The 251,412-nt window shown below is 41.5% G+C and overlaps 1 protein-coding gene and 1 long non-coding RNA gene across 6 annotated transcripts; one reads left to right on the plus strand and one right to left on the minus strand.

Moving 5' to 3' along the window:
- Window positions 1-15,899: 15,899 nt before the first annotated feature.
- Window positions 15,900-225,821, minus strand: PHEX (phosphate regulating endopeptidase X-linked). 5 transcript variants are annotated; one of them, XM_077890213.1, is made up of 23 exons: window positions 225,624-225,818; window positions 222,608-222,895; window positions 217,337-217,405; window positions 208,899-209,060; window positions 181,117-181,203; window positions 179,823-180,049; window positions 171,251-171,319; window positions 168,393-168,509; window positions 165,561-165,644; window positions 164,239-164,384; window positions 157,550-157,643; window positions 155,098-155,226; window positions 123,307-123,408; window positions 84,724-84,801; window positions 75,850-75,953; window positions 67,837-67,895; window positions 42,692-42,746; window positions 37,118-37,185; window positions 33,459-33,589; window positions 27,147-27,212; window positions 26,042-26,146; window positions 21,785-21,861; window positions 15,900-19,250 (listed from the first exon to the last, which is right to left on the minus strand). In XM_077890213.1, the coding sequence occupies exons 2-23, from the start codon at window positions 222,723-222,725 to the stop codon at window positions 19,148-19,150; spliced, it is 2,250 nt and encodes a 749-aa protein (XP_077746339.1). In that variant the 5' UTR covers window positions 222,726-222,895; window positions 225,624-225,818; the 3' UTR covers window positions 15,900-19,147. The 5 variants fall into 5 exon arrangements, with proteins under 5 accessions (XP_077746339.1, XP_077746341.1, XP_077746340.1 ...); XM_077890215.1 differs by having other exon boundaries at window positions 222,608-222,948; XM_077890214.1 differs by lacking the exon at window positions 225,624-225,818 and adding an exon at window positions 224,062-224,358.
- Window positions 224,446-228,030, plus strand: LOC144309092 (uncharacterized). The gene is made up of 3 exons (XR_013375214.1): window positions 224,446-224,652; window positions 226,958-227,130; window positions 227,799-228,030. It is a non-coding gene; the product is annotated as an uncharacterized LOC144309092 (long non-coding RNA).
- The last annotated feature ends 23,382 nt before the right edge of the window (window positions 228,031-251,412 follow it).

Raw genomic sequence — 251,412 nt, forward strand, 5'->3', positions numbered from 1 at the left:
AAAACAAGAGTATCAACATGCACAATTAATGCTAGGAAACAGGTTGAGACATCTCCGTGTAAGCCACATGCCATCTGGCCCAGAAGCAGTCATTCTACCAGAGTGACACCAAAGGTCGGCAGGAGCGAGAGCCGTATGTCCCGCTGCCAGGCTCCTGGATTTTATTTCTCGTTTAAGGGAATCTGATCTGTCATTCCTCTGGCTCCTGTGGGCTTTAAATTCACATAATCAACATATCACTGCCAGAGACTTAGTAATAGCTGAGGCAGTTTAAAGGTGAGTGGAGAATAATCGTGCTCCCAAGCCAGATGCCTTCAGTTCTGCAAAGAAATAAAAAGTCCATCTCGGTTTCCAAAAAGTAAGGCAAATTGCCCTGTGTGAAAAAAGACCTCAGCTCGAGTCCCAAATGTGCCAGTAGCTATACTTTACTTCCTGGGAGGGAGGGCTGACCCTCTGCAAAAGTTGAAAGCAGTGGTTCTCAAAATGTGGTCTACAGACCTCTAGGGATTTCCAAGGCCCTTTCTGAGGGTCCTTGAGGTCAAAACTATTTCCATAATAATACTAAGGCATTGTTTGCCTTTTCTTACCATCTGACATTGGTGATGATGATGCAAAAAGCAATGGTGGATAAAAGTGCTGGCATCTAAGCATGAAGCAAGGCAATGGCCTCAAACCTATACTAGTCACCTCTGTATTTTTTACTGTCACTCAGTAAAAAGAAAACTCCAGTTTCACTTGAGAATGTCCTTGATTAAGCTCTAAAAATTATTAGCACTAATAAATCCCAACCCTTGACTACATGTCATCTTCCTATTTGGTATGGCAAAATGAAAAGTACGCATGAAGCACTTTGGCTGCAGTATAATGGCTATCTCAAGGAAAAGTATTTATGCCATCATTTGAATTGGAAGGTGAACTATCTACTTTTTTTCTGGAACACTGTTTTCACTTGAAAGAACAATGAACAAACTACGGCTATTCAAACTTGAGTATCTGGCAGACAGTTTCTCAAAAATGAAAAAAATCAGCCTGTCACTGAAAGAAAAACAACTATTTGTTGCCAATTATAAAATTCAATCTTTTGAATGAAAATTAGAATTTCTAAAATCTTCTATCTGCCACCATGATCCTGACAGCTTCCTAGTACTAAAGACTTACCTGATGAGATCAGTGGTGATTAATATTGAACTTAATTTTTTGAAATTGTATAATGAAATGTGCCAAAATTTGCAAGTTCCACATAACTCGGGGGACCACTATTTTCCAAATAACCAAAGGCTGATGTTACAGAATCATGCATGATTAAAAGACCCATTTAAAATCAAGACAGTAGTGGAATTCAATGTAACATAGTATGAAAACTCACTGATATGTTTTGGATTCCTTATTGCAACTAACCTTGCAGAAACTACCACTTATTGTTGAATTTTGTTTTAGTTTCAAAGAAGAATATCCACAATGATCTGAGAGGCTATTCTAATACTCCTTCCCTTTCCAACACTATATCTGTATGAGCCTGGATTTTCTTCCTGTATTTCACCAAACCAAATATCACAAAAGATTAAATGCAGGGGCTCATGAGTGTCTTGGTCAGTTAAGTGGCTGACTCTTGATTTTGGCTCAGGTAATGATCTTGGGTCCTGGGATTGAGCCCTGAATCAGGCTCTACACTCAGCCGGGAGTCTGCTTGTGAATCTGTCTCTCCCTCTACCTCTGCCCCTTGCCCCTACTCTCTCTCATTCTCTCTCAAATCAATCAATCAATCTTTTTTTAAAAAAAAGATTAAACGCAGAAGCAATTATGAGAATCCAGCTGTCTACTATCAGACTAGACATTAAGGAGATTTGCAAAAATTTAAAACAATGCTGCTCTTCTCACTAATGTTTTTCCTTTTGGAAAACATATTTTTCATAAAAATGTGTTGTTTATGGTAATGTGTGATGGTTTATTGTTGTTATTTTAAAATGAAATGATAAATATTTTAAAGTTTCTCAATTGATATACCACACATAAACAAAAGCTCTTTGGGGTCCTTAATAATATTTAAGAGGGTAGAGGAATCCTGGGAGTAAAACGTTGCAGAACTGCTGCTCTAGGTGATCTTTTATGCCTTCTCACCTGTACTCTCAGAGACATGGCCTTCCCACCCCCACTCCCCCTTTTACTGCCTTAAAATCTGTCCCATCTGAACCAAACTGCCCAGAAGGCCTCAGAATTTCCCCGTGTTCAAAACTGGCTGATTGTGACACAGGAAAGGGAAAGCAAGATGGAGATCACTTAAATGCCAAACACTATATCATGTACCTAATACATGGTATTTCACTGAATCCTCACAACAGCCCTACGAGGCAATAATAATAATGATATGCCCAAATAATGGGGCAGCAGGACACAGGGGGAGCCAAAATTATTTCAAGGGTCAGCAAAACCACAAGCTCACTAAGAATTATCTGTAGACCAAATAAATAAAAACATCTTACGAATACCACACTACCAATTTCCAAATACATGTGGGCATTGCACACTTAAATGAAACTTCAGTGCAAAGCATTATCAAATTCATAAGAGCTTCTGGTTGGGCAGCCTGGGTGGCTCAGTGGTTTAGTGCTACCTTCGGCCTAAGGTATGATCCTGGAGACCCGGGATCAAGTCCCATGTCGGGCTCCCTGCATGGAGCCTGCTTCTCCCTCTGCCTGTGTCTGTGCCTCTCTCTCTGTGTGTCTTTCATGAATAAATAAATAAAATCTTTAATAAATAAATAAAAAGATAAAAGCTTCTGGTAATTACGCTTTTTGAAAATTTCAATGAATCATGCCACACACGCAGGAAATAAAAACTGTTGACAATGAACAAGAAAACAGAGAGATCTTCATCTTTGAAAAATATTGAGCATCACTGTACTGTAGCATTGTAACTACACTGAATCCACAGCAGATTTGATACCTTTGGGACCATGCTAAACTATTTAGAGTGGTATCCTTACTGCTAAAAGCCTACTTTTAGCCATAAAAATATTTAAGACTCTAGACCAGGAAATCAACACTCAGATTTGAAAGCCAATAACCCAGTACAGTACAAGGTTGGATGAGGCTGGTAAATAACAAAAATTCAGCCAAGTAAATTTCGAAGATCTAATTGGCTTTATTGATGGATTCCTGAATGGGGCAGCATCCCACCTAGCCAGTAGGGAGCTCCAAAGGACTACAGAAAACAAAGGTTTTTAAAGGTAGAACGGGAGTGGGGAAAAAGAAATTATTAGCAAAGACTCTATTGTCTTAGGCAAGGTTGTCCTCCTAAGGGGAACCGAGGGGTCTATCAATAAAGCTTCTAGTGCTGACCAGGAAATCCCCATGCTGACTGGTTCAAGGTGACATTCCTAGGGGCTTGAAACTGCAGTTGGGTTAGGTATTGAGTCTTGCTTTACTGACTTGGGGCTTTAACATACGTGATGCCATGTGGGGCCCTCAGTTTTCTCTTTAACTAGGAAAATGGACAGAAAGTGCTCTAAGAGTTCTGGGTACATAGAAAACTTCTAGTCAAGAGGATTTGGAATGAACTAAGATCAGATCTCTACATCCTTAAAGATAGAATTTAACTGGCCTTCCAAGTCACGAGAAGCGAATGGACAAAGACAGATGTGGAGAATCCATGTGTTCAAAGGCAAGATGTTCTCTAGAGGTAATTCAGAATCATCAAGCAAAGATATGAAAGAAAGGGAGCAGAGCATGATGTAGATTGGCAAACTGGAAGAGGAATCAGAAAGTCTTATTAGGAAGCAAGTTACAGTTCAGAACTGAGATTGTTAAGTCAGAGCAGGGAAATAGAAGATAAAAGGAACAAGCATGAGGGAGACACTGAAAGGCCACAGTCTGGTGACAAATTTAATGGGAGCAGGCAATGGAGAGAAGGGAAGAGAGGACTTTAAGTTTTGAAGTTCAAAAGACTGTCACATGGTCCAATTAGGGAAGACCCATTTAGGGGCACTTGGGTGGCTCAGTGGTTAAGCGTCTGCCTTTGGCTCAGGTCATGATCCCGGGTCCTGGGATCGAGTCCCACACTGGGCTCCTTGTGTGGAGCCTGCTTCTTCCTCTGCCTGTGTCTCTCCCTCTCTCTCTGTGTCTCTCATGAATAAATAAATAAAATCTTTAAAAATAATAATAAAAAGGGAAGACCCATTTAGCCTGAAGCACATATGCTTATTCAACATCCTCCCGAGTCTGGTCCCGGTCTACCAGAAGCTCCGAGGTCTGTGTTTAGTGCTGTAGAAGAATTCTGTCTTAGGTCTGAGAAGGTAACAGGAATGCTATCCTGAACTCACTCTGATCAGCCCATCAGCTATTTGGGAGACGCCTGCTCCTCTCCACCCCATGACAGTCAGACAAATTGATTTTAAAGGCTGTAGCTGCCCACTCGTTACCCAGGCTACGTCCAGACTACTCCCTTCACTGAGCAATTCTGCTGGATTCTCCCCAGACTTCAGGACCCTCAAGGCCTTTGGACTCAGGTTTGTTTTTGTGAGGATGCTCCCTGGGACGGGGGGCCTTGGTTTTGTACTGACATCCGGGCCCTCGACCCATGACTCAGTTGTGCTTGGCTTTACTCCACAGCTGTGGGTAAGAGGCACCCACCTCAACTCCCTCTGCTGCCTTCCCAGACTCTCTTTAACTCTACATTTCCCTTCTCGATCCATCGGAGAGCAAGATCAGCTGGGGGCTCTACATGGTACCAGGTCCAACCCTGAAAAGCGTCTGGCAAGAGTTAAAAGGGAGAGGATCATAGAAGTGACAGAAAGGAGAATGACGAGGAAGAAGCTCCAGAGAAATGCTTTTGGTGTGGGCAAAGGGAAGGAGGGTGGCACGATGACGAGACGGCTGTCTTCGGGTACAGAAAGGGCTCTGCTGGAGACCTGAGCCTGGCTGTCCTCCCATCTGGCTAAGGGCAGACCAAGGGCTTAGTTACATACAGCACGAGGGATTCACAGAAGGTAAAAGAGTTTCTTGGACAAATGCAGAAATGGGTTTCAGAGGGCTTTTGTGTAATTACCTTCGCAGGAGATGGCTAAGAATAGCGTGGCTCCTCTGGCAGCCAGAAGGTGAAGAGGTGTTCTGTGGACAAGCAGGAGGTGAACTTAGGCCTTTTCTTGTTGTGCCTTCCATAACTCTCGTCTCCTTTTGCTGTAGGAATAGAAATTTTCGCACTCTGTTTAGGCCCCCGTGGAAAAGCTCTGAACCTTTCTCCAGAGCAAAGGCTCTTGGCCAATTCCTGATATTTTTAGAATAAAATCAGCTAGGAAAGCTGTCGCCCCAGTGGTCACCAGAGCACTGCAGTGGTGATAATTCCAAAAGCGATAGAGGCAATTTTGGACTAAATGATATCCTAGGCAGACTAAAAATTGTTTCTTTAACTGAAGGATTGCATGGCTGGGTTTTAATTAGAATGGATTAATACAGTGTTCCCATTTATAAAAACCAAAATTGAAAGGAAGGAAGTGCAATGAGGTAATTAAACTAAGGAAAATATCATCCAGATCCTCTGTCACCCAAACGTCACCCTTAAAAAGAGAGGGAAAATGAAATTAAAATTTATCTTATTCTTTCTATACCTAGATAATCTCCATATCTAAAATCTCAGGAGTATCACATACTTGCATAAGTTTCTGGTCTGTGTGTATGTGTGTGTCTGTGTGTGTCTGTGTGTGTGTTGATTCATACTTTTTTTTGTACCTCTATAATCATACAAACACATGCAAAGATTGTTTTTTACAATGATACATGACAGTGTACATAGGTAGGTAGCACATGTTTTCTAGCTCCAGAACAGCATTAACAGAGGGCTTCTCAGGTCAATTACCTTTTCCCCCTCAACTGACTCATTTGGCCAAACCAAGAAGCTTGCATGCTAGTGCAGATGACCCACATGATCCTCCACTGAAAAAATATGAAATGTGTCAGTGAGTCTTCATTTCTTTTAAAAAAAAAAGAAGATTTTATTTATTTATTGGAAAGAGAGAGTGTGTGCACAACTGGGCAGAGGGAGAGGAGAACTGGAATGTCCAGCAGACTCCCTGCTGAGTGTGGAGCCCGACCCCAGGGCCTGGAGGATCACGACCTGAACCGAAGGCAGACGCTTAACCAACTGAGCCACCCAGGCACCCAACTGAACATTCAGTGTCCTTTGACCTATGCAACCGTAGAAAGACAGGAAGAAGGCTAGATGTGTCTCATTATTTATCAAATTAAAGGTTCTCATATTTTTTTTACTAAAACAATAAAGCGCCATGCCTACAAGTAGATTCCAAAGCCATCTATTGGCAAGTGCAGTTGGAAGAGTCCTCCTGCGTGCCCCCACCTCCCCATCCCATGGTAGCAGCATGTCATATCTCCTGTGGAGTACTTCAAAGCCTCTTAACTGGTGCCAAGGTTTTAGTCTTATCCCCAAGTGTTCTCCACACCACCACCAGCTTACTCTTCATTAAATAGAAATCCATGTGTGTCACTCGTTTGATTTAAATTGTTAAGTGGCTTCCTAAATGCCTCCCGGATCAAGTCCAAACTCAGCAGCATAACCCTCCAAGGCCCTTCTTGATCTGGCCTCTGCCAAGCTATTTTGTTTATCACTAACCCCTCCTTGGCTACTCTTCAAGCTCTAGCTCTAGCAAGCCACTTCTAGCCCCTCCCAATGGGTTTATTTCTCCCCACCATGCTTTCCAACAGTCCGGCCTTTCTGCCTGGAACTCTCTGCTCTTTGCTTACTGTCTCCAGTGGATGCTACAAAAAAATCAAGTCCAGCTATATCTCTCCCAAGAAGGGATTCCCAGAGAGATCCCATAGCTGGTCTAGTGTCTTGCCTGTGTTCCTGTAACAAATGCAGATTTACCCAAGAGTACCACTGAAGAGCTCAAAAAATGGACAGAGAAAATATTTTTTTTTAATTTTTATTTATTTATGATAGAGAGAGAGAGAGAGAGAGAGAGAGGCAGAGACATAGGCAGAGGGAGAAGCAGGCTCCATGCACCGGGAGCCCAACGTGGGATTCGATCCCGGGTCTCCAGGATCGCGCCCTGGGCCAAAGGCAGGCGCTAAACCGCTGAGCCACCCAGGGATCCCCGAGAAAATATTTTTTGAAGGAGTTTGATATATTTCCCTCAAAAAATATCAAAGCATTTGTTGTGGGCAAAAAACTATGAACTTATGTGGACTATCCTGTATTTATTTTACTATTATTTTTTAAAGATTTTATTTTTTTATTTGAGAGACAGAGGGCATGAGAGAGAAAGCACAAGCATGGGTAGGGGGGAGCAGCAGAGCGAGAAGGAAAAGCAGGCTCCTTGCTGAACAGGGAGCCCAAAGTGGGGCTTTATCCCAGGTTCCGGGGATCATGGCCAAAGCTGAAGATGGACATTTAACTGACTGAGCCACCCAGGTGTCCCTTCACTGTTATTTTAAATTTTATAATAAAATATACATACATAAAAGTACACAGATCATTAACATAAATAGCATCCAGATCAAGAAACCTAAGATTACCAATACCTCAAAAGCCCACTTCCTGGGAACTTCCAGTCACTAACCCTCAAAGAGCAACCATTCTTTTGACTTCTAATAGCACAGGCTAGTTTTACATATTTTTACTATGTTTCGTATAAATGGAATCATAAAGTATGCTTTGTGTGTAGCTTTTTTGTTCAATATTATGTTTCTGATGAGCACTCCTTTGTACGTAGTTGTCTGTTCATTCTTGCTATTGTAGACTAATATTCGGCTACTTGCTGGCTATACTGTTGATGGACATCTGGATAGCTTCCAGTTTTGGGTCATTACAAAGAGTACGTCTGTGAACATTCTTCTACATGCCTTTTGGTGGACATACACGTGCCTTTCTACTGGATATACATTAGGTTGAGCACTATGAAATTGCGAATATTCGACCATTTTCCACCTACTAAGATGACAGCTTAATACCTAGAGGTAGAGTTGCTGGGTCACAGGATGTACGTCTCTTTAGCCTTGGAAGGTACCACCTAATAGTTTCCCGAAGTGGCTGTGTCAATTTATAAACTCACCAGCAGTATATGAGAGTTCCGTTTGTCTAAATCCTTTATTTTAGCCATCCTACAGAGAGGGGAACATAAATGAATCTCATTGTGGTTTTAGTTTGCATTTCCTTAATGACCAGAGAAGTTAAGCACCTTTTCATGTATTTGTTGGCAATCTGGATACCCTCTTTCATGAACAAGTTCGTCATCTGCCCAATTTCCTATTGAGTTGCCTGCCTTATTCATTTCTTATTATTATTTTGATTTCACAGCTGAGGGCATTGTAATTATTTCATCGCTTAGCTCTATAAATAGTTTTATCCAGTCCCATTCCCAAAGAACCATGTGTTCACCTCTATTCTATGATCTATTACACTGTTGAAATTGTTATTTACATATCTACTTTTCCTTGCGAATTGTAAAGTAATTTTTTTAATTGTTAAATAATTGGGAGCTAGAACTCTTATTCATCACTGTATTCCGAGCCCTAGAATAGTATCTAGCAAGTGATTCAATAGTTCAATAAATATTTATTCAGTTAACTAATATGCATTTAACACTGTATTCTTCCTAAATTTGTGTTAACTTTTTTAAAAATATTCCTTTGTATAAAGTTTATTCCAGCAAGGCAAACTGTATGAACCAGAACATTCTGCATGTCTCTACGACCCTACAGAAGAACACTACTAGTTGGAAACGAATGAAGACAAGAATCAGAGCACAGAAGTAGAATTTGTTCTGTTTAATAACTATAAGTAACAAGCAATAAAAATCTCATGTAATTGAAAAGAAAAAAATCAAGATCTTAAGAGCTTAATAGAAAAAGCGCATTGATATGTGGGTTATCTACATCAAGAGAAATAAAAAAGCCAAAAGCTAATTAGTAAAGTTAAACAACCAGTCACACTTTTATATATTTGATAGATGCAAATTATCAGTTTAGTTGAAATTAATAACACCTAGAGCTGATAATATTTTACTAAATGGGGCACCTTCTTATATTACCCACCCTTATGCTTGATATTGTAGTTGTTGGCTTACACATCCACCAGAATAGGGCAGGACCCTTTTCTGATCCAGTCCTGTTGTAAAATGATATATGTAACCTTGTTAACAAGCAGTTTGTCATATTTCAAAAGCTTATACAGGCCTCCTTTGAACAAGTAAATTCACTTTTAAGTATTAATTCTAAGGAAAAATCAAGAGGAAAGGAAAAAAACTCTACATATTATTTATCTCTGCATTATTTACAATAGTTAAAAATGAAATCAATAATAAATTTCTAATAATAAAGAAATGACTGAATAAATTATGCCATAGAAATATGAAAGAATATTAAGCTGCCACTAAAATGGAACAGCATGAAGCACCATGAATACATGCCAATACTATCAAATGAAAAATCCTGTGAAATCATTAGGCTCTAAAATTATACCATGTAATTATGTCTGGATCCAGGGAGAAACATGGAAAAGGACATATACAAAAGAAATAATTGGAAATTTTAAGGTAGCAAGATTATGAAGGAGTCTTTTTCTGAAATTTTGTTATTGATCCTTTGGTCACTACTTCTTCCGTGACCCTCCTGGACATGGCCACCATGCTGTCACCTGGATGACTGCAACTGTCTTCCAACTGGTCTTCCTGATTCTTCCCTGCCCATCCACAGTCCATTCTCAACACGGCCAGAATCACCCTGGAAATCATGAATCACATCTTGTCACTTTCCTGCTCAAAAGCCTCCACTGGCTTCCCATCTCACAGAGTGAAAATGAGAGTTCTTACAATGACCCACATGACCATCAACAATCTGAATGCCTGTTTTCATTCTGGCATCATCTTGTTCTATATACTTCCTCACCTCACTCTGCTCTAGCCACACTAGCCTCTTTCCTCTTGCTCCTCAACACCTAAGGGACGATCCTCCCTGAATACTGGGAAGTTTTATTTTATGCCTAAGCCAATCTTATTTTTCCATAGTTATTTTAATAAAACAAGCATCACGAACGTTTCTCCTAAAGATGTATAATTTATCTTCAGAGAATTAATTTAGAGGAATGTATCTCTGTCCACCTTCCAGAGTTGCCTAGGAATATGTCTAGGAGAATGCTAGAGTGGATTTGTCATGAACAGTCCAGAGGAAATTTTTACTTATCAATAAGGGCCAAGAAAGAAAGAAAGAGTGCAGATGGGGTGGGGTGGGAGAGGAGAGTGGGAGGGGAACAAAGGAAGGAAAGAAACTGGCAAATGCACTTAGATCTAGGCTACTGTGGGACTCTTGGGTGGCTGAGGGTTGAGCATCTGCCTTTGGCTCAGGGGCATGATCCCAGGTCCAGAGATCAAGTCCCACATCGGGCTCCCTGCAAGGAGCCTGCTTCTCCCTCTGTCTATGTTTCTACTTCTCTCTCTGTGCCTCTCATGAATAAATAAATAAAATATTTTTAAAAAAAGGTCTAGGCTGGTGTAAGCTAGTTGAGGGGATGGAAGATGAAGTGAGAGGCCCTAACTGCGCTAGAGTCATAAGAAAGACATGCAAAGACCATTTCAGGCAAAGCAGTTAAGGCCCTGAGACTGAGAAGGTAGGAGAAAGCCTAGTAAATTTGAGAAAGGAAAGAAGACCGGTGTAACTAGGCAAAAAGGCAATGGAGACAGGACAATAGAGAAATAGCCAGGTCATGCAGTGCCTTTAGGTCAGCCTAAGTTTGGATTTTATTGTAAATGCTATGGAGAGATCACTGAAGGGTTTTAAAACATAGGAATGACAATGCTTTTATTACAGTATTGTTTGTGAAGTTTGGGGTTAAGGTCACCAAAGCTCTGGATTAATCAAAATGCAATATGACAGCTAGCACCGTGCTTCACGTGTGGTAGGCAAAAGTTACATGATAGTCGGTTTTTCTTTCTCATTCTACAATAAATATTATTTTGTACATATCACCGATGGACCTGGGTGGGGGAGCATCTTCATTATTGGTAGTATTTGTAGAGTAGGTTTAACATGCTGAATGCTTTAAAATGGTTTCATTCAATACTTACAATAAAATTGAGGCACTGAGCTTTCAGTTCCTGAAGAACCATTTATGCTTAAAAAGGCTTTTATTTCTTCCCAACAAACTATGTGCATTAACTCAAACTCAGTCTGCACCATGCCTGTGTGTGTGTGTGTGCAAATGAGAGTTAAAATGTGAATCTCCAAGGACCGAGCTTGGCCCTTGTTGATAAGTAAAAATTTCCTCTGGAACATTCATGACAAATCCACTCTAGCATTCTCCTAAACATATTCCTAGGCAACTCTGGAAGGTGGACAGAGATACATTCCTCTCATCTCAAATGAATTCTCCAAAGACTAAGTTATATGTCTTCAGGAGAAATGGAAAATACCAAATGTTCATGATGCTTGTTTTATTAAAATAACTGTGAAAAAGTAGAACTGGTTTCTGCATAAAACAAAACCTCCCAATATTTAGCAGTTTAAAAAAGAAGCTGTAGGCTCTTTAGTTACAGATATTGCTGGGTAAAGACAATAATTCAGTATAGAACTGTATCTATAGCAGCATTTCTTTCAAAATAAATTTTTGTTATGTTTTCCCATTAGAAAGCAAAATGTAGACTTCCAGTTACTCAGATATCGATCTATACTCCCTCTCACAAAAAAGACACTAAAAATATAAAAAAGGTATAAGCCCACATGGGCAAAAATAATAGATGCCCCTACTAAAAGCAAGTTAAAGCAGCCTGTAGAATACCACAGGCCTCAAGCCTTGGAAGCTCCAAATAAGAGTGAAGGTCAGTAAGCATGATAGGGTTAAAGACAAGGCGACTGCTTGGAAGTCAGTAACTGAAGTCCCATGCTCTCAACTACCCACAGGCAGGGTCACAGAGGCTTTGTTCTCTGGAGAAAGTGACCGGTGGACATTCTGGTTTTAGAAGACTGAACAGAGAGGGCATGGGCAGTCACAGGACTGAACACAGGTAAATTTAGGGAAAATCTATCAACTGAAATGGGGGGATAGCTCAGCCCAGAAATCCAGGACTTAGGGTCATCAAGGTTATATGTTTGCCTAAGGGAGCACTTGGATAAACCTGGATTCAAATCTGGCCCTGCTACTTGCTAGCTAAATACGATCATGGGCAAGTCATTAACTTATAGGTTCCCTTACCTCTAAAATGGGGACAATAGGTATCTGAATGGTTGTAATGATTAGAAAATGAAAATAAATAAAGCATTTAGTGCATACGTGGCACGTGGTACATGTTCGCTGAATGGTGGCTGGCATTATCCATGAAGAGCAGGTTGTAGAGAGCTTTCTGGAGGTCTCAAGATGGAACTACCGTCAAGTACAAACACCTGTAAACTGACTGACTCCTTTCTTCACATTATTTTCTAACAGATGACTCTGGAACATAATGTGAATTCTTTGGTAAGTCACAAGGCAAAATCATGTTTGTGAACATTGTTCCATATGCCCAGTAGAGCATCAGAGAATGGGCTCTGAAGTCAGACAAAACTGACGTTTTTTCTGACTCCTCTAATTACTAATGTGGTGAGTCACATAAGTATTCCTCGCCTGTGAAGTAGAAACAGCAACAATTCTGTGCAAGACTGCTGTGAGGATTGGCTGTAAAGCACGTAAGAGCCTAGTAGAGCACCTAGGATGTGGGGGTTCTCAGGAAATGGAGTCTGTTTTCATCATGAAAGATTACTAGGCCACCCCCCCACACACACACACACACAAATCATTTATAAATGTCAATTGAAAATCTGGTCAATTTTTAAATAAATTAGCTGTGGGCTTATTTTTTTCATTCATCAAATGTCAATGGGGTAGGAGGATTGTGTGACTGTAAGCAAGGTACTGATTCCACTAACTCCTGAATCAGTTTGGAAATTGGCAGGGTGTACTTCTAAATGGTAAACTAGATGTCTCTTCTTGCTTAGGACATCTGCAGACATTTCAGCCCACCTGCCAGCATAAATGATACTGTCTTTCAGGTAGCTTTTACATTGGGGATTGCAACTTAATCACTCAGTTCTTCGTTCTCTGTAAAATGGATCTCAAGCCAGAATTGAGATCGTGGCTCGTATTTGGGCACTCGTCTTTGTTTCTTGGACTCTGAGCCTCAATTTGTCTTTCAAGTGGAGAAAGCATAAAATAAGAATATGAAGAATAACTTCTCATCTCATGATGGAAAAGTAAAACAACTTTCATCTAAATTCTCTAAAAATACTAGAAAACATAGCACAAGATTTGATTTCATAGGATATTTTATTTACTGTCTCAATGGGATATACTTTAAAAGCTTAGAACATTTGTCTATCTATAGCATAGCCACACAATCTTATATTCTGTTATCTTCCTAATTGAGGCAATTAACAAAACAAAATACACATTCAAATGAAACATGTATCTAAGCCATTCAGAAATAATTAAAATTATAGATCAGGTTTTCTTTCACTGATCACAAATTATGGTAATGCTTTTGTGGTGCTCATTTCCGGGCTCACTTTGGTGTGTTTATTAAAGCACGGTATTGTCAGATCACAGGGAGTATCTCATTTTCATTTTCATATCTCCAATTCTAAAGGGGATTAAATTATCCAATTAAGCTGTTAATTAAAAAGACTCCTACAGAATAAACTGCAGGCTACCGATGGCATTTTAAAATTTTCATTGTGCTGTGCCCAAAAGCAATTTCCCAGAATTCAGATGACCTCAAAGTTACTGTCCCGTATTTCACTTTAGAAGGTGCAGCCAGGATTGCCAGCTGACAGCAAAACCCATTTCCTCTTCTTTCCAGGCACACAGCTGGCCTATCTATCCCAGCTTCCCTGCAGTTAGGTTTAGCCACATGACTGAGCTCTAGCCAATGGAGTATGAGCAGAGGTGACATAGACAATTCCTGGGACCAGACCAAACCTTCCACTCAGGATCTTCCATGGCCTCTTCCCCTCCACCAGCTTCTTGTCAGATGAGCCTGTATTCGATCATGTTGAAAATGGCTGAATCACATGTGGAAGGAACCTGGGTCCCTAAATCACCAACTGGAAGAGAGAGGCTCACTGACCATTAATACCCATTTTGTATGCAATGAAAACAAGAAATAAACTTAAATTGGGTTAAGCCATTAAGATAATGTTTCAACAGCTAGTGTGATCTTAATTTACAAAACACTGAACTTGAGGGACGTGCAAATACCTCAGACCTAACAGGAAATATTCGCCTTCATCAAATTTTGATCAGGTCCACTTAGATATATACCTAACAATTGAATCAGACTCATACTTCTTGTGTCTCATAAACTCTATCATACAGACCATAGCGTGAGAAATTCTAGACCCCTTGGCTCCATTTCCCCAAAGTCCCTCCTTCGTGTCCGCACCCCGGAGCTCGCTCATAAACTGCCATTTCTGTACATCTGTCACTGCCCCCTACGTAAGAATTTTTATTTCGAGAATCAGCTCAGAAACTAGAGCAAACTCTCTAAGAGGAATGCTAACAGGCCACACTCAGTCACTTATTACCCACCAATTCTGTAACCCGTCTGGTAGCCCTCTCCTTCCTGTACATAGTCCCTACGGCACACCAGCTACAAACCAGTACTTCTCCGGATCTTAGAACATATCAGTGTGGTTCCTTTTTAAGATTTTATTTATTCATTCATCACACACACACACACAGAGAGAGAGAGAGAGAGAGAGAGAGAGAGGCAGAGACACAGGCAGAGGGAGAAGCAGGCTCCATGCAGGGGGCCTGACATGGGACTCGATCCTGAGACCCCAGGATCAGGCCCTGGGCTGAAGGCGGCACTGAACTGCTGAGCCACCTGGGCTGTCCCAGAAAAGATGTTTAAGGTTATCAATAGGGGACTCTACTTACCCTACCAGCCTAACCTCAAGATGCTCCCATAGAATAGTATGAATTCTGTGGTATGCCTCTAGATCTGTCTGGACTCAGGCAAGACAGACAGGCTTGCATTGTCGTGCATCACTCATTGTCCAAAGGTCACTGGGGGATACAAAATCCCAGGCTGCTGCAGTTCTCTAAGTGTGCCTGGGGCAAAGAGGCTCCAGCAGCATGAGCGCAGCTATCCTAGAGAGCCATGGCCACTTAGAGAAGCACATAGAAGGTGAGGTTAGGGTGCTCAGGAAAGGGGACTAGCTGGGATTTGGACAGAGAGAGAGAGCACGGACAGCATCCACCAGAGGAGAGTCGAGCAATTCCTTTTCTATGCACCAAACCATAACCCAATCTCCTTGATACCACCACACTTGCCACAAAGCAGGGTGATTCCAACAGTTTATGTATCTGTCTCCCACGTAAGACCAGACTGCTCACGGAGGCCCAGGGACAGCATATAATGTGCTTAAATACAGCTAGTTCCATGATATAATCGAAAAGGTGTTCAGTTATGCTGTGTTGATTGAGTGACTGACTATAAATGGACGAGGTTGTTAAAGAAAGGTGAGAGCGCACAGAGATTCTTTGGCCTGATACTAACTGTAATGCTCACTGTCACTTTTATAAGACCAGCCCTATTGTGGCTGATAATTCCTTCAGAAGCCTCCCTTTTCCTCAAGAGTAATATTCCTGCATAAGCAATAAACCACATCTGCTGACTCATATTCTGGAAGAAAATACAATGACCACCTCGCAAATCTCTCAGTGTCTACAAAGTCACTGCATTCAAATCCCACTTTCCTAAACCAAGGAACCAGGGGTGCGGTGCGTTGTGTACTTTTTGGACAAATAGCACTGTCTAAAACACAACTGAGCATGTTAACAGATACGATCGATTCTAATATTTTTTTAAAAGAGAGGAAACATACATACGTACGTACATAAAAATAAAAAGAGAAGAGACAAAATCTTCAACCTTTTATTGTCCTTAAAATGGTTATTCACATTGTTTCACAAGTAGGAGAAGAAAATATAATGACCGTTTAGATAGAAAACGCATCACGCAAGAACACCTTTCTTCAAACCAGTGGGGGCACTGCCACTGGTGATGACAATGTCGCCGCATGACACAATCATATTCTTCCCTCACTTAGTATGCAACTGCGACATTATGTTAAAAATATCAGAGATGAAGCCTATCAAATGCTAAGTGATTATAGAAATACCAAGAGAATAAATGTACTTAGACATGGGGTTGATCTAAGGGATGAAGGTTAATGCAGAGCTCAGCAGCCCAAAGAACAAAGACGCTGCCTTTCCTGATTCTGGGATACTTGACAAAGCAATTTCAAACCTCTCTCCACTTCTCTGGCATGAGCATCACCCGTGTGGTGAGCCATCATTCCTTGTTGCTTTCTAGCGATGCTCCAGGGCTAAAGAAGATAAAATTTATGTGCTATGCTTTAAGCTCCATTGAGGAAAGGCACTGAATAAACTTCAGGATAATTTACGAATCCCGAGGCTGCATTAGTCATGTCCAAGTCTGTCTCATAAAAGGGAAAAAATGGGAATAGGAGGCCAGTGCTGTGTGGTTGGTGAAAAGCTGAACAAACTTGGGGCAATGGTGATCAGCTCAAATAATAACACTTAATAGACCTAAAATCCTTGACTAATCTGGAGAATTTTCCAAAAAAACCTACTCCTTCCAACACCCAGACAAGAGTTCACTGGCGGAACATCTGGTATGTGAATCAGAGAAGTGTGTTATTGGCAGTCCTGGTCTGTGATCCAATACCCCATTTCCGTTTAATTTACCATAATTATTTTTGTAAGACTTTATGGCTCTGCTCCAGGGAATGTGCTGAGCAAGCGCTGCCCAAATCCTGTTTTCTCTCCAGCGGCATATTGAGGCCAGCTTCTCCCTACTTTTGTACCTCTCCTTCCACTGGCATTTCACCTTCTTCCCTCCACCACTTAATCAGCGACTGCTTCCTTTAGCCATCAGTGTGGAAGGAACATGAGTGTCATCTGAAATTTAAACATGAGGTGTATTTGGAAATCCCAACCCCACCAGAAAATTGTTCTAGCTAGTAGCAATGATTTGGGCTTATTTTGTGTCGATAATGGCCATTGTATCTTATCTACAACTTTCAGGGTAACTGACTTCGGTCAAGTAAAGTTAATCAGGACAAGGTAGCCACATCATTCAGAAACTACAGGGCCCCAGCTGATCATCAACCAGCTGTCCTCAACCAACAACCAACTGAGTGACTCCCATTTCCAGAGCCCTAATTAGATGCTTGTATCAAACACTTTCTCTGACCTGCAGGAATGTGTTTATTTGGAGTTTAGAAAGAGAAATCTAGAAGGAAAATGCCATTCAAATAAGCATAAGAAAGCGCAGCTGGTTTTGACTGTCCAAGTGCCAGGATAAAACAAGGAGTATCTTGTATGTCTCAACCAAATCAGGATGATTCTTTCAGAGAAAAAGCATGTACACTCCCAGCAGCTCAACCCTAATTCCACTTGCTTTTAAAAACACGAATGAAGGTTGCATTAAGCCTTTGTTTAAAAAAAGGAGGAAAACTGTAGCTGCCCTTTAAAAGTTTGCTCGTTTGGATAGGACGGAGTCCAGGGGAAAATCGCTCTCCTCTAAAGCAGTGTGACTGCTGTCTTCATGATGGGACCCCTGCATTTTTCTCCCTTTCAAAGTTCCCATGGTTACAAAGGACATGGCACACACTTACCTTTAACAAAATAAAATAAAAAAGGACAACAAATCACAGGGGTGCAAAACAGCCTCCTATGGTTAGTCTGCATTTGTCCTTTCACTTTTGAGATTTTCCTATCGGCCCACTTAACCCAAACTGCATATGTGATGAATAATGCAGAGGGAGGACAGCTATTTTAAGAAACTGGAAATGCCAGGTAACCACTTTCAGGCCATTACGATTTTATCCTACACACACACTAATGAGAGATGGAGGAGGTCACTTGAAAGCATAAAGTCCTGAGGATCAAAACCCTAGTCCTGCTCTTCCTTACAGACCCTTTACAAGGCTCGGACAGTGAAAATTATGTTTCTTTGGACTATGCAGGGAATTTTTAATTTAATCAATAGATTTGAAAATATCCTCAATCCAGAAATTTTTCAAAAAGCTTTTTTCCAAAGAGAAGTAGCATTAGCTGAGCCAAAACACAAGGGTACTTTGCATCCACCTCAACATGGTATTTGTTCCTTGGCGCTAAAGGGGAATGAAAGCCATACATCCCTAACGGAGAATTAGAATTTCACTTTCTCAATGCCCGCTTATTTCAGAAACAGAAGAATGCACATATATCAGGGTAATGAGACAAGTAAGAATTGAACTAAAGAAAAGTGTCTGGCAGACAGAATCACTGAGGCTTGGGAAGAAGAGATCAAATGGTGGAGATTTCATCTTCTAGGGTCCCTACCATTGCGTGACTAGAAGTTTTGACTCCTTCTGGCCTTAAAGACACATCCTTTTTCCTTTTTTCTACTTGATAAACAGAAACCCTTCCTCAAGGGCCCTTTTGGCCAGCTTTGTTCATGCTGACTTGAACAGGGCAATCAGCTACATCAGATACAAGCTGTGAGATGCACTTTCATCCCAACAGACTGCAAAACCAAAGGCAAAAAATTGTAAAACGAAACTCCAACACATTTCTAACTTAACTACCACAGAGTGAATAAACGCTGGGAATGACGATCCATAAAACCTCGCATTGCGTTCTGCAGAGCGGTAAGGCCTACCAGGTACCCAGGAACATGTCTTCATCACCGACAGGTACAGATTTAATAGACTCAGTTTTGTTCTGGATACATTCTACTTAGGGCCCTTGCAAAGCTGTGGCTTAAAATGGTCTGTACCACTTCACTGTCTACACACTAAAAATGGACAAGAGAAACAATTCAGCAGATAATGTTCTAACAAAAGTAGCCTAGGGATTTATTTTTGTTGGTTTGGTTTTGTGAAGAAACATACTTGCTTGGTTCACTTCTCATATTCCATTTCTTAAGCCCTACCATTTGAGTATATTGTTTAAACCCAACCAACACCCAAATAATGGAAGATGCACTGAAAACAGGAGTCCTCGGAGGAATAGAGGCTGAAGGTAGTGGTGATGAGGGCTCAGTGTGGCCTCTACTGGCACCGTACGGCTCTCTGGATGGCATAAACCAGCGGTCCGGCTACCAGAGTCGGCAGGAGTCCATGCCTCTGTTCATCGTGGAATTAGATGGACAGTTAAAGGCTTTCTGGAATTCTTCAAAGTTGCTAACTGCACCATTGACCCTGAAAAAGATAGGTCACAGCCCATGTCATTTAATTCTTCTATATCAACAGGTTCTGGATAAAACTGTAGCAGCCTATTGCTCACAGGGATGTTGCATTCATTTCATCTGTTTATAGGAGAGACAACTGAAGCCAAAAATGGAGAAGTAAATTTCCAAAGAAATTCACAGAGCTGAGATTAGAACCAGCCCTTCCTGAATGCCTGGCATTTGCTCTTATTAATCTTCCCTACACCCTCAAATTCCTATATACAGTAGGACTTACAATTCTTATAAGTCATGTATATGATTGCATAGTCTTGTAAATTTACAGATTCCTATAAAATGTAGGATTAACCAATATTTAGGCTTTCTCATTTTTTTTACTTTTTATGGAAGGTATGACTGATATAAGTGCACACACTTGAAATGTAAGGCTCATCAATTTCGTTCATGTGTATATATCCATGTTACCACCACCCAGATCAAGACATGGGATATTTCTAGCACCTAGAAGGCTCCACTGTGTGCCCTACGAGTAGGACCTCCAAGGATAACTACTAGTCTGACCTCCATTGCCAGAGATTAGTTTTGCCTGTTTTTGAACTTCATATGAATGGAATCACACAGTATAGTATGCACACTCTGTCGTTTCTGGCTTCTTTCACTCAATATTTTATGTTTGTAAGATTCATGCATGCTCTTGCTATCTTTATCTTTCAAGACCTCATTCGATCTACAAAAACACTTTTGCTTAATTCCTATTATGTTTAAAGATTCACATTTACCTAGAATTTGGTCCACACAACAAACTAATGAATGGTGTGTACTCGTTATTGATGAGTAATGCTTTACTGCAGTTAGTTCCAAATTCTGGTGTTCTTGCAAGTTCCCTGACTGCAGTAAAGACTGTGGATTCCTACTCAGCACTTTAATTGGCAGTGGTATTTCCATTGTGTGATTCCTACTGTACTCAAAATCTATAGTTACTGCAGACATCACTAACAAGCCAGCAAAAACTGCCCCCTCATCTATTTCTTATTCAACTGCATGTTCAAAGGTTTGACTAGAGACTCAGCATTCTTCGTTACTATTTCTTCCCTAATGACTTTGTCACCCATGGGCATTTGAAGGAATACACTGGCCTGTATTCAAACCTCTTGGGTTTTAGCTGGGATGTATGAGTAGGAATGCATATTTCATAGCGTGATTCACCCTGGGCAAATGTTAAAGAGAATTTAGCTGATAATTAGTTAAGTACATTCTGCAAATTATCAGCTAAAATCCAACATTCCAGGCAACTAGTCAGTAAGAGGAAATTAGTTTCTAAAATCTTATCTGTTACGTAATTAATCTACTGTGTGGTTTCATCTGCACCAGTCACTGGTGGGAGCATATCTGGGTCCATTAGAGACTGTCAGCACTTTTTTGACAGTTTAGCCCAGTGGGGGAGAATTTTCTAACACAGTGATTAGGTTTTTATGCTATTGGGTAATTTAGAGCCAGTATCTGAAGCATTTCTAAAGCAAGGTTTTAGGAATAAGATTTTTAAATATAGGAGAAATTTTAGATGATTTTCCTGCACTGTGCTGATGGATTCAATAAACATAAAGCTATCCAGATATAACATGTTCAAAGCAAAGAATCAATCAATAAAAATTATTACAGTTCTTGTATTTCCCATTATAATTCTCTCTGACCCCAACTGTAAAAAATCTCCCTCAAACTGTGCTAGGAACCTAGCACTGGGTAAGTATACTAACCTTAATTTTATTTTTACTTATTATTTTGTACATTCTGACAATTACATAAGATTGTAATTCATAATCCTTTTCCCTTCACATGAAGTAACTGTTGCAAAAAATGATTCAAACTAAAGGCTAAAACACAGTTTTGACTTCAGATACGAATTCTAATAGCTAAATATCACCATACATCCTCTTTTGTGTTCAGAGCTATTCAGAAAGCAGTACTCATTCATGTCTGCCAGTTGGCTGCATGAAAGAACAAGAGGCATTAAATAGGATATTCTATAACACAAAATAAACCAGAGCTCTATGTGTTTTAAGGCACAGTATGTGAGCTCTCATCCTTGTCTAAGGAAAGAGACAATTTTGGCCTCCACACTAAAAGTAGGTGTTTGGATAAATCAAATATTTCAGTTTACTGAGCACCCATGGACTGGTGCCTTTCAAAAACTGGAAGATAATAAATGCGAATTAATACTAAAGCTATCATTTGGATTCTAAACTACCTTTGGAGTCTTATACTATCTCATGGATCCCTTGAGATAACACTGGACTAGAGGTATGCATGAATGTCTACTGCAGAAATTTTTTTGAGAGAATTCTGACTAAACTAGCTTCCTACTAATGAAAGAAAAGATGCTCTGTTTCTGTTTGGCCAGATACTTCTGTCTGCAAAATGGAGATATCGCTGTTCACAATACAGGCTTTTGTTCAGATCTCCTATCTAGTATAGCACTGGGATGGCTGAGTCGGGGAGGAGGTGGGAGATGCATAGGTAAAAATTAGGGTCACCATTCTGCCCATTTACCTAAACTGCGGGGGGCTGTGAGCACCAATTTGGATTTGTTCTCGGGCAGCTTCTGGTCTGTAGGAATTGCACCTCACCTAGAAGAGAAAAGCATCCCAATAATTATGTTTCCTTTTCAGTTACACACTTTCTACCACTTTAACTGCTGCAAATTATATCGAAGAGTAATTTTAGACTCAGTGGATGACAAACAGTTTTGGTAGATCAGATAAAACCTTCATCAGTAGCAACATCTATTATTCTAATCCCCAGGGTAGAAGGTTTTATTGTTGTGCATAATTCCACAATTTGAGTAAATCAGGAAGGTTTCCAGGCAAATTTCTTTAATCTAGAGAATAGTGTATATGCCCAGGAATCAGACAATGTATTAACCCAAATGATATAATGCTTGGAATATATTGCCCTTATCAAAGTCAATCATACTCACTCGAACAGGAAAAACCGAATTGAGGATAGTCATGAGAAGTTAGTATTCTGCAACCTAAGTGCCTTGTTTGCCTCACCCTAATAAGTGATAGATGGCACATTCTTGTGGAAGTTTTAAAAACCTAGCAGAAGTTTCAAGTGTCTTAAGAACAATCTAAGATGCCACAGGAAGGTCCACTGGACATTTCCTTATCTCACTTTCCTCCTCTGATGGTGAACATGTAAACACGTGCTGAGATAAAGGCTCCAGCACCCAAGTCCTTGAGAAATAACCACGAGTGGAGCTCCACCGTCAACTGGTCAGACAGGGAGCAGAACCACAAAAGAAATTGTCCGTGTATTGTTTGTTCCTGCCCTGGAACTGACTTAATCCTGACTTAAAATGTGTCTGGAAACATGACATAGTCTTGAAATGCGAAAAGAACTAGGAGACACGAGATGATGGGGGGAATTCCAAGTGCAGGAGAACATGGAAGGAAAGACCTATCTGAGGGCAGCCTGGGTGGCTCAGTGATTTAGCGCCGCCTTCAGCCCAGGGTATGATCCTGGAGTCCCGGGATCGAGTCCCGCGTCAAGCTCCCTGCATGGGGCCTGCTTCTCCCTCTGCCTGTGTCTCTGCCTCTCTCTCTCCCTCTCTCTCTCTCTCTCATAAATAAATAAAATCTTTTAAAAAAACAAAGACCTATCTGAGAGAGAAGAAAAAGCAAGGCATTCAGTGTGGCTGGACTGTGGGGTGCGTAATGGGCAGCAATGGCAGACCAGCGGGGAGAGAGGATGGTGCCAGAGTTCTGAAGCCTTGAGCAACAAGCTAAAGAACTTAAACTATATTTAAACATGCTGTTTGAGCAAGAAAATGATAAAATCCTGTTTTTAAAAGAATCATCTGGCAGGGGTGCATAGAGGAAATAAGAGTCTAGTTTGAAGAGTATTTATGGGGCCTCAGGAAGGTTCTCAATGAGTGGCCACTAAATAGATATAAACAGGAATGGAGAGAAGTAGGATAAGGAGAATATTCTGAGGGAAAAAATTAACAGGTCATGGAAACTATGGGGACATACAAAGCAGAAAAGGTGATATAATGCTACTGCTTTTGATGAAGATAAACCATCGAAGTGGGACTGTGAAGATGCTTTTGTAATGTGATTCCTTCATTTCCTCAGAAGCTAGTAGCCAAGATGAAGTTGTTTCTGGCATTTGTTATTACCTCGTTTTTTCTTGTGTTATTTCTTCTTATATTCCTACGTGATTATAAAGTATTGTTATAGTACTGTCTTTGCTTCATAAATCATTTAAGAGACTTCTGAAAACACACTCTGGTTATGACTATTTTCTTAGTATCTTCTCAGGAGGGAAAATAACTTTACTCCCTATAGGCAGACTTATTCCAATGACCAAAAGACTGAAAATCCCCTTCTTCTGTCTGTAGGAAAACCTTCAAGATAAATTTCTCATTAGTAACATAAAATAGATTTCCATTTTTTCCCAAATCTCTTTGTTTTAAAATAAATCAGATATGCTTAGGAATTTTATTTGAAGACATTTCAAAAACTATGAAGGTAATGTTGCTACCAGTTAGTCTACTTTACTAAAGTACAAAAAGATTTTGTGGACTAGGATATAACTAAGATGAGCTTTGATTAAGTAAAAAACAACGGACATTGTACTTTGTCCTCTAAATCAAGGGTCAGCAAACTTTTTCTGTCAAAGGGCACACATTAAGTATTTTAGGCTTTGCAGATCAGAAGGTCTCTGTGTCAACTACTCAATTCTGCCCGTAGCACAAAACTGGCCACCTGTAACACAAAGGAAAGAGCATGGCTTTTTTCCAATAAAATAGTTTTTTACAAAAATGGACAGGAGACCATATTTGGCCCATGGGTCTTGGTTTGCCAACCCCTGCTCTAGAAAATTCTAACTATATTATGTTTGTTTGTTTGTTTGTTTGAGTTATCTGGCCCGGTACTGACCGCCTCCCCCCAAAAGTCTCCTTAACTGAAACTGTTCCTTAGTCTTATCCTTTTGAAGCAATTCATCTAAAAATGTCAAGTGTCTTCAGTGTACCCAGCCTCTCTGCTGGATGCTATGGAGATACATAAGAAATATAAGGATCCAGAAGATGAGCTATGGAGATAAGAGTCCTCAACATTTTTAGAATAATCAAGGACTCAACTGCATAGTAATGAAGAGAAGTGAAAAGGAGTTGGAGATTCAAAAAAGAGAGAGAAAGAAAGAACCTGAGTCCTTGGGGAAGTTTGTGGAAAATGTGGAGGAGGGGGAACTTGAGATGGAGCCTGAAAGACAGATAGGATTAAATAATCTGAGGGGGAGGAGTATGAAGGAGGTCACATTATACAAGGAAAATCAAAAGCAAAGCCCCAGGATAGTAATAGGCATAACACTGCAGGGTGGACGTGAGGACACCTGCCTGGCTAAGGGCGAGTCTGGTAGAACTGCAGCAACTCAGAGCTGGTTGCATAGACTCGGATAAGACTGGACGGAACTATGAGAGCCAGCTGCACATGTTTGGCCTCGATGTGATAGGCACTTGGGAGTCACTGCAGTTCCCTCAGCAGGTCAGTTATGAAATAAGACTGGTATTTCAGGGGCATGTAAGACAGTGGTGGAAAGATGCCAAAGTCAGAAAAACATGCCCTCAGGCTGTTGGGATAATACAGAGTAGAAGAGATTTAAGAGCTAGTCTACAGACAATTAAGGGAATGAGGAAGAAGAGAAGATGAATTTAAAGAGAGGTTAAAAGGATGAAACACCTAGCTTTGGGAACCCATGTCATAAAAATAAGGATAAACAAATGAAGTAAGACCAAAGAATCTAGATATTCTAACCAGGAAGACCCAAAGACCAGGGATGTGTTGACAGCAACAGGAAAACTAAAAAAGAAGGTCATTTTGGTGACTCCAGTTTCACTGATGTCATGTTGATAAATCATTGATTTAGTGTTGTCATATCAGCTTTAAAAAAGAAAAGATCTCAGAAAGGTGAGAATCCTTTAGCCAGACTCAACCAAAGATATGGGAAGGAATCAACTTATCGAGGAGCCAATGCAAAGACTGAGCAAAGGAAGGTTGTGCTGGTAACAACCATGGTCTTATAGATACACCTTTGCCCGCTATGAAGCCATGCATTAGAACCTTCTTTGAACCATCCCTGGCTGCTTTGAAAATGAGGCCTTCACATTGGTGACATAAGCCAGTGCAATAACCAATAGCAACAAAGAATTAGCACTTGCCTCATTAGCCAGAGACTTGAGCTCAGAATTATATCTTTTTGAGTATACATCCTTTTTCAATTTCTGCTCAGAAAACCCATTAAACTCACAAAAGGGTGATACAATTCTCCTTGCTTTTGTTGTTTTCATCTTTCACAGTCTTCACATACTCATTTGGCCATGAAAAACACAGCCTTTAGGGCCCCCCCCCAGGTTGAAAGTGGTGGGATAGTATTTTGCAAAATAAAGGTGAAAAACAGCAAAAGGCAAGGCCATGAGAGCCAAAGAACAAATTGCTAGAAATGGTTATAAAGTGTAATACATACTTTAAGAAGTCAGCATAAATTAAAGAAATATCAAGTGGGTTATGGTAGGGCTTGTAACCCACTTGATAAACAACATCAATAAACCCTGACTTAATCAGTTAATTAATTATGTTCCATAGAACATTAAGAAGGTGAAAAGTATCCTCAAGATAAGCAGCAAGATAAAATTTTAGCTACAATCAAAGTTATACCACTAACCTTCTGTTCTAAACCTTTGACCATGGGAGCAAGCCAAAGTCCCACATTTCATCTCTGATGCCCCTTCATTGGTTTACTCACATGAGCATAACTCAGGAAGAAGAGCTGGTTGTTGTTGAAGATGATGCCCGGTAGGAGAGGCTCCTCAACTCCCTGCCTCTTGTCATTTATCCATTTCCGGTAAGCCTGGTGAGAGAAGCAGAAGGGATGATCCTCTGCAATGATTGTTTTCCTCTTTTCTCACCCAGAGCAGAGATCCTAAATACATCCTCCACCATGTATAAAATGCATCCTGTCACGTTTTCCTTTAACAAAACCAACCCCTGGAAATGCAAATCAATGTTGTGTTGCTTAACAGTGAGGCAGGTTCACCTGCAAAAAGATTTTTACACTCAATAGATACAAAAGCAGCTGGGCCAAAGCATTCACATGTTAAACTACCCCCCCCAAAAAAGCTGTTTGTTTTCTAACACAATAGCAAGAACTATGGAAATAAATTTTGGGGTCAATATATTGGGGCCAATTTTTTATTTTTCCAAATAAAAGGGAGAACTATCATCTTCAATCACCATCATTTTATGAAATGTGTGTTAACCAGAATACAGAAGGAGGTAACCTCAGAACAACAGCCTGGTCTTTACATTAAATGCATTTACCTTTATGAAAATCTGTCCACATCATCCTCATTTCTTGTTTAACCAAGGACCAGAGGATGATGAAAACTTTACTATGGACTCTTACCTGGCCCGCTATATGAGAACCACCTGCCTCTGGCCACAGTTGAGAAGTTTGGTATTTTAAGAGAAAATTGCAAGGGCTATCGAGACAGAGTACTCCAGGAAAACTCATATGAACGTAGCCCCAAGGAGATTTCTGTAGCATGCTTTGATATTACTGTGAATGCATCTACTGGAAACTATCCTTTAAATACATGATTCTTAACAACAAATATTATTCTTTAAGGTGACTTTATACCCCAAAAAGAGAAAAAAGAAAAAAATGCAGCTCTATTCATATAATACAGTATGACAGAGTCAATGTGAAAATATAATTCTATTTACAGAAATTCACAGAATTGACAGAAATCTAACTCCTCAAGAATATGTCTGCAGTGTAAATTGAGGTGCACCCACATGGCATTCTATAGTTTAATTTTAAAAATCACAGCAAATGCTGCAGTGCATACCCTAAAAGCTTCCCGTAGACCTCCATTATCAGCAATATTTTCTCCCAGGGTCCGCTTCCCCTTCACCTAACAAGAAGAAAAAGAAAGAGTGTTTTTCAGCCAACTATCATTCAGCAAGAGACATAAATATGATAGCAAGAAAAAGTGCCATATTTTAAAGAGAAAATTACATTCAATAAATCACAGGTAGTCATAATATATTGTGAGATGGCAAACGAACTCCAGCAAGGTGCTCCTGAATATAATAATTTCTATTTTATTATGCTACGCATTTCTTTCTCACCCACCTCTGTATTCTCACCAATTTAGCCAGCTCCAATAAAATGTTAACAATATTCTGAGTGACGCTGGTTTAATGGAGAAAAAGTAGAAATGTCAATACACAGATTACTTTCTCTGATTAATTCATATAATTTGAGTATTCTTTTCAGTGTGCTTGTATTTCCAGACATTTACCATCCACACAGGAACAAAACTTCACCAACCATCAACATTTTACCTTCAGCAACTTCCATAAAAAATTAAAAGGAGGATAGTTCTCATGGGAGACAAAAATCAGACAGAAGTAGCACAGGCCACAAGGTCAAGGTCTGCAATGTGTAGGATAACCAGCCAAGCATGGTGAAGAAATTCCTCTAAACACCTAAAGATTGTTTCTGAAATCCCTAAATAGGCTGGGACAAAAAATACTCCAAACCAATATAGCCCACAAGCCAGAATCAACCTGCTACTTGTTTTAATACAGGATATAGAGTGAAACTGGACTTTACATTTTTCAATGGCTGGGGTGGGGGGATCAAAAGAAGGGAAATATTTTGTGGTATATGGAAATCACATGAAATTCAAATTCGGTGTCCATAATTCAAGTTTGAGGGCAATACAGCCATGCCCGTTCATGTACATATTGTCTGTGGCTGCTCTCTTGCTACAGCAGCAGAGCTGAGGAGTTGCCACAAAGACCTATGGCCCACAAAACCGAAACTCCATACAGTCTGGCCCTCTGAAGACAAAGTTTGTCAATCCCTACATAAGAGGCAGAATAATGCCCACCCCTCAAACCCATCAAAGATATCCTAAATTCCTAGATGTCCTAAATTCCTGGAACCCATGGAAAGGTTATCTTATGTGGCAAAGGAATTCTTAAAATATGATTAAGTAAAGGACCCTGAGACTTTAGCCTGCCTTATCCAGGTGGGTCCAATGTAACTAGAAAGGTCCACGTAAATAGAGGAAAAGGAGGTCAAGAGAGGGTGTCAGAGTGATGCAATGTGAGCTGTGACCAGCCATTGCTGGCTCTGAAGAAAGAAGGGGCCATGAGCCAAGGCATGTGGCCAGCCTCTAAAAGCTAGGGATAGCAACAAAATAGATTCTCCCCTAGAGCAGCTAGTAAAAAAAAAAAGCAGCTCTGCTTACACCTTGACTTTAGCCCATTGAGACCTGAGTGCGACACACAGAACTGTATAAATCAGTGTTTGTGGGACACCTGGGTAGCTCAGCGGTTGAACGTCTGTCTTTGGCTCAGGTCATGATCCTGGGGTCCTGAGATTGAGTCCCACGCCAGGTTCTCCGCAGGGAGCCCCTCTCTCTCTCTCTCTCTCTTTCTCTCTCTCTCTCGAATAAATAAATAAAATCTTTTTTAAAAAACAGTGTTTGTGTTCTTTCAAGTCATTAATTTTGTGGTGATTTGTGATAGCAGCAACATGAAATCTATACACTCTGCTCTAAACTTTAAATCCATGGATCCTACCTACCCACTCTTGACTTTTAAACTAGCCCAAGTATCAAGTAATACCACAAGTAATATCACCCAGGTATCAAGTAATACCAATGGATAAAAACAAAGTGATTGCAAAAAACATTTCTTTCTGCAATCACCCAGAATGCTTCTGTCCCCCAAAGTTCCCACTCCTGCTTTCACATACATTCTTTCTTTTATGACAATCCCACAAGGTAAGTGCTGTTACCACCACCCTTGCCTAACAAAGTGGGAAAGAAAAGCTCAGATAGTGGAACAGATGTTGTCAGTATTACACCAGAACCCTTTTTTCCACCAACACTGAGCACCTATTACTATGACTGCTACAAGCTCAAAAGATTAAGCTTAGCTTAGGGGAGCTGCGTCACCGAAGATTCCTGGGAGGTGATCCCCTACCTACCTCTCAGCAACTGACCAATGTGCACTTAGAACTGTCTAGCCTCTTACTCACCACAATTTCTGTGGTGCGATTCAGGCTCCAAAACCTTCTATGGGATCAGGCTGAGGCTAAACTCCTGAAACCAGCATGTTTTCCTCATCCTCTTATAGGTTTCTCCTGAAACTGCTTCCTAAATAAGTCACCTAAGAAACCCCTTCTTGGGTTTTGCTTCCAGTGAACCTTCCCTAAGAGTGATTAAATGAAGCACCCACATTTCACAGGGATTCAAACCCAAGCAGTTTGTCTCCAGAGTCTGGTAATATGCTAGCTTCTCAAGTCAAGACTGCTCTTGACTCCTGTGCTTCTATTTATATCCACTCACACTCGAATTTAATCTCCTTCCTGGTTCCTCTAAGTTTTATCAAAATTGGAGGTTTGGAGAATAGCCTCGCCCCTCTGGGTCCTCCCACTCTAGAGCACCTCAGTAGACCATATTGGCCATAGGTTTGCCTCTCAAGACTCAGGAGCTGCTAACAGTCTGCTGTGGCACTCTACTGGAGCTCTCTCCAGTTCACTGCAAAGGATTCAGGCATAGAGGACCAACATCCCCAAACAGAGCCAGAAAATAAAGCACAGTCCTTTATATCCACAAAGGAAGCCACTCTCTTTTCTCTGGGAACAAGACTAAAGCTGTTTTCTGACAGTTGATTGGATTGATGCCAACACAGGCATCCCCTTTCTATCATCCTTGTGACAAAGCACACATTTGCTGGTAGTTTCGGTATCTGACATTTTAGCTCAAATGGATGCTGTAGAATAGTCTTCCCACCAACACACCATCTAGGAGTAAAATGAACTTAAAATAAGAGAATGACAGCATGATATGGAGGGAAGAATATAGATCTTGGAGTCACACCAATCTAAATTCTAATCTAGACTCTACTATGGGTTTTATCTCTTTGAGCCTCAGTTTTCTTATACATAAATGGGCCAGCAATATGTACACCTTTGAGAACCAGTATGAGGATTAAATTTGTTTCAGATAACTGAAAAGTCTACCGCCCAAGTCTGCATATAACAATCATCAGGAAATATGCATTCCCTTCATCCAAGAAAACTGTTCTAATAGTGCTTTTTGTTCGGTTTGTTTTTTTCCAGCCCCAAAGTCTTTGGCTTTGTTTTTCCCTAGGATGGGGTGCCTTTGAGTATACCACAAAGTAGTAATAATATTAGCTATGATGCATTGCATGTCAGACACTATGATGCTGGTCCTGTACCCAATTTCAGTCATTTAATTCTTTAAACAAATGACTGAGTTCAGAAAGAGTGACCTATTTCACAGATGAAGACTCTGAGATTCAGGAATGTTAAGCAACTGTCCCAAATTCACAAAACTTGTAATTGGTTGAATCAAGATTTGAACCTCTGTCTGACTCTAGAACCCCTCCTCTATGCTTTTCTTGAAGCAAAATATATTCAAGATGTATTTTCACAATTTGATAGTCTTTGAATTGAAAACAGATAAGCAGAAGCACCTATTTCAGGTCTTCTCATGACATAGTTGTAGATCTTTTAAAAATATATGGGTAGAGACATGGCTTTCCAGAACAGTGATGAAAGAGCTAGAGATACTATTCAAGGATATAGCCTCTGGTTTCTCTGCCTGGACAAGGAGTGGTGTTCCTGGTGTTCAATATGGTTGAAGAATCAGGAAGACCGTCAGTTCTATGTGGTCTCTTGCTTCTTTTTTTTTTTAATTTTTATTTATTTATGATAGTCACAGAGAGAGAGAGAGAGAGGCAGAGACATAGGCAGAGGGAGAAGCAGGCTCCATGCACCGGGAGCCTGATGTGGGATTTGATCCCAGGTCTCCAGGATCGCGCCCTGGGCCAAAGGCAGGCGCCAAACCGCTGTGCCACCCAGGGATCCCCAGGTCTCTTGCTTCTGTTACATGCTGTCCCCTTGACTACACAAATTAGGAGCATAGTGTGTGCCTGTGTATTTTAGAGTAAAGGCTTCCTGCAGATCCATATCCTACCAACAATTCTTCATTATTGGTCTCTTATTGTCAGATCCAACAAGAGAAATCTACTTCTATTTTTAAGATTTTATTCATTCATTCATTCATTCATTCATTCATTCATTCATGAGAGACATAGAGAGAGAGGCAGAGATATAGGCAGAGGGAGAAGGAGACTCCCTGTGGGGAGCCTGATGTGGGACTCCATCCCAGGACCCCAGGATCACGACCTGAGCGAAAGGCAGAGCTCAACTAGTGAGCCACCCAGTTCCTAAGACATCTATTTCTTGTAATTATGAAAGCAGGGGCAGCAAATGCAATAAAAAAAGAACTACAAGAAAATATTAATAGTAGGGAGAGGGCATGAAAACCTGATCAAACCAACAAAATAAGGAAAACAAAAAAGAAGTAAAAATAATTTGCAGGAAATAAAATATATAGTGAAAACTATACAATTGTATTGGAAAACTTAAAATGAGCCAAACAGATAAAAAGACATATCATGTTCTTGAACAAGAAGACTATATCATAAAAATGCCAATTCCATACACTGAATATTATTTACCTTAGAATCCCAATGGGATTTTCTTTGGGGGACAGGGTGATAATAGGTAATATGATCTTGGACCATATACAGAAGTATATTTGCCTGAGAATGGCCAAGCACATAAAGGAAGAAAAGTGAGGGAAAGCTTGTATTGACAGATACCAGAACAATCCATATATCCATGGTAATGAGACCTTGGTGTAGAAACCAACAAACAGACCAGCAGAATAGAATACACAATCTAAAAATGGATGTCAATATATAGGAGATTTCTAAAATTTGACAAACATTCAATTCAGTGAGAAAAAATGTCTTTTAGTCAATGATATTGGATCAATTGGCTATCCTTTTGGAAGAAAAGTGAACTCTCACATTAAACCCCATAAAAAAATGTTTTACATGCAGGAAGATTCAAATGTAAAATAACAACAAAAACCTTTCCAGAAGAGCCAAGAGGCTATATATATGATATAGAATGGAAATGCAGAAACTATTTTTTAAGAGAAATAGGTATCTTTGGCTCTATAGAAATGTTTACTTTTCGTATGTCAAAAGATGCCATACATAAAGTCCAATGGATGCATAATATATCTGGGAGAAAACACTGTAATGTGAAGGACAAAATTTTAACATCTGTAATATTTTTTAAAGTTCTCATATATTGGTGAGAAAATAACTGAATAAGTAAATGCTCCTTCATGTATCACTGGTGGGAATATGAATATAGTAACTTGTTGGTGACAGGAGGAATTTCTCCTTGGTGGACATAAAGGATATGTACATAATGAGAGTTACAGCAGCACTTGCTGTGGGAAAAGAAGTGGAGACAAAGTGTGACCTCTCTCAATAAGAGGTTAGGTGACTATGTTAGAGTATGTTCCCACTGTGGACTTCTAGGCAGCCACTGAAAACCATTAGCTAAAGGAGTTTGTGGTGTGTGTCTTTTTCTGGGTGAGCACGGAAAGAGTGTAGCAAGGTGATTCAGATGAATGACAGGTAGGGAAGAAAAGAGTGCCAAGAGGGGGTGAAGGCAAGGCAAGAAAGGAACAAAATTTAATGCACACAAATGGCGTGTAAAAAATTTCATTCTTGCCTTCATGGAAATGTATGCATGTAAATATAATAGAAAATAAACATTTTAAAAGTACATTTCTTTTGTTCAAAGTTCTATAACATCTCTTAACCGATTCAGTCATTAATTCAAATTAGTGAGATTTATTTCAATGAGTTAAACTTAAGTAGTAATTTGGAAGGAAATTTTTAAAAATGATAGGGAGTATAGATTCATAAGAATGTTATTGTTTATGTTTACTGCAATATTTTTTACATTTATCTAAATCTAGGAAAACAAACTAATGTTTAGGCCTGTGATACTCAAATTTGAGCTTGTATCAGAGTCAAGTCACCTGAGGGCTTATGAAAAGACAGACTGCCTGAAGACCAGTGCCCCGCTCCCTCCCTCCAGGATTCTGGGTCAAGAGGGCTGAAGTAAGCCTCAAGAATTTGCATTTCATTTTTTTTTAGATTTTATTTATTTATTTGAAGAGAGAGAGAGAGGGAGAGAGAGAACAAGCAGGAGGAGCAGCAGAGGGAGGGAGAGAAGTACTTACATTTAAGCCAGCTTTCCTCCAATAATAGTTGCTATATTGGTTAACCATGCACTTGGTTTTTTCTTTAAACTTTTCTTCTGAGTCAGTAGACCACCAAGGATCCAGGTTTCCATTTTTATCATATTTTCTACCTAGCCAAAAGGAAAGTTAAAAGATATTTGTATTACTTGCGTTCTAGGATTTTTATGGTTTCTGGTCTCATATTTAGATCTTTAATCCATTTTTAATTTATTTTTATGTATGCTGTAAGAAAGCAGTCCAGTTTCTTTCTTTTTCATGTTGCTCTTCAGTTTTCCCAGCACCATTTGTTGAAGAGACTGTCTTTTTCCCACTGGATACTCGTTCCTGCTTTGTCAAAGATTAATTGGCCATATATTTGTGGAATCATTTCCGGGTTTTCTATTCTGTTCCATTGATCTATGTGTTTATTTTTGTGACAGTATCATACTGTTTTGATGACTAAAGCTTTGTACTATAGCTTAAAGTCTGGAATTGTGATGCCTCTGCTTTGCTTTTCTTTTTCAAGATTGCTTTGGCTATTCAGGGTTTTTTGTGGTTCCATACAAATTTTAGGATTCTTTGCTCTAGCTCTGTGAAAAATGCTGGTGATATTTTGATAGGGTTTACACCATCTTTCCAAAAACGACATCTACATGCCCAACAGACACATGAAAAGATGCTCAACATCACTCATCATCAGGGAAACGAAAATCAAAACTCCAATGAGCTATCACCTCACACCTGTCAGAATGGCTAGTATCAAAAAGACAAGCAATAGCAAGTGTTGGTGAGGATGTGGAGAAAAAGGAACACTCCTGCACTGTTGGTGGGAATGCAAACTGGTGCAGCCACTGTGGAAAACAGTAGGGAGGTTCCTCAAAATGTTAAAAATAGAGCTACCCCACAATCCAGCAACCACACTCCTGGGTATTTACCCAAAGAATACAAGAACACTAATTCGAAGGGATACATGTTTATAGCAGCATTGTTTAATGTTTATAGCAGCATTATCTACAATAGCCAAATTATGGAAGCAGCCCAAGTGTCCATCGACAGATGAATGGAATGAATGGATAAAGAAGTGGTGTGTGTGTGTGTGTGTGTGTGTGTGTGTGTGTGTGTGTGTGTGTGTGTATTATTACTCGGCCATGAAAAAGAATGAGATCTTGCCATTTGCAATGACAGAGATAGAGCTAGGGAGTATATGCTAAGTGAAATAAGTCAGAGGAAAACAAATATCGTGTGATTTCACTCATATGTGGAATTTAAGAAACAAATGAGCAAAGGGGGGTTGAAGAGAGGCAAATCAAGAAACAGATGCTTAACTCTAGAGAACAACCAGATGGTTACCAGAGAAGAGGGGCTGGTTGCATGGGTGAAATAGGTGATGGAGATTAAGGAGTGCACCTGGGATGAGCAGAGGCTGATATAAGGAGTGTTGAATCACTGTATTGTATACCTGAAACTAACATTACACTATATGTTAACTAACTGGAATTTAAATAAAAACTTTTAAAAAGAAATCTGTACTATTTATGGAAACTAATTTCTTCATTTTCCCTTTCCCTCAATTCAACAGACCTTGAAAAAGCAGTCCCAGTAGCAAGGGTCACTCCTGGAAGCAGCTCCCACCTCCTCACCACTGTCACAAGTTAATTGTAAAAGGCAGTGTGGAGGGGAGAAAGAGGTTTAAAGAAGTTCTTTCCTTCTAAGCAACAAAGAACATTCTAAAAATAAGATTCATCAACTTATGGCATGTACACTGTGAACCAATCTTGAATTCTTTATTTTCACCTGATATGACCGAAAATGTTCTCTAGATTATGAAATGAAATGGTTTCATTCAGAAAGCCCATGGAGGGAGGTGGAGCACCACTACCAGTGAAATTCCAAACGATCCATAGGCCCAGCCCAGTGAGTCATTCACACTGTGAGACCACAGCCCCTGACTCAGCCTTATAGGAACGTATTTCCTCCACAGTGCTAGGAGCTGAGAGACACATAAAACCTCTGTTATGAATCATCCCACAGCCACCAGTGTGCATAGAAGGCCCATCTGTCCTGCTGTGACAAGGAAGGTTGCTCCAAAAAAGAGAACTTGGAACCAGAATGGAAATCTCCAAAACATAATGGAAAAAAAGATTAATTCTACATGTTGTTTTTTGCTACAGGCTCACTCTCTGTTTTGTCTATACCCTTCAAAAAAAGTTTGAGTAGATTTGGACTATCGTTTATATTCAAGATTACTATTGGTTTAAATTTAATTATGCAAAGAACTCTTCACTGGGCTTATACAAAAGTCCACAAAGCAAATTGAAATAATCCAAAGCTCTTTGGCAAGGGTGGATGCCACTACCAACACCCCAAGGAGAGCATGGAGTCACTGTCCTCCACACACTATCCAACCAATCATTAAACAGTTACTAGGTATGTAGTTAACCATGTAACTCTCTGTTCTAAGTATTGGTTACAGAATGCAATTGCCATCATTAGATCATGTCCTCTGAGAATGGCTCCAGAAGGCCTCCAAAAGATTCAGGAGGAGAACTGTACTTCATATTTCCCAGGAAGAAGGCCCCAGAACCAAGAGATCACTACTGGGTTATGTTTCTTAGCTAATATCCTCATCTTAGATAAACATGCAAAGATAGAAAGTGTAGCTCTGGAGATTGTGATGACTATAAAGCAGCTACGTTTTAATAGGGAGGGGAGACACCAGAGAAATAGAAACCCTAAGTGACTCAGGAAGGGCTGCTGGGAGCACAGGAAGAACTGTCCAGAAGGAGAAGAACCAAAAGAGTCTGGCCCTGGTGTAGGCATCCAGGAAAGGATGTTGGAGACCCCACAAGCTTGGAAGAAAGAGGTCCCTCTACACAACCTTGCCTTGTGCCAGCCAGCTTCTTGAATCTGCCATACAATCATAATTGTAATTTGTGGCTAATTCATAAATTTTAGACATTTCATGTGACTCTCAATAATGCTCAAAGGTAAAGGCGAAAGGAGTGTTGATGAAAAATGATGACTCTCAAAGGGTGCTAATTTCAGTAGTTTATGTCATACTCTGTTCTTGTGCTTAAATGTCATCAGGATACATAGCATATTCTTATATATTATACATTATTAGGAAAGTGTAGCCTTTTAACAAAATTCTGAATATATGCCAGGATACAGAAAAACAGAGCTTAAGCATTGCATAATCCTTGCAATAGTATAATGGGATAAGGCAGCCAAGCTCCAGAGTCCTAACTGGGTGAGTCCTAACTTGGCAGCATTTATAATCATCTTGGGAGCAGAGCTCACACCTCCAGGGACAGCATCTCAAGATGGTGAATAAAAAAATGACAAAGGGGAGAAGCTATGAAGCAATTCGTGTAACGCTCGTGGCAGCTATAGCAATCTGATCTAAATGCAAAGCTAATTTCACTGAAATTACAAGGTCTTTTTTTCATGCTAGCCCATCACCAATGGGAACAATTATTTATTTATGGCAAGCTATCACAGCAAGACATGGGAGAAAGTTTTCAATCAGCAATCATACTGCTTTGGATAATCTTCAGTCTATGATGATGCCACTATGCAAAGATAATAGCAACAATTAACATCCATATCATCAACATTATCATAAAAGTGGCAGCTTATACAACGGAACCAGTACTTACCATTATTATCAAATCCGTGTGTAAATTCATGTCCAACAATTACTCCTATAGCTCCATAACTCAGAGATCTATGGTGTAAATATGTAATTTGGAGAAAATTACAAGCATGAATCTCAGAGTATAATCCTTTGATTTTCTTCAGTGAAAGCCAAGATAATCTGTTTTCTAGTAACCACAGTAATAACAACTTAATAACCACACCCACAAAATTATTTTTTTAAAAATCTAAACACACCCTTCTTTCTCATTGAAATGGGCAAAGAAAATAAATTCTAATACTGTCACTATGATCCTATGTAGGATTTTAGGGATATGAAAGAGAAAATTTCTAAAGTCCCTTCCAGCCCTAAGGTTTCCTATGATTCTGTATCTGCTCTAGCCAGTTTATATCTATAAACATTCAAAGCAACAGCAGGGTTTGAAAAGATCCTGCCAGTCAACATACCATTTATTTTTTTTTTATCTGAGAACCTGTTGAAAAATCACTATAGGGGCACCTGGGTGGCTCAGTTGGTTAAGCAGCTGCCATCAGCTCAGGTCATGACCCCAGGGTCCTAGGATCCAGCCCCACGTTGAGCCCCACATTGGGGGGGGGCGGTTCTTGCTCAGCAGGGAACCTGCTTCTCCCTCTGCCACTCACCCTGCTTGTGCTTGCTCTCTCTCTCTCTCTCTCTCTCTCTCTCGTCAAATAATAAATAAAATTTTTAAGAAAATCACTGTAGACTCAGAAGTTAGAAGTTAGTTTCCCAAATGTAATCTTAAAAAAGTAACAGATTGAAAGGGATCACTGCTTTCAAAGGTAGTTGCATCCCCTTGCTTCTGTGACAGACAAGCTCACAAGTGAATGGCAATGATCCTTAAGCCTTAACCAGGTTTGGAAATTGCAGAATTGTGAGCCAAGAGTGGTTGTTCAGTAGCACTTGGTCAGGTAGCCATACATAACTGAAACAGAGTATATAAAGGATAAATGAAGAAATCCATAAGGAGGCTTCTGGATGTGCGTGTGTGTCTGAGACCCTCTCTCTCAACTACAAGTTCCATGAAGGCCAAACCCTTATCTACTTGATCACTGCTAAATTCTCTGTACCTAGTATACAGTAAGAAAGCAACAATGATTTAACTAATCAGTTAATTAACTTTACCATTTCAAGGAAGTGATAGGTCTACATGTAACTTATTTTAGTTATTTAACATGTAGATGAGAATTAAAGACAATTTAAAATCCTTGTTATGAGGATTCTTTCTGAGATTCGCAATTATGCTAAAAATATTTCACAGTTGGCGCCTGACAAGTGACATCAAAGTCACCCGGGCAAATGGAAAGGACCCATAAGTGGGAAGAACGAAAATTTTTGAAGCAACATGTTATTACAGGACATAATGATCCTTAACATGCTAATTGTTTGTCTCAACTATACCCAAGGAAGTGCTGGAAGATTTAATTTTTCCCCTTGGTGGCAATTCTTCCCTTTGTTATTTCTTTCCTGCAAGGTAATTTGCATTTGAAAAAACGCTTCCTACTGTTTTTACATCATTGCAAACCTTCATTAAGGAAGTAAGAGTAAAATTATGCATTTCAATCATGGAGCTCTCATGGCAGTGTGGGACAAACTTATAATTTTACATAGTGCTGGTTTCTGCAGCAGGAGCTATCACTATGCAGCCTGTAACATTGCCCCTTTTTTATGCCTTTCAGCCCTGGGCAGAGTACTCAGTCCTCTACAACCCCTGGTCAATGCTGGTGACTGGACAGACCTAGGGAATGAACAATGGAAGCTTATAGCAACTGCTCTGCAATAAATGTCCCTTAACAGGGGCTGCTCCAATGAGCTTCCTATTTGCAAAGGGTAATAAAGAATTCAGAAAATGACTGAATCACTGTAAGTTCCAATTCTCAGTCTCATAATCATGATCCTTTGGACAGGGGACAAGAAAAAGTAATTTTATGTGACTGAGCCTTAGAATGATAATGTTTCATAATGCTGAAGTCACATCTTCCATTTCGTCAATGGACATTACTAAATGAGCATGCCATAAAAATAAATAAATAAACTCAAATGCCGTTTAAAATGTGACTGGCTGGCCAGAAACAAGAAGACTGTTGCAGAGAAAAATCGAGCCTTTCAAAAGTGAAATGGAAAAAATGACAATTTTTCCACCTACTCAATCTCTCTCGTGTTCTCACTACCCCATGGGTTTAACGTATGCACTGGATTTTGCTGTCAACAAGAGGACAGCCAGGCCGCTGCCTGCAGCAACCATGATTTCACGCTGTCAACAAGTAAGGGCTACTCTGTGCCTGATTCAGAAATTCATTAAAATCTCTGATTTGAAAGCGGCTTTCAGGTTATCTACTTCGACTCCTTAGCAGAGGCATGGGCTTCCTTTATAAAAATCCATTCCAATAGTCATAGGACTTCTCCTGGGATTTCCAATGACCAGGAGCTCACGAGGAGGACCATTTCCTTTTCAGATGGTTCTAAATAAAACAGCTCTCCCCAACACTGATCTGCAGTCTCCTTCCTTTGTCTTCTACCTACTGGTCGCCGATAGTCTCTATCTGAATACCCTCTGACCACACCCCACCACCCCCACCGAACACAGTAAATTGTCTGCTGCCTTAACTCTCCTTCAAAAATGTGAAGACACTTATAGGGTTCCCCTTCAAGTGTCCTCAAGTTCTTTCAATTGTTTTTCTTCAACTGTGAATTCTAGACCAGCATTTTCCAAAACACAAGGAAAGGGGAGACTTCAGGAACCTCTGGCTTAAACACATCTAAGTGTTTCTTTCTTACAGAGAACTGCTTGCACATTTTTATGCTGCTGAGTATTGTAATTCTCCAAAACAAAAGGGAGGATGACTTACCTCTGTTACTACTTCGTGGAACACACAATTTGGGATGTTGTCTTAGGCTACTTATGATCCTGATCCTTTCTTCTAGAAACAATGTAGCTTGTCCTTGTCCCCATAATTAGACTCAACAATCAGGGAAGGACTAAGCTAACCAGTGAGAACACAAAGGATACCTACTCCCTGGGTCTGGAGGCTATCCATCCAAAACAGATGTATGGGAAGCCATCTGACTGGACTGTGATTCTCATGTCTTCAGCATCTCCATCTTTCCAATGCCACATACCCCAAAGATGCTTAATAATTATTCATTAAGCAGCTATCATAATAGAGGATGGAAGGCTTCAGTGAGAACACAGAACTTCTTTAGGGAAAAAATACAAATCTCTCTCTCCCACTCAAGTATCAAACATGGCTCAGCATAGGGCTGCACTCATAGACACTAATATTATTTCCGAGGTTTCTATGATTTTGACTTTTAGATCAGAAAATCATGTTCACAGACCCAATAAACACATTCACTGAATCAGTAACTTTAAAACCTAATCAGACTATTTCCAAGTCTCTAGGTGCATAACCACAATAACGGAAGCCCAGTTGAACTGCTAAAGACAAGCAGAATCAAAGAATCCTAGGACATGTTTAGTTTGAAGGAAACCTAGAGGATATTTAACCTAGATCTTTAGTTTTCTAGAAATATATGTAAATTTTTTATCTGAATGATAGGGAAAATCAATTCCAACTATCTGAACGCTAATAAAAAAAACTTTGCAGCTGAGGTTTGGGATGATATTAATGGATTTGGTTAATACAAACAAAGAATTCTCATTTTCGCTAATAGAGTGCTTCCTTAAAGCTTTACTAATGCCAGCTCCTGGTCGCGTCAGCACTCACCATGTATGAGCACACCAATCCAACAGCTTCCAATTGCTAACACCTGAAACTAGCTGTCTGAGGATTTGTTCTGGCTACCAGAGCCCTCTTGGTTGGGATTAGGCAACGCCAGAGACTTAATACACTTGGTGGCAGCCCTCAAATCAATGTGGGAAGGTGAGCTGGATGCTAAACAACCCGGCTCCCCAGCCACTGAGGTGGGATTATGCTGAAGCCTGTTGTACAGTTCCCCAGCAGCACCAAGCCCCAGCTGCTCACAGTGATAACAGACTGGGAAATACATAGGTCGTAGGTAGAATAATGGCACCCAACGATGTCTGCATGCTAATCCCCAGAAGCCATGAATATGTTATGACATAGCAAAAGGGAATTAAGGTTGCTGATACTCTGAGTTTAAGATAGGGAGATTACCCAGGATTATCTGGGTACACCCAATATACTCACCGGGGTCCTTCAAAGTGGAGGAGAAGCCAGAAGAGGACAGTCAGAAGGACAGGTGACTATGGATCTATGGTCAGGGCAATGCAACGTTGCTAGTTTGGAAGATGGAAGAAAGGCCATGAACCAAGGAATGGGGGCCAACTCTAGAGGCTAGAAAAGGCAAGGAAATAAATTCTTCCCTACAGTTTACAGAAAGGAATGCAGCTGTGCCGACATCTTGTGTTTAGCCCAGTGAGACCCAGGGTGGACTTCTGACCTACCGAACTATAAGCTAATGAATTGGTTTTGTGTTAAGCCATTAAGTTTGTCCTAATTCTGGAAGCCATAGAAAACTCATACAACACAATTTATTGGCTTCCTTCCCTCCCTGTCTGCCATCTCTGCTCCCCTGCTGGTGTTTTCTGCTGTCACCTCTCGTAAGAACTCCTTGAACTCAAATCCTTGTCATAGGGTCTGCTCTTGGGGGAGTCCAAATCAAAATATTGCTACCACATCTCTCGTATGTTTATATGTATGTGATCCCATATGTTTTTAACCTATAAAATATCTCAACTGTCATTTGTCCAAACCGAAACACAAGACCCTAAACTTCTAAAAGCAAGACTAAATTTTCTGCATATTAAAGCACCAGAGCATACAAAGCACATAATAAAAGTGGTGATATTACCAACAATTAATATTATCAGAATTCCCACTATGTAAATTCTTAATTACCTAAGTCCACAATCTGTTGGTATTAATGACCTTTAATATCTCTAACTCCAGAGACTGCCAATTTTTGACCTATTGTATAACTACCCAGATTATATTTCTAAAGACAAATTTGATTATCTTTATTTGTTCAAAACCTTCTATATTTTCTACTGCTTGTCAATGTCCAGGCTCCCTACCTGGCACTCACAGCCCTCCAATATCAAATATCAAACTTCTTTTCCAGATGTCTTTTCCACTACTTCCCTTCATATACTACTTGGACCAGACAAACCAAAATCTTTGCTATTCTGTACACACTTTTCTTTTCTCTTCTTACATGATTTCTTCCATTTCTTCCATGGGTTAGACCCCGCACCATCAACTCAAGTCCCAACAATCCTTGAAGGTCCAAATATTTGTACCATGAGTCAATGCACAAGTGAATAAATGCATAAGAATGAAAGCTCCATGTGTAGAAGTTGCCTCTCCTGTCCAGTCATACACTCTGATAAAAAGAACAGGAAAACAAATACCTAAACGACAAAAGCAGGACTGACCCACACCTGGTTCTGCACCATCTCTGTGCTGAACAACCACTGGCTTTGTTTGTTTTTGTGACTTTATATCCTATTCTCTGCCAAACCAGCACGTCTCCCTTACTTATCAATAACTGGCTTCTTCACTCATTTACTTACCGAGGATATTCTGTTCCCCAAAAAAAAGGTTTCTGGAGCTCTCCTGCTGGAAACCCTGGGAGAAAGATAGACAAAATTGTAAGGGATACAGAGATTGATTCAACAATGAGCACCTGGTTCAAGCTTTAGTCTGGAGGTTTCAAAGGCCCATCTGAAAGGTCCTCCTTGTGGAACTGGGAGCACTTTTCACAGATTCAACTGTTGCCAAAATGATATTAATTCAACGGAGTTTGAAATAAGTGCATCACATTAGTTTCGAGGAAACCACTTTGCATGAATACACTACTGGCACTGTCCAGCCTGCTGTGAACTGGGCTCCTTCATATAGTATGTGCAGGAGACTTCCGGCTATCCAGACGCTTCCCCCGATACTGAAAGGGCCAGCTACATGGATATGCAGCCTATGCTGTCAAAGGGGCCCCCCTAGGTGCCCCATTTGCCTGCAGCATTCTTGATACTACCCAGAAACACAGAACTCCCCTAGGCCCACAATGTGTGTAAGTTCAGTGAGACTCAAAATGAGTACAAGGTAAGCATGTCACATCTAGGATTGAGTAGATGGAGCCTTGGATAGCCCCAAAAGGGCTCTTTCCATTGGGACCAGGATTTGCTTTGATCACCAAAAGAAAGGCAATGGCATTCTAAGCAACATGAATGACCTGGGCCTTATCATACCCTTTCTTATTTTTGTTACTTTCCTGTATTAACTGAAAATTACATAGAAGGAAAGGGAAAGACAAGGCGACCCCTAGTTCCTTTCCCTTTCAGTCCTCCCTTACTCATCAGCAAGCCAGAAGTAGCAAGGGTGAATAGAATGTATGTGCATTAAGAAATAACATAAAAGCAGGCAGGTTAGCTTCGTGCAGCGTTTCCACTGTCCTGGTGAGAACAAAGTATATGTGCATGTTTAAGCTACAAAATACAAACTGTATAATTTTGGTGATTTGGTGATTCCACACGCATGTCAAAAGCTCTTATATTTTAATTTAAAACTAACATTGTACAGGTGAACAGTAAAATTATGCTGAGGACTTAGAATTTTTATTTTTCTTACAACTTACAATGACATTAAATTGCAAATAAAATTGACAAGTCTAGAGAAAGAGAGGTCATGGAAGGCAGGCCAAAGCTTCATACCTGAGCACCTTTAACTGCTCTTCTTCTTGCTTTCTGAACAGGGGGCCCCATATTTTCATTTGGCATTGGGCCTTACAAATTATGCAGCTGGCTTTGTGCAGACGAGTGGGAGAAATGCTTTGCTTTGGTATTGCAGCTCACCACCAAATTTTGCACCCTGGGCTGATCCTAAGAGCTACATTCATAAATCCTAACAATCAGGAAAGAAGACACAACAGAGAGGGAGAGAGGGAGAGAGAGCAAGCACAGCCTTCTGCAGTGTCCTTGCCTGCTTCAGAGCCACTGCTCTAGCTCCCGTGAGACTGAAAGCTCTTTTATGAGTTAAAATGTTTTCTCTTCACTCTCCCTCTCAACATAATACCTCCTTGCCATGAGAGGATACTATGACACTAGGAGGAGAAGTGAGGGCAGGAAAGCAAGTTCTTAATTTAGAAGTGAAATGTTAATTCTATATACCTATTCTTTATATTTTCTTAATATCAGTTTGAGATTTCAAGGTACAAAAACCTCACTGCAAAACAGAGAAGGATCCAGCTAGTGGTTCTCTGTCTTCCTGCTGCTTTCATATAGAGGAAGACGCATGACTCTGAAGGGGCAACATCATATTAATCTTCATAATTTTTAAACTTCCTTATATTTTTTTTGCATCTTGACATCAATATTCCATCCTCTTTTTCGGTGATCACTTTTAGTAAGTCATTCTAACTTGGAGATATATATGCAAGTATATATTACATATATATGCAAATCACAGTGTTTATACGAAAGTCTCTTCTCACACAATAAATCGTCAAAAGCCAATGATATTTCCTAATAAGAACAATGATCATAAACCAATGTGATCTAATTATGAAATCATTATGGCTTTCCTGCCTGGTACTGTGCCCAGCTGGAAGCATTTATGTCCACTGCCAACCTCTTTACAGGAAGACATCTGACACCTGCATGTGCCTCCATTTCTGCGGCTTTTGCTGCGAGAGGCCCCACACTCGCAGGCCACAGCCACCACACGCCTCTGATCAGCTGTGTCTACTCAGCTTGTCGGGGCCATGGAACCCTACACTGATCAACACAAGAATCTGATGCCCTCAGGGCTGTTTTGCTGAAGAATGGCTTCACAGTGTAAGCTGCAGTTCTGGAGGTGTCAACTGGCCAGAGTGATAGATCAAAGCCCAACAAGGCCAACTCAGCATCTTATCTCATGAAGTGGATACACTGTATTTGCCAAAGGTAGAAAAAGAAAAAATAACTAAATAAACAGAAAGGGAATTTTCTCTTCTCTCCCTTTTAAATAGGCTTTTCTTGTTTGTTTGTTATTTTTTTTTTGGCAAATCTATTTTATTTCCTTTTCCACCCATCTCAGCCTCTGCTTCACCAGTTTCACACTTTTAAAGCTTTTTTTCTTTTTAAGCTCCTTTTTCTATCAGTTTATTTATGGGAGGCAGCCTCACAATGTAAATGAGTGTCTATACACATACATATGCCTATATCCATATTACATATTACATTCAGACACGTTATGCATACAAACATACAGATACATATACATCTGAGAGGAGAGAGGGAGGGAGAGGAAAAAGAAATGTAACTATTAGATTGGCAAAAATTAGTAAATTTAGTAATACGTAATGCTGGCCAGGGTGTAGGAAGCATGTTGGTGTGAGCATAAATTGTTGCAAGCATTTTAATGAGCAATTTAGTCATATCTTAATGCTTTAAATGCCACTTTTAAAAAATGAGTAACTACGTGACAACATGGAAAAAATATCTAAAAGATAATATGGAGTGAAAAAATATTCAGTGAAAAACCAGCATTTAGTTGTGTACATGGTCCTTTTCTGCATAATGTATCTATAAACACATGTATAGGTATGTACAGTCAGTTCTGCTCTAACACTTATATTGAAAAGGCAAATTTACTCTAAGGTGATTGACACACTGGGGGAAAAAATTGGGGCCTAAATGCAATTTCATGTTTGCTCATGTGTAATTTCGTCCTCAAGAAATGCAAAGCAAAAAATGGACCAAATGAACTGAGCCACACAGGAGTACACAAAACTCACACATCCCAACATGGACCAGTTAGTTACCTCAGTTCACCACATGTGTTAGAAACCATAGCCACCCACATCTGGTGTTAAAATTTTCCTTCTAACTTCCGATCACCCTCCTTCAACCACTATACAATAACTCATAAGCTACAAGCCTCCCAATACCCACTCCCACAAGCAAACTTCAGGTCTTTTCAACTGAATATGCCATATTCACTCTAATATTTATGTATTTACTCATTTAATAACATGCATAAGACTGTGCTATCATTTTTCTTAAGATTTCATTTATTTTTAGAGAAAGAGAAGGCAGGCAACAGTGCGAACAGGGGCAGAGGGAGAGGGAGAGAAGCAGATTCCCCACTGAGCAAGGAGCCTGTGCTATCATTTTTATTAGGCTCCTGGCTTTTGTTTTCATGTGTCATAGATAACATTTGATTGTTGTGTCCCTAACCCCATTTTTCTCATAAGCCTGTGGCTTTTATTGCACAATTTTGTATAACACAGTGATGTTTAGGAACAGATATGTCACATTGCAGCAGAGCTAACTGTATATGTACATGTGCACATCTATGTGTATATGGACACATATAGATTCCTGCCAGTGGTCCTCAAATTTTATCATGCATCAGAATCACCTAGAGGGCTTATTGAACAGATCGCTGGGCCCCACACTCGGGGTTTCTGAATTAGTAAGTCTGGAGTGGAGGCTAAGAATTTTCATCTTTAACCAGTCCCCCTGTGACGCTGAAGCTGCTGGTCTGGGAGCCACAGGTCAAGAGCCACGGCCCAATCCCTGCTTCATGTGTACTGTGGAGTCATGGCTACATATGTTCACTGCTGCATCACTATAATTGAGAAAAGTGTGCAACAAACCAGATGTCCAACAGGAGAAAATGACTTAATTATGGCATAACCTACTACGGACTGCTCTGTAGCAAATGAAAAGAGGTAGGTCTTAATATTCTAGTATGGAAAAAATCTCCAAGACGTGTTGGAAGAAAGCAAGGCACAGATACAAATGTATAAATACCATTCCTATTTTTTTTAGATAAGTACCATATCAGTGTAGCACATGAATGCAAATGCACAGTAAAGGTCTGTAAAATACATATCAAAGAGATCATAGTGGCTGCTTCTTGGAGCTAACAGGGACTTGGGGGTAGTGACTGGTTAAAGGGATTTTGGACATAAATGTATGTTGTAAATTTTAACTAGTCAAAGGTAACCAACTTGTGTAATAAAAATCAATTCTTTTAGAAGTAAACGTGTATATATTATAGAAAATTCTTCTGAAGGTTATACAAAAATTGTTTACAGTTCACTAAGCTTACATAGTAGCATTCTGCTCTTACATTTGTCAACACCAGCAAATTTCATTCCTATTTCAAGCAAAAATACAAATTGTGGTTATGTAATTCAAAGACTAAAATTCGAACAGAAGATAATATTATTTTCTGGATGTTGTAATTAGCCCCATTATTTGTTAGTTCTCTTTTTCAGATCTGCGCCTGAAGCACAGGCCTGCTTTTGGCTTTCTATTTGTGTCAAACCTTCCTTTTTTGCTGGGGTCTCCCCACAATTCCCACATTAGCGAACAACGACGAACTAACCTCGAGGGTTTTCGTTTACAGGACAGACACGTTCACCAAGCAACTGACCATACTCAGTGGGCAACTAACCCAGGCAGGTTCAACTATTTGACCTTTGAAGTCACAAAGTTATATCCTAACTGTAGCTACAGCTTTCCAAGAAAACTTCAGTGCCTCGACATGTTTTCCCCAATAGACTCTCAATCGAAATGTAGATTTTAACAAAATGAAAATCCCTGTCCAGCTCCATGCACGTTCCATTACCCCTGTGTACTCTTAGCCCTCCCTACTGCCGAGGAATAAAGTAGCATATACTCCCTTTCCATGGTAGTGACACATGCTGAAAAGAGAAATCAGATAAAATGCTGGTTTAGATTGGAGTCCTTTGGTCCTAACACTCCTGAATGAATATATTCTCTTTTCCCTATATTCTTTGCATGCTTTCCTGTAACTGCCACATTAAGTTTCATACCCACAGAGGTGTATGATTCAGGAAAGTTATCATATAGCAAATACTTTAAAAGCATTACTTTCCAAAGTTTTACATTACGAGGAAGTTTGAGGGATTTATATATATATATATATTGACACTTACAAATGGGGTTATTGTAGGACCATTCTGGCCAGTCTCACACATCTTTTCCTGTTGTATCCACATTTGGTCAGATTTAACAAAATGAGAGGCCTCCAACTTTCACTTGTCAGACTTCAAAACCCAGACTGCTTCTTCCCTTTCTCTGTAGCAAACTTTTGTAAATATACTAACACAACGGAAGACAACTCAGACTCGACTAAATTTGGAAGCAGTTCATTCTTAAATTCAATCTATCTTTTGACTTCTTTAGAGGAACTAGTATTAGTGAATGTGTTCACTTAGGATCCCTCCAGGAGCCTCTGAGGCAGAAGTGGCACATCCAGAGCCAAATGATAAAGGTCAGTTCAAAAGAAGGTGAGAGGGATGGTGAGGGGGTGGGGAGGGCAGGATTCTAAAGGAGAATGTGTGGGCCAAAGTACATACTGACCTCTTTAATTCAATCTATTTCCATACTTGCTATAGCTGCTTTCTCCAGAGATGTACTTGAATTTTCCATTGAGTGCATATCTGTGTCTGTTTTTTTTTTTTTCCACTGTGGGTGTTTGCGGTATTTTTGCTAAGGGGCTGACTGTATCAATACAATGTATTATTATTTTGTCAAATAATAGGATGTTTAGTCTTTTGCATGAATTTATTGATGTACTAACATGGCTTTATTCTAGTACATGTTATGACAGTTATTTTCAAAAGTCTTAAGTGTATGCTTATACTACTGAGCTAATCCTCATATCAATCCACATTTCAGGATTTACTATTGATGTATCATCTTAGCAACACTATTATACTTCTTGGTGAGATTCACTAGTTACTTCTGCTGAGTTGATTATTTTACTTGTCCTATGTAATAATAGGGAGTTCTATAGCTCATAAAATGAACATATTTTAGGACTCTGTTTTTGAAGATGTTAATATATTTAAATATCATGATAAAAACAACCAGGAATAGTTGGGTTTGGTTATGATGATGTAATTTCTATACATAATCATTGACCACTGACATTTACTAAGCACCTATGATATTCCAAGCTTCATAGGGAAGCTCTCAACAATACAAATGTCCCTAAAGGACCTACCATTTAGTGAAGGAAAACGGATATATCAAAAGAAAACTATCTATATTGCAATATCTAAAAAGGTGAACTGATACTATAGCTCTCTAAAGTGTATTTTTTAATTGAAATATGTTTTATTTTTTTTTTTTTTTAAATTTTTTTTAAATTTTTATTTATTTATGATAGTCACAGAGAGAGAGAGAGAGAGAGGCAGAGACACAGGCAGAGGGAGAAGCAGGCTCCATGCACCGGGAGCCCGACGTGGGAATCGATCCAGGGTCTCCCGGATCCGGCCCTGGGCCAAAGGCAGGCGCCAAACCGCTGCGCCACCCAGGGATCCCTGAAATATGTTTTAAATTCAGTAAAGATGCATAGAGGTATTTGGGGAGAGGGGATAGCTATACACATGTCTACAATAACGAGTAAAAGATATGATCTATGAAATCAGTTGAAGTTTGAGGTAAGAATGGTTTAAAACAATGGTACTCAGTATGTGGTCAAGGTCCAGCAACATCAACATCACCTGGACACTTGTTTCTAACAAATTATAGGGGCCCACCTCAGACCTGCTGAATCAAGAACTCTGGAAATGGGGTCCAGAGTTTTCAGCAGGTCCCCCAGGTTATTCTGGTGCATGCTAGTTGAGATCTACTGGTTTAGGTCAGGACAAGGATTTTCAATCCCAACTGTACATCAGAATACCTTGGGAAGCTTTTAAGAAGTAGACCCATGTCAAAGCCCCTGCCCAGACCTTCTGAGCCATAATCTTTGGGATGGAGCCTTGAACATGAGTATGTTTTAAAAAGCACCTCAGGTGGGACACCCAGGTGGCTCAGTTGGTTAAGTGTCTGCCTTTGGCTTAGGTCATGACCCAGGGTCCTGGGATTGAGCCCCATGTTGGGCTCCCTGCTCAGCGGGTAGACTCTTCTCCCTTCCCCCTCTGCCCCTTTCCCTGCTTGTGCTCTCTCTCTCTCTCTCTCTCTCAAATAAATAAGGTCTTAAAAAAATAAAAAGCACTTCAGGTGATTCTAATATACCAAGAAATTCAGAACTCTTGGTTTAGGAAAAATAAGGCACTGCTGATACTTTTACCTGATGTATATAAATCAGCCCTCTTGTCTCATTCTCTCTTCACCACTCCTCAACACTGTGCTTATAACATATAATTAGACATTTTTCTTATAATTTTGCAGACTATACTTTCAAAACTGATACTTTACATGGCTAACAAATTATCATTGTACAAAGGACAGAAATAGTTTTAATTGCAATTGCTTTGGAAAATCCGGAATGAATGCTCACTCTGAGGGAATGAATGTTACATCTTATTCCGGCTTAGTTCTCATAATCAGATAAGCCGGATACCATTCTTCTAGAATCTAGGGGACTCTCAGTTGGGACATGGAAATTGCTGCAATTACAAAGCACTTCTGGTTATATTTTCTGCTGTAAAGGGATTTCATTGTCATCACTGCTAAGATTAATAGTGGCTTTTTTTTCAATTTGGCATCTTGCAGTAGTTTGGTGAATGCCAACCTACCCCTTTCCAGAAAGTATCAAGTACTAACAGCTGTGACTCATGTCAAGGGATTCAGCAAGATGCCTTAGCCATCTGCTGGCTTCCTACAGGTAACCTCCTGCCACTCTATCTATCAGCCTAGAACTGACAAGCAGAAAGCAGCTTCTAAAATCTGTCCTCCATCTTGAAACTTCCTCTTCTGGCCCTTCTGTTCTTTTTCTGCCATAATTACCTTGAGGCTGCAACAAAGAGAACCTCCTCTCCTTTACCAGGGTGACCAACCATCCCTGTTTGCCCAAGTCTGTGGAAGCTCCTGGGATACAGAACTTTCAGTGTTAAAACTAGGACAAGTCCAGGCAATCAGAACTACCTTTATGTAATCACATTGACCTCTTTTGCATTTGCTGCATTTTTATACCTCAGTGGTTCTCAAACTTCAGCATCTAGCAGACATCTGATGGTTAAAATCTTAAAATATAAATTGCTGGGGCCACATCCAGAGTTTGATTCTATAGGTCACGGGTGGGATTAGGTAATGCTCATTTATCACAAGGGATGCTGATGCTGATGATGCAGGAACAATATTTTGAGAACCACTGCTACAATTCAACATCTGGCAGAAAAAAAAATTTCCCCCCACTATAATGCTCAGTATCTCATATTCTACTCTTATTCCAATAGGTAATTTCATACACACAATTGCTGTCCTTAGGTATTCAAAACTGGCACTAAAGGCAGGGATGTTTAGCCCAGGACTGGGATTATAATAGATGTTCAGCAAATGCCTGTCTGGGTTCAATGATCCATAGCTGGGGTTGAGATAATGGTCTTCAAAATGAAAATATGACTAACATTTCCCCTTATGTCAATTCAACAAAAAAAAGTCCCTTTCATCTCCTCCGACAGCATCTTTACAATGCAAAACTCAGTGAAAGAAAACCATCTCATCTATTGTTAATGGAAATATAAATTGGTACCACTTTTCTCAAGAGAAGTCGGGTAAGATGTATTTTAAAATCCTAAAATGGACATACCATTTGATTCAGCAATTCCTCCACACCTAGGAATTTACTCTAAAGAAATAGACAGATTTGCATAAAAACATAGACACAAAACTTATCACTGAGTCCTGTTCTTAAATAGGAAAACAACCCAAGCATCTACTGACAGGAAATTAACTAAAGAAATCAAGGTGCTTATAGTTGGTGAAATACTATGCATGATAACTTAGAATTACATGTAATAAATGGAAGCAATATTCATGTTACAATGTTCAGTAGGGGAAAAAGCAGGATTATTGGATAAGTGCATATTTAGTTTCAATTTTTTTAAAGATGTATTTATTTACTTCACAGACAGAAAGCATAAGTGGGAGTGGCAGAAAGAGAGAGAATCTCAAGGAGACTCTGTGCCAAGCACAAAGCCCAACATGGGGCTTGATCTCATAACCCCGGGATCATGACCTGAGCTGGAAGCAAGAGTTGGACACCTAAGCGACTGTACCACTCAGGGGCCCCTAGTTTCAATCTTTAAATGTGTAGATAAACAGAAGTTTGAGAGGTATTCAATAAAATCTTTAAATGATGACACGAACTTTAACATTTTTTAGCTTAAAATTTTGAAAGACAAAGGATTAGAGAAAATCTTCAGAAACAATCACAAAACACGTAATAAAACGGCAATAAGTACACATCTATCAACAGTCATCTTGAATATAAATGGACTAAATGCTCCAGTCAAAAGGCATAAGGTGTCAGACTGGATAAAAAAAAAAAAAAAACTCAGACCCATCTCATCTGTATGTTGCCTACAAGGGCACATAGGTCTTTATTTTAGACCTAAAAACACATGCAGATTGAAAGTGAGAGGATGGGGAAACGTGCAAATGAAAGCCAGAGGAGCAAGTCACTCCTATTGGATAAAATAGACTTTAAAACAAAGACTGAAAAAAATAAATAAAATAAAACAAAGACTGTAACAAGAGACAAAGAAGAGCATTATATAATACTAAAGGGGACAACACAACAAGAAGATATAACTATGGTAAATATGCAACCAACATAGGAGCACCTGAATACATAAAACAGTTAAAAACAAACAAAAAGGAACTAATTGATAATAAACTGTTAATAGTAGAGGACTTAAACACCGCACTTACATCAATAAACAGATTATTTAAACAGAAAATTCACAAGAAAACAATGGCTTTGAATTTCGCACTGGAACAGATGGACTTAACAGATATATTCAGAACACTCCACCCTAAAACAGCAGAATACACATTCTTTTCAAGTGCACACAGAACATTCTCCAGAATAGATCACATATTAGCCCACGAAACCATCCTCAACAAATTCAAGAAGATCCAAGTCATACCATGCATCTTTTCTGACAACACTATGAAACTAGAAGTCAACCACAAGAAAAAAATCTAGAAAGACCACAAATACATGGAGGTTAAACAACATGCACTAAACGATGGATGGGTCAATCAAGAAATAAAAGAAAAAAATACATGGAAACAAATGAAAATAAAAACACAACAGTCTAAAGTCTTTGAGAGGTAGCAAAAGCAGTCCTAATAGGTAAGATACAGCAATACAGGCCTACCTCAAAAATCAAGGAAAATCTCAAATAAATAATGTGACCTTACACCTAAAGGAGCTAGAAAAAGAAGAATAAAACCTAAAACCAGCAGAAGGAAGGAGATAATAAAGATAGAGCAGAAATAAATGATACAGAAATTTTAAAAACAATAAAACGCCAATGAAACCAGAAGCCGGTTCTTTGAAAAAAAAAAAAATCAATGAAATTGATAAATCTCTACCCAGACTTATCAAGAAAAAAAGAGAAAGGACTCAAATAAATAAAATCACAAACGAGAGAGGAGAAACAACAATCAATACCACAGGTATACAAACAATCATTAGATAATATTATGAAAAACTATATGTCAACAAACTGAGCAAACTAGAAGAAATGGATAAATTCCTAGAAACACATAAACTACCAAAAATGTCACAGGAAGAAATAGAAAATTTTGACAGTTTGATAAACAGCAAAGAAATTGAATGAGTAAACAAACAAAAACAAACAAAAAAACTCCCAACAAACAAAAGTCCAGGACCAGGTGGCTTCACAGGAAAATTCTACCAAACATTTAAAGAAGAACGAATTAAAAAGAAGAAGAAGAAGAAGAAGAACGAACTATTCTTCTCAAACTATTCCAAAAAATAGAAAAGGTAGGAAAACTTCCAAATTCATTCTATGAAGCCAGCATTATCCTAATACCAAAACCAGATAAAGACACCACTAAAAAAAAAAGAGAACTGCAGGCCAATATCCCTGATGAACACAGATACAAAAATCTTCAATAAAATACTAGCAAACTGAATTCAACAATAAACAAAAAATAATTCACTGGGATCCCTGCGTGGCGCAGCGGTTTGGCGCCTGCCTTTGGCCCAGGGCACGATCCTGGAGACCCGGGATCGAATCCCACGTCGGGCTCCCGGTGCATGGAGCCTGCTTCACCCTCTGCCTGTGTCTCTGCCTCTCTCTCTCTCTCTCTCTCTGTGTGACTATCATAAATTAAAAAAATAATAATAATAATTCACCATGATCAAGTGAATTATTTCTGGGTTACAAGGGTGTTTCAATATTTGCAAATCAGCATGATACATCACATCAATAAGAGAAAGGATAAGCAGCATATGATCATTTTAATAGATACAAAGAAAGCATTTGACAAAGTACAACATCCATTCATGATAAAAATCCTCAACAAAAGTAAATTTGGAAGAAACACACCTCAACATAATAAAGGCCATCTATGAAAAACCAATAGCTATCATCCTTCTTAATGGTAAGAAACTGAGAGCTTTTTGCTAAAGATCAGAACCACGACAGGGATGTCCACTCTCACCACTTCTATTTAACATAGTACTGGAAGTCCTAGCCTCAGCAATCAGACAACAAAAAGAAATAAAAGGCATCCATATTGGTAAGGAGAAGTAAAATGTTCACTGTTTGCAGATGACATGATACTCTACATAGAAAACGTGAAAGACTCCACCAAAAAACTGCTAGAACTGATAAACAAATTTAGTAAAGTTGCAGAATACAAATTCAATGTACAGAAATCCATTGCATTTCAATATGACAATAATGGAGCAGCAGAAAGAGAAATTAAGAAAACAATCTCATTTACAATTGCACCAAAAATAATAAGTTCCCTAGAAATAAACCTAACTGAAGAGGTGTAAGACCTGTACTCTGAAAACTGTAAAACTCTGATGAAAGAAACTGAAGAGGACACAAAGAAATGGAAAGACAGCCCATGCTCATGGATTGGAAGAAGAAATATTGTTAAAATGTCTATGCTCCCCAAAGCAGTCTACACATTGAATGTAATCTCTATGAAAATACCATCAGCATTTTTCACAAAGCTATAAAAACCCACCCTACGATCGGTATGGGACCACAAAAGACCCCGAATAGCCACAGGAATCTGGGGGGAGGGAGAAGCAAACCTGGAGGCATCACAATTCCAGACTTGAAGTTATATTACAAAGCTGTAGTCATCAAAACAGTATGGTACTGGCACAAAAACAGAAACGTAGATCAGTGGAACAGAATAGAAAATCCAGAAATAAATCCACAACTATATGGCTAATTAACCTCTGACACAGCGGGGCAGAAGATGCAATGGGAAAGGACAGCCTATTCAACAAATGGTTCTGGGAAAACTGGACAGCTACATGCAAAAGAAGGAAACTGGGCCACTTTCGTACATCATACACAAAAATAAATTCAAAATGGATGAAAGACCTAAAGGTGAGACCTGCAACCAGAAAAATCCTAGAAGAGAGCACAGGCAGGCAGTAACCTCTCTGACATCAGCCATTACAAGTTCTTTCTACATATGTCTCCTGAGGCAAGAGATGTAAAAGCAAAAATAAACTACTGGGACATCAAAATAAAAGAGCTCCTGCACAGCAAAGGAAACAATCAACCAAACTAAAAGACAACCTATGGGATGGGAGAAGATATTTACAAATGACATAGCTGATCAAAGGTTTGGATTCAAAATCTATAAAGAATTTACACAACTCAACACCCGAAAAACAAATCATCCAATTAAAAAATGGGCAGAAGACATGAACAGACATTTCTCCAAAGAAGACACCCAGGTGGCCAACAGACACATGAAAAGATGCTCAACATCACTGACCAGGGAAATACAAATCAAAACTATAATGACCTATCACCTCACACGTGTCAGAATGGCTAAAATCAACAAGACAAGAAACAATAGGTGTTGGTGAGGATACAGAGAAAAAGGAATCCTGACGCACTGTTGGTGGGAATGTAAACTGGTGCAGCCACTGTGGAACACAGTATGGAGGTTCCTCAAAAAGTTAAAAATAGAGCTACCCTATGATCCGGCAATTGCACTACTGGGGATTTATCCAAAGGATACAAAAATACTGATTTGAAGGTGTGCATGCACCCTGATGTCTACAGCAGCATTATCTACAACAGCCAAATTATGGCAACAGCCCAAATGTCCATCAGCTGATTGAATGGGTAAAGAAGAGGTGATATATATATGATATATAGTGGAATATTATCCAGCCATAAAAAGAATGAAATCTTGCCACTTGCAATGACGTGGATAGAGCCAGAGAGTATAATGCTAAGTGAAATAAGTCATTGAGAGAAAAGACAAAGACCATATGATTTCACTCATATGTGGAATTTAAGAAACAAAGCAAATGAGCAAAGGAAAAAAATAAGAGAGGGAGGCCAACTAAGAAACAGACTCTCAGCTCTAGAGAACAAACTGCTGGTCAGCAGAGGGGAGGGAGTGGGGAGGATGGGTGAAACAAGTGAGGGGATGAAGGAGGGCACTTGTCCTAATGAGCACCAGGTGATGTATGGAAGTACGGAATCACTATATTGTACACCTGAAACTAATAGTACACTGTACGTGAACTAACTGGAATTAGAATAAAAACAATATTTTTGCTGGGAAAAAAATTTTAGCTAAAAATTTTCTAGATTTTTCTACAATAAATATTAACTACTTTTGTAATAAGGGTAAAAGACTACTGCTTCTTTCAAGAGAAGACAAGTGAGATTGTGAGCACCAAGATAAATTAGTGAACTTTCTCCCTGACTTCCCATCCCCCATCAGCATGGCACTGTGCCAGCTGCCCGGGGCCTCACTCTGGCTCAGAGCCAGGTCACCTGCAGGGAGCGTCCCACTCACACCCCACCTCTTTCATCAAACTGCCCCTGACAACCATGCCATGCTTTCTGCTACCAGCCCTACAGGGAAGCTGCAGTCCTGTGTCTGGAAGCAGCATTTGTCCTGCCCCATAAGTATGTTTTCAGAAGTTCTCTGCAGGTGGCAAATGTGTCTCCCTCTAGGCATTGGTCCTGGGACTCACCACAGTAACAGGAACGCCATGAGATTGCAGGGCTTTCCAGGTGAGGGCACCTTTGTCCTCCAGTGCCAGTACCCAGAATGCCATTCTTAGCTGCCTCCTTGGTCAGGCCTCAGTGCCAGGGCTGAGGGTGGGGTAGGGGGTGGCTGAGAACAGACTATCTTAGGAACTCCAGAGTCCTTGACTAGACCAGGGCGAGAACGTCTTAAAATAATTGTAGCAGGTGTCCCACAACCTTGCTAATTGCATCACCTGGCAATTTTGCAACCTATTCTAAGTTTGTTTATGACAACTTTGGCTCATTTAACCAAACTTCTTAAATCTCATAGTAAATTTTATGAAGTAAAACCTTTTTGGAGTACATGTAAATATTCTTTTTAAGGTAGCTTATGGCGTCTCTTAAATAACACCTGTTCCACTCTACCCAAATCCAAGGATGCACAGAGATTATGGGCACAGCTAAAGGGCCTGCAGAGAGCAGCCGCCTTTGAGGCACTGGTAATAAACTGCTGCTCCAAGGCCACAGCCCATTGGGACGTGGCATTGGCAGGACCTGGGAACCATCTGACCCTCACTTCCTAGCTGTCCTCACATCTTGTAGTGTCTTATACTCTCATACTAGACAGAAACAATCTTCCCACCACATGGGTGAGGGTATGACATAATGAGGATATACCTCTAACATATCTATTATGCTCTTACCCTTTTCAGAGTGTGTTCACATGTCTCATTTCATGTAATTCTCACTTTTCTTATGTAGTACCGAATAGCATGGGGTGAAGATTAAGAACATGCAATCACAGACACTGGGTTATATTCCCAACTCTGCCATTTACTAGTTGTGTGGTCTCTGGGAAGTTACTTAGCCTGTCTGAGCCTTAATTTCCTTTTCTTTTTTTTTTTTAATTTCCTTTTCTGTAAAATGGGCCCACAAGGCCAAGCTTATGGAGCTACTGTGAAGATTGGAGGTAACATATGTTAAAGTCTCTATCACAAGGCTTGGCATATTAACAGCTCTTGGTGAAGAGGAACTGCAGAGAACAATCATAGTCTCCATTTTATGGGAGTCCTTGCAAGCATCGACGGATAAGTTAGGAAACCAGCCCCTGTATTACTGCCACATGGTTACCGGAAGCAATCTTTTGGGATTTAACTTATCCACTCCCTACTCTCATCATTGTCACTGCCTAAATTTAGACCCTCTCCATCCTTCTCTTGAACTATCTGCCAAAATCCTAAGCAGTCTAAGTGATCTCAATCTTTTCCCTCTCCAAAGGATGCCATGAGATTTAAGACAAAGGAAACAAAATTTAAATGTCTTGCTTCCCAAAGAAGATGAGACTAGCTCCCTGTGGCCTGTTTCTCAGAGTGGCTTACAAGGCCCTCGTCTACCTCTTCCATGTGTCATCTCCCACCATCTTCTCCCCCATATGCAGCCTATACCCCAGCATCTGTGCCCATCTCACCATCCTAGGGATCTTCTTTGCCAGGCTGGGCTGTCACCTTTGCACCACCAGCCCTCCTTCCTGCGTGGCCCAACCTCCCTTATTTGCCTAGAAAATGTCTTTTTTTCCTTTCAATACCTATTCAAACGTCATTGTCAAGGGATTGTAAAGGGATCTCAACTCCCCCAGATTAGTTACCCCTCCTCTGCGGCTCCCACAACAGCAGAAGGCACACCCTTCTGCTGTACACTCACCATGTCTTATAAATGACTGGCCACACTTCTGTCTCTCCCAATTTCTTGAAAGTAAGGACTCTTAACAGCTAAGATTTATTAAATACCTACTAAAAACCAGCCTTTCACTTACTGTATATCCATTATCTCCTTTCATCTTTATGACAACTCTACATGACAGTCACTTCACTACTATTACCTCTATTTTACAGGTAATTATACTGAGGCTTAAAGATGTTAAGTCACTTGCTGAAGGTTGCAAGTTATTAGTGGCCAAGCCAGGATTCAAAATCATAGTCCACACTCTTAACTACCACAGTATACTACAGCATACAACCTAGCAGCAAACTCAGGATCTAGCAAGTTGTAGTGTCTCTGTTAGTTCTCTCTTGATGAATAACAAAATATTCCAAAACATAGTGGCTCCAAACAACAAACACTATCTCACAGTTTCTCAGACTCAGGAATTTAAAAACATCTTATATGGGTGATCCATCTCAGGGGTTCTCATGAAGTTGTTGTCAAGATGCCAGCTTTGGCTGTGGTCGTCTGAAGGCTTGGCTGGGCTGGAGAATCTGCTTCCAAGATGGTGTGCATACATGGTACTGGTTATGGGCAGGAGGCCTCCGGTTCTTCACCTGTGGACCTCTCCACCAGCTTCTTGAGCAACCTCATGACATCCTTGCTGGCTTCCTTCCAGGGTGACCCATCCAAGAGAGCAAGGCAGAGGCCACAATGTCTTTTATGAGCCAGCCTCGAAAGTCAGACTCCATCATTTCCACAGTATCCTATTAGTTACAAGAGTCAGCTTTATTCAGTGTTAGAGGGGACTACTCAATATTGTGAATGTCAAGAAGAAGAATCATTGTGGGATCCACAAATACTAAGGGAATAAACGGGAAAAATTCCTAAGAATTGCTATGAGTGTCAGAGTCTCTTCCAGATAATGCGAAATTTGGATTCGTTGATTACTTCAGTTTCCTCCCTTTTACCTCCAAAACCATGGAAGATTATTCCCAAATTGTCCCCAAACAGAGTGTCAAATGGATTCAAGGCTTCTCTTTCATTAAATTCTGCTAGAGGCCACGGTGAGTATTTGCTAACTTGGCTTCTACTTGATGGTTTTAGGCAGAGTCAACAGAGTATAAGAAATTCTCTTAGTTTGAAATATAATCATTTCCTTAACAGCAAAACAAATCTATGTTTGATTTCAGGATTAAAACTATAGTTTGATGCCAGCATAAGCCCAGCCTCTGGTCAAAGGCTTATCTTCTTCAGCAGAATGTCTGTGATTAAACTCGGAGTAACCAAATCCCTTGTGTATTACAACAAAGATAATAGTATCATTGGTTTTAGCCCTTAGTCCTTGCTTGTTTTCAAGCCAAGATTTTATTTGCTTAAAATAATTCCTTAATATGATTTAAGACATATGAAGATAAAAACTAACATTGAAATGAAGCATTTTACAGATACACATTGATACTGAATACAACAAATGAATTTTATTCAAAAGACCAGTCTGTGTTAGTAGAAATGAAAGCCAAACATGAGCTGTTCACTCTACCACCCTTTCACCCCTAGTACCACAACCTGATTCGATCCAAAGTAGTTTGTAAACTGGGTCAGAATACTCTTCAAGTCTCCCTGGATGCCAAGTACTTGCAGTGCTCTACACCAGGGGCTGGCAAACTACAGCCCATGTAAATAGTTTTACTAAAAACACAGCCATGACTATTTGTTTATGAACCGTCTATGGCTGCAGTGGCAAAGGTGAGAACTGACAATAGAGAATGTATGGCTTGCAAAGGCAAAAACATTTACTATTTGGCCCTTTACAGAAAAAGTTCACCAATCCCTGGTCTACACCTCTGGAGGTTTGGCCTGATGTAAGCTATTATAAGCCCAAAAAAGTGTACGCATGTTATACGTTGTTATAAAAATTTCTATGGGGGGAGTAAGTGTTACTGTTTACATATCATATCCATATAGTAATAGCACAAATTTTAATGGTGGAACACAATGAGACTCTACACATGTATCACCCCTGCGACCACCAATCGCACATTTCCCAAACCAGGAAAATGTTTCCGGTGCCCCCTCACAGCCAATATCCCCAACAGGGGCAACTATTGTTTTCAATTCCATCACTTAGATTCAGTTGCCTCTTCCTGAACTTTTTATGACTGGAACCATACAGTGTTTCGCTGAGCATTAAGTCAGCGGCATTCTTACAGATTGTAGCATGGAGCAGTTTACTCTTCCTTGCTGTGTAATATTCAATCATATGAATATACCACAATCTATCTACCTATTCTTTTCATGGACATTAGGCTCTTTCCAGGTTTTTGCTATTATGAACAAAGCCCCTATGAACACTCAATGTTCACGTGCTTTGGTGGGCACCCAGATTGACATACTTTATGAAGAGTGGAATTTCGGGGTAACAGGAAGTATCAACAAACTGCCAAACAGGTTTCCACATTGGTTGTACTTTTAAAAATACATATAAAATACTGCCTGAATTTAAAAGTCCTTTGAGAGGGGCACCTGGGTGGCTCAGTGGTTGAGCACCTGCCTTCGGCTCAGGGCGTGATCCTGGAGTCCCGGGATCAAGTCCCACAATGGGCTCCCTGCATGCACCCTGCTTCTCCCTCTGCCTGTGTCTCTCATGAATAAATAAATAAAACTTTTTAAAAAATAAAATAAAATAAAAGTCCTTTGAGAGCCCAAGTCCAAAATCTGCACCACCACCATCACCACCCCCCGCCAGTTTTCACAGCTGTTCATCCTAGGGATTCTGGGCGTGCTGGTTTTATTTATTTATTTATTTATTTATTTATTTATTTATTTATTTATTTATTCATTCATTCATTCATTCATTCATTCATTCATTTATGCATGCTGGTTTTGGATACACAAACCCTCACCCCAGTGATGTGCTAGCACTTTTCAAATTCATCTTGTTCCATCCTCACCAAAAATGCTAGGTAACCTCAGTGTCGGGCAGAAGAGGATAACAAGGGCCAGGGCCATACAAGTAAGTCAACGGCACACAAGGTTGGCCCTGTTTCCCCACAGTGAGTAGGAAGACCACTCGTGCAGTTATCACAAAGCTGGGAAAGCACAAGCCTAGGCGACAATAACCCCAGATCCTTGTTGTCCTCTTTAACCACCTTATTGGTTCAAACATTAAATTCTGCAACAGCTCCTCTGCAGAACTCCTGTAGCGGGGCTGAGGTCATTATTATGTTACACCGCACTCTGTGTCTGAAGACACTGCTACCCAGCTTGACGAGGGTAGAAAAATAAGAAGCACCACCACCCTGCAAAATTCGAACACTGAAATATGGCCACAGGTCATAGGGTTTCAGACAAAGGCATGAGTTTGCAAGCAAACAAAAACCAAACAAAACCAAAACCAAACCTATAGGCTCTTGTATTTCCTACTCAAGTCTCTACTGTGAGCGGAAGCAGACGTAAGTGGCATAAATCAGAAAATGATAACGGGAACTGAATGAAATTCTCATAAATCACGTTACTAAGTATAGTTACATCTTAGATGTGAAACTCAATTAAACAGATGGCCACATGCTGTCAGAATCAGCCCCTAATCAATAAAGATGTTCATTTCAGAAAATCACCTCAATTTTTCACTTCTTCAGTGAAGGAAAAAGAAGGCAGTTGGGGGTGTGGGCAGGGCCGGGGGGGGGGGGCGGATAGTGCCAGGAAACCCAGTGGGGAAATGTCTAAAAAGGAACTCCACCTGTCTTAATTTGTAGTCCAGAAAATCAGAGGGGAGAGAGAGAGAGAGAGAGAGAGAGAGAGAGACAGTCACCCAAAGGATTCCTTGTCATCTTGCCTGGGAATGTAATTTACAATGAGAGCAAGCACTGGTCATTAGGAAAATAGAAACAGCTTGAATCTCTTAATTAAAACACTGCTTTAAATTGTTCATTTCAAACCCCTCTGTTCATGAGCTTTCCAGAAACCACTGGGTTACCCTGAAAGGGCTACTTCTACAGTAAACCTGTGATAGGATCAGCTCTTTCCAGACAAGAAAAAGGCTGAGCAGGGGTGAATTCCAGAGGCAGAATATTTTTAGGGATACTTAAATCCCCAAAGCAGCCATAAGCATTCACTGACATTAGAAAGTGAGTGTGGGAAGAATCTGTGAACAATCTATCTCGATGCCACTAGATTGGGGAAACAAAGTCTACCAATGCCAAGAGGTGATAAAAATAAGAGATGATGAAAACACTCCTGTACTCTGGAATACTCTTTGCCACCCATCCAGTGTTATCTGCTAAAGTTGAGCATTTGCATGCCCTACAGGCCGGTAATTCCACTCCTAGTATATACAGCATAAACATTCGTCTCAGGGGACATGTACAAGAATATTCACAGCAGCAACACACTCTTCATAATAGCAAAACCCTGGGTGGGAGAACACATAGGTCTGTCGACAGATAAAGTCTGTAGTATAGGTAAATAATCTGAGGTACAGTCAAGCAATGGAACATTATACAGCAGGGAAAATGAAGATCCCGTTGCCACATGCTACATGGTTGAATCTTAACAACATGTAGATTAAAAAAATGAAGTTGCTTTAGATTGCATGCAGTATGATAACATTTTATTATGCTATAAAAATAAGTAAAAATAAACTAATGGTTTAACACTTATTTTAAAAAGAAAAAACCATAAACATGATGATCAGAAAAGTAGTTACCTCTATGGTGAACAAGATGAATGGGATAGGGAGAAGCATGGACAGATGCAGCGATTTTGGGAATGTTCTAGTTCTTGGCTGGGTGGTAGGTTCAGAGGAATATAATTTATATGTTTTAACATGTTATATATATTCTTCGGCATGTACCAAATATTACATAATAAGACATTTTCTTTTAAAGTAGATAAGCACTGAGGGGGGCACTTGACGGGATGAGTACTGGGTGTTATGCTATATGTTGGCAAATCGAACTCCAATAAAAAATATACAAAAATAAATTAAATAAATAAATAAATAAACCCATAGGAGCCAGTCTAGTTGAAAAAATAAAATAATAAAATAAAATAAAATAAAATAAAATAAAATAAAATAAAATAAAATAAAACAAAATAAAATAAAATAGATAATCTAGTCCAAATCCAGGAAGCTTCTGGACCCAGTTCTACGTTGGGCCCAATTTGACTCCTGCTGGTTTCTAGACTCTGTCTGGAAGACAGCCCCTAACAGAAAAGCTGGGGAGCTGAGATTCAGGCTAAGAGACAGACTTATCCATCAGCTCCAGAAACAGAGAGAACACATTAGCTCAAGGAGCTCAGCAGGCATCGGCTTCAATAATGAAAAGCAAGTTGAAGAGCAGGGTGATGCAAGATTCTGGCAGCAAACCCACAAGAGCTCCTCATGGTCAAAGCTGAACACGTTGAGCAACGAAATGGAAGATGATAGCATTGGATTAGAATCCACAGAATAAAATAAATATCCACGAGTAAATGGACAGTCCCTTCCTTACAACAGAATTCACATTAATATAAATGGAAGGAAAGAAATGGAAATCTACAGTGAGCAAACACTTGCTACATACAAGTTTTACTAATGGATGCTCAAATCAGTGAGTGAAAGACTGGCGAGAAGCAGGATACAAATGGTCTCAGAGACATAGTTCCCAAGATATTTGCCACCTAATCAGTCCAGGGGAATAGCAACTTTATGGTGGGGCAACCCAGCAGAAACCACCTTCTCCACGTGATCAAGGGTAACATCACATCACCAGCACTAAGACACACAGCATAAACCTGATGATATTGATGCACAGTGGAGGGCACAACGTCACTTCCGCGACATTCATGCCCCAAATGTATTAATAAACTCCAGTCCAATCATGCAAAAACACTAGACAGGCACAAATTAAGGGACCTCCCACAAAATAACTGACCAGTACTCTTCAAAGCTGTCAAAGTCGTGAAAGACAAGAAAGACTAGAGAAATATTTTACTCTGTAGGAGGCTAAGAAGAAATGACTAAATGTAATGTGGGATCTTGATAGGATTCTGAAACCAAAAAAGAACATGAGTGCAAACCTAGTGGCATTTCAGTAAGGCCTTGAGTGTAGTTAATGGCGTTATACCAACGTTAGTTTTCTGGTTCTGATGTTGCTCTAGAGTTATATGTTGTTGGGGTGGTTGGCTGAAGGATATGTGAAAACTCTGTGTTCTAGTTTTGTCACTTTTTAGTAAGTTTAAAGGAATTTAAAATAAAAAATGGGGGAGGGGGCGCCTGGGGGAGGTCGGTCCATTAAACATCTGCCTTTGGCTCAGGTCACGATCCCAGGGTGTTGAGATGGAGCCCTACATCGGGCTCCCTGCTCAGTAGGGAGTCTGCTTCTCCCTTTGCCCCTCCCCCCCACTCACGTGTGCTCTTTCTCTCAAATAAATAAATAAAATCTTTCAAAAGTAAAATAAATAAAAAGTGGGGTTTTTTAAGAGAAAAGGACAATCTAAAGAATCTTCTATTCCTCAATAGATTATTCCAACTAATATTATAATTCATATATAATTTTTATTATAAATAACAGTTAAAATTAAAATCTCAAATATCTTGAGGCACCTGGGTGGCTCAGTCAGTTAAGCACCTGATTCTTGATTTCATCTCAGGTCATGATCTCAGGGTTGTGAGATTGAGCCTTGTGTTGGGCTCAGTGCTGGAAATGAAACCTGCTTAAGATTTTCTCTCTCTCCCTCTCTCTCTATCCCTCCCTCCCCCATTCATTCTCTCTCTCTTTAAAAAAATAAAATAAAATCTCAAATATCTTAAGTTCTTATGTAACATATGCAGCTTAGTTCACATTTTATAACTACATCAAAACATCATGGTGCACATGTTAAATATACACACTGTCAATTAGACCTCAATAAAGCTGGAGGAGAAAATAAAGCAATGGTATTTTCATGATAATAATGAGTAATTCTATAGTAAGGAGTGACATTAAAAATATCCAAAATATGTAACAATGGATTTGGTTATACAAATTAATGTAAAAATCAAAAATTACCACCATCTGCTTGTTTTTCTTCTCTTCCTTATGCTCTCAGACCAGTCCTTCAGAGACTGCCTTTCTCAAAAGTGGCCACAGGAGGGCGACTCTAACGAGCTACGCCTGCTGGGAGTTGGCAGCCACAGCTCTGAAGCTGTCCTCTGTGGCCTGGGAGTCCTGCTAGGATGAGGGCCAGCAGAGAGGCTCTATGGAGGGTAAGGCAGGGTGCCTCACTGAGAAGGTTGCATTCAAGCCAAGATCTGAAGGATATAGGAGCACGAACCATGCAGATCACTTGGGGAATTTTTGAAGGCAGAGAGCCCCTGGTATAAATGCTTGGAGACAAGAATCTCATGTCCAAGAACAGGCAAGAAGCCAGTGTGGCTGGAACAGAGGTCAGATCTGCAGCAGTAAGAGGCCTAAGGGCCATTACAAGTGATCTGGCTTTTATTCTGAATGAGAAGGGAAGCTCATAACTGGTTCTGAGCAATGGGGGGAACTGACATGATTGTAAATCAACTTAAAATGGCTGCAATATTCTTATATTTAGAACAGATTGAAGGGGAATTGGGACAGAAGCAGGGAGGCCAGCGAGGAAGCTCTGACAGGTAACCAGTGAGGAGGATGGGGGCCTGTGGCCAAGGGTGGCAAGTCATAATTTATAAGTTCCATCACCCACATTCAATGAAGTGCACTGAGATGGGCTTAAAACCATGAGATTAGAACATCATCCCCAAGCAAGGGAGTGAAGATCAAGACCAGAAGAGGTGCAGGAGGGACAAGAAGCCAGCAAGGACTGGAGCAGGGGCGGCACACTCACCCCACCACAGGTCACTGCCAACCTGAACTCAAATGTTTGTCGTTCCCATGAATGTCTTCGTACTTTCACTACAAAAGGATACACCTCTAGACAATATATACAAGTGTTTTGCACGCTCTTCCACTTTTGAATATGGTATCACACTTGGCATCTTTTCCCCAGTTGTTTTTTTTCCCCACACAACCAATATTTGTGAACTTTATCTGTGTAAATACATATTGCTCCAGGTCATTCATTATTCACAGCTATCTGGAATTCCTTTGGGTGAACACGGCACATTTGAGTCACATTCCGGCAGAGGGACACATAGGTTAGCCCCCTTGTTCTGCCATTATAAACAATAGTCTTATGAGCATTCTCACGTGGGCCTCCTCAGGTGAGACCTCTAGGGCAGCGGTTCTCAGGCTATGTCAGCCACCCAGAAGCCTTAATAAAATAGATTTCTGAGCCTCATGTCCAGGGTTTGCGAGCAACAAATCTAAGATAGAGCCCAAGAATTTGCATTCATAACAAGTTCCCCTATGATGCCATTGCTATTGGTCCCAAGACCACACTGAGAGGCACAGCACTAAGACATATGCCAGGAGTGCAAATGATAGTCACAGACACGCATGGACATCCCCAGCTTTTCTAGGTACTGCCGACTGCTCTGCAAAGCAGGTGAGCCAATTTACATTTCCACCAGCGTAAGTACGTGCTGCCAACACTTGGTGCTGCCAGATGTTTAATTTAATCTGATCTTTAATCCTTTTTTAAACTTATCATGGCATTTATAACTATCTACTCAACACAAGTAAATAAAAGTAACTTAAGACTCTCCTAGGGTCAATCGGAACATTTCCAAGCTTTTCTTTATAGACAGTCCCTCGGGTTCTGTCATGAGCCCAGCGGTACCCACTTATTTTTCCCATCAATCCGAGAAACAGACAAATCATTTGGACAAAATCATTAAGACCATGATGAAAGAAAAGTGGAAACTTGCTCCTCTTCAGTGCCAACTGCAATGTGGTTTTATTTATTTGTAGTTTTTTTGTTTGTTTGTTTGCTCAATAAGATGAAGGGAATGAGGAAAATCAGGCATATGGGGAAAGACACTGAAACTTCCCTCATCAACATAGCTGATCACTTATGGAGGGAAATAAAGAAATCATAGTCAGGGAAGGGTTCCTTCTATTTGTACCAGGTTAACAAGGAGACAAGCCGGGTACTCACGAATCTGGTTGGTGGAGGCGCTGTAGAAGGCATTGACAGTCGTTGGATTCGTAAACCACCTGTAGAAAGAGAAGCAAATACCACCAGGCAATCATCATTATCTAGGCAGGAGAGCAGCAAGAATGAACACAATGTGGCAGGATTTATTAGCAAATAACCAGGGAACAATGGGGAAGTGGGGCACATGGCCAAATTATCACCTCAGTTTAGGGTTATTGCTCTGTTCAATGAACAATCCCATCCTAAATTGAACAGGGTTCAATGAGAATATATTAACGTGCCTGGTCATTCACTGTTACTAACTTAATGGAAAAAGTATCGGTGCTTCTGAAATAGCTTTAATGAGAAATTCTAGACTCTGAAGGGCTCTCCCCATAGACGGAAGCAGCAACAAGCTGATGTTCAGCAGACCCTGGTCAAGGAATCCATGGGACAGCTAAGTTTCTATGCTGCATCACCTCTGAACTGTCCGTTACAAGTTTTAGATTGATGACAACACAGAAGCCCATGTCAAGAGACATGATTAAAGCATAACCATGCTACCCAGGGAATGTGTCTGCTCCAGTAGAGTGTTCACTAATTTAAGCACCAAAAGATGTCATGGCTCATCCTTGCCTCTATCACTAAGTAGCTGGGTTGTGTTGGAATAGTTGCCCACCTTCTGGGGGTTTGGTTTTAGCTCTAAGATCAAGGTACTGCATTAAGAGATCTTGGGAGTACCTTCCAGCTATCAAGAGTCTACATTCCATTTGAAATGCAGAGATTACTTATATCAGGGCTTGGCAAATTTTTTTCTGTAAAGAGTCAGATGGTAAACATTTAGGCATTTTGCAGGCAAAGAAGCAAAAAATCAAAGATGTTACGTAGGTACTTGTACAGTAAGAGAAAAGCTTCCACAAAATGTTATTAATGAAATTTAAAATGTAATAACCGAGTAGAATTTTTTTAAGACAGCCTGTTAATGAGAAGAGTGGAATTCTTTTGAGGCAGAATAACATTCTGCTTAATTGGGATTTAAAGTTAGTGCTTCCTGTCTTAAATCAACTGCAAACATTTATCTCTAAAATTCACCCTGAGCTCACGGGCCGTACAAAAACAGGCATCAGCCAAGATTCAGTCCAGAAACTGCAGCATGCTGGCCCCTGACTTAGGTGCCTGTGAGTTTCCACCCTTTGTGATAAAACCCAAGTAAACTGTCTTAAGCTAAATTATTCAAAAGAAATGCATATAAATCCCCTTTCAGAACAATCCTTTTACTAGTCTATATCTAATAAAAGAAGTATGACAAGCTAATAATTTATGTCAGGCTAATATGAAATTGGTAGGAAATCCAGGTGTTGATTCTTGTTGACCCGCACATACCATCTCCCTATAAAGAAGTCTATGAATAGGTCATTCTGTTATTATCATTAGTAGTAGTAGAGGCAGCAAACATTCACTGAGCATTCACGATGCCCTAAGGACACCTTATTCCTAGGGTTTTCTTCCCCAAAGCAAATATAAGGAATTACTAACCTATCTCATGGATGAGGACAGTGAGACTTAACAAGCCTTATATACCTGTACAAGTTCTGGTCTGAACTTCAAACCCAGTTCTCTTCAGCATTATATTATACTGGAGACATTACTGGAAATCAAGAAAACAAGTGACTCCCCTAGTCTAAACTAAAACTTATACTCCTTTCCATAGATTGTGTACTCTTTTCCTTCGGATTTAGGAACAGTATTTCAATAATCCCTAATGTTTAGCAAACAAACCTGCCACCTGGTCTACTTTCTTGAGGAAACAAGTGGAGGGGAAAGCACCTCTACTGTCCTAATGTAAGGTTAAAGCTTAAAATAGGGAGATTATCCTGGATATCCAGGTGGGCCCAATCTAATCACTAGTCCTTAAATAAGCAGAGAACCTTTCTTCTGTGGCTAGAATCCCAGAGATCCAATGGAAGAAATCAGATTACAAGAATCAAAAGGATTTGACACATTGTTGCTGGCTGAGAGGTAGGGACCATGGAGCAAGGACCAGAGAGAAACCTCGAGAAGGGAACAGTGGCTCCCAACCGACAGCCAGCAAGGAAGTAGGGATGTCAGTTCTGAAACTACCAGGTAGTGGAGCTGCCAACACCTCAATGAGCTTGGAACAGGATTCTTCCCAGAGCGTCCAGCTATGAGCCCCGCCAGCTGACACCTTGATTCCAGCCTTATGAAACCCAGATCTGAGGTTCCAGCCAAGCCATCCTGTATTTCTGACCTACAGAACTGTGAGATAATACATTTGTGTTTTGAGTTGCTAACATGGTAATTTGTTAGAGCAACAACAGAAAATTAACACATTACCCAAAGAACCCAGTATTTCTATGTCTGAAGTTTGAGTCAAGAGGGGAGAATCCAGGTGCCTCTCAACTTGGCTTCTAAATGACCCCGGACTGAAGCATAATGTTGAAAAGATGATGTGTATTCCTAGAGCTCATTCCTTCTCTTCCCCTCCCTCCCACCTCCTCCCTCCCTTTAGCAAAGAATGAACTAGGATAAGGGTCCCTGCGGGAAAAATGCTTCTAACCGCTGATGGACAAAGGTGGACAAAACAAATCAGATGGGGCCTGAAGGGGCCTCTGGAGCTTCAGCGATAATACCTAAAACATCTTCTGTCAGACACAGGATCTCACCTTTCCTGACTTCCCAGAGCTCTTGCTGCCTCTAAGGTATGTTTGGAGGCTTGATTATACCCAGAGCTGATATTAAGTGTCTGCACCAGTAGATCCTACCACTTGTGGGTGCTCATTATTTCTTCTTATTGGTCAGTGCCCATGCCAAGCTGGCCTTTAATATTTTGTCTGTCTCCCTCATTATATCCAAGTTTATTCTATATTTGGTTTTACTATTCTCTAATACAAAGCTACCTACTCCAGTTTTAATATGTGTTTGCAATTTTTTTATACTCCTCCCATTAAGAAGTGGAGTCTAAATCCCCTTCCTCTGGATTATGGGCTAGCCTTAGTGACCTGGCTCTACAACATAAAATGCATTGGAAATGACACCAAGGGACTTCCTATGCTAGACAATTAAAGGCAGTACAACCTCCCCCCAGTGTACAGACATGCTCCCTTCCCCCCTTTTTCTCAGGAACTTACTCTTTGCAGCAATTCTTGTTTTACGCCTGTAAATCTTGGAGTGTTTTGTTACGGGGCAGTAAATAAATGAAACACTGAAGACTTCGTTGTCCATAGATTAAGTTGTAACCACTGGGTGTATTGCTATATATACATCTACTTGAATAAACAAAGAGTGTCACTCGAGTGCTTTAAATTCTTCTTACCATGACTTTAGGGGGTTTCTGCGGTCTGTGTTTGGGGAAGGATTTAGTGGACAGGGTATGAAGAGGCCTCATATAAATTTCAAAAGAAAAATATATGGGGTTGTAATTATACTGGACACAGAATACACAAAAGGAGTCTAACAGTAATAATGAAATACAATTGTCTAAAGACAAAGACACTGGTACCCTGATTTCTATGGAACATACAGAATAGATATACATCAGGCTAAAGTTTTACATTTTACCTATCAACTCTTAAAGATAGTTGCAGGAATATGGAATGGCAAAACCAAAGAATATTTATTACTTTATTTCTAATATCGTATAGATTATATCCTTCCCATTCCAGGCTATAGATAATGCTTTTGCAAATAAAAATAATGGGCAAAACCATAATTTGTGTAGATATCTGTTATATTTGTACATATTTTTAAATATTTATTTATTTTTATTTATTTTAGAGAGAGAGAGAGAGCAGGGGGAGGGGCAGAGGGAGAGAGAATCCTGAAGCAGACTTCCTGCTGAGCACGGAGCCCGACTCAGGGCTCATTCCAGGACCCTGAGATCAAATCTGAGCCAGGATCAAGAGTCAGCCACTCAACCAACTGAGCCACCTAGGCACCCCATATTTTTTACATATTTTTTAAAAGATAGAGAAAGAAGATCCAGACATGTTTGGTCACAACCAAATGAGAGTGAGTTAATAGGGAAGCTGATTTAAAGTCATTTCCATAAAAAAGGAGATCCTAAGGGGAAAAAATTTTTGACTCAAGCCAAGCAATAGACTAAATCCTCTATTTTTAAGCAAGCTGATGAAGTGACAATTCTTAGAACTAACCCTAAGTGTGTACCTTCAGGGATGACCATCCAATTAATCCCATTCTTGCTAACATTTCCCAGTGCATTAGAAACTTCTTAATGCACATTAGTTCAGCTGAAATGGATTCCATGAGAATGAAAGATAAACGGTATTTATCTCCTATACCCACAAAGAAGCAAAATGTTATTTCAGGGCTTCATAGAAATATAATCACGATGTGCTATTCAAGGTAAACTAGTGTAGTGGAGCTACTCCAGAATCATTCCCACTAGATTAACTCATCAATTTTCAAAACGAAAGATGTGAATTAAAGCCAATGGATATCATGAAGCTAAAATTTCCTACGATGCCTGAAAAGGAGTGGCCCAAAATTTCTTTTAAAAAGTTGACTATCCTATCACTTTACGACACAAAGAGGACCTTAAATTTTTTAATGTTGCTATCTCTGGAATATATATATAATCTGAAGAAATAAGAATTAGTTCTATTGAGGGGCATCTGAGTGGCTCAGTCAGTTAAGCATCCAACTCTCGATTTTGGCTCAGGTCATGATCTCAGGGTTGTGAGATCAAGCCCTGGGTTGGGCTCTGAGCTCGGTGGGGTCTCTGCTTGAGATTCTCTCTCTCTCTCTCTCTCTCTCTCTCTCTCTCCCTCCCTCCTTCTGCCCCCCCTTGCTTGCATGCACGTGTGCACGCTCTCTCTAAAATAATTTTTTTAAGGAAAATTATTAGTACTATTGCACTGATTTTCATTCCTGGGTAACTTTTCCAGAAACATTAACCAATTTAATGTCCTTCTGAAAGAAGTATTTTGACAGAGAAGAAAACTAAACAAAATCACACAGTTCACCTAAGCCCACAAAGTTAGCCAGCATTTTTCCAAGCATAAATAAAATATTAGAAATAGTCAAGGCCCTTAGGATCTAACAGTCCATCAGTATTTTATGATATTAAAGAGGACACACTTAGGGATTTTTCAGTTAGCAACCCACACCTTGCTATGCACCCAAATGAAAAACATTTTGAAATTAAAGAATTACCTTGACAGCACCTCTAATATTGAGAAGCCCAAACCCTGAAAATTCTGAAAAATACAAGTGACAAAAATACCTTGAATTTTCTACAAATTGCAAGAAGAGTTTGAAACGATGTAAAGTAGGTCTGAGAAACAACAGGATGATTCACACAGATCTGTGACTATCATACTACATGTAGATGGCTCATCAGGATATTGGAAAGTGTTTGCTGAAGTCGTCAGATTCAAGAACCTACTTTTAGAACCCTAAATCTAAACTTCCTATTGAATAACTGAGGTTAGGAATGAAGCGAAAGGAATGGGCTGAGAGATACTGTGATGACAGCAGAGAACCACGGACAGGGAACACAGAGCTTTAACACAGTTATCTGGCGTTTCCAAAGAAGTTTGAAAGCCTTCTAGCCTTCTGTGTTCTTTTGATTGGGGTCAGGGATGGGGCAGGGGAATAGCTCACCTTCGGCCTACTCCTTAAAGTCAAGCACACGTAACTAACTTTGCGAGTGTGTGTTAGAGGAAGGTTAGAAGGGCAAAGGGCAGATGGGAGCCATGGGTAAAAGGGAGAGGCAGTAATCACAGTGTAAGCCAAAGGCTGGTACAGGGCCGAGAATTTCTAGAGTCTAGAACAGAGCGGGGAGTTGGAATGGAGAGTAACAAGAGACCCAGAGAACATAAAAAGAGCCAGCCAAAGATCTGGAGACCAGAATATCAAGCCAAGGTTAAAAAGTGGGCCATAAAAAAAAAAGTGGGCCACAGAATCCAGGCTTCCAGCTAGGAGGATATGAAAAAGTTAGCAAATCCTTTTCACAACAATCAAGTAGAAAACTGGGCAAGATCATCAACAAACAACCATTTTAGGGCCCTGGGAACTGATCATCAAAGCCAAACAACAGACTGAAAATGTTTAATTTTGGAAAATCACTAGAGCCTGGGATTAAGCAGACCAGGAGTCTGTAGCCTTCTCACCAGGGACCATTCCCCTCCCTTCCGGGCCAGGTCAGTGAAAACTTGGTTTTATCAGGATGCGCAGGGCTGGCTGGAAAATCAGCAGCTTTGCTGCCACAGGGGGTGAGCTCAATTGGGAGGGGAGGTGAAAACCTGCAGCCCTGTCAGCTACAAGTGGCAAACTTGGTGGAAAACAAACAAGGAATACCCATAGCTCTGCTTGCTTGAAGTTACAGCTCCCACTGGGAAGACCGAGAGATGAGCTGGAAATGTAAAGGAGAGATCTTGGAAATGGAGGAGTCGAGGAAGGGTGAGATAAGCTCTCTACACGTGCCTGGCTGACTGGGACCCTAGGCACGTATATGGGGGAGACTCCCAGGCCCATGGAGAAATGTCTTCCCCGCCCGCACACAGATCAGCTGGCAGAGAGCAGAGGCCCTACACACTCGAGGTGTTTGACCCCAAGGTCTGCCCCAGTCCCTGGCCGAGCACGAAGCTATGCAGACAGAGGGGCAACCGCGAGCAAGACAGGCTAAAAAATAAAAATAAGATTTTAAAAAATGAGCAGAGACATCCCTGGCCACATCCTATGGGGGAGAGAGATTCTGCTGTCTAAATGGAGGAAAGTTGCTTTTTAAAAAGCCTCAAGAAAATAAATCAGAATCCACAGTTGCTACAGTATATTATCTAAAATGCCATTTTCAACAACAAAAAGGAGGAAAAGAAGGAGGGAGGGAGGGAGGGAGGGAGGGAGGAAAAGGAAGGAAGAAACAAGGAAGAAAGAAAGAAAATCACAACAGAGAAACAGAAACTAAAAAACAACCAAATGGAAATTCTGAAATTGCAAAGCACAATAACCAAAATGAAAAATTTGTTACATGGGTCAAAAGCAAATTTGAGAATACGGAAGAAACGATCAATGAATGTGAAGACAGAGCAATAGAAATTATCCAATCTGGAGAACAGGGAGAAAAAAGGGCGAGGTGGGCCCCAGCAGAACCCTGTCAATAGCAGGCAGAGCAAAAAGTAATCCAGACCTTGTATGTAACACTGCATCAAGTGTACTGTCAAGGAATCACATTTTTAAAAATGGAATCTAAAGGTGAGCTGAAGAATTTCTCAATTGTAAGCCTCTCATTCATTTGTTAAATGGGGATGGTGCTATTTATTAATAGCACCTACACCTCACAGAAATGACGAGAGGATAAAATTAGTGGTAACAGGTGAAGCACTTCCAGGCACACTGTGAACATAATCCTTGTTAGCTGCTATCAGTATCATCATCATACACATTTTGCTAGGGAAGGAAATCATGGCTGGCCCTGGCCCAAAAAGATCCTAGGGAAACTTTCCTACCTATAGGGATAGTTCCTATGGGCAGCTGGGAAGAAGGAGAATAAATCATAACCACTACGGGAGAAAAGTAATGGAGCCATCAGTTCTTTGACATTTATTACTTTGACACAATCTTCTAGTTACTTTTAAATTATACAGTTACTTCTACATTTGTAACCATACTTTATTTTTTAAGCATTTGTTCTTTTTTAAGATCTTCGAAAGTTTCTACCTGAGTGTGAAATTCTAGGGAAATTTGTTTTCCATATACATATATTCATAACTACATCTAGAAATGACTTGAACGTATGCATCCTAATAAGCCTCCTTGCAACGTTTTGGTGCCAGGAGTGGGGCAGCCATTCTTAGAATGAAGAACTGATTCATATGATACCTGAAAGAAGAGTTATCAAAACCTAACATGGGTTTGGCCAAACCCAGGTAACTGGCCAGCCAGCTACTCTGACCAGAGGGGAATTACAAAATTTGACCTAATGAGACTTCACTACCCACCAGCATATCTATTTCTTTTCATTTTGGGGTTTTTGTTGTTGTTGTTTTTACTCACTCTGTTTTTGGAACCGCTTTTCGCAGCCAGAAGAAATCAGACTGTGCTAAATACTTGCGGGTTTGCAGGACATTGCCGAAGTAGTCAGATTCTGAAAACTTGATCTGAATAAAACAAACCACAACCATCATTGTTCTAAGTGCAGATAGAAGAGGGCTATGAAAAAAGCCTTCAGCACACAAATGAGCAACCAAAGGAGAAGCTGCACTCCTCAGGACACCTCTTAGCGGTCACCAGTTAACCCAGTATCCACAGAGCCATGAAATTTGATCTCAGTGATTTTCTTTTAAAATAAAAAGCCCCCAAATCGATATGATTATTTCTGCATCACAGTTAAAAAAAAAAAAACAAAAAACAAAAAAAAAAAAACAAGAGAAGCTGTAGTAATTTATGATGCATTTCATTTGCTTTATAATTGAAAAATCTACTTCAACCTTTGCAGGACTTATTCTCTTAGGTTTGAAATTTCTTGGCTCACATGAGTCCTTGATCTTTTATAAAATGTGTACTTTATTTATTTGTCACATAGGTTCTTCTAATAACATTCAGTTTAGTCAGCTAAAACCTCATTTAGCTTATACATGATGATTTAGTCAAATGTTAAAATCCAATTTAATGTAATCAGCATTTGTTCATGAAGGGAAAACAATGAAAGTGATTCAGAGACTTATTTCCCCCACTAAGCACAATGGAGTCACTAGAATTATTTCATTAATAACAGAATTTGTCTAACACCACTCAAAAAAATTCTCTGGTCTCTAAAAATTAATGAAATTACAGAGGCAAATCATAGATTACAGCTTGCATAGAAAAACAGAAAGTTGATACGTCATGACAATTTGTGTATTAAAATAGGGAAACAGACATAAATGATTCTTGAGTTCTTTTCCTTTTTTGGAAGGAGAACGGCAAACACTTTGATCCTATAGGCATCAATCTACAAAACTAGCAGTACTTAACCTAAATACTGTAAATAATATCTGTGCAACAGTAAAAGCAATGGTACGTAGTGATGTCTAATTCTTTGATCTGAAAATGTATTACTGTGGCAAATAAAATAAGAAAAATACATGTTTGAATAAGCAAATAACCCAGAGTAATCAAATTCTTACTAGGCATAATTTCTTGGTAAGTTTAAACCATACTCTTTTAAAAGCAAAAATTAAAATATAACAAATGCATGTATGTGAAATCCACAGGCATTACTTTATACATTCTGAATATACACACACAATTTGTTGGTTATAGATTTGACAGTCACCTATTTGTCGGCCAACCCCCCGCTCACATTTATCTCTTCCCTAACATCCAGTGGATACTCAGTATGTCTGCAGAGTAACTTTTGTTAATGATTCATCTTGCTCTTTCCAAGGGATCAGGCCAAAATATAAGGGAAGGAGCAAAATAACTAAAAGCACAGGGAGAAAGGCAGGCAGGAAAGTATCGATTCCTGGCATTTTGGTGTTGACCAACCAGTTATAAAGATATGACTTTAAGTTGTCCCTCCTTCAAGCTTCTTAGTGGGGGGTGGCTGATAAATAAATTGTGGTACAGTCCCATGATGGAAAACAACACAGCAGGTTAAAAGAATGGTATATAGGCATGAACGTGAAATAATCTCAAAAGCAATGCTGAGTGAATAAGGCAAGTGGTACGTATGAGCAAATTTAAAGTTGTAAATCATGTGAAATGATACTGTATGTTGTTTATGGATATGTACCTATAGAGCAAAAGCATAAAGAAATGCATGGGAATAACAAACACTGAATTCCAGATAGTGTTTATTCATAGGGAAGGAGGCAGGCAGGAAGAAAGGACATTAGGTCAAGGCAGATTATCAGATGAGTTTCCAGTGTATCTACTTTCTCCATCCATTTCAGATGGATATGTGCATCATAAAGCTAACACAGAAAAAAAAATAAAATAAAAATAAAAATAAATAAAGCTAACACAGCAACATTTAGTATTTGTGAAAGCTAGAGATGTTCGAAAAAGGACTTTACATACTTTCCCAATGTTTGAGGTACTTCAAAATAAAATCTTACAATTAATTGTATTTAAAAATAGAAGTTTATACTCAACCTCAGAGGAAAGAGAGTAAACTCCTTGTTTTCACAAGCAACCTTAACCAGCATCCTAATGCATCCCTGGGTCATGCAGTTAAAAGATGTGTCCGCTTTTCAACCCTTAGCCTTTTTTTAGCTCTTGGTCCCAAGACAGCTCTGCCAGGACCTTCAGAATATGATTGTAACTGATGAAAAATTCAGATAGGCTCTTGGGTTCACACCACTTTCTGGGAAATTCTCTCAAAGGAATTCCCTTCAAAAATACTAACTTTTCTTTTTGGTAACATCAGTGGGGTCGGTTGTTACTTTTGGAAGAGTTGACTAATTGGGATACTTTCCTGTTCCTTTTGGGAAAAAACCCGAAACCTTGATATTCAGGTTATTCTACAGACATTAAATGGAACGCCATCCAAAAAATTTCCTAAAAAAGGAGAGTCCCAAGTAAAAAAATAATAATAATAACAAATAAAAACAGTAAAATAAATAAGGTTCTATCATTGCCATAAAAATAATCATGGGGAGCAAAACTCAGAGGCAAGTAATTACAATTTGCCAACAGCTTATCTAAATTTAGGATAATTTTTAAATTGCTTTAATAATTAAACAGAATATTTGCTATTTCTTGGCCTAGTTTAACTGATCTATTCCATTCATTTAATGGAAATAAATAAAGGGGTAGAGGTAGAGGGGGACAAAATTTTACTTTTTCCTGTGACACAGGTTCAGTGTTTGGGGGAAGGCAAGGGCCAGCCTGTTACCCCCAAATGACAGATGGGGGAGAGAGCTGAAGAGATTATGGAACTTGCCAAAGCCATATCGTTCAAATCAAGAGGCTCCTAATTTCAATGTTCTCCTTGGTCCTAATAAGAAAACTGGTGATTGAACAGAAACAGTACAGGGAATGAGGAGGCGAAGGTAAGAATTAAAGAGTGGAAGAGGCAGTGATTAAATAGGTGATGAAATAAGTGATTAAACAGTTTACTTAACACCATGCAGCTGTTAAAATAATGCTAATTAGGCTAGGGAAGACAAGGCCAAAACAAAGGGTTAATGGTAAAGCTCAGCATACAAAATTACCCAGAAGCATCAATCTCAGCAATACAAAAACAGAAAGACAAAATAACATGTGGCAACAAAAGCATGTATTATTATGTTCCGGTACCAATATTATGGGTGCTTTCTCATTTCTTTTCTCCAGTTCCCAAATCTTCCACCAGGTGATAATACTTTGATAGGTATACATATTTCAACAGGCCCTTGAGTGAAAGGGGAAACAAATATGAAACCTAGCTACCCCTGGGAAAGTTCCGCTCGTAGAGAGAGAGAGCAACAAGGACAAATGCACACGAATATTTGAAAAGCACTTGCAATCTTCAAAACAAAAATGTTTAAACTCTGCAAGGGACAAAGATTTGCTCAGATGCCTCTTGTGCTATCCATTACTGGTGAAAACATAGGTCGGGGGATCCCTGGGTGGCGCAGCGGTTTGGCGCCTGCCTTTGGCCCAGGGCGTGATCCTGGAGACTCGGGATCGAATCCCACGTCGGGCTCCCGGTGCATGGAGCCTGCTTCTCCCTCTGCCTGTGTCTCTGCCTCTCTCTCTCTCTCTCTCTCTCTGACTATCATAAATAAATAAAAATTTAAAAAAAAACATAGGTCGGTCAGGTTGACCATTACGTCTCCTGAGTTGTCTATTGGGCTGTCTTTGGGAAACTAATTGGGGCTCTTGTGTCATTTCCTAAGAGTGGCTCTCCAGATCCTAAAATTCAGGAGAATCTGAATTTCTCTTCCTGGAAATCCAATCCGGGGTACCAAGCATCAAGTGTCACAGACAAAAGGGATAAAGCTGTTACCACCCCTTGAAGGTGAGGAACACGTAGTGAGGGCAGAACAAGGAAATGAGTTCAGCTTCTCGGTAGGATAGGTACATGTTGATAAGACACTACAGGAGCCAACAGGATGAATAGATTCTAGAACACTTTTTAAGTTAAATCCATCTCAAGATACTCAGAGATATATCCAAATATCTTCAAGACAGATTTTATGTTAGGCACCCACAGAATTTTCTAAAAACTTAATGAAATTCAGATTTTATACTTATGTTTTCTCTTATTTATAGCAAAGTAATATGCAAGATTGCTGCATTTAGACAGCTTTGTCCATAAGTATTATGTGTGTATACATATATACACACCTACACAGAGACAATGTTCAAAATGCTTAACAACTTACATATAGGGTACACTGTGGATGAGGCAGTTCCCACAAGCAGCCACCTCAGGGTGACTCTGAGAAGTGCCAGCTAGCATGCCACCAAGGAACCAGGTGCCCTGCAGCTACCACATGGAGAGAGGGGAGGACTCGGTCTCCTCTTGTGAAGGGGACACTCAAGATGCAGGCTAGTGTGTGGGGGTTACGGAAGATTGGCTCAAGGCTGGTAGGTACCAGGGCACTCCCCTCCAGCGCCCACTCTTGGCTCTTCTGAGCCATGGTGGCCAGAGATAACTTGATAGAACTTAGGGCAATGTTCTATTTTGTTTCTTTACCTATTGAACAGAATTGTTTCAATATTTTAGCAACCTGTTTTTCTGGGGCATATGAGCTAAATATCATCTCACTCTTGCACAGTGGCAGTAGCACTCTCTGTCACTGATACACACACACACACACACACACACACACACACACACTTCACTGGCTAGAGCAGACCAAGACCCACCTCAGATAATATCATGCAGGTTCACATGTCTGAATATCTCTGCATGCGTATCGATATGTATGTATGTGTTTATCACTCACCAGAAACATTGATCTTCTGTGAAAAAGCACCCAGATCCAATTCTCCTAAGTAAATAGAGGCCAGCTGGGACTCTGACTTCACTCTTACTCCAATTCTCCATTGGCTTTCACAAGAATGAGTGAAATACCTAGGGGAGCTGGTTATTTACCCACTGTCTCTCGGCTACATGCCCACCCTTTTACTCTGTTCTAGAATGATGGGGCTGGGAATCTGAAAACTTGATTTCCCAGGCCCGAGTGCCAGTTGGCTTCCTGCCAACAGGAGGCGCTGGGAGGCACTGGGGGAAACCAGCAGGTGGCAGGAAGGGAAAGGATGCTGTGTTTGTTCACTTTCATTCTCTCTCCTCTTTCTTCCGACAACGATTCTAGAAGAATCTTTAGCTCCTCTTCCTATTAAATCTCCCCTCTCTGAAATACCTAGTGCCCTTCTGGCCTTCCCGATTAATACAGCAACCTTTCTACAACTGGCATCAACTTGATCTTGAGTCTATTTTCATCAAGGACCAGTGAAGGAACACTTTGAAAGGCTAATCTGAAAATGGACTGATGCCTATATGTTTAAGCCAACCAGCAGGCTCTCCCGCATGCTACCAGCGCTTGACATAAAGGGCATTTCCTCTCTCCCTGCTCTTTTCAAAGACTGAAGTAAGATTGTTGTTCAGAAATACTTGGCCAGGTATCTCGGTTTACCTTGTCAATCTGGGGTGGGGGTCAGGTTTCTTCTCTAATTCTTCACATTTGCCTCCAAGTTCTTTTCCATTTGCCTTTGTCTCCACATGAGCCCAACTTCAGTCTTCAGCCTTTCTCCTTGACCTTCATCTGATCCGTCACCTAATCTCTATCCTCTTTCCTTTTGCCTTTCTGCCTGATGAAGCATATCTTCACTTGTGTCAAATAAAGTAAGCTGTTTGTCATTTCTAACAGCCTCTCGTGCTCAGAGCTTGTATTACCAGAAATTTCTCACAGACCCTATAGTAGTCCTTATCTACATGTTTCTCAAAACTGAAAACACAGCCTTATTGTATGCCAGGAACACTTTAATCCTACTGCTGTTCACCTTGGCGACACTATTACTGTCTATCACATCAAGCATCCTTTACCTACATTCAGGTTGGGTTTTATTCATTTTTTTCTATCTATTTCTGAATACAAATGTATTTTTATGTCAGTATTGGGATGTTTTTTCACCGTCTGTTTTTTGAAAACTGTTACAAACTCTTGGGTGCAACTGTGTCTGCTCTGGCAGTGAGTCAAACAAAAGCCATTTCTTGACAAAAGTGCCTAAAAATTCTGGTGTGTAATGGCTTCAGTTCAGACCTTGGAGAAACAAGGAAACCTACCTAATACTGCAGGCTGCCTGGCATCTGGCTTCTTCTCACAAAAGATACTGCATTCAGCGAGTATGTACATTTTGGGCACTCACTTTAGACAAGAGCAGACTGCCAACGAAACCTGATCAACTCAATGTTGTGAGTGAGCCCTGAATGCTATCCTATTTGATTAAAGCTTGAGACTGTTCCATCCGTACAGCCTTTTAAATCAATTTAGGGCACCTGGATCCTGCATGAGGCAATTCATAATGACTTTTCCACGCCAAAATAATCTATAGTACATACAAATTGAAGATGTCATAACTGATGCTTATATTGCGCTTACTGCGTGCCAGGGTCGGTTTTAAACATGCTAAACATGTTAACTTATCTGATCTTCACAGCAGCCTTATAAGGGAGGGATTATCCTTCTCAGCTTCATTCTAACATGAGGAATCTGAGGCACAGAGAAGCTATATAACCTACACTAGGTCACACAGCCAGAAAATGGCAGCCTAAGGATTTAACTCCAGGCGCCTTGATCCCAGGGTCCGTGTTCAGAACCACAACACCAAAATGCCTCTCACACCTTCTCATCTGCATCCTTGACTTGGAATAGTTGCCAGGCTCATCCAGGCTCACCTTCCAAGGCATTCTGTGCTGGTGATGCTCTTCTCAGCAGCAACGGTGCTCATAGTGATCTACAAAGTTAACAACTACCACTCACAGGGAACCTACTTATGTGCCTGAACATTATGCTAGGTGCTTTTACATTTACATACTATCATTTAATCCTCCCTGACAATACCGAGACTTGCTTATTATTATTTCTAGCACCCAGTGTTTGGGAAGGTCTTTGAAGACTTGACTACAACTCAACCTGTGAGCTGGACCTGAGCAACTAGAGGCCCCCCACCCCCTCTCCTGGGAATGCAGGTTCTGCTTGCCTTTCTCGATCCCAGGGGCTGCCCCAAGGACACAGCCCTGAGACAGGGATGTGGTGTTGAGCACACCTGCATGGTATACATGACAGAATTTAGTTATGGCCTCTATACAAACTTTTAAAATCTGGTAGGCAGGTGCAAGGAGGGATCCACTCATCTTGCTGACTTTGTATGTAAGTTCCCTTGGCTTATGAAACCCACCACCTACCACCCCAGAGTGGTCTGCTCCTTTCTCCAGTCTCTCCCTGCTCTCTAAGTACAGGGAATGGTTCCAGATTACCCCCAGGGAGCTCCTGAGGAGCTTCTAAACCAACACCCAACAACCCAAGGGAAGCAACTAATCGTGCACAAGATCAGACAACTAGTAAGTGGAAGAGGAAGAAGCACTCTAAGGCCTGTGTTCTTAACTGCTTGACAATATGGCTTCCCCTCCCCTTTTCTCCCCTTCGGACCATCTCTGGGAAAGCAGCCCCCACCAACTCTTCAAACTCACTGCTCTTCCTCCTAGGTAGGTACCTGACAAGGACCTTGCAGAACCCCTTCTCTGATTACAGGGAGAACTTTCTGGGCTCAGATTTCAGTGCTGGCTCTGGCACTCTGCAGGACACTGAGGAAATCACTTAACATCCTTGAGTCTCTACATCCTTTTCTGAAAAATGGGGATAACCACCATTTACTTCAGAGGATTACTGTGGGGCTTACAATATAATATACTTAATGTGTCAAGTGTGTCGATATATTTTTGGGGTTTTTTTTCGATATTTTTAATAATCATAATAATACTGAGATTTTTCAGCATTGAAACATACAAGATGGGTTAAAGCAAAATTATTTTCCCTACAGAACAACTGGAGCAATACTTTGGAAGGCTGTATCTTGGAGCCTCATGGAGAAACTCTGTAATTAAAGCTTTCTCTCTCTTTTGAATAACATTATAAAACTCTAATGTTCGTCTACAAAGCTAGGACTGCTTTTAGATGTGTGACTTGTCAAACCACAATTTTAGGAAAGACCTACACCTCAGAACTTTCCTTATTAAACTCTAAGAAACCACTTTTTCAAAAAAAAAAATGTAGTGAATGGTAAAAACAGGAGGTTCTGTGAGGAAGAAAAGTTTTTTATTAGAACTATTTGTAGGAAAGGAAGTAACAGTGGCTGTGATTAGAAAGGCCTATAATGAATGTATCTACTGAAAAATACATGCCCCCAAATATTAGAATACAAAAGAATTATTGCTATTCCTCCATCAGTAACTTACTGCAAATATACAGTCCAACTCACAATAAATTATAGACTCATATGTATGTGCATTTAATCTGCCAAAACACTCATAAAGTTAAATGAAGTTAACTCCCAGCAGGCAGATTTATTACTAGTCATTTAATATGAATGAAGCACATAAAGAATGTGTAACAACAAACATCATGCGTTTTACATTAGAACATGCCCACTAATTGTAAAGTACTCAGTTTGCTTAATTCTTTCCTTTATGATTAAATCACACCAAATGTAGGTCCATTTGCTTTATGGCACCCACTCAGCTATGCCTTCTTTCTGACACTTCCTTTATTTTGAATCTTCTCTAAATCTTGTGATACGCCTGGCATACTGAGGCTCCTATCTAGCCAAGGGATGAATCAAAAGTTGCTGCTTTCTGGCACTACCTGGTTTAAGTGCTTGCACTTGGGCTAGTTGAAAGACACGAGGCCAGTAAAAGTTGCCAAAAACCAAAAATACAGTATATTTAGCACTTACTGCTTTGAGGTCTTCATTAACATAAGTATCATTCATTATGAACTCAGGATAGCCAACTTTTGCCAAAACAGCTCTTGCCTATAAAAAGGAAAGAGAAAAACGACGTCAGTACTTGTATCGTTAATAATCACACAACATAGGACACAATGCTCATCTGAAAACTCTCTTTACAGAGTGCCTAGTATATGCAACCCACTGTGAAAAAAAAAACACAAATTTTTTTAATTTAGTCCCTGCCCTCAATATATTTACAATACAGTGAGTGTAGCAAACAATATACAGTAAAAATAAACAAAAGAAAATGTTTCAAAAGAAAGACGATATGGTTATCAAATTCCACCGCAGAGACTAATTCCTCATGAGAAAAATATTTAACATAAGTGACCAAACGGAGTCTTAGAGGATGGCTGGGATTTCCACACGCAGAGGTGAGAGGAAGGACGTTGCAGGGGAGCACAAGTGCAAAACCAGGGAGCAGCAAATGAAGGTCATGGCCCAGGGAGGGTAGTAGCTTGCTGTAGCTGCGCTAGAAATTCTAGCATGAGGAAGGGAGAGCAGAGAACAACATAGGAAAACTGGTTTGGGCCAGTTCCTAGGGAATTCCTGAATGCCACGCGGAGAGTCTGTATTTTATTTTACAGAGAGGAGAGAATGAAATGTCTTTAGCACAAGTGAAATGAGATGAGTCACCCTTCAGCAAGATTATCATATAACCTTGAGAATGATGGCCAGAATGCCAGAAAGATTGGAAGTAGGGGGTCCAGACAAACTTAGATGTGCCATAACCATCCTTTTGACAGACTGATGACTCCCTGTGTTCTGTAGCACAAAGGGAATGGAGGGGTACACGGGAGCTTAGCTTGCATAGCAGGGCCTGGCCAACTATGGCTCCTGAGCCAAATCTACTGTCCCCTCTCTTCCCCACCCCACCTCCGTTTCTGTAACATTCGTACCGGAACACAGCCAAGACCACTCAGTTGCAGGTCATCTATGGCTGCTTTTGCACCACAATGGCAGAGTTAAGGAGTGGGAACCGAAACCCTGTGGCCCCAAAACCTCCAACATTTACTATCCGGCCCTTTACAGAAAACGTGTGCTAACTCTTGCTCTAGAGCAACTTCATGGTTCCATATGAAAAAGAGTCTCTTTCCTCTCCCCAGATTCTGGGTTTCATAAAAACAAAAGAGTGGCTTACTCAAAGAATAAGTGCATGGTAGGGAGGATCTGCCTACCCCCACCCACCTCACAAGCCAGGATCCCCTTTATTGCTTCTGTACAGCCTTCCCCAGCATCTAATGTTCTTTTTCTTTTCTAATGGCCGGTGCTTGAGACTCTTAGAAGGCCTGCTCTAGGGTTACTGGAGCCCCTTGCTGGCACGAAATAGTTCCTGGGTGTTTGCCTTCGATCCCATCCCCACCCCTACCCATACCAGCAGCCTTCAGCCAATGACCCACTGCAGCAGAGTCGGAAAACTCCCCTCCTCGGCCTCAATTAAGGACAAACTATGAGGTCTACTTTGCACTCCAGAATTCCCCTGACTGCTCTTGTCTATGGCTTCCCCAGAACTCTCACCCTCGCCTGTCTCTTACCCTTCCCTGGCTGGCCTCCCCTGTTCCCTGCCTGGGCTCTCTTGGGAACACTTGCTGAACAAATCCTAAGCAACCTGCACACACATCCTCACCTCCAGCTTGGCCTTCAGGAAGCCCCAACAGAAGACACCCAGGCAACCCCAAACACATCAGTTTTATTCCAGCACAGCAAAACCAGGGACCTGCTCTTGGTAACGAGTTTTTTCCTTTAGACCCTTTCAATTTTCCTCACCCAATAAATAAATAGAACAAGCTAGTGCATTTTCCTTATCTTCGTTGAGATAATGCAAATATTAAGTATCAGCATAAACCTGAAACTCAAGACTCAGAGAGGATTTTACAAGTGCCGTAGGACACAGTCATAATGGGTTTTGCTGTTCCAGACTCAAATATAGCACAGATCAAATTCTGCCTTCAAAACCCTGCAAGTTACAGTGAAAGCCTGATGTGACCTAGATAACAGATAACTAGCACTTAGGACTCTCCCCCAACACCTGAATACCTCCTAAGTCTCTAAGTTACCTTGTTTCAAGACTGATGTATCATTTCCCTTATTGTACTTAATGCCTCGTCATATTTTATGAGCTAACCCAAGTCACCCGCATAACACAGAGCAAATAAAGAGCTCCAGATAGTTACCCCCCAAACGAAGAAATATATAAGCTGAGTCATCCCCAGTTGTTTTCTGAACACCGGCCTTTCTGGAGCATTCTGATGAATTATGCATTGTTTTTCAAACCTCACGCTCTGGGACCCCCACTGCACGATGGAACTTCACAGAATGTATTACCTTCTACACTGTACATACAGGTCACTGAATCCTCTTTTATTATTTATTTAGCCATACCATGACTTGAAGAGAGCCAGAAGAGAGATACAAAGAAGCCCTAATTCATCTCCCAAGGACACATGGATAGGATAAGGTAATAATACTAGTAGCAACACTGCCAACGTCAAACAGTGCTCCTCTTCCCCAAATGTGCCCTGTACATATGCCTCCATTCAAACTCAAGTGGTCCTTCTGTCAGACGGTCTGTTGTCAATTCCACATCATCCCACCCCACGCCATTCTACATTCTTCCCTGAAGAAGCTTCAGAATGCCATCTCCAGAAATCCCCAGGGGCCTGGCTCCAGGTCTGAATCTGTCAATGAGAAGCACTCACAGGAGACTGGAGAGGGAGAAGAGGAGACACCATTTATTCGCTTGCCATTGGCAGCTACAGGCAGACACAGAGGCATCTGCAGACAGCAGACCGAGCTGCCAGCAGCTGCCAGGCAGTCTTCTGAGAAGATCCCTTTTGTATGCGGGCAGCAGTTCACGGGGGGGGGGGGGGGGGGGGGTGCCCTTCATTCTCCCACCCTCCCAATGATTGCATAAACCTCTGATTCCCCGTATTAAACGTCTTCCTACTTGATACACTTAGAAGGGCATTCACTTACCTGCATGAACTCTAATGCACCCTTTAAGGCAGATAGTGATTGCATCACTTTTTAACTTCTCATGAACGAAATGAGAGAAGCACCAAGAGTTTGGTGGCTTGTTGAAGGGTAAAAGAATTGGTGAGACAGGCCTGGAATTAATTACCCCATGGGCTGGTTACAGGGACAAGAAGGAAAGGCAAGTCCCACGGCAAATACTGAGAGAAGAGTGGCATCAACAGGTAACAGACTGCATACTATGTTCTGCAAGAAATATTTCCTAGGCTGCTTGTGGCTGATTAAGAACTCCAGAGTTTTCTGTAACCGCTGCATGCATCTCCATCTCTTATTCACACAAACTTCAGGAAAGGGACTGCACATGACAACCAAACCTCCTTCCTCAAGGGAAGAGGCTCGAGCCACTGCTGATCTTCATTACCTCTGTGACCTTGGGCAAAGTACTTACTTTTCTGAAGCAAATACTGCCTACTGTCTACTCAGAATCCATCCTCCTTTCTTTCTCTTTAGTATCAGACTCCAATTCTGCTCAGGGTGACAATGGAGCAAATGAAAAAGCTGCATCACCCAGCTTCCTTTCCAGCTAGGACTGGCGATGGAAGGAGTCTGGCCAATGGCATATAAGAAACTCCCTGTTCCACTTCCAGGAATCCATGTTTTAGAAAGGACATATTTGGCTGGCATATGCTTTCTGCCCTTAGTCCAGGGCTTCTCAATCTCTGCACTGTGGACATTCTGGACAAGGTAACTGTTGTGGGAAGTGTTCTGTAGACTGTAGGCTGTTGAGTGGCATCTTTGGTTTCTTCTACACACCAGTTGCCAGAAAAACACTCAAGCCCAAGTCTGGACAACCAAAATTGTCTCCAGTTATTTCCACATGGCCCCCAAGGGCCAAAGTGCCCCAAAGCAAGAACTACTTTAGCTTTTCCTCTTCTCCTCTCCTATAATGCTGACTCAATGCCAGAGGTAGAGCAGGCACCTTGTACCCACAAGGCACCAAACGAGAAATAAATCTCCATGCTAAAGATGCAGGAATGAGGAGCTGATGGCATGTGGAGCCCCTCGTATCAGCCCTGAACTGCCTCCCTTTCCCCTCCATGACAGGAGGAAAGCAAACCCCTTACTGAAGGCATTATATATCATGTTTTCCATTAGCTGTAGCTGAATGTAATTCTAATATAGCATCCTTTTTCATCAGATGCAGTCTGAGAAAAATATAGTACCTAGTTTAGAGGGTCGTGTGAGGATTCAGAATGACATAGGGATTCAGAATGACACAGCATGTAATGCACTTTCTTATGCCTGATGAGAATATGATGAAGAAATGCTGACTGCAGACTACACAGAGAAAGTAGAAACATGACTTCTTCTTCCAAGGATTTGGAGTTACTGTCACGTGCCTGTGTAGAGGGTCTTTTAAGTAAGTTCAGGCCAGATTACACCCTTAACCAAATGCCTAAAACTCCCTTGTGGAAGAATGTTACTCTTTGGGGCCACACAAAGTGATGAGAGAGAAGGGCTGCTGAAGCAACCCTGTGATCAATGTGGAGACAGATGTTCCCATGAGATTCTTGGGGCATGGTGGAAGACTGCCCAAGCAAAGCCCAACTCTAAGCATGAGCCAGGAGAACCCAGGCTATTCACCCCTCCAAAAAGGTCCAAGGACTCTTTAAAGGACCACTATTTGCAAACCTCAGAAAATGGACACAAGAACCACTGTAAAAGCTAATTCTAGAAAAGATCAAAGAAAAAGGCCACCTTTCGTATTTGTCATATTGGTTTCTGCCTTCCCTTCCTTTCTTTTTCCTGTATCTACTCCTCCGAACACCTAGCAGGCGCTGGGGGTGTTCATACCACTTGTTCCCTGATCATACCCAAGGTGCCTTTTCCTAGCAATACACTGGCTCCAAAGTCATCTCCCCCTTCCCTCTTCATCCATCAAAACCGTTATTCCCTCAAGGCAGCTAATCCATTAGCTGTCACTTGGGCCTTAAGCTAATTTATAATAAAATGTGAGTGACTAATAGCAATCTAATGTATTAACCTTGCAGAAATATCTGTATTTAAAAGAGTAGTTCATTAACCAAAGGGATAAATCCAATTATAAAGGAGGTTTTTATAGCTGAGAGAACCTTCTTTCTGCTATTACTCAAATTAAGCCAATGGCCTATTACATGTAATCACCATTGTGTTCCCCACATGCAACACAATGGCAGGCACATAGCAAGTGATCGATGCTCAATAAATATTGATCCATATAATGAATAAGGTGGTTGATAAACCCACTCTTACCAATGTCAATAAATTATTAGAAAATATGAAAGGTTACAGGTTAACACATGACCAAGAACATCATTTAATGCTGCTAATATCAAGGCACATTTCCATATTAATGAATCTTACCATCAATGAAAAAAAGTGGAGGATAAAAGAGACTTTGTGAGAACCTAGGAAACTTTCTAGAAAATGGACCAATGTTTAAAATCTATTGGAATTGGGGTGTCTGGGTGGCTCAGTTGGTTAAGCATCTGCCTTTGGCTTAGGTCATGATCCTAGGGTCCTGGGATCAAGCCCTGAGGCGGACTCCTTGCTCAGCAGGGAGTCTGCTTCTCCTTCTCCCTCTGCCTCTTGTTCCCTCTGCTTGTACTCTCTGTGTGCTCTCTCTCAAACAAATAAAATCTTTTTTAAAATACTATAAAATCCATTGGAATTGATTTGATAACCAAAATTGTTTTAATATAAGGTATTCCAATCAATTAACAAATACTTATTGAGAAAGCACTTCTAAGCTCAGGATTTTCCTTAGCTAAAGGAACATAAAAATATATAAAGTGTACTTTAAATACTTGGTCCACAGTCTCACTTTGTATAAAGTAAACTGAGGAAAAACATTATATGATAACTTGCCATTACTGCTAGTAGAAACTAACAGCAGTGCCTTAATTTTCTGAATCTCTGTTTTCTCATCTGTAAAATGTGGATACGTTTACTTCTAATACAAATACAATGAAAGAGAGAGTTGACAGACATATTTTAATAATTAAAGAACCAGGAAAGGAAAAGTTGGTTGCATCACCTAGATCAAGGGTGAGCAAACTTTCTCTGTAAATGACCACATAGTAAATATTCTCAGCTTTGCCAGCCATATGGTCTTTAATGCAACTACCCAACTCTGCTGTTGTAACCCAACTCTGCTGTTGTACCTAGGAAAGCAGCTGTAGATAACATAAATGAATGGCTGTGTCTGTGTTCCAATCCAACTTTACTGTGACACTAAAATTTGAATCTCATATAACTTTTACATATCATGATATATTCTTTTTTATTTCTTTAAACCATTTAAAACTGATAAACTCCCTACGACCCAGCAATTGCACTGTTGGGGATTTACCCCAAAGATACAAATGCAATGAAACGCCGGGACACCTGCACCCCGATGTTTATAGCAGCAATGGCCACGATAGCCAAACTGTGGAAGGAGCCTCGGTGTCCAACGAAAGATGAATGGATAAAGAAGATGTGGTTTATGTATACAATGGAATATTACTCAGCTATTAGAAATGACAAATACCCACCATTTGCTTCAACGTGGATGGAACTGGAGGGTATTATGCTGAGTGAAGTAAGTCAGTCGGAGAAGGACAAACATTATATGTTCTCATTCATTTGGGGAATATAAATAATAGTCAAAGGGAATATAAGAGAAGGGAGAAGAAATGTGTGGGAAATATCAGAAAGGGAGACAGAACGTAAAGACCGCTAACTCTGGGAAACGGACTAGGGGTGGTAGAAGGGGAGGAGGGCGGGGGGTGGGAGTGAATGGGTGACGGGCACTGGGGGTTATTCTGTATGTTAGTAAATTGAACACCAATAAAAAATAAATTAAAAAAATAAAAATAAAAAAAATAAAACTGATAAACCCACTCTTAGCTTGTGGGCCATACAAAAATAAGCAGCATGTGAAATACAGCCCAAAAGCCATACGTAGTTTGCTAGGCTGATGTAGATAATTCATTGAGAATGGGTTGTTCATTGAGTTGCCTCAATTGGTGGCACAAGGCCTAATACACAGTAAGTGTTCAACAATGCTTGCCAAATTGATTGATTCATGCTGAATGGTGCAGGGGAGTGAGCATGTATGCGCATGTGCAAGCATTTTTAGCTGCTTTTTGGTTTGGTTTTGTTCTAACACTAACATATACATACAACAAATCTTAATTGCTTAGGAGTTTATTCCCTGCCCTAAAGTCTTAAGGCTAGAGCTCTAAAAAATTACAATTAATTCTATAGAGACAACAGAGAGTTCATAAAGTGAGAATTATTACATTGAAAGAGAGAGAATAACTACCACAAATGAACTCAGAAAACAAGGAGCAGGGCAGCCTGGGTGGCTTAGCGGTTTAGCGCTGCCTTCAGCCCAGGGTGTGATCCTGGAGACCCAGGATCAAGTCCTGCGTCGGGCTCCCTGTGTGGAGCCTGCTTCTCCCTCTGCCTGTGTCTGTGCCTCTCTCTCTCTTTCTGTGTGTCTCTCGTGAATAAATAAGTAAAATCTTAAAAAAAAGAACAAAAAGAAAAAAGGAAACAAGGAGCTTCAGAAATTTAAAACACAATGTGACTTCAACACTCAAGTCACCCCTCCTTCTCAGAATCTTCCACAAGGTACACTACGACTTGATAGTGCTGGTGGGAAGCAGGGAACCAAACATAATTTTCCCTTATTTGGCTGTGGCAGTGAAACAGCATCTAATTTTGACACAGATGACCAAACTGATTTGAAGTCTGGTTATGATGACGGCTTTATTCCTGAATTTTCAAAGCCACTTAGTCTTAAACTGATTGGCAGAAAGCAAGATGGAAAGCTCATTTGTTTTAATCCCCCAGTGACTTGGCTGTTTAGGAGAGTCAGGTAAATTCTCAAATGTCTTGCATGTATTACATCAAAGGAATCACTTTAATCACTTAATTAAACAGCTTTGTGTTTCTGCTACCTAGTTAAGTCTCTTAGCATATTTTTTCTTTTTTATTATTTAACCAACATAAGAAAAAAAGAAAACTGATGATCAATTGCCCTTCTACAAACAATTTATAGCATGACTTTCTTAAGCTTGCAATGGCTTTGAAAGCTTCAGTCAGGCTTCATCACACTGAGGCCTCATTTTCTCTGATGAGTTCTGTAATAACTATTAAACATCAATCCAAATTCTGAGCTTTAAGCATCTGAAAGTTCAGGAGACTGTACATGAATTACACTATCCTTCAAAACAATGGCAGTTTTCATAATACCAAACAAATGATTGACTAGTGTAGATGCCTTGGCTGGAGATACGATCCTAAGCAGAGCTGATGGTATTGATGAAAATTAGCCTGGGGAACAGGCTTTAATATCCTCTAGGGCTATCTGGATCCCACAAATAATAACAATGCATTTATCTGAAAAATCAAATTTTATCTTCTCAGTAAGAATGGCACTGATTTATTACAAGTCATGGAAAACTTTAATTCTGCAAATTGCTTTTGGGTGTGGTTCACAGGCTCATGCATCATGCTGGTGTGGAGGATGAATTAAGCGCCCCCATGAATCAGAGGGCTTTATGAGTGTAAGTCACAGTTGTGATTTTACAAGAGCTGGAAGACAGGAATGCTCAGATTTCAGCTCTTCCATCCTAAATCCTGCCTGAGTAATGTCCTAGTATAGCAGACAATCCCCATTTCTCGCCAAACACGGACAACATTCTAGGCAGCATTCCAAATCACAAACCAGCTCCATCCATCCCTCTTCTTTTCTTGACAACACCAACTCCATGTATCTTGGAGGTGGGCAGTTTTTCCAGTCTGAAAAAAGGAAACTACACAGGCATGGGTAAGCTGTAATTTAGCCAAACTGGCACTAAATATTTCCCCGGTGTCTTTGGGATGGTCCTCTCACTTGGATGAGCACCACACGCAACAGAGTTAAAGAAAGAAACCAAAAAAAAAAAAAAAAAAAGAAAGAAAAGAAAGAAACCAACGTTTGGGTTTTCTTAGTAAATAAATGGAGCAGGGAACAGCAACAGAGTTAAGAACCCAAAACCATCCTATCATTAATCCATACAACAACATCTCCCCCTCAGGGTAGGTAGGTGCAATAGTGCCTTAAAAACAGACTCAAGTCTCATGTACTCCTTTTAAAAGAAACAGTCCACAAAACTAAAAGACAACCTACAGAATGGGAGAAGATATTTGCAAATGACATATCAGATAAAGGGCTAGTATCCAAGATCTATAAAGAACTTATTAAACTCAACAGCAAAGAAACAAACAATCCAATCATGAAATGGGCAAAAGACATGAATAGAAATCTCACAGAGGAAGACATGGACATGGCCAACAAGCACATGAGAAAATGCTCCACATCACTGGCCATCAGGGAAATACAAATCAAAACCACAATGAGATACCACCTCACACCAGTGAGAATGGGGAAAATGGACAAGACAGGAAGCAACACATGTTGGAGAGGATGTGGAGAAAGGGGAACCCTCTTGCACTGTTGGTGGGAATGTGAACTGGGGCAGCCACTCTGGAAAACTGTGTGGAGGCTCCTCAAAGAGTTAAAAATAGATCTGCCCTACGACCCAGCAATTGCACTGCTGGGGATTTACCCCAAAGATACAGATGCAGTGAAACACCGGGACACCTGCACCCCAATGTTTCTAGCAGCAATGTCCACAGTAGCCAAACTGTGGAAGGAGCCTCGGTGTCCATGGAAAGATGAATGGATAAAGAAGCTGTGGTCTATGTATACAATGGAATATTCCTCAGCCATTAGAAACGACAAATACCCACCATTTGCTTCGACGTGGATGGAACTGGAGGGTATGATGCTGAGTGAAATAAGTCAATCGGAGAAGGACAAACATTATACGGTCTCATTCATTTGGGGAATATAAAAATTAGTGAAAGGGAATAAAGGGAAAGGAGAGAAAATGAGTGAAAATATCAGTGAGGGTGACAAAACATGAGAGACACCTAACTCTGGGAAATGAACAAGGGGTAGTGGAAGGGGAAGTGGGCGGGGGGTTGGGGTGACTGGGTGATGGGCAATGAGGGGAGCACTTGGTGGGATGAGCACTGGGTGTTATGCTATATGTTGGCAAATTGAACTCTAATAAAAAAAATTTTTAAATAAATAAATAAAACTGAATAGGAGAGTAACTAGATCATATAATTAAAAAAAATCAATGTCTTTCTGTACTTTCAATCACATATAGTAAGATGCTCAAAAACTTTTTATAAATAGAACAGCTGCTAGACCTTCTCAAAGGAATATCCTAAGTCTCAATTAGCTAAATCCATTTGCCAAGATGATAAAAGCCCAAGAGCTGGAATAATCGTATATTGTAGTTAGGCTTTTATATGGGCTAAAGTAAATGAGATTTTTCTCTGTCTCTCTCATACAGGGCTCTACATCAGGTCGGCAAACTAGAGCCCACAGGCCAAAAGCAGTCCACCACCTGTTTTTGTAAATAGTTTAACTGGAACCCAGTGAAGGGGCCCAGAATATGCCACCAAGTCCTAAGAATTATTTTGAACTGAAGGCATTTGAGACTCAACAGATACAAGAGGCTTTCTCTGCACGTCCCTTACTTGCCTAAAAGCAGAGCCATCTAAAAGAATTCCATGGTCATAAATCCCCTTCAATGGAGGCTTCCTATACCAGAGGAATGACTCCCCTAACCAGAGATAAGAAATCACATAAATAGACCTTACTAAAACAAACTTTACTTTCCATTAGTTTCCCCCATATATTTCTCAGTCATTTCCTATCATTTACTGTTCCTTGAAATCCTAACCCACTCCCCTTGTTCAGATGGTATATAAGCCCTAAATTGTCAATGGCGTTTTGAACTACATTTTGAGCTACACTTTCTGTAAGCTCCCAGCTACTTAAGGGAATAAACTTTGTCTTTTTTTCTTGCTGACCTGCCTTTTGTTAGTTTAATTCTCAGGCCCCCAAATACTGGGCCCCAAAGGGTAGAGGAAAAGTTCCTCCTCTACAACAGCTGAGCTTATTTATTTGTCTCTGTCCACTGCCATGCTGTACCTGCGGAGTCGAATAACCACAAAAGAGACTGCAGGGCCTGCAGAGCCTAAAATACTTCCCATTTGACTTGTGGCTGTAGTAGTTTGCCAACACCTCTTCAAGATAACAGGTTCCCAGATTTTTCAAAACAGTAAAGACAGTAAGGGAAAATAAGGGACAAAGTGTTAGTTTTGGACAGTTTCATCACGATATAAACATGTGACTCAACTTATAATGCTTCATCTTTTGTTCAGGTAGATGCTTGAATTTCAAAACAGAGCCAGCATAAAAAATATTAACCCAAAGCAGGAGCTAATATCATGGAAAAAACGAAGAAAAATGCAAATAAATTATTAAAAATTATTTTCAAATGTCAAGATCAAGGGACTTAGAAATGCACATGCAACATCTAGTCCCTAACACCTGAACATTTCTCGGGTAAATTTAATCAGCTATTTAATCCTCCTTCAATTGTTGAATTACTTATTTAAATGGAAGGCAAACTGCAGATTAACTTAAATAAACATATCCTATTCTTTCATCAACAGTTCAACTGAGGGGGAATTTGTGGTCATTCTTTCCATTAAGGTTTGCCTTGGACATAAACCATTTTTCACCAGAGTAAAAAACTTTTCAAGCACCTCCCTCATAATGTGGGAGCAAAGATCAAATGAGATAACCTTAAGGAACGATTAAATTAGACCAATGTGAATTGTCATGTAGTTTTTCTATAAGAGGGGGATGCTATAGGGCCAATGTCCATACATATGGCTCATTCCCTCAACACTGCAGCCCTGCAACACGGCTTCTTACAAGGCTGGGTCCTTGGACCGGCAGCAGCAGCAGCACTTGGCAGCCTGTTACAAATACAAATTCATGGACCCACCTCAGACCTACTAAGTCACAATATTTCTGGGTTGCAACCAGGAATCAGTGCGACCAGAAGGCAGGGTTTCTCAACCTGGGCACCAATGACATTTGGGCCAAACTATTCTCATTTGTGGGGTCCTGTCCTGTGTGGGATGTTTAGCAGCATCCCTGCTCTCAATCTAGTAGATATCAGTAACTCTCCCCACCTCCACTTCGTAGTTATGACCATAGATGTCCCCAGACCTTGACAAACATTCCCTGGGGGTACAATATCACCCTGGGTTAAGAACCAGTGTGGTAGGGGACTCTCTCAAGTTCGTGCTAGACTGCTAGATGCCCTAGATTGTGGTACTTACCAAGGCTTCCAGACCCACCTCTGAGAACCCCTGACATTGTATTATCCATCCAGTCCTTCAGGATTCCTTAGGCATCTCCCTAGCGGTCACCACTATCATGCTCACGGCAGTACTTTATGAAGAAAACACCATGATCTTTCCCAACGATTTCTGAACATGCCTCAGGCACTTGCAGTTCTACCTAATTTCCGGCCAGTGCCACCTAAATCCCCAGATAACAAGGGCAGACAATTAACCGGCCACTGGAAAATGCTTTGCACCTCCAAGTCAGGATACGAATATACCCTCAAGATCTCAGAGATGTTTAGATTAAAAGTTCTAATAACTTCTCTCTCAGTAACTTGGCAAAAATCTATTTTAAGTGCTTCGAAGCATCTAAAAAGCCACGTTAATACAATTACAGTTCACTGAAAAATTAGCATGCAATTTCAGCTTGAAAGCTAAAATCAGTCATAGCAGGGTAATATTCCATTTAATTATAAAGATTAATTCAACCTTCATTTATTTGTGCATGTGTTTGGTCTTTTCATTTTTCAAAGAACACCCAAGATTCAAATGCCATCTGGCAGAGCTGCTGCACAATCGTCAGTAGCATCTATTAGACTCGTGGATTTCGCTGCAAAGCAGGACTGATGAAAGGACAAGGGGAGGGAGAGAGAAGAGGGAGGTGGAAGCAGTAGACACTCGATTTAAAAATGAGTGTTGGGATCCCCAGGGGGCCCGGCGGTTTAGCGCCACCTTCAGTCCAGGGCCTGATCCTGGAGTCCCAGGATCGAGTCCCATGTCGGGCTCCCTGCATGGAGCCTGCTTCTCCCTCTGTCTGTGTCTCTGCCTCTCTCTCTCTCTCTCTCTATCTCTCTCTCTGTATGTGTGTGTGTGTGTCTCTCATGAATAAATAAATAAAATATTTTTTTAAAAAATGAGGGTTTTCACCACTCTGACAGGACTGCATCACCCCACTCTCTTTTGTTACCCACCATGCTACCTGCACAAACGGTCCCCAATAACAAGTCCTGCTATCCCTACTTTTTGTATTTTCTGTAACAGCCAGGTGAAGATTCAAGCAGTGCTGTGAATAACAGCACAAACTCCCATTATGACATCCACTGTGTTTTTCAAAATGTATGTTACGACTGCCTTAAAATTTGGCCATAGTCCTATGGTGATTAAGACTGACCACGTTTTTCACCGTAACATCCACTCAATAGTCAGTCTTTTATGGGATGATTAAAGTCGCTAAATAAGTGCTGTAGATTGGAAAACGCCTTTCTCCATTTTTACTGAGCTATAACACACACAAAGTACACAAAGATTAGGTGGACAAATGAAAAACAAGTTTTAAGTGCACACACAGGCCTGTCTTAGCAGCTCCAAGACAAGATTTAAGACATTTATAAACACCCAGAAGGTTCCTTTGGGTGCCCTGCCTGTCAACAACCCCTAAACCCCTAAGATAACCACTCTTCTAACCTCATCTCCACAAATTAGCTTTGCCTGTTCTTGAGCTTCAAGAAAAGTGTATACTCCTGGTGTCTGGCTTCCTTCACTCAACAGTACACCTGTGAAATTCATCCACATTGTTGTGTATAGCAGGAGCTGAGATACATAGTTTAACAAATTGCATCCCTGTCCTCAAGGAGTTCATGGTTGATCATATATGGAGAACAAAATGCAAAAGGGAGGGAGGGAGGGAGGGAGTGAGGAAAGGATGGATAGGAGGGAGAGAAGGATGGAAAAAGGGAGGGAAGAAAAAAACACTAGCAGAATGTAGAGGATGGGATGGGAAGGGATAGGGAGAGAAAACCTTGTGAAAAAAGGTCAACTTCAAAGAGGAGATCTCAGAGCCAAGATGAATTAGTAACAACAGAAATAACATTTTTAATAATAACAGAAGTAATGTTCTTTGCTGAACCCTTACTACGGACCAGGTACTGGGTTAAATGCTTCACTTCTTCATCAGATTTAAATTTTACCTCAACTCCACCAGGTAGGTACAAATCATCTCCATGTCACCACTCAGGGAGCTGAGGCTGAGAACGGTCTTGAAGGTCTCCCCAAGGTCCTCTCCTGAGGACATTTCAGAGCCAAAACCAGTCTCTTAACCCAGATTGATTTAGTTCTCATCTGACTTCAAAAAGTCCATGTTTCCCCATCATAATCTTTTGAGGGATGAAAAATAATACTCTATTATATGAATACTATTCACTTTTATAAATCCAAATGAAATGGATAATGTGTAATGTACAGACCACCTCTGCACCAGTAACCATATTCAACACGCCCAGATAAATGGCCTTTTAAGTTATAAGAATGACAAGACACATGCAGACAGAGTTTAAGAAGTTTCTATCCCTTTCTGAAATTATAGCACTGAGCTTTTGGTTCTGGACACCAATGGAAATAACTTTCACTGAGAGCCCCTGACAGACCAAGAGTTGGCCAAGAGGGGAGGTCAAGACAGAAAAGGAAAGGCAAGAAAGCATTTATAGTCTAGAAATATCAGAGCATCTATTTTTTAGACCAGTCAAGGTAATGAGATAAAGATTTCACTAGTAGAAGGAAGGTTCCAGGGAATGGGGTCTCAGGGAGAGAAAGATATCAATCTCATGAAGGAGATCCCCTGGAAAACCAGCCTGAGAAATGGACTCTAGCATGAGCATTCCTGGCCCAAAAAATTCTGGCCTTTGTCTTCCCATTTGTAAAGAGAAGCAACATCTGTCCCTTAGGGATTTAAACACTGTCATAAAGGTAAATGAGAGCCAGTTTCATAAATGGAACCAATTAAACTTAAAGCTTTCCTAAAGCGAGGCACCTGGGTAGCTCAGGTGGTTAAGCTTCTGGCTCTCCATCTCAGCTCAGGTCTCGATATCAGGGTTGTGAGTTCAAGCCCCATGTTTGGCTCCACGCTGGGCATAGAGTCTCCTCAAAAAAAAAAAAAAAAGCAAAGACAAAAACAAAACTGCTATAACACTCAAACCTAACTAGCTTTGGGGTTAAAAATGAAAAATGCACCATTAGCAACAGACCAGGAATATTTGGACCTTACCCCAAAAGCCTATGGGATGGAACATGGGCCTTCTGAGCAGAGTACTTGGTTCCAAATTTGGGTTGCCCAAAACTCACAATTTTGTCCTGCATTGTCTGTTTGTGAGGATATATCATCAGCAACATGTAGCTTTCTGCTGCCAGCACAGCCAGAACTATGAGCATGACATATGTCAATGTGAACTGTGAGAGTCCACATCCCTTGTTGTTCTCTACCTCTCAGAAAGCCATAATAGCAGCCTCCATCCCCTCAGACCAGACTCCAGGGTAAGCGGTGGAAGACAGATAAAGGGAATGCAACCCAAATCTACCATAGTTGCTCTACCTCCACAGCTCAGCCATGCTTATTTATTCTGGGATGCCCATGGGTCACATTGTGGAACAAATCTTAGCTCTGTTTTGATCTACCTCTGAAAAGGCAGTCCAGGGAAGGAAATCAGAAAGGCCACCTATCCTCAAGGAAAAACAATGAGCCACAGCCAAGGGACAATGTGGGCTGTTTGTAAACAGCAGCCTAAATGTCATCATCAATTATTCATCATTGGACAAAGCAAATGAGTAACCTCTTATAAAACCACTTAATTCGTACTCAAGATTTGGCCCAACAAAAGAGGAAAGCAGCAAGGTGTTGCTCAAAAACTTGAGACTAAGAAAACTTCAAACCAGGTCGGCAAGCCATGGCCCACATGCCAAATTCTGACTGCTGTCTAGCTTTGTAAATAAAGTTTTATAGACACAGTCACATCCATCTGTCCATTTATTGTCTATGGCTGTATCATGCTACAAGAATAGACCTGACATGCACTACAAAGCCCCAAATGTTTGCTCTCTGGTCTTTTATATGGAAAGTTTGCCAACCCCTGCTCTATACTCTCAGTACTCAAAGTGTGGTCCATGGTCCAGGGGCATTGGCCTCACCTTGGAGCTTACTAGAAACACAGGATCTCAGGCTCCACTCCAAACTTACTAAAAATCTGCATTTTAACAAGGTCCCTAGGAGACTGGTGTGCACATTCAAGTTTGAGCAGTACTATTCTAATAGGGCTCTGCTTCCCAAACTTGACTGCCTCATTATTTGTAATAACCAAGACATGGAAACAAAGTAAGTGTCTATTTATGGATGAATGGATAAAGAATTTGTGGTATATATATACACAGGGAGATATTATCAGACTTATAGTTACCATTAGCAAGGGGTGGAGGCAGGAGGAATTGGAGGAAGGTAGTCAAAAGGTACAAACTTCCAGCTATAAGATAAATAAGTACTAGGGATGTAATGTACAGCGTGCTGACTGTAGCTAACACTGTTGTATGATATGCAGGATAGTGGGATGCCTGGGTGGCTCAGTGGTTGAGCCTCTGCCGTCAGCTCAGGGCGTGATCCCGGGGTCCTGGGATCGAGTCCTACATTGGGCTCCCTGCAAGGAGCCTGCTTCTCCCTCTGCCTGTGTCTCTGCCTCTCTCTCTGTGTGTGTCTCTCATGAATGAATGAGTAAATAAATAAATAAATAAATAAACAGGAAAGCTGTTAAGAAAGTAAATCCTAAGAGTTCTCATCATAAGCAAAGATTTTCTTTCTCTCTTTTTTTTAATTGTACCTATATGAGATAATGGATGTTAACTAAACTTATTGTGGTAATCATTTCCCAGTATGTGTAAGTTGAACCATTAGGCTATACACCTTCAACATATATACAGTGAGGTATGTCAACGATAGCTCAATTAAACTGGAAATTTAAAAAACCCTTGGCTGCTTATTGTGTTCACCTGGGGAGTTACTTTTTAACTACTGATGGCCTGGGTCTGAGGTGACCCAAGCCAGAAAGTTTGCAGGAGCTTCCAACATCTCACAAGGTCACCCCGCACAACTCTCAATGTCATTAGATGCTAAGAGGGGACACTCAAATAAGCAAGTAATGGTTAGGGAGGGAGGAAGACTTGGTAAGAGAGGAGGAGGAAAGAGACTTTTTCCTCTTCTATCCCATGGTTTCCTCATTTTAAAAATGTTCTCTCTGTCTTTTGAATGATTTTTAATGAAAATCAGAGGTTGCTTAGAACCAACCAGAGGACTTCACTAAAACACAACTTATTACAGATCTATACAAACTGCTTTGCCAAACTGTAGCTTGCATTTTCAAAAGCCTAGAAGAACTAGTCAAATTATTCCATAAACCTGCAAATTCATTTTTGTAACTAAACAGCACAATTAAACAAAGGCTCTGTTCTGTGGCCCCAAAGGACACAACTTCAGGATCGTCCTCCACTTGACTCTGCTCTGGGACAGGTACATTCAGCTCATTAACTTAATCTTTACAAACTCCTGGGAGAAAACTCTCATTAGCCTACATGGTTACGTCAATGCTAGGAACACTAGAATATACCAAAGGCAAAAGATCAGCCCCCTTTACCTTAGGTCACCAAGGACATGGAGTGAAGCATGGCCCTTGCTAATACCAAGAATCTTTGGTTATGGAATACAGGAAGTCAGTGTAGGGGATGTCTATGCTGAAAATTAATTTTATTTACTAAGGAACTCAATGTCAAACTGAAAAAAATATTTGTCTATTAGGATGGGGTTGAGTTCCTTGAGATTTAGTCCAACTCTGGCCTCCAAAATCTAATAGGAACTTCTTACATCTATGAAGGAAGATCTCACAGACTGAGGCTGGGTCCTTTCTCCATCACAGTTCAATAACTAGATTACTCAAATTATTCTGTGAGTCAATATGTATATACTGGCCTGGAGCTAAGGAAAAGAAACCAGTCAATAATAAGAAACAAACCAACCAAACAGAAAAATAGCCAAAATAATAATAATAATAATAATAATAATAATAATAATAATAATGACACTCAGTGGTCAGGTGTTAAAGACAGAAGGTAAAAATAATTCCAAATTCTCTAATGTAAATAACGAGAAAAGAGAGGCAAAGGACACTGATTGCAGGTAGGTAGTTTCCAAATGTGGTTGCCAACAGCAGCTCATGCCTCTGTATGCTCACATTTCCCCCTCAAGCCAAGAGATGAAGTCTTCCTTCTGCCCTTGAATAGGAACTGGCTTTGTTCTCAGCCTTGACCAAGAGAAGAGATAGCAAAAGAAACCTGGGACTTTGGAGCCCAGATGTTAGAAAGACTGATAATTTTGGCTTCCTCCCTTTTGGACCTTTAGCCTCCCTTTAAGAGTATCATGCCACCCTGCTGGAGAAAAAAAGCCAGAGGAGGAACACTGAGGTGCTAGATATGAGTGAAGAAGCCACTTCAGATGGCCAGCCATAGCCAACATGTGAATACAACTGCATGAGACACTCCAGGTGATGCCAGGAGAAGAGCCATCCATTTCAGCTCCAGCCAATCCACAGAATCATGAGAAATAATAAGGTATCTTCCACTTGATGCCAGAAAGTTTTGGGGTGATATGGTACACAGCAATAGATAACCCAAACACGGAGCACTGCAGTAGGTAAGTCATTCTACCTGCATGAAGAAAGATAAAACCTGCTCTCTTCCCTCTGGCAACTGACAGATCCAGATTTAAAACAAATAGTACACAACTCCAAAATCTTCTATGAGGAATCAATCCTTCCATCAATTCATTTTCTTAAAAAAAAAGGAATTTTGTTCATTTGAAACACCAAGAATGATAATATTTAAAATCCAAATAACTTTTGTTTTGCAAAGTTGTCAGAGCTTCTGTCCAAATACTTTGGTCATGCCATTTTTTTTCCTAACACTGCTTCCCCAGACGTTTCCAACCACCAATCTTTACCTTTTTTCCCCAGTTTTGTTCATCCTTTTTTCTCTTGGTGTTGGGTTGTTTCTCTGGCTCATAAGTGAGATTCTGTGAGAAGTGGATTTGCTGTCACGCCCTCAGACTGCTTTTACCCAGCTATGCTAGGGTCTAGAAAATGACAACTCAGAACACCAGGTTAAATACAATTTCTTTCTCTTCACCCATTTTCCACTATCTGCCTGTACGGTCCTTGGGTTATTAATGGAACTGACATTCCCGTACAACTGACTGAGCAGGACTAGCAGCCAGATAAGAAGGGAGCCGCTGACAGCAGCAGACGCCACCCCAGAGATAGCAGATAAGCAGATGCGTCACGGCTATTAGTTTCATCTTGGGCCAGAGAGGAGCATCACAAGATGTACACAAAGAACTTGAATATTCCTAATGAACTCTTTTTCCATTAAAGTAAAAATCAATATATCAAGACGGATTCTTTTTCACTATGTTGTACACATGAAACTAATGTAATATCGCGTGTCCAATATACTTCAATTCAAAAATACTAATTTAAAAAAGTTTTTTAAGTGATTCTTCTTTTATCAAATCAAATTAAACATACATTTCTAAGTAAATTCCTAACATACTCAATTTGTATTTGGACCAAAAAAGAATAAACACAGGCATTAAATTTCTCCCATTCATCTCCCAAGAATAAAAGTAACAAAGATTTCCCATAGTATTTAAAATGCAGCTCTCTGCTTTGGGCCTCTGGAATTTCATTCTGAGGCTATCATGGCCTTTTCCCAACTGCTTTCAAAGTCCTACAACCAACCAATCCCTCAACCTAAAATAATAACTAATAAATTCTTAAAAACTAAATACTTTTACAGCACTGTATTCAAACTGTTACAGGTTGCTGATATTGTCAAAATCTTTAATTTTTAAATACTTACTACTCCTACTTTGGTCTTTTAATATAGTTCCGTTGTTCCACAATGCTCAAATCAGTTCTATTCCTTGACACTACCATAATTTTTTCATATATAACTAATATAAATATATACTTACTTATATTCTTGATGAACAGTGAATACAGTGATTAAGAAATTATCAAAACCACACAATAAGTATTACATGTATGTCCACTTACATGAGTTAGTGCCCCTTACAAATGATAATTCACATAAATTTCTAACTCCTATTTCTGCTGATGTGTTTATTACTGAAACTCAGTATTTCAAGTTAGTAAGGAGTCTTTCCTCCACCAAGACAAAAAAAAAATCAATATATTGCTCATTGGTAGAAGTACTAATTAAGGCAATGATTTATAATTGTTCAAAATAGTTTGTGGTTAAACAGAGCTTGAGCATTAAAGAAGATATCTTATCATGCCAGGAAGCAAAGACACTGTCAGAAACAGTGTTTCAGGAGTCACCTGAAAATTCCCTAACAGGAAAGCTTCAGGCTGGCCAGCATGGGACAATTTGTGCTAAAAAAGAAAAATGATTAAACAAATCAAATACATAAAACTCCCTGAGTTTATCACGATACTTAAAAAAAAAAAAAAAAAAAAAAAAAAAACACTGCTTTGGACTTCCTGGAAGATGGCAGAGTAGGAGGAGACTAAGCTTACCTCATCCCACTGATACAATGAGATAACACCCACACCAGTGTAAATAACCCTGAAAATGACTAGCAGAATAGACTCTCCACAGCTAAATGTAGAGAAAAGGCCACACCAGAGACAAGAGGGATGGAGATGCCCTTGGGAACTAAACAGACCCATGGGACTGTCTGCAGGAAGAAGGGACAATGTGGCACAGAGAGAAGAGAGAAACATACCCTCACACAAGAAACTCCAGGCAAGGGAAACCCACATGGGGAAGACAAATCCCCAAAACACGTGAACCACAGTAATAGGGTTCACACAACACAACACACATACAAAACACCCCTACAGAGTCAGGCTCTGGTGAACAGGGAACATTGCACTGCAGGGCACTACAGCACCTCTTCTTCATAAGGCCACTACTTTCAAGAGCAGGAGACATAGCTGATTTTCCTAAAACATAAAAACAGAGAGTTTGACAAAACAAGGAGACAGAGGAATATGTCTTAATATTAATATGTCTTAAATGAAATAAAAGAACAAAAATCACACCAAGAGAGCTAAATGAAACCCCAATAAATAATATATATGCCTGATAGAGAATTTAAAGTAATGGTGATAAAGATACTTGACTTGAGAAAAAAGTGGAGGACCTGGTGAGACCCTCAATAAAGAGACAGAAAACATAAAAAAGAACCAATCAGAGATTAATTCAGTAACTAAAATAAAAAATATACTTAGGGGCACCTGGGTGGGTCAGTTGGTTAAATGTCTGCCTTTGGCTCGGGTCATGATCCCAGAGTCCTGGGACAGAGCCCTGCATTGGGCTCCCTGCTCCATGGGGAGCCTACTTCTCCCTCTCCCTTTGCTGTTCCCCTGGCTTGTGCTTTCTCTGTCAAATAGGTAAATAAAATCTTTAAAAATATATATACTAGATAGAATAAATAGTAGACTAGAGGAAGCAGAAGAGCAGATCTATGACCTAGAAGACAGAAAAATGGGAAGCAATCAAGCTGAACAGGAAAGAGAGGAAAAAATAAAACATGAAAAGTGCCTTAGGGAAAGCAGCAATACCATGAAGTATAAAAACATTCACATTAGTAGGGATTTCAGAAGAAGATAAAGGGGGGCAGAAAAATTCATTTGAAGAAATATTACCTGAAAACTTCCCTAATCTGAGGAAAGAAACAGAAATCCAGATCCAGGAGGCCCAGAGAAATCAACCCATGGAGGTCCACAACAAGACACATAATAATTAAAATGGCAAAAACTAGTGATAAAGAGAATTTTAAAAGCAGCAAGACGGGTGCCTGGGTGGCATATTTGGTTGAACATCCAACTTTTGGTTTCAATTTAGGTCATGATCTCAAGGTTGTGAGATTGAGCTCCATGCCAGGCTTCGCACTCAGTGCAAAGTCTGCTTGAGATTCACTGTCCCTCTGCCCCTCCTGCTCATGCTCTTTCTCTCTCTAAAATAAACAGATTTAATAAATAAATAAATAAATAAATGCATCAAGAAAAAAGAAAACAGTTACATACAAGACAATCCCCATTAGGCTATCAGTGGATCTTTCAACAGAAATTTTGCAACCAGAAGTAAGTGGCATGATATATTCAGAGTGCAAAAAGGAAAAATTCTGTAGTCAAGATCATTCTATCCAGCAATGTTATCATTCAGAATAGAGGGAAAGATAAAGAGTTTCCCAGATAAATAAAAGTTAAAGGAATTCATGACCACTAAACCAACCTTAACCAACCTTACAAGAAATCTTAAAGGGGAGTCTTGGAGTGGAAAGGAAAGACCATAAATAAAAGAAAAGTAGGAAACACAAAAGCAGTAAAATTAAATAGATCTATAAACATGGGCAGCCCCGGTGGCTCAGCGGTTTAGCGCCGCCTTCAGCACAGGGCGTGATCCTGGAGACCCGGGATCGAGTCCCATGTCGGGCTCCATGCGTGGAGCCTGCTTCTCCCTCTGCCTGTGTCTCTGCCTCTCTATCTCTCTCTCTGTGTGTCTCTGAATGAATAAATTTTTTAAAATCTTAAAAAAAAAGATCTATCAACATAAACAAACATAAAGGAAGTAATCAACAGTAATACAATAATAGAAAGGAACTTTAACACCCTACTTATATCAATGGATAGATCATCCAAACAGAAAATCAACAAGGAAACAGTAGCTTTGAACGACACATTGGACCAGATGGATATAACAGATATATTCAGAATATCCCAAGCCAAAACAGCAGAACACACATTCTTTTCAACTGCACATGGAACATTCCTCAGAATAGATCACATTTTAGGCCACAAATGAAATGAAAACACAACAGTCCAAAATCTTAGGGATGAAACAAAGGCTATTCTAAGAGGGAAGTTTCTATCAACAGGCTTATCTCAAGAAGCAAAAAAAATCTCAAGTAAACAACCTAACCTTACACCTAAAGAAGCTACTAAAAGGACAAAGCTCAAAACCAGTAGAAGGAAGAAAATAATAAAGATTAGAACAGAAATAAATGAAATATAAACTCAAAAACAACAGAAACAGATCAATGAAAACAGGAGCTGGTTCTTCGAAAAGATCAACAAAATTAATAAGCCATTAGCTAGAGTGCCTGGGTGGCTCAGTCAGTTAAGCATCTGCCTTCAGCTCAGGTCATGATCCTGAGGTCCTGGGATTGAGTCCCACATCAGGCTCCCTGCTTCTCCCTCTTCCTCTGCCTGCTGTTCCCCCAATGTGTGCTCACTCTCTTCCCCCACAATATTCTGTTAAATAAATAAATAAAATCTTAAAAAAAAAAATAAGCCATTAGCCAGGCTCATAAAAGGTGGAGGGGGGTGGAGAAAAGAGAGAACTCAGACAATATCAGAAATAAAAAAAGAAAAATAACAACACCACAAATAGACAAAGGATTATAAGAGAATATTATGAAAAATTGATGCCAACACACTGGACAACCCAGAAGAAATGGATATCCTAGAAACCTATAACCTCCTAAAACTGAATCAGGAAGAAACATTTTTTAAAGATTTTATTTATTCATGACAGACAGAGAGAGAGAGAGAGAGGCAGAGACACAGGCAGAGGGAGAAGCAGGCTCCATGCAGGGAGCCCGACGACGTGGGACTCAATCCCAGGTCTCCAGGATCATACCCCGGGCTGAAGGTGGCGCCACACCACTGAGCCATTGGGGCTGCCCGAAACAGAAAATTTAACAGACCAATTACAAGCAATAAAATTAAAGCAGTAATTTAAAAAGTCCTAACAAACAAAATTCTAGGATCAGAGAGCTTCACAGGCAGATTTTACCCAACATTTAAAGAAGAGTTAATACCTATACTCAAACTATTCCAACAAATAGAAAAAGGAAGAAAAGATTCCAAATTCATTCTATGAGGCCAGCTTTACCCTGATACCAAAACCAGACACAAACACTACAGAAAGGGGCACCTGGGTGGTTCAGTCAGTTGAGCATCTGACTCTTGGTCTGGGCTCAGGTCATGATCTCAGGGTTGTGGGATTGAGCCCTGTGTTGGGCTCTGCACTGGGTGTGGATCCTGCTTGGGATTCTCTCTCTCCCTCTACTCCTCCCTCTCTCTAAAAATAAACAAATATATAAAAAGAATGTAAAAAAAAAAGAGAACTACAGGCTATGGTAATAAAAAACAGTATGGTATGGACAAAGAAAAAAAAACACATAGATTTGTGTAACAGCATAGAGCCCAGAAATAAAGCCATATTTATATGGTCAATTAATCGTTGACAAAGGAGGCAAGAATATACAATGGGAAAAAGATGGTCTCTTCAACAATTGGTGTTGGGAAATCTGCCTGGACAGCTATATGGGGAAGAATGGTACTGGACAACTTTCTTACACCATACACAAAAATAACAAACTCAAAATGGACATGCCTGGGTGGCTCAGTGGTTAAACATCTGCCTTTGGCTCAGGTTATGATCCCAGGGTCCTGGGATCAAGTCCTACATCAGGCTCCCCGCAGGGAGCCTGCTTCTCCCTCTGCCTATGTCTCTGCCACTCTGTCTCTCTCATGAATAAATAAATAAAATCTTAAAAACTCAACTTAAAAAAAACTCAAAATGGATTAAGGACCTAAACATGAGATCCAAAACCATAAAATTCCTAGAGGAGAGCACAGGCAGTAACCTCTCTGATATTAGCCATAGCAACTTCTTTCTAGATATGTCTCCTGAGGCAAGGGATACAAAAGCAAAAATAAACTACTGAAACGTCAAAATAAAAAGCTTCTGCACAGCAAAGGAAACAATCAACAAAACAAAAGACAATTTACAGAATGGGAGAAGATATTTGCAAACAACATACCTGATAAGGGATTAGGATCCAAAATCTATAAAGAATTTACACATCTCAACACCCCAAAAACAAATCATCCAATTAAAAAATGGGCAGAAGACACAGACATTTCTCCAAAGAAGACACCCAGATGGCCACCAGACACATGAAAAGATGCTCAACATCACTGACCATCAGGGAAATGCAAATCAAAACTACAATGAGATATCACCTCACACCTGTCAGAATGGCTAAAATCAACATAAGAGACAATAGGTGTTGGTGAGGATACGGAGAAAAAGGAATCCTGACACATTGCTGGTGGGAATGGAAACTGGTACATACCATGGAAAACAGTACAGAGGTTCCTCAAGAAATTCAAAATAGGGGCACCTGGGTGACTCAATCAGTTAAGCCACAGACTCCTGCTTTCATGCTTCAGGATTCTCTCTCCCCCTCTGCATCTCCCCGTACCACTCGCCCGTGGTCACTCTCTCTCTCTCTTTCTCTCTCTCCCTCTTCTCAAATAAATAAATCTTTTTTAAAAATTCTTAAGATAATTACTACAGGTAGGATCCAGTAATTTCCACTACTAGGCATTTACCCAAAGAATACAAAAACACTAATTCAAAGATATATGTACCCCTATGTTTACTGATTATTCACAATAGCCAAATAATGGAAGCAGCCCAAGTGTCCATTGATAGGTGAATGGATAAAAACGAAGTGGTATACACACACACACACACACACACACACACACACACATACACACACAGTGGAATATCATTCAGCCATAAAAAAAGAATGAAATCTTGCCATTCGCAACAACATGGATAGATCTAGAGAGTATTATACTAAGTGAAATAAGTCAGAGAAAGGCAAATACCATATGATTTCAATCATATATGGAATATAAGAAGCAAAACCAAGAAAAAAAAGACAAACCAAGAAACAGACTCTTAACTGTAGAGGACAAACTGATGGTTACCAGAGGAGGGGGTGTGTGTGAAACAGGTGACAGGGATTAAGGTGGGCACTTGTCATCATGAGCACTGGGTATTGTATGGAAGTGTTGACTCACTATATTGCAAACTTGAAACTAATCTAACGCTGTATGTTAACTATACGGGGATTTTTTTTAAGGATTTTATTTATTTATTCATGAGAGACACAGAGAGAGAGAGGCAGAGACACAGGCAGAGGGAGAAGCAGGCTCCATGCAGGGAGCCCGACGTGGGACTCGATCCCAGGTCTCCAGGATCACACCCCAGGCTGCAGGCGGCACTAAACCGCTGCGCCACCGGGGCTGCCTGGGATTTTTTTTAAATCTGCTCTGGCACCTTTAGAGATATTAAAGGACTAACTCATTATATAAATCAATAAAGACAGACATTTTTGGTGCCTTCCAGCAGTTTATGTCAGTATAAACTTTGCATCAGCATATTCAAGTTGTGGATAAGAGAAAATCTTTTCTATAGAACAATTCCAGCAGACAGAATGACAGAACTTGAAAATCACTAGTTGCAACACTTAATGAACTCATGTACCTATGCAATATTATCAGTGACCATGAAAATAATTAGGACAGTGGTTTTCAACCCTGGATGCACATTCGTATCTCCTGAGGAACTTAAAGAAATGCTGATACCCCAGGGAGTCTGGCTGCCATTGTCTCTGGGGTGCCACGTCGGCGTTAGGATTTTCTTAAAAGCTTCCTAGGTGATCCTAAGACACAGTGGAGAAAGAAGATCACTGCGTGAGGTGACAGGTTGATGGGTAAGTTAAAATGGAAGAATCAGGCTAACAACACCCAAACCCACTGATCAAGCTCCTCAGAGGAAGTGGGGAAGCCCATCATCACGAGCCTCTGCACGGTAGGCTGCAAGGGAAAGCACACAGCAGGGCCCGCCACGTCCTCCTGCCAAAAGAAAATTGAACCTGAATCTCATCAAACCTCTAGATTCAATTAACAGGAAATGTAAAGGACAGAAGAACATGTTAAAAGAAAACACTAGGATATAATCAGCCAAATCAAGATTGCTGAAAACTCTACCAGACAAATGATGCAATTTTTTTAAGAAATAAAACTCCCAGATAAAACAGGAGTGGAAGCTCTTAAAGTTTTTGAAGCCTTGAAAGATGGACCTATTAACTGCAATATGTGCACTCTGGATAGTAATTTGAACCAACTTTTTTAAAAAAAGAAACATTTTTTTAGATAATTACAGAAAACTGCATAAGGACAGGCTACTAATTAGTGAGTTTTTATTAATATTGGCAGGTATGTTCACAGTACTGCACTTAGGTAAAAAAAAATCCTTATCTCTTGGAGATATATAATGAAGTGTTTATAGTAAAATGATGTCAGGGATTAGCTTTTGAATTCTCAAGCATCCAAACAGGTGGGGTGGGGGAGTGTATGAAGTCAGAATGACAAACACTGGTGAGAGGCTGGTGGAGGTGGCTGAGGAGGACCTGGGGATTTGTTAGGTACACTTCTGTGCACATCAAAAAATTTAATAAGATGTTTAAAAATTTTTAACAAAGTCAGTAAAAGTCCACTTTGTACCTCCACCCCCAAAGAAAACAATTTAATTGGCATCAGCTTCTCTTTCCCAATTTTAGGACACTGTAATGGCACATCACATTATTTGGTGAGGAGGAAATAAAAAAGCAACTCAAGGGAAAAAAATGAAAATGTCATCTTACTAATACTGAGCATTTGTTCTCTGCCAGTCACTGTACATACCTTACTTATTTAATCCTCCCAAGCACTCTGTGAAAATGATAGTATCTCTGTTCTCATTTCATGGCTGAAGAAACCACGTCCTCAAAAGATGTGCTTCTTGTCTATGTGTTTGGTGGAGCCATGATCCTTACCAACGCCTGCCCAGGGGCCACAGAAGGGCATGCCAGGCCATGTTACGTTCTGAGCTTGTAAAAATCAACCAGCCAGCCATAATTCTTCCCTTACAGGGGTCACTTCCACTCAGTAATCTCTATTTTAGAGTTTTTTTAGTCATAAATAAACATACGATGCTATTTCAAAAGTTCAGAGAAGACACGAAAGACTTCACTATCCAAAATGTTAAAAAAAAGTATATTCCATTATTCTCTTTCCAAGACTATAAATGAGGAAATGGATTAAAAAGGATGAGAAGATATATGTTACAACATGGGTGAACCTATAAACATTATGTTGAGTAAAAGAAGCCAGACATAAGGGACGCCTGGGTGGCTCAGTGATTGAGCGTCTGCCTTTGGCTCAGGGTGTGATCCTGGAGTTCCAGGATCAAGTCCCACATTGGGCTCCCTACATGGAGCCTGCTTCTCCCTCTGCCTGTGTCTCTGCCTCTCTCTCTGTGTCTCTCCCGAGTAAATAAATAAAATCTTTAAAAAAGAAAAAAAATAAAGATAAAAAAGGAAGCCAGACATAAGAGGCCACATATTCTATGATTCCATGTATATGAAATATGCAGAATAGGTGAATCTATAGAGAGAAAGCCAAATGATGGTTGCCAAGGGCTGGGGGGAAGGCAAGAGTGAGGAGTGACTACCAAAAGGTATGGAGTTTCAATTGAAGAGTCAGAAACCTTTTGGGACTAAATAGCAGTGATGGTTGCACAACATTGTGTAAGTACTAACAGCCACTGAACTGTAGACTTTAAAACAGTTAATTTTATGTGAATTTTACTTCAGTTTTAAAAAAAAATAAGAAAAAAAGTATGAGAAGCTAGGGGAGGAAAGAACTATGAAACAGAAATGATAAAGATTTAAAAGTTGTTTGGAAGACAGACTCAACAGGATTTGAGTGCTTCCAGTTGGCTGGGAGGGAAGATTGAGATTTCTGGTTTGGGAGTCTGAAGAGCTGGCTGTACCCCAGTGAATGATGTAATCTGTACTGAGGATCACACGAGACCTTAGAAAGAATGGGAGCCCAGTGAATGTTCAATTTCATTAGCTTTCTATGTTTTTTAGAAGAACACTAGAGGGGCACTTAGGTGGCTCAGTTGGATAAACATCTGATTTTGGCTCCAGTCATGATCTCAGGATCCTGGGATCAAGCCCTGTGTCTGTTTCTCCCTTTTCCGTCTACCCCTCACCCCGCTCGTGAATACTCTCTCTCTCAACTAAATAAATAATCTTTAAAAAAATAAAAAAGAACACTAGTAAATCAACGAATCCCTAAACACAATATAACTGGGTTCTATCAAGTCACAGCCAAATAGCTCATGATCTCTGAGCAGGCAAAAAGGAGGAAGTCGATGACAGTTCCACAGAGTTGTTCAAAGTAGAACAACTGGACTAAAAATCTACTGGTTAATGAATTACTTAGTGCCTAACAAAAGACCCACCATTCTCCATGAATCTGCTCAGTAAATGAATCTAGAAGGAGTCTCCAAAGGATAGGCAAAGACACCAATTCTGCCTCCATTTTGTAAGCATGCTCACTGATAACCGAGAAAAGCAATCAAATCAAAAAGCAGATTACTCAGATAATGAATGATTTAGAGGTGGAGACACTAGTTGACACACGGAGTAACAGACTTGAGATTTTTAACAGTTTTTTAAAAACATTTTATTTTTTCATTCATGAGAGACACAGAGAGAGAGAGAGAGAGAGAGAGGCAGAGACACAGGCAGAGGGAGAAGCAGGCTCCATGCAAGGAGCCCGATGCAGGACTCGATCCCAGGACTCCAGGATCACGCCCTAGGCTGAAAGCAGGCGCTAAACCACTGAGCCACCCAGGCATCCTCTTAACAGTTTTTTTTTTAATGATTTTATTTATTTATTCATGAGAGACACAGAGAGAGAGAGAAAGAGAAAGAGAGAGGCAGAGACACAGGCAGAGGGAGAGGGAGAAGCAGGCCCCATGCAGGGAGCCCAATATGGGACTCGATCCCGGGCCCCCAGGATCATGCCCTGGGCCAAAGGCGGCGCTAAACCACTGAGCCACCAGAGCTGCCCCCCTTAACAGTTTCTTAAGATCCCTTTCTAAGCAGTTAGTTTGGAATTTAGGGAATGCTTTACTTATGCACAAAATGTTTATCGTAATAATATCATTAACACCACAACCTAACCATCCAGTATGGAGAACTGTTTAAGGAAAAATACTCAATAATAGTGAAAATTCTATTATAAAAACTATGTAGCAGTAGGAGAAAGGTTTATAATATAAACGAGAAAAAAGAAATCAAATTCATATATATCTAATGTTATTCAAACCTATGTACAGGGGAAAAGCCCAAGTAATATATCAAGATGTTTGTGGTGGTTGTGTTTGGATGATAGAACTAGCAAGAATTTTTTTCTTTCTACTTTTATGCTTTACTTTCAAAATTGTGAAAGTTTCAAAAATTGTGCTCATACTTTCAATGAGCACAGATTTTTATAACAAAAATAAACATACAGAAGATCCAAATATATATATATTTTTAAAAGCTGAGCCATGAACCAAAGGTAAATGGATCTAAAAATAAGAATAAATATGAAGTTCTAGGATGAGGGTTTTAAAAAAAAGCCAAGATTAGGACTGGAGCAACAGGGCTTAACAACAGTTCCTGAGGGATAAAAAAAGACCTAGAAATTAACTGACTGAAAATTCGTTATGAGCCAACAGTGACATGGCTGAGAGGAAAAGATAACCATAATATAAACTTCAGATTTTTTAATATAATTTGTATGCAAAACAAAGGCAGTAGTAATATTCCCATTGTGTGATGTGAGTTGGACTACATCTAGAATATTGTGTTCAGCTTTGAACTTGAGCTTTAAAAAAAGACGGTGAAACCTGGACAGTAGCCAGCAGGATGAAGCATCAGAACCACAGTGCGGAGCAGTGATTCCCACACTGGCTGCATGAGAATCACCTGGAGGGCTTATAGTTCTAGTTACTTCCCAGGTGATGCTGATGCTGGTCTGCGGACCACACTTGCAGAGACCCACTAGCACTGTGGATAAAAGCCCAGAACAGACCACCAAGGACAGAGTCCCAACCCTTCTGCCTACTGGATGTATGACCTTGGGCAAACCTGCTGGCACTCAATGTGCTTCAGTTTCCTAATCTGTAAAAGAAAAAAATGTGACCTGCCTCATACCAGATATTATGGCATTAAAAGTAGTTAATATTTCTAAGGCCTTTAGAACATCCAGCCTAGCATATAATGTTTGTTAATTCATGAGAAACACTAGAGACATTTCATCTGAAATAGAAACACATTCAATATCTTCAGATATTAGATGGCTTCTCCATGGAAGACTCATTCCTGCCTACTTCCTGGGACAGTCAAGGGTTAGAAATGACCAAGAAGGAGCCTTTGGATCTCTAGCAACAAGGACTTTTCAGCAGGCACAACACTGGTGGGGCAGATGGCCCGGGGTGGGTTCTGATACTCAGGGCGCTGCCTTGTGAGAAATGTGAGAAGGGATTCCTGTAAGGGGTAAAACAACCATTTAATGGATGTTAGCTAGTTCTAGTAACACAGCCTTGGGATAAGGCAATCTTCACCTATGATCACCAATAGTTGTCAGAGCGTTGGCCCAAGACCAACGGTATCATTGAGAACTTGTCAGAAATGCAAATTCTGAGGCCTCACCTCAGAGCTCCAGACTCAGAAATTCTGGGGTGCGACCTGGCGATCTGGGTTTAACAAGCCCTCCAGATGCTGCTGTGCACCTTAAGTGTGAAGACCAATCAGCTACAGCATCACACAAAACAATACTTCCATGAGGCTCTAGGATACCAAAATTCGATTAAACTCATTCTAATAAGGTATCAGGCATAACAAGCTTTTGATAAATATATGTATCAAACTCCTTACACCAAATATTTGCTTCTGTGTTTCAAATATATACACCGAGGGTTACCAGAGGGGAGGTGGGTGGGAAGACGGGTGAAACAGGTGATGAGGATGAAGAGTACATTTATCATGATGAGCACCAAGCAAGGTGTAGATTTGTTGAAACCCTACATTGTACACCTGAAAGTAATAGAACACTGTATGTTTACACTGGAATTAAAGTCAAAAACTTCATAAAAATAATAAAGCAAAATATGTATCACAAAGATAATGCTGAATTTGTTCAAAACCAGAAAATCCACACTCCACAAAGAAAAGCAGGGTGCTCCCCCATCACCCTCTCAGCAGGGGCCATTCGCTATTAATTGCCCATCGGGGGATGCAATGAGGAGGAGGGCAGTGTTCTGACATGGAGCACCAGAACACCTAAGGGGTGAGAGGTACCTCAGAGACCGTGGTCTACCGTCAGTGACCTTCCCAACCCAGACAAAAACACAGTGACCCAGATACACACATGGAACCTCACTTCCCATCTCTCTCTCCTCACCAGCCAGTCCCACCCAAAGCCTCTCCCCGGCCACAGGACAGCAGCTTAAAAGAAACAGCTGAACACACTTAGAGAGACGTTCTCATGCCTCAGGCCTTCTTCTAAGTACTTCCAGTATATTAACTCCTGCATGAACAAGTCTCTGAGGTAGACACTCATCTTCCCATTTTACTGGCATAAAAAGTGAGGGTCAGAGAAGTTAAGTAACTTCCAAAGATCATACAACCAAAAGGGGCAGACACTGGCTCTGAGCCTGAGCAGTCTTTCTCCACAGTCTGTAGGCCTAACCTCTATACTGCACTTCCTGTTGAGGCCAGTTAGAGAGGAGATACAAATATGAAAGCTACTACCTTGCAACGATGTGCACGTGAGAGAAATGGAGAAGCACAGGGGCAGAGATAGGGAGCCCGAGAACGCCAGCTAGCTCAAGATGGCAGCAGTGTGGGCCCGAGGTCTACAGGGAGTGGGGAGGGACGCTGAGAGATGTCACACACTATTCCGTCAACCCCTGTGTGTCCCTGGGGGAGCACTGGAGTAGAGGCAAGGACCTGGCATTCTTGAGCACATGCAAAGAGCCTTGAATTTGGAACAGGGAAGGGCAGGAGACAGTGTGACAAAAGCCCCTCCCTGTGTTTTCTTCCACAGGATAATTTAAAACAAAAATGTGAAATGAAGCTAGAGTGAAGGTAGCAAGGGAAAGGGAGAGCTGGGTGCAGAGCTGTTGAGATCTGCAAGGAAGAGCCAGAGGAAGCCCTACCCGCAGGCTATAAGAACATAAGCAGTGACACGAAGTGGGGACAGAGTGGGCAGTACCCAAGTCAAGTGCCCCCATGCGTGGGTTTAGGCTCCGTAAAATCTTCCTCCCCTACAGCGACAGCCAGGAGCACTTTGTCCCTCCATTGCATTAACTAAAATTTCTCCCCATCTGTCCAGCACCCATGTTCCAGCTCTCATCTCCCAGGACAGTGAAAGGCCCTACAGAGAAAGGAAGCCACGAATCATCTTTGAATCTGCGGCTCCTGCCCCAGCACCTGGCACATCACTGGTTCTGGAAACGTTTGTGCAACTGAATTTACTGAAGTAGTACTCACACTGAGATGCAGTGAAATGTGTTGTCACCTTAAGGCCAGTAAGGATGGAAAGAGCACACACCCCAGGCTCTCTGCCCTAGTTGAAGATCCCCAAGAGCAGAACCCGAGACAAGGATTCAAGTACAAGCAGTTCATCTGGCAAGTGAAAGCAGCATCAAACACCAGGAAAGGACTTGGGAAGTAAGCAGAGCAAGGCAGGCTGTCAGTAAAGGGCATCTTCCGGAGCCAGCTGTCTATGTGAGCAGGAGGAGCTTACCCCACTGGGGAAACTCCAGGAGCCCATGGTGAACACAAACTTGAGGGAGGAGGGGGCACACACAGCAATTCCCATCAGTCACTGGGAGTGTTTATTCCCTAGACCATTGGGCCCTCTGTACGAGTACTATTAGCAGGTTCCAGTGAGAAGAGAAAGCTCTTGGCAATGTGCACGGGCCGGCAGTTGGAAGCCAGACAGATGTGCAGTAAAATGGTCAAAGCAGGCAGTGGGCCTCCCACTAGCACCCCAGAGCTCAACAGGTCTAGGGGGATGCAGGAATTCGCATCTCTAATGCATCTCTCCCCTCTCTACCAGGAAAGACTAAGGTGACTCACCAAAGACAACTTTAGACCCTATCAGCCTGGGGATATCAGCAGACTAATCTACGTTCCAGACTTCACTAACTAGCCTGTGTCTACCATTAGTTTCCCATATATTTACCTTCCTACCATCTGCTGCCCTTGGAAGTCCAAAACCACTTTCCTTTATCATTTCTCTGCAAATTTTTTGTTCTTTGTTAAAGATGCTATGTAAGCTGAGGTTCTAAGCCACCTCTTTGAGTTACTCATTTTTCTGAGTTCCCTCATGTATGTATGAAATATACACAGTAATAAGCTTCTGGTTGATTTTCTCTTGTTAACCTACCTCTTGTTACAGGGGCCCAGTCAAGTACTTAGAGGGGTAGAAAGAATTATTATTTTTCCTCCCCAAAGAAGACAAAGCCAAAGAGGTGAGATACACTTTTGTTGGCCCTCTGTAGGAAAACTCTTCCCCCCTTGCTCTTCCCCACCAAGCCTGTGTCTTGGAGTTGCATGCCTGTGCTGATGGAACCATACAGTACATTTCTGGAAATCCTCTGTACCTGCCATGGCCAAGGTTAAGGCCACTCGCAGGATCCTGAGGATGCTGCCTTCCTAGCATTTCCACCCAGGTCTTTTTTCCTAGGGATGGCCAGGCAAACATAGGTCCCAGGAGTAAAGAGCACAAACAAATATTTCAGAAAGCTTTTGGATACAGAACTGAACTCTAGTTGGGGACCAGCCGAATTCAGGAAGCTGCTTCTCCTGATCTGACAGAGCTCGCCAGCAGAATCTCTGCTCCTGCCACTAGGGCAGCCAAAGGCAGTGCTGCATCACTTCCTGCCAGGCCTCAGAATCACTATGTAGTGACCTTGAGATTCTCCTACTCTGTTCTGAAAAAGGCAAATCTTCCAGAAGATACCCCCCAAAATAATTTCCATCACCTTACACTCATCCCACATCTATGATAACTGAAAAAATAACAGGCTTCCTGTCCTTTGCTGCTAGTTTACAGTAAAAGCATATGCTTGCAGGAAACAGAATCCTAAACAAAAATTGGTGTTTATTTCACGATACTAAATTTCCAGTTGAAACCTATACCATCAGTTTCACAACACTAAACCACTCGTGACCCCTTAAGAGATGAGAGGAGCAAGACAGGGAGACTGAGATAACAAATTTACCCTTCCCAGGAGCAGAGGCATCCTCGTTTATCTTTTACAGTAATCACGCCTAGTGAAGAACACAACAAAGTCACATCCCCACACTTCCATCTTGAAACCAGGGGTCACTGCCACACAACTCAAGGTGCTAGGCCTCAAGCCACAGCAGGTATCTGGACCCTCCACACTCAGGAGGCCCGGCACTAGGGAACACTTAGGTCAGCACCCAATACAGGAGGTACTGGCATTTGTTGCAGTCCAGAACTTCATGGTTAGGCAAAGAATAGCCTCTCTCCCTCGCAAATCAGAACATTTTTCCAGCTTTCCCAATGGGTTGCCAAGTGACTCAGCACTGGCCCAGTGTGGGCACTATTATTGATGAGAAATCTTCCGCCTGGGTGATATACTGCATACAACACATGCCCAAAGAACAGTGCCAAGTCATACCAGGAAGTGCAGGCAAATTATTCACCTCCACTTCGAACGTAGGCAAATCCTGTCTTAATGCAGAGGCTACTCTGTATCAAAAAGACAAAGCTCTAAGATCGTCAGAGATTTCCAACTAAGATTCAAGGAATTAGTAGACAGAACCTCTCCTTTCTTGTTGACTATTAAAAGGCAATCAAATTGAGGACAGCAGAGAAAAAGGGCAAGAAAAAAAATAATCTTTCAAAAACCACCCCAGAGCAGAAAGCTGCATAAATGCCTTAGGCTTCCTACATGTTGTCTTTGTGAGTCTACGAGCTCCGCCCAGAGGTCATTTCCAGAACTACATGTTCATTTAACTTGAAAAACAGAAAATCTGCATCTTCTGGGGGCCAGAGCCCGACATGCCTTGGGAAAGTGCTGAAAACTCTCAGACAACATCCCCTCCTTCTTGCCTTTTAATAAAGGAATGTCCCTGAACTCTGAAATACAGGATTTACTCAGAGAGCCTGGTGAGATCCAGGAGGAAAATTTCCTTTGATATTTGTACCTGTCAAGGAACAAGTTGAGTTCCTGGCAGGTTGAACTCAGCTCAAAGAAAGCAGAGTGTTCAAAGAGTACTTTAAGAAGAAAAAGTGACAGCTCTCATTGAAATAAAATATAAGACTGGAGAGCAACTCAGGGGGCAAACAGGAACATGTCTAATATTAGAAGAACTGAGAATAATGTGTCTTCAAGAAAGACCCATGGGCCACTTGCCTGGAAGACCCAACTGTAAGGTGCCCATTCCTTGATGCAACTCAGAAGATCTCCCCCTAAAATAACCAGTCATACCTCCCAAAGAACTGACTGCAGTCTCCAGAACAGTCCTCTGGTATCTATCCATTCATCACAGGCACACAACCCTCATCACTCCACCCCATCCTCCACACGGGTGACTCTCAGGCCACGAGGGGTCAGGCTAGGATAAAGAGTCCCTAGCATTTGGAGTTCTCAACTGCCCAGTGCAAGACAAATTCTGTTCGAGATATCACAAGCTAGCCCAGCAAATAAATGAAGCCTTCAAAAAACAACAATATGTTAGTGCCAAAAGTTTCATCTACCATCTGGAGAGCTTCTCATCACAGCCCGCGTGCTCCTGCCTTCATCAGCTTGCGCCTTACATGACTTAAGACAGCTCTGACAGATTCTCGAGGGGAAAAAATCCAACTTACCCTTTGTCTTCTAACACCTGCCACCCCCGGCCACCCAAGTTCTTTCTCCACTGCAAACAGTGAACAGCCTTTTCATGTCTATTGACAAAAATATCTACAACAATGTTTATCCATTTCAGGAATATCAAAGCTCTAGAAAACACCCTTGCTAAACCTCTGCACATTCTCATTTCAATAAGGCTAAGCATTCCCAGAATGTTGCCCTCTGTTTTTTTGTTTGTTTGTTTAATAGACTTTATTTTTCCGAGCAGTCGTAGGTTCACAGCAAAATTGAAAAGAAAACACAGAGATTTCCCATAAAACCCCTGACCCCACACATGCATAGCCTCTCCCATTAACAACCTCCCCCATCAGAGTGGTACCTTAGTTCTAATCAATGAACCTGCATTGATACATCACGACCACCCCAAATTCAGTTTATATCAGGATTTACTCTTGGTGCTACACATTCTGTGGGTCTGGACAAATGTAGGACAACATGAATCCACCATTATAGTACCATACAGAGTAGTTTCACTGTCCTATCTTCTCCCTCTTGACCATAGGGCAAAAAGATCTGTACTCAGCATGACTCAGTAGGACTCTAAGCAGTGTTCCCCAGGCCCGTAGAGCAATAAAAACTGACTAAAGTCACAAATGTTCCAACTGCACCCTCAATCCACTGAATCAGACCTTGCAAGGGAGGGGCCCAAAGAGCTGTTGAGCATTTAGGCAGCCCAGGGGATTACTACCATCAGCAAGGTTTTAAAATACCTCTCTAAAGAAGAAATGTTCTGGGGCACCTGAGTAGCTCAGCGGTTGAGCATCTGCCTTGGGCTCAGGGCGTGATCCCAGGGTCCTGGGATCGAGTCCCACATTGGGCTCCCTGCAGGGAGCCTGCTTCTCCCTCTACCTATGTCTCTGCCTTTCTCTGTGTGTCTCTCATGAATGAATGAATGGATAAATAAACAAATAAAGAAAGAAGAAGAAGAAATGCTCCTAGTTCAGAGTCTCCCAAATGCAGAGCAGCGTCCATGAAGAATGTGGGAGGTATACCCACCCACTTGAGCTCCAGCTCCACCTGAATACCTAGCGTTCAAGATGGGTCTGATTCTTGGTTTTGAAGCAGCATGGCTGCTAATACCTCTCTCACGTAGTCCTTCATCTTGTCGCATAGTACCAGAAAATGTGACAAGGCCCACCAAGCGTCCACTTCTATTAAGAAACATTTTCATATTCCTACACCCTGGTCTACTACTGGTCTGCAGTTTATAAGCACGCTGTTTGGATCATTAGAGCAAGATGACGGGTTAGGAAGTAGACTTGCTTGGCTGTGGGCAAGGCTCTTCCCGAGGACATTTGCACATGTTGTGCCCAGAGCAGAAGGACACACAGCCAGTATGGGTTTTTCTTCTTCGTGCCTTGAGGGCTCTCCTGCCAGCTGCTCCCCCGGGCTCCCCACTGCTATGCATTCTCCCATAGCCAATGAGGCCCCATGGCAAAATTCGCTGGGCAGCTGGCCATGTGGCTCTTAGAAACAGCAATTAAGAGAGGAGGAAAGGCTGAATCACAAGGTGCTAGAAATGCAGTTCAAGAAAGAAGAAAGTCGGATCTTCTTTGCTCTTACCTCCTGGTGATGAAATCTGTATGTTCACACCGAAACAGCCACCTGACTCTGGGGCCATTCGGAGTCAAGAGCTCAGTCAATATAAAAATCAAGTACACAATATTAAGCATGAAAATCCATTAAACCAAAGTCACATATATATTTTTAATCAGAAGGAACCCTTACCTTCTCTTTGGCTTTCCTTTTTGTCCCTGCATCCATCCATTCATTTTCTTTCTCCAGCATGTCAATAAAGGCCCAACGAATACCCTCAATCAATTCCTCCATCTACAAGGAAATATCCAAAGAGACAGGTCAAAACCAAGAAGCTCCAGACGTTTTCTGGGCCATGAGAAACAGTTCAGCACCAAACATGGTGGCAAACAGGTTCCTTTCAGCTTGACTCCAAGCTCTGGCAACATTTCTTTTCCCGGGAAGATGCCTTTCCCCCTACCCCCCTACCCCCCGCCCCCCCCCCCGCCACCACTAGAAGATAACTAATCATTCCTTCGCAGACAATGGTTTGATGGTCCAGTTGTAAAAAGATTATGTGGAGAAAGGAAGTCATCACAGGTCATGACAACCTAAGACCCGGCTCCTAAATTAAGCCATCCTTATCAAGGGGGCAACTAATTTCAATAGTTAATAAGGATCTGAGAGAGACACGCAAAAGCACAGGCTGTGTGCTTCAGGCGGGTGTTACAGAAGCAAGTGAGCGAACAGCTGAAGGAGACACTGTTAACAGGGAGACAGACAGGGAGAGCCAGCACCCCAGGAGACTCTCCCCCAGTATAATTCAGACTCCTGTCAGGACCCTAGCTTTTCCCAAAATGAGTGCCAGCGGTCAGACCAAATGCTTGCCCATTCTCTGTAATCCTCCTTCTCTCCTCTCTACTCCCTTGCAGTTTAGAAAAGTCTTAGGTTATTTCAAATCTAAAATGGTAGGTCTGGGGACGCCCGGGTGGCTCAGCGGTTGAGCGCCTGTTTTCAGTCCAGAGCCTGATCCTGGAGACCCGGGATCGAGTCCTGCGTTGGGCTCCCCGCATGGAGCCTGCTGCTCCCTCGGCCTGTGTCTCTGCCTCTCTCTCTCTCTGTCATTCATGAATGAATAAATGAAATCTTTAAAAGATAAATAAATAAAAAATAAGATGGTAGGTCTGAAGGGGGCTACTACAGCAAAGCTGACTCCTGAGGGACCTGTGCCAGTGTTTTGACAGTAAGATCACACACCCACACTGATGCTGTTTGCCCTGGCTTTTCTTCCAGTGTTTATGGGTCAGCAGAGAGAACTAGGGGAAGAGAGATGCTGACGCCTGCCCTCAGAGGCCCACACAGAGCAGTGTGGGAGGTCTTGCCCATTTATGGGTACAACCCCCTACCACCACCACCAAATTCCATTCTCTTGCAGAGATGCCTTCATTTTCTTGGTAGGACACTTAAGAAAGAATAAATACTAGGTTTGGCACCAGGATTAAATTTTTCACTTAGGATTAGGGGGTTGTAAATCCATTTTTAGCATTAATTCTAGAAGGAAAGTTTAGACGTCTCCTTGGTTCTATAATGAATTGTCGGCACAGAGCTTGAAATAATTTTTTTTCTGTTTAATAGGTTTTCAGCTATGTTTTCAGTTCAATAACAGTTGTAAGAGAACCAGAACTGTAAATCAGTGGGCTGGGTTCCATCATATGTAAATAAGAACAAACAGCAGATGGAAGGGGGTGGGGGGAACTTCACAGCTATTTTTTCCCAACTAAGTAAAAACATTAAGGGAAATCTCAACTTGGGATTGGGGCATGGCTGAAAACATGCAGTAAACGAAGAGTCATGGTCCTCTAAAACGATAAAGTCAGTGGTTGTCAACCTTGTCTACACACTGAGATCTCTGAGGGCGGAAAGTCAGGCTGCTCCTGTCGCTGCTGCAGGGTGCAGCCTGGGCTGGGAGTCCCAAAAGCCCCCCAGGTGAGTCTACTGCGCAGCCAGGGCGGAGCCACAGCGGTCTGGAAGGGGGGGGGGCACCTATTTTACAGATAAAGAAAATAAGAGTCAAGACAGTCCATGATCTGTTCCAACCACAGAGCTAAGTGACAGCTGTGATCTCAGAACTTGTAGGATCAACAGAGGTGTGCCTCGTAAACAAGGGAAATGCCAGGCAAGTAAAAGGGAATCAACAGAGAGATGCAGAAGTCGCAATTTCAAACAGAAAACCCACACAAGGAGGATGTTAAAATGACAAGAAATTCTCAGCAACTAGATTTTTATGCCCGTTCAGCCACCAGCACCCCTAAATTTTTATGACCTCATCACACAGCAACACATGTCAGTCTGCCTGTCATCTTCACATAAAAGATGAAACAATATCTTCCCAAGCTAATGAGGGAGGGGCAATCAGGGTGAGAAAAAAGTGGGCAAATTAATTTGAGATGGACTCAGTAACCAAATCAATGGAACCAGGGTCAGATTCCTCCCCAGGCTTCCAGTATGGGCAGCTAGGGGAATGCTACTGCTATTTTCTAAGACTGGGGATGCTGGAAGAGAAAGAGGGCTGGGGATAAAAGCCACACCTCAGTGGGATGAAGGGTGCATGGGAACTGGAAACAGCGAGTGTGGACAACTCGGTCAAGGACTTTGTCTAGCATCAGAGGGCAAGAATTCCTGGCCCCTTTGAGAGTCCTCCTAGCTGGACTAAGAATCAAACTGACATGAGACAGGTTAATAGGGGAAAATCAAACTGAAGAGCGTATGTATGGGAAATCCCCACAGATGTGGAAATTCCAAAGGTTGGCCAGATGAGGTCTGTATGTCATTCTAAACTAAGGACAAAGGGGTAGGGGGCCTAGGACTTCAGGAATGCACTTCACCGAGCAGTAAGAAGAGCAGGTGTTTGGTAATTAGATGTCTGTCCCGTGGGTCACTCAAATAAAACTTATCTCTGCTAATAACGCTTACTCTGGGAAAGACTCCCAATTTAGATTCTTCATTGTGGGGAAGGGACAGGCAAAAGTTTCTCTCAAGCCCTTCAGCTCAGAATAATCTTAATGCCAAAGCAGCCCATCTTGGGGTAGCCTGCCCTTTGCTCCTACACCATGAAAGACAGAAAGCAAAGACAAGGCAGAGGGAGATGTAGGGTTAAGAGAGAAGACTGAGGGTTTGGGGTTTGGGTTGCCATGTGTATGTTTGTCACTGTTGCTGCTGCTGCCGCTTCTGTTGTTGTGGCTGCTGACCATGTAAGAGATGTGACTGTGTCTAAGTATCACTGGGAACTCAACAATAAGAGAACCAAAGTGATTTTAAAAATGAGCCAAGGACCTTGACAGTCACCTTCCTAAAGAGAATTTACACATGGCAAGCATAAGAAAAGATGCTTCCCATGAGAGGTCATCAGAAAAATGCAAACTGAAGCAATGAGATATCGCTACCCACCCATTAGAAGGGCCCAAATCCACAACACTGCCACCACTGAATGCTGCTGGCAAGGCTGTGGAGCAACAGAAGTCTTCTTCAGTGTTGGTGGGAATGCAAAATAGCAGAGCCACTTTGGAAAGCCATGTGGCGGTTTCTTACAAAATTAAGCATAATCTTACCACGGGATCCAGCAACCGTGCTCTTTGGGGTTTACCCAAAAGTCAGGAACAGATACCAGCACAAAAACCTGCACAAGGATGCTTACAGAAACTTTTTGGAAGACCCCACCAAGATGTGCTTCAGTCAGTGACTGGATAAACTAACAAACTGGTACTTCCAGACAATGGAGTATTATTCAGCCCTGAAGAGAAACGAGCTAGCAGGCCATGACAAGACATGAAGGAGCCTTAAGTACATATCACTACGTGAAAGAAGCCAATCTGAAAAGGCTACATTCGGTGTATTTCCAACACTATGACATGGTGGAAAAGGCAAAACTATGGAGACAGTAAGAAGACCAAGGGTGGCCAGCAGTGTAGAGAGAGCAATGAATAGGTAAAGCACAGTGAGTTTAAGGCAGTGAAACTACTCTGTATGATAGCATAAGGATGGATACAGGTCACTATGGTTTTCTTCCAAACCCACAGAACGTGAAACACCAGGAGTGAACCCTAAGGTAAACTATGGACTTTGAGTGATATGTGTCAATGTAGGTTCATCATCAATAAAAAAATACGTACTATTCTGAAAAGCAATGTTGATAATGGGGGAGATTCCATATGTGTGAGGTCAGGGGATATATGGGAAATGTTTTCCTCTCAATTTTGCTATAATCATAAAACTGCTGTAAAACAAATCTTTTTAAAAATCTAAAAGAAAAATATTGATAAAAAGGATTCAGTGAAGATTAAGAGGTTGAAAATACAGGGGTTGGGCTCTAACAAGGCAAAGGGGACAGGATCCAGAGAATATCTAGAAGGATTCACCTTAGACAGGAGGCAGGACTATGAGAGAAGGGTAAAATGATGGACAGGAATACAGAAGAATCTTTCAATTAGATGGTGGAAGGTTGAGGGCTTAGCACAATGGTGTATCTTTTCTCCATGAAATAAGAGCAAGATCTTCTGCTAAAAGGGAGGTTTCTCTTTAAAAATTCAGTCTCTTCACATACGGCTATATGCATCCTGGCGACATGAACCTACTGGTAGGAAGAGAGCTATTTACAGATGAGAACAAGGAGGGCAACGAAAGGTTTGCTCTCAGTACCCTAGCCAACATGTGGTGATAACAGAAAGCACCTAAAGAATACCTAAAAAGCTCAACATGTCCCAAGGAAAATGCTTGGAGTAATAAGGAGTATGAAAATTAACCTGCTTTCATTGTGGTTTAAAATAAATGATTTAATCAAATAGAACAAAATAAGCACTACGCAAGCCAAAAAGATCTTTGGCAAATACATGGTTTGGAATTTTTGGACTTCCATGGAGAATCTTAAGATCATGCTGCTCCTCTTTGCTTTAGGGCACTTTTATGAAGTATGTACCTATTATGAAAATGAGGCTGGGGCGCCTGAGTGGCTCTTGGTGTCCAACTCTTGGTTTCTGCTCAGGTCATGATCTCTGGGTTGTGACATCAAGTCCTGCGTCAGGCTCCGCACCCAGCTGGGAGTCTGCTTCAGATTCTCTCTCCCCCCTGCCCCTCCCCCACCTCTCTCTCCCCCTCCCTCTCTTAAATACATACATACATATATAAAATGAGGCTGAGTGCTTCCAGATACTGCTCTCTAAGCAGCATGGTTTTGTAGGTCCCCCCCCTTGCCTTCCCTAGGCATTACAATGGCTCTTGAAGTCACCATTTTCAACATTTTGCATAAATGCTTAAGGCTCTCAGTCTCTACCCTGCTGACTGGCATTTCAAATGGAAATCTCTTAAGACAGGGCCAGGGCCAAAGACAGGCTGCCCTAAAATGTGCCACTTTAGCATACTGATTATTTTAAATAAAAGTCACAAAAGAGACAGCCTCTTCCATCCCCCTGAAAGCAGGAAGTAAATCTCCCCTGCAAAAGGTGCCACCCCCGTCCCAGGGGGTAGAGACATCCTTACCACCAGAGATGGGAAAGTTAGAGCTGAGAAGGCTGTGTCAACAGCTCATGTTACTTTTTACTAATTTACTACCCCAGCCCAAATTCTGTCTAGCATTTCTGACTACTGAAGCTCCCAAAGTTAAGTTTCCTTTGTCCTGTCAATTCCTGGCAGATTTACTGTCTATCTATGATTATAAAAACTGCCTGGTCATTCCTTTACATCTCCGTTTCCTTAGAGGGTGACGGTGCCCATGTAATAAAACTTTGGTTTCTTCTCCTGTTAATCTGACTCATGTAAATTTAATTCTCAGTTCAGCTAAAAGACCTTGAAGGACAGAGGAAGAATTCTTCCTTCGTTTCAAGTGCAAAAAGCTTTCTGCCTATTGCCAGGACACAGAATGACATAGTTGACGCAGGTGGCTTCCTTCCTCAGCTTCCTTTCGCTCTCCCCACTCATCTCTCCCAGCACCACCTCAGTCTTTCATAAATCCCTTCCTTGGTAACTCAGCCTCTCTATGGCCCCTTCACAGATGTCAAAACCCAAGCCATCACTCCCCTCTCAGCCCCCCTGTGAGCCTCCTCTGGCTTCAGTTCTCATCCTCTCAGGTGCCAACCCCACCCCTGCCCCGGGGCCCCCTGGCAGGTTCTGCTTGCTTTCTTTTTTGCAGACTGTACAGATTTATTGTGTGACATTTTCTGTGAAACAGGGCTGAGCCACCCCAGCAGAGTTCAAGAACAAGTGAAATCTTTTATGGTGATTAATGTCATTGGTTGTCACGTCAATGCAAATAAAAGAAATAATGAGCTTAGCATGTTGGAACTAGGAAATCACTGAACACTTCTGATTTTTATCTTTAGTCTTCTCTGCAGCATCACATAATAACATCACCTTCAGCTAAGTCATGTTCCCTGAGGCACAAAAGCCTGCTAGAATTTCAAAATAAGGAAAAGAGAGTATTTCTTCACCAAACCTTGACCTAATGCCCCCACTAGCCAACCTGTAACACTAATAGAAATCACTTAAGGTGGAAGTCCTAAGTTGAAGTTTTCCATAGAAAATATTTTTTAGAGACAAAAATAAAAATATGTAAAATTAACTCAAGTGTTTTTATGGTAAAATATGCCATATTGAGCATGAGGGCCCTCCAGGCAAAGCAGTAGTTTCCTAAGTATCTATTTATTTCAAATCTCAGGGATCCACACTGAAAATATAGTTCATTTGGGGCACCCGGGTGGCTCAGTCGGTTAAGCATCCGACTCTTGATTTCACCTCAGGTCATGATTTCAGGGTAGTAAGATTGAGCCTTGTACCAGGCCCCATACTCAGAGGGGAGTCGACTTGGGATTCTTTCTCTCCTTCTCCCTCTGCCCCTCCCTCAGTGCTCACTCTCCTTCTCTTTCTCTCTCTAAAATAAATTACTTAAGTAAATCTTTTTAAAAAAAGAAAAGAAAATACAGTTCATTCAGTTGGTCTACGGGCAGCTGTTAGTTCTTTTCCTCAACCACTGCTATTTAAAAGTGGTTCCCCTTTTCAGGCTTTGCACTCCAGGATTTTGCCCATAGTTTTCTATATGAGACACTGGAGAGTCACACATGCATATGCATGCACCTGCTGCCCCTCCATGGAAAGTTTTGTTTTTTTAGCAAGAGACTTCTACCTTTGGAAATTTTAGGTTGTCTTATCTACTTCTCTTTTGACCTCTCCTTACCATTTTCCCCATCGCATGGACATAGGAACTTTGTGTTTTATATAAATGAATCAAGATTGTTCTAGTAATGCATTTGAAGGAACGTATGCCACTATTGCTCCAAGGAGTCAGTCTATCCCATTGTCAGTTACAGTTTCCTTCAAAGCTATGTCTCTAGCAATAAAAAAAAAACCTTGTATGGCCAGCTCAGATCCTTCCTCACATCCATGAACCCAAAACTTTAAACCCATACTTTCAGTCCCTTCTCAGACTTCCTGTTAGGCTTATGATTAGAATACAGGTGTGTGTTTAATTGTCATTTACATATATTTGGTCTCCACAACAAAATCCCTAAGCTTGAAAATAGGAATCACAATTTAGATCAAATGAGGTGATGGATATGTAAATGTAGGGGCCACTAGCAAGCCACCGAAATGGGGCAGTTTAGCATAAACAGTATTTTAAGTCAAAAACAATCAAAACCAGGGACACTTGGGTGGCTCAATGGTTGAGCATCTGCCTTCAGCTCAGGGCATGATCCCAGGGTCCCAGGATCGAGTCCTGCATCGGGCTCCCTGAAGAGCTTGCCTTGCCTCTTCTTCTGCCTATGTTTCTGCCTCTCTCTCTCTGTGTCTCTCATGAATACATAAATAAAATCTTTAAAAAAAAAACAATCAAAACCCAGCAGACTCAGGAAAAGCTCTTTACTTCCCCTTCAACTGCCTGCTTATACCAAGAAGATAGCTTTTCAGAGATGCCTCTTTCCTAAAAAACCTAACTGCATAATAAGGCAACCTATGTCTTCCAAACATCTGCTCTAACTTTGTGTTAATAGTCTTTGTCCCCTTTTGTCCTCAGACTACACCCTCTCCTGAGCTCAGATAAGCTTCCTGGTGCCTCAATGTCTTCGGTATTTCACGGCTGTGTGGATTCCCCATATAGACAAAACTAAACTTGACTTTCTCCTGTTAATCGCTTTCATGTCAAGTGGATTCTTGGTCCAGCTAGAAGGATGATGAAGGGGAAAGGAAATTCTTCCTCCCCGATGGCGGGTGTAGTCAGCAAGACACAACTCATGCCAGACACAGTTGCAGCAGAGAGATCCTTGGGACATCAGACAAACAGCTGGCAGAAGGCAAGATTTCTTACCATGTCAGTCTCCTGTAATCTCTTTGTGGAGTCTGATGGAGCAAGAATGCGGAGAGGCCTTCTTCTCTCTTTCTAAATTTAGATTAGCAGGAAAAAATATTTGTGGAGCTATTTCCTTGGGCTTAGAAACTCATTGGTTAAATTTGGTAGAGTACTCTTTGGTTTCTGATCCATTTCCTCCCACATGTAAGTCTTTGTTTTCCTCTGTGTCTTTGTGTCATTTTTCACACAAACTTCGCCATGGGTTAATGTGCACATGAGGCAAAGGCTATTGCTAAGGGACATTTTGGAGGACGAAGCCATAAAACTGGTGGACACAGATGCAGCACTTAAAAGCTGTTAGAGTGCTCTCTACCTAACTCAGAAGTTGGTCATGGAATGGGTTAGACTGACACTAGGTCACCTGCCAACCTCAAGAAAACTTCTGTGCAATAGGGTACCCTGTAAAACAACACACAATCCCCAACTCACAGCACATCTCTCGTGGGTATTAGTGTGACCCTAAAAGACCCAATGCTCAGCCTAAACTGCTAATGTGCATACTAGACAAACTTTGCTATGAATTATGATTTTTCCTTTTGTTGTATTCAGTGTCCTAAGAGCTTGGTTTTGTGACCAGTGAGAATGTTCTCTTTGGTCTCCATCATTCAAAGGGTGCACTTACCAGGGTGCACCTTGGTGACCAAATAGACCAGGAATCTGAGTCTCTCTATCTCTCTCCAGCTGTGCCAGCTCTCAGGGACGTCTGTCATGAGAGGCTCCAGCCCAGAGGAATCTCTGCTGCCTCAACTTTTGTTGCTTGGCAGTGCTGGCAAATCTCATTTCAGAAGCACCCGCCCCATGTCACAGATGAGCTAACTGGAGGAGGCTTCTCACAATTTGATGAGGACTGGAGACATTGTTTTCACCACACCATCCTTACTGCCTGTACAAGGTATAGTTTTAATTTCTTAGACTAATTTTTGGGAATAAACTTTTGGATCATGAGGCCTGCCCTCTTTGGATGCCTCTTAAGTCTTCATTAAGCCATTAAAAGGCTTATTGTGGTTTGAGTTGCTATTCACATATCCTACTCGCCAATGGCCAGATGATGGATTCTCTAAATTGGCTGTATTTAATAGAAAAATATGCTTTATAGAAAGCTCTCAATTCTCTTATTAGTATACTGGCTATTCTTAGGGACTCCCTGAAAAGACAAAAGAACTGAAATCAAGCTTAAGATTTAAAAATAAATGTCCACATCCAACCGAAGTCCCCCTTCTTAAAATCTAGCCTCATCTGCCTGTTGTAACTTCCCTTTCCCTATGAGATTTACAGGGAGTGTTCTAGCCTATATTAAATTCTAGGTTCAAAGTATACAGGTTGCTCATGTAAATGCTAAAAGCCAGGAAACGAATTTAACAAAACCACCTGAGACTGGCAATAAGGCTTGCTTTGCTCCTACCTTCCAGGGCTCTGTAATCTGGCTCTGCCAGCTTCAGGCATTCCTATGCAATGTCCTTTGCCCGTATATCCTAGACCCCCACCCCAAAAGAATTCGTGTCCCTAGACAGCAGCAGGGCTTTTCAATTATAAAGTCCTTTTACCTCTGCTTTCAGAAGAGCCTACCAAATTTAGAAAGGAAAGATTAATGACTATTCACAACTCTTCACAGAGGAAACAGAACCAAACTTTAACCTACCCCTCCTACAAATGATCTGCAAAAGGCCAATATTCATGGGCCAAGGTTGAACTGTGTACCTGGAAAAAAGGCTTTTGTTAAAATGCTTTATACAGACTTGACAAAGACATAAATCTCCTGATTCTCATTTTTTAAAAAATGTATTTATTTGAGAGAGACAGAGTGCACATGTGCACACATGGAAGTGGGGCAGAAGGAGAGGGAAAGAATCCTCACGCAGACTCCTTGATGAGTGCAGAGCCCCAGGACCCAGGGCTCGATCCCACAACCCTGAGATCATGACCTGAGCCAAAACCAAGAGTCAGAAACTTAACCAAATGAGCCACCTAGGTGCCCCTCTTGATTCCCATTTTAGTTAAAAGTTTTTCTTGATATAAAAAAGCAAATTTAGTTTTTAAAAATGGGCCAGACCCTTGATTTTCAGACCATGATCTAATTCTTTAGGAGATTAGAAACAAATGTGTGGGGACGCCTGGGTAGCTCAGTGGTTGAGTATCTACCTTTGGCCCAGGGCGTGATCCCGGGAGTCCCGGGATCATGACCTGAGCCGAAGGCAGGCACTCAACCGCTGAGCCACCCCGGGATCTCCCAATAAAATCTTTTTTTTTAAAGAAAGAAACAAATGTGTGTTTTACAAATCTCTACAAACCCAGAAATGCAACTTTAGAAATAAGTCCTAGCCTGCCCAGCTTTATCACTCCTCCAAATGCACCTATTTCTCTCTAAATATGTGCAGAAATATAAAAGATCAGGATATTGGAACAAAATTTTCCTGTACTTTTCTTTAAAGGGCAAATTTTAAATAGCAATCACTCTGAAAAACTGGAGAGAAAAAAAAATTTGCATTCTTTCTTTGTTTCTTGAAATTCTAAAACCTGCCGTGCCTTTGAAATTTGTAAACACAGCCCATAATCACCTGAGCCTAAGAAAAAAAAGGGTAAGATGTCTTTTTTTAATGATTTTATTTATTTATCCATGAGAGACAGAGAGAGAGAGGCAGAGACACAAGCAGAGGGAGAAGGAGGCTCCCTACAGGGAGCCCGATGTGGGACTCGATCCAGGACCCCAGGATCACGACCTGAGCCAAAGGCAGACGCTCAACCACTGAGCCACCCAGGTGCCCTAAGATGTCTTTTTAAAGTACAAACTGCTCAAAGAGTTCTTGTGCCCAGACTCTAGCACCCCGGATAACAGGCAGACACACTCCAACTCTCTATCTTGGAGAAAACTCGGATACTTTCTCTGGACGTTTATGATGTAAATTTTCTACCTCCATCATCTCTACATGTAAGAGCCATTCCTCAAAATACAAACATTAGGAAGACTTTTTCATCAGAAAAAAAAGAGAGGGAGATATTTGGAAATTGAGCTTTTATTGTTCTCTCCACAACTATCAGTAAAAAGAAAAGCTAGAAGATTTTTGTTTGCATATTGTCAGTGTGTGTGTGTGTCCACATACGTTGTTAATGTAAGATATTATCTCTGCCTCTGGATGACTGTGCAAAAATGAACTTGTAAAAGAGCTCTATGTAGTAGGTTTGAGGGCGAGTGCTTATAAGTTTGGGCATCTAACTCTCAGAAAGACAGAAGCCAAGCCAAATGTTTTTCGAGTTCATGTGATCTGGGGGAATGTTCAGTATTAGAGCTAACTCAAGATTGCTGGTTTAATTAATGGACATATCTTCAGAGTTACCAGCATAAAATATAAAACTAATCCTGCCTGTGTTCACTACAAGATGAACAAATTCATTTTCTCTGTTACAACATTTACCAGGGAAAAAACTTAAAGTAATGGGTAACTTTGTCTAATGCCTCATAAAGTTTGTTGGGCAATTGAATGGAAGTGTTAAGAATAAGTACACTAAGCTGATGAAAATAAGACAAAAAGGTTTGTAGGTAAATTTTTAAGTTGCCTCCAAAAGCTATCAAAAGCTTTGGTAACCTGAAACTTTAAAGTTTTGGTAAGTTAAATGATAAGTTAAATCATTTAACATCTAGATCATTTTCAAATAAGATAAAATAATGAAGCATTAAGTACTACACCTAGCTTTTGTCCTATGACAAACTAAAGACAAACTTGGATCTGTTAATAAAACATGTTTTGTGCCTTATTGAAAGGCTGTACTATTAAAAAGCACATGTTTCTAGAAATTAGAAAATGTATTCATAAATTTAAATTTGTCAATTTAAAGACTATTGGCATAACAGTTTACAAATGTTTACTACTTCGTTTTTGCTAGAAATTAAGGTTTCCAAGAATCTCTAGGAATCCTAATAAACATAGTTATAAGTACTGGAAATAATAAGGGGAACAACCCTATGCAAGGAAAATAAGATGTGTGTTTTGGGTAAGAAGTAGTACAAAGAATAGAAATACATTTTTGTTGAGGGAAAGAAAATAATTTTGTCCTAAAGTGAGGCTGGTTATTTAAAGAGGGAAAGTAGGACAAAATCTGAATGTAAAGAAGAAAGTTGTAAAAGATTTATGGAAAAAAAAACTTGGAAAGAAATTTGATGTGTGGTTGGTTCTGGCTAAGATTAGGATAAATTTAAGTAAGTAAATGGGTTTAATATCAAAAAATAAACTGGTACAAAATTAAAATTTTGTCTTTGTTAAAAGGACAAAATTTTCCTGAACTACTCTTTTTTTTTAAGATTTATTTATTTATTTATTCAGGGAGAGAGAGACAGAGACACAGGAGAGGGAGAAGCAGGCTCCATGCAGGGAGCCCGAAGTGGGATTCGATTCCAGGTCTCCAGGATCACACCCCGGGCCGCAGGCGACGCTAAACCGCTGCGCCACAAGGGCTGCCTCTGAACTACTCTTAATAAGCAACTGTAAACAAAATTTTTTCTTTGCCTTTAAAGTTATCTACCTAGAGAACTAGGATGATGTGTTTTGTCAAAATAATTTTCTACGTTTATCAAGTCTTTGATTACTCAAGAAAACTGAGTTTAGCACCTGCCTTAGGTCCAGGTCGTGATCCTGGAGTCCCCGGATCGAGTCCCACGTCGGGCTCCCTGCATGGAGCCTGCTTCTCCCTCTGCCTGTGTCTCTGCCTCTCTCTCTCTCTCTCTCTCTCTCTCTCTCTCTCTCTCTCTCCTTCATGAGTAAATAAATAAAATCTTTAAAATAAATAAATAGAAAGAAAGAAAGAAAGAAAGAAAGAAAGAAAGAAAGAAAGAAAATAAAAAAGAAAGAAAGAAAACTGAGCCTTAATGTTTAAAGAGCTAGGGCAGCCCTGGTGGCTCAGCGGTTTAACGCCGCCTTTGGCCCAGGGCATGATCCTGGAGACCCAGGGTCGAGTCCCATGTCGGGCTCCCTGCATGGAGCCTGCTTGTGTCTCTGTCTCTCTCTCTCTCTCTCTCTCTCTCTCCTCTCTGTGTCTCTCATGAATAAATAAATAAAATCTTTTTTTAAAAAAAAGAGCTAAATTGTGCCCACAACTATGTAACATTCTGCATTTGCCTCTGAAATCTTTTTATAGTCACTTTGGTTAAATGGATAATTACATATTGTTTCATAATAATATATATGTGATCCCATTTAATCAAATATACAAACATTTTAATATTTTTTGACATGCTTTCCAAAATCCAACTCTTTTGGCCACAATCTGAGGCATTACAAAGGGCCCATGGAACATTTCAAAGATTCTGTGAGACATTAATTAGGCTTATTTGGTTTGTTAAAGTACATGAGAAGCATTGTCAAATAAGTGGTACCAAACCCTCTTAGATTTTATTTGTGTAGATGTGTTATTAAGATAAGTGCTCTAAAAATGGTATGAAACTCCTAGAAATCAGATGTCCTGGTATGTTATTATCTTAAAGTGCTGTGTGTCACAGACATAACCAAATTTCCTTGTCACCTGCATTACAATGAACTCTAATCAGATCTCTGACCATGGACATTTTTAAATCTTGTCATTTAATTACTGTTTTACTCTGATGCTGTTACAAATGTGCATCTTCACTGAGACTCATAAAAAGAAGTCTAAGGACAAGTTTCTGATAACCTTAAGATCGTAAAAATGAACTATGTAAAAATTTCCAGAACTACTGGAAAAACTGGATTTAAGCAGAATAGTAATTAATAACATGGCACTGAATGAACTGAGGAGGATAACTAATTTTTATGACTCTGTTTAAAACATTGCTGATTTCTTTTAAAAAAATGCTTTGTTTTTCCAGATTTAGGGAAATTTTTCTCTTAAGCTGACTTACAGCATTTTGATAAAATACACCTTCATGAACAAAATAAAACATTTGTCTTTCTCTCCCTACCTGATCCCTCCAAAATTTAGTAGCTCAGGAAGGATTATTATATTTTCATGGCAACATATTTGCATAAGCTCAATAAGAATCTGTTCTCCTTATGACATGACGTAATTGGAAACATTGGTTATATTACCAAGGCTTTGACTAGAATGTCCTATTTGAAAGAGACATGCACAGACTCAGATATGACCAGACAGCTTTAAGGAACTAAGGTTGACTTTACTGAATCAATAAAGCCGCTCAGGAAATGTCAGCCTGATACCTTGCTTACTAGGTGAATAAAGAAGGTCACTTTCTGGCAGGTACAAAACCTCAAGATATTTAGGGGACCTCAAGAGAGAGGAATTAACCCAAATCTATAGGCATTGCAGGCGACATCTGATGGCAAGTATTTGGCTTGGCTTCTGGCCTCAAAAGGCTGTTAAAAGTTCAATCTAGAGATTCCTCATAAAAAGCTCCAGCAAAGCAGGTTTAAGAGGGAAAAAAAAGCGTTGGCCATCCTTAGCATCTGAGTAATTCCCAGGGCCCAGCAAATGGACGAGATTTCCAGAGCCCTGAAGACAAAGGGTGACATCACAAAATATGGACTCATTTTCCACTACCCCTGCACTGGCCAAGCAGCTGCCAAGAACAAAGGCTGCAACTTCCAATACCTCACAAACAAATGCAGTATTGCCACAAGAAGTGATTGCTTCTCTGAGGTGCCCACAAGTATATTTGGGGAGAAGCTTCCAGAGAAAGCCAAGGAGTACCTGTCCTTCTATGAAACTAGAGAGATTGCATGAAAGAATGTGGATGCCAGAAAGGAGGCAATGGTTCAGACAGAAGAAGTGGCTGCTAAGATTGCTAGGAAGCTGAAGAAACAGGAGAAGAAATACATGAAATACATCTGGCTGCGAGCACTCTCTTGTCTTCAGAAAACAGCAGCAGTACCTCTGAGCGATGGACAAGACAGGTGAACGGCCCAAAAGAAAGCAAAAGCAAAAGCCCCAGAAGGCTCCTCAGGAGAATGGAAAGGAGATCCCATCTATCTCTGTCTCTTTCTCTAAACCCAAGAAAATGAGATCTTTTTCCAAGGAGGAGCTGGTTAGTGGTGATCTTGAAGAGAAGGCTGGCAGTGGAAGCCTCCCCAAGAGGAAGAAATCTTTCCCTGAAGAAGAACCAGTTAATGATCTTGAAGAGGCAGGAAGCAGCAGTGTCCCCAAGAAAAAGATAAAATTCTCTTCCAAGGAGGAACTGCTTGCTCAGCAGCAGATCTGATGAAGCTGCTGGCAGCAAGAGCAGCAGCTTCAAGAAAGAGAAAAAGTTCCAGAAGCTATCCCAGGAAAATCAGAATGGACATTTCCCCCTGGTGGGGACAAAATCCATGGTGACATTTCCCAACTCAACCCATCCCTTAGAGCTCAATAAAAACAAATTCACAAGAAAAAATAATAAAATTAAAATTAAAAAGTCCTGGGGCACCTGAATGGCTCAGTCAGTTAAGCATTCAACTCTTGATTTCTGCCCAGGTCATGGGATCTCCGGGTCATGGGATTGAGCCGAGTCAGGCTCCACACTAGGTGTGGAATCTGCTTAAGATTCTCACTCTCCCCCTCCACCTGTCTTCCCCAAAAAAGTCTTATGGTCAACTGCTATTCTTGCTGCACTTATGTAAATGATCAAGCCAAGGTTTATTGAAACTAGGCTTTTCACAGACAAATACAAATTAGGCTATCTTTGGTAAACAGGAGGTTGATATAGAGAAAATGTGTTTCGATAACACTTTTGAATAAATATTAAACTCTAGTACTCTTCATTATAAACTCACCCAGATCCCGATTCCTTCTAGTTTCCTCCAATGCCTGGCTATAACTCTCCAAACTAATGTTTTCAATTTTTCTCCCATCTTTCTGAGTTGGATTCATTTGAAAACCAAAACTGCCCTTTCTCCTAAAACCCTGCAAACAAATATGAATGACTTGATGTAAACTTCAGAGAAATCTCCAAAATCTCACATATAGGCAACCTTCACATCTGTTGCTCTGTGGGCCTTTCAAAAAGATCACCAGAGACATTCAAACCACAGACCAGGAACATCAGACTACCACTGGCTGCTCTCACTCTATCTAAACAAAGATGCTTCAAGCTTGTCATCTAGAAAACAGCTCACCTAGCTATTCTCAGACTCAAAGTGGTTTCTAATTTGATCCAATCATTAACCACTGTCTTCGTTTCCATACAAATGCCTCTTGTTTAATACCTGATGGCTTGGCCTAGCTTTGAGAACACGGCTGCATCACTGCCTCCTAATAAAATGAGTTTAACTGAACTGACCTACTGTCAGGAGTACGAGACTGGTTCAAAGAGACGGAACAACCTACCAACTCACCTTCTACTGCGTGAAGGAAAGTTTTAGAAGAGGAAACTGTAGGGGCCGAGGGCAGGCCATCCCAAGATGGCCCACTCTGGCAGGAACATTATTTTGAGTCAAAAGCAATCAAAACCCAGCACATTCAGGGAAAGCTCTCTATCTTCCCTCAACTGTCTGCTTATACCAAGAAGACAGCTACTCACAGAGATCCCCCTTCACCTAAGAAGCTTATTCGAATAGGGCCACCTTTGTTTTCCAAACATCTCCTCTTACATTCCCACAAAATGGTCTCCCTCCCCGCCTTTTTTTAAATGTAGTCCTTTATTTTTTTAAAGATTTTATTTAGGGATCCCTGGGTGGCACAGCGGCTTAGCGCCTGCCTTTGGCCCAGGGCACGATCCTGGAGACCCGGGATCGAATCCCAAGTTGGGCTCCCGGTGCATGGAGCCTGCTTCTCCCTCTGCCTGTGTCTCTGCCTCTCTCTCTCTCTCTCTCTCTCTCTCTGTGACTATAATAAATAAATAAAAGTTAAATAAATAAATAAATAAAATAAAGATTTTATTTATTTACTTGACACAGAGAGAGGGAGCACAAGCAGCGGGAGCAGCAAGCAGAGGCAGAGGGAGAAGCAGGCTCTCCAAAAAGCAGGGAACCCCATGTGGGGCTCGATCCCAAGACCCCGGGACCATGACCAGAGCCAAAGGCAGACACTTAACTGCCTGAGCCACCCAGACACCCCGGTCTCCCTCCCATTAGTATTGTCAGACCCTTACCCCACTCCTGAGCTCCTATAAGCCTCGTGATGCTTGATTATCTTTGGAATTTCATGGCTGTATGGATTCCCCCCTACTTATGAAAATAAATTTGATTTATTCCTGTTAACCTATCTCATGTCCATAGCAAGAAGGACCTTGAGGGGCAGAGGAAATTCTTGCTCCCTGACGTAAGCAAACTTAAAAGTGTTCTGCAAATTTTACATTGTTTTACGATTTCATAGCTCATGTGATATGATTTTTCAGATATAATTTCATATCTCGTAAAATACATAGCAGATGCTCAATAAATACAAGTTGATTTATCCTTTTCAAAACCTCTGGTGGCAACTAGCAAAGAAATAAAATTGAATCTGAAATTGAATCAACTATCTTTCATCTATGCTAATGTATAACAGTTATTCTAGCAGCTATTCCAAAAACAGACTAATGGAAATCAAATGACTTGGTAAGTTAGCCCAGTCCATTCTGACAGGGAGGATGCTAAATGGTACAGGACAGATGACTAAAAAATGGTTTAAATATATATATATATTTACTGTATATATATATATACTGTATATCTGGTAGAAATAATCATGGGCTGCTGGAGTTCTAAAAAAAGGAAGAAAAAGAAAAAATCTTCAAGGTTTATTGTGTGTATTAATCTTAAAATTACATAATTTTAGGAAGATTCTTAAAGCCATAATGTTGAATAGGTTTTCTACTTTAATATATTTAGAAATTATAAGTATCTTTTTTATAAATTTATTTTTTATTGGTGTTCAATTTGCCAACATATAGAATAACTCCCAGTGCTCATCCCATCAAGTGCCCCCCCCTCAGTGCCTGTCACCCAGTCACCCCCACCCCCCGCCCACCTCCCCTTCCACCACCCCTAGTTTGTTTCCCAGATTTAGGAGTCTCTCATGCCTGTCTCCCTTTCTGATATTTCCCACTCATTTTTTCTCCTTTCCCCTTTATGAGACCATATAATGTTTGTCCTTCTCCGATTGACTTACTTCACTCAGCATAATACCCTCCAGTTCCATCCACGTTGAAGCAAATGGTGGGTATTCGTCGTTTCTAATGGCTGAGTAATATTCCATTGTATACATAGACCACATCTTCTTTATCAACTATAAGTATCTTAATAAGATAGATTCCAAAATCTCCGATCTCCCCCACTGGTGCAGAGCAGGGCAGGTTTCCTTCCATTGTTATCACTTGATTAGTGCATGTAAAAAATGGGAACCATTATCAATAATTTATATGGCTAACCCTGAAAATAAAGGCTGCGGGAAGTTTCTAAAATGTCTCTTTCTGGTAATTGTCACTTTACTAAAAACAGACACGTTATATAAATCAATGTACTAACAAATACTAAATAATTGTTTATACTGTAACCATTTAATAAGATGAGTTTGAACTGGCTCCTGATGAAAATATAATAGTGGCATGAAAATAAGAAGTAAAGAAGAGACCCATATTGAGAAGGGAGAAGGGCAGCCCTGGTGGCCCAGTGGTTTAGCGCCGCCTTCAGCCCGGGGTGTGATCCTGGAGACCCGGGATCGAGTCCCACGTCGGGGTCCCTGCATGGAGCCTGCTTCTCCCTCTGCCTGTGTCTCTGCCTCTCTCTCTCTCTCTCTGTGTCTGTCATGAATAAATAAATAAAATCTTTAAAAAAAAAAAGAGAGAGAGAGAAGGGAGAAGTAGTTAAGCCGGAAAAACTAAGGAGAGTTAGAAAACACTGAGGTTTCTGGCAGCCAAGCAAGCTAATAAAACAAATCATACCAGTTTGTTGGGATTAACAAACTTGCATAGCTATTAAATATGTTGGCAAAAGAAAAAAAGATTATCAAGCTATTTGGGCCACAGACATGCTATAAAGCATGTTGATCAGTGGTGCAAGAGTTTTGCATGTCCTTTTATCAAAAAGCCTTAAGACTGAGGTGGAGATAATAAGGAGGAAGATCCTATTTACTGGATATGAACAGAAAGACTGTGTTCAAATTTTATAACTTGTCTTTTCCTGCTTCCTACTTTTCTGCTCTAAGAGAGAACTAAGCAGAGACCAGAATAACATTGAGAAATCAACCATTCTCATGATGGTGTAGCCTTTGTCTGTGGGTAAACTTCCCCCAGAAAGTAACTGCCTGGTCACTTCTAAAATTCAGCTCTACTGGAAGGCATAAATACTTTTTTTCAGTGAATGAATTTTTAGTACAGGGTCTTCTCAGTCCACAGGTCTGATTAGATCTGCTTGACAAGACTGTGGCTGATAATGTGTCCAATGTTATCCAAGACCAACAAGAAAAATGGGCCAAATGTGTCTTGACTGTGGCAAAACACTCAAAGACAGAGGCAAGGGTGGTGTCCACACTTATTTCAAAAGAATTCCCTATGAGCTATCTAAATTACTTGTTTTGCCGGATGTCATTTTGCCAAAGGTTGCTTAAAAAGAGCTGTCGGGACTGGGGTCAGATGATGACCTTTGTTGTAAAAAGATTTAGCCCACAGAGAGTTGTGAAACCTGGATCTGTTCTAGGAATTATATTTGGCTCCTTGAGCCGTTTCCTGAAACTCTCCTAGGAGCCAGATTTAGCATGAAATGATAGGGCAAGTTCTGGAATGTGGCCAGGGCACTAGTATTAAAAGGCTCTTTATCCCAACTGCAAGCTACTATAATAGGCATGGATGGAGGATGAGGAACAGCAATAATTCCCACAGGCACCTCCCTCACTCTCACTCTTTCGAAGAGAAGTTAGAAAGAAGCGATTTCAATGCAGGAGAGCTGCCACTGTCTATGCCAGGACTTTGACGGTATGAATTCTCTCATTATGATTAATCTCAGGCATGTCACATAGTCCTAACAGAGGCTAACATTCACTGGGCACTTACTACGTACCAGGCATTGTGCTAAGCCTCCTACGTGGATTACCTCGCCAGGTCCTCCCCACAAACTTCAAGTCATCTTTGTATCCCTATCTGTGATTCACTGTAATGATGGCTTTAATTCTCCACCCCTTCCTTGGTCCGCACCCTTTGCTGTGTGACTTTGCCATTCCTCTCACCACAGCGCAGGTTCTGCTTCACCTGTCTGTCAATTGGGACTGGCCCCATGGCTCGCTTTGGCCAACAGAACGTAGACCTGACATGATGCCAGTTCTGCGTCTGGGCCTCAGGAGGCCTCACGTGTTCCTGCTTGCTCACTTGCACCTCTGCCATGGCTATGAGAACACACCCAGGCGAGCCAGCTGAAGGAAGTGAGACAACTGGAGCAGGGCCACGTCATCCTGCTCCCCTCTGCCAAAGCCAGCCCAGACCAGCCAAACCCCAGACATGTGGAAAGCCCAGCCAAAGTAACCAGAGCTGCCCGGGGGACCACCAACTGCCTCCAGATGTACCTGCAATAACTGCTCATCGGCGAAGGCCGCTGAGGTTCTGTGATTGATCATTACACAGCATTAACGTAGCAGTAGAAACTGGTGCACCATTTATAAACAGGAAGACAGAGGCGCCAAGATGTTAACTACCTTGCCCAAACTGGTAAGAGTACAGCTGGGCTATGAGACGCTAATGCAGCTTTGCAGGAAACGGGATGCAGTTTCCATACAAGGCCAATGTTCTATAACTATGTGAAAAATCCTTTTAAAACCCAAATCATTTTGGTTTGCCTGAATTCAGACAGGCCCTCAGCCCAGAACCAAAGAAAGTGACCTTGACATGACAGCTAATACCAGTGAGCAGACAAACGGAAACACAACACAAGCACGTTGTGTTGAAGGGAACTGTATCTTTATCTGTACAAGGGCCGTCCTGAGAATAACCCTCATGAGTAGCAGCAACTGCAAGGAACAAAGACCCCTCAGGATAAGGGCATCCCTGTAACGCGTGACACTGACTTTCGTGTGACTTCTGCCACCATTAGAGTTACGTCTCATTTACTCGACCACTGAGAGAAACGGTGAGCAGGGGGATTGGAGAACTTCAATATTTATGACAGGACATCAATCCAATTATCTTGGCTAACTAATGAGGTGAACTCCTAGTATATGGAAGTTGCAAGTTCAAACTCCACCACTGCAATGGGACCCATGTGGGTACTTAAGTCTCTGGCACCAGCTGCAGCAGTATGGGTTGGGAGGGGAAACCTGTTCGGGGGAGAAGAACAACTATCAGAATTGGTTACACAGCAGCTCAGGAAACTGGAAGATACTCTAGGTCATCGATGGCATTACTTGGGGACATGAACAATGTCTTTACCAGAAAGGGAAAAAGAAAGAAGCTACTACAGTGCAAGAGAAAGTATTGAATCGTTTTACACAACTAACTAAAGTCTTAATTCTTCAGTTAATAAGGTCTAAATCTGAAGTGTAATAAAAGATTTGTTCCGCTTTAACTAGATTAACCTTCTGCATACAGAATGTTTTAATGTATAAGAAGGGACTAGTGACTTTAGCTTTGATTTCAGAATTGATCAAGATTCTTTTCTTGACCAAACCTTAGTCAGGTTCCTATAAGCCCTCTTCTTGACTAGGCCTTCACCTTGCCCCCCATCTTGTCCTTGCCAAGTCTGCATAGCCCAGTTTTAGCAAGAGTCCTGGTCAGTCAGTTTAGAGACAATCTGCTACCCTTGATATCAGAGCTCCCTCTGTATCTGATCAAATTCTCCATCCCCCACCCTTGATATCTGATCACACTGGCCTGCCTTCAGCAAAAGCCCCCTTATCCCTAAGGTCTCATCTTAGGGACCTCCTAAGGTCCACTGACTCCATCACTCTGCTTATTGGACATAAATCCCCACTGGTCTTTGCTCTATTCAGAGCTGAGCCCAATCTCACCCACTGTGATAGTCTTTGAATGTTTTGCAATAGTACCGAATAAGTCTTCCTTACCATTTTAACAAGTATCAGAATAATTTTTTTCTTTAACAGGATTTACCCTGTAACAAAAAAATAGAAAATATGACCTACCACCAAAGCATGCCTACTGGTAGAGCTGAGATACATGAATAAGTAGAGTTTGGGGACACAGTGACTATAATGAAATAAAATGACTGGGTTTAATACACAAGGACTTAGCACATACAAAATGTTCAAATGGAAACCAACTGCACTGAATTTTCTAGAAACTATAAAGCTGAAAGATCTTTTTTTTACATTAATACTTAATAAAAAATTGTTCTTTATATTTTTTAATAAAATAATTTTTATTGGTGTTCAATTTACCAACATACAGAATAACACCCAGCGCTCATCCTGTCAAGTATCCCCCTCAGTGCCCGTCACCCACTCACCCCCACCCCCGCCCTCCTCCCCTTCCACCACCCCTAGTTCTTTCCCAGAGTTAGGAGTCTTTATGTTCTGTCTCCAAAAATTGTTCTTTAAAGTACATGCTCACATTTCTGTGGTAACTGAAGAATTATGAACATTTGTAAAAAGCCTTTTATTTTAGGGAGGCACTTGATGGGATGATCACTGGGTGTTATACTGTATGTTGGCAAATTGAATTTAAACTTAAAAAGGGGGGGGGAGACTTTTTTGATAAGAAAGCTTCCAGAGCCTTGAGTCACCATTCCAAACATCAGGGATCACTCCTCATAATGATGTATGTAGAAAATACTGGAAATTGAGCTCAGTGTAGACTGGGCCAAAGATAAACCTAGAAAAGTTGCTCTCGGATGAAATCTCTCATAGCATCTGAATCAGCTTGTTTCTTATTATTTTCCTCTTTCTTCTGAAAATTATATGAACATGAAAATACAACATCAACTGGTTGGACTTAAGTTTTCACTATATTTGTCTTTAAAAATATTGAAGTACCAGAAGCAAAATCTATTTCAACTGTTTCCTATCTCTAACACACTAAGAAATAAACATGTGCCTTTTATTTTTATAAGATCTTAATATAAGAATAAGTAATTTTCTGATAAGGGTGAATTAATTATAAAATAAGCTACTTAGAAGTCTCCTCCTTGGGGTGCCTGGGTGACTCAATTGGTTAAGCGACCAACTCATGATTTCAGGTCAAGTCATGATCTCATGGGTCATGAGACTGAGCCCCATATTGGGCTCCATGCTCAATGTGGAGTCTGCTTGAAGATTCTCACTGCCTCTCCCTCTGCCCCTTCCCACTTGCATGCTTGCTCTCTCTCTTTCTAAAATAAATAAATCTGGGGCACTTGGGTGGCTCAGTGGTTGAGCATCTGCCTTCGGCTCAAGGCATGATCCAGGGGTCCTGGGATCGAGTCCCGCATCGGGCTCCCTGTGTGGAGCCTGCTTCTTCCTCTGCCTATGTCTCTGCCTCTTTCTCTGTGTCTCTTATGAATAAATAAGAATCTTTTAAAAATAAAATAAAATAAATCTTTAAAAAAAAGTTTCCTCATGACTAATTTCCTCGTTCTAGACATAAAATTGGCAAAGATTTGAGTTTGTTTGTTTTGTATGAGGAGCAAGGGAATAATGCACTAGTTTAAAGCTAGATTGTCTGGGCATGAACCCTACCTAAGTCAATTTTAAGCTGCTATGATTTGGGATTACTTAAACTCTTGGAGCATCAGTTTCCTCATCTGGAAGATGGGGGCAGTAAAAGCAGATATAGGACCATTATGTGTATTAAATGAGTTAACATGTTACAAGTACTTATAAAAGTACCAGATATCCAGTTAAACCTCAGTAAAAGTTAGCTACTTTATTAATAACACCATATTTTTAAAGCATAAAACCCTTACCACTGCAGTCACACTAGGCCCATGCTAACCATCCCCTTTCCTGGCTCTTGTTGGTATCTTCACCTACCCTCCATGGATACAGATACTTACCTGGGGCATTTACTGATATATTATAGATATAAATCATTAGCAATAATAAAAAAGGAAGAGGTATCTGGCTGGCTCAGTAGATAGAGTGTACAACTCTTGATCTCAGGGTCATGAGTTTGAGCCCCATATTAGGGGTAGAGTTTATTTTAAAATTAGTAATAGAAAAAAATAAAATAAATAAAAATAGTAATAGGGGTGCCTAGGTGACTCAGTTGGTTGGGTATTTGACTCTTGATTTCAGCTCAGATCATGATTTCAGGGTCCTGGGATCGAGCCCCACAACAGGCTCTGCACTCAGCGTGGAGTCTGCTTGTCCCTCTCTCTCTGCTCCTCCCTCACTCATGTGCTCCTACATGCACATGTGTACTCTCTCTTTCAAATAATAAAAGTCTAAAAAATATATATTTTTTAAAAATAAAAATAATAATTTAGTGAAAAGAAAATGGAAAAGCAAAATATCAAGTAATACTTTAGACATCCTTCCTCTTCCTCCCACAGACACACACCTAATCTTCTCCTGTCATTTAGGTCATGAACATACAGATCAGAGTTTGTCACCATAGGATTAGAACATCCTCTCTATTTATAGTAACAATACATCATGGATTCTTTGAAGAGTCTCACTTTTATATCCTGTGTGTAACTTTTCACAAAAGCAACTTGTTAAATATTTAGCTAATATGCTATATTTTTAAATTGTACATGGTCTTCTAAATAATATTTTTAAATTTTAAAAAGGTCTCTAAGAAACAAGGTCCTTGTTTTTGGTTCTGAAGACAGAGGAGGGAGAGAGAATATTAGTGTAGAAGACACAAAATGGTATCCCCAGGACATATTTTGTTTGGCCTTCACAGTATTGACCAAGATTTAAAATATGGAAGATTTCACATAAAAATCCCTATTTCTGACTTCTCTCAAAAAAACACAAAGAAACATAGTTTGGTTTTAAAACACACACACACACACACACACACACACACACACACACATCAGAAGCCTAGCAAGGCAGGCATCCTGATGAATACAGCCTGAGCTGAATCCTGGATAGCATATTCATTCCTATTCACCACTACTGTGTCCCAGACACCAAGATCCAGAGGCAATTACCTCTCATCACTGCACTTGCCCTGGTTTCTGCTGATACCTAGCCCGCTCTACTTCTGTACATTATTTAATGTTACTGCCTGTGAGGGTATTTGAGCTTAAAACCCCAGGCTTTCAGCTTGACCAAGTCCTTCGCAACTTCAAGACACTGAACCCCTTTAACTTGTAGACTCCACTCCACCCAGTCTGTGAGCCAATGAGAAGCAAGACTCCCAGGTGCTAACCGCAGAGTAGCATCTGGAATTTATCTCCTCCTCTACACTGTACACTAGGGAACCTGAAACATCCTCACCAAGTAGCAGCCTGACTCCAAATCCAAATCCCAGTTCCCAAGCTGTGAATCCTGGCATTGCTTGAGTCCTTCCCCACTGATGTTAGAGCCCTCCATGAAATCCAATTGGTCAGGGACCAATGATCCTGCCTTTCCAAACCTGGCTATAGCCTCACTCTCTCTCCCAAGGACTAAGCACCATCACACTGAACTCAAGAGATCCCTTTTCGAGTCTTTAAAAGGGCACTGTACAATATGGTAACTACATGTCCAATACGGTAGCCACAGTGGCAAATGAACATTTGAAATGTGGCTAGTCTGAAGTGAGATATCCTGTAAGTATAAAATACACATGAGATTTCAAAGATTTAGTTTGAAAGACATCATATAAACTATCACATTAATAATTTTTATATTTATTATTTGTTGAAATAACATTTTGGATTTATTTAGTTGAACAAAATATATTAAAAATAATTTCACCTGTTTCATTTTACTTTTTTAATGAAGCTGCTAGAAAATGTAAAGTTACATATGTGGCTCATATTCAAGATCTTTTGGATAGTTCCACTCTAGGTAACAAAGACAACTACTGTCCAAAGAGTTCTGCAACTATTCTCACTCTGCTGGCCTGTCCTGCAGCCAGTCCCACATGGGTTAAGGCCCTGTCCCACCATCAAAAGGCACAAGATTCTTCCCTATGCCTCTTTAGGGAGCTTTGTGTTGAAGAGTTCTCCTTTTTCTACATGTTATTCCCTCCCATTTCTAATTAAATCTGTAAAACTCCCATAGCTGTGTGAAAGCGAATTAGTATGAATGTGTGTGCGTGTGTGTGTGAGTGTACACACACAGGCACATGCACATGCACACTTGCCTATGGGAAGTAGAAAAGAAACAGGAACTTGGAATTGTGTGTTTTCCCCAGTAAAAAGGAAGAGAACCCTGGCTGGTGGGGGGCTTTCTCCTCTACAAAGGAAACCTCAAAGTGAACTGCTCTCTCCTGCCCTCTATAACAAAGGATGCCAAGCAGAGGTAGCTGGGCCAAATCTACCATTAAGAGACTATAGAAACAGACACTGAGGCGAAGCAGGATGTCCCTTGGAAGAACCTAAGTACCAGTTTCCAAAGGAAAACTAATCAGTTCAAGGGAAAAACAAAACAAAAAAAAAAAAAAAACCAAGAAACTGGAGGCCCCCACACAGGGTTTGACAAAGTCCACTTAAATCAAACTGAACATGGAAATTTTCAATGAGTTGAAAAACTGAAGCAGTTAATTGCACTAATGCAACAGCCTTTGGTAAACAAGGTACTGACGTCTGAGTCAACAGCCTACCCTGCTCACATGAGTTGCCAGGGTTGGGATTCTGGTGGTAACTGTTTGCAGGTAAATGAATGACGCAAAGGCCTTGTTACTCCAAGTGTGGTCCCTGGACCAGCAGCATCAGCACCACTTGGGAACTTGTTATGCAAGTTTTTGGGTCCTAACCCAGACCTAAGATAAAAGGATCCTTGGCAAAATGCAATGGGATTTTGCATTTCTATAAGAAGATCCTCATTTGATTTGTGTACACATTAAAGTCTAACAAGTACCTGAAATTTAACCTTCGAAGTGTATTCATCTGCTTAGCAATCTTTTTTGTAAATAAAACAATGGCAGCCCTCCTTCGGAGTTAGAGTCTCTGGAATTTGTCCCACTGGGGATCTTTCTGGTTTTTTCTTTGGCCTATAGTTAATAATACAGAATGTTTTTCAAATAAATCAGTGGTTCCAGGTGGTTCTTGGATGAGAGCCCTGTAACAAGGCTATAAAAAGCCAGATATTTCTCTTATAAGTTTCCAACTTAAGTATTCCCTGAGGCAAATAGCTTTCGCTTAAGGGAGGAAAACAATTTTATGTAAAATAGATGAGTATCTGTAGTATCCCACTTCCTCCATTGTCCCATGTATATCAAAATAAGGGGGAAAACTGCCAAAATCAACTTTATTTTATAATATTACACCCTAACACATGAAAAGGGGACTTTCACACCAAAACTGAGAAAAACAAATTAATTCAAATACCTTTCATATTACTTAAAATTATTCTACTGCCAAAAAAAAATACGAAAAACAAAAAGCCTCTGTTATGCTTTAATTGTTTTTATATCCTTCCCAGGGCTTATAATGTTACCACTGTGATTATCTGATAAATTCTCAATCCACTTACTCTAAGCAAAGAGTGAAAGAAAACGCACAATGGGAATATTGAGTATTTTGAAATAAGACATTAATTCTCCAGTGGAATTATTTGCAAGAAGGGGACGTACAGGTTCAAATAGTCTCAAACGTGGCAGAAAATTCCCCCAAAGAATAAAAAAAATCCAGGTAAGTATACTTAGATTTAAGGTATTCCAAGGCAAACTTCAGCAAATACATGGTTATGTGTTACGTATTGCAGGGGCCAAGGGCGAGCCGCCCCAAGATGGACCACTTTGGCAAGATTATTTTGAGTCAGAAGCAAACAAAACCTAGCGGATTCAGGAAAAGTTCCTTACCTCCCCCTTTAGCTGCCTAAATTTACATTGGAAAGGAGAGCCTGTACTCAAGGAAGACAGCTATTAACAGAGATTCCTCTGTACCTAAGTAGTCTACGTGCATAGCAAGGCCACCTTCCTTTTCCAAACATCTCCTCTCACCTTCCTACAAATGCTCTCCCTTTCCTTTGTGTTCTCAGACCACTATCCGTCTCCTTAGCCTCATGGTGCTAGTCTCTAAAATCTCATGTCTGGGACACCTGGGTGGTTCAGTGGTTGGGCACCTGCCTCTGGTTCAGGTCGTGATCCCAGGATCCGGGATCGAGTCCCCCATCAGGCTCCCTGCAAGGAGCCTGCTTCTCCCTCTGCCTGTGTCTCTGCCTCTCTCTGTGTCTCTCATAAATAAATAAATAAATCTTTAAAAAAATAAAATAAAATTTCATGTCTGTATGGATTCTCCATTCACATAAAAACTAAGCTTGGTTTTGTCCTGTTCATCTGTCTCACGTCAATTTGATTCTTAGTCCACCTAAAAGGACCTTGAGGGTCACCTGGGTGGCGGTTGGTTAATCATCAGATTCTTGATTTTGGCTCAGGTCATGATCTCAGGGTCATGAAATCAAGCCCTGCAACCGCTCCCTGCTGAGCAGGGAGTCTGCTTGAAATTCTCTCCTCCCTCTTCCCCTCCCTCCACTCACATGTGCGCATATGCACTCTCTCAAATAAATAAATAAAATCTTTAAAAAAAAAAAGAAGGATCTTGAAGGGCAGATGAAATTCTTCCATCCCAACAGTATTAACACATAATACCAAACAGTTCATACTATTTACCAGCACATAATACCAACTATTTCAACTATCATGATGTAACTGACTTTATGTGTTTGCCTTTAAAATCAGTGTTTGTTGACCACCTGCATCCAAGCTGCTCATATATTCGTATCTGAATGGCTATAATGGCTCATTATTAATGAAATATACCTAACATATACCTCTTTGACATACTGATTATTTGGGGCTGATTGTTTTTGAGAAGCTACAAACAAAGGAATCTCTCAAAACAGAGTCGAAATTACCCTTTTGTGAGAGAAATTAGCTATTTAGGAGGGAAATTTCCATTGTAAGAGTATCTTCCTCCCTGTATCAGGAAAAGGAGGATGAATCTCATCTCTAGAAACTTTGATCAATGGAGAAGAGCATGGACTTGAATCTGCAGAGTAACCTTACTTTTGTCTATGGTGTTTTTCCTGGTAACCTCCCAACACTGGCCTGCTCACCCCTGTGCCCACATCTTCTCATCTTATTTTTCCTTAGCTGGGGATGGTAATTAAGGTGGCGTGGGCCATTTCTGGGAGTTCCTCAGTTTTCCTGGGTCTCTCCCTTATATACAGGAGGTATCCACATTTATTAAACTTGTTTTTCTCTCATTAATCTGTGCTTTATCACAGTGGTATCTCAAGAACCTAAAAGAGGGGATGCCTGGGTGGCTCAGCAGTTGAGGGTCTGCCTTTGGTTCAGGGCATGATCCTGGGTCTAGGGATCGAGTCCCACATCAGGCTCCCTGTGAGGAGCCTGCTTCTCCCTCTGTCTCCACCTCTCTCTCTCTCTCTCTGTATCTCTCATGAATAAATAAATAAAATATTTTTTAAAAAAGAACCTAGAAGAGTAGAGGGAAATTATGTTTTCCTACCTACATTAGTTAATTGTGCCTAGATATTTTGCTTCATGACATTTGTAAACTATAACTCATTGCAAAGAAAATACACACCAAAAACTCCCCACCATAGCTAAATCACAAACTCTGATTCAAAATTCACCCTCTCCTCCAATGCAGTTGAAAAAAATGAAGAACAACACACTGGTGAAGGTTGAGGAGCCCTGAAATTCATGACCTCCAACTTCATCTAGACCATTACTGTCTCTGGACAACCATGCTTCCTCAGTTTACTTACTCTCCCACTGCCCTGGACAACTATTTCACACCTTCTCCTCTCTCTTCCAACCTTAAACCCCAACCTCTGTCCTCAAGTCAAGACTCATACACTACTGCCTCCCTGACATCTCCAACTAGAAGTCTGATAACCTCTCAAATTCAACATGGCCACAACTAACTTCCTGATCTCTCCCAAATCCAAATCTGGTTTCCCACAGCATTCCTCTTCTCAGTTAACAGCAACTCCATGCTTCCACTGAAATCAGACTCAAAGCTCTTATTCTCAGATCCCTCACTAAATCTGTCAGCAAATTATGTTGGTTCTACTTCAGAATGTATTCAGAATACAACCCCTTTTCACAACTTCCAGGGCTACCACCTGGTCCAAGCCACCATCATCTGTCATCTGGTTCCTCCAATTGTCTTTTTTTTTTTTAAAGTAGGCTCCATGCCCAGCGTGGAGTCCAATGTGGGGCTTAAACTCACAACCCTGAGATCAAGACCTGAGCTAAGATCAGGAGTCAGACACTTAACCAACTTAGCCACCCAGGCCCCCCTTTCTTTCAACAGTCTTCTAATTAGTCTCCCTGCTTCTGTCCTTGACTCCCTATAGTCTCTTCTCAGCATAGCAGCAGGGTGATCCTTTTAATATAAGTCAAGTCACATCAGGCTTCTGCTCAAAAACCTGCATTAGCTCTCCACTGCTCTCAGGATAAAAGTCCACAATGGCCCATAAAACCTTACAGAACGCCACCGTTCCTATTACTGCTCTCACTGCAGCACCTTCTTCTTACCCCCACTCACTCTGCTCCAGCCACATGGACCTCCCTGCTATTGCTTAAGCACACCAGGCCCCTCCCAGCCATAGAACCTCGCTATTCCTTTGGCCTGGAACACTCTTTCCACAGATAACTGCCATATCTAATTCTCTCACATCCTTCAAATCTTTGCCAAATATCATCCTCACAGTGAAGCTTTCCTTGACCACCCTATTTAATCCTACAACCTGCCCCACACACCTTCACCTTACAGCACTCCCAATTCCTCTCTACTCTGTTCTCCTTTTTCTTTTTTCCAGGGTCCTTACAACATGCTTGCCTGTCCCCCATCCCAAAAGAATATCAACTCAGTGAGGTCGGGGATCTTTGCTCTGTTCTCAGCTGTGTCCCTAGTGCCTGGCATATAACAGGTGTTCAACAATGCTTGTTGAATAAATGAATGAAACCAAATCTCATGTTTTATTAGCAGATACATCTGGTTGGGCCATTATTGCCATTACAGCAACTACAAATCATAATAGATCATAGGTATAGGAAATCTTATTACACTGCTCATTCCATTTTTGTATATGCTCAGGAATTTCCAAAATAAAAGGATTTTTTAGGTTAACAAAAAAAAAATAAACACGGAGCATTGTCTCTGAAATACATGTCACACTTCTGAAGTTTCCAGAAAACAGCATAAGTAGGAAAAAACCCTGCATTTTATTTCTATTTCTAAACCATTTAATAGTTGTTAAATATATTACAAATCACTTCATCTCTTGGTCTCTAGTTTCCTCATCTCTAAAACAAAGAGGTCTGACTAGAAAACCTCTACCCTTTGTAATGACAACAGTCTAATATCTAATCATAAAATTATCAAGACCCTCTTTGTTCCTAAGCGTTGACTTCACACATTTAACTTCTACAGGAGAAATTCAGACTCTATGTGACATGATTTCATGCTTTTCTCTTTTCTAACTTGTCTTAATTTAAATGACTATATTCTAGGTTTGAGTTTGTAGTTAATATTGTACTGCAGGAATTCCTCTCTGAAGCCAAATTATTATCTATCTAGATTGATGGTTTCAAGAGCTAGAAGGCTGCTATTGGCCGGCTGGCCGTGCCCACGCCAGACCTGGCAGCCCACCATGGCTCTTACCAGCTGGGGAGCAGCACTTACCATCTCCTTCTTGTCTTCCTGGAAGTGTACATCCACAAACATTTTCCCCACGACATAAGGGAGGGCACTCTCGATAAAGTTTACACATTTGTCCCATTGAGGCAACAAAGTTGTGGTCCCCTGAATTACCTGTGGGAGATAATTGATCTAGATTGAGTTTCACTGGGATAAAACCTATGGCTAAAAAAAATTCACAAAACCTGAAGAAAACAGGCTAAAAAAACATTGCATACCCCAACCCATACATATGTGTCAGATGGTAGGGCCGACTGTGAAATCTGTCCTAATTCTGATTGTTCCTTGTTATCTTTAAAACTGAATGAAAATATTCTGATGGTGGAAAAGTATGTATTTATCCTTTCCTTTCAGTTTTCCCCATTAAATGAATGATTAGGACTATGGCATAGCGTTTCTACAGTTAGCCGGGAAATGAGTGGATGCTGTCCAAGTGTCTAGATAGTCTTTAAATATCTATTGGGAACTGAAGTTCCACTAGGAAAGGTCTAGTATCAATGGGTGATCAAAGTTCATGCCCAGAGAAGGTTTCTTTGCTCTGGGTAGTACACTTCCAAGTCCAGAAACAACATGGTGCACTGTGAACAACCCAAGAAGCCTATTTACATCATAATGTAGCAAAGGACACACAAATAACCAAGTACGAGATGCCTGGGTAGCTCAGCGATTGAGTGTCTGCCTTTGGCGCAGGGCGATCCTGGAATCCAGGATCAAGTCCCCACATCAGGCTCCTTGCATGGAGCCTGCTTTTCTCTCAGCCTGTGTCTCTGCCTCTCTCTCTCTCTCTCTCTCTCTCTGCGTCTCTCATGAATAAATAAAATCTTTAAAAAGAAAAACAAGTAACCACGTAAAAAACAGATGTAAATGTTTTCCCCATCTGTCCCAATTAAGCCATTACAAAAAAACACAAACAAGGAGGTTCCAAAGCAGGACTTGGAAGGCTCAAAGGTTTACTCTTGGTGATGAAAGTAAAGAAGTAAATAGCGTCTAAAATGCCCTTCCTTGGAGGATGGAAGTTGAGGGCTCAAAGTGCAAACTGGAGGCAAGCAGCAAAGAAGAGGGACCTGAGCATGGTGCGGCGGGTGGGGGGGGGGTGCTGCTTGCACTGCGGCAGACCTGGACTGCTGGCACAGTGCAAATGGGCTCCACACTTAAATTCATCTGTGCTTCCTTCCCCTGCTTTCTGGCAACACGACCCCTTCTCAGACATAAGGAATCAATCTATTTTTTAAATCTCTAGAGAAAGAGATCCTACAACTGGCTTTGGCAATTCAATGTTATATTTAGCTCTTTACACTCAAGAAACATCTCCTCATACCTAACCTTCCAATTTTCACACACTACTTACACCATTCTCTCCTATTCTCTTCACAGTAGGGTTGAAAAGCAGCTGGGTACTATCTTTTATGTGATCCAGAGGAGTTTAAAAATATACACACACATATATAAGTATATATGTAACATATAACATATGTTATATGTATAAAATCTACTTGTTTTGTAGCTTAACCCTTTGATATGACCTCAATAAATATAGCTGTTTTATACTGTTCTCTGTAAAGCTCAATAATCTAATGATTTTGAGGGCCAAAATATATTCAAAATAACTGTGTTACCCACCAAAAATTCCTGTACTCACCTGTTTCTCTAATAACCAAAACATCTGTTAAATGAAAGTACCGTTATAAAACTTGTCATTCACTTCTAATTGAGAGAAAAATAAGTTGTAAATACATTTAAAATGAAAAAAAACCAAAATCATTAGGTCCTCTATTAATGGGAGAATTATTCAGACAAAAGCTTGTGAAACAAAGCCAAATAACACCTGTGTAAGTGAGGGAGTGACTATCAAAGAACCAGGTGAGGGGGAGAGAAGCAAAGTATTTCAGGCAGTTGAGCCAGGTCCCCAGGGAGACTAAGTTTAGGCCTCTTCAGCCTAGCAGAATTAGGATAAATTCAAAGACTGAATGAAAGTTGAGATAAAGTTAAAGACCAAATTCTATCCCTAAATTAAAGATGAAACTTTACCATCTAATACATATATCATGCATATTTTGAATATTCTGAATCCTGAAAATGAAAAATAGTTACAAATATATCACTAAGATACATTAAAACTGTAATGACAGTGACCCAGTTAAAAACATTGGGGAAAATGGGAATAAGTTGATAAGAGGGAGCAGATGCAACAGGATAGTCCCAAATACTGCCCCAAATATCTTTATATGCCCTCATCAAAGTACAGTTTGAGTGTAATTTACAGTACATAAGGTTTAACTTAATAAAAAGAAATAAATCAAAAAAATTAGAGCATGGGCTGCAAAACTCCCTCTGTCCCATCCATAAAGATGATTTTTATTGGATTAGTTAATATACAGACTGTTTCGGCATGTAAAGATATCCAGTGATGTAACATTGCAATCTTCTTCAATCTTACCCGTGAGAATTCGAGCCACCTATACTGAAAGCGCCTGCTAAGGTTTGGAATTCTGGAATAAACCATCCTCCACACCAAATAGTTGGCAATGGTCCTGTTAGCAAAGAGAAATGCACATTTATTACAATTAGGTTGATATCCGATACTCTGCAGAACACCTTGGGGAAAAGTGTTGGCAAAGCTCCATGGAGGGACCCCCTGCTCATACAAAACTGCAGAACTTGCACTTGAGAAATGACATAAGATGATACGATGTCAAATAGCTCAACCAAAATTGGCTTTTCACCACTTAATACAGATAGATGAAATGAGGATTCCAGCCTGAGGCCTCAGTGTGAACGTTTTGCTTCCCCTCTCAGGGCATGGAATCCACTGTTGCCTAGTTCTTTATGTCTAGAAACTGTCCATACCCTGGAATTATCAGGCGATTTCATAAAATGCAGATGAATTCTTACTTTTGGAAACAAACAGCAATATATTGGCCAATATCAATTATGTAGATTTGCACCTTGGTTCCGTACTTATATGAGCTTGAGCTTCTCATTTAAACTTGCTGATTTGATCTTTTCTTGTCAGACAACAAGAATGATCCCTACCTTATAGGGTGGTTACTCTGAAGTTAAAATAAATAACAAAACCCTTGATAAAGGGTAAATTCCAGATTTTTTAAATTGTCGTTAACTTCCAAACGTGTGAATAACCCCATACACTCATGTAGTGCCCATAACAGATATTGTTAAAAATCCATTACATTTTGTTAACTGTAACCTTTTTCCTTTTTTTATTTAAGATTTTGATTTATTTATTCATGAGAGACAGAGAGAGAGATAAAGAGAGAGGCAGAGACACAGGCAGAGGGAGAAGTAGGCTCCATGCAGGGAGCCTGATGTGGGACTCAATCCTGGGATTCCAGGATCATGCCCTGAGCCGAAGGCAGGCACTTAACCACTGAGCCACCCAGGCATCCCTGCCTTTTTCTATAAGCAAAAGATGCCCTGACCTCAGAAGGAAGTGTGATCTAATTTCTAACTCAATAGTGATGATGAATTTTTAATGACCCACCCCCTCCCAGTTGCACCATTACCATGGTAACTAATAACACACATTCCTGCAATGACTCTTGGGTCATCCGGCCATGTAAGATCCATGTGACACGATGATGATATCTGGCCCATTAAGAACAACCAACTCTCTCATTTGCATGGTGCTCTAACCCAGGGGATGTGCATTCTCAGCAATTAAATACATTCCAGTACATACACCCAGCATTTATATAGTTATTTTAACTTATACGGAGAGTTAACAAAGTACTTACATATCAAGAATGCTTTTAACAAATATAGAAATAGGAGTTTCAAAAGATAAAATGAAATAAAGGTATTTTCCAAAGTTCAAACACTATTAGTTAATTCTTCAAAACACATTGTCCACAGAGGATGAGGTTACTACAACAATAACAGTGGATACAAATCCCCATTTCGTAGAGTGTTCTTGACTATTTCAAGACATTTTGAACATATTTTTGTCAGATCTGGTTAGACCACCATTGTTTTTTACCTTGTCAACTGGCTAACCAAGATAGCATACCAGACTGGGAGAAGGCTCGCTTCTGCCATTTTTTCCTGATGTTCAGTTTGTTCTTACGTTATTAGTAATAGCTTCAATTTCGGTTTCTTGGAAGAATTTTTTAAGCCACTTGTCCATTTTGTGGGGGTTAAACCACTTAATTCATAAATCTACAGTTATATAGTAAATGGTTGGAGATTATTTTTTAAGTATATCAACTGAAAACAAAACAGTGAGAGTGACAGCACCCATCCCCTCATGTGTGTCATACAAATCAAATGAAGGGTCCATGACCATCTATATAGGATTCAACAAAGCCTCATTCCTTTTTTCACTGGAAAAAAATAAAGATCTATAAAAATTCTAAAATTTTCTTCTCAGACTCAGTGAATCATGTGGTGGTATGCACACCTCTCCTCAAGACCACCACTCTCATCAGCAAAGGCTAGCCCTCTTTTCAGGCTACTATAATAAATATGTGGTTGTAGGTCATTCCTTTGGATCTTCTGAGTTCATAGTCAGTGGATCTCCAACTTAGTAGGATCACTTGAGGAGTTTAAAAAGTCCAGATAAATGCCCAGGCCACTCCAGAGCAATTAGATCAGAATCTCTAGGATGGGACCCAGCATAAATACTGTTTTTTTTTTTTCAATTTCCCCCAGCTAAGTCCAACATGCAAACAAGTTGGAGAACCAGTGTAATAAGCAATGGAGGGTAGACCACATAGAAGCGGGTCTAAGGGTGTGATCCTGGAGACCTGGGATCGAGTCCCACGTCAGGCTTCCTGCATGGAGCCTGCTTCTCCCTCTGTCTGTGTCTCTTCCTCTCTCTCTCTCTCTGTCTCTCATAAATAAATAAATAAAATATTTGAAAAAAAAAGAAGCGGGTCTAAAGGCTCTGTGCTTTTTCCCTAAGCTACACAGTGATAAATTAATGCCTCTAATTCAGCAAAGATTTCCCAGCCAGTCAAAAGTCCCCAAATGCTTCATGGAAATATGTGGGTATGAACAAAGAATAGTGTGTGAGGCCTTCGTGGGCAAGGCATTACTAAGACATAGCAAAACAAGACCTCTGAGAGCTGGAAGATGGAATGCGGGGAAGCTCGCACAGCAAGACAATGGCACTGATGAGCTGCTCCAGTGTGTTATAAATATACTGACAGAACGCTGGGGAGCACAGCTTTGGAGTGCTAATATTACCAAGCCAGAAACAGATCTGACCATAATGAGTGAATCACTGCCACTTAATGCTCAGATATATCAAAAAACAAAACAAAAATCATATTCAGCAATAGTCCTTGAAAATAACACATAATATCTTTTTTTTCAAAAAGCATTTTCAGCAGTATGGTAATTTCCCCAAATGGCAATAAATAAAGCAGAGGAAGGCAAAACATCTCAGGAGAGAACCCACCATTAAGAGAGCAACGTGAAATCATTTCCCAAAGCCTCTGACTGGGAAGCTTTCTTTTTTTTCTTTAAAGAAACCCTTGCTGCCCCTTGTCAATTAGTGACAGCTTACGTTTGCTTGCGATTCAAGAGATCATTAGGTACCTTTTTTTGATGGTCATGACAATGCCATGGGATGGTTATTATTATCCTCATTATCAGGTGAGGAAAACGAAGGTCAGAGTTCAAGGGACTTGCAAGTATGTGGCAAATCCAGAACATTTGGTCTTCAGATTCCAGAGCTTGCATATGCTCCTTTACATCAAACTACCTGAGGAAAGCCAAAAAGGTCTCCTCAAAGGTTCCCAAAGCTAAAGAGATCTTCCTAAATCTTAGAGACTACTCAATGGTACATCTAAGGCAGTGGTTCCCCAAGTGTGTCCCTGAACCAGCAGCTTCAGCAACACCTGAGAACTTGTTAGAAAATTCCTAGGCCTCACCCCAGATCTAATCAATCAGAACTATGAGATTGGACCCAGCAGTCAATTTTAACGAGCCCTTCAGGGAATGCTGATGCTTGTCAGGTTTGAGAACCACTGGTGTAGGAAAACTCTATCTCCTTTCTACACACACAGCTAAACTAGGAATTTCTAAATCCCAGATCAGGGCTTCTTAAACTTTAGTGTGTATGTGAATCCCCTGAGGATCTTACCAAATGGCAGATTAGGATTCAGTAGGTCTGGAGTGGAGCCTGATTTCTGCATTTCTAGCAAGCTCTCAAGCCAGGCCTATACTAGTCTCCATGGGTCATACTTTAAACATAAAAAAGACCCAGATCACCCTCAGCAGCACTGCATTCTGTAAGAGGTCCACGTAACAGCATATTTTTCAGGTAAGCCTCTAGTAGTGTATGTCTAACAAGAATCACCTCACTTTAATGTACACTGTGCTTGCTTTATATTAAAATAAAACTGAAGACAGAAAAGATCACAGAGGCTTGGTAAAATGTCCGAGGGTTTGCTTTAGGCCACGCCACTTTAAAAAAAAAGTACTGATGTAGATGATCTGCACAAGGCCAGGCCCTGGCAGGAAGAAGACCCCAAGCAAAATCTGCCTACCCTCACCCTTCCTCAGCCTCTCCCATCCTCCCATTTTGCTCCTCAGACCAAATCAGACGGTAGACTATCAGGCATCCGGAAATCAGGAGAAGGGGAAGAGCTGAGGAGAGGATGGAAAGGGAGCATCTAAAGCACCTCCCAACCAGGGACATGCTAGTAAATGTTTCACAACTGGCTTTCCAAGGGGGGAAAAAAACAAGCAAATGTGATTGTAGCATTAGCCCATTTCCATGGCGTGAATATTCCTATTTCAAACGGTTCACATGAGATCACTCAACAGGGAGTTAGGAAGGGACATGCATAACTTGAGGAGCAGGGCCTATCACTGCGTCTCACAGGCCAACTCCTCGGGGGCACAGGGGGCCTCCAGCTTGTGCCTCCAAATGGCCCTGCCTGGCCACCCTCTGTCTGCAACTGCAGGGGCTGATGCAGTCTCTGCAACCACCTCAGCTCTCATTGCTCTAGTTTTGTGCCCTGCACCGCCACCTGTCAGGGGGTCAGGGCCACTGCCCCCACAAGAAAAGCCAGCTATCACCAGGCAGGGGCCATGGCACAAGACGGGGAGCAGAGGTCAAGCAATGAGCAGCTGCTACCAACCAACCCAGGACGGTTCTGTAACCTTGGAAAGGTCAGAGGAACTATCTGCAAAACTAGCTGTGAAATGTCGGAAAGGGGTCTCTTTTCCATACAGGCACATGCATGCAAGAGACAGGTTGTAGAAATGAGGGTGACTCAGCTTAATCTCAGCTGCACCCCCCTCTTCGAGGCATGTCCTGGGGCAGTCACTCTACCTCAGCTGCTTCATCTAGAAAGTGGGAACAACAGTGGTTTTCTTGTTTTAAAGACCATAGGTAACTGTTAGCCATAATGGTGATTAACATGAGCAGGTCTTCAAACCCAGTGAGCCCCCCCAAAAAAACTAGCTGAAAGATTCCCCTGGGGTGCTTGTTAAAATTCAGATTGCAGCGCCTCACCCCAGAACTACTGTTTCCGCCTCTATGGAGGAGGAGCCTTGGAATCAGTATTTTTATCAAGGGCCTGAGGTGGTGCTGCTGGCATTACTGGTCCATGGAACACACTTTGTTGCTTCCGTTTTTTTTTTTTAAGTTTTATTTAAATTCTAGTCAGTTGACATAGAGTGTAATATTGGCAGAGAGCACACTCTACCCCCACACATACACTTACCTACCTCTAGAGTCAATTTTCACTTAGAAAATTTTTATAGAATCACTGCTTATCCCCAAATGGTAGAATTTTAAGTAAATTTATTATTTCTTCTCTTTTCTGTATGCTTTCCACAATGAACATGTATTGCTTTCATCATAAAATATCATTTTAAAAGGAAAAGCAGCTCTTTAAGTGTTACCATAGGTAGGGATGGATGCTAAATTTTATTTCTAGGACTATTGCTGGAGTCTTTTTTTTTTTCTTTTAAACACAACTCTCGGCAAGATAGCCCTAAGTCCAAATACGAAAATGTGGTTTTTAATTATGGTCTGGCAACTAGCGTAGTAAACTGCCTCTGTAAAGCTACTTGACCTTTCTGTGCTTCATTTTCTGTAGGCAAATCTGAATGGCTTCATGAAGATGTAAAATTCTCTTTCATGGGCATTTTTAGGATCCTCTTGTTTGTAGTGCTTAAGTAGCAAAGCAACCAATTCTAATACATTCTTTAAAATAAGAAAAACCACAGGGTGCCTGGGTGGCTCAGTCCCTTGAGCATCTGCCTTCTGCTCAGGTCCTGATCCCTGGGCTCCAGGATTGAGCCTCTCCGCAGGGAGTCTGCTTCTCCCTCTGCCCCTCCCCCCATTACTGCTTTCTTTCTCCCTCACCTGCTCACTCTCTCTGAATAAATAAAAATATTTTTAAAATAATAATAAATAAATAAAATAAGTAAAATCAGAGGTGCCTGGGTGGCTCAGTCGGTTACGGTTAAGCAGTTAAGCCTCTGACTCTTGATTTTGGCTCAGGTCCTGATCTCAGGGTGGTGGGATTCTGTGCTCTGTGCAGAACCTGCTTGTCCCTCTCCCTCTTCTCCTCCCCCCCTACCAGCCCCATTTGTGTTCCCCTTCTCTCTCAAATAAATAGATAAAATCTTCAAAAAAGTGAAAAATAAGAAAAAACAGACAGTTCCTGAAATTGTTTCATCAGTACAATTTTTCCACAGCCCCAGAGTACTCTTATCCAACACAGGAACTTCAGTATATTGCAACAAAGTGACTTATTGGCTAAAAAGAAACCGGGGGGTGGGGGGGACCAGCAAAGGACCAAGAATGAACTGGAAAAAAAAAGAGATGTTCATACAGAAATCTCAGAAAATAACATCATTATATAACTAGTTCCTTAGAGTAGGAAACAATTTAGGCTTTCAGAGAGAAAAATATGAAGACCAGAAATAAGGGGCCAAAACACTGTGTATTTGCTGCTATCACAGCAAGTAAATGACAGCAGACGATGATTTTAGCCAATTTGTCACAAAGGGCAGCACGATTTTCCCCCGAAGACTCTTTTGAGGTAACTTTCTTTAACAACAGTTCTCCAAGGATGTGAGAGGGAAGGCCTTATAATTTAAAAGGAAAAACAAAAGTCACAGTAAAATGCACAAGAAAGCTCTTACTTCTTCCTCTCCGAGCCTAATATCCTAAATAAATCCTTAAAGTACTGCGGGACACGGACGACCACGTTCTCTGAGGGGCCAATGTCTTTCAGGCCGGGGTAGAGTCTGGTATCGATGACCTTCTTGATATAGCCCAGCCAGTCAAACTGAGGAGAGAAGGACAAACACAGTGAGGAAACATCTGCTGGGCAGCGAGCAAGGGGAAAGGCAAGTAGAGGTGCCTGGACATGCGCCACTGCTTGTCATTTCTGGCCAGTTAGAGACGTAACTGCTCAAATCTAGAAAAGAAATGACTTGTCACTGCTGCCCAGACCTACGACCTGCATCACTGACTTCCTATGCCCGTGCCTTCTGTACCATCTGCCCCCCAACAGCACACTCCCTCCTGCCCTCCGCAGCACCCCTTCAGAGTATTTTATTCTCTCCCCTCCCCCCCACTCTCTTTCCTCCCACTTCCCTCCCTCTGGTGCTTGCCCTCACCCGCCCCTTGACCCCCCTGCACTCATTCACTCACCTATACACACAGATGCCCCAGTACAGGGGACACTACTGGTCCCCACTCTGGGGCAGCTTTTCTTAGAAGGGGGAAACTAGGAGCAACAAAGAGGAATATGTGACCCCTCCCCCAGAGCATCAGTCTCTTGGCAGTTTTTAACTGGCTACCCCAAAGTCATTTCCAACCTTTTTCTTTTTTTTTTTTTCCCTTGCCTGCATCCACTATTAAAATGGAAAACCAGTCACTCACTTGCAGCTTCCCCTGTAGGCAGGGATGGCCACAGGGCCCCAATCCTACTCTAGACAGAAAGGGAAGACATCTGAGAATATGCTGGAAAGGCTTTGGGTTTTTTCCTGGTACAAGAGACAGACAGGACTATCACTGGCCCTTCCCCTTTCTTCCTGGTTGATGGCAGATGTGATATGGGGAGCTGCGGAAACCACCTTACAACCCTGAGTCATCAAACAGGAAGCCAAAAAGCCAACACACTGAAGAGAGTGGAGTGGAAAGGATGAGAACCTGAGTCTCTGACAACACAAACAGCAAAAGCAACACCCACAGCCACCTAGAGCTAGACTTTTGTTATGTTAGAAAATGGGCTTCAAGTTTCTAAGCCACTCATGGAAAGGTTTTCTGTTCCCAACAGGAGAAAGTATCCTAATGCACAGACAATGGATATTTTCTGTGGAGACTGACAAACACAATGATAACCAACCAGTAAGAGTGACAGTCGGTTTTCCACAGGCAAAAATTTACACACGGATGACAGACAATCGCTTGTAAAATGACCAGTTAAGATAACATTTCCTAGATCATTTTCACCAACCTGGGGAATCATAGCACTCAGCTGGGAAATGTTCATTTTGTTGTACATGGCCTCACTGGTTCGGTTTTCATGTGGAATCATTATCTGTTGGAAAGAGGCTTTGGTTATTTTTTTTCAAATGAACCACTTCTTGATGCATGACTATGTTCTCTTTGTGCCAAAACATCTGCCTAGTATCATAAAGTTCTTCAAGATTTTGGTACAGTGCTGAACTTGAGAGAGAGAGAGAGAGAAAAAAAAAAAGACATCACTTTAGACAAAATTAAGATTAGGACAAATAAAAAGAACCTTTCCTGTCTTGTTCAGTGTGAAAAACACTGCCCTCAGTACAAAAATAACTTTCTAAATCCCTTCCTCACCTATAATGTGGATGGACAAAAATCTATTACGGGCTCAGGTCTGACAGCCAAAGTGAGATTAGGCAACTGAGACAAACATCCCACCTTCACCGTCTTCGGTATCCAGATAATGACCCGAATAGCTCAGGAACCACAGGCCATCCCTTCATCCCTTGGGGCACATTTTCACTAAAGAGCACTAGACTATCTGGATACCACTGCCAACTGTGATCATTCTGTCAACAGCTGATTACCTCCCCTCCCCTCTTCCCTCTGCTTTCTCTGGCCTTGAGACACCACCCCTCCCACCCCCCACCCCTATCACCACTGCTCGGGGAATGAGTCCGGTTCCCACTTGAACACATATTTCCAAGTCTGCATCTCCAGCCTTGACTCCTGACGCTCTTTCTAATCCCAATATCCATGCTCTTGGCCACTGTGCCAACACCAAATCTAAGCGATGCTGATTCTAGGAAAAGGAGCAACGATTATCTTCCTCAAGGGCCATCTTAATCACTTCCATGGATAGCAAGTAGCTCCCCATACCCCTAAATCACACCATACTTTTAAGGCCCTCTGTCATCTGATTCCCTTCCATTAAACTTGCCACCTTCTACCTCACACCTCACACAGGACTCTCCTACGCTGGCTCCCATCGGCCATCAATGCTCCCAGAGTTTGAACTATGATTCAAGACTTTGCCCAAGATTCATTTTCTCTGTCGAGCCTTTCCAATTAAACTCTACTTGGCTCCACTCACAAGGGCCACTCCATCAACATGACCGCCCCTTGTGCACACTTCTTTCTAGCTGGCATTGGTCAAATGCACACTTCCATGGCTGTATTTACAAGGACCTTTTTGTGCTTGGCTAGGTTGTCCTGTCTCTCTCCAGCTTCAGAAGTTTCCCTGGCACTATGTGTTCCACAATTTTCAATGACCTCAGGGTGTAAAGGATGGAGGTAAGAGTTAACCAGTTGGCCAAAAATCCAAGCACCACAGATTTTTCAAGACAAAAGCACACAGGGCTGAGTAATAGACATCTGCCCCCATTTTCTAAAGGCTTCAGTGCCCTCAGCTTCTCCCCCTCACCCTCCACAGGAGAGACTTCATGAATCTTACTAACAGCCTCCTGGCTCTATCTGAATCATTGCCTCAGAGAATGTCCACACTCCTCCCTCCCTCTACTAGGGCTCACAGCCCCGGATTGAAGCCCTTTGGCCTCAGAGCTGTTTTCAGCTCTCTGCCAACTACTTCCCCCCACCCCATGGATTTGTCACTTCATTTAGCCTCTCAACAATTCCCAGTCTTTCCTCAGTCCAGCTGTTTTTAGTTCCCTTTTTGGTCCAAATCCCTTGGCCTTCCCCTGCTATATCAGAGCTTCAGTCCAAATTAGAGCTCTGGGTCTCCTATTTGCCTGCGAAGGGAATCCAGATGGCCTCTAGACATGGCTTAGAGGCCCAGTCTTTGCCTCCAGAACATCTGCAGCAGTGTTCACACAGTCTTCAAAGGTGACATGCACGGATGAACTTTCTGCTCGGCAAGTAGGAGTTTGGATAGAGGTATGTATGTACATCACTGCAGCTGAGAGAAACTAATTCCTCCTGACCCTCATCAATCATTCCTACTCCATACCTCAACACCCTACCACCACTCTGCCAAACACAAAACCAACCAACACCTGGACTCACATGCAACGAAGGATTTTTACCAAATTCTGTTAGAAAAGACTACCAGCCCATATGCAAGACTTTCTTGATAAAAGTATCGTTTTTTTCCCACCACAAGGTATCCCCACAAGCAGATTTCACATTTGTTCTTTCTGGTCCTGAGAATGTATAGGGATTTTATACTTTGGTTCTTCTACAAAAGAAGGGATATTCTGAACAAAGGGACCCAGTGAGTATTTCTCATTATTCTCCCTCAAATTTACTTCTTAGATCTCTACCATGAGCCTGAACTCAAGATGACTTACAAAGAACACAGCATGTGACACAATGACATTTAAGTGGGGCAAGAAAAGAATGAAAACCAGGGTTAGGTACGAGGTAGCACCAGAACGGCAGCTAAAAAATGCTTACCAGCCTGTCCTATACACTTTCTATATCAAATTGTATATCCAGCATCCAGTAAGGGTGGACAGACTTCCCAAAGCCCCGACCTTAGCTCATACTGCCCCTGAGGGGGGATGGTATAAAGAGCAAACTAGATTAAAAATGACCTTCCACTCTAGCCAAATCAATATGGATTTAGTAACTAACTGTTCTTCTGTAGGAACCACACAGAAGTTTTTTTAGGAAAATAGAATCAAAGGGTGTCCCTGATGCTGCTCTCTGGCCACAGCCTATGGGCCTTCTCCCTGTTACTGCCCAGGGGGACATTCTGAGTTCTACAGGACAATGCCACAGAATGCAATTTATATATATTTTTTCACTCAGGATATACTTCTTTTAAAATAAGGAAAAGAAAAGAAGGTGATTTTCCATGAAGACTTACCTCGGCTATCTTACTTTCCAGTCTAAGCACTGATTTCATGTCATGCTCCGCTCGGGAGCTATTAGCTCCCAAAAGCACAGCCGTATCCACCATGAACTTGTAAAGGGCATCCCGATACTATAAGAGATAAAGAAGCAAGTGACCATGACAAGAACCTATTAGAAAGTATGTTCAGGGACAGAGAAGAGCAACAACAGCAGGTGGAAATAAATGCTCTTGGTTTCCACTCTATACTCAAAGTATGGTTCAGGCATCAGGCAAAGCCACCCGCCCGCCTCCACTTTGGGAGAAAGAGGAGTGCCAGCTACTTGGGTATTGTTTCCATGACAGACAGAGACACCAGCCACCAAGGATCAAGAGAACTAGTTTTCTGGCAACCAGTGATCTTATAGATACATGAAACATCACCAAATGAGCCCAGAATAGAAAGTTAAAGGTCAGACTCCTCTTTCCAGGCAAGTGAGGTTTTAATAAAATAATGGGAAAGAACTGTTGCTAAAAGCAGGAGGCATGATCCATGAAGACTAGTGGAAACTGTGATTTATTCTCCTCCAGCTCAATCTACCCACCTTCACACAAAGCAATAAAAGACCAGTGACTGCAGCCCTATGCCTCCTCAGTTTTGTATGGATTTTACAAAGTTCTCCTCACTACTCAGGGGGGAAAAAAAGAAGAGAGAGATGATAAAGAGAAACCTAGCAAATACAGAGTTTCCTCCCTGCATGTTCATAAACCCATCTTCAGGCTATTCACATGTCATTGGGAGAGGGACCTTACTGTGTGGGAACTGTGGAATCTTGTTGAGGTCTCCTCTCCTTTCAGATATATTTGTGAGAGCTCAAAACACCACATATCAAACTATCTCACAGCTATGCTATGCCACTAAGATTTCCTAACATACATCTTGATTCTACATGCTCTCCTTGCTCTGTTTATGACCTCGACACATAAACAGTGCTCTCATATAGCAGGGCCTTAATAAATATTTTTTAATCAGTAAGTATTGCAAATAGTCTTTTTTTAAGACTTTATTTATTTAAGAGACAGAGGGAGAAGGAGAGGGAGAAGGAGAGGAAGAAGCAGACTCCTCACTAAGCAGGGAGCCCTATACAGGGTTCTAGTCCCAGGACCCCGAGATCATGACCTGAGCCAAAGGCAGATGCTTAACTGGCTGAGCCACCCAGGCACCCCTGCAAATAGTCTTAATTAGAAACAATGTTTTGCAATTCCCAGTTCAATTTAAGAAATTATTTGTTCAATCAATACATGTATAAGATGTCTCGCTAGGCATTCTGTGCTTATGAGGGGTACAGATGAAAAATTACATAGTGCATGAGTCTGGTTCTCAGTGTGTGATCCAGTGAGGGAGATAAACATGTAATTACTAACTGTAACATTAGAGAGACCAAAATAAGTTCCTTAACAAAGCTACCAAGTGTTTGGAAACTCTGCTTCTCAAGAAGTAGAGAATAATTCCAGCCTAGAGAAATCAGCACAGAGCACTTGGAGGAGACAGGCTCAGGGGCAGTGAAGAGTCCTCCTGTGAGGTGTGCAAGCTGCCTTTATTGAGCAAAAAACACAAGTAGATGAGGCAGCAAACATGCTCTGGCATCATGGCATGAAGAGGCCTTGAATTCCCTCTAAGGAAAAAGCATGCTGGGAGCTATATCAAAATAAAATAAAATGAGAAATAGAAATAAATAAATAAATCAAAATAAAATAAAATAAAATAAAATGAGAAATAGAAATAAATAAATAAATAAAGGCTACTTGTAGTCGAGGCGAGAGTTAACAAGGATCTGATCTAGGGCAGGAAAGACAGAAGGAAGGGACAAGATGAACCAGAGATTTTGAAAGTAGAATCCACAGGACTTGACTTATTGGTGATGGCGGGTGGGGAGGATTTGAAGCCTGGCTGCTGATAGGGTGGTGACCCCAACAGAAACACAGGTGCCCACAGGTTGGCAAAAGTTCATTTACCTGCTTTCAACCATACAAACACGCCAGCCTTCTCTGATAAGTGTCCTCATCCAGAAAGTTGCCTAAGATCTTACCCAGCTTCCTGCCCCCCAGAACCTTCCAGATACAGGGCTTAGCATCATCAAAGGAGCAGGGACTTCCACTGTGACCCAACATTTCCCCGTCTAAGTTCCTACTTTCTTAGGCTGGCCCAGAAACCAGTGAACTCCTAGACAAGAGTCCCCTGGGTCTGAGGCTCCTTTGGAAGTTCAACCATGTTTCCGAAATGAATTGAAAGTGTCAGGAATGAAGCAGCTCTACTGCAATCTCCAGGAAACTACTAGGTTTCCCAGCCAACCCAAGAAGTCTATCGGAACTGATCCCATCTGGTTCTCATTAACCTTGTATTAACCTGTGGCATCTGTTAAGAAAACAGATTCCTGGGCCCACTTCAAGTCTCCTAAATTGGACTCTCCTGGGCTGCAGCCCAAGAATCGACATTTAACAGGAGGTTCCCAGATGATTCTTAAGCTATACAATTTGAGAACCATTGGTTGACTACTTCAACCCTGTCAAATCCCCACACTTTACTTCTGCAATGCACAGTGAGCTCTCTACAGTCCTGAGGAAAGGCTGCAAGCTCAGTTTTGGTCACTTCATTTGGGTGTGCTGCCTCTCCAACTCGATCATGAGGGCACTGAGCCTTGATGCCCAGACTTCCAGAAGACAGGGAGTGCCGTGTGTCTGACTGAATAAAAGGCCTCTGCTTCCTGCATTGGAAATATGGGCATCAAATAGCAACACCATTCATTTCCAGTAAAAAGTCAGGAATTTTAGAACAATTTATGAACCCAACAACAGTCTGAAAAGGCACCGTGGTGAATGTGAGTAAAACTTACAGACTTGGCTTCTGTGGTATTATCCAGGTAGTCTTCCCTCACAGCTAGGGAGAGAGTTGCTTGGTCCAGCTGTTGAAACAAAACAGAAAGTATTCTGCTTGTTATGGAAATTCTTACCAACCACTCTAAGGAGAATCATGAAATCTGCATCCCATAGTGTGAGTCTCTGTCACCATCACAGAAACAGTTCACTGCACTCAGAGCTACACGCAAGTAAATACGTCAGCAATGGCAGAAATTATAAAGTGTCAGAGACCCGCCCCTGTTTCATGGATTCTAACCCTTTTGAGGTTCTACAATCACTGAGTAGCATCAAAGCTATCTGAGTTGAAATAGGTCTCAGAGATGATTTGGTTTTCCCCCTTCTTATGGAGAAACAAAAGCCAGAGAAATCATGTGACTTTTCCAAGTAACACAGTTGGGCAGAGCTCAGAGGAGAACCACTGTCTGGCATTACCAGATCCAGTATTCTTCACATTGCAGTATTTTACAAAATGCCAACCTGGAAAGAGTTGAACCAGATTTTCTACCCCTAACATAGTGTACTGCATTAATTTTTTTTATTTTAAAGGACTCAAACGATAATTTTGAGAAATCTTTGCAAAATTTAGAACTTTCTCTGGAAAGTTTAGGGCAGGTGATAAAAATACAAATAATAATCAGACAACTAAATAGCTAGAATGATCATGGAAAAGTATAGCATAATTTCTTGAATTAAACAATTTCAGCATCATAAAGGCAATCAAAGGGAAAAGACTGTTTTTGAAGAAGATGCTACAACTGAACATCCATATGCAGAAAAAGAAAGAAAAAAAGAAAGGAAGGAAGGAAGGAAGGAAGGAAGGAAGGAAAGAAAGAAAGAAAGAAAGAAAGAAAGAAAGAAAGAAAGAAAAAATGAACTGTGACCCATACCTCACATCTTATACAAAAATTAACTCAAAATGGATCAAAATATAAAACTATGAAACTTCTAGAAGAAAACAAAGGGGGAACTCTTGTGACCTAGGGTTAGACAAAGAATTATTTTTTTAAGATTTTATTTATTTATTTGAGAGAATGAGAGAGAGAGAGAGAGAGAGAGAAACACGCGCACAGAGGGAGACGGAAGCAGACTCCCCAGTGAGCAAAGAGCCCAACTTGGCACTCCATCCCAGGACCCTGAGATCATGACCTGAGCCAAAGGCAGATGCTCAACTAACTGAGCTGCACAGGTGCCCCTAGACAAAGAGCTATTAGACGTGATATCAAAATCATGATCCATAGAAGAAAACAGAAACTAGACTGCATCACCATGAAAAACTTTGCTCTGCATATGACACTGTCAGGAGCATAAAAAGACAAGCTGCAGAGTCAAAATATTTGAAAATCACATACATGAAAGAGGATTTGTACGTAAAGAGCCCTCAACATGCAACAGTAAGAAAACAAACAACTCAATTTAAAAGCAAGCAAAAATCTGAATTCACCAGCGAAGATATGAAGATGGAAAGTAAGTGCCTGAGAAGATGCTCAATGGCACTAATAATTAGGAAAACGTAAGTCCACTTGACGGGATGAGCACTGGGTGTTATACTATATGTTGGCAAATTGAATTTAAATTTTTTTTAAAAAGGCAAACGTAAGTCACAAACAATAAAACACCACTCTGTATCACTAGACTGGCAAAAACAAACAAACAGAACCTGATAATGTAAAAGCTGTCCAGGATGCAGAAAAACTGGATCCCTCACACATTGCTGGTGGGAATACAAAGTGGCAGAGGTACTTTAGAAACCAGTGTGATAGTTTCTTAAAAAGTTAAACACACACTTACATATGACCCAGCAATCCCACTCCCAGGTATTTAAGAGAAATAAAAACAATGCTCACACAAAAACCTGCATGTAATTCTATTCATAATTGCCAAAAACTGCAAACAACCTAAATGTTCTTCCTCTGGTGAATGGATACAGTATGGAACACTAGTCAGCCATAAAAAGGAATGAGCTACTGGTACGTGCAACTGGCAGGTTTTACTCACATTCTTAAAAAAGGCAAAGCTACAGGGACAGAGGATAGTGTTTAAGGATGAGGAAAGTAGATGCCCTACAAAGGGGCAACATGAGGTAATTCTGTGAGGGGTGATGGAACTGTTATTTCTTGACTATGGCGGTGATTACATGACTCCATGTATTTGTCAAAACTGATGGGGGGCCTGGGTGGCTCAGTCTGTTGAGCATCTGCCTTCAGCTCAGGCCATGATCCTGGGGTCCTGGGATTGAGCCCCACATTGGGCCCCCTGCTCAGCGGAGAGTCTGCTTCTCCCTCTCCCTCTGCCCCCTCCCCCCTGCCTGTGCTCTCGCGCATGTGCTCTTTCTCTCTCAAATGAATAAAAAAATTTTTTTTTAATTATAGACCCGTTGGGGCACCTGGCTGGCTCAGTTGGAAGAGCATACAACTCTTGATTTCAAGGTCATGAGTTCAAGCCCCATGCTGGGGCTTTAAGGTTACTTAAAATGATTATAGACCCGTGCATCACAAAAAGTTAATTTCACCATATGTAAATTAAAATAAGTATTTTTTAAGCTCTAGAACCTTCTCTAAATCTATAGCTGTTCTTCCTTGAGTTTCAGCAACTCGCTAAAAACTGAATAAAACGGATCCCAAAAGCAGATTTAATTTTAAATCTGATTCACAAAGAAAAAAGTTAAGTCAAATAAAAAATATAGAAAATCTAAGTAACAAATCAAAAATTGGTAGCATCTGAGTAAAAACTGAATCCTAAATGCCCATATCATTAGTTTATACAACTCTTTTTAATGTATCTATACTAGTTCTTCGTCCTTTTACTATAATCTCAAATATTTTCTTTTTTAATACGTAAGATATATATAGGATCACAGTTTTCCACGAAAATCTCTTTCATATGCAACAAATTCTACAAAGGCCAAGGTAAGAGTTCATGATGTTATGAAAAATTCAAGGAAAAACATTGCTCTTGTTTCAAAAAAGAGATTTTCATAACATCCATCTTGCCTGCATGTATTACTAAAATCCTTAAAGTGTTGTGTTCAACCATCTTCTCTAATTGGCCCCAAACAACCAAGTCATAAGCCAGCCTGGCTTCATCCTACTAAAACTCCCAATCTACCACCATTTCTTCCAAAAATTAAGTAATCCAGGATCATGAAACACAATATTATGATTAAGATGCTTTGGCTTTCAATTAGATCTGGACAACTTGGAGCAAGCTTTAGAGCTTCAGTCTCATAGGAAAGGAAACTAAGTAGACAATATCAAGAAAGCCAAAGCTTCTCTCTAATGAAATGAAGTTAAATCCACTTATTGTAAAAGTTTAGATGACTCAAGTAAAGTTACTGGACCTTTTTTAAATCTTCACATTGTTATGGTTTCTAGGGAACATTTTAAATACACGAAACAGAGTAAGGTCTGTCAACTAACACTCTTTAGAAGCATACAAACCCTTGAGGCAAAAGACTTTCTCAAGAGACCAACATTAGGACACTGTGTTTGTTATTGGAGGTTTTTTAATCCCTGCATTTACAAATGACCCAAACATCCCAAGTAGGAAATAAAATATGTGTTTAGGAAATCTGATATATTGAACTGAAAGATGAATTTTTTTCTCTAACTGCAACAAACCTCAGATTGGGAAACAAAGCAATAACACAAAAAGAAACATCTGACAAATTATGATTTAGGAAAAGAAAAGACAAAGCAATTAAAAAACTTTATTTCCAAGAGGGTCTCTCCTTGTCATCCTTACAGATTTTGCTCTAAGTCAGACAAAAAGCAGGCCACTTATTGATGACTTTAAGTCACTGTTTCAGTAACATATACTGAGACTACCTGGTCTTCCAAATGTTTTTTCAGGATCCTTTATATTCAAGTCCTTTATTGTCCCTTAAGTCCTCACTCCTGTTATCTCCTGACATAAAATAAACCCAAACACATGTAGCAAACTATGTTTGGGGGTGTTGACTTCTGTTGTGTCCAGTATTTTTGAATTTCCTTTCTCCCATCTCAGCCTGGGGCAAATCCTGGGCCATCTTGCCACAGGGCAGCTCGACAGAGGACCACTGTGCGCTCACCAGACTGCCTGTCCTTGGCATGGAGACACCTGTGCCCACTGGAAGGTACCACCTGCTCACGCGAAGAGACTGCTGCAGTGCTGTGCCTTCCCCAAAAGAGTCCTTTCTCTTAATCCCGTGATTCATGGGATTAGAAAAGGTAAAAACACTGAAGAAAGTGGAGTGTGATGGAAAAAAGAAGTCTCCTAACTCTGAGAAACGAACAAGGGGTAGTGGAAGGGGAGGTGGGCGGGGGGATGAGGTGACTGGGTGATGGGCACTTGACGGGATGAGCACTGGGTATTATGCTATATGTTGGCAAATCAAACTCCAATAAAATATAAATATAAATATAAATATAAATATATATATATATATATAAAGAAAAAGTAAAAACATTGAAGAAAGTGGCATGTGATGGAAAAAAGAAGACTAAGTACATCGAGAGAGGAGAGTCTGGGGATAGAAAAAGTTCTCCCAGAGCAAAAAGAAGATCTCCTAGGCAGCCAAAGACGTCCAAGTTCCTCATGAACAGAGTGGCCAGTCACTGCCCCTCCAGAGTGGCAGGATCTCAGAGGGCGTGGGAGGCTCGGGGCCCCAGCAGACACATACCTGAAGAGCCTACAAGGGCTGGGGTAAGGGCTTTCTTCTCAGAAACAAGTCGCTGATGAGTGGAGGATCTCCCACTACCCCAGGAGAAGGCTAGCAAATGGGCCAAGAGAAGGTGGGGAGATGCCTAGATGGGTTCAGCTTCCCACTACAGGGCGGCGTGGAGCTCAGACAGAGATGAAGCTGACACTGCCTATTTCCCACACGTGAACTTGAGATCCCAGAGCTATGTTGGTACCAAAACTGAAGAGAGCCAAGTGGTTCTCCAAATGCTTCTGACCAGTTGCCTTGTTGTGCTTTAAGGGAAGGGCACCTCTTGTCATGTGCTACTGTGTGCCAGTATCTATCCTGGAAACGGGCGCCAAATTCCTCTCATTTAAACCTCACAGCAACAGTGAAAAGCACATTCTAATTCACCTGTCAATACACATGAAGAAAATGAGAGTCAGGTGAAGCAACTTGCCCAAAGATATTCACTGAGTCAATCATGAAGCCAAACCATGAAACTTGGTCTCTTTAACACCAAAACCTCTTCTTTTTACCACTATGCTAGTGGTTTTCAAACTGTGCTCCATGAAGCTTAAAAGGTGCTCCAGGGGCTTGAAATATTTAATCAAACTCTGTAAAGTTTTAACTGTTTCTAATAAAAGCAACGTTCACAAATTCTACATCATTGGCAGTCACCAATACACTACTTTTTGTCATCAGGTTCGTTGGGTTTTATGCAGATCTCAGAAGAAAGCTTCTCCTACCACATCTAGGCACAAGCTTGAACAACCTCTTACCGTGTCATGATTGCAAAGACTGTAGCTCTATTTTGTTAATTCAGGTGTGTGACTACTCGTTCACATAATGTGGTACAAACAGAGACGTAACTAAAGCAAACGTGTGCTGCACTCAAGTACCAAGCTGTGCTCAAACACATCAGTTTGGAACAAGTTACCATGCTGGCAAAGGAAAGCAGTAAGTCCATGAGTGCCTCCTCATATTTGGAGACTATTCTATCATTGACAGTCCAGTGTTTCCAGGGTCTGTTTAATTAAATATCAAGTATGCAAGGCAAGCTGTTAAAAATTGGTTACTGTGTTCCTCTATCCCCCATGTTTCCTGTAAGCTGATATTAAGACTAGAGGCTTGATTAGATCCAGGTTCATTTTTTTTCTTTCCTTTGAGCAGGACATCATTGGTGATGGTGTATACCTCCCACTGCCTGGTATCCGAAGGTATATAAAATGTGGCTTCCCCACTTTGAACAAGGCTACCATTGTAGCCAAAAGTGGGTTCTTTTGATGTCAGTGTGATCTCTCTATCATTAGTTTTCCCCCATCAACCATTTACCGAATGGTTTTAGCAGCTATAGATGGTAGCTGCCTTGATCGTTTATCTCATTAGAAATTTTTTAAGTGATAACTTTAAGAATTTATTTATTTGAGAGAGAGTGAGAGAGGGAGCATGAGCAGAGGCAAAGGGCAGAGGGAAAGGTAGAAGCAGGCTTCCCACTGAGCAGGGAGACCGACACGGGGCTGGATCCCAGGACCCTGGGATCACAATCTGAGCCCAAGGCAGATGCTTAACTGACTGAGCCACCCAGACGATCTCTAAATGGTAACTTTTTATTCTATTCTTTCTCCTGCATTTTTAAAAAGATATTATTTCTTTATTTGACAGAGAGAGAGCCCACACAAGCAGGTAGGGAAAGAAGCAGCCTTCCTGCTGAGCAGGGAGCCCGACGCAGGGCTCTAACCCAGGACCCCGGGATCATGACCTGAGCCGAAGGCAGACACTCAACCAACTGAGCCCCCAGATGCCTCTTCTTCTGCATTTTTTAAGCTGTGATTCTCCTATAAGCAAGAATTTTCCCTCATTGTCTATTAGGTTGCCCTGAAATCAGTCAAATTCACAATGCTGTAGATTAAAATCCACTTATCATTCAAATGTACATGACATTCTTATTTGGAACCTGAATCAAAGACCAACTGTTTAAAGACATGTTTGAGACACTCAGGAAAACTAAAAAAGAACTAGGTGTCAGATGTTAATTATGGAATTATGGTTACTTTTTTGGCTGTAAAAATAGTCCTATCCATTAGATAACGCTGATTTACCAGGGCAATGACATTATATGTTGGATTTGTTATAAAATGCTCCAACATCCTTCCAAAAAGGAAGGGGTTAGATAAAACAAGAACAGCCAAAAATTGCCAATTGTTGAAGCTAGGTTGATGAGTACATGGGATTTTATTGTATTATTCTTTTTATTTTTGTATTATTTTCTACAATAAAATGTTTAAGGAGATTAATTCTTAGAGTAGGTCCAGAAATTGGTGAAAAATGAAGTGATTGCTATTTGCAACTACTTATCTGTGTGTAAATCAAGACCTTCTATCGCCCAGGGGCATCTGGGTGGCTCAGTCGGTTGAATGATTGACTCTTGACTTTGGTTCAGGCCATGATCTCGGGGTCCTGGAATCAAGCCCTGAACCAGGCTCCCTGCTCAGCGGTGGAGCGTGCTTCTTCTTCTCCCTTTGCCTCTCCCAACATTTGTGTGTGCTCTCTCTTTCTCTCTCAAATAAATAAATAAAATATTTTAAAATTCTGGTATACTTGTTTTTAAAGTGAGTAACCTATCAGCATGAGGCGATCAACTGGATCATTACATAGTATCACTGCATCTTGAATAGCATGTCTTACCAGATGGCATTAGTGTCTATCTCAGTGCTATGCTCTTGTTCCTTCACCCAGCATGAAAATACAGCTGTCTCTGGAACTAAGAATTTCCTCCTGAGTAGATGGGAATTCTTCCGGTGACTAGAGATTTCCTGAGACTTCCATTATCTAAACTATAGCCAGGCAAACTACAGCCTGCCGGCCAGCCTGCCACACAACCACACCCATTCATGGGTATATGGTCTACAGCTGCTTTCCCAGGTACAAAAGCAGAGTTGAGTAGGTGAGACAGAGACCATATGGGCCAAAGAGCCTAAAATATTTACTATCTGGTCCTTCACAGAAAAAAAAATTGCTAGCTTCTTGGTATAAATCAAAAAATAAACTTCATGGTGTTGCTTTTTAAAAGTTGACTTAGGGGCACCTGGGTGGCTCAGTGGTTGAGCGTCTGCCTTTGGCTCAGGTCAGGATCCCAGGGTCCTAGGATCAAGTCCTGCATTGGGCTCCCCACAGGGAACCTGTTTCTCCCTCTGCCTATGTCTCTGCTTCTTTCTCCGTGTGTCTCTCATGAATAAATAAATAAAATCTTAAAAAATAATAAAAATAAAAAAATAAAAGTTGACTTACAGCAGAAGAGGGTAATATACTCTATGATGGGTTTTATACTTCTACGATGTAATGATCAATATATCACTAATATTTTCTGCTTTGACAAAGAATGGAATTGGGAGAAAAATCAGCAATTCAATAAAATTTTCATTATTAGTCAAAGTAACTGTGGAAGCAAAAAATACAGTGGGATCAAAACACAACACAATTTGAGAAATGTTATTTGAATCCTTGTCAAGCTATTTCACTGATGAGTCTTTCATTGTTGCTCCTTTGTCATGAGGAGGTTTGGGGAAGAGCAGAGTTCAGAAAGTCTTTGCAACTTGCTCCCCACTGGAATTTCGGGACCCCACACAAGCTCAGAGTAGATATTTGAGGGCCAGATCAGAGATGACTTGAAACTCACACACCAGCTTCCTGAAAGGCTGACAAAACTGGTTAGTTCATGATTTACACTCTGCAAATCTGAGAGGAAGGGGAATATCCTAGATCCTAATGTTTAACAGGATTTTTATCCTCTGATTTCACTAAGGTAGGATGATTCTCTTTCTCTGGAAAGACATCCCAAAAGGCTAACATTGGACTGAACAAACAGGATGAACAAGTCCTCACTATACCTTTAAAATGTGTTCGCTGGACACCTTGTCATCAGGGGACACATACAATCGGATGAGGACAGAATTGCTGTATTGACCACGAAATGCCGCAAGGGTATGCAAAAGACTAAACTTCCTCTCTGACCAAACTCCTTCAGGACCGATGTTAGACTCGAGCACAGGCCAGCGGAAAGGTGAATGCCGCAGGATGTGTAGCAATGGTTTGGCATCGGCTTTTTCAATCGCTTCTGAAAAGGAGCAAATACGAAGGAAGAGTTAGAATTGCAAACTGGATGACCAAACCACCAAACCAGAATGCAGGTGTATCTTCTCAAGAGAAACTTCCCCAGAAGGCCCCAACTGAACATTTCAGCTGTTAGAAGCGCCGTGGATTGGGCATGACCACAGACATAGGACCGTCTATGACCCACACTTCAGTGTGACTGCCTGAACTCGGTCTTCTAGCCAGGATAGCTGACTAGGGAAACTTCTAGGTATTCCCCACAAGAAAAGATGGGCTCACTATAGCCCAATGAGCAATATTAGGCTGAGAACACTCTAGAAGACTAAGGAACAATCCTAAGTAAAGGAAACTACTCAGCCAAACCAACCACTCCCCCAATACATGTGAAATAATGCTTCTAGACTCTTTTGTCGTCTTTTACTACCCTCTTCTAGCTCACCAAATAATACTCCACATCCTAAACAAGTTAACACACTTCCCACAGGCACTGGCTTCTTCCTGTAGTGTTCTTGAGAAAACACACCAGATTAAATGGCAAGTGTTACCTTAACTCTAATCAGACCCAAGATGCCAACATAGGCCAAAGACACCCACCTAAGGTGCCTGTTAGGCTGATGGGGAAGTAGAAGGAGCCAGGCCCACCTGGGAATCTGGATTTTCCTAGACCCCAGTGAGGTTCTATGGGATACAGCAACACTCCCAAATGCCCTCTCTCCCAGGCTCCTTTTCAGACCAGACAGGGCCTCTGGATTCTTATTTCTGTACCACAAACAGTGGGGTTTGCCTTCCTGACCCTCCCCAAGTTTCTCATGGAGTGACTGATACCTAAAAAACCCAAGCCATAGAAATAAAATGCTTTTCCTATTTTCTGCATCAAATCAACCATAGAATATTAAGACAAGGAGAGTCAAAATTCAGTCTTTGAGAAGTGTTCCTCTCCTCAAACAACACTTTTAAACATTAATCGAATTCTTAGTAGTTCTCATTTCCCTTAAACAATATCTTTAAACATTAATAGACTCTCAGAAGGATAGGGTGTTAAATATTTTATTTATTTTCTTTATTACTCACTCTCATTCATGCAAGACGAATAAAGGATTTTGGCTTTCTGTATAGCTTCAGTGTCCCGCCTTCTACTGATAGATTTCTCCAAAAGTGCTAGGAAAATTAAGAAAGGATTCATTAGTAGCCATCCCTACATGGTGCCAAGTTAAAGGTCATTCAATAACCCCAGTCTTGGTCTCCAGAAAATCAAACGTAAAGACAGACAACCCTGGGAAAGACACATCTATAAAAGATATACAGATGGCAGAACCAAGTCTAAGTTGCTTGAGGTTCAAATTTTTTTTAAAAAATTTTTTAACCTTCTCTTTTCCCAGGTTCTCCTAATTCAGAGAAACCAAAAGTTTAATTTCCAACTCAGACTGGCCCTGCTGCAGGGGTTAATGTTTTCTGCCACCTACATAAAAAAACAGAATTCATTTATTCAAGAACCAAAAATAACTGAATTCTGTTCCTTGTTTCTGCACCGAGTAATATTCTCAAAGGAGGCAATTTCATCAGGGTCGGGTTTCTTAAGATTTCTTCACAGCCCAGCCTCTCAGGGAGGTCACCTGGAAGAAATTGCCCATTAGAAGTTTTATTCAATGTTGCATAAACATGCTGTGGACATGAAAAAAGTTGTTTAGACGGGAAATGGAGAGGCGAGATTGGAAAGCCTACCCAAATTGCCTGAAAACTTGTCCATTTACACATGTGGAGTCCTGCCCGTTTAAATGAGGTCATGTGTATGAAATAGCTGCCAGCATAGACATGAGCCCACCCAGAAAATGATTTGCCATTTATAACATCACTGATGCTATTGTTTGATGTTGGAAAATGACAGCTGTCACTATTAAATAGAGGAGGAGGGAAAGGCAAGACTCAATAAAAACTACCCTCCCCCCCAAACACACCTTGGATGTACTTTACTGTATTAATTTACCTACATGAAGCCAGGATGAAGAATCCCCGTGCAGCCCCGTGGCACTGCCTGCATCGAGCTATGTCAAACTGCCGTTGTCAAGGCATTTGGAGTTTATTTCTGAAACAACCTAGCAGCCTCCAAATGACGGCACAACAGATGCTCCCACAGTACTCTGAATAGCTTCAAGACACAATGGAGAGTGCTAATCAAATTAATAAATAATTACATATTCCCTGAAGAGGAACCTCTACTTCTACACCAGAAGTCCTACCTTTCAAAAAATGATGCAGTCCAGAGCTCCTGTCCAGAGCACCTGGACATCAAAGAAGTCCATATAACTACACGGATCCAAATAAAATAAATTGAGTTGGACGTGGGCGTTTTCAATTGTTTCGACTTGTTTGGTGTTTTTTTGTGTGTTATCGTAGCAATAAAAGCAGGATAAGTAGCCCCAAGGACAAGAAGGAAGATTGGTTTTGTTTCTGTTTTTGTTTTTGTTTTAATATTTTATTTATTTATTCATGAGAGACACACAGAGAGGCAGAGACACAGGCAGCAGGAGAAGCAGGCTCCCTGCAGGGAGCCCGACGCAGGACTCGATCCCAGAACTCTGGGATCATGCCCTGAGCCAAAGGCAGATGCTCAACCACTGAGCCACCCAGGCGTCCCTGTTTTTGTTTTTTATTTAATAAGCAGAAAGCTCTAAAACCATACTCACATATAAGTTCTATTCAAAGCAAATCATGTGCCCTTTCTACTGTCACTAGATTGTTGGGGAGATGCATTTGGAAGTAAATAATCCAAATTCTATTTAGGGATGTGATGTTATTCCAATGCTATAAACACTCCACAGATTGCAAACAAGAATGCCCTGAGGACTAAAAACAAGCCATGGGAACAAAAGAACTCAAATAGTAAATATGTACCTGAGTGTGTACCCAAGACAGTGTGTGTATCACAGAAGGTAAAAAGAGGACATGTGATGCTAAGTAGGGCATTCCCAAAACCTTAACTGTGCACAAGTATCAGTAATTAGTTCAGGCATACCCCAGAGATATCATGGGTTCGGTTCCAGACTACTGCAATAAAGTGAATATTGCAATAAAGCAAGTCAAATGAATTTTCTAGCTTCCTGGTGCATATAAAAGTCACTATACTATACTGTATTCTATTAAGTGTGCAATAGCATTATGTCTAAAAACAACAATGTAATACCTTAATTCAAAAAAAAGTACTTCATTGCTGGCACCTGGGTGGCTCAGCGGTTGAGTGCCTGCCTTTGGCTCAGGTCCTGATCCTGGGGTCCTGGGATCGAGTCCTGCATCAGACTCCCTGGTGGGGAGCCTGCTTCTCCCTCTGCCTATGTCTCTGCCTCTCTCTGTGTCTCTCATGAATTATTTTTTAAAAATACTTTATTGATACAAAATGCTAACCATCATCTGAGTTTTCCAACAAGTTTTTCAACAATATTATTTTTGCTGGTGGAAGGTCCTGCCTAGATGTTGATTACTTTTGACAGATCAGGGTGGTGGTTGCCAACGGCTAGGAGGGCTGTGGCAATTTCTTAAGACAACAATGAAGTTTGCCACATAGACCGACACCTCCTCTCAGGATCAAGTTCTCTGTAGCATGAGATGTTGTTTTATGGCATTTTACCCACAGTACAACCTCTTTCAAAATTAGAGTCAATCCTCTCAAATCCTGCCGCTGCTTTATCAACTGAGTTTATGTAATATTCTAAATCCTTGGTTGTCATTTCAACAAGCTTCATAGTGTCTTTGCTAGGAGGAGATTCCATCTCAAGACACTACTTACTTGGGGTGACTGGGTGGCACAGCTGGTTAAGCGTCTGACTCTTGGTTTTGGCTCAGGTCTTGATCTTGGGCTCATGAGATCGAGCCCCGCATCAGGCTCTGTGCTCAGTGCAGAGTCTACTTGAGATTCTCTCTCCCTTTCTCTCTGCCTTCCCATTCATGCTCTCTCTCTCAAATAAGTAAATAAATCTTAAAAAGAAAAAAAAAACTTTCTCTGCTCATCCATAAGAAAAAACTCCCCATCCATTCAAGTTTGATCATGAGATGACAGCAATATAGTCACATCTTCAGGTTCCACTTCTAGTTTTCTTGCTATTTCCACCACATTTGAAATTACTTCCTCCCCTGAAGTCTTGAACCCCTCAAGTCATCTATGGGGGCTGGAATCAGCTTCTTCCAGATTCCTGTGAGTGTCAGTATTCTGACCTTTTCCCATGAATCACACATGCTTTTGACATCATCTAGAATGGTGAATCCTTTCCAGGAGGTTTTTTATTTACTGTCCCCATATCCATCATGGGAATCACTATCTGTGGCAGCTATAGCCTTATAAAACCTATTTCTTAAATAATAAGACTTGAAAGTCAAAATGACTCCGTGATCCATGGGCTGCAGAGTGAATGTTGTGCTAGCAGGCATGAAGGCAACATCAATCTCACTGTACATCTATCTCCATCAGAGTTGGTGACCAGGTGCAGTCACCTCTTTTTCTGATCTGTAGGTCTCAACAAGAGGTTTAAAATACTCATTAAACTATGTTGTGAACAGATGTGCTGTCATGCAGGCTTTGCTGCTCCATTTAGAGAGCACAGGGTAGGTTTAGCCTAACCCTTAAGGGCTCTAGGATTTTCAAAGTGATCAATAAGCAGTGGCTCCAGGGTAAAGTCACCAGGGCTGCATTAGCCCCCGACAAGAGTCAGCCTGTCCTTGGAAGCTTTGAGGCCAGGCACTGACTTCTCCTCTCTAGCTATGCAAGTGCTACGTGGCATCTTCTTCCAAGTAAGGCTGTTCCATCTACAACGTTCAGTGTAGTCATCTTCATGAATTATCTGAGCTAGGTCTTCCGGAGAGCTTGGATGTCTGGGTAACTGGATAAAGGCAGCTTCCCCTTACATGATGGCACCAGCTCCTCCCCTTAAACTTCATGAATCAACTTCTGCTAGTTTCCGACTTTGCTTCTGCAGCCCCTCCCCTCTCTCAGCCTTCACAGCATTCAAGAGTTGGGGCCTTGCTCTGAAGCAGGCTGTGGCCTAAAGGTCTCTATCCTGTGGCTGCTTTGACTCTCTGTCCAGACCCCCCGCAACTTTGTCCGGATCGGCAATAAGCCTGTTTTGCTTCCTTATCATTCGTGTGTTCACTAGGGGAGCACTCTCATTTCCTTCAAGAATGTTTCCTTTGCACTCACAACTTGGCTACCTGGTGCCAGAGGCCGAGCTTCCAACAAACCTTCTTCACTAAGCTTAATCACCTCCAGCTTTTGATTTAAAGTGAGAGATTTCACTTGAACACTTCCAGGCCACTGTAGGGCCATTAATTGGCCTGATTTCAATATTGCCGCATCTTGGAATAGGGAGGCCTGAGGAGAGGGAGCAAGATGGGCAAAGAGCCAGTCGACGAGCAGTCAGAACGCACACAACATTGATCAATTAAGTTTGCCATCTGTATATGGTTCGTGGTGCCCCGGAACAATCACAACGATAACATCAAAGCTCACTGATCACGGATCACCGTAGGAAATAGAAAAATAATGACCAGGTTTGAAATATTCCAAGAACCACCAAAATGTGACACAGAGACATCAAGTGGGGACCACACTGCTGTTGGAAAAATGGCACCAAATACATAGGCTCAATGCAGGGTGACCACAAACCTTCAGGTTGTAAAAACTGCAGGATCTGCCAAGCCCAGTAAAGGGAAGTCCAATAAGGTGAGGAATGGCTGTATGTGTCAGAACTCTGGCTTTGCAGGGCACCGGGGGCGGGGGGGGGCTCAGTGGTTGAACATCTGCCTTCAGCTCAGGGCGTGATCCCGGGGTCCTGGGATCGAGTCCCGCATCGGGCTCCCTGCAGGGAGCCTGCTTCTCCCTCTGCCTGTGTCTCTGCCTCTTTCTCTGTGTCACTCATGGATAAATAAATAAAATCTTTTATTTAAAAAATCTGGCTTCCATACTAGAATATGGCTTTTATTTATTTTTTTAAGATTTTAGGGATCCCTGGGTGGCGCAGCGGTTTGGCGCCTGCCTTTGGCCCAGGGCGCGATCCTGGAAACCGCGGATCGAATCCCACGTCGGGCTCCCGGTGCATGGAGCCTGCTTCTCCCTCTGCCTATGTCTCTGCCTCTCTCTCTCTCTCTCTCTATGTGACTATCATAAATAAATAAAATTAAAAAAAAAAAAGATTTTATTTATTTATTCATGAGAGACACAAAGAGAGAGGGGCCAAGACACAGGCAAAGGGAGAAGCAGGCCTCATGCAGGGAGCCCGACGCGGGACTCGATCCCGGGGCTCCAGGATCACACCCTGGGCTGAAGGCGGCGCTAAACCGCTGAGCCACCCGGGCTGCCCATGGCTTTTATTATTTTTTTTTTATTTTAAAGATTTTTATTTTATTTTAATTTATAAATACTTTTATATATTTATATGTTTAATATTTACGTATAAATATTTATTTATATTTATTTATAAATAAAGATATTTATTCATTTATGGCTCAACCGCTGAACCATCCAGGCATCCCAGAATATGGCTTTTAAAACAAATTCAGCTACACGGGTTACTTGTCATACCCTTTCCCCGTCTCTCCTCCTCATGCCCAAGCAGGCAGGAGAGCATTGATATGCAGACAGTGATGTGGCAATCAGTTGGCAGCATCCATTTTATGTATCTCTGTATTTGAATTAGAGGTAAGAGGAATAAAGTCTAGCCTGGAGAGTAATTAATGAGCAGAAAACAAAGCCTGCCTATCAAAGGCAATTACTCAGGTTATTAAAATGTCCCTAACGCACTGAGAAGGGCTCCTGGGTCACCCACGCAAGGGCATTCCCATCATCATCTGTGTTGCTTCTTGGACAATGTCTCAACCTTCGCCCCTTTCTGGGTATTCTTAACCATGTCACAACAGAAAAGGAAAGCTCCAGTTCATAAAAATCTCTAGTGTGACAAACCTGAGACTACAGAGTCAGTTTCTAAATGCTTCTGATCATCCAATTTGAACATAACCCATATTATGTATTTTTTCTTCTCTAAATTAGCCTTAATCAAATAAAACTGTTTTTCTCATAAACAGATAAAATAGACATATCAAGGGGGTGGGGCTTTCAAATCACACCGAAGTGGTTTCCAGTTGCCGCTTGCTGCTTCTTTCTAGCTGGAAGTAAGCAAATTATATCACTTCTCTAAGCCTCAGTTTCTTCATCTGTAAATCTGGAGCATAACAGTGCCTATCTCCCAGGGTTGTGGTGAAGAGCAAACATTTGAACGCAAAGAAACTCCCTCTGTCGGGACGCCTGGGTGGCTCGGTGGTTGAGAGCCTGCCTTGGGCCCAGGGCGTGATCCTGAAGACCTGGGATCAGGTCTCGCATCAGGCTCCCTGCGTGGAGCCTGCTTCTCCCTCTGCCTGTGTCTCTGCCTCTCTCTATGTGTCTCATGAACAAATAAATAAAATCTCTAAAACATAAAATAGAAAATTTTTAGAAATTAAAAATTAAAAAAAAGAAACTCCTTCTGTCAATGCCCGGACACCCAAGTGATCCATCAATGGGGGCCCAGTCAGCCGTTCACAAAGCTCAAGTAATCAAGCCTGTTTCTCGTGCTTTTCCCTAAATGTTTTTTCCTCCTCCTTTCTCAGGCTATTGGTAGCTGAAGGCCACATGCTAACCCGAGACACGGCCGCTCCATGTACAGGACTGTTTCACAAACAGGACCTGCCCGAGCCACCTGGCCGAGCCCCATGTTCTCCACCATAGAGACAACGCCCCACGAAGAGGGATATTCTGCAGTGTTAACCTTGTACAAATATTTTGTTCGCATTCCTCTTCTTCAACAAGGCATTTTCTTGTGTTGAAGAAATTTTCATGTGTTTCTAATGAGACTATAACATACATACAGAAAGGTACACTGATCATAATTTGAAGGATTTTCACAAAGTAAACACACCCACGTAACCAATGTTATGACCAGAGCCCTAAAAGCCCTTTGTGCTCCCTTCCAGTCACTACTTCTGATCAAGACCACAAATACTCTCATTAAGGAAGTGCTCCCTCAAGTCGATGTCCCCTACCTCTAGGTAATCTACCTTTCTCTTACTGATTTATAGAATTTCTTTATATATTCAACACCAAGTCCTTCGTTGAATAGCAGTATTGTGAAATCTCCCCTTGGATCAGCTTCACTTTCACCATGGCATCATTGGGTGATGAACCAAAATTTTTTATTTTAATATAATCCAAGTTCCCCATTTTATTCTGTGTGTGGCTCGCATATTTGGTGTCCCATTTAAGAAGACTTTGCCTGTCCCAAGGTCATGATATTCTCCTCTGTTTTTTTACAGAATCCTTATTGTTTCACATTCAGATCTACAATCCATGTAGAACTAGTTTCTAGTTCATGGACAGCCATGCCTTTGTAACATAAGCTTGGCTCACAGGGACAACCCGAGGGAGAATTTTCATGAAAATATTTTTGATCATTGGGCCCCAAGTACTGTGACGTAAAAAGTAATCTTGGTACATAAAACCGGCATTAACAATGGCTAGCCTCCATTAAACTGAGTAGTCTGTGGGGCAGGGGCTGGGTCACAATCATCTTTGATCAGCCAGGGCCTACTGCTTAGCATGGTTGGTGCTCAGTCCACATTTGCAGAGTTGAATTCCTGAAAAAGTTAAGTCTGAGAGTTTTTCATCTAACAAAAAAGGAACTGTGAGAAGTTGGACTTCTTCTATCATTGCTCGTTATAATCAGCAACGCCCCAATTATGCAAAATCCATAATCTCCTTCTCTCCCATCCCAGTCTCTGTATCATACAGTGAAATCCAAGAGTTACTTCATCAGTTTTCATGAACACCAGTTTTTAGGATGCCTAAGTTTCATCATACCAGTGGTCTCGAATTCAATCACCCACTTCCTAGTCTTCATCTGTGGGTAAATACTTAGTTGGCACTCAACTTCCTTTAAGCTCAGAAGCTGAGACAGGACCACCAACCTTACTCAATTCACCTCTCCTGCTGAGAAAGGGCTTTTACTGAGGGATCTGGAACAGGAGAAAGAATTCTGAAGGATGGACCAGACTCCTGAAGACTTGGCAGTCCCTGGTAAGTCAAGAGCTCACAACAGTCCCATGCAGCTCAGGCCAGTCATCTGAAGTTTCCACAACATTTAGGACCTTCTCACCTAACACTGTTTTCAAAAATTTCATATGCACAAAGTTTCAGGCCTATGAGCAAATACCTACCAAAAACCTTGGTGCTGAGTTGATGCCATTTGAATGAGATGGCTCGAGGGCACAGGAAGTCTGTCAAAACACACTCTTTTGTGTTCTTTCTCCCAACCCTGCAATCCTTCTCTGTGCCTGTTCTAAAGGGGATCCTCAGTCTACCTGCTAAGAGACCAATGGATGCTGAAGCCATGTGCCTGATTTGCTTAATGCAAACAGTAACTGTGTCCTAAACCTTCATGTCACGTGTCATCAAGGTGAATTCTCAATCTCTTGGTAGATTATGCCAGCATTTCTCCCTCAGAAATCAGGGAGAGTGTCCTCTTAATTCTAGCTCAAAGGAAAAACAGGAAAAATCAAAGCTTTGGAAAGTCGAATCCACATTCTAAGGGAAGGTATGCCCTTCCACACCAACATAACAAACACATTCTCTAGAAATATATATATTTTTAAACCTATTATATCATGGCCTGGTTTCTCCTCTGGTGGTACTTAAAAACCACCTTTGGATGGTCCATGGTAGACTGTCACCTCTAATCTTACTATTTTTAGTCCTTGTTGATTTTCCAGGCTACAGACTTCAATTTGGTTTCCAGGCTCCTCAGTTTATTTACCGTACTGAGAAATTTCATTTTTCTAACTCACACTGCATGGGTATTAAACTCTTAGGCAGCTGGACCTGGAGACTCTAAATCAGCTTGCAAAGCCCGTTGTTATTCTCATTAAAAAATAAAATTCAAGTTAACTAAGTCATGGTCTGTGGATCCCATAGCCCTCACGAACGGTGTGACACCCAACTCTGCAGTTCCGCCGCCCAGAGCCAGTCAAGCATGGGATTACCTGAGTCTTTCTGACACACTGAAAAGACAATAAGAACTGATATTTCTCATTCTTCTGGGAAACTCCCACCTAAATATAGGGAGAGAAACTGTCAGAATCCTTTTCTCTGTTCATTTTTTATCATCATCTTATAAATGATAATTGTTGGCTGGCATCAGCTTAAGAAAAAGGGGCAGAGATTATTTTTAGGGGCACTAACAACCTCTAACTCATCAATCTAAATCATGGGTTACCAAATAACATAAAAATCCCCCCATTTAACACAAAAGACCTCTTTGCCCATAATGAAATCGATTTTATAAAACTGCCAGACTTACAAAAGTCTAATGGAAGGTAACTCTTTTATTATGTTCACTTACAAGTGAATTTATAAGGATTACACTTATCAGGGTTACACTTCAAAATAATTTAAACTAAATTTTAACATTACTCTTTGACAGCATAGAATTACAATGAACCTGCCAATATGATATTTTAACTCATAAAAATAGCTTTCCTAGTTAGATAATTTGCATCTTAGCAGATAATTCAATGTAAGGCCTGTGGTGAATTTAAAGTCACTAAAATCCATCTTCATTTTTTTTCCTATACTAAAAACCCTAATTACATATTTTGTCCTGCCACTTTCTAGCATCTTAACATTATAAGGGAAAGGTCATTCATGGTTATGTTTCCCTGGCAGGGGTCCTTCCTGAGCAGTCCTGAACATCCAAGGACCCAGTGGTGATAGCATTCATTTATCAAACACCTGCTCTGTGCCAGGTGTATTGTACATGACCTCAATTAATCCCCCACAAACCCTAAGAAGCATGTATCACTGATCCCATTCTACTCCACTCCTGAGAAGACCCTAAGAACCTGTCCAAGGAAACTCAGGTAGTAAAGGTTAGATCTCTGAGTTGGGCTCAGGTCTCTTAACTCCTGTTCATTCAACCATCAGGTACCCAGCAAAACTGTGCAAGTCGCTTTTGTGTGTGAGAACAAGGTCCCCAAGTGGTTAAGCCTGAGGCAGCAATGCCCTCATGGACTTTAATGGAGCTCTCAATCTTAACTGGAAGGCATTCCCTGGTGACACTGAGACATGTTTTTGAAGTCGTGCACCAACTCCGTGCTGAGCCATCTACCACTATGCCCTGTCACCCCATTTGTAACCAGGGAGACACACTCCTGAGGCACCTAGCTAGCCAGGGAACGGAAGCCTAGTGATGTTAGGACAGGACAAAGCTGGCTGGTCCCTAAGGCTTGACTTTACATCATGTCCTGGTCTAAACCAGTGGTGTCCAAACTTGAACAGGCCTTCTTGATGCCTATGATCCCAGGAAACATCGCCAGCCCAGATTCCCTCCTCCCCCATTCCCCATTCCGCTCAAAGTCAATGCTGATTGCCGATTTCCTCACCCAACAGCTTCCTTTTAATTAAACGTCACCATTCTCCAAGGAGAGCACTACTTTGTTTTGTTCTATAGACGCTCTCTGTGTTATTGCCCCTTTTAAGTCTAAGTTAGTTCCTCAGTTCTGCAAAGCACAGCTTTAAAATTTCCTTTCTCAAAGGTAAGGGTTTAAGGTGAGGGTTGATTCACTGGTTCAAAGAGCAAAACAACCCCCCCCCCAAAAAAAAAAAAACTACATGATGCCAGGAAGACTTCCAAAGTGAAAAAAAAATACAGGACAGCTATTTTCAACTCCAGCTTATACCACACCCTACGGCAAGGAAGAGTGGGATAAATATTGCATCCCTCAAATCCTAAAAAATCTGAGCTCTAGACTTGACAATTCCTCCCTCATCTGTGAAAGCGGCATCAAAACACTGTAAACATAGGTTTAAAAAGCCACTTCCCAACTAACCCCTGTTTTCACTCCCACCTTCCATGAGGAGGTAAGAGTAGCAGAGGTTCTATTCCCAGCTGTTCAAACTACAGTGTGTGGTCAAGAAAGGCTGCCTTTTTTTAAAGACTTTATTTATTTGAGAGAAAGAGAGAGAGAGAGAGAGAAACAAGCAGACGCTGTGCTCAGCACAGAGCCCAGAGCCTGATGTGGGGCTCAACCTCAGGACCCTGAGACCATGACCTGTGCTGAAATCAAGAGTCCCACGCTCAACCAACTGCGCCACCCAGGAGCCCCAGGCTGTCCTCCTTAAATGGGGTTTCTAGCAGTGAGGGATTAGGAACTGGGCTCTCTTCTCTTCTCTATCCCAAAGAGGAGAAGCAACAGCACCTTTGACAGAAGCCAAAGGAGTGAAAGGGCTAACAGGAAGACAGGAAATTTCCATGCCCACCGGCTGCTGCTGTGGCCTCGGCAGCGGATTCTGGGGAACCACCTGGAGGTACCAGGCAAAGTACATTTCTAAGTTCAAAGAGACCAGGGGCTACAGAGAAGAGACAATGGCCCTGCACACTGACCTGAGGAGAACACAGAGAAAAGAATACCCAGTAATGCTTGGGGTTCTCTCTAAGAAAGAAGACAAACTCAACCTTCCATTCAGATCCCAAGCTAGAAAACAGAACAGCGCGACAGGGCCTTCTGAACTGGCCTCCACACATCAAGCCATTTTCTACACGCAGCCAGTGTGTTCTGGCAAAAGCCATCACACCCCTCAATATGACATGTACAAACGGTCTCCCAGTGCCCGGGGACAGAGGCGAAAATCTTCACACGGCCTACAAGGCCTGCACGCTCTTGGCGCCTCCTCTCTCTTCAATCTTGTCTTTTGTCCCTTTTCCCTTTAAACTCTGAGCTCCAATCACACTGGGCTTCTTGGGTTTCCTCAAAGGCACCAGCTGGACAAAGCCTCCGCTCACGCAACTCTTTCCGCCTGGGTTAAAATTGGAGACATTTGAAATGTTAGACCCATAATCTGTGGGGGACAAATTATATGGCTGGATTGGCCCGGGCTAGTCACATAATTCCCCTGACCTTTGCTTCCTCGGATGTAGGGCAAAGACAGAAATAAACAATGATGGCCAACAGCACCAAATTAGAGTGAGGAACCAGAGAGAAAACAAATGAGAGGCTAAAGGAATAAAATTAGTAACAAGAAATGTTTGGGCCTTGGGGAAGTGAACTTAGGAATTCAGAATAGACAGCAGGGAGGAGAAGTCGTTTCATTTGGGACTTAATCGAAATGACCACTGTAGGAAGCAGACTTGTGAGTCTACCAGCACATACTTGCGTGTTTCTCTCAGAAATAACGGTTCCCACACCTACCTCAGCTGCTGATGAAAATAAAAGACCTTCTCATTTTCTAAATTAAAAGGCCCATACATGTTTTAAAAATACCCCTCATTGTGTAAATATGAACACCACTGAGCCTTTCCAAACAAACATTTCTTATTTGTGACAAGCTATTCTCCAACCAGCATATAATTAATTTTCCTGTTATGGGTAGTGCCTTTTTACACGGAATGTTCTCTTGACACTTTAGAGCAAATAGTCCATCATTACTAATTCATTAAGCATTCAAAGAGATGCTATTAATCACAATGAACTAATGTGGTATTAATGGGTAGGTTATTAATCTGCAATTACATGCAGATTTCCTAATAAATTCAAGTTGCCCAAGTTTTTTGAGGAGGAAGGCAAGGGAAAACGAAATGAACAAATCTTTCAGAAAACAAATTAAGGGGAAGAAATCTCTCTCCCTGAATCATAAAACAATACACACAAACTTCCTGTGTTCTTTTTGTCCTAAGAAATCTTTGTTTTGACCCAATATAAGGACATTTCTAGTATATAGATTTTTTTAAGATTTACTTATTTGTTCATGAAAGACAGAGAGAGAGGCAGAGACATAGACAGAGGGAGAAGCAGGCTCCCCGCAGGGAGCCTGCAATGGGACTGGATCTTGGATCCCAGGATCACACCCTAAGCCAAAGGCAGATGCTCAACCGCTGAGGCGCACCCAGGCATCCCATCTAATATATAGATTTTAATCGAAATCACAGTTATAAATGGAGAAAAAACAAGACCACCCCTGAAGAGGTGAGTCTCTTCAGTGACATACCATGTCCTTGGACATCCTAAAGCCTGGCCACTCAACACAGGGTCCCCAGACCAGCAGTGTGGGCATCACCTGTGAGCTTGTCAGAAGTGCAGACTCTTGGATCCTTTCTCAGACCTACCGAATCAGAATGTTCACTTTACCAAGATCCCCAGGTGACTCATGTACACCCTCAAGGCTGGGAAGAACAGTATTACAGTCGGGCTCTGTAGCTGCATACCAGAGTCGAAGGGGGAAGGGGGGTGTTTGCTTAGACGCCACTGCATGGTAAAACCTAGGAATACAGAGGTGGGAACGTCATGCAAATCTCACTGAGTATTGTTTAAAGCACAGAAATGAGGTGGATGTGTCGAGCAGCTGGGGAGGCTGGATTATCGGAAATACAATTTACATAGCATATTTCATCTGTTCTAAGCAGCATATTTTTTTTCCGCTTCTTAATATCTCTGAAATTGGAATCCATCTTAAACCTGTCAGTCAGGTACAGTCACGGCCTGCCCTGGTGGGAACCTGAGCGAGCAGTTCTCACAGTGGGCCCTTGAAACAAGTTGGCTGCACAGCCAGTAAATGGTCACTCAAAATGTCTACAGAAAGATTTCAATACGATTGGGGCATGAAATGAAAACTTAGTGTGTATCCAAATAGGCAATCGTGGAGGACACTCCTGGAACTGATGGAGAGCACTTTTTTAAGAAACGCCGAATCACTGCTGCTATGGACACAAAGATGTTTTGTGAAAAACCCAAAGCACTGCTGACTTGAAATCCAAAGGACTGTGCAGAAGTTTTAAGGCTACTCTAATCAAGCTCTCCTGCTTGCATTTTCCTTTTAATTAGTGCAAAAGAGTAAAAGAGTCATATGATCAAAGTTAATGTCTACAAGAACTCTTTCAATGAACATAAAGCAAAAATGCCAGGTGAAAGGAAGGCACCATGTAGTAGCTTCGTCTTGGCTGGCATATGTGAAGTAATGGGGCATCATAGAGTTGGCGGTATTTCTGATTCAGTGCTATTAACTCACTCAAGGCTAGGGGAGACTCAGCAATGTGTGTTCGTTCTCTTGCTTAATTTGAAGTCAAATCCACAGAACAAGATTGCATATAACTAGAACATCGCCATCACAGGAGACCCAGCATTTTTCATTCTGAGAAAAGAATTATATACGTCTAGAAATTTAAGGCTATTTGGATTTAAATAAAAGAAAGCAATATAAAAATGTCTCGAAATGACTCCAAAAACATTTGAAGAACAAGTAAAGCTCTGGGCGAGGTGAGATATTCTGAGTCTTGAATCCTGGGTGTCACATGCACACCGCAGGTCTGGCCGAGTGCGCAGGCAGGCGGGAGGCATCTGGCAAGAGCACTTCCATAGACGTCCTGCCACACCATGGGCTGCGCAGCCTTCAGACCTCAGCCGGAGCCACAATTGCTTGTTCTCCTCACCCAGCACTTCCCACATGTTCCCCACCAGACATGTTTCATTCTGGCAATGACCTACAGCTTTCAAACCCTAACTTGCTCTTCTCCACAGTTTAGAGTTTCCAGATGGACATCGACACCTCTGACCTCAATTAAAATAACAGACCTCTAGGTCTTAATTTACTTGCACCGTTGTGTATCCAAACCAGTGTGTAGATCAGGGGGAAAAAAGAAATCCCTTGTCTTTTCCTTTATTATTCTGAGACTTGGCCAAAAGATTGGGAAATGTAAATCGAGAGAAATTAATAAGTTAAGGTGCTGCCCGGCATTCTTTAATGTCAACTAGCAAAGCATATTGCCAGAGCAGTAGTTTTGAATGGGTCTCAGCTCAGAAAACTCAGGGAACATTCTCCAATGGACATTGCCTACAGTTCATGACTCCGTTGTTTGGTTTTCACCCTTTGAGTAGGTTCTCAAATTTGGCTCCACATTAAAGTCACCTGGGGAGGGAGGAGGGGGTGGCTAAAGATCCAGAAGGCCAGGCTCCACCCCAGACCAATTACATCAAAAGTCGTAAGGATGGGGCCCAGGCATCTGTGTTTTTTAAGCTCCCTCGTGATTTCGGTGTGCAGCCATCGGTGAGAAGCACGGCTCTAGAACAGCCCCATCCACTACAGAAGCTGGGAGTCATGTGAGGCTACTGAACACTGGAAATGCAGTTCATCTACATGGAGATGGGTAGCAAGTATAAGAAGCATACCAGAGTCCAAAGACTTAGGAACGAAAGAATGTAAACTGTCTTGTGAACAAGTTTTTATACTGATTACGTGAAATGAAAATTCTTTGGATATGTTGGGTTGGACAGAATCATGGGATTTTACCTGGTTCCTTTTTTCCTTTTCTAACTCAGCTGTTGAAAAATATAAAATTAACAGGTAATTTGCATTTGTGACTTCTATTACATTTCTGGACAATAGTGACTTTATAGGTCCTTCGCTGTGTGAATATGAATGAAATACTTAACCTCTCCAAGCCTCCGCTTTCACAACTATAAAATGGAACAATACCATCTTCTTAGCTTGTCAAGATTTTTACCAGGCGCTAAGGGTCAAACCATCTGAATCCAAATCCTAGCTCCACTGCCTATCAGCTATGTGATCTTGGGCTGCTCGATGGGACTGCTCAGTGCCTTTGCTTCCTCATTGACAAAATGGAGATATATCTTCCATCTTATGGACATGGTGGGAGTTCACTTTAGACAGCTCAACTAAGGATATTATTAAACAAAGTCATCTCTATACAGTGCCTGGCTTCCTAGGCCCTTCTCCATGTTATGCATTCCTAGGAATTATTTTATAATCATTAAGAGCTCATTTTATAGCAAGGAGTAGAAATCCTGCCCATTAGTAATACACTGGGGGAGAAATAGGCATTTTGCCACACCTTAAAGATGCCCAACCCATCCACACCATCAAGTTGCAGTCTCAGAGATGAGGGTGAGAATACAGCCAAAGCCATCTCATCAGGGAGATCGGAAATGCAAGGGCGAAATTTTCAACTCAGTTCGCGGTCACCTTGTGTGCAAGCAACTTTTTCATTTTTCTGGTACCTCAGTCTTGCCACTGACCAATGAGGAGTAGAGTAAAGGTAATGGACTGACCCACTTCTCTAAAGACACAGGTTTCAAGGTCCAGGAGATCTGAGTCATCTGCTTCTGCTGTGAAATCTGGATGACCCTTGGAAGTTCCCGCAAAGATCCCACATTCTCAGCTCCATTATCATTCCAGCTTGTGGCAACAACAGCAAGAACATGTGGGGACTTGGAGGAGCTTCAGGAATCACTGCCACAGCTCACGTGGGTACGCCTCGGAACTGTCACCACCGAAACCAGCTAGGATTTGTCTTCCCTTTCCAGTCATCATCTTTCAGGAAGTGGCTTTTTAAAAATATGCAACCCTTCTGAACAACTGCCAAGTAAAATACACTTACACACACCAACCATGCAAAATGGGGCCTGGGTGTGGAGAAGCTGGGAAGTGTCCCTGTAGGTGTATATGTGTCCTTCTCAGGAGGCACAGGTCCTGTGCCATCAGTCCGGCCAGAGAACTTATCTTTAGTCAAAAGAACCTAAATTTAGTAGGCAGTCTTCTAAAGTAAAAAATGTTTCTTTCTTCCTACCACATTCAAGCTAACTGGCAGGAAACTTTTCATAACGTGTTGCAATACTTAGGCCACAAAAATGCCCCTCGTCTGCTTCCCCTCTCCTTTGTTTCAGTCCTTATTCCAGGCACAGCGTTTCCAGGCTGTAGCTCCACTTCTCGGGAAGCTCAGCATTCCCTGTTACAAGTAAAAAATCTCACCAATGGATTTCGACATCTTTCATTGGCCCATCTCACTCCTGTTGCCTCTCCCCAAGACCTTTCAGTGCCCCCCTCCCAACAACGCCAAGTTCCATGGATTTGGTCTTTCCCTTGGGACTCTTGTTCATAGCACCTCCAGAACTATAGTCCCCTCTATCCCTACCCTTCCAAGCTCAACCAAGAGTCCCTGTCTTCAAGGATCGGATAACAAGCAAGGTCTTTCATACAACATGTATTATGTACTTGTGAATGAAGACTCTACTTTGTGTGTTACTGTCTTCAATCATTTGCGTTGCATCTAAGTATTTTTAAGTAGACCACGGCAAAAGCTGTATTGTCTCTAGCTGGGCATTGACTTTTAACTCTCTGCTTTCAGAAGAGGCTTGTGACAACACTCAGCAATTTCACCTATAAATATATTTATTCCATGGCATAGGTAATCGCACAAAGCCTGCACTGTAATCAGTTCGAGGTTTGGTGTTGGCACAAATCTCCAAACACAAAACTCTGGCTTCACCTAATGTCCTTATAAACATATATGAGCTGTTGGTAATGTGCTTATTACCCAGGGATTCAAGGGTAATGTGGACTGTTCAAAGATTTGGGCATGAGCGGACCCATGGTGTCACGTAATAGCCAACTCTACTTGAAACACCTAGATGAGGATGCATCAAAGGGCTGGAGTTTAGTGAAACTACACCTTCTTGAGGCCTGCCCCAGCAACCTTTACCCAGGCAGTGGTTTTTTGTGCCACACATTCCCTGGACAGGCTCTTAAAGCCTAACGATCATTCTTAAAATAATGTTTATGAATACACAGGTTTACAACAGAAACCAGTCATTCTGAAGCACAGTTAATAAAACAGTTGGTTTACTGTTTGTAACCATGATATCTGTGCTACTTCCTTAAGTCACTAAATAATACGATGCAGTATTGGGTCTAACCATTGCTGTGATTCTGAAATGGTGATGTGTGTAGATAATATTTCAAGATACTTGCAACATCTATATCAAGACCAAAAAATCATGATTCCCATTGGTAACGGTGTCACAGCCAACAACACTAGAGTTTTGCCTGCTTTCATAATTAAAGAAAATGCTAAAGTTCCACCAGAGGTTAGTGAAAATAAAGGTGCATCTTTTCCCCTTCAAGTCCCTGGAATTCTACAGGCAGCCCTCTTGAGGTAAGAATCCCCTAGGCAGAAAGAAAAGAAAAAAGAGAAGAAAGGCAAACAGGTGAGAACAACAAAAAAGTGACATCTAAAGAGGATGTAGAACAGCCTAAGATGACCCTTTCCTCGTTTTCACCAATTCCACTTGCCTCTTCTCTCTTTTCCTGCAGGAGGGATTGAAAACTCATGTCCCCCCAACCAATGTGTCGTCCAAACAAACAAATTATCAAAATCCTGCAGGTCTGAGGTCGCAACCAAGGTCTGCCAATAAAAGCTAGGAACACACACAGATGTCCTAACCTACTGTTTCCATTTCCAGGCTCCTTCCTTTCAGGATCAGCGGCCTTATTTACAGGCACCGTGAGACTTTCGGGAAGAACTACACTGTACCATTTTACTTTGCTGGTGCTGCTAAAGTTTTGTAATCAATTTGTCATTTTTCATGTGGCCAGGAATCTAACATGTATCAACCACCTACTACATGCCACTAGCTTTCAAAAATGTTAATTTCAAAATAAATAAATAAATAAATAAATAATTTTTTAAAAAATTAAAAATGTTAATTTCATCCTCGTGAAATTAACAATAATAGCAGGTGTTATTTATTGAGTTCTGTGCAGAAGACTTTTGATGCACCTCATTGAATCAATCCAACAGGATCACCAGATAAGAAACTCCGAGTCAGAGGAAAGCGGTTTGCCAGCGGTCACAGAGCCAGGAAGTTCTCTTTGTCCTTAGTATAACTGACACAAGATCACGCCACCAGAGAGCCTTGGAGCCCCAGGAAGGGCTCTAGCCTGCCTCACTGTCCATTCCCCTGTCCTGCCTCCCTGAGGCCTGGAACAGAAATGAAGAACAACTGACAATTACCCTTCCCCTCCCATCAGGGGCAAGCACCAGCTGCATCTCAGGACTCCTCTGGAACAGCACGTCGGGCCCTAGGCCCAGATGGAGGGGGAAAAAGAAGAGAAGAGCAAGCCACCCCTCCCCACTGAGTCAGCCAGCCACTCACAGAGGGCACAGTCTTTCTCTCCTCTCCTTACCAAGTATTAGTAAGCACCAACTCTATGCCAGGCACGATGCTGGGTGCTGAGTCACAGCAGAACCCAAAAAGACAGGCAGAGGTAAGACAAACAGCAAGCAAATACACAAACAAGATAATTCGAATGGTTATGAGTGCCACAAAGAACACTAATACAGTAACAGGATGAGGGACTGGAGATGAGAGTAGGGAACTATTTTTAGGGACCGTGTTCTCTGCCCCTTCTCTATCACTAACATAAACTTGAATTTATACCCACGTAGCTCACCTTTCCAATGGCCTATTCGTGGCTCTAGAGCAGCATCGACAGAAACATTATCTGAGCTATATATGGCATTATTCATTTCCTTGTACATTTAAAGATAAGAAAAATGAAACAGGTGAGGTTGTTTAATAATATATTCTAACCAAAGAGGTCTTAAAATACTATCATTTTAATATATAATTGAGGAAAGGGCACCTGGGTGGTTGAGTGTCTGCCTTTGGCTCAGGTGGTGATCCTGGAGTCACCGGAATGAGTCCCACATTGGGCTCCCTGCAGGGAGCCACTTCTCCCTCTGCCTGTGTCTCTGCCTCTCTCTGTGTCCCTCATGAATAAACACATAAAATCTTTAAAAAATGTAATTGAGGAAATAAATCATCAACTTCTTGGTGAAATATTTTACATTTTTTTAAATGAAGTCTTTGAAATTTAGTGTGTATTTTTTATTTATACCACATTTCAAGTCCAGCTAGCCATACTTCAAGTACTCAAAAGCCACCAGTGGTGGTGAGGGGGGTTACCTGGGTGGCGTAGTCGGTTATAACATCCAACTCTTGGTTTGGGCTCAGGCCAGATCTCGGGGTTGTGAGATCAAGCCCTGCATCAGGCTCCACTTTCAGTGCAGAGTCTGCTTGAATTTCTCTCTCCCTTTGCCTCTGCCCCTCCACCTCGCTTGTATGGTCTTTCTCTCGCAAATTAATATATAAAATGTTTTTTAAAAAGTCCTGAGTAGCTAGTGGATTACAGTACTTATTAAAACATTTTCTGCTGTTCAGATGTTTAAGTTCCACATGCGTAGTCCTGAGGGTCTTATTAATCTCTGCACTTCTGTATCCTCCTGTGTCTAACACAATGCCTCTTGCTAGATATGAATGAAAAACTATAAATTTTAATTGCTATTGCTACTGGCAAGGATTTTATGACCAAACAGACTTAGAAAAAATCACAAGACAATGAATGTTGAAGCAGAGAGAAACAAAGAAATAGGATCTTTAATGATATGGTGCAGCTGCTGGATCCATCCTTACCTGAAGTCTACATATTATCAGACACTTTGGTTCCTTGAACCAGAAAATGTTCTCTATTTTTAAGCCAGGTGGAGTTGGGATTTTTGTTACCTGTTACTGAAAGCAACTGGTGCCAAGAAAAAAGTAAATGCCAAGTCAATTGTCTTGACTTCACAGATTAATTAATACAGCCACTATGTTGGCAAACTGAACTCCAATAAAAAGAAATTAAAAAAATAAAAATAAAAAAATAAAAATAAATTAATACAGCCAAAATGCTGTACATTTCAGTCTATTTAAAGTGAATGTAAAAAAATAGAAATAAAAATAAATAAAGTGAATGTATTTCCCCAAAATTAAAGAGCACATAACCCAGAATGGATCTAATGAACAGATCTGGTTCTTGTCAAGTGCACCAAACTTATATGTAATATCAACCACTGTGGCAGAAGAGCTACGTGAAAGCCACAGGAAAAAAAGATCAGATCTTAAAATCAAATGCTTGGAGCAGAGAAAAGTTATAAAGACAAGGGCATGCACTGGAAGTAGAAAGGGACACACCAGGAAGCCTAAAATGCTATCAGAACTAGCAGACCACAGCTTTGACACATGATGGCCGTTCTCATGGCCTCTTCACTTCCTTCAGCTATTTAGAAAAACATATTCTAGAGCTACATACACATTTTTCAAAGAGGCTTCAGGAAGAAATTCATTTGTCTGTTTGAGGTGTTTCCTAACAAGAAATTGCTAAACTTTTTAAATCGGACTTCTTTCCCTTTCCTCACACTCTTCACACCCCCACCCCTACCCATCCTCAAATGGTGTTCTGAGAGTAGGAAAAACACAGACAACCAACAACAAAAATTTTTTTCAGGTAAAATCATTTTGTTTCACATTCTAAATGTCTTCTAGACAGGCCCAAATCTTCACGGGCCACCTCTCTGTGCGTGCAGGACTTAGGATGACATAGGTAGAATTTGGCAATTTGCTGCTTCATGTGTGGCCACGTGAAAAAGAGCCAGCATGGTCACAAAAACAGGAATCTGCTCTGAGTGGGCACCCTGCCCCCTGCCATTTATACAGCAGATTGAGATTTAACGGTGCTGAGTTTTGCCAAGAATAAAAAGCCAATCACCACAATGGCTGGTTGCTCCCTAGCACTTCTCCACCATATCCCCATTTTTTTTTCTAGTCTGACGTTTGTTTCAAAGAACTTAATGGTGTCAGAGCTCAGTTTGGTACATCATAGTGTGTTCGTGGTGCCAGGAAAATGGCACCGTTCACTGTCTTCAATCGGCTGAACTTCCTAATTATCAAATGACTTTACAGAAGCTAAAGTTTCCAGTTGCCCATTATCTGCAAAAGATGATTTGGCTAGGATCATTATGGCAAAAACAAGATTTGGAGGGGTTATTTAATTATGAGAACCATCTGAATCTCAGCCAGCAGATATTTACAAATAAATAACCCATCTATGAATCATAATCATCTTTCTTTGCTCATTAATGCGTAGACCCTACTTCATCTTATTGTTCTGCTGGTACTGTCTGTGCTTGAACATAATAATATACTGCATTTCTTTACAAAATATTGGCAAAGATTGCTATTCTACAACAGAGATGAGCTGGCCCTACCTTGAGTCATCTGTCTTCTGTTTGACACAAGTGTTCTATCTCACTTATTGCCTCATGTTTCATAAGTGCTCATTTGCAAAATTTTCATCTGCTCGTTCATAAGCAACACATGCTGTGTCATCCTCACGGTCACATGAAGACAAATTTGGGAGGTTTTGTGGGAAGGAAATTTTGAGACATTCAAACACATGACTATATTCGGCCTTCTTTAAAAAAAAAAAACCTGCTTCTTGGAGAGAATAAGAAATAATTTTATCTTCCAACTAGAAATCTGAGTCTTATATGCCATTTAAAGAAAAAAATCCACAAAGCCAGGTTGCTGACTTCAATAGAGGGCAATTTTTCATCAGCCAGGTCTGTCAAATCCATTTTATTTCACAAATTGGACAGCCGTATCTGTGTGTTCTCTATCAGCCATAAGAAAATGGTATTCTTTTGATTGGTAGTATTGGGTTTTATTTTTGGATGTTCTCTCTTTTTATCAAGGGTGAGGAAAAAGATCTAGACAGTATTCAATATTTTTGAAAGCACATGATATTTACAAACGATAAGACCAGAATAAAACTTAAAGCATTTGGTAGACATTACTTCATGAGCCTTAGAACTAGCTGTGAGACGAAATGGAGGCACAGACAACAAACATTTACTCTCAGAGGGCCTGCTCTATGCCAGGAACTGGCCTGGGATAAAACATGATCTCTGAGGGTCATCTCCCCTAGTCCTCACAAGCCCTACGAAATGAGTTCTTTTATCCCCATTTGGAAGGTAAGAAAACTGAGCTAGGTGAAATAAGTAGTTGGCCAAAACTGGCACAGAGGAGAAACATAAAGGAACCAGGATTCAAATACAGGTCTGCAGCTTCAGCACTCATGCTCTGAGTGGCTTACAATGAGGGAAAAAAATTCTGGAAATAATCTAAATGGCAACATGGGAATTGATTGAATCAACTGTAGTATATCCACACAAAGCAGTCATGGCAAAGGATGATAAAGATCTATTTTAATTGACGTGAATAGATGTTAACATGTCAAATGAAAGGACATTATAAAAATAGAATATTTGATCCTTTTTGGCATATACATATAACTTGATATGTATATTCACATTTAAAAGGTTATCACTGGGTGGTAGGACTTGATGTAGATTCTTTTTGACTTGTTTTTACTTTTTTTGTTTTTATTACTGAAGGATAATTGGCATACAATATCCTATTAGCTTCAGGTGTACAACATAGTGACTCAACAACTCTGTACATCACTGAACACTTAACGTGGTAAGTGTAGTCACCATACAATGTTGTTAGGGTATTACTGACGATAGTCCCTATGCTGTACTTTTCATCTCTGTGACTTATTTTACAACTCAAAGTTTGTACCTCTTTATCCCTTTCATCTATTGTGCCCTTCCCTCCATCCCCCTCCCCTCTGACGATCACCAGTTCTTTCTCAGTATATAAGAATCTAGTTTTTTGGTTTGTTCATTTGGTCTTTAGATTCCACATATAAGCGAAGTCGTATGTTACTTGTTTCTTCCTGTTATTCACCTACAGTCGACGTACAATGACCCTGTATTACCTGGATGGCTGGATGATGGGTACACAGACTGTGAGACACGCAGATACACAGAGATAGAATATGTAACAATAGGTAGTCATCTGCAGCACATTTGAAAATCAGAAAAATATCTATCTATAAATCTGCTTATCTATACTTTTATAGATATATCATTTTCTCACTATATGTATAAATGTATACTTAGAGACATGTGATAAGATATACATTAATAGAATGGAAGAATAACATGATAAAACAAATGTAACAAACTGGTAATAATCAGGAAATCTGGATAAAGGGTATATGGACATTCTTGTGCCATTCTCTCAACTTTTCTCTAAGGCTGAATTATCTCTAAATTTAAAAGTTTAAAGAACTAATACATATTTTATATATCAAACACATACATCTAGTACAAGATAATACTAACTTAAAAAGAAACCTTACTCGACCATTTGCTCTCTTTCTTGGAAGCCAGAGCCCCAGGATCAATTTTTGAGTTCATCCTTTATAGTCCTTGTCACACTGTAAGCTGGGATTTACTTGATTGTGTCTTTCCCAGAGCAGAGAAATATACGGGAAATCTCCCATTTTGTTTCATAAGGCCAGTGATCTCTTGATAACAGAGTTTAACAAACCTAGCACACAGAAATCCACAGACCAATCTCAGTCATATACATAAACACAAGTATTTGAAATGAAATATGAGCTTATTCAACTTTAGCAAAGTCTGAAGAGAAAATAATAAACTATTCACAGGTAGGATTTATTTCAAGATTATAAAGTTAATTCAGCATAAGAAAATCCAGAAAAGTTAAAGAGATACTCCATCTGAATCTCTCCATAAACAGCAAAGACATTTTCTTGAGTAACGCCTTTTTGCAAACTAGGAGTAATAGAACACAATAAAGAACACCTATTCAAAACAAAGAAAAAATATATTTGGGGACTGTGGGGGAAATAGCGGAGGCATCACCAACCAAGCTAGGAATAAGAAAATTACACTCAGTGTCATTGCTATTATTCAACATTGCTCTGGAGGCTCCAGCCAATACAGTAAAAGGAAAGGGAGAGACAAAAAGTCTAATTATTTCTTAACTTTAGGACTACTTATCTAAAAAATTCCAAACAAACCACCAAAAAGCTATTAATTAATAAGACAGTTCTAATGAGATCCAATAAAGATACCTTAAAACTTTACGACGGGCATCAGGAGTTAGCAAACTTTTTCCATAAGGGTCAGAGGGGCAATAATTTAGGCTTGTGGGTCATACGATTTCTGTAGCAACTACTCCACTTTGCCACTGTGGCACAAAAGAAGCCATCAACAACGCCCAAGTGAATGAATGTATGGTCTCCCAGTGAAACTTTAATTATAAAAACAGGAAGTGAACTAGATTTGGCCCACAAGCCATAGTTTGCTGACCCCTACTTTACAATACCACAAAAAAAAAATTTAAGAACACAGTTGATGAAGAAGATTTACCATTTAAAGCAGCAAGAAAATATATAAAGACCTAGAAATAACTTTCTGCAGGGCAATTCAGTTGTATGCATGCATCAAAAATTAAACTGTGACAGCTCTTTCAATACAACGATTCTATTTCTAGAATATACGTGGATACATATTACAGTGCTATATATGATAAAAAATATATCTATTAACATTATCTATGTCTATGAGAAATACATCATTTTTAAAGCACATGACAGACTAGTAGGCCTGATTTTATCTAGGTTTTTCAATAGATGAATGTGCACATGAGGTCTTACATATGTGCCCACAAATGGAAGTTGTGTAGCCAACTGCTTCATTAGCAGTTATTTCTAGGGGTGAATTTAGGAGCAACTTTCTTCTTACTTTTTCTATTTAATTTTTGTTCCTTTTTACTTTCCCAAATGAGCTTAAAAGTAAAATTTTTCATTTTTAAAAGAAGCAAGCAAACAAAAAACCCACGTGCGACTCTCAACAATTGAGTTTTATTTCTACGAAGTCTTAAAGATCTCATACACAGTAACCTCCTCAAAGAAAAAAAAACACAAAAAATAAAAAAAGTAAAAAAAGTTAAAAAAAACACATCAGTGTACTGATTTTGATTTTTACACCCCTAGGAAGGGCTTTAAATTATTCTAGTTGCTTCATGCCCTGAAGATAGAAATCTTCTGGCTCTGACTAATATGTAAGGAGCACCCATCTGCAAATCTTAGCTTTTTCTTACCCGTCAGTGTCATTTCTGCATACATAATTGTGTGTATGCACACACATGCACCTGTGCACACATCTCTCTGTCTAGGAAGAAAAGACAAAGGAGGGAAACAGGAAACAGGCCAGAATGGTAGATGAAGGACCAACGTGAATTAATATCATACAGGGAAATACTTATTAGTAAATTCTTTTCTCAATAGGTATTATTCTATAGTACGGGAGCCTCACCTGCTGGGTTAGGGAAAAACTGACCTTATTACAAATTCTCTTCTTCTAATTTATGAAACTTTTAAGTCTTCCCAGAAAATTTAAGTCCATACAATTTATATTGGGAAAAGTTGTGAAGCTTAAGTACATTTTTCCTTACAACTGACAACAGGTTTCTAATTACTGCGCCAATAGGTACAGTTGTTAAAACATATATAAATTGATACATTTAATTTTCATGCACTTAAAATCTTGGGAAAATGGAGATGGAGTAGAAAGAAAACTGATGATTCTTCTAACTTCTCAGAATTTCTTTCTGGAGTTCAAAAGTCTCAAATATCCAAAACACCCCAAAATATCCAATGGTGGAAAGAAGGAAACATACCTTGTTCACTTCACATTTGATCTGAAAGTTTCTTATAAGGAATATCTTTTTAAAAAGCTCTAGATCCTATTATTTTACACACTGGATGAAAAAGAAAAGCTCTAGATGGTTTAGTTAAGCAAACGCAATGCTTTAAATGTCAGGTTATGGCACCGGACTACCTCACACCAGTAGAGCAAGAAGCTTCTTGCACTAGAATAGTGCTCTCTCCCTGGCCAGAGATGTCCTCACCCCCATGCCCAGCCCTGTGACTACATTACCCTATAGGGCAAAAGGTACCTTGCAGTGAGATTCAGTTAAGGATCTTGAGGAAGAGTCATTCTGTCACAGAGCAGGGCCCGCTCTACATAAGTAGAAGAGCCTTTTCATAAAAGAAAGAGAGAAAAGACGTGATGAGGGAAGTCAGAGGTCAGCTTGAAGAGAGATCTTAAGATGCTCCAGTGCTAGCTTAGAAGATGTATAAGGGGCTACAGGCCAAGGAATGAAGGTGGCTTGCACCTTCAGGGGCATGTATTCTCCCCATCGAGCCTCCAGAAGCCCTGCCAACTCATTTAGACTCTTAACCTCCAGAATTGTAGGATGATAAATTTGCATCGTTTAAAATCACAAAGTAGGGGCACCTGGCTGGTTCAGTGGTTGAGCGTCTACCTTCAGCTCGGATTGTGACCCCGGGGTCCTGGGACTAAGTCCCATATCAGGCTCCCTCTGGAGAGCCTGCTTCTCCCTCTGCCTGTGTCTCTGCCTCTCTCTTAAGTGAATATATAAAAATAAAATTGAAAAAAAATAATAAAACCAATAAATAAATAAATAATAAAATTCTCTCTAGGTGTCATGTGGTTTTTTCTATCAAAAATAGAAAAAAAAACTATTTTTGCCTTCTAAAAAAGTTACTTTATCTGGCCTTACAATCTCCCTGCTTCCATCCTAAAGTGCCTTCCACCAGTAAAAAATACCTAATGCAAACAGAAGTGCCTCTAGTAAGAGCTTCCAATTTTTGAAGTGTGCACACACACATGCACATATGTATGTACACATATGTGAGTACGTGTGTGTGAGCCTGTCATTATTACAGAGGCCATGGGAGAAAAGAAAGTCCCCCCAGAGCCAAGTCAGAAGTTAACAGGAACAATATGACAAATACAAGGTCATCCAAAGTTCTCAAAAGACAATGAGGTGTTAAGTATATTTTGTAGGCATGAAAATCCAGGACACAAATAAGCAAGTGATGAAGTTTGCTCTGAACACAACAAATAAGTATATTGATAGAAAATAACTTTCATTAACTATTCCTGTGCTCCCAATCTCAAGGAAATGCTAGCTATCCTTCAGCAGAACTTATTATTAGCTAATACAAACATAACAAGGCCTCTGCTAGGCTTGTGTTGGAGCTCTGGGAGACTGAAATCCCACAATTTTCCTTTCAATCTTCCATTTTTAAAAAATCTTGGAAATGAATTTAGGACAGTTAAAGTAAGCAGGCATGCTTCAAATCCAAAACTGTGTTTTTCTTGTCAAGTACTGCTCTCTATAAAGTGCGTCACCAAACCCCAGTAGAAACTTACCCTTCAACTTGAGGTCAACGTTATGTCTCAGCCAAGGGTAAACTCCATAGCTTGGCATATCTTCAGGAATCGGATTATTGTTTATCCAGCCATCACAAGCAAACCGGAAGAAATTATCACAAGGGTCCACAGAGAAATTTACCTTACTCAAGATGGCAGCAGCTATTTAAAAAGAAAATCATAGGATTAATGACAAGCACTGAACACCATGTACTGTTCTCTTCCAAATTAAACAACCATTTCCTATCAACCAGCTCCCAAGCCTTGGCTTTTACTTTTCCTCTCAAATGACTCCCTGAATCAGCTTCACTATATTAAATTACTGCATTCAGATTGAGTGGGTAAAAGCTTGGTGGTATTAGTGTTAATGGTTTTTGCAGGCCTGCCCCTGACATCTGCACGGCATGGGATAGGAATACAAATGGAGTCTATGGTAAACTGTCTGCAAAGATGTGTGTGACATTTCCTTCCACCCCTCTCATCCCTCTGCAAGGTGACTTTGCAACTCATCCCATCAAGTGATAGGATCTATTCTCCCTGCCTTGAATCTGGGTTGGCCTTGCAACTTGCTGTGACCAACAGAATATAGCGTAGTAACTTTTCTTGAGTTTCAAAACTAGGCCTTAAGAGGACCTTACACCTTCCATATTAACTCCCTGTGAATGAAGCTCTAAGCCCTTTGAAGAAGCCTCCTGGAGGAGGTGAGGCCCCCTGGAAAATAACCCGGTCGGCACCAACCGCCAGACATGTGACTGTAGCCATCATGGACCTTCCAGGCCAGATGACCCTCTTGCTGAATGCAGCTGTATGAATGAGCCTAGGCAAGAGCAGCAGAGAAACCCCCCCCCCCAGTGAACTTACAGAATCAGAAGAAATAATAAATCACTTGTTTCAAGACTCTAAGGTTTGGGGGTAGTTTGTTCTGCAGCAAAATCTGAGTGAAACTGAGGCCCATAGGTCATATTGAAATATTTAAAAGATATATTTACAATATATTTCCATAAAAACCTCAAAAGCCAGGTATGAATTCCTGAGCCCTTGGATATTCAGTGTAGCTCTCAGAGGAATGAACCCCTGGAAGAGACCTCCCCACGGGCCCTACAGGGAGGTTCAGGGCTCTTTAGCAGGGAATTCTGGGTTGTAAAAGGATAGGGGTGCTGACCTGGCCCCTGAATTAGGGGAGCGGCATGGCCAGAGGAGAGCAAAGTGGAGCATTCTAAATGAGGGCCCAGGGCAGGGGCCCCTCTCACCCAGGCCTCAGGGCAGAACTGAGTACATGTTTAAATTAACAGAAAGACACAAACGACTGATTTGCCATTTCTTCCTCTTTCATAAGCACACACATGATTACACATGAAACACAGTCAACGAGGAAGCTTGTGCATACTGAAAGACGTATCTATGAGCTTTAAAATAAATCTTTCATTGAAAAATGAGAAGGTTCTTGGAGCACCTGGGTGGCTCAGTCAGTTGAGTATCTGACTTCAGCTCAGGTCATGATCTCAGGATCCTGGGATTGAGCTCCGCATTGGGCTACACGCTCAGCGGGGAGTCTGCTTGTCCCTTTCCCTCTGTCCCTCACCCTGCTTGTGCTCACTTATGTTCTCTCTCTCTTTTTTTAAAAGATTATTTATTTATTTATTTATGAGAGACGGAAAGAGGCAGAGACACAGGCAGAGGGAGAAGCAGGCTCCACGCAGGGAGCCCGATGTGGGACTCGATCCCAGGTCTCCAGGATCACGCCCTGGGCTGAAGGCAGATGCTAAACCGCTGAGCCACCCAGGGATCCCCTCACTTATGTTCTCTTGCACCCGCAGTCTATCTCTCAAATAATATAATCTTTTAAAAAATGGAAAGATTCCAAAATTCCCAATACTGAACTCCAACTCTCTTTCAACTGTCGTATCACTGCTGGCTACCACCCTAACAAAAAGATATGCACTAAAAAAAAAGACAGCCAGTATTTTAATAACATTGGAAAAAAAACATTCTGAGTAATTTTCACACTTTAATTAATGCCAGAATATATTTATTTGAAGTAATGAAAACCCAATGAGTTTTCAGCTAAATATGAAGGAATTGCCCAAATAAAAGAAGTACAATCTGCATATATTTATATATGCTGATTATCAGTTTGGTTACGTGTGTCCTCCAGGTTTAAAACTAAGGCTAGATATTTTTCTAGCCTAGATTTGCTATGAAAATTTTCAACAGCTTTTTGTCCTTGATAAAGTGAATAATAGAGAAATATCTTAGTTTCTATAGGACTTCAAAATCTCCAGCACTTTCCCCCACCCCAAAAAAAATCAAAGCAAAAAAACTAGTTGAGAGGGGCACCTGGGTGGCTCAGTAGGTTAAGGATCCAACTCCTGATTTCAGCTCAGGTCATGATCTCAGGGTCAGGAAATCGAGCCCCACGTCAGGCTCCACACTTAGTGTGAAGCCTGCTTCAGATTCTTTCTCTTCCCACCCCCCACTTGTGCTCTCTCTCTAAAAAATGAAATAAAAAACTAGTTTTTGAAGTTTGATAAATTTAAAACTGGCTTAATATTTTCATCTTTGTGAATTATGTCAATGGTCTCCAATTACATTTTTACTTGCTGCTACTATTTATCATCAATATTAGCTAGGACAAATGCAAATAAGCTAGGACATACAAAACCTTTATTTCAGTTTATATTTATAATTATTCTGTCTGCGTGGCCACAGAACAAATCTGCTATGTGACACCCTAGGGGCAATGATTATACAAGTCTCAGTGCCACACAATATTTACAGTCACAGAAAAGAACCCTCACACACATTTTTATTCACTTAAGCACATTGTTTTCTGGCCACCTTCCCAAACTTCTCCCGGCCCCCAACCTAAAATGTATCCTCTCTATCTCCTCAGTATTCTTGCAGGTACCTACAAAATTGCAAGATCAGCTCTGACCTCAGCCTTGACATAGAGTGGGGAAATACATCACTCACACAGAATTTGGAAGTCAGCCCACTGAGTGGGAAAACTCTAGTTTCAACCTCCCCATTCATCATTCATCATTCACAGCTGGGCACAGAGCTGCACTTTCTGTCGGGGAACTGAGACTTCAAATTGCAAGGGACCATAGTTGTCAAGACACCACAACTCCTTTCCCCCTGCTTAGTTCCATGGAGAAAACTCAAAGAGGCTTGTTTTAATAAAGAAACATGATGATCAAAGAAAACTATGAAAGGTCAGATTATGTGTTCTCTCAAGTTACTGCACATAAGGTAAGTGGTTATGGGGTCTCCCACTAGTGTTTATATAGAGATGGAGGCACCACACCCCATGTACCAGACTGAGTTCTTAAGTTCAATCAGGGCTCTAAGGATAAGGTGGTGGTAATAGTAACATTATTAATATTGAGAATTCCCTCTGTGCCAGGAATCATGGTAAGCCCTTTTCAGAAAGTACAGCATCATCTGGAGCCAGACCACCTGGGTTTAAATGCCGGGAACACCATGCAAAAGCTATGTAACCTTGGACAGGTTACTTAACCTCTCAGTTTCCTCATCTGTAAAAAGGGATAATAACTGTACCCCCACAAGATCTTCATGAGAATTAAATGAGTAAATACATGCGAAGTGTTTAGAACAGTGTCAGGCACATTGACAAATAAATACAGTTGCCAGATAAAATACAGAATGCCTACTGAAATTCAAATTTCAGATCACTGATGGCTTTTATAGTTTAAGTACGTACCCAACATTGCAGGGGACACAGACACAAAAACAGCAGTTGTTGTCTATCTGCAATTCAAATTTAACTGAGCATCCTGAACATTGTGTATGTAGTTAAAGTGGCAACCATACATACAAACGTTTGCTATTACAATTCCACAAATACTTATGTGAAACTCCTGAGTTGCGAGATTTTTCAGAGCTCATAGGTTTTCAGATATTAGAAAGCTAATACAGTGCATATACCACTGGGGGATGATATACTACCCCCAGCAATGTCTGGAGTGGCACTCCCGAAGCAAGCACATTAATAATTCCAGAAGAAACGTATGCGTATTTTCCTAAGTGGGATAAACCAAGTCCACAACAGTCTCACATGAGGTAGAATCTAGCTCTGCCATCACAGGAATTGAAATCAGGTCCAGTCTTGCCAGCTGACAGGATGTTTTCTGGGTCTGGGGTTAAGAACCACACACTGTGGACTTGGATTAGTACCACAACAAGCACCCTTATTTTCTTCTATTCTCACATCTCACATGCTAAGTAAAAACGGTGCTCCCGCTTTACAGATGGAAACAGGAGGCTCAGGACGGTTGTTTCACTGACCCAGGATCATGTGGCTTTTGAGTGGCCAGATCACGCTGCGAACTGGAGTCAGCCCGTCTGCCCTTACCTGGGATTAGCATGTCCTTCCTCGTTGTTGTCCTTCTCCACCTCCTACTTCGAAAGAGGAATTAGGAGGAAACGGGAAACAGAGCTACCGAGAGGAGGAGTCTGACAAAGGGGTGGCACCTGCTCGGAAGCGCTCCAGGACGCAAACGCTTCTACCTTCTGAAGTCCTACCCCGCACGCCCACTCACACATGCGGCCCCATCCACGCACGCACGCACGCACACACCCACGCACGCACATACCCCACAGGCCTACTCACACACGTGGCCCCATGCACGCACACACGCACGTACACACATGCCCCACAGGCTTACTCACACACGCGGCCCCATGCACCCACGCACGCACGCACACACATACCCCGCAGGCCTACGCACACACGCGGCCCCATGCACCCACGCATGCACGCACACACATACCTCACAGGCCCACTCACATACATGGCCTCATACACGCACGTACGCACCCATGCACGCACGCACACACATACCCCACAGGCCCACTCACACAGGCAGCCCCATGCACACACGTACGCACCCACGCACGCACGCACATACCCCGCAGGCCCACTCACACACGCGGCCCCATGCATGCACGTTACGCACCCATGCATGCACGCACGCACCCACGCACGCACGCACACACATATCCCGCAGGCCCACTCACACACGTGGCCCCATGCATGCACGTACGCACCCATGCACGCACGCACACACATACCCCGCAGGCCCACTCACACACGCGGCCCCATGCAGGCACGTTACGCACCCATGCATGCACGCAAGCACCCACGCACGCACGCACACACATATCCCGCAGGCCCACTCACACACGTGGCCCCATGCACGCATGTTACGCACCCATGCACACATGCACCCACGCACACACGCACACACATACCCCACACTCTCCCCCCGCGTCCCCCCCGTGCACGCAGGCGCGCGCGCGGCTCCCTCACCTTTGCGCTGCTTCTCATTTGAGACCTTCCTGGGGACACGTTTCTGCACTGTGTACCTAACAGCTGTTCTGCAGGCCCCTAAGCACCGTGAGGCTCATGTTACACTAAAGAGGCTGAATCCTTGGTGAGCCTTTCGTCACAGAAACAGAAAAAAAAATCAGTATTTTTTTCAATATTAGAAAGCCATTCACCAATGTGAAAATAAAAAACCTGGCAGCAAGGCAAAACACACTAGCTGGCAGGAGGCGACATTATCAAATGGCATTCTGTAAGTTTTACTCTTGCATTATTGATTTGTAATAAAGAGACAAAACTCCTATAGTAAGTGGCTCTCCATACAAAAAGTTGCCCAAACTGAAACTGCAAATTTTTTAGTTCAAAAGTCTCAATTTCACACACCTGCAAGGACTCAACCTCAGCAAAATCACAAGGTGACATGAAGTCTAAAACATGACCTCTGACAGCCCCACCTGGTGCCCCACTCTACTTCAGGTCATCTTTCCAGGGGGAAACTCGAGGTCAGCTGCTCAAGCTGGAAACAGGGAAGGTACGGGAAGCCCCGAATCGTGCTCAACCTTCCCGGGATGAGATGGAGAAGCTGAAAGGGTCATCTAGTCACCAGACACTAGTAGGTCTATTGTTAGAAGAAAGCAAGACAGGACCAAGGCCAAAGAGTTAAGCGGCTCCGCCTCATCACACCAAAGCACTGATGCAGAGCAAGGGACATGAACCTGAAGCCCAGCCTAGTAGCTAACTCAGGACGTGACCTTGGGCAAGTTATTTAGCTTCCAGAAGCCGCCATATCCTCATCTGTAGTTGGGCCTGGGGAGAGCACTGGCATCATGGGGTTCTTAGGAAGATTTTATGAGACGACACGTGTAAATCACTTAACACAATGCCTGGGTAAAAATTGTATCTTGACCACTTAAAAATAGGACCAAAAAAATGAGGGAATTGTCTAATCCATTACCTTTGTATAAGGCCTCTGGATTTAAATTTTTTTTATTTGTGATAGTCATACAGAGAGAGAGAGAGAGAGAGAGAGAGAGAGAGAGAGAGGCAGAGACACAGGCAGAGGGAGAAGCAGGCTCCATGCACCGGGAGCCCGACGTGGGATTCGATCCCGGGTCTCCAGGATCACGCCCTGGGCCAAAGGCAGGCGCTAAACGGCTGCGCCACCCAGGGATCCCGACCTCTGGATTTAAAAGCTCTTTCACCTGAGTCTTTTCAATCTCAGCAGCTGCCATTGCCAAAAATCTAAGCATCACTCTTGATTCTCTGCTTTTTCTCACAACCCACATCAAATCCTTCGGCAACCCTCTGGCTCCTAAACCCTCTACACCCTGCCTTTCCATCTCTAGAATTCAAGAAAGCATCGCGTCTCATTTGGCTCACCAAAATAACCTCCTGCCTTCTTTGCAACTTGCTCCCTATGGTCTCTTCTCCGCTCAAAAAGTGAGCCTAGGTCTCCACAGAGAGATCTTTTTAAATGCTAATAAGATCATGTCTCTGTCTTTACTGAAACCTTCCAGAAGCTTTGGAACACACTGAGGAAAAACCCACCCTCGCTGGCACCTAGCTTCCCCACTAACCCTCATCACATGTGCTCTGCCCCTTACCCAGTAAGCTCTTCGGCTCTGGGACATTTGCCCCAGCTCTTCCCCATATCTGGAAAGCCCTTTCCTTGATCTTCACAAAACACATCCCTTCTCATCATTCAGGGTCATTTCAGCATCATTTCCTCAGACTTTTCTTTTTTCTTAAGATTTTATTTATTTATTCATGAGAAACAGAGAGGCAGAGACATAGGCAGAGGGAGAAACAGGCTCCCCACAAGAAGCCCGATGTGGGATTTGATCCCAGATCCCGGGATCAAGCCATGAGCCAAAGGCAGATGCTCAAACACTGAGCCACCCAGGCGTCCCTTCCTCAGACTTTTCAATCTAGCCATCCTGTCACTTGCTATCACATTCTTCTACTTGAATATTTTAATTTTCTGCATAACATTACCACCAGCCAATATTTTTATTCCAAATTAATCACCTTGTGTTTAGTGAGAGTCTTTACTTCCCCTACCTGGTCATTCAACTTCACTGCTGAGTCGGTGCCTGACGTGGAATAAATATTGGGCAAATTAATTTATTAAACCCTTAAGGACGGGACGCCTGGGTGGCTCAGCAGTTGAGCATCTGCCCTCGGCCCAGGGCGTGATCCTGGGGTCCTGGGATCGAGTCCCACATTGGGCTCCCTGCATGGAGCCTGCTTCTCTCTCTGCCTGTGTCTCTGCCTCTCTCTCTGTCTCTCATGAATAAATAAGTAAAATCTTTAAAAAATAATAAAATAAAATAAACCCTTAAGCCCGAAAGTGAAAGGGCCATGTGCTTAACTAATCCTTACGACTTTCCCCTTGGAAAATACGCTCCTATTTTTAAGCCCACTTAAAGAATGGGAAGGGGGCTGCAATCTGGGTCCTGCAAATCTAGGCCTTAACCCTATTTCCTTATAGAGGGAATATAATAACTCTGCCAAAACCGAGGCAACTTTCAACACTCATATTAACTGTGGAGTACCCACTCATACATGGTCATCTCAAGAAAAGTTTGACTTGGAAGGACCCAGAGTGATTTCAGGCGACAGTGGAGGCAGGGATTTAGAGGATCCTTGCTCAGATGCAGACAGATCGAACCTATGGACCAAACGATACACAGAGACTCCTTAGGGTAAATAGGGACCCATATCCAGCTGAGGCCCTAGGAAGGCTGACGGTCTCTCTGTTCGAGTCTTAAGAAAAAGTCATTTGGCTTCCCAAGCCCCTCCCGATTTCCTTAATGATGACTTGGAATACCGCACAGCTGTTTTGTTTTTTGGTTTTTTTTGTTTTTTTTTTTTTTTGTTTTTTGTTTTTTTGCAAGGAAGAAGAAAACAGGAAACCTACACTCCACAACTTCACACTGAGACTGGAAGGTAAACTTAAAATTTCATCAAAATTGCATTTTGTACTTGGTAAACCTCAAGCAAACAGAATACTAAAAATACCACCTGTTTTCCCTTCCTTTCCCCAAGGTACCATAATGATAACTTGACACAGGATGGAAAACGGACTTACCAGCTTCAATGCATTCTGGCTTCAGGCAGTACTCCTGTTTAGCTTGGAGACTTAAGAAACCTTGACTCACTGAAAAAACAAACCAAAATAAAGAAATGACTGGCTTGTAGCAGACCACCATCAGGTAACCCACAGTCAGGCACATATGCTAGACATTTGGTATCAGTTCATCCTTCTCAGCATTGACACGTTCAAAAATCCGGTTGGCTCAGTGCCACGGAACCAGACCGGTCACAAGCTAAGCACCTTGGCGAGACTCGGCTGCTCTGAAATTCGGTTCTCTAAAATATAAGAGGAGTGTGTGCAATCAGACCGTTGCTTCTCAGAGTGGGGTGCCCAGATACCAGGAGCAGCCTCCCCTGGCAGCTCTATAGAAATACAAATTATTGGGGTGCCTGGGTGGCTCAGTCGGTTAAGCGTCTGCCTTTGGCTCAGGTCATGGTCCTAGGGTCCTGGGATGGAGTCTAGCATCAGGGTCCCTGCTCAGCAGGGAGTCTGCTTCTCCCTCTGCCTCTGCTCCTGATTTCTCTCTCTCTCACTCACTTGTAAATAAATAAAATCTTTAAGAAAAAAAAAGGACGACAAATTACTGAGCCTTATTGCTGACCTGAATCAGAAAGTCTGGAGGTGAGGCCCAGACATCTGCATTTTTGCAAGCTCTCCAGGTGATTCTGATGCACAAATTTGAGAGCCACTGGGCTAGATGATCTCTAAAGTCTCTTCCATCTCCAATTATCTATGATTCAAGTCTCATAATTTCACTCTTTTTGTTTACAACTATGTTCTTGTTTTAGAGATGGGGGTGTGGGGAAAGAACCTTACAACTATGTCATTTGGAGCAAATCCAGGCCGGAAAGAGAAAAAATAGCATGTGTGGTAGCATTTAAAGTTCTGAATCTTATCTAAACCATCCATAGATGCGGGGGGGGGGGGGGCATACACTCTATATTATTCAGTCATCTAGCAAGAGAGTCATGATTTGCCCTATACCTCACATACTCTCCTCCCACCGAGCTCAGCCTAGCTACCAGACAGATGCAGCTTGTGGACCAAGCTTCCAACTACTTCCTCCAGAACAAAACAAAACAAAAACTCTGCAAGATGGAATTAGCTTTTCACCAATGGCTTAATTTTCCCCATCTGGCTGGCAATATTATCTAAATGGATTTCTGCAGAAGTACAGAAGGGTGCCCTATTTGTAAACTCCAGGCAGCACCTGGGCATTAGCAGATGTGAGTTTAGATTTCAAAAATATTTTTTTTTTTGGTAACCAAGGAAGTTAAGGGAAATTCATTAATGCTGTACTCTCTGAGCAGAAATAAGGAATCATTTGGAGATCCGGCTGTGGAGAGATGGATGGTGGGGGGTGAAGGGGAGACAAGGCCTTCTGTGGCATCCTCAGATGAGAAGCAGAAAGCATGGCGATACCTATATTTCTGCTAGAGATGGAAGACCTGTACATCTCTTGCCCGTGTGGTGATCTGTATTCTAGATTCACCCATATTCTGAGAGGAGCCTGCTTTTTCTTTGGTCTTTTCTCTGCAGCCATCCTCCAAACAACCTTTTTACTTTGTTATATTACAGATACAAGAAAATTGCCTATGGAACATCTCAGGTCTATTTTTAAGAAAAGAAGTATCTTAGGGGCACATGGGTGGCTCAGTCTGTTGGGCGTCGGACTCTTGATTTCAGATCGGGTTGTGATCTTGGGGTCGTGGGATCAAGCCCTGCATTGGGCTCCATGCTCAGTGGGGAGTCTGCTTCTCTCCCTCTCTCTGCCCAACCCCCCCCAGCGCTCTCTTTCTCTTCCTCTAAAGTGAATAAATCTTTTAGAAAAGGAAAAAAAAGAAAAGAATGATCTTAGCATAAAGATGTGTTTTGATTTCTTTAAAGAGCAAAGAAAAATTAGATAAAAATATAAATGTGCAGCATAAACATTAGTATGGAATATTTCATTCCGTGATGGAACCATGGGGGACATATTCCCTTCAGTCCACCTCTATGTGTTTACCAAAAGGTCTTTAATGAGCCTGTGTTATTTTTTATAATGGAAAAATAAACTTTATTATAAATAATACTGTTATGATTCTGGACAGTACCATCTTGATACTAGCTTTATTCTATTTTCTATTCTTTTAAAAAGCTAATAAAATGGGTAATTTAAAGGGTAATTGCTTTCATGGAAAAGAATTCTTTTTTTTCCCATGGAAAAGAATTCTTGACCCAACCCTCTAAGGAAGCAGAACTAGATATCTTTATCTGAATATGAGTAAAAAGGAGGTTTAAATTAAATTAATTGGGATGCAGACAGACCTAACCCCTCAAGGAAAAGCAGTATGTCCATGGGGGGATTAAGATCCCACAAATAAATAAGAATCAACAAGCCCAGATAATGTGAAGGTGAGGGTGAATGAAAGTGGGACAACAAAGAGAATATTTTTAATATAAAAAAAGAAAATGTTACCTTTTACTGGTTAGATGCTTTAAAAAAAAAACCTTAAGGAGCAGTTTGGTTTCTCATTTTAGACTTTTCTATAACCAGTAAAAATGACTTCAGAATGCAGTGTGAACTTCATCCACAGTTCAACAGCCTGAGAATGACCATATAGTGGGGGGTCAGCAAACTATGGCTCATGGGCCAAGTCCAGGCTACTGCTGGTTTCTGTACAGACCGTGAGCTAAAAATGATTTTTATATTTTTTTTAGTGGTTGGAAAAAATCACGAGAAGAATAATATTTCGTAAAAATGATCTGAAATTCAAATTTCAGTGTTCAGAAATCAAATTATATCCAAATATAGTCATGCCTATTTGTGTACATATTTGTCTGTGGTTACTTTCTTGCTCCAACAGAGTCAGGTAGCGCCAACAGAGACTGTAGGGCCCAGATAGCTGAAAAGGTTTACTATCTGGCCCTTTACAGAAAAAGTTTGCCAACTATTACATTTGAGAAATAGACTCTGGGGGGTGGGGAGAAGGAGGAGGAGAAGAAAGGACACGTTAAAATAAACTGGTTATAGGCGTATGGTTATACCTGCCATTTTCACTTCTAGTTTTCTAGCTTCTCTGAGACCACCCCAAGGCTAGTGGCAGTCGCTCTTACTGTAGAAGGACTAAGGTTTAGGAAAGAGATTAGCCCAGAGCCTAATATACAAAGGGGTAAGGAGGGATGCTAGAAATTGCAGGCATGTGCCTCAATTTGGACAGACAGAAAAATATCAACCAGGAAGCGCCTTGAAGAGAAGAGGACTTAACCAGAATATTGTCACAAAGGGCATTGCCTTGCAGGTGCCTGGAGATTTTCAGACCAGGACTTCGCTGAGTGCAGGGTGGAGGTGAGTAGCAGAGCCAGGGGGGCTGAGCAGGGAAGAAGGGGGGTGGGAAGGAAGTCTGAAATGGTGCAGAGATGTTTGACAGAAACCTACAAAAGAATGTGCGTGTATCTGAAAGCAAACATCCCCGAATATCTATACATCCAAGTGGACGTGGTCAGCTAGAGCGAGGCTCCTCAGACTTTAATTTGCTAATGAATCACCTGGGGATCTTATGAAAATTCAGATTCTGAACCCATATGTCTTGGGAGGGAAGCTCAAGCTCCCAAGTGGTGCTGATGCTGCCAGTCCACAGACGGCACAGAGCAGTGAAGGTGTAGAGAGGCCACACTTCTATTCTCCAACACCAGGAGAACTCCTCTTAGAAATCTGCAGTAAGAGCCAGGTTACTGGGCACACTACAGTTATTTTTTCCTGCTTGACACAGGCCCCCTTACCCATAGCATTGCTTGGCTTCATGAATTTTACTGTGCTCTAAAAACTTTAGAGCTGAGTTCCAAAGAATCATCTCCTCGCCAGGAACAAAGATGTGCTGCCACTGAGGACATTCCAACCAAGATGTAACAGCCTCAGAATCTAGTAGTTCTTAAACGGTGGAATTTCAAAATGCTTTGAGCAGCAGTAACATCATTAAAACGATGTTTATTTTTACATAAACAATCATCATTTGGATTTTTATGTTTGGGAGTGTTTGCAAAACCCCAATAGTCTAACTTTGTACTCACTTCCCACATAGTATGTAGTTCCTTGGCATGCCCATATCTTTGAATTTCAGGATAGGACACATGTCTGAACCCCAAGTGCTGAGAAATCTCAGGAAAGTTTCTGAGAGCCCCAGGTTCAGTTGCAGGAGTAGGACGTTTCGCTGTACCAGAAAACAATAAACCTATCTAATTTCCTAAATCTGCAGCCACAGAAAACATGGAAAGATGGTTTACTGGTTTTAGCAGAGTTTTCAACCACACAACCCCAACTCTTTAAAAGTTTAATCACTGGCTTTCCTTTGCCAAAATAAACATGGCCTCTTGCAACCTGTACATGCCAAAGAATGTTTCCAGACTTGCTACCCTTCAGATAGCACCTAAAATTGCCTAAGTATAGGGCTGGTTCCTATATAGCTTTCAAGCTAATGAAATAGCAGGGGCTGTATGAGGAAAATACAAAGGATAAGAATCAAAGATTCAAATGCCTACAGTTTTAGAACATCCGTCTCCGTCTCCCCTTTCCAGGATATTTCAATCGTATTCACAGAATATGCTTTTCATCATATATACTCTCTGGGTACATCATTCTCACCAAGAGTCATTAAAATCATTGAATCACAATACCCTTCAAACGTTTGGAAGGAAGACCTCTGTTTTCCTTCATATTAATCTTTAAATCTAGAAAGGCAGAGTTAAAATTTCATCCCACCGAGTCATTGGATTAGAAAGCCATTGAGGAATATCATTAAGGTGCATGTTTAAAGACTGCTTTGTATTTTTTAAGTTAAATTTCATGGTTCATTCAGGCAAACAGTAACAAAAGTCAAATGGAAAAAAATTCCAGCGTGGTTTTGATCACAAGGTGAAGCCTTTCCTCACAAAATAAAGGAAAGTATCTGCCTATGAATTCACAAACACTCATTCTGCTAAATGTAAAATGTAACGCATAAAAAAGACATTTGCCCAGTGCAACCGAATCTTCCAGCCACCGGAAGCCACCTTATACCCATTTGACATCCTGGACTATACATTGGGTGCTTGCGTGCATTTATTTATTCGGCTTCCTCAAGAAAAGTCTCCTTTGCCTTTTGCATATTTAATAGCAGCTAAGGATACACCACCTACTAACCCAGGCAAACAGCCCTCCACCTGCATCCCGACCAGGTTTGCCAGAGCAAGTCCCAAGGAAACTTAACTGCACTTGCCCTGTTCCCTGGCCTCCAGTGCCCCACTTACCTAGAAAGAGGATCATGCCCAGCACCAGGGTGCCACCAATGAACACAGCCAGGGCGATTCGCGTGCCTCTATTGGCTGTCTTCCCAGTCTCCGCGCTGCTCCCCATTTCTGTCTCCATCAGGAGGGACGTAGAGGCCACGCGAAGAGAAAGTCACTTTTTGTGGTTTGGTGGCTGGTCTCAAGAGTCTGTTAGGCGTTGACATCCAAGGTTCTCTTGCTCTTCTACTAATAGACAGCTTTAAAAATCCCGTCAGGAAATCTTCCCTTGCCACTCTTTCTCAAATATTTCTTCACAAATGAAATAAAAGAAACCCAAAATATTGGTTGCCTTGGCTTTCCCCCTGACCAGACAAAACAAACAGTGGTTGCTTTATCTTGGTGTTCTCCCCCCCAGCAAAGTCCCTCTCAACCGATTATTTGGCAGGCTCTTCTCTCAGGCGTTCTGAGTGTACATGTTTTACTATGCTGCTGAACAGATGTTTTAGCTATTTAAATGTATAGTCACTTAGGGAGGAAAAAAACAATTGTCTTTATCAAAACTGGATTCTCATCAAACTCCCCCAAACCACTTTAAGGTCTCGATGAATCACGCAATTCTTTTGCAATAATCATTCTGCTTCCCTGAACTGTCTCCATCAAAGATATTGTTTCTGTGTGCAAGTCCCTTTTTAAAGCCCTCTACGAGTTCCTGGGATATCCTGGAGCATTTTATTTTAAGAACTTTGTGCATGACGGCATGTGCCAAAAATCAGAGTCCTAGTCCAGTGCAGTGCAAAGTAGCAATTAAGACAACCTACAGAGGCTGATGGTTTGGACTGGAACTTTTTTTAAGGAAAAGGAAAAAAGCACTTCCTCTCTGCGGTGCTCAGAACTGTACAAAAGACCGGTGAGTGTTCAAATTACTATTAGCGACCACAGAAGATACGGTAAAAGATTTTTTTGCCCTGTGTCTTTTGATAGGAAGAGCCCTCGGGTATTTGGCCCTCCAGCCCCACCAAGGCCACCTTTGGTTAGTATGGTTTTCTGTTTACACAAAACGCCCATTTCAGTGGATTCTCCAGGATAAAATCAAAGGCGATTGGTTTCATTGGAAAGACTGAGTTGATGACTGGGTCTTTGATTTGTTTAATTGTGCTAACAATTTAAATTATGAAAATCTGCTTTATTCATGGGGAAATGCAACCGAGAGTCCAGTACCCAATGAAATAGATAGCATTATTTCAGGTGCCTGAGTGGCTCAGTCGGTTGAGTGTCTGCCTTCAGCTCGGGTCATGATCCTCGGGTCCTGGGATCGAGCCCCACATCAGGCTCCCTGTTCAGCAGGAAGCCTGCTTCTCCCTCTCCCTCTGCCTGCAGCCCCCTACTTATTCTTTCTTTCTCTCTCTCTCTCTGTCAAATAAATAAATAAAATATTTTTTAAAATAGCATTAATTCACAACACAATTACTACTTACCTGTTTTTGTTTTGCTGGAGCTCATAGGACAGTGGGAATGGGGGTAGAGGATTCGTGTGAAAACCAATAGAGCATAGTTCTCATGCAAAACATGTGCCCGTGGCCCTGTGGGTCACACCGGAGCTCAACAGATGCCATCGAGCCCAGGATAACATAGCCACCTGTTCATGGTGCTATCTGGCTGGTCTTGGTCAGGCCTTACATCCTCAGCATGGGTTTCTTCCAAGGTTTTAGACTTATTCCAAAACACACCTTACGTTCTGCTCATTTCATGTTGCCCCAAAGGCAGAAGAGCACAAGTTTTTGTCCAAATTGTGACATCATAGTGTACTTAGATATTATGTGCTCATTACCCGTTGATGTTATTTTGTTGTTGTTATTCTAGAACACATCTTAGCCTTTGGCTCCTAGCATGGGGTTCTCCCGAGAGTTTTTAGATTTGACTCCATAGAACTGCTTAGACTGTGAACTCTATGAAGTTAGGAATCATGTCCATCGAGTTCAGCCCTACAGCCCCAGCATCTACAGTTCATGGCCCATAACAGTGAAGGGAGAAATAAGAACAATGAGAATCGGATGAGTTAGGTCCAGGTACTCACTCTTTTTTTTTAATTTTTATTTATTTATGATAGTCACACAGAGAGAGAGAGAGGGGCAGAGACACAGGCAGAGGGAGAAGCAGGCTCCATGCACCGGGAGCCCGACGTGGGATTCGATCCCAGGTCTCCAGGATCGCGCCCTGGGCCAAAGGCAGGCGCTAAACCGCTGCGCCACCCAGGGATCCCCAGGTACTCATTCTTCTATTAAAATACAGCTTTGGGAAACTCAGATGCTATTGTCTGGGGGGTCTTTTGGCTTCCTAATTCCTTCTAAATGCTCAAATGATAATGATATATCGCATAGGTATAGCACGTCCATTTCCCATTTTAACCTCATGGTAAACTTACATGCTTGATAACAAAGGTATTTTTTTTTTTTATCTCTGGTTTGCAGATGAGAACCCAAGGACCAGCCTCAAGCAGCATAGCACACACAGGGAGGGGAAAGTGGGCAAGGGGATCAGTGCCAAACTCTGTATGTCTGCGGCTTGACAAAGCCCCCTGCGCACAAGGGAGAGGACATCCACCCAGGCAGGACGCCACTTCCTCCCACTTTGCTTTCTTCTCTGAATCTCTTCACACCATCCGGGTCCAAACTGACATGCACTGGTGGCTGCAGGTTGCCAGCTGCGGGGCGCCTTCACCCACCTTGGAATGGAGATTTCCCCAGGGGTGAGGGCAATGGAGACTTGCCCTGAAGCACCTATTCCTCACCTAACCTGAATTCATGCATGAATTCATTCCTGAACATTCAATTACAAACTGAAAAGCCATTAAACCAAAAAATACTTCCATTAATTGTAACAGGAAAATTATCACGCATTCCATCCCAAATGAAGAAACACAAAAGCAGATAGAATCAGGTATTAATTGAACAATGATAACAAATCTATAAAAGTAATAACTTTCGAGGCATTGAAAATAACTACAGTTATTCATGTAATGCGGTTTTATTTTACTCACCAAAGGAGTCAAGAAGACTCGAGAGCAGGTGGGGGATTGGTAGAAGAAAGGGTGCTGGTGAATCACCCATTAGAAGGTGCATTCTTCATTCTGTGCCATTTTCTGTATTAAGTTTTCAGCGTTTTGGGAGCTGTTGATTATCTTGCACTCAAACTGCGTTTAAAAATAAGTTTGTAGCACATCAGGGGCGCCTGGCTGGCTCAGTCAGTGAAGCGTGTGACTCTTGACCTCAGGGGTGTGGGTTCAGGCCCCATGCTGGGTGCAGAGATTACTTAAAAATAAAATCTTAAAAAAAAAGAAGAAGGAGAAAAGAAAAAAAAGTTGTAGCACAGAAAAAAAAAATCAGAGCAAAAAAAAAGAAGTTCAAAGTAGAGAGAAATAATGAGTGCTTACAGGAGATAAAAGCAAGGGTCTGCAAACTCGGGCACATGGGCCAAATCCAGGCCACCACCTATATTTGCAAATAAATGTTATTGGAACAAAGTCACCCCCACTCGTTTACATATTGTCTATGATTGCTTTTACGCTACAAGGTCAGAGCTGAGTAGTTCTGCAGCACAAATATGGCCCGTGGAGCTCATTTAGTCTCTGGCCCTTTATAGAAATCCTAAAGAAGATGCTGCCTCTTATCCTCACCTACACAGCACGCACACACACACACACACACACACACACACACACAGCAAAATGTTCACCGGCACTTGACCAGCTTCCCAAAATTGTTCTACTTGATGTTCTCTGAACACAGGCTGTTATGTCAGAGAAATTGGTCAATGTGTCTTTGTCCGAACTTGTAATATTTAAACTATGGCATATTATTTCGTGTGCTTTGGGGGTGAAGTGTCATTCTAGGATAAAAAAGGGGGGATGTCAAAAATGTTCTCATTTGTCAAGAGCCATGAAAATTAGTTAACTGAAAAGTCACTATGCAGGTATGTCTGCTGAATAATGTTTCAATTCAGAACTTCCAGGACTATTTTGAGCTTTAACGGCAATCAGTCAACAGAACCGACAGAAATTTCTTGAGCATTTCTTGGGGGGCAAATGAAGAAGCCATGTCAGGGGCTCCCAATAGGTAAACCGGGCCAGTTATAAAAAAATCCCTTGGGCAGCCCAGGTGGCTCAGCGGTTTAGCGCCGCCTTCAGCCCAGGGCCTGATCCTGGAGACCCGGGATCGAGTCCCACATCCGGCTCCCTGCATGGAGCCTGCTTCTCCCTCTGCCTGTGTCTCTGCCTCTCTCTCTCTCTCTCTCTCTCTTTCTCTCTCTCTCTGTCTCTCATGAATAAATAAAATCTTTAAAAAATTAAAAACCCCAATGCCCTTGGCAACTTAGTTACAGAGCACTAAAGGCCTAGAAGTGTCCAGAAAAATAGTCATGCCTGAATGACAGGGGAAGATTTCCTGGAGGACCTGCAAGAATGGACAGCCCGAGGGGAAAAAAAGGCCAAACCCCAGCCACCCTGGGACTCGCCTGAGCATTTACATCTCTCCCTGTAGGACTCACAGGTACAATTATTGATCCAGAGAGAAGGGAATCCTGCAACCTCGGCCCCACCTTGGTGGCCGGGATGACAAGCCAAGCAGTCTATGTGCTGGGCGAGTGCATCTGCTCACAACTCGGATGTGCGGGGTCTTCTGTTTCAGGCAGTAAAATCCCATGTGAGCTACGGTTTCAGTGAGAAAGAAGGAAATGATTCAAAACTTGAAAAATGTGTTCATCCATCCCCTGGAAGGAGGAAGGAGGAAGGAGGGAGGGAGGAGAGGGAGAGGAGAGGCGAATGGCGCCAGCTCAGAGCTGCACTACGGAAGGTTCAGGTCCCAGGCCTTCCACTGATGAGACTCATTATTTACATTATATCTGATCTTTTCCAACATCTTTCTTAGCTAGGTGTTCTGTCTCCTTTCACAGATGAGGAAACTGAAGTTTGAGGCTATTAAGCAATTTGCCCAAGGTCACACAGCAGGTATTTGTCTTAAGGCCTGAGAGGTTTCAAATGCCAGCCTCTTTCTCTGTGCCCTGTTACTTGATAAATTTGCTTATCTGCCTCAGGTAATTAGTGAAGGTAGGTACAGCATGTCAAAATGACACTTGAGACCTAGGGAAAGCGATAAACTATGCCTCCTCTAATTCTCTTGTTGAAAAGACTAATTAGCAGGTTTCATTTCCTTAACAGGAACAGCAGCCATCATCACATACAGGGGGAAACCTTTTCTCGGCTGGGCATCAAGAGTAGCCATACACGAAAAATCTTCCGGGGGCACCTGGGTGGCTCAGCAGTTGAGCGCCTGTCTTCAGCCCAGGGTGTGATCCTGGAGACCCGGGATCGGATCCCACGTCAGGCTCCCGGTGCATGGAGCCTGCTTCTCCCTCTGCCTGTGTCTCTGCCTCTCTCTCTGTCTCTCATGAATAAATTAATAAAATCTTTAAAAAATATATCTCCCAATTTGCTGCTACTCATAATTGAACATTAGGAAAGATATATACATCTTTCCATCCATGTGTTGTACTGTTCACTTCTGAGCCTCAAGGGGGATTTGATTTCTTGATTTTCTCACATCACTGGCCATCAGCTACTATTTTTTCAGTGCACACTCACTTCGTGCGTATTATCATGGGTCCCGTGGTAGAGGAACCTTCTGTTGTACAGATAAGGACAACGAAGCCGGCACAGGGTAATGTTCCCAAGGTCGCACGATGGGCAAATGACTGAGCCCAGCTGGAACTCAAATCTGTCGAGCTTGTTTTGAAAGGTACCCAAGACTCATTTGAAACGGGTAGAGGAAGATGACAGACCCAGAGAAAGGCTTTGAAAGGAGAGTTTATTACTCACGGTTTTCAAGAGGAAGGGGCAAGCCATGTCACACGGGCCACACGGGAAAGCACCAGGGCTGGTCAGGCGGCAGAAGGAGCAAGGGTGGGGGGTGAGGGGAGAAAGAGCAAGGGGAAAACACACACAAAAGCCTTTTATTATGGTTTTCAAGAAAGAAATGGGCAGACAGGTTAAGCCCCCCCCCCCCCCCGCCAGACAGGCTTAAGAAAGGAGAGTTTGAATAATCTCAGCAGGTGCCGGTCTAGAGGAGCGTCTCTAGTTGTCCACCAGCTGGCCCTGGGGTGATCTAAGTTCTGGGTGGCTAGCGTCCTGGACTGCAGGAGCTTGAGAAAAGGAGGCAGGTGAGGGTAGGACTCAGGATTGGTTGGTTTGCATCGGAAAGGCATGCTACAAGGCAAGTCATTTACTATCTCTAGGAATGAGGCAACCCCACGAGGGCCAGGCCTTCCCTGGGTCCACAGGCCCAAAGATGTCAGAGTCCTAAAACAAAGAAAATTTAAAACATGAGTAACACAGCTCCGAAACCCTTCAGACCTTTCCCGAAGCATTCCACTGCATAGCATTCTATTAAACTGTAATAACTATTCCTCCAACTGGTGCTTACATGTGACCGATCAGATCCACCCTGACCCCGATCAGATCCACCCTGACCCCGATCAGATCTACCCTGAAACCCTTGGTTAGACAACTAACCTATACAAGTTTGTATGCCTTTGATTCTTCACAGCCAACTGTTGAAGGATGACTTACTCAGATGTTTAATGAAGGCAAGATGCTTAGAGAAGTGATTCTCAGGTGGGTGTGGCCAGGCACCAGAATCTCCTCGAAGGCTGATTTAAACCCAGATTACCGGGTGCGATCCCTCGAGTGTGTGACCCGGTAGCTCTTGGATGGCCTGAAATGTGTATTCTAACAAGCTCCCAGGTGACGCCAGTGCTGGGGCTCTGAGGACCACATTCGGGGGACCGCTGGCTTAGAGAAACCATCACATCTCTTCAGTAGGGCAAACCGAAGAACTAACAAAAACTAAACATTAAACTTACTTAGCGAACCTGGGGATGACATTCAAAATATTTAACAATATTTAAATGACGAAAGCGCCAGGCTGCTATGCTCTTCTGAAAAGAACATTTGTTAAGTGGAGAGCACAGGGCGCCAGATCGTGAGCTGTGGTTCAACCAAAGACTACGGAGAAACTAGAACGAGAAAGTTCTTGCTTACAGGTCCTGCAGGACGCGCACAGCATGCCCCAGCGGCCGACGTGGGGAAGTCAAGGCAGGGAAAGTACACAGAGGCAGGACCTGGGCATGAGCCGTCATTCCAACCCATGGCTGGAGGGCTTGGGGTTCCCAGGCTAAGGCCCAAATGGTCACTTCAAACCCCAAACAGAATTGTGATAAGCTCCGTGGAGCTCGTATCTCAGGGGCACCCTGGGAGGCGAGGGAGCCCGTTCCTGGATCATGAGGGCTGCTGGGGACATCCTATCCGGAACCTGCACTTGCTTGTGACTCTGCGCACTGTTATCCGGGGTGTGCACTTGCACGAGGGGCAAGGGTCAGTCTGAGGTCTCCACAGGTTGCTTTTTGGCCTAACAAAATGGATGTCGAGGCAGCAGTACCGTGGAATGGCTTGGCTAAACGCTCCAGAGAGGCACTACTTCTTAGTGGCTGGATCTGGAGGGTTCCAGGAGAGGGGCTGGGGTGGATGCGGCTGCGAGGAGGGCCTGGAGCAGGAGCAGCCACCGAGAGGAAGGAGGTATTTGAGCAGTTAGCAACAGCTGCGGCCACACTGCCATGAGCCAACTGAATTGCAATCCTGAGTCAAATTTCAAGTGGACTTATGATGGTGCTTAAAAACCCTTCAAAAGCTGCTGTCGGCCTTTGGGGAAATGTCAAAATGCTTCACATGACATCCTGCGTGACTGCACCCCTGCAATCGTCTAGGCTCACTTTGGTTGGCCCGTCAATTTACCCGCCACACACCAGTCATTCTCAATGCTCTGCAAGGTCCCAGACACAGCGAACTTCACCCAGCCTTTGTGCTAAGAAAGAAAAGAAAAGAAAAGAAAAGAAAAGAAAGGAAAGGAAAGGAAAGGAAAGGAAAGGAAAGGAAAGGAAAGGAAAGGAAAGGAAAGGAAAGGAAAGGAAAGGAAAGGAAAGGAAAGGAAAGGAAAGGAAAGGAAAGGAAAGGAAAGGAAAGGAAAGGAAAGGAAAGGAAAGGAAAGGAAAGGAGAAAAGAAAAAAGAAGAGAAAAGAAAAGCATTTCCTTAGAAACTCAGATTCATCTTTTGAGACTCAGTTCGGACTCCTTTAGAAAGCATAAAGCCCACTTCTCGTCAAGGTCATGGGGTGACCTGTCATATCACTCGGATTGTGTGACAATGATCTCTGTGGGAATCCACCCCCTTAGACCACGGGCAAGTTGAGGGCAGCCATTTACCATATTGCTTCAATTTCAAGAGGGACTTTAACATCTCTAGAAGGGGGGTGTACCTCTTGACAGTATTTTTCTTTCTGGACGGTACCTAGTATTGGGGTACATCTTATAATCAATTCTATTTTAGATGCCACAAAATAAGCTTTTCTTCTTCCCTGTACCCACATCTCCTTGGGCAATACTGAGCTTGTAGTCTATGCTTTGGGTCTCAGCCTCACTCTGACCTTCTAGCATGTTCAGTGGCAAGCCCACAGACTTACATTTTCCAGGTTCCCTTGCCAGCTGAGCTCTGGATTCTGTCAGTGGGAGGCATTCATGGGCTGGAGGGACGTACAAGTCTGCTTTGGTTTTTTTGTTTTCTGCTCCTGATTCTACCCATGGCTCCAGCAGGCAACAGTGGGGACAGAGTGGACAGCAGCAGAGGCATATGGCTGCTGGGGCCCATAGACTCCGGAAGCTTCTGCGGGACCGTAGCTCCTGGAGTCCCAGTGGGCAGCAGCTGCAAGGGTGAGTGTTTCTGTGGACTCGGGGTCAAGATCTTTCCTCCTTTGGTAGCAGTAGCAGCTTCCAGAAATTATGGAACTCTGAGCACCAGTGTCCCCTCTTTGCTCCTTCTGTCAATCGGTTCCAATGCTTTTAGAACCAATTCTCCATATTAAATACACTCTCTTTAAGACAGTAGAGTGGTTTCTGCTTCCCCAGCTGAACACTGACAGCTACAGTTCCCTTCCCTTTCCTTAACTGAAAATGCCCATTCAGGTTGATGCACGCGCACAGCACAGAGGCGACGGTGGTTAAGAGCATGGATTCCCAGCATTCACTGCCACTTACTTCTATGTGACCTTGAGAAAATTGCCTAATCTCTCAGGGTTTCAGATTTGTCATCTGACAAATGGCGATAACAATAATCTCCGTCTTATAGAGTTATTAAAAGATGAAGTGCTTAAAATGGTGTCTGAAGACATGTTAGGCATCATGATTATTGTGCTTCTTAATATTTTGTATGTTTTGTCACACATAGATATACCTGTAGATGGCTCCTAGTATTTGTTTGTTTCTTAATTCTTATTCAGGACTGTCTATGCCTATGGGAAGTATTCAGTGAGGACCTACTGAGGGAGAAAGAATGGAATGGAAAAGAAAGGGGAGCAGAAGAGAGGATAGAGGAGAGGAAGAGAAGAAAGAGGGCTCAGAGCAGCACCTACTTTCCAAGAGGCATGGAATTATTTCAGGATTTTAAGAATCAGCATAGCCAGGCAGGTGCTTACCAGCCAAACATCAGCCTGGCTCCCTTCCTCATCCATGATCTCAGAGTCACACCAACTCCTACTCTCCCCCAACACGAGACGCACAGATTAACTCTGCCAAAGACATCGCAATGGTTTTCTTTTTGCCTGGAAGGTATGCCTGTCCTTCATATCTGGAATATAAAATGTGTACAAAGCAACAAGACAGATCACCAGAGAGAAAAAGTGGACCAAAGATGTGAAGAAACACCTCAAAAAGAGGTTTTCCAAGTGACCAATAAACATTGGAGAAGCAGCTCAATCTCATTAGTCGTGAAGGAAACGCAACTGAAAACCACAATGTCCCCTCTTCTCTGGTCCTTTCTCTTGCTCTTCACCACAGATGCTGGTCACCCTCCAATCCTAGCTGGTCGTGTTCCTACTGGCAGGAAGAATAACCAAGTGTGAGCATACACCTGTCCGCTTCCTTCTGTCTTTGAGCCACTTGAGGGCTTCCTCATGCTCTGGAGATCTTTACACCCCTGGGACCTTATAGAGAAGGCATTTAACATTGCAGGATGAATGCAACTGGAGTCTCAAAGAGATAACAGAAGGCAGCCTGCAAGGGCTGGGTTCAGAATGTGATTTTGCAGCTGGGATGAAAAGAAAGGTGGTAATGGACCTTTTTTCTGAAGTTACTAGACATCACCAAGGATAAGAAGGAAATCATTTCTTGGGGTAGCCCGGGTGGCTCGGCGGTTTGGCACCTGCCTTCGGCCCAGGGCGTGATCCTGGAGACCTGGGATCGAGTCCCACGTTAGGCTCCCTGCATGGAGCCTGCTTCTCCCTCTGCCTGTGTCTCTGCCTCTCTTTCTCTCTGTGTCTCTTATGAATGAATAAATAAATATATATATTAAAAAAAAGAAGGAAATCATTTCTTGTTCATGTCTCCTCTACCGTAACAACTCATCATTGAATTCTTTAATGTCAAGTGTTCTCTGGGTACACTGAACCTGGTTTCTATCAAATGAACATCTATTCTTGCTCTCTAGAACTTTCTGCCGATAGAATACTCAGTGGAAAAGAAAAAGAAAGGATGGATGCCCATTACAGAGGGCATCTTCTACAAATGGGGGAAGGAAGCAGAGATAAGATTTTCAAATTTCAACTGATTATTTTCAGTTTCATAAAGCTTTTGAAGTTTTTGGACACCTGGCTAGCTCAGTCAGCTAAGTGTCTGCCTTCAGCTCAGGTCATGATCCAGGACTCCCAGGATTGAGCTCAGTGGGGGGTCTGCTTGGGATTCTCTCTCCCTCTCCCTCTGCCCCTCCCCTGTTCATGTGAACACTCTCTCGGTCTAAAACAAATATATTTTTTAAAATAAATAAATAGAGCTTGTTTGAGACAATATTTGACATTCTTCCAAATATAGCTTAATGAGAACTCACTGTCCATATTTTTAGACATATTTATGCAGTTCCCCAGGCTCATACCTACACTGCAGGATCTGAGATCAGAGTACAAATGCAGGTCCATCCATATACCATTTAAAACCATAAATCAGGCTACAAACTGTTAAATACATTCTATCCTCCTAACTTGTAAATATCCCACTCATCCATCTGAAAGGCCAGGTTCCAACTCAGAATTCTCAGACCCTGTAAGGTTCCATGCCAAAAATCTGTTGGCGCACCAGGGCCCTCAATCCACCCCCTTCCCTCTGCTCATACCCCCACCAGCAATAGCACCCTGACCACCCACCAGAGCCCAGGCAGAGGCTTCCATCAGGATGATGGGATGATAAACTGAGAAAGAGACCCCTGTGGGCCCTGGAAGTGTGCTGAGCAGTTATTTTTTTATGATTTTATTTATGTATTCATGAGAGACACACAGAGAGAGGCAGAGACACAGGCAGAGGGAGAAGCAGGCTCCTTGTGGGGAGCCCAATGAGGAACTCGATCCCAGGACCCCAGGATCATGACCTGAGCTGAGGGCAGACACTCAACCACTGAGCCACCCAGGTGCCCCAGCAGTTTGGGCAGGAAATTTCAAATCTTGGGGATACCAACTGTGTTCTAGAAAGGGACTCGGGCACACATCCCCTCGGCACTGCTGACCACCCCCCCCCCCAGTGGTGAGGGGCACAGCTGTTAGGAGAGCCTGAGTGGAAGGATGCTTGAAACCAGGACCCAGGGCAGGGCTCCTCTTGCCCAATCCTGAGGGCAAAACTGTCACCCTTATCACACAGCTTACAAATTACATCCTTTCACATCCAACCTACCCAAAGAGATTTAAACTACAAGAATTTTTTTAAAGAGAAATCTAGGTGTTGGGGATGAACTACCTACTGCAACTGAAAGCCTTGACAGCTTAAGCAAAAAAGTAAAGACCTCCGTTAGGCATTCTTAAATAAAGTATTTCTGCAAGTTCGTTTGTTGAAGGAGACAATGTTGTTCAATATGTCCAATTCCAGGAACATTCCATTGTGTTAGTATTGTACAAAATTCATCAGGTAATGTGTGAACTTCAAAAAAATTATATAATGCATTATACAAATAAGGAAGATCATTTGTCTTCATAAGGAGGTGATAAATACTACATTACAAAATAGACTGCTTCACTGATATTATTAGCCATGAATTCCATTTGCAGTTTACCGCTCAACTTAAAGGCTTAGCAGTATTTAACTGTAGTAACCCCCAATCATAACCACTCAGACAATCAATTCTGTTTAATCACTGATGTTTCCGTAATGGGGAAAAGGCTGGATTATTTTTGTTTGAAGTTAGCATAGCAAGTCCCAGAGTATGGTATAATTAAGAACAACTGTTTACTTTTTCTTAAATTCAACACCCCTCACCCCCACCTCAAAAGCTAGACATTAAAGTACTAAATATAATGATCTTGGAAAACCAAATTGCTATGTTCCTGGCAGCCCTTCCCTGGTTTCCCTTAAACATTTCTATCTGAAATGATGATGAATAAAAAAAGAAAAAAAGAAACCTGGAAAATACACAGCTATCCCTTCACTGTATCTTCCACCTAACCATCAGAGTTTCCGTTCGAGTACTGAAAAACAGCCCTTCCCTCCTTCCTCTGTCCCTTTTTGGCTATTTTAGATTGTTACCTGCATGGTTTCAAATGTCCATGGGACACACCATGCAGGATCATGAGACACCAGCCTGCTATTTTATGTCTGTGAGTTAGTCTCCCCGAGTAGATTGGGGGATGTTTCTGAGGGCGTTAAGTCATCTTGGTATGTTCAATATCCCCGCCACGCCTGACACATGGAAGTAGCCACAGAGTTATTGAATAAACAAATGATTATCTTTTTGCCCTCGTGAACTATGTAGTACTGAGAATTATTCCGGCATAAAGAATGTCAGAGTCAGTTCCCTGTGGAAGCAAATTAACCCAGTGTGCTACTACCACGAGGTTTAGAATCTAAGGATTAGAAAGTCTAGATGTAAGATCCTGGACGATCCTATTCAAATCCCACTGGATAGAGAATGACCAAGAATGCTCAGAACTTGGTGGCAAAGACAAGACTGACAAGGCAGGCCCTTGTGAAATCTTTTCTAAGACACACTTCATTGTAATTGCATTTTATAATCATCAGGGGACTATGTTTGACAACACTTTGAGTAATTACACACCATGGTACTTAATACAAGGTTGTTTTTTAAGGGTGAAATAAAAAAGACATCAGATCCCGGAAAAGCTTAGAAGGGAGTCATTCCACATGGGCTGGGGACAGGTGAGCATGCAGTTGCAGGTGGCAGCTGATGCCTTTCTTCTACCCCCAGCTACTCTCTCTTAAATGTGTCTGCACTCTGTGAGCTGCCTTTGACCACTCCAGAGAAGAGCGGAGCTATAAAGTATAAAGACAGATAACTATGTGGATCTCATCGCTTACTGAAGCACAATTTACCAGCCTTTGAATTGTTCCCAAGATACAGCTCTTTTTTTTTGGCCGATTTCACATGCTGAACTGTTCCATCCATAACTTAATAAACTTAGATGTCACTACCACATTTGATGAAATAGTTTGTGCACAGAATCTTCAGTAACGTGCTATAATGTAGGTGGGTAGCCTATGAAAACTGATCCCACGCAACTTAGCTATTAATTTAAATGTTTAAATTAAATGTTTAAAAACAAATTATAGGGGCATTTGGGTGGCTCAGTTGGTTAAGCGTCTGACTCTCAGTTTAGGCTCAGGTCATGATCTCATGGGTTGTGAGATCTGCGCTGGGCAGGGAGTCTGCTTCAGATTCTCTCCCTCTTCCCCTCCTCCACTTGCACACGCATACACGTGCACTCTCACTAAAATAAATAAAGAAATCTTTAAAAAATTATAAAGTGGGCCATCAGAAAAAATAATTTCATCTAGAGTGTGATCAACATCTTTTCCTTTTTATAATATTCTAGAATAAAATACAATTCATTGGCATTCTGTGGCCATCTGTATATCTTTTTTAAAGTACATTTTTGGCACAGCCCTGTCAAATATCACTTTCTCAAAGTCCAAAAAAGCTGTTGGACTCAGAAACAGGCCCATGAATAAATGAATAACTTAATGTAGGACAACAAAGGCATTTCAAATCATTGGAGAATGAATGGACAATTTAATCAAGGGTATTGGGACAAGTAGTGATCAAGATGGAACAAAGCATCCTCACAACTCCTAGCATACCAAAAGCAAAACAAAAAATCCCCGAAAGACCCTTCCTCACGTCCTACCAAAAAAAAAAAAAAAAAAAGGATGCCAGATAAATGAAAGAATTAAGTATGAAAAGCAAAAGTTTAAAACACTAGGGGAGGCAAAAAAATATATATATGTATATAGGATGAAGCTAGGGAAAAGTTTCTAGAACAAGACCAATAAACACAAATCATAAAACAGACTGACAAATAGGACTATAATAAAAAAAACCTCATGTGCATCAAAAAATACCATGAATAAATGAAAAGATAAAGCATGGCCAAAGCTGGTCTCCTGATGATAAAATGTAATTAAAAACAAAGTGCAACTAAGGACGCCCGGGTGGCTCCAGAGTTGAGCGTCTGCCTTCGTCTCAGGGCGTGATCCCCATCCAGGGATCGAGTCCCGCATCAGGCTCCCTGTGTGGAGCCTGCTTCTCCCTCTGCCTGTGTCTCTGCCTCTCTCTGCGTCTCTCATGAACAAATAAATAAAATCTTTAAAAAAAAAAAGTCCAACTTAAAAATATTTCACAAAGGCAGAGTGGGAGTAGATACTCTTAACAATACAAGCAATATAGGATTATTATCCTGAAGATATAAACACAACAGATCAACACAGAAATAAAAGGCCAGAAGACAGGCATTTTTGCAAAGAACACTGGCTAGCCAATTAACTTATTAAAATGTAAAAAAACAAAAAAAACTTATTAAAATGTGCCCAACCTCATTAGTAATTAGGTAAATAAAAACATAAACCATTACCATTCACACCTCCAGAGCAGCAAAAATTTTTAATTCTAACAAAAATTCTAACAAATTTTTAATTCTAACATTGGCAATGGAGCAACTTCAACTCTGATGTCCTGATCCTGTGTGAATTGATACTTTGTGTAAATTTGCACTTTGGAAATCAGTTTGACATCTAGTAAAGTTGAAGCCTGAAGAAGCAACCATGTGAGAAGGTACTGGAAGAGCAGTTTGTTTTTAAATGTATCTACCACTGAGGTGCTATTTCGAAGAAAAGATATGTATACAATGGAATATTCCTCAGCCATTGGAAACGACAAATACCCACCATTTGCTTCAATGTGGATGGACCTGGAGGGTATTATGCTGAGTGAAATAAGTCAATGGGAGGACAAATATTATATGGTCCTCCATATATATATATATATATATATATATATATATATATATATATATAGTCCATATAATATTTATGGTCTCATTCATTTGGGGAATATAAAAAAATAGTAAAAGGGAATAAAGGGGAAAGGAGAGAAAATGAGCGGGAAATATCAGTGAGGGAGACAGAACATGAAAGACTCCTAACTCTGGGAAACGAACTAGGGGTGGTGGAAGGGGAGGTGGGCGGGGGGTGGGGGTGACGGGCACTGAGGGGGGCACTTGATGGGATGAGCACTGGGTGTTATGATATATGTTGGCAAATTGAACTCCAATTTAAAAAAATATGTAAATAAATAAATAAATAAATAAATAAATTTTTAAAACCAGATTTATGTATGTTAAGGATATGGAGTTTTATGGTAGATGTGGAAAATAATTCCTGGCTATTTCACTTTTAATGCTACCTTTGTTTACTTTTTTGAGATACACATACCATTAAACTCACCATTTTAAATGGTACAAAAAAAAAAAGAAGAAGAATTGTAAAAGTAAAGGCCGAGAGCCAAGCAGTAGGGGTAGGGGGTAGCAGATAATTAAAGGGGAGTTGTAGGTCACCTGATAAATGTTGCCAAGTACCTTTCTAACTTCTGACGATGTTATTGGCCCTTCACGTGCCGTGTTGTGTTAAAGGGGTGATGTGTTCAGGGAGCTCTTAGGCGCCTAACAGAACCCACAATGATGCTACTTTCCGACTTCACCACTGCTTTCCCAGTAACAATAATGTAGGACTCTGATTCTTCCCTGAGGAAGAATTCAGTTTTGATGGCCTGTGGATTCCAGCCAGGTTAAATGCACCTGTTCCTTGGAAGAGAAAGCTGGTCACGTCACTTTCTTTGGTTGCTAATTTCTCTGTCAGTGCCAAGTTGAAACCCAAACTAGTCACAGTTCTGCTACACTGAATCACTTGCTAAGTCGTTTGTACTTTACTGGGTCTTTCCTACCCAAACTACCAGATGTGCTATCTTTCTGATGATTTACATCCTACAGAATCTTCTTCGATCACTTAACACTTTCATTCTCTTTGTTCAGGACTGCGTGTCTGCTCCAGTCTGGGGGTGTGAAGCTCATCAGGGCTTGCTTCCTACTCTCTCAGAGCTTATATAATAAATATCTAACCTTACCTGATCTTAACACACAAATATTAGATCACCCAAACCTGCCTTAAATAGAGTCCTTCCAGGACCCATCAAAAAAAAAAAAAAAAAAAAAAAAAACCTAACTTCCTTACTGCCTCCACTTAATTATCATTTAATATAGCCGGTTACCTTGAAGATGTGCAGAGAAATTGGGAGAAAAAAAATGAGCATTTGGGAGAATTATTGTAGTTTTTAAAAATTAAGTAAAACCAAATCTGATAACTGTTCTTGGGGAGTATAAAGACTGAAGAGGGCATAGCACTTGGGTTCCACCACATGATTTCTTTTAAAGGCAGCAGGGACCCGAAATACTTGAGTTTGGCTGCAGTGGTATCAATTAAGATTTCGCATGACTCATTTTTGAAACTTGATTCTTGCTGGTCAATAATAAGTTAACATTTGGGGACGCCCGGTGGCTCAGCGGTTGAGTGCCTCCCTTCGGCCCAGGGCATGATCCTGGGGTCCCGGATCGAGCCCCACATTGGGCTCCCCGCAGGGAGCCTGCTTCTCCCTCTGCCTGTGTCTCTGCCTCTGTGTCTCTCATGAATAAACAAATAAGATCTTTAAAAAGTAATAATAAAAAAATACAAGCTAACACTTGTACCCTTACTCTGTGCCAGGTACCAATCTAAGCTTCACAATGATCCAGGGGACAGTTGCTGTGGATGGAATGTTTGTGTCACCCCAAGTTCCTATGCTGACATCCTAATCCCCAATGTATAAGTATCAGGAGAGGGTGCCCTTGGGAGCTGACAAGGTCATAAAGGAGCAGCCCTTATGAATAGGATTAGCACCCTCATCAAAGAGACCACAGAGAGTTCTTTGCCCCTCCCACTACATGGACAAAGAGAGAAGAGGGACATCTTCGAACCAGGAAGCGGGCTGCCACCAGATAATGTACCTGCCAGACCTGCCTCTAGGGACTTCCCAGCCTTCAGAGCTAGGAGGAATAAACTTGGTGTTTATAAGCACCACCCCCACCCCCGAGTCTACAGCATTTTCTTCTAGCAGCTCAAATGGATGAAGACAGGGTCACCATTATTAGTCCTATTTTACAGATGTGCAAGAGGGCCAGCATTCCAGAGCCAGGATTTGAAACCAGTGGTCTGGGCCCAGGGCCTCTGCTCAAAATCACCTTTGCATTCTGTTCACAGGAGCTGGCATTGCTTGTCGTGGAGGTGATGGGGTAAACTGTAACATCACTAAGTATGTATGAAGCACTACTGACTTCTAGATCTGGAAATTTCTAATGGTTTCCCAAGGCAAGTCGTGAACCTGCTACTAAAAGCAAGGAATGGAGAGAAGTAACAATGCTGCCTTGACTTCCGTGTGCAACAATTCTCAGTCTTGGGTTTCATGCTCCCTAATTACCAAGAAAATGTTTGCCAGATGGCACCTTTCCTAAGTTTCCTGAATGATGTCCCTTCCCGGAAGCCACAGGCGTATGGCATCTCATAGCAATGTAGCCTAGCTTTACAATTCTCAGTACTAGTTTACCTCATGAGGCACCTGCTAGTGCTTTGCTTTTGTCCTTCAAGATTTTGCCATCTCTTCCCTAATAAGAGGTCATCTGTTGACGGCTTCAAAGTGCAATAAGGGATTTTAAGATTCAGTCTTCACAGGGCGCCTGGGTGGCTCAGTGGTTGAGCATCTGCCTTTGGCTCAGGTGGTGATCCTGGGGTCCTGGGATCGAGTCCCACAGCAGGCTCCCCACAGAGAGCCTGCTTCTCCCTTGGCCTATGTCTCTGCCTGTCTCTCATGAATAAATAAATAAAATTTTTTTTTAAAAAAAAGATTGCCTTCACATATTTGCCACTCAAGATGGACAGTCTGTGCTACTACCTCTGAAAAAGACATTTTCCTATTTCCTTAAACACCATGATTTCGGGAGCACCTGAGTGGCTCAGTCGGTTGGGCATCAGACTCATGATCTCAGCTCGGGTCTTGATCTGAGGGTTGTGAGTTCGAGCCCCGTGTCAGGCTCCACAGTGATTGTGGCGTCTACTTAAATAAAAAAAAAAAAAAAAAACAAGGGGCACCTGGTGGTTCAGTCAGATAAGTGTCTGCCTTTGGCTCAAGTCATGATCCCGGGGTCCTAGGATGGAGCCGGGCGTCGTTGGGCTCCCTGCTCAGCAGGTTATCTACTTCTCCCTCTGCACCCCCTCCATGCCTCCACTCTCTCTGAAACAAAAAAAAAAAATCTTTAAAAACAAAACAAAAAAACCCAAACAAGAAGCAACAAAAACACTACAAGTTCTGGACAGGGGCATTAAACACTCCTTGGATTTTACATTAAATTCTTAAGTTGGAAGAAAAAAATTCTTAAGTCAGACTGAGTTGTTCTCAATTCTTCACCCCACTGTCATCCCTATCTTTGCTGTGGCTTCATGCTACCAGAGCGAACTTCCTCACCTCTCTCAGCCTTGGGCTTGGCTATGCCATGTGCTTTGACCAACTGGCCAGTGACAGACATGGAACAGAGGCTAGAAATGTACCCACACCACTGCGCTTGCTCTCCTGTCTTCCACCATGAGAACACGTCTCAGGTAGCTCAGCAGAGCCCTGCCTGGATCAACTGAACCCCAGCTAACCCCTCACAGGTGGGGGAGAGAGAAATCAACACTTGCTGCGCCAAGCTGCTGTTGAAATCTGAAGTTTGTTTGCTAGGCAGGGTTATTGCAGTAACAGCTAATACATAATAAACCCTCCTGCATTTGCCATCCAATTATCTTGAAGACCACCTATATTCGTTCCCTGGGATGAATGTAACAAAGTACAAGCTAGGAGGGATCCCTGGGTGGCTCAGCAGGTTAGCGCCTGCCTTCAGCCCAGGGCATGATGCCGGAGTCCCAGGATCGAGTCCCACGTCAGGCTCCTTGCATGGAGCCCACTTCTCCCTCTGCCTGTGTCTCTGCCTCTCTCTCTCTCTCGCTCTGTGTCTCTCATAAATAAATAAATAAAATCTAAAAAAAAAAAAAACCTCTCATGAATAAATAAATAAATAAATCTTTAGAAAAAAACAAAACAAAACAAAGTACAAGCTGGGGCTTAAACAGCAAATTTATTGCTTCACAGTTCTGGAGGCTAAAACTCTGAAATCAACGTGTCAGCAGGGCCGGTTCCTTCTGAGGGCTGTGAGAAGAATCCGTTTCATGCCTTCTCCTTAGGCTTTCCTTGGCTTGTAGAATAACGTTCTCCTGTCCTCACAATGTACTTGTTTCTGGTCCCAAATGTCCCTTTATAAGGATACCTGTCATATCAGATGAGGGCCCACCCTAATGACCTTATCTTAACTTGACCACCTGCGAGGACCCGATTTCCAGACAAGATCACTGGGGGTACTGGGGATTGGGACCTCAACATCTTTTGCGGAGGACACAATCATAGCATCATCCCAGATATCCTTCTGGTGGGGGAGAAATAAGACTGGAAGGGCCTGATGGCCTTTGGCTAAGGCCAATCTTTTTTTTAAGATTTTATTTATTTGAGAGAGAGAGAGAGAATCTCAAGCAGACTCCATGCTGGGTGGGGAGCCCTAAGTAGGGCTCGATCTCAAGACCCAGAGATCACAACCTGAGCGAAAATCAAGTGTCAGACACTTAAATGACTGAGCCACCCAAGCACCCATGAGTTCATCTTTTTGTATAGCCGTAGCTGGGATAAATATTAGGGTTTGGTGTCTTCTTCTCAACTTCTGGTGTTTTATACACCACTTGTATAAATCACCTCCATCCCTCCCCATCCCCTAACAAAAACCTGTATTTTCTTTCTAGCCTTCACTTTACTAAGTCTTAACACTTACTCGTGTGTGCTTCCATTTCCTGCAGCCCTCAAGAGTTTGTCCTGTTGCTTCGAGCTGGTGTTTTAATGCTTATTTTTCTTTGCTCCTTAAGAGGCTGCCCACAGGTTTTCTTCTCTACACAATGCTCTGAACAGACTCCAACCTGTCTTCTATGACCCCCTACGTAGAGGCTGCTGGGGCCAAAGCGGCCAGTAAGTGCTAGTGAAAGCTCTTAATAGGTCAGAACTGAAGCATGTAACCTCTAATCCTTACCCTTATTAGTCTCTGCATTTTGAATAAACCTGCAAAAGATCTGACCTCCAACTGAAATTTGTTCCGATTTTACTCTCCACAGAAATAAACAAACTCAACCTATGCCCATGAAATCAAAGCACAATCCAGGCTTCAGTAAGTTGCATGTTTAGTTGACTAAGAAGTATAATCCCTTATCCTTGTGTTGAGAACCTTCTAGCTGTCAGGGCAAGGTCTGCACACCAAACGGGGTCTCCATCTCCTTTCGGAATTGAGGACGACTCCGAAATTTCGACACTGTTCCTTTCCTTGCCTCGGAAATTTCGACACTAAATGGCTTCCATACACTGCCAGTTTTTCAAATGCTGGGGGTATAAATACCTTTTGGTTTGGGGAGTACTGGGAGCTTCAAATCAAGCCCCAAATGAATGGTTTATCCAACTGCCCTTTTAACAAAATCCACGAGAACATTTCTAACCCCTGGATATCAAACAGAAACTCACTTTAGCAATTCCTATAGCAAGATCTAGGACTTTCCAGGCTGCCTGGAACAGTAAGTTGACATTCAAGACACTTGGATTCAGCCGTGGACCATGCAACAGCTTTCTGCATTTTCCTACAGGGCCCCCCATCTCTCTTTCCACTCACCAGCACTGACATCAATGGACTGGACCGTGAGAAGTGCGGAGCCCTGGGCCCTGCCCCCAGACCTCCTGATCAGACTTTTAAGGACATAAAATCAGGTAATCCTTGTGCGCACTCAAGTTTGAGAAGCACTGCCCTCCTTTTTCTATTCCTGTTTCTCAGCAGTGAGACAACTACTATTCCAGTTGAACCTTTTAAAGTCCTCAACCAGCTTTCCTGTAAAACTAATTAAATAGCTTTTTAATGTGATCCTACTTGTAAATCTAAAATAGTACAATACGGGGCTCTGTGCCTTCAGTAAAGAGGAGGCTTTGGGCTCTCCCTCTCCTCTGCCACACACGCGGGGAAAGAAAACCGTAAACCTCTTCTTGCCCTGCATCGTCCTAGCAGCAGCTCAGGAACAAACATCATACAGCAAAGAAACAGTGGGGTCTTTCAAGCAAGATTTTCACCGAGACCTTTTCCTGCTAAGCCAGCAGGACCCACAAGAACCCGAGTGGATGGAGGGCCAACTGGCACACCACCCTCTTACTCTTGCTGGCGTGTCTTGTTTCCACCACAGCCTGGTCTCCGGAGGGGCCCCTGGCGGGTACTGTGTAGACACAAAGAGCCTCAAAAGCAATTTAGCCATTAGAACTTCTGCCTCATGAATATCACAGGTCATGGTCTTCTGTACTAGATCTTCAAAGCAGAACATGCTTATTTGGGTCCCCTGAGCCTTATTCCTCTTAGATTTTTGGTTCTGGGTCCAAAAATCTTGCCATCATGTCCATCAGGCAGACAGGAGACCAATTGTGCCAGGAGCACTCTTTCTTATTTTTTTTTTTAAGATTTTACTTTAGGGGCGCCTGGGTGGCTCAGTCAGTTAAGCATCCAACTCTTGATCTCAGCTCAGGTCTTGATCTCAGGGTTGTGAGTTCAAGCCCAACACTGGGCTCCATGCTGGGTATAGAGCTTACTTAAAAAAAAAAAAGACTTTATTTTACTTTAAGCAATCTCTACACCCAATGTGGGGCTTGAACTTACAACCTCGAGATCAGGCATTGCATGGTCCACCAACTGAGCCAGACAGGCACCCCTCTTTTTTTCTTTTTTTTTTTTGTTTTACTTGGAAAGAATTTCAAACTTAGAGAAAGTTGCAATAAGAACTTGAGTAACTTTAACACTAATACAATACTTGCACTGAAACTACCATTCATATTCCAACTTGTCAATGGATACAGTATCCCCTTTAAGCATCCTTCCTCCAATATGGGACACAGAGTAGGGCCAGGTAGCACGTTTTGTTGCCACATCTCTTTAGCCTTCTTTAGTCAGAAAACCTTTTCACAGCCTTGTGTCTTTTGACATGAGTACTTTTAAAGAATACAGGCCTCTTTAGAATAATATTCTCCAGATACAGGACTGAACAGGTGGTGACAGGAGCTTCTCGGGGTACTAGACGCACACATGTCCATCTATCTCCCCCTTGTTGGTGATTCTGATCACCTGAGCAAGGTGTTCAATCTTTCCCCTATCAAGTTGTTTTCTCCAACAATGCGTGGGAGGCTGAAGAGGGCCCCCCTCTGGATCTCCACATCCTAATCCCAGAAGCATGTTTATCCGTTACCTTCCGTCAACGTTACCTTATATGGCAAAAGGAACTCTGCAGCTGTGGTAGGGATCTCGAATTGGCAAGGTGGTGGATTATTGGGGATTATTATGTAATCCCAAAGGGGCTTTACCACTGGGACGCAGAAGAGTCCAAAAGAGAAGACAGCCTGAAGACTGTAGCAGAGACCAGAAGAGCATACTACGGGGTTGGCTCTGAAACAGAAGGGGCCAGAAGCCAGCACACGCAGATGGCCTCTAGAAGCCAGAAAAGCAGAGAATGGATTCTCCTCGAGTTTCCAGAAGCAACCAGCCCTGCCCACACCCTGATTTGAGCCCCATTAAGACTAGTTTCAGACTTCTGATCCCCAGAACTCTAAGATAAATGCATGTCATTTTAAGGAAGTTTGTGGTAACCTGTGGGAGCTGCTCTAGGAAACTGATAGACAACTCAAAAATAAGCAATCTGTAAGGAGGCGTTTTACATCCACATAAACAGGCTCCTTGTCAAACTTTCCCCCAATATTTTACATCAGAGGGTGACTTTTGCCTGATTCAGTCTTCACTGTCATGATTTCAAAATGCTAATTTTTCAACTCCAGCAGTCACAACACTTAGTTGACACTCAGCATTCTATGATAAGCACCTTATCTATTTGTATATTCACCATTTATTGGTACATTTGTTTTCCACACACGCTCATCACTTCCAGTTTTTTTCAATGGCTTAAATTTCATTATAACTATTTTAGTGTGCAAACCCTTCTAGATGAATTCACTGAAGCCAAGGGCCAGGCGATCTCATGGCCTTGCTGTCTGGTCTCCATGGACTGGCACTGGGACCCAAGCCATGGCCCCAAAGAGAGGCCTGGCACAAGAATTCCACCCAATGGGAGGGAAATCACCAAGGATGGAGACATTTAAGAGCGATGGAGTTGACAGTGGACCGCAAACAAACAGGAAATAAAAAAAGAAAACTCACTCACAGAAACAGCTGGTGCCAAAATGGCCGCAGATCCTCTTGTTGTTCCAGTTTTGCGGTCTGAACGCTGTACACCTTCCTGAGATTCTGTACTTCTTCAGCCCTTTGGGGCACCAAGAAAGAACCCAAAAGACACAAGCCCTGGTGAAAGGCCCCTTTCACCAACACAGCACTTTCACCTAGATTGAGATGGTACCCTTGCTCGGGAAGGGTGGACATTCTTCCTCCTTCTATGCGTGAAGACGCAAGGACTTCTCCCTTTCTCTTGGACTGCTTTTCTTCTTGAACATACCCAACCCCGTGTAACGTCTTCACACCAGCCTACTTCCTCCATGGGAATTCTAAGAATTCCCTTTTATGGCGCACTTTAACCTCCTAACTACCTACTACATGTGCAAAGCGTTACACAAATGTGACCAAGATGAACCAGCTCATGGTCGTTGGAGCTTACATTCTAGCCATCATCCCCGAGTCTGGGCTGAAGAAACTGCTTTGTCTGCCCCCATACTTCAGTTAAAAACCTCCAGCTCTTACGTGGCAGTCAAAACCCAGACTGAGGTGTACTCTTTCTCACCAGGACACACTGTCCCTTCAGACATTGAACGTTTAAACATATGTGGAGGGGATCCCTGGGTGGCTCAGCGGTTTAGCGCCTGCCTTTGGCCCAGGGTGTGATCCTGGGGACCAAGGAACGAGTCCCGTGTCAGGCTCCCTGTATGGAGCCTGCGTCTCCCTCTGCCTCTCTCTCTCTCTCACTTTCATAAATAAATAAAATCTGTAAAAAATAAACAAACATATGTGGACGATACATAATAAAAAATACTTAAGATGCCTTGAGGAAAAATTAGAAACACTGAGTGTGAAGGGCCCCAAGCAATGACTGTAAGGGGTATGTCGGCAGAAGCTCTCTCTCGGCACTGGGAGGACAGACGGGGAGTTTCAAGTTAACTCGCACAACTGGAAGCAGGAAAAAGAGTGGTCTAGAAAGTAGAAGCCGTGGAATGTAGCCCAAGGAACATTTCTGTCCCTCTGCAATGAACTTGGACTGTCCACATCACTTTAGCGAGAACCAAAATTACCAACATAATCATCAACCTATCAGGAGCAATCTCTCCTAAGTTAACACCAGAGTCAAAGCCCTCGTCTACAGACATCTGCCTGTTGCCTGTATTTACAATCCTGGGTTTTCGTCTCTAGCCAACAGGTAGGGACAGCCCTCCAGTACTCCCTCGTTGGATATTGGGAAGCTTTTGTCAAAGCAGACCTGGCTTGTTCAGCTTGCTTTTCCAGGGAGAGCCCCCCCCCATTTATTCTGCTACATTCCTGAGCAAAAGTGGCACAGAGAGGGGCCTGTTCCTTTATACCTCATCATAAAGAAACTGCTCACCAAAATGGCCACCACATCACTGGCTGCTGCCCAGGGACGGCATCTGCATTCATGAGCTGGCCAGGGCATCTCCCAGACCCCCAGATACAGGAGATAAGCATATCTGTCCAGTCACATTTATCGTCTGATTTCCCAGGGAAATCACATCCAAGAGTATTCAAATAGCTTTCCAAAAGCACTGGGCTATTTCTTGCCCACGTTCTATTTCTCATTTTTGAAATAATGAGTAAAGCAGAAATCAGTGGAATGACAGCACTAGGTAATTGAGATTTTAAATGGTTCTGGCCGAGAAGAACAGATCTGCCAGCATTGATTTGAGGTTCTGACACCAGGAGAAAAGGGACCCAGCTACCCCTCCCTGTCGCCTAAATATAATCAAACAATGGAAGCAAACACCGGAGGCCAGAGGTCCTTAAGCTGGGACCTATGGACAGAACGGTGTGCCCCTCAACTTGAATGGCAAAACAGTTCTTCTTTACTTTCACTGACCTCTAATTGAAATTTAGCACTTTCTTTAAACATGAACATAGGTAACAACTCGTACTGGCAGGAACTAGGACTCTGTCAAGAAGAGAAATCAGATGTACTCTTAACCACATTTCTGTTGCTACAGATCTTATAAATATTTATGTTCATTACTACTCCAGAAACTATGGTACCTGATCCACCACCAGATCCAGCTATGTAGGAAGTTATTACAGCATAAATATTAAGTCATTTAAAAAAAAAAAAACAACGTAATTCATTTCCTTGTAATCAATCATATCTACTTGACATAAAAAACAGGTTTCTGAGAAGGGGCTTGCAGACTTCACCAAGCTGCCAAAGGAGTCCAAGGTTTAAAAAAAAAAAAAAAGGTTAAAAGCCCCTGTCATAGGTTTCCAGAGAGCCAAAACTGAATGCTGGGTTCAAATCATGACTAGCTATGGGACCAGTCGGGCACATTTCAATTTTTGACTGCTGGCCTACGCAGTGATATTCACTGAGTTATTTTAAAACTAAACAAGAAAATGTAAATAAAAGTGGTTTATTAGCCCAAATCACAGCAATATAAAAGATTTAGTACAAAGACACTCAGCAACAGGGTGATAGAGGTTAAATGTTTCTTCATGGCCACATAGCAGCTCCTATCAAACAATGCAGCCCAACTAACCTACTCCAAGTGCTATTCCAAGACTGGGTAAGGAGCACAGCTGTGGTGTAAATCAGCAGACCGCTTCCTTCACGAAGGGCTTGCTAAGAACAAGAAGTTCAGCCGAAGTCAACAAAGTACTTAGAAAATGAAGAACTGGTTGAAAAAATACACTTTGAAAAAAACAGTAGTTTTTTGTGGTGATGGTGACTTGTTCTCAAGTTTCAAATACAGGCCAATGATATATGACCTCACACTCACACTTCTTTCACCCAATCCTAGGAGTCATGGGAACAGAACAAAATTCATCAATGAGACAGATACAAACTCTTCCATCAACAATGGTTAACGCAAGCAAGGGGGGGATTATTCAAGTGCACAGGAAGTAGTGGGCACCTTTTTGACATCAGCACCACTCTCACCCAGTAAAAACACTATTAACCCAGTCTTCCTCCAGCCCACCATTAATCTAGCTTTCAAAATTTTCAATCACCCTCTCCCTCTGCTCTTCCTTCAGCTCACTTGCTCTCAAATAATAATTTTAAAATTTCATTAAAATGGGGGGTGCCTGGGTGGCTCAGTCAGTTAAGCGTCTGACTTGATTTTGGCTCAGGTCATGATCTCGGGGTCATGGGGCTAAGCCCCATGTTGGGCTCTGCACTGAACAGGGGAGTCTGTGGTTCTCTCTCCCTCTACTCTCAAATTAGAAAAAAAATTTCATAAAATATTCAATCACATTTGTAGGGGAAAGCATTTTTAAAAATGAACCAATCCTTGAGATCTGCTAATGTGCTGAATGGAATTTCTATTACAGCCAGTGATTTGTCTTGAATTAAAAAGTGGCTGTATGATGACGGTATATTGCTTTAGATTGTATCAAGCACAACAGCCATTAAAGTAACAGTTTAGATCTTATAACATTTCCTTAAAATGCAGCAAAAGTAGAGGTCCTTTTTAGCTATCAGGGTTCAGTCTGCATGCTTCATTTAAAACAATTATAAAGGGACACCTGGGTGGCTCAGCAGTTGAGCATCTGCCTTCAGCTTGGGTCGTGATCCCAAAGTCCCGGGATCGAGTCCCACATCAGGCTCCCTGCACGGAGCCTGCTTCTCCCTCTGCCTTTGTCTCTGCCTGTGTGTGTGTGCGCGTCTCTCATGAATAAATAAATAAAATCCTTTAAAATTTTTAAAAATAAAAATAAATAGGGGGATCCCTGAGTGGCTCAGTGGTTTAGCGCCTGTCTTTGGCCCAGGGCACTATCCTGGAGTCCCGGGATCGAGTCCCACGTCGGGCTCCCGGCATGGAGCCTGCTTCTCCCTCTGCCTGTGTCTCTGCCTCTCTATGTCTACCATGAGTAAATAAATAAAATCTTTTAAATAAAATAAAATAAATAAATAAACAAATAAATAAATAAATAAAACAAAGATGCTCAAAAACAATCAGGCTCATCCTTTCTCCAATACAAAGACATGAGTAGGGTCGGAATCTACACCACCACCACAAAGCAAGTATCTCATTTGCTTCTTGCTCCCATGCAGCACTCCCCTTACTCTCTCCCGATGCATCCCCTGTGGTCTGGCACAGCCCCAGTCCGTCTCAGTTCTAACTCTCAGCTCTGGGCAGGACCTGTGTATCATCAGACTCATCAGTGGGGTTTAGCCTCAGCACCAAGCTAGCCTTCAAGGACAAAGTTATGCCCACATATTAATAACACCATATCCAGACAGCAGATAGACTTGGTTTCTTTTCTAAAATGGGAAAAAAATCCAATTCCGCTAAGCTAAGATGGGGTCTAACAGTTACAATACCACCATTTCTAATCTCACACAGTAGGCAAATACGCCTCTGGCAAAGCATAACGGGAGAGTTTGAGAGGGTAGGTAGGATTCTGTCTACCAATGCTGTTTTTAAGCTCTATGCACAAGAAAAATATTTGCTGAAAGCCAATCTAGTACCAACATGACTAACTCTCCCTTTGTTACTGTTTCTTCTTCCATGCCAACGTAGTAAAAAAGAAAAGTCAGCATGCACTCTTTTTTTTTTTTTAGAGTATCCATTAGAGGGGCACCTGGCTGGCTCAGTCAGTAGAGTATATGACTCTTGACCTAGGGGTCATGAGTTCAAGCCCCACATCAGTGTAGAGTTTACTTAAAAATAAAATCTTAAAAAAGCAACAACAACAATACGATTAAAAAAAAGAAGAACATCTGTTAGATAAATCTATCTTGGGAGGAAGAGGGATGTTCCAGGTTGACACTTAATTCTATCTCCAAACCCACACTGAAGATTTTAATTTCTAATGCTGTGCTCACTACAAATTCACCATAATGAACTCATGCCCTTGATAAAGCGTAAACCTTTTAAAAAAACAATATAACCACTGATGTCTAATAATCTGAGTCAGCAGACCTCTCCCTTTGATGTGGATTGTTATCCACAAACACACTATCAAGCTGTTAGTTACCCGCACTCCCTTAGGAGAGCGTACACTGCTCTCAT

This window comes from Canis aureus, chromosome X (genome assembly GCF_053574225.1).
Source record: "Canis aureus isolate CA01 chromosome X, VMU_Caureus_v.1.0, whole genome shotgun sequence".
Taxonomy (NCBI): domain Eukaryota; kingdom Metazoa; phylum Chordata; class Mammalia; order Carnivora; family Canidae; genus Canis; species Canis aureus.

What these genes read in the sequence shown, in the direction of transcription:
- PHEX (XM_077890213.1), bottom strand. Translation starts at nt 222,725, where the DNA reads ATGGAGACAGAAATGGGGAGCAGCGCGGAGACTGGGAAGACAGCCAAT. An exon ending in TTAGGCTCGGAGAGGAAGAA is followed by an intron (nt 157,644 to 164,238) that starts GTAAGAGCTTTC and finishes CTTTGCTAACAG; the next exon opens with GACCATTGCCAACTATTTGG. An exon ending in AAAGGAAAGCCAAAGAGAAG is followed by an intron (nt 84,802 to 123,306) that starts GTAAGGGTTCCT and finishes TCCTTTTTATAG; the next exon opens with GCAAGAGCTGTTTTGGCAAA.